Here is a 266,536-nt window from a genome sequence, read left to right as displayed (position 1 = left end):
TTATTAAATATTTTGTTTTGAATTTCTCACAATCATTTAAAATTACAGGAAAAATTCTTAGCTCATGGGCTACCTAAAAATAGAGGTACAGATCTGGTACATGGGCAGAAATTTGCTCACACCTGAAATAAACAAATCCAAAGTAAATGAAAAAATTCTTACATAAGGAAGAAATTATCTTATATCTGTAAGTCATCCTGACCTCTCTCTTACCCCCATTTGTAATATGAGAAAGTTATATCTGCCTCGTAGTTATATAATCAAGTGTTTGGTTGTTGATGAGTAACAATTCCCTCCCTCTACCTTCCTCTCCTTTATTCCAAAATTCATCCCCATATTCACACAGAATTTCTTGGATGTCTGGAAAATCTGTATGGCATCACCTGTGTGGTAAAAAATCCTATAGCAAAACAACTTATGCTAAGTGCTTTTAATTGTCTGAGCCTGTATTATCTTGTGTTTGGGGTCATAGATACGTCTTTATTGAGGGAAAAAAAGGTGTACTCTCATTAATCCACAAGACTATCAAAACAAGATAAAATTTATCTGAGTTTAATAGATAAACTACTTACTATTGCCCCCAATAAGTACATTCAGAGTACAGAGTGCTAGATAACCAGGGGAAAAGGTGTGCCTCCATATTTAAAAGATGTTGAGACTAATGTGGAGTAGAACACGGATTCTGGTAAAATAACACTAGACCTCTCTGCAGACCTACAAAGGAACCGTGTGGAGAGGGTCAAGTTAGACAGGAATATTGCAGTGTAATTTTCCCATCATTTAATCTTCCTCGGCATGTGGGCACATAGGAAGACATTTCCCAGCATCACTTGTAGACAGTCTGGTACTTGTGACTTAGTTCTTGTCAGAAAGATGTTGGTAGCATATTGTATGTCTGGGGTCTACTCAGTATTCCAGCTTTCTTCCCTTTCATCAGCAAACAAAGGAACCCCAAGATGAAATAACAGAGCTGCAAGATTAGAGTTGCCTTAATTCCTGAGTCACTACATGGGAAAAAGCAACCTCACCCATGCTGGAATTTGCAGGAGAAAAATATAAATCTTTGCTGCACTAAACCACTTAAATTTCAGGATATATTTGTTACATTAGTATATCTTAGCTTAAAATATCTAAAATATCTAATCATAAGCTATATCCATAAGCTATATCTAATCATAAGCTAAATTTTGGGACACTCAAATTTCTTTCAAATCATATTTAATTTATCATATTAATTGCAATATTTTTCTAGATTGTACATGATATGCTAGGTGCTGGAGATACACATATCTTTCTCTTTATCCATCAATAATGAAATATACTCAAGCATTTTCCACCTTAAAGGAAACAAATGAGTGTAAAAATAATAGCTATTTTAAACTTCAACATAAAAAAGAAAAGAGACATAATATAAACATTCCAAGATGACTGTAGATATGGGTGCTAAGAAACTCCAGATACAACCTTTATGGAAGGTTATCCAGCAACTGAAAAAGATAAGACTAGTAGCAGCAAATATGAAAGCAATATAAAAAAATGATATAAATGTATTTATGTTATTTTTATGAAAATTCCTTTTTTGCCAGTCACTATTGTAAGTGCTGTAAAATGGATATATTATTATCCACATTTTAAAGATGAGAAAAATTTAGAAAGAAGTTAACTAACTTATGACAGCTATTAAATGAGGGACCTTAGATGTGAACTATGCCTCCAGGCCATAGTGTCCATATTCTTTCAAATTTATTATAGGTGTCACCTGGGAGACATGTTGCATGACCTTTCTATAAATCTGAGTTTACATAGGTAAAAAAAAAAAAAATGGGTATAATAATAGTACCTTCCTCTTAGGGTAAGTTTGAGGGTAAAGAGAAACATTGCATGAGAAGCCCTTTGCACAAAACTGGCAGAGTAAATATTCAGCAGTTTTAGCATCAGATTTGTCAGAGTCAGCTTCTCTCTTCTTCCTCCCCTTGGATTCACAAGTCGACAGGTTGTATGCAGTTCCCTATTACCAGCAGTTCACACCACACTCACTGCCTAGTGTGCTGTATCCATGCTGGTTAGACCTGGAGAACAGAGCCACAATCAAAGCTAAGATGTCGTAACCAACAGGGGACATGCTTGCACGTGTGTAGTTAGCCATCTTGAGGCTCCTGACAGAGACAAACAGGTAGTGTTCCAGGGAACATCCAGGTGAAGAAGGTCAAGTAGAGATAATTCAATTCCTCTGCAGTGATGGAGCACAGCACCTAGAGATGGGGAGGAGAATTCCTACAGTGTTTGATGGGCACCAAGAGCCCACCATCCATTATTGACTAGGACAAGTTTGATGGGTGATAGCTCATTAGATTTTTAAAAATATCATTGTTTTATTAGATGCATGAATCTGAGTGGATTGTGTGATCCCCTTCTCTATTCCTATGAGTTGAGAAGGTATCATTTGGACCATCTATGAAAATGAAAAAGTATTTAACTTAAAAGGAATCTTCATTTTATAAAAACGCATCTTAAAATGGAAGAATAGTCAATGCATGCTTAGGGTTCTAGACATGTATTAACCTCTTTGCTGCCTAATCCATGCTAGATTTCTATAAATCAAGTTACTCTGGGTCTTGCCAGTGCTGGTGAATCCCACAGAGGCCTGTATTAGTTTTTTTTTCCCTTCCTCCTTCTCAGGGTGAAAGTATTGAGCATTTGGTGATTAACTTACCCTCTCATGAGTCAAAATCCCTTCAATCTTGTTCACTGCCCAGGATGAATGAGCCTCTAGACATTTGGCATATAGTAAGGTATTCAAATAAGTGTAGGATGGATGAATGAATGAATGACTTCTGAGAAACTCTTATTTCCCTAAGGCAGCAGAATGTTTCATCACTCTTGAGACATAGCCCATAGCATCTCACATTGCAAAAATTTCTGAATGGAAACCCATTTTCATAGTAACCTAACTCTTATGCCCACTAAGCATCTTCATGGAATTTTCCTTCCATATCCTTGATTCACATGTAACCAGACTTTCATCTGAAGACTACTTAACATGAATTTCAAGTCGAAAATGGCCACTCTCCAGATCCAGGGTGCAGTTGGATTCCTCCCCACTCCTTGATTCACTTTTACACAAAACCTTCTTCCCATGCCAAAGGCTTTATAGTTTCCTCCCCTTCTTTATTCTATCCACTTGCTAACTAGTTTCTTTTCCACATTCCCTGGGGCCTGTTGTAATTAGCACTCTTGTCTGGCTGAAATCAAACAGCTCAGCCCATGATATTAATCCAGGGCTTCTAAAACCTGTCTCCTTCTTGCAGATCCCTTTCATTTCATTCATGCTGTTAAAAAATTGGCTATTACCTGGAAAGGAGCACAAGGGAAATGTCTAGATCTTGATCAAAGTGATGGTTACCTGAGTGTTTGTATGTGTGTGTGTGTATATATATATTGCACTTTCATTTTTTATATCATACTTAAAAATAGTCAACTAAAAAACAGTCATCAACGTTTACAAATTGGATGATGTTGAATTATATATCCAGACATTCGACTTCCCTAAAATGTGATGATGGATGCAGCATTAATGTTACCATCCCTCTGATTGGAACAACAGAGTGGAGCAGAGAAGCTATCTTTGTAAATAGGCATATTTTCCATGATGTCTGGAAAGCCTAGGGTTGCCATGTGTTTGATGAAAAATGAGGTAAGAAATGATTAGTTTAGTTTCCACATGAAGGAAGAAAATATTGATTAATGTAACCTGGAAATCTATTGCCTCGGTCTCCCACTCCCAGGTTAAACAGCAACAAAGGAAACCAGCTTTAGCCAGTCCTATAGGCAGTAAAAAGATGCCCAAGAAAGAGCTAAGTCAATACCAAATCAGCACTAAATTCCATTCCTTATTTAATGAAGGGGAGCAGGTAAAAACTAAAATGGTTGGAATGTGATGGGGGAAGTGGTTAATCACAAACTTTTGTGTGGGAAAGTTAGATATTCTTGGATAGGCTATAACTTCTAAAGTATCCAATCTATGGAGAAACAGAGGAAAAACTTGTGTGCGAAGCTTAGGGGTATAAATTGTGTCATTTTTCTTTGTTTGGAGCACAAGCCACGTTTTCTGGCTGTGCCCCTCTTCTTGAAAGACTGAGAATAAATTCTTTTCTTCTCCACAATCGGGTGAGCCTTATTTTCTTCCAGAAGATTTCTTTCTAACAGCTTTGGGGGCTCACCCAGGATTCTGAAGCTTCAGAGAGCAGACCCCTGGGGTGGACGACAGGGAGATGCATCCCACTGCTTAAGCGGTCTTGGACTCTGCCAGCGGGAGCCTCACCTCTGGCAGCCAGGAGGCCCAAGAACAGACACTTAGATCTGCCAATTGTGGATGAGAAAAAGGGAAGGAAAAACCTGCCTCTTGTTGACCAGGTGACAACATGCATGGACCAAGGTAAGAGCAAAGGTTTTTAAGTATTACCTCGGTGGTTGGGAATTCTGATGAGTCTGAGTTTCTCTGTGTGTGCATGAGATGCATTACATACAGTGTGAATTGAGTGCAGGGTCCCAATTCGCATTTCCCTTCACCTGTGAGGGAAAGGGCTGGATACGGACAAAGCGAAAGATTCAAAAGAAAGAGACCCAGACAAGATTCAGAATGGGAAATAGAGGCAGTCAGTAGACTGGGAAAAAAGGGGAAGAGGGTATCTGTAGGAACTCCCGGAGACATTCCTCTGGATAGTCCACTAGGGAGGATGTTAAGGCATTAGACAGATAGTGATCAGACCAAGGGAAAAGACAAGCAGAAAATGATTAAATATGGCTGTTGTAACTGGACCAAAGAAAGTATTTTACTGCCTGACATATTCTGGCCAAAATACGGGGCAGATGAGGATTGACTTTGTGCTGACCTTGTACTATGTGTTAATGGAAAAACACCCTTCTCCAAAGAAGAGTCTGATTATGCCATGTGCTGGTTAAAGGGAAAGGGGGCCACTTTCTATCCATTGAAAGCTGAAAATCCAGGCCCCAAGACTAAGTTTGTAGAAACTAAGGCTGCAGAATCAAAGGCTGCAGAAACAAAATCTGTAGAAACTAAACCCTGGGACCCCCTGTCTAATCTCCCTCCTCCTTATGTTCCCCCTCCCCTCCCAGGAGAAGGACCATTAAACTTGGAGGGTCTAATAGAACCCATTGTAAACCCTGGGGAGCCAGAGAATCGAGTGAGGCCAAAAGTGCCACCAGTTACAACACACCAACAGCTGAGAAAAGATTTGGAACAGTGTAAGAAAGATAAACAAAATTTCCCATTGTCCAGAGCATCTGAGGAGAAGAGAGTGAAAGGACAAAACTCCATTGAGCCTTTGTATCCACTGAAAGAATTACCAATGGGGCCAGGGGAAATTGGCTATGTAAATGCCCCACTGACAAGTACTGAAGGAAGGAACTTCAAAAAGGAGATGAAATCTCTAATGGAAGATCAAGCGGGGCTGGATCTAGTTTATACACCTTGCCTGAACTTATGTCCATACTGAATATCCTCTTTATGGGAGAAGAAAGAGGAATGGTGCAGAGGTCAAGTATAAAAAGAAGTGGGAAAGGCAGCATCCACCCGGACAGGGGGTAATGGCAGCAGAACAGAAGTTCCCAAACACAGACCCTAATTGGGATAAAAATGACCTGGGGGACAGAGCACAAATGAAAGATCTTAGAGACCTCATTATACAGGGGATCAAATTGGCTGTACCCTGTTGCTGAGCGGGGAGGTCTCAGTCTTGCTCAGGCCCAAGAGTCGGGGGGGGGGTCAGCTCCTAGCGAACCGCTGGCAGGGGGTGCTCCAGGGATAGAGCACCGGGGCTCTCCAGGCGTGGGGGACGCGCGGTTAGGAAAGAACCACAGAGACTGCCTGAGTGCAGGAACAGGTCTGCTTTATTGCGGAAGTACACTTGGTTATATAGGGTTGGGTAGAGGGAGGAGTGTGATGAAGGGAGGGTTGGCTACGGGGCGGCTGTGGATAGGCTGAGGCAGGCAGGCAGATCTGTGGTGGTCTGCCGTAAGCAGTTACTGGGGAAGAGGGCAGATTGTAGGTTGGCAATAAGGGCGGGACTGGCAGGAAGGACGGCGGGGGCTGAAAGGGGAGGAGGGGTAGAGAAAGGCGGTAACAATTGCTCCTTCTGTTTTAAAAGGAAATTGAAGCAACAAGTTTTGGTGTGCACGGTGGGTGGGAATGGCTCAGCGTGCGCAGCAACAAAAGACAAGGATTATGAGGAGGAGGAAAAGGGGATCATAGGGACGTGTACTAGGATAGGGCGAGGGGTGGGGGGAGACCACGAGGACCGGCCGGCCGTGAGCGGATGACATAGCATCTGGCCAGGACGCATGTGCCCGCCATTAGGGTCGGCGCACACCGGCGCCTGGCACGCGCCAAGCCTTGCCAGCGAAACGGGCCCGCAATGTCCCTGAACACCCCTGCCTGACGGGTAGAAAAGGCGGGGAGAGGTGCAGGGAGAGGGACAGGAGGTTACAGGCATGTGGTTTGGAGTAGGTGGCGTGGGCGGAAGGGGCGTGGTGGACAGCTGGGGGGGGACTCATCGGTGGCGAGGTATTGGTAGTGGACTTGTACAAAGGAGCTGAACACTGCATTGGCTTGGTCTTTGGCAAGGCGGACAATTTTTCTTATGGCCCAAGGTCCTACAGTGAGGGCTAAGATGATGATGATGAGTGGGCCTAGAAATGGAAGGAGGTATGGGAGGAGGGTATGGAAAACACTGGAAAAATAGTTCGCGTTTTCTTGCTCTTTGCGGCGTCTATCTAGTCCCTCTTGGACTTTCTTCAGGTTGTCCTCGACCAGGCCAGTGGAGTTGGCGTATATGCAGCATTCTTCTCCAAGGGCGGCACATAGACCCCCTTCTTTAAGGAGGAGGAGGTCGAGGCCGCAACGGTTCTGGAGAACTACTTCAGAGAGAGAGTTAAGAGAGTCTTTTAGGTATTTTACAGCATTACAAAGATAGGTGATATCTTCGTCAACAGCCTGTCTGAGAGAGGAGAGGGCAGAGGACTGTGTGGCGAGGGCGGCGATCCCTGTGCCTGCTCCTGCAATACCCAGAAGGGAAGCAACTGTTAGGACTGCAGTGATTGGCTCCCTCCTCTGTAATTGGAGAGAGGCTTGTTTGCACAGCAAATGGTGGAAGAAATCGGTGTCAGAGTGTTAAAGGACTCGAGGGGCGAGAAGGATGAGCAGACAAGTTTCATTGGTGGCATTGAGGGTGGCAACATTGAGGCAGGGGGTTAATCCCATGGAGGTACAAAGCCATTGGGAGGTGTTAAGGGGGATTAAGAATTTGGCGGAAGCGCTAGGAGAGGAGTAGTTAGAGCAGGCATGCACAAGAGGATGAGAACCTTGGCGGGAATGAATGCAGTGCCCTGTGGAGGAAACAGATTGGAAGGTTAGGGGAACAGAGGAAGTGTTCCAGTTGCACTTGGCTGGGTTGTCTGAAGTGGGTTCATTGAACGTGAAGTTAACAGCAACAGGCTCATAGATAGGAAGGGAGGGGGAGAGGCAGAGCCAACAACTCCGGGTGAGGTTGGGGTGGGAGGAGTTTAGGGAGGTGTAAGAGGCTTTGATTAGGCTGATGAGAGGGCTGGAAAGCTGACTAAGGGGTAAGAGAGGCTTGGGGTGGTGGGAGCTAAGGAGGGCGGTAGCGAGGAGGGTGCTGGGCGAGGGAGAGGGTGAGGCAGAACGGGACGGAGGGGGAGGGTGTGCTTGTGGAGGATTGAGAATCTGATTTGGGCCCACTGGGGTGGAACGTGAGGGAATTGGCTCCTTTTTTATAGTGATAATGGTGCCGTAATCGTAGCCTACTGCATACAGGCGGGCTCCCCACATGCGGCCCTGTAACCAGAGGTCGGAGTTGGGGTCTTTAACTGTGAGTGTGATGGTGTTCCATCGAGTAGCATTACGCTGGAGAGTGAGGTATGGGTCTTTGTTAGGGGCGCCGGACCATCCGTGAGCGATGGTTTCGCACCCCCAGGAAGGACAGTAGTAATGCGTTGGATCATGGCATCCTCTGGCGGAGGATGGGCACATGTAGAAACCTGTGGCAGCAGGTTGGCCTGCCCCCCAATTATAAGACAGAAGGTTTATGCGTCCAGTGAGATTGGCGACATCAGTTGTGAAAGAGGGGGCGGAGGCGGTCACATTTGAGGCGAGGAGCCTTTTTTGTTCGTGGCAGCCTTCGCAGGTCAAGAGGGAGAGGGTCCAATTGAAGGGCTGGTGATTCGGGTTGGCAGCGACCGGGAGAGCGAAGGAGGCCAGAACGATGAGGACGGTCGCGAGGCAGCATGGGGGCATCATCCGGCGGTGAGGCATCTGTGGAGACAAAAGAAGAGAAAATTCCTTGCTCTCCACGCATGGTGAGTGGGCAGCATGAGGGGGGTAAAGAGAGCGGGGTGAGGGTTGGAAACGTATTAAGAGGGGGCGTTCTTTGATGGTGGCTGGTGCTGGATCCGGGTGAACGGGGCGACCTCTGGACCATAACCACTGTCAATGTTATCTCTCACCGAAGGCATAGGGTGCTGATCGTTCGGTGGAACTAATGGGTCGGTGGCTGGCCAGATGCAGCATCCGGGGACCCAGAGCGGCTGTGGCTCTGAGTCAGGAAAAATACAAGCAAAACCTCTCCCTTGGGCTAGGAGAGGAGCTGGATCTTGCCAACGATTCGTGGTGGGGTCCTTCCAATGGACAAGGGGGACTTGTGAGGGGTGCCACATTGGTCCCCAATGTTTGTGGGTGGGGGAGAGTCCATTGTCATCGAAGGTTAGGAGATTGTGGTGGATAAGGCAGGCAGTTACAATGTCGGCTGGAGCCTTGTGGGGAGATGAGGATTTTTCCTTTTGAATGAGCAACTTGAGATGTTGGTTAGTACGCTCAACGATTCCTTGCCCTTGTGGGTTGTATGGAATGCCAAAGTGATGTGTGAGGTGATACATCTGCACGAAGCTGGCAAAGGCGGCACTGCGATATGCTGGTCCATTGTCTGTTTTGAGATCCCATGGAATTCCCATGAACAAAATAGCCTGGTGAAGTGCCTTGATGCATTGTTTAGCACTTTCTCCTGTGAGAGGAACTGCATAACACAGGTGTGAAAAGGTGTCAATTGCCACATGAAGATATTTGAGGCGGCCAAATGCGCTGACATGAGTGACATCTAATTGCCACCTTGACTTCGGGCGGAGGCCGCGGGGGTTAACACCTTGAGGTTGCAAAGGCCCAAGTGGCAACAATGGCGTGCAAGTCCGACACGCGCGCACAAGGTGTTTACAAGTTTCAATGGGTAGGTCTGGGAAGAGCTTCTGGATGGACTGCGCAGAGAATTGGAACTGGGAATGTAGGAGCTTGGCTTGATTAACAAAGTCTCCAAGCTGCGGTTCATCTATAGAGTCTTCATGAAGGGTGACCAGGTTTATTTGGCGGCTTGACACAGAAGCTTCAGCAAGGTTATTCCCTTGAGTGAGCGGTCCTGGTAGGCCAGAATGGCTTCTAATGTGAGCGATGAACTAGGGCTGCTGCCATTTTTCAAGCAGCCGCTGTACGAAGGCGAGCGCCCGATCGATGTTTGAGTCACTTGGTAGGAAAGTGGCAAGCAGGAGGCTGCGACACACCTGAAGAGTGTACAAGCTGTCAGTAAAGATGTTGAGAGGCTGGTCTGGGTGGAGATTGAGAACTGCAGCGATGGCTAGAAGTTCGCCCACTTGAACAGAAAAGTCATTTGCGAACAGCAGCTGCTGTAGCTCAGGACTCCCAGGAGTGTATATGATGGCAGCGAACGCCGTTTTTGAGGCATCTGTGAAGGCAGTGATGGCTGAAGGGATCGGGTTCCATGCGGGCAATGGCCGGAATGGGTTAGAAAACGCCAATTGGGACATTCCTTCCAGCAATCGGTGATGAGGATAGTGGTTGTTAAAGGAGCCACGAAAGAGCTCTACCAGGCTCTGCATTTGGGCATTGTTTATGATGAGGGAGGTAACTTCTTTGGCATCTAAAGGCCAGACAATGGTGTGTGGCGGGATACCATACGTCTGTATGGAAAGAAGCACTAAGTCAGTGGCTAACGCGATCCAGGCCCTTATGAAAGGGAAGATTTTTGGGAGCTTGCTTTTTGACGTATGAAGAAAGAGGAGGGGGCCATCTTGCCATAAGAGACCCGTGGGAGTGATTGGCGTTGGCAGGACTAAAGCCAAGATTGGAAGGCCAGGGGAGAACTGCTCTAGGCGACACTGTTGCAGAGTGGCGCTGACTTGTTGGACGGCTTCTCGGGCCGCAGGAGTGATGATGATGCTGCGAGTGGTCGCCGTTGGAGGGCTGTCCTTTGTCTGCAAAAGCTCGAAGAGAGGCTGCATTTGCGCTGTTGTGATAGGAAGCGCTGAGTGAAGCCAATTGATTTGCCCGCAGAGCTGTTGGAGTTCAGTCAATGTCATTTTTTGAGAGAGGTGGATTTTTGGGCTGGCGGGCTGGATAAACCGATGAAAATGAAAGCCTAAGAATTGGAAAGGAGGTTGGAGGTTTATTTTATCCGTTTGTATGGAAAGCCCGAGGCTGGAGAGATTTGTTATCACTGCAGAAAGCAGGTCATTGAGGAGCGCACCGGAGCTCGCGGCTAGGAGGAGGTCATCCATGTAGTGGAGGATGTATACCTGCTCTGGATTGAACTTTGAGTGTAGCAGCTCAATAGCGTGGTTAACATAAAGCTGGCACATGGTTGGACTGTTGCGCATGCCTTGAGGCAGCACTCACCACTGAAATCGCAGCGCTGTGCCTTGGTTGTTGGTGCGCGGAACTGTGAACATGAATCGTGGACAGTCCTGGGGGTGAAGAGGAATGGAGAAAAAGCAGTCCTTGATGTCGATGGTTGCTGCATGAAAATGCTGGGGGACTGCGGTGGGATGCGGGCATCCTGGCTGAGGTGACCCCATAGGCTTAATATGTTTGTTAATCTCACGGAGTTCGTGGAGAAGGCGGTATTTGCCAGTGTTTTTCTTGCTAATGACAAAGACTGGTGAATTGTAGGGACTAGTGGATGGTTCTATATGCCCTGCTTGTAGCTGCTCTTCAAAGAGGGCAGAGAGAGCTTGCAGCTTGTGAGCTGGCAAGGGCCACTGCTGGACCCAGATGGGCTCCTCTGTGTCCCATTTCAGAGGGATAGGGTCAGGTTTGAGATGGGAGCAGTGGTCCCTAGAAGGGGGGGGGCAGCGCAGCTGAGAAGGCTTCTGTGGTGATTTGGGCCTTTAACTGGCTGAGGACATCTCTCCCCCATAAGATGGTCTGGACTGACGAGAGGATGAGTGGGCGAATTTGGCCTTCATGGCCTTCTTGGTCACTCCAATGCAGAGGCTGGGATGTTTTCCAGGAGGTAGCGGCTCCTGTGGCGCCGATGACTTGAGGGCCGGTTTCTAGGGGCCAGTGATTGAACGCGGCGATTTCGAAGGGAACACAGGAGACTTCAGCGCCAGAATCCAGGAGCCCATTGAGCCATTGCCCATCGATCTTGAGCTCTAATGAGGGTCTCTGGCGGCACGTGATGGGCATTGTCCACATTATGGCTTGGGAATTTTTTGGAGGGCCTCTTGAGGGTGGGGCTGAGGCCTGCCCCGCTGGGAGTTTAAAGGCTGCTGGGACCTTGGGCGGAACGGCAGTCGCGGGCCCAGTGATATCCTTTTCCACAACACAGACACGGTGTAGGAGGGCCCCTTGGCCGCCGCAATGGCGGGTCTGAGTGAGGCGTTGGGCCTGGCTGGGAGCACTCGCGGACGAAGTGGCCGGGCTGGCCGCACCGAAAGCAGACAGGAGTGGGGGCGGATGAAACAGCCATGGCAGAGGCAAAGGCAGCGGTGAGTGACTTGACTTGTGGGTCGACGTCACGGCAAGCAAGGACCCACTCGTGCAGAGCTTTGTCACGTATGGGAAGGACTACGGCCTGGAACGGCGCAAGGCACCCGTCTATGATAAGTTCTTTGGCCAGCGCAAACTGGGCACCCTCGCTAGAAATTTTTCACTGACAAGCTTCAAGGACGCGGGCGACAAATGCTGGGAAAGTCTCATTAGAGTCTTGAAGCAGTTGTGCGAGTTTGGTGGGCTGCTTGGTGGAGACTAGAGAGAAAGACCGCTGGACGAGGACTTTTACCCGGTGCCAAAACCCTGGGTCAATTTGGAGATAAGAACGAGGGTCTGCATAATTGTTGGTCCCCATATATGCATTGGAGGGATCGAGGACGCCAGCTTGGGCATTTTCCACGATTTGCCGGTCAACAGCCGCTTGGTAATGGGCGCGCCGTTCAATAAATTGACCCGGCGTCAGGATGGCACGGGCCAGTGCAATCCAGTCATATGGGAGAACGAGTTGGGTCCCCAACTCCTCAAGGAGTTGCTGCGCATAGGGGCTGCCAATCCTGTCTTCCTTCACAGCTTTGCAGAGGATTCTGACCTCTTCAGCTGTAAAGGGTAACCAAATTTGGGGTCGCTGTGGCATGGGCTGCGGATTCAGCGGATACAGCTGAGGGGTTTGAGAAGATGTGGCATTGGGGACTGATTGAGCAGCTAAGGCAGGTGAAGGGCTATTGCCGTACAGCGGAGGCAAGGGATAAGCGGAACACGGGTGAAAAAATGGTGGCTTAGTGGCTTCCAGGCGATAACAAAATTGCGGTGGGACCCTTCCGGGTGCCGGCCAAGATGGCGGAACAGCTACATCCGGCAGCGGACAAGATGGCATAAGGGGCGCTTCCAGTTTAGAGGAAGATGGCGACCATGCAGTTTCCAGGCCCGAACCGGATGTTGACTGGGCAGGAAGAGGCGGGTAGAGGCGGGAAGAGGAGGACAAAGGTGCTGGTGGAGAAGAAGCCAGATGCGCACCATCTTGGGCAGAAGTGGAAGAAGAAGGCGGAAGTCCGCCATCTTGGGGAGCGGCAGGAATGATTTCTGTCTGCTGCGGGGAGCTCGAACGGGGAGGATTGCGCTCGAGAGCAGCAGCAAGTTGGTCAGACAGAGAGTCAGTGTCGGTGGGCTCATCGGGATCACAGTCTAGAGGCCGTTTGGGAGAAGCTTCATAAACAGCCTCGGTCGGAGCACCAAGGTGACAAGCGCGAATGGCAATGAGAATGGGTAAGAGGCCTGTTGGGAAGGCGCATTTCTCGTGCTCCATGGCAGAGGTGACTCGATCTATGAGATGCGAGTACGTAACTGGACTCCAGAGTTGACAGGTGGCGAGCCATGGATTAAAAGGGAGCAAGAGATCCCAGTACTTTTGGAGCTGCCGCAGGGAGACGCGGACTCCATTGGCATTGAGCAGGGCAGCGAGGGCCCTGACTTGAGGCGCCTGACGCAATGACAAAGAGGCGCCCATGACGAGATAGGAGTGGGACGATGGCAAGGGGTCCCTACCTGGAGAGGAGGATGATCGCTGATTACAGCAGCAGCAGCAGCAGAGAGGGACCGGGGGAGGAGCCGCCACGTTGGGCGCCAGTTGTGGCAGAGCAGGGGGATTCCAACCTCGCTCAGGCCCAGGAGTCGGGGGGCTGCTCCAGTCGAACCGCTGGCGGGGGGTGCTCCGGGCAGAGCACCAGCTCTCCAGGTGTGGGGGACGCGTGGTTAGGAAAGAACCACGGAGACCGCTTGAGCGCAAGAACAGGTCTGCTTTATTGAGGAAGTACACTTAGTTATATAGGGTTGGGTAGAGGGAGGAGTGTGATGAAGGGAGGGTTATCTACTGGGCGGCTGTGGATAAGCTAAAGCTGATGGACCGACCTGAGGTAAGCAGTTACTGGGGAAGAAGGCAGATTGTAGGTTGGCAATATGGGCGGGACTGGCGGGCAGGACGGCGGAGGCTGGAAGGGGAGGAGGGGTGGAGAAAGGCGGTAACACTCACATTTTTAAATAACCAATAATTTGGATTCATGTGATCCAGTGGTTAAGAAAAGTTTTCTCAAACTTCATGTATATACCATAGAGCAGGTGCTTATTATGTGCTATTGTCCTTTCCTTTTTTATCTAGAAAATAGAAAGCATGGATGTTGAAACATCATAGCCAGAGGTTGTATTTGAGAACCCAGACTCTGGAATCCACTTCCACTACTTGCTAACCCAATATATTAGGAACTCAGAAAACAGTAATGAATCGATCATAATTTTTGTTATTAGTAACGAGCTCCAGAATTTGTAAAGGAATTAGGAATGGAAATAACACAGGGCCCCAGTAGAGGAGGGTCTGGAGTAAAAGACAGGAAATCCAAGGCAGGGTCACAAACGCAGGAGGGAAGCCTCTAGATTTCTTAGATTAGATCCATGGGGGCTTTAGAAACAAAAAATAATATAAAAATCAATTATTAGAAAAAACATCTTTTCTAGGCTTATGGTTCAGGAGCTGGGACATGTGGAGGCATTGGGATGAAGCCAGGATGTACCCCATTTGCCTCTAATTTGCCAACCTATCAGCATAAAATTTAGCACTGATATGTTACGGAGCTCTGGTGGCTTCTTTCATAAACCATTCATGGGGACCTCCCCACAAAACATTTGCCTCTTTAGTGGTCCCCACCCCTTTCATAACTTCTCTGCTAGCAGCAACTCCAATTGGCCTTTTAATGTCTTTAGCACAGGTGACATGGAGATGAAACAGATGGAGACCTGGCTGCTTTGGTGCCAAGGTCCAGAACCACTGTACCCAGAGGAAAAGCTACAGGATCCACATGTGGACATCAGCTGAGGGTGGCCCTGGGGAAAATATGTCATGACTCCCCAGTACTCATCAAGATCACAAGGAGAGAGTCTTGATTAGGAGATTAGGGACCTGCCTACTCCTTCTAACATCCCAATGCTCTTTTTGATTCTTCATTCTCTTTCCTCAATTTCCACCATACCCACATTTTTCCTCACTCTGCCACATTTTTCCTTGGGCAATGTGAACATTTCCAGTATGAATGACTGAGTAATTCCTTTACCCGCAATAAAGTCTTCAAGCCATATCCTGGCAAAGACTTCATAGGGATGGAATTCACCTCCAGATAGAGTACACCCAATGGGTGATATCATTGCCCAGTTCAAACATCCCCTAAGCCAGGGGTTCCATGGACCACTTTGCCAGTCAGGGGAAAACCGCAGACCCCTTACTAAGTCCACACTATACAGTGTTTTAATATGTCACATCTGCACCTACACACCCCCAAAATAATAATTTTTAAAATTTAAATTAAAACTCACTTCCTTAAGCTAATAGTCTATTCTTCACCTTTACACTATCCATCCCAGAGCACATCATACACACACCCCCACCACCAAATACAGTATATATTTTGTGAAATGATAAAAGCCACAATGTTTCAGGAAGTGTTCCCATCCCTGAACTCCTCTACAGCTGGGTTAACCTGTGCTGAGGGGACAGTGGGGACACCTGACCCAGACCTGAGGTCAGTATTCATATTTCCTCTTTCGAATCCAGTTCTCATCATATGGCTATAAACAAACCTGTGAAGCAGTTGAATATGTGAAGAGATGTCTTGCCGAAGCTTATAAATAGCCTCTCCTCTTATCAACCCAATTTGAAAGGCTCATTCCTCTGAACCACTCCCTTCTATCATATAACCTTTCATTTAGAGGAAAAAAGAACAGAGAAAGGAAATTTCTCTGTGTGTCCCCACAAAGCCACCACCTAGGGCTACCGTGTCCAGCAGTCAATAGCCAAGGTCACCACACCTGTGTGTGCAGTCATCAACATTCATGGACCTGCCTGCCCAGACTCTGGGCTTGAGAGAGGTTACATGATCATTGAACTTTTCATTGGGGCTGAGAGGAAAACAAGTCCCACAGTAGACTCCCTGGCTGTTCCCTGTATACACACATAGATACAATAGCTCTAAAGTGTGTTCAGGGGTAGAAGAATTACAAGTGGTGGAATTTTTCCATTTCATTAAGGATAAACAAAAAAAGTGGAAAGCAGGGCCCATGTCCCCCATCTTCATCAGGAAAGAAAGGAGACTTGGGTGAAGGTGTCTTTTTTTCTCATAATAAATTGATAGACATAGATTATTTCCACCCTTCTAAACTCAGCACTGAGGCAGCCCCAGACTTCCCCTTCTCACATTGGAGATATGTGATGCTGCAGGTCTCCCATCTTCCTGGATGGCAATTTCTGTTTCTGGTAAACCTGTGTATCCCCATCCATCCCATCCTTCTCAAGAAAGGGATAGGGAGGAACTTCCTGAGGCAGGACTGGGATTGGATCTCTATGAACTTTATAGATTCATAGAAATTTTAATGGGTGCTTTTTGAAAATTTTAAAATGAAAAGGTAAGGAAAACATATTTTAAATGTAAGATATCTGAGCACATGAAAATGAACTGCCTGGTGGCAATGGATGTGCAATGTCAGTGTTAAATTCCCTCCATGAACACGGGCTTCTTTTAGAGGCCAAAACAGGCACCTAATAGGTGTTAACACTACCACTTTATTTAAGCTCAAGCTATTGGAATACCCTAAACCACAACCCAAATGTGGCAGAGACAGACACGACACTCTTATTTGAACAAATAAATATATTTTTAAATAATTTTTTTTAAGTTAGAACAGAAAATGTGGTATGTCGCTGGGGGCGGGGAAGAAGATTTATAATTCGGTGGAGGAGACACAGGACATAAAGCATAGCAGGGGGAAGTGGTGACGGCGGTCTCGGGGACCTTGCACTCTAGGTACATGCTGATGGGCCCTGATGGGATTCATCAACTCCATGGGTGGAATGGTAGGAGTACGGCTTGGATGCTGTTGCTCGGAGACTGACACTGACCTAGTTGATTTCAATGCAGCTTGGTGGCTATTTCTTTTTCTCCCTAGACAAATCCACTCTAGCACATGGCTAACCCTTTTCTGATGTTTGCTTTCTTGATGTCCCTGTCCCTTTTGGGGCAAGAGCTGGGGCATCACACTCTCTGTTGATCCCACATCCTGAGAAGGGTCGTCCATCATCTCTATTCCAAGGGAGGACACTGACCCTGACTCTCTTTCTGGGTATCTTTCCAATGGGAAATCCTTAGGGTCCTCTTTTTCTGTATTTAGGTTTAAACTGGCATCTTCGACCATCCAAGAGATCTTAACCTTAGAATCCCTTTGCTCCTGCAGGCCCAGGTTGCTCCCTCTCTCTTCTAGGTGGATATAGGGGACCTGGGAATTGGTCATGTTTCCTCTACACACATTTGGGAACCAGGGCTCATAGTCCTCAGAAGACAAACTAGGTGAATTAGGGAACCCTTCAGTAGCACAGCCAGGAGGAGACTGGCTCAGTGGCTCTCCCTCCAGTTGGAGCTTTGGCTCACTATTAGGATAAACTTTCAGAGGTGACTTCCCTCCATCCTGCTCCCCCATTAGGTTCAATATTGTGGGGCATTCACCAGGTGATATATTCCTTATATTGAACAATTCATTGATAGATTGGGAATCTGCAAAATCACTGGCCCATGGGGAATCTCCTGATTTGGGTCTGGAGACAATGGTCTCCCCAGCCTTGATGGTTTCCTCATACAACTGTCCTGGTTCATCGCCAGTGCTCAGGAAGGGAGGGGGCCCTGGGAAGTCCCCATCAATATCAGGTAAATCTACAGTTTTTTCAGAATTGAGTCCACATTTCCATCTGCATTGTCTTGGAAATACTTCCTCCTTTTCTTTCTCCAGCACCATCTGGACATCCACTCCCCTTGTTCTATCAAGGGGCTCCTGAAGAAAATGCCAAAAGAAGTCACTTGATGCCATATGACAGCATTCACGGTATGCCCGGGGTAAGGCCTGTGAAAGATGAAGAGAAAGACACACTTTATGGAGAACAGTGTGGGAAGGTGGAAAAGACAAGCTCTTGTCAGGTAGCTGCATCCAGGAGAAGGCTGAAATGAGCAAGTCTGAGTCCTCCAGACCTGATATTGTTAGAACAGAAGGCTCTAATCAAAAGGGACACTGTGGAGTTGAGCTCTCTGGGCCAGTGTTCAATAGAAAAGGAGGCAAGTCAGACTGAGTCAGTATAAGATGTGTATGTGGTATTGGAGTGGAAGAGCAGGTGGTGGAGCATGGCAGGCAAGTGATTTGTGGGATTCATGGGATGGCAGACTTGGGGGAAAGAGTGATATTCTGAGATTGTGGGCCCAGCTAAGGACATCCTTCTCTTGACTCTGAATTGACTCAGAAAGAATGAGGGGCTGAGACCCAGTTCGTACTGTCATTTCTTAGGCAAACTGCAGAACTTCCTTTTTCATAAACTATATGATGTTCTAGCTAGGATGCAAAGAACTGTGTTCCTTTCTTTTTATTCTTTTAAAGGGGATAAAATGTTTTCTACTTTTCCTTCTTTGAAAATCTCAAAGTACTTTATGCACATGATCCTCTATTGATACTGCAGTCAGTGCTCTGTGCTGAGGACAGTGTAATCTCCAAACTTTAGGTGCCTGGGGGGGCCTTGTAAGATTCTGCTCCAAGGCCAGAGCTTGTGCTTAACATCTGACCAGAGGCCTTCCAAGGCTCAGTCTCACTCTCCAGGTCAGCTTCACCTAGAGACACCAGACTTGGGAAGGAGAATGATGAATAATTATCATAGCGGCAGTTTGATGCTGAAATTAAGAGACATTTCTCCCCCAAATATTCCCTATATTCTCTTAATAACCCAGCCCAGGGGCCCTGAGTCACAGCCCTTGAAATTTACCCTGGTGTCCTCTGCCACCCCCAAGGAGACAAGAGTGTGGATAGAAGCCTCTCTGCTGCCTCACCCTGTTTCCCTAAAGAAATGTTTTCATCTTTCCTTAGAGGGTCCATCTCTGTGGAAACATAAATGATTTAGTGAAGTGGAAGGAGCAGAGAAAGCAAGAGTCCATCTATGATGGGGGTTGGATCTGGGATTCCCTTACCTCATCTCTGTCTCCATCTTCCTCAAATGGATTCATCGGAAGTAAGAACAGAAGTAGGAAGAGCAATAACCCACACAGTAAGAACACATTGTATACAACCACACATGTGGAAGTACTTGTGCTCGTCCATGGGGCACCATGGCTTCTCGGGAAGTAGAGATCTGTCTCCATCTTCCCGAGCGCACACCTGCCTCAGGCAGCACTGAGTACTGAGTGCTGAGCCTGCGCTGCCTGGAGATACAGGCCCGCATCACAGAGCCACAGAACACTCAGAGAGAGTGCGGGGAGGGGCCCCCTCTGGCCCCCCTCCCACCTTAAAGACCCCACAGCACAGCCAACTGCACAGTTACAGAATAGCATATGTATACCTCAGTACAATATCATCAGATAGGAACTGTTCCTGCTTTATTCCTTGGTGCTTTCAGCTTTGATGCAATCAAACCAATAAACCAGAGTGTTTGATGCTTTCTCAATAATTTTTTTGCAAATTCTTAGTACTTTACACTTTCTGTATTTCTCTGCCCTCAACTCCAGCTTTGCCACCCTTCTGGCTTGTTTTGTATGAACCCAGGTATAAAATTCAGCTATCTTTCAAGTTTACCCAAACTATTCCATTTTGATTAAACACACACACATGTACCTACATACACTCATGAATTGGCAATGTACATTCTATTACAGATACTATAAGGGCACCCAACAAGTTTGAGAGAGAAGCGAGGACCCCCCCATGCCAAATAATTTAATTAGAAGAATAATTTAATAATTTATATGTTCAGATTTTGTAATTTTTTGCAGCAAAATCATTTTATGGGCATTCTGCCCGAAAGCCTCTCCTATCTCTCCTCTCAGCCCATAGCACCCACCTTGCTGGTCCCTGTCTTCCAGGCCCCCATATCCTCCTCAGAACTTCTCCCAGACGCTCTTGAACATCTTGACCCCAACCTGTCCTAAACCCACTGGATTTTGAGATCAGCTGAGGAGAAGCTGAAGTATTATAAAGGAAATATTAACATTTTTTTAAAAAAGTATTTAACCTATGTTACTTATTTTGTGAAAAGATTTCTGATTTTTGACTTCTACTTTTTAAGTTTTAACCAAAATACTATTGGCCTCTCAATAATTCTTAAAACAATGAATACTGAATAGCTATATTCACTCACACATGCATACATAGATATTTATCTCCCATTTCAGCAGGCATATAGCATAGCTGTAATAATGATACCTTCATTATTAAGATTACAAACCATGGAAATAACTGATTTTCTCCTGTCAGACATGACCCAGAGCACCCAGATCAGTTTAAGTAGGAAGATAATACATGAAGAAGATACATGAAAAATAAGGATTAGGAGAGAAAACTAGCCCATCTGAGAGAAAAACATAGTAGAAAGCAACCAGTTAAATCAGTTTGGTATAATACCAGGATAGAGACAAAATTAAAGGAAACAGAGTAGAATCTAGAAATTGATCTAAATTCCAATGGGAATTTGGGGCATGCAAATCAATACAGGAGGTTTTTCAGATAATTGGGAAGAAAGCTGCAGTCAACATAATCTGATAAGAAAAGTGCGTAGCCAAAGAGATGGATTTCCAGAATGAAGGGAAATGGGAATCTGAGACGTTTGTCCAGGAATAACTGGACACTTGCCTCTGTTTCTCCCACAAGTGATAATATAGACCTGATGACCTGGAATTTATACAAGGAAACTCAGTATTTCTATGTATTTCCATTAATGGAAATGCCTAGTTGCATCTGTGTGCATGTGCATTTTTCTGAAGGGATTTTTAAAATATCAAGTCAAAAAAACTGTGGCATGGTATTAACCAAACTTTGCAGATCTAGCAGATTCTGCTGTGAGAATAAATCACCTGGAGTTGCTGGGCATAATTCAAGGCTCCAAACACCAATGGAAGCTCCTATGAGAAGTGCTGTGTCTCCTCCTTTCCTGGGTGACCACCTCTCTTCTAAAAATACTGTGTGGCTTTTTTGTGTATGAACTGTTACTGCCCATTAATCTGTGGCCCACTTAAAAAGCTGCTGAAACTATTTATACAAAACAACATTAGTTCTTTACTTCATTCCTTCCATAAATGTAGTATCACTAAAATCAAAGAGAAATGTAAAAAAAGGAAATTTTAAAAATCAAAGGAACAATGTATAACGTTTAAAAGCTTGGCTCAATAAGCATTGAAAATACTGACTGGTAAACTCATATACAGGAGTTGTAATAGACTCATTTTTTAAAATGTTGGCTTCCCTGAAGATAAAAATATTCTCTTCAAAGATATGGCAAGACTATCAGTGCCAATCACCATTCTCAATTAGCAAAGATTTTATTGTATTTTTCCTGTTCAGTTAACTGAGCATATTTAGTAACCAGTACCACATTTGTCACTTAAATATACCTGTAAAATTACAGGTTATATTATTGGAAGATATTAAAAAATCAAACTATCTTTTTGGTACAAGTTTTAAGAAACATATTTGGTTCCATTTAGTAACTGAATTTCCTCAAAAACTAGTGAGACTTCCCTCTTTATTTTTTTTGTTTGTTTTTTCTCTCTCTCTCCATTTATTCTTTCTGTAAGAAGAATAAGATAATTAATAGCCTTAACTGTGAAGAGATGAGTGTGTGGATTTTCAGTTTTAATATTTTTCCGATCATACTATTTATATTGTCCAATTATATAAGTATATATTGTTTTAATTTTAATTGAAATCATGCTAAAAGGGGACTTCTGGGCCAAGATATTATGCAACCTCTCCCAGTCCTATTTTTAATGCTTTGGTACAAGATAGGTATTTTGCAGGAAATATTTACAACCCTGACTTCTAGGTTGTAGACCCTGAGACAAGATTTCGGGAGTAATTGACCCCAGGAAGCAAAAGATGATCAGGAGAGTGAGACAGAGAAGGGGAGGTAGCTATGAAGTGCATGTTAGCAAGTCATTCTTCTGGATCTGGGGACTACTGAGGATCTGGGGGTCAGTGTGACCCATGTGTATCAGAGTAATGCTACTAGAGGAATGGTCTGCAGAAGGTGATTCCCAGTAGTGCTAATTCTCTGCCCATTCTAGTTTGCCAGGGGCCTGGAGAGATGAGCCTCTGGATGCCAGAGAGAAGCAATAGGGAATTGGCAATCAGAGAAGTGGTTCAAGACAGTCCTTACACCTGAGGAGGTACAAGTGGTGAGGCTTCTGGAATACTTCAAAGACCTGGGAGTGTGCTTAGACTGGTGGTGTACTTTACCTTATCTTCCTCTGATTTACAGTTTGAAATGCCTATTGGCTCTCTACTGCTTGGAATTGGCCACTTATGAGTGTAGAGGTCTGACCAGTGATTCTAGATAAGGACTCCTCTGGAAGGGAAATAATTACTCTGAGGCTGGTTTGAAGGTAGATGAACTTATGGTATTCACTGGGTGAGTGTTCATTTTTGTTTGCCTACCAGAAGATTTTTCTGCTTCCAGAAACATCCTCAGTTTGTACTTTGGGAGCTCCCCTCACTCCTGCACATGCTTTCCAACCACACAAATCAAGATAGACATAGGCAGTTCAACTCAGGTGTTGGAAAAAAACAATTAGAGCAAGTGTCAATAGATTTTCTGTAAAGAGCCAGATAAAAACTATTTTGCTCAATATTTGTGAACTAGGAGGCAAAATTTAGGAAAGTTGCATAACAAAAGGGAAAACAAATGCCAAAAATTTTTACTGAAAAAAAATTGAAATTATAATAATAATTTACTTTTAATACAAGTCTACTAATGAGGACAAAGGGATTATTTTCTCTTTGGCAGATAAGATTTCACTTAATTGGATTAAAAGTTAGAATTCCTTATCATCCAAATCAATTGCAATTTTAATCTGTTAATGCTGATCTGTAATGAGATTTTATGTACTTTATCTTTGAAAATGTCTTTTCAGACCGATAGGCACTGCGAAGTACTGATACCAGGTCATAAGCAGTTGGTTTTAACTCAGGATCTACATCATTTGGAAGTCTATTAGATTCTTTTATTGACATTTGCTTTTTAGCATGTCTTTAACATACAGATTAGTCACCTCCAATTAAAGATTAGGTGGAAGCACTTGTATTGAGATCTGAAAAATGCTTCAGGACTGTAGTATCACCTTGGAACATATGCACAAATTTTTGTGAGATTGGATTTCTCACTTCTTATTTTCACTTTTAAGACTAGGAAGTATATACAGCAGTTTAACATTACTTGTCATTTAAGCAATTTTAATTGTTTTCAAAATGATTTTACCAGAAGATAATTTCACACAAAAGCACTGTTTTGCCTTGTAAATTTAGCTTTAATTAACTAAGAATTATTATTAAACCTATAGCAAAAGCTAATTTAAAAAAACGTGCAGTGTTTCATAATAATGTTTGAAGTTGGTCCTCATTCAGAAAAATTTCAATCTCCGGAATGAACTCAATCTAAAGAAACCATATCATTGGGAAGCCATAATACTTCTGTGAGGTAGGGCAAATCAGGACATTCAGCTTCTACTGCATATAAAAATTCAGAAAAAAATCATGATTATTTTGCAAGAGTAAATGAAGTTCACTACTTACACTACCAGTTCAAGAACACATTATAGATTCAAATGTTTTATATAAACTACCTGCTAATAATATAATGAATAACCATAGACTTTATACATTTTACTTTTTCACAAGCATTGTAAATTTGTCCAACCAAATCTATTTCTGTTTGACATGTATTTTTACTACTTTTACTTATTACACTTCTTAGCAGGTTCTACTTCAGGGAGTATTGAATTAGTGTTTTCTTAAATTCTTTGAAAATATTCTGCCTGTAAATGTTCCACAGAGTATTTGTAGGGGCTAATTCTTGACATACTTCAAATTCTTTATTGGCCCTTAAATAAACAACTGAGCAGTATAGGTGGCATCTCTCAACTCACCCAAGGAAATTCTCTCAAAGTTGTTTGTCTTTATTTTAATTGGCAATTGATGTTGTTACAAATGTCCTCAACTCTTCACATAAGTATTCAATCAAACATGATCCAATTAGCTCCTCATAAATCAATGGCTTTTCTTGCTTATTTAACAAATGAGCCATCTGAAAGTTTACTTTGGTTGTGTGTCCATTTTCTATTTTTGTGAAGAATTTCTGCTGAGTTGAGATTAAAAAAATACTTTCTAATTTTCCTGATCAATATTTTCCGGTTTGTTGAGGTATTTTGATGAGTGTTCATTCTGGCAATGTCCATATATGACATATTCTTTTATCACATCCATACTGTCACTGCATCATAAACACAATGATGTGGATTTAATAATAAAATAATTCACATTCCATTGTTAATTAAATGTGTGACATTCCATATTAGCTTTCTATTGCTAATGTAACAAATTACCATAAGTTTAGTGGCTTAAAATAACACAAATTTATCCTCTTATTGTGCTGGAGGTTCAAAGTCTGAAAGGAGTTTATGGGGATAAAATCAAGGTGTCAGCAGGGCAGTTCCTTCTGGAGTCTCCAGGGATTAAACCATTCTTTGCCTCTTCCAGCTTCTAGAGGCTGCTGGCATTTCTTGGCAGTTCCCTGCATCTTTGCAATCTCTGCTTCTCTCATTACATTGCCTTCTCTCTACATCTGACTTCTCTGTGCATCCTTCTTCGAAGGACCTTTGTGATTACACTGAAGCCACTAGGATAACCCAGGATTTACTCCACATCTCAAGATCCTTAATTTAGGCATAACTGCAAAGTTGCTTTTGCCAAAAAACTTAGTAATAATTTCAAAGGTTTCAGGGGTTAGGATATGGATACCTTTGGGATATTCAGTCTACCACACATTCAAAGCCTATTTTCTCTTCTTCAATTGTTTTGAAATGGTGGATATGAATTGATAATTTAAAAAATAAAGCATTGTAGTATGATCATATGTGTTGGAATGGTGTCAACTTATAACTGTGTCAATGCAGTTGTAATGTGCTGAGCCTGATGAGAAAGTCACATACACTCTAAGTTGCAAGTACTTAATTTGCTTTTGTATCATCAAAACAGCCATAGACAATATGCAAATGAATAAGCATGGACATTTTCTACACTGAAATTTAAATTACATATAATGTGCATGTGCCATGGAATATTAATCTTCTTTTGATTTTTGTCAACGAGTAATAAAATATAAATATTATCTTTAGCTATCAGGCCATACAAAAATAGGTGGCAGGCTTGATTTGACATGTAAGCCATAGTTTTCTGATTACTAGCATAAACCAAAAGACACACAATATCCAGACAAGATCTGCAGATATACCTTGGACCACCAAGTGATTTTTATAAAAAGAGAGAGCATTGGTAATTAAAAATAAGGAGAAGGGAAACAGATGTGGCTCAGGCCACTGGGCTCCTGCCTGCCACATGGGAGGTCACTGGTTTGGATCCCAGTACCTCCTAAACAAGATAGCAAGCTGTCACAACAGGCAGGTGAAGCAAGCTAACATAATACGTGACACAAGAAGAAGGAAAAAAAAAAGACATTCCGAGAGGCACAACGAAAGCAAGGAGCAGAAGTTCCTTGTGTCTCCTAAAGAAGACAACTAGCTCATGTGATGGGCAGGTGTGGCAAGCTGGCACAATGAGATGATGCAACAAGAGATGTGGGGAGGAAAAACAGAATGAGAGACACAACAAAGCAGGGAGTGGAGGTGGTTCAAGTGATTAGTCACCTCCCTCCTACATCAGAGGTCCTGGGTTCAGTTCCCAGTGCCTCCTAAAGAAACAAGGAAGACAAACAGACAGAGGAAGTGAGAAACAACAAGGGAGTGGGGAGAAATAAAATAAATCTTAAAAAGATATAGATGATAGGGGTTTATTTTTAAAAAATTAAGGAGAAGTTCACATGAAACCTTGCTTTCTGCCTCCTCTTATAAAATCCGAATATCCAGAAATAATGGGTCCACATGGCAACAATTTACCTCTTTTTTTCTTAGGACTGCCCTTCTGACCTACTTCAGTCTTTATGCCTTTGAGTTTGAAATCCAAGATTCTTAGCCTTCTAGGTTTTCTCTTAAGGTTAAATGTCTTAATTTCTTTCAACAATTCCTTCTAGGCCATCATTTCTCAACTCCCTCTACTATCTAAAACACTTTCCTTTGTACCAGTTCTTTTCTCACCTAAAATATGACATCCAGAACATTGTCCATTTAACACTTTCAATTCAGTGTTATCAATTACATTACCACTATTGTGCTTCCATAGCCAATATCCATTACTATTTTTCATCACTTCAAACAAATACTGCCCTCATTAAGCAATAAGTCACCTCTCACCTCCCCGCCCCTGGCCTCTGGTAATTTGTAATCTCCTATCTTTCTCTCAGAAATTTGTTTATTAGATATTTCACATAAGTGATCTCAATGCAATATTTGTCATTTTGTTTCTGACTTATTTCACTCAGCCTGATGTCTCCAAGCTTCATCCATGTTGTAGCATGTATCAAAACTTCATTCCTTTTATGGTTGACTAACATTTCATTTTGTTTATCCATTCATTTGTTGATGGACACTTGGATTCCTTCTACCTTGCAGCTATTGTGAATAATACTGCTATGGACATTGGTTTACAAAGATGTGTTCCAGGCTCTGCTTTCATTTCTTTTCAGTATATACCAAGATGTGGGATTGCTGGGTTATATGGTAATTGATGCCTTTTTAAAATCACAAGTAGTCAAGGGTAGAGGTGAAATTGTGAGTTTCTGTATTTGCTCAGGTTTCAAGTGTCTGTTGTCCTTAAAGGGTATAGTTTTTCAGAGTGCTAAGAGTATCATCAATGTAAATTTTGCCTTGTCTCACACCACACTTGCTTCTCCAAAATTTGCCATAGTCATATTTGATTTGTATTTTCTACTTTGGGACTTCAGCTACATTATATAGTAAGAGGTAATAAAAAACTTCCCCCTTGAAGAAAAATACCAAGAGCTGTTTCTCTAGTCACTTTTGATTAGCTCTAATCTGGCTCTCCAGAGAGAAAGAACATGACATTGGACATTGAGCCTCTCTATTAAAAAGCTGATTCTTAATAGCACTGAGGGAAAAGGTAAGATTCTTTTGATCCTGTATTTTAAACTTAAATTTTAATCTGCACCATAAAATTTTAATAACTGTCCTCTAGGTTTCAAAGTGAGTGGAATTAAGTATTTTGCTCATGCTGTATATTATACATATAACTTCAGATTCCTTTGTATCTGCAAGAACTTTGAAGACTGCTTATTAAATTAGTAATGACCACCATTCAAAGACTGTCAACCTTTGTGTACTCATGAGCCTTGCCCACACATCGAAAATAGATGCTGCAATCCTTTCTGTTCACGAGCATAATATAATCATATGACTGTGAATAATAAATTCTGTGTTTCTCATGGGACTCTCAGTAATCATATCTCTAGCTTCTTCCAGACTCTGCTCGTTAAATGCTAATAAATGAAGAGGCCAATTGATGGTTTATACTTTCCAAAAGGCTGATGATAATGGGAACACTTCTGATCAAAATGCTTTACCCCTATTATCCTAAACTAAAGCAAAGTTTGTGTTCCAGAAATAGAAATGGATCAGTAGCCTAAACCCATTTAAAATTGGTCATTTTATTTTTCTGTTTAGTTTTTTGTTTTATGCAATGAGTAGATGGTTTTTAAAATTAAAGAATACATTTTGAAGAAATTATACCCTTTACCATTTTACATGTGGTGGAATAGGAGTATCTATAAGTCAATTAAGAAGAAACCAAAAAAAAAAAAAAAAAGAAACAAATGTGTAGTACAATTGGCAGACATATTGCTATTTTTCAAGAAAGTGTATTTTTTCCATTAGTTCACCCAGTGAAAATATGCTCAGAATGCACTACATGTTATGCACTATACAGGGAGATGAGATAGAAAATTTCTAAAACAAGGAGTTTTGTTTAGTAATTTGATATTTACTTATTACATAAAATAAACATAACTGTAATCAATCACATGAAGGCAGCAGAAGTGACAGAATGGAAGAAACATAGTAATTCAGAACAAAGTTGATTAGTGATTGCCCTGAGGGAGCAGGAAGCTTCAATGAGAATATAAACCTTAATTTAGTTCTTAAAATGTAAAGAAATAAGGAGGAGTTCACCAGTCAGATAAGTGGAGCAAGGACAATCCAGGAAGATCTCAGGTGAGTAAAAAGAAAGAGTGGCATGGAATGCATAGCCTTTTAGGGAATTTTTGAGTTATTCATTATTGATAGAAGATTGGGGGGGTGGAGAATAGGAGGTGATATTGAATAGGAAGGCAAGACTTCACTGTGTGTGTGTGTATTTCTGTGTGTCCATGGCTACATGAGTATGGATAGAAGTTAAATAGTTGTTTCTAAGAATTAAAATGGCTACCCAAGCTATTTATGTATATATGCAATGTAGCAATGCAGGAGAAAATATAAGTGAGCATCAGATTTGCTATTTTATTCTCCTAACCCCATTGCCTCAACACCTTGTCCCCAACACTCAAACCCAAACAGCATATACAAGCAAAAATATATTTGGCACAGAATAAGGTATTCGATGAGTACAATCTATATATACTAATGACCTGGTAAGATACAAATTATAATAGACACAAATCTATATTTATTATCATAATGATTGACTCTAATGAGAGATTCAACAAATTACCTAAGTTGGTTTAATGTACTTTGTTTACTGAGCTATAATTTAAATGTAGTAAAATGGCCCTTTTTAGTGTACGATTCTATGGGTTTGACAAACACATACACTTATGAACATACCCAATTAAAATAGAGTACAGGGAAACAGATGTGGCTCAAGCGATTGAGCTCCCTCCTACCACATGGGAGGTCCATGGTTTGGTTCCCAGTGCCTCCAAAAGAAGAAAGAGAGCTGGTGTAACAGACAGGCACAGCAGGCTGACTCAACAAGATGATGCAACAAGAGACACAAGAAGAAAATCATAACGAGAGATACAACAAAGCAGGGAATGGCGGTGGCTGAAGTGATTAGGTACCTCCTTCCCCCATTGGAGGTCCAGGTTCAGTTCCCATTGCCTTCCTAAAGAAACAGCAAACAGACTCAGCAGGTGCAAACAATGAGGGTGTGGGGAGAAATAAATAAATAAAATAAATCTTTTTTAAAAATACAGTATGTTACTATCACTCAAATGTGTAATTATCAGAATGATCAAAATATAGTATGGGTCCATCGGCCCCCAAAATTTCTTCATGCCATTTAGTGATTAACTCAAGCCAATGGCAGCAAATGATTCACTTTTTGTCTCTGTAGTTATGCATTTCCCAGAGTGTAATATAAATGGAATCACAGTTTGAATCTGGCTAATTTGATTTGGCTTAATGCATGTGAGATTCATCCATATTATTAGATGCTTCAACAGTTCCTTCTGTTTTATTGCTGTTTTATTCCATTACATGTATGCACAACAGTTTATCTATTCACCAGTTTAAAAGCATTGGGTTGTTTCCAGGTTTTGCCAATTATTTATGAAGCCACTATATACTTTATATAAGTTTGCTTGTGAACATCAGTTTCCTCTTAGGTAAACATTTTGGAATTAAATTGATGGGTGATACAGTAAATATATTTTTAACTATATTTGTAACTGATAAACTGTTTTTCAGTTTGGCTATAGTATTTAACAGTCCCTGCAGCAAAGTATGAGAATTCCAATTGCTCTTCATTCCAACCAGCAGTGAAATTTTCCAGATTTCATTGTTTGTAATAGATATGGAGTATCACAGTGTAATATTAATTTCCTTAATGACACGTGGTGTTGAACATATTCCCTTGTCCTTTTTGCCATCCATATATCTTCTTTGGTGAAGTATCCACTCAAAACCTTTTCCCATATTTTTAGATGGAATATTTTTTATATTTGTGCTTTGAAAGTATTTTTTATATTTGAATACAGCCATGTTCTGCAAAAATCTTCCCTCAACCAATAACTTTTCATTGTCCTAATGCTATCTTTCAAAGAGCAGAAATTTTTAATTTTCATTAAGCCCAAAGTTTTGGGTTTTTTTCTTTTATGGATTGTACTTTTGATGTCATAAATAAGAAATATTTGCTTATTCTAAGGTGACAAAAAATAAATTTTCTACTCCTAGAACTCTTGGCCTCTAAGGTCATTGTAGTAGAGAAAGAGATGGTTGGAGGACTGGATTTTGCACCATATTTTAAGTGCCATGGTTGAAAGTGACGTACATCAGTGCTTCTTCTACTTTAGTGTGCATCAAAGGGAATCTTTTTAATGTGGATTCTGATTGAGAACGTTGGAGATTGAGCTTGGGATATGTATTTCTAGCAAGCCCTAAGGTAATAGTGGTGCTGCTGTCTCATAGCCCACACCTCGAGAAGCACAGACTCAAATTCCATCTGAATACATCCCTTTGGCCTGAACTCTTCATTTGCTCTAACCTAATTGCAAAGAGGTCAAGGAACATGTTTTTCCTATGTGCCCCGGAAGAGACATTATTTCTGTCCCATGAGACTATAACAAGAAACCTCAGAGAATCAAGAGGGAAGTTGCCTCTGTAGCTGCAGGGTCACTGTGGTTTGGCTGAATTATATCTCCAATGATGTCCATATCCTACTGCCTGGAACCTGCTATGTTACCACATGTGGTAAAAGGGACTTTGTAGATGTGATTAAATATAGGATTTTAAGATCAGATGATTAGTCTGAATCATGCTGGTGGGCTCAATGTAATCACAAGGGCCTTGATAAGAAGAAGGGGCAGTGTCAGAGAGGGTGACATGATGATGGAAGCAGAGAAAGAGAAGCAGTTGCAGTGATGGAAGCAGAGGTAAAAGTGACATCAGTTGTGGAAGGGACCCACAAACCAAGGAATGCAAGTAGCATCCAGAAGCTGGAAAAGGTAAGGAATGGATTCTCCTCTGGAGCATCCAAAGAAATACAGCTCTGTCATACCTTGATTTTAGTCCAGTGAGACTTATTCTGGACTTCTGTACTCCAGAACACTCTCAGGGAACCCAGGAATTGGCTAAACACTCAGAGAAGCAACTGTTTTTAAAGACTTGGGACTGACATTCTGAAGGTGGCTGAGAAACTCCTGGCCTTGGACAAGGTTATGAGAAGGACACATGAGCCAAAACTGAGGGTGGAACTTTGAACAGTGAGCTATGATTCCATGAGTCTGGAGCTTCCTGATATTTGAATACTTTTCTCCCTCTCAGGAGATAGCATAGACAGTTTTATGTTGAAGGGAGCAGCAAAGTCTTAGGGTTAGCACATCCTGTCAGCTTGGGTCAGAGAACTGCTGAAGAAGGAACCAAAGAACTAAATTTGTCAGAGCTGGAGATTTTTGAGACAATCTATTTTAATAGTGTAATTTCCTGATAAGCAGGCCTCTCCTCCTTGCTCAACATCCTTGAACAAAGTCTAAATCTATTATGACATCTTTGTTTGCCTTTCCCCAATGAGTACCAACACTATCTCAGATTCATTTTCGGCCAGCAACCCACACAATAACCATTGAATCAGGCATGGATGTACCTGCTCAGAACTCCCATCAGGAAAGCACTTGCTGCCCAGCTGCCAAGAGTATGGCATCCTTCAGCTGTTAGCTCTTTCAGGGTCTGTCTCAGCTTTTGGGAGGAAATTGTATTCTTTTCTGGGCAACCCCTGCTCAATGCCTGAGCAGGGCCATAGTGTAAGGGCCCAGTTGTTAATAGCACCAGTAATTATGCCATAATAAAAATTTTCCATTCCAAAAATCTTTGTATCAATGGGCCAGATATTTCAAACTCTTGGATAAACTTTTAAAAATGAAACAAATAAAATGATGGACCTAACTGATACTGCGGTAATATGCAGCAAGCTACCTAAGGTGGAAATGAGCAGTCTAAAAAGATAATTGAGGAGATGGGAGAGAGAGGCTTGACAGAATACAGAAGGCTCTAAAAACATGAGGTGCCCTAAACAACAACAGATAGCCATACTTAAAAAACAAAACTAAACAAAACACTGCTATATCCAAGTGTCCACATTGTGAAATTTCCTGACCTATATTTTTACTAAAATGAAATAATTGGAAAAACAATTACAGAGCAACCTAGCTAATAATTCAGGAATAATATTAGTAAGGAAAATAGTAGAGAAAAAAGAAGAAAACGTAGGATTACAGATTATTACCAGCTTTAAAAAAAGTAGTGAAAGAGACAAAACTCACACACTCAGTGGGGAAGTTTCAGGGATCTAAACAGTTCAGAAAGATGGGGTTTCCTTGTTTTCCTCCCAGGAAGGGAGAAGGTTGGAGAAGACAGGCTTAAGGAATTTGAACTCATTACTTTTGCAGTGTCTCATCAGACACACTTTGTCCTGGAACAGGGTCCCAGTGCCACTAACACCCACCCAATGGCCTTGAAAGGGGCCCTTTGGCTCTGAGCAATGACACCCCGAGGCAGCCTGTTCCTCCTGCACAGCCGCACCATACCACTATGATCAGCAGCACCAAGATCAGGAAGAGCAAGGAGAAAAGGGCCAAGGCCATGACCACATATTCTTTTATTTTTTATTTTTTAATGCCTAGGTGTGCATTTGTTTTTTTAAATATATTTTTATTTATTTTTAAGAGATACCTAGATTATGTAAAATGTTACATAAAAAAATAAATGGGATTCCCATATTTCCCACATTAACAATATCTTTTTTTAGTGTGGTACATTCACTGCAATTTATGAATACATTTTGGAGCACTGCCATAAGCATGGATTATAGTTTACATGGTAGTTTGTACTTTCTCCCACTCCATTCGGTAGGTTATGGCAGAATATGTAATGGACTGTATCTATCTTTGCAATGTCATTCAGGATGATTCCAAGTCCTGAAAATTCCCCCATATTACATCTCGTTTTCCCTCTCTCTGACTTCAGTACCTCCAGTGGCCACTGTCTCCACATCAATGATATAATTTCTTCCATTGCTACAATCACACAATAAGTCTATAGTAGAATACCAGTAAGTCTACTTTAGTCCATATTTTATTCCCCAATCCTGAGGATTCCTGGATGGTGATGCCCACTCCATCTCTAATTGGGAGGGGACTTTGATCCCATATGGCTGATGGATAGGACTCCCTTGCTTGCAGTTGTAGACACTCTTGGTTCCTTGGTGTGGAGGTTGCCCATCCTCACCTCCTTATTAGTTGTCCTGGGTGAGTCCAATGACCTGGAGAGTAGGTGTTGCAACTCCACTGAGGCTCAGGACCCAGCTGGCTACATGGACAGCCCAGAGATTCAAGTTTCTTGGACATACACATACCAACTCCCCCACAACTATAGGTTGCAACAGCAGCGGCATGTGTAGAGAAGACACATCTGAGGTCAACTCTATCACATTTGGGAACCAAAAAGCAAAGTAGGGCCCACTGGGAAGGCATCAAACTCTGGAGCTATCTGCCATGACAATAGGACGTGGGTATCTTCAGAGCCCTCAGGAGCACCACTATTTTGAGTAGCATTTAGTTTGGCTGTCTGTGAGATCCTGCTGATATGTGCATGAGCATTACCTCTCTGATGACCTCCTAACTCACTTTGAAGTCTCTTAACCATTTCAACCCATTTGTCTTTACCTTTTCCCCCTTTTATTCAAGTTCTTTTTCCAGTTGCATCACTAGCTGGTTATTGGTAGTAATCCCTTGGTGCCAGAGATGCTTGTCCCCGTGAGTCATGTCCCACACTGGGAGGAAGGTAATGCATTTATATGCTGAGTTTGGCTAGAGAGAGGCCACATTTGAGCAAAATGGAGGCTCCAAGGCAGTAACTCTTAGGCACCCTACAATGCTAGCCTAAGCTTCAATTTCAAGAGCAAAAGGCTCATTAGCATTCTCATCAATATATAGGGGCTATAAATGGATCAGCCTTACTCACTAGTCATTGCTCCTGTACTTGGGGTATTGTTGCTGTTCCATTAGAGAATGTGACAGCGCTTCCCAGGAAGAAATTCAGTATTCGTTCAGTTGCTGTGCAGATCTCTAACCACTGTGGCAATGCCCCATGAACATCTGAAGATATTTATATACCTTATACATATGCACAGATGAACTTCCTCCCATGTATCCCCCATCACTGACACCTCAAACCAATGATGCTCCTCTGCCATAGTTGTAACCCTTCTGTGATCCAAAACTTCTTCAAAAATGAAGCTAAGAATATTCCCAATTTCAATTAATAAGAAAATGAAATAATAACAATAGATTTAAACATAAGAAATAAAATACGTAATAATTTTGAAAAACTAAAAGCAAAAAAAATTGGGGCATTAAAAATGAAAAATAATTAAAATTTTTTTTTTTGCATTTTACCTTTCATCACCGTAATAAGTATTATCGGTATGTACAGTGGCATTTTCTTCCATTTCTTCCCCAGTGTCTTACTTTTTCTCATTTCATCTTCAAAGAAATATTTTTTGCTTTTTTTTAAAAGATTTATTTATATATTTCTCTCTCCTTCCCCCCCGCCAGTTGTCTGCTTTCAGTGTCCATTCTTTGTGTGTTCTACTATGACTGCTTTTATCCTTAGCAGCACCAGGAATCTATGTTTCTTTTTGTTGTGTCATCTTGCTGTGCTAACTCTCTGTGTGTGCAGTGCCATCCTTGGGCAGGCTGCACTTTCTTTCATGCTGGGTGGCTCTCCTTACAGGATGCACTCCTTGTGCAAGGGGCTCCCCTACTCAGGGGACACCCCTGCATGGCAGGGCACTCCTTGTGCACATCAGCATTGTGCATGGGCCAGCTCCACATGGGTCAAGGAGGCCCAGGGTTTGAACTGAGGACCTCCCATTTGGTAAGCAGATGCCCTATCTGTCTCCAAGTCTACTACTCCAAAGAAATCTTATGTCACAGTAAAGTCACATACAGAATATAGGGGACTCCCATATATGTAACATCCTTCTCCTTTCCCCCTTCCCTATTAATAACCTTTTTACATGTGGATGGCACATTCGTTACGACTGATGTCCAAATATTGAAATCATGGTCAATGGTTTACATTATGGTTTATATTTTAGATCATACACATTTATAAATTTTTGATGAAATTTAACAAGGCCTGTATCCATCATTGCAAGATCATGCAGAACACTTCCATTGCTCCCTAACTACTATTCTTCTATCTATTCTATTCCTCCCTCCCCCTCTCCTCAGGGCCCTCAGTGACCACCAGCTTCACTGCTTGAAGGGCAAGATTCATAGATGCTTGCAATAATGCTGAGGACTTGACACACAAGTGTGTCCTGCCCTTTTAGGAATCGCCCATGCTCTTGAGAGACACCTAACCTCTTTTTAAGAACATATTGAGCCTCCCAAATTTGGAAGTCCAACTACTTCCCATTCATTATGTTGCTCTCCCTCCACTGATACAACACACTATGACCAAATGATCACTCACACTTTCTCTGGAAGATTGTCCCAGGTGTCCCCTGTGCCAAATGCCCCTCCACCACCCAACACCTGAACCAGTAACCCTTCCTTGTCATATTGCCAAAAGAGTTTTCTTAATATAGTAGTTTCAACCACATACCTGCCAATCCCCCATGTTCACCTGCTCCCTGTCCCAACCCTTCCCCCAGTTCCATGGACCTTCCAATCCATCCTCCTCATCCTAGCCCCCTGTCAAGCTTGCAGCACCCAACCCAATATCCTTACACCACTGTCATATCCCTTGATTGCACAAATACTCACTTCCACCTTCTCATAGATTTCGCCAGTGTGGGTCTTGGCTCACAACCTTCTTCTCGCTTTCTATTTCCTGTAAACCTATCTTCCAGACTCTAACTCTCTGAGTCAGCTCAATTTCCTTAATTCATATCAGAAAGGTTGTGTAATATTTGTCCTTCAATGCCAGCTTACTTCACTCAACATAAGATCCTCTAGATTCATCCATGTTATCCCATTTATTAGTACTGTATTCTTTGCTATAGCTGAGTAATATTCCATTGTATGTAAACACCACATTTTGTTTATTCATTTATCTGTTAATGGGTGTTTTGGTTGATTCCAAATTTTGTTAAAAGTGAAGAATGCCACTATGAATATTGGTGTGCATACATCTGTTCATGTCCTTTTTTTCAGTTCTCCTGGGTATATACCCAGTAGTGGAATTTCTGGGTCATATGGCAGATCTATAGTTAGTTTTTTGAGGAACCACCAAACTGTCCACCACAATGGTGGGACCATTCTAAATACCTACCAGCAGTGCATATGTTCCCTTTCCTCCACAACCTCTCAAACATTTGTAGTCCTCTGTTTTTTCAATGGCGACCAGTCTAATGGGTGTAAGATGGTATCTCATTGTAGTTTTAATTGGCATTTCTCTAATAGTTAGTCATGTTGAGTATCTTTTCATGTGCTTTTTAGCCATTTGTATTTCATCTTTGGAGAAGTGTCTGTTCAAATCATTTGCCCATTTTTTAAATAGGTTGTTTTTCTTTTTACTTTTAAGATATAGGATTTCTTTATATATGCTGGATATAAGACTCCTCTCAGATAAATGGTTACCTAATACTTTTTCCCATTGTGTAGGCTGTCTTTTGACTTTTTTGACAAAAATCCTCTGAGGTGCAAAACATTTTAATTTTGAGCAAGTCCCATTTATCTATTTTTTCTTTCACTGCTCATGCTTTGGGTGTGATGTCATGAAACCATTTCCTATTACAAGTTCTCATAGATGCTTCCCTATATTATCTTCCAGTCTTTACGGACTTGGCCCTTATATTTAGATATTTTATCCATCTTGAGTTGATTTTTGTATAAGGTGGGAGATGGTGTTTGTATTTCATTCTAATGGATATGGATATCCAGCTCTCCAAGCACCATTTGTTGAAGAGGTCTTTCTCTCCCATTTGATTAGGCTTGGTGGCCTTGTTGAATATCAGAAGACTGTATATGTGAGATTCTATATCAGAAGCCCCAATTCAGCTCCATTTGTCAGTATGTCTATCCTTGTGCCAATACCATGAAGTTTTGACCACTGTTGCTTTGTAGTATGTTTTAAAATCAGGCGTTGTGATTCCTCTGATTGCATTTTTCTTTCTCACTATATCTTTGGCTATTCAGCACCTCTTGTACTTTGAAATAAATTTCATAGTTTTTCCAATTCAGTAAAAAATGCTGTGCTGATTTTTATTGGGATTGCATTAAGTCTGTAGATTAGTTTTAGTAGGATAGACATCTAATGATATTTACTCTTCTTACCTGTGAAGAGGGAATATTCTTCCATTTATTTAAGTCTTCTTTGATTTCCTTTAACAGTATTGTATAGTTTTCTGTATATAAGTCTTTTACATCTTTAGTTAGATTTATTCCTAGGTATTTGAATTTTTTAGTTACTACTGTAAATGGTATTTTTTCTTGATTTCCTCCTCAGATTGCTCATTATGGGTGCACAGAAATGCTACTGATTTTTACACATTGATCATATAACCTGCAACTTTACTGAACTTGTTTATATGTTCTAGAAGCTTCATTGTAGATTTCTCAGGGCTTTCTATGTAGAGGATTGTGTCATCTGTGAATAGTGAAATTTTCACTTCTTCCTTTCCAATTTGGATGCCTTTTATATCTTTTTCTTACCTCAGTGCTCAAGCAAGTACTTCTAACACAATGTTAAATAGGAATGGAGATAGAGTGCATCCTTGTCTTGTTCCTGATTATTAGAGGGGGAATTTTTAGGATTTCACCATAGTATGTGATGTTAGCTGTTGGTTTTTCATATATACCCTTTATCATGTTCAGAAATTTCCCTTCTATTCCTATCTTTTGCCGTGTTTTTATCAGGAAAGGGTGCTGTATTTTGTCAAATGTTTTTTTCTGTGTCTATAGAAATGATTGCATGATTTTTTTCTTTAGATCTGTTTATGTGGTGTATTACATTGAGGGATTTTCTTATTTGAACCATTCTTGCATACCTGGGATGAAACCAACTTGGTCATGGCATATAATTTATTTGATGTGCTGTTGAAATGATTATCAAGTATTTTGTTAAAGATTTTAAAATCTAGGTTCATTATAGAGATTGATGTGTAGTTTTCCATTTCTTGTGGCATCTTCATTTGGCTTTGGTATTAGAGGAATGTTGGCATCATATGAGTTAGGCAATGTTCCTTTTACTCCTGTTATTTGGAAGAGTTTAAGCAGCATTAGTGTTAGTTCTTCCTGGAATGTTCAGTGGAATTCACCGGTGAGGCTGTCTGGTCCTGGGCTCTTCTTAGTTGGTAGGTTTTTAATGACTGATTCTACCTCTTTACTTGTGATTGGTCTGTCGAGTTCATCAATTTCTTCTGTCATTAGTGTAGGCTGCTTGTGTGTTTCCAGGAATTTGCCTATTTCTTCTAAATTGTCGTACTTGTTGGCATATAATTTTTTCAAAGTATCCTCTAATGGTTCTCTTTATTTCTGTGCAGTCAGTGGTGACATAACCTTCCTTATTTCTTATCTTTTATATTTGCAGCTTCTCTCTTTTTTTATTTGTTAGTCTAGCTAAGGGTTTGTCAATTTTATTGATCTTCTTGAAGAACCAGTTTTCACTTTTATTTTTTTCTAGTGCTTGGTTATTTTCTATTTCATTTAATTCTAATCTTTGCTATTTCTTTCCCTCTACTTCCTTTAGGGTTAGTTTGTTGTGCTTTTTCTAATTCCTCCAGGTGTGCATTTAGGTCTTGAATTTTAGTTCTTTTTTTTGTCTGACATATGCATTATGGCTATGAATTTCCCTCTTGGTACAGCTTTAGCTGCACCCCAAGTCATTTTCATTAATTTCAAGTATTATTGAGTTCGTTCAAAATTTCCTTCTTTACCCACTGTTTCTCTAATAGTGTGTTGTTTAATTTCCATATCTTAATTTCCATATCTAATCTAGTTCTCTGCCACTTACTGATTTCCAGGTTCATTCCATTGTGGTCAGAGAAATTACTTTGTATAATTTCAATGTTTCTGAGTTCATTGAGAATTTTTCTGTGGCCTAGAATGTGATCTATCTTGGAGAATGGTCCATGAGCACTCAAGAAAATTTATCACACTGTATTTGGGTGTAGTGTTCTGTGTGTGTCTATTAGGTTCAGATCCTCTAATGTATCATTCAAAGTTTCTTTACTGATTCTCTGTCAAGAGGTTCTGTCAAATGGTGATAATGGTGTAATAAAGTGCCCCACTATAACTGTAGAGGCATCTGTTTCTCCACCTTAGTTTTTCCAGTCTTTGCCTCATATATTTTCAAGCACCCTGATTAGGTGCATAAATATTTATAATTGTTCTTACATCTTGAAACATTACCCTTTTTACTAATATAGACTGTCTATCTTTACATCTTACAGTACTTTTGCATTTAAATTCTATTTTACCCAGTATTAACATAGCTACTCCCACCCTTTTTTGGTTATTGCTTGCTTGTAAGATTGTTTCCAGTCTTTCACTTTCAGCCTCCTTGAATCCCTGGGTCTCAGCATATAGGGATTCAAGTGGGACATATTTCCTTATCCATTCTGCCAGTCTGTGTCTCTTGACTGGTAAGTTTAATCCATTAACATTCAGCACTATTATTCTCAAGGAATTACTTACATTAGCCATATTTTCTTTGGGTTTAGTTCATGTATATTGTATGTTTTATTTATTTCTGTTTTTTGTCTTTGTAGTTGTTCTTACACTCTCCTCCAAACTCTCTCTCCTGCTTTTTCCTTTCAGTCTGGAGAACTCGCTATAGTATTTCTTGAAGGGCAAGTTTCTTAGTGACATACTCTTAATTTCTCTTTATCTGTGAATATTTTGATTTCCATCATTTTTGAATTCCAGTTTTACTGGATAAAGAATTCTTGGCTGAATGTTTTTTCTTTTAGTATCTTAACTATGTCATACCATTGCCTTCTTGCCTCCATGGATTCAGATGAGAAATCAGCACTGGTCTCATTGAGTTTCCCTTTTATGTGATGGTTCTTTTTTCTCTTGCTGCCTTATTTTCTCTTTGTCTTGAGCTTGAAGATTTTCACACATGTATGTCTTGGAGAAGGCCTGTTGAAATTTATACTGTTTGTGGTTTGCTGTACTTCCTGGGCATGTACTCTATCTCCCTCAACAGGGTTGAGAAGTTTTCAGCCATTTTTTCCTCCAACAATCTTTCTGTTTCATTTCCCTTCTCTTCTCCCTCTGGGAGGCCTATAATGCATATGTTTGTGCATTTTGTGTTGTCATTCAAATCCCTAATTCTCTGCTGGACTTTTTTCTATCTTTCATCTATCTGTTCTACTATCTGCTTGATTTCAGATGTATTGCCTTCCACATAGCTAATTCTTTCTTCTTCCGGTTGAAATATGCTCTTGTGTGCTTCCAGGGTATTTTCTATTTCTTGGATTGTGCCACTCATCAACATCATATCAGTTATCTTTTTCTCTATGTTTACAATTTCTTCAGTATGTTCTCCTGGTGTCTTAATATCCTTTATCTCTTCATTCACTTCATTAGGTTGGTCCATGAGATTTGTTTGAAAAGCTTTGACTCATTGTTCCATGTTTTGAATCTCTCGCTGGTTTTTGTTTGTTCACTGGACTGGGTCATGTCTCCCTGTTTCTTGATCTGGTTTGTAATTTTTTGTTGCTGTCTAGTCATCTTTTTATCTTGATGGTTTTAGTCAGGTGATTATGTTCTCTCTCTAATCCAAGATTTTATTTAGCTGTGGATTTGTGTGTGTGTGTTACATTTTCTCTTTGACACTTTGTTTTTGTTCTATTTCCTTGCTGTTTTCTTTGGTCCCTTGTAGGAAAAAGATTAGGGCCTGAGAATGCAAAAGATGTTAGAAAAGAAAAGGGATAATGGTTATAATAATAGTCAGAGTTAGAAGAGGAATCACTTAAGGCTAGGAAAATGAATATTTACCTTACATAAGCAGGATAGAGTAATAGAAATAAAAAAATGGAGTACCTACAGTGAAATGGAAAACTGAATAGAGAAAAATATATATAATGAATTATAAGGCCAGAATGATGAGGAGAAGAGGGAAAGAGAAAAGAGAGGACAAAAAGGAAAAAGTTGATAAAAGAAAGAAAACAGAATAGATGAGATAGAAACAAAAACCAGAAAAAAAATGAGGGCTAAACAAACAGGTAGAATGTAGGAACAACACAGAGAGTCAAAGATAGTAATATGAAGGAAGGAAAAGAGATAGCATTGGTAGACAAAATCGTTATTCAGAGAAAAGGGGGAATCAAAGAAGAGGAAACAAGAAACAAGTCAGCAGCACCTAAAGAAAAAGAAAAATGGGGAGGGGGAGAGAGGGGAAGAAAGAGGGAAAAAAAACAAGGAAACAATACAAACAAACACACAAGCAAGCAGTCAAACAAAAACTAAGGAAGAACTGCCTTCCCACTTAGGCCCCTGCGGAACTTCTCAGGCTGCCAGTGTTCATCGATCCATTACCCTGCAGCCTTCCCTCTGCAGGTTTTGAAGCATATTTTAGTGAGCAAACTAAGTTAAATTTTTAAACAAATGTAACCTTTTCTTAGGAAAAATAAGAGACCCAAGAGAATCTAATACAAAATTAATATCTATGTTTTCCCTGTCATAAATTATCAGCTGGATGTTTGATATCCCAGGGGATCACTACTCTAAGAGGAGACAGGATTCAAACTAGGGACCTTGTATATTCAAGGTGGAAACTCCTCCACTGAGCTAAACTGTCTCATTGGGTCAGTTAGCTCTTCAGAAAGCTGTCTAGTCATTTTTCCTTGGGCAGATTTGACTCTTTGTAGTTGGATGAATTCCTGCTGATTGGGAGTCTGTACCAGCCTCCTCTTTATTCTTACTGCTTTCTCTCCCAGGGCAGCTGGATGCAATAGCCTATGTGAGCATTTCCCCCCTCACCTCACCAGGTTAGGTTGTGCTCCCTTTTAAAATTCAAATGGGACCCTGGTGACTTAACTCACTGCAGAAAGAAATGATCACCAACCCTCTTCCAGACCACCTCCTCCTCCCAGGGGACCCTAACTAGACTATTGGAAACTTATTAAGCACTTCCTATTGCCCACCAAATTCCAAATTAAGCACCAAATTCCTATTGAAATTCTTAGTTTTCAGCACAGGGCTAGTCAATTGCCTGGCTACCTTCTCCCAGGCCAAGTTTCCCTATCCCAGGGCAGTTAGGTGCCTCAGCAGCTTTGCCTCTCTCCTCCTCCTGGTGCCACCTCAAGCCAGCTGGTATGCTCCTCAAAACCCAAAGGGGATCCAGGCAACCAAATCCACAGAAAGAAAACTCCTCTCTGCCCTCCACCAGAGCCCTCCCACTTTCAGAGACATGGTCCTCCAGCTGGGTAGGGGCTCTCCCTGGCTTTTTTCCTTGAGGTAGGGCTTTGCCATCCTGCAGTTTCCAACCGCAAGGACAAGAAACTCACACTTTTTCCTTGAACAGTTTATCTCTTTGTCCAGCTCTCTCCAGACCAATGCCCTGTAGCCTCCTGCTCTGTGGGTTCCCAAAACAGTTCACTCAGGCAGGATCTTGCCCCAATTCCAACATATTCCTATTAGACATATCAGTGTGGGTTATTTTTCCATGGATTCACTGATTTCAGCTGAAGCTGACACATGACCCAGGAAAACTGGCTAGGAAGATTTAACCTTTAGTGAACAGTCAATTAGGAGCCAGCACACACCTGAGTACCAGAGAATGCATGAAGACCAGCTCTTCATAGCTCTGTGTACAGATATTACAAGATTTTTTCTTTCTTTCTTCGGATTGATCTTATATATGCCTATGGCAGAGTCAGTCAAAAAGCCCTTGGCTGAAAGGAAGTTTCTGAGATTCAAAGCCTCTGCTCTTAGTCAACGGTTTTTGATACCATAACTGCCCAAATCCAAATCCTCAGCTCACTTCTATCTGCATGCCATTTTCCTTTGTGTGATTCAGTACATAATTTACATGAAAGTCATCTCTCTATCAAGGGCTATAATTCTCCTTTAATTAGATTGTAATTAAAACCAAATAGAGAAACATGTAGATGAATAACTTCATAAATGTTTACTGCCAGAAAACAGTTGCTTTTTTCTTTGTTAATCAGCCTAAAATATATTCAGAGAACAGTTTTCTGCATCTTGATAGTAAACCGCTGAGTATGCCTGTGTGTCTTTTCCCCTGAAAGGCTCTCACACAGAGCATTTAAATTTTCCATAGTATTGTTATGATGACCTCTGAGACCTTGTAAAGGATTTATGATCCTGTGCTTTTTTATGGTATTTTTTCAATATTTTGTAACATTTGTATTTCTTGCTGATGTTTTTGGCATTAAAAATCACTCAAGCCATGCTAAAATATTATGGTATTCATTGAACCATACCATGGAAGGATAATTCAGTTCAGTGAGGTTATTCTAGCTCATCATGTACAAAAAGGATTGAAAGAAATTGTAGAAGAGTCTCAGCTTCTTACATGTGCAGTATTGAGACTTGCTCCCACGCCCAATAACTTCACGTAGAAAAACCTTCACTTGAACATAGAAATTTCTAGTTTAAAGTGTTTAGAAAGGACTAGAAATGAAAGGAATAATACAATGGCCCAAGAGATAAGAAAGCAAAGTACTGGTACTGGTAAACAGTTTCTCTGAATCACCAATATCCTTTACCTGTGACACAGACAAATATCAAGTTTCAACAAAGAGTCAGCACTCATTCCCAATTTCAACATATCTCTAGAGAGGTCCAACAAATGATGTCAACTCAAACTTAATTAACTTAGTAGAATGTGCTATTACAGATAGAAACCAGGGATGACTTAATGTCCACATATTTAAGTTGTCTGTAACTATGGACATGCCCACACAATGCCTAAGTTCGAATGCTATATTTATGCCATTTTCTACTTATTTTGCTATTTCTATCCCAAGAGTACACAAATACAGAGCCTTTTTCTTATCACACTCAGACTGACATATAGATGATAAGAGTATCTGGTATGTTTTGATCTTTTGTATATTTTCTGTTTTGATGGGTTAACCATTTATGTTTGATATTAATAATATCACATAAAGTCCTAAAAGCTGACTGGTCAAAACACCAATGTTTACATGCTTCAAGGATATGTGTGCGGGGTCTATGGGAAACTTTCATATTTTTTAATGTATCATTTTGTGTGATCTATGTATATTTTTTAAAAAAAGAAAATTGATTAAAAAAATAAAGGATGTATGTGTGCATATATGTTTAAATTATACAGTCCAAACATGTTTTGAATTACAAATGATTGAGTCCTTAAATTTGGTGTACCCATTCAATAGAAGTCATAAATTTTTTCTGAAGATGAAAAACAGACCTTTCAAATTTTATTTCTTGTAGATAAGAAAGTAAATACTGTGGCAATATACAAATGCAGTACAGTGCCAAGCACATGGGCTCTGGAATCAGCTAGGTCCTGGGTTCAAATGGAGCCACTGCTACGTACCTGCTGGATGGCTTTGGGCAAGTTACTTTTTCTTTTTTATGGCTCAAATTTATCATTTGTAAGATCAGTATATGTTTCAACTGTTACAGCAAAGACAATAAAATGATACTGAATTAAATAAGATAGAAGTTTATTTTTCTCTCAGATAATAACGCTGCTCATAAGCAGTCTAGGGTTGAAATAGCACCTCTAGGATACCAGGGACAGGGCTCGTTCTATTATGTTGCTTTGCCATTTTCAATATATAACTTCCATATTTTGGTCCAAAGAATGCTGCCTTAGCTCTAGTTTCATGTTTACATATTTGCCAGTGGGAAAATGAATAAATGGAAAGGAAGTGAGGTAGACCACAAAAATGGTCACTGTTCTCCACCCTTCCCTGTATCTATGTCCCTTTACAACATGCCTTGCAGCAATTCCTATAAAGTAGTCAATTTTCCCACCCTTTGAATATGTGCAGTCTTGTGATTTGCTTTAATTAATAAAATGCAGCAAAAATGACATTGTGAATGTTCTGAATCACAGTCTCATGAGGTCTTGAACTCTTCTGCTTGCTCTCCTGGAACCTGCTAGCCACTGCATAAACAAGCAGACTAGTCCACTGGATGAAAAACAGATGTGGAGCACCACTGCTCCTATGACACCAGCTCACAGTCAGCCCAAGTAGCTGCCAGATTACCACAACTGTAAAAGTTCACTGACTGCCAGAAGAAACAAACAACTGATCTTGGCCCAAATTGTCAGCTGCAGAACTGAGTAAAAGTAAATGGATGTTGTTTTACCCCACTAAGTTTTTAGGGGGTTTGTTAGTCAGCAAGAGAAAAAAAGAAAGACATTACTTTCTTTTGATAAATAAAATCTAGGAAGCCCATCGTGGAGGCACCCATGCTAAGCCCCACATCAGCAAGACCAAAAACCTAAGCAAATCTCTATTTCCTATAAATGCCTGACTCACCCAGAAAACCAAATTTACATACAGCCAATTAGTTATCACCAACTAACTTCATCCATCCCAAGCAACACTTGCACAAACCATTTTAGGAAACATAGTCTGAGCTAACCAATAAAATGTATCTCCCAATGTACTTGTTTATTCTACCTGTAAAAATTAATTTCTCTCTTTGTTTCCCTACTTCATGAATTGATTCACTGAAACTCTGAGATCCAACCAAAATTTGCTCAAGCTTTTATTTTAACACCTTCTAAGCTATGGCGGAATCTTCACATATCACTTCCACCCATTTGCCAAAGATAATTTAACCCTCTGGCCACCCTAGCTGCAAGAGAATATGGGAAATGTAGTTTTTAGGTAGATGGACATCCTGTATCCAACTACACCTAAGTTTCTACTATTATTAAAGGATAAAGGGGAAAATCTATAGAGAGGGTTAAGTAGTAGTTCAAGCCATCTCTCATTCTTCAGTTTGTTATGAAGATTACATGAGAACACAATTGCAAACTGCTTGGCCCCAGTGACTTGGAACTTCAAAAGGGCCCAATAAATATTGGCTGTTATTTATAGTCAGAATCAGAAATAGACAATATTTGTTCAAATAGTCACAAAGAATAATCTGCCATCTCAAATTCTCCAGACACATTTCTGAAGTCAGGGTCCACATTGGAAGAAGATCCATGGAGAGAACATAAAGGATGACATTGAAACACTGTGTCTTCTGATGTGATGTGGACAAAGCCTGGGTGCCTGCTAGAAAAGATTAGATAGTTGATGGCATAAAGGCAGGGGACAGGACTAAAGGAAGTCCATTCAATTCTATTATCTGTCACTGTGTATAAATAGAGAATGTCACTGTGCAGCTGTTAGAAATCAGAGAAGAAAGTATTTTTTTCCACCTTTTTCTCTTTTTTTTTCCCATAAAAAAAGAAAAAAAAGGTGGTATATTAGTAAATGATTTTGGTCTTGAGCAGAGAAAAAATTGGTGCCTTTCCTGTGGTCAATTTATGTCTCTTCCCTATTTTAAAGTAAAATAAATGAAAATAAGCAGAATGGGAGATGGACTGTGTAGGAAAGTGACAGAAATGAAACCTAAATGTAAATCTTTTGAAAACAGCAGAATGAATGCATATAATCCTCCATAAAGTATGATTGTCATTTATTGGTAAGTTCAATTATCACCTAATGATAGCTATAAAACAAATAAGCAACTAATAAATAGGCTTTAAACATGAACACAAGTTTATCTCTATATTCGGTATACCACAATAATTTAACTGAGCCTGTGGTTTCTTTAGATATCTGATGTTCTGAATTTTCCTACAGACTACTGTATGGCTTTACACTTGGTAAGTAGTTATCATTGTTGAAATCTGTGTGAATCGTTCCTCTCTACATCCAGAGCTGCTGCCAATTCAGAATTTGCTATTACATGTCAAATCCTGAAACAACCTGAAAAAATATAAGAGACCCTGGATGGAAGAAAGATTAAATAATCAATAAGTAAAGTGGCACTTGCACAAAAGAATGAGACAGCAGTGAGATGGAGGGCAGGCATGGACCATCTTGTGAGTGGCAGTATTTATACAATAGGTCCAATTGAAATGCAAGGAAGGGCTCAAGGTCAACAACAACTAGAAAATCAGAAATCCCTAAGAAAGAAGACCTTGTGAGGAGCCATATATGGGTAAGGACTAGCAGGGTGAGCCAGAGAAGACAAAGGATATTCCAAATGGGTGGAGAGAAGGAGCATAAACCAGTAAAATGGCAATGAAGGCAAAAAGAAAATGGAAGGCCCTAAAGCAGGGCTTTTAGGAATATTTATTTTATTCAAAATGATTAAGAAGCAAACACCCATGTCACCCATACGAGATGATATTCTAAAATATGAAAAATTGTGAGGCTAATTCTATCAAATGACTAGAAAATAATAATAGAGTATAGGAAAATAAAAACAAAGATTAAAGTGTGATGCCCAAGAGATATAAATCAGCAATCCCTAAGGATATTCAAAGGAGTACTAGTTTCTCCTGAGGTTAACAGACATCATATAAACAGCAAAAACTATGAGAGCATCAGGCAACATGTGGTTATATAGATTACTTTACTGGAGAGAATATTCAGAACTATTGTGCACTGTGGCACTGTAAAGGGAGAGAGTAGTGTGTTGTAGATTCCTGTTATTTATTCTTCCCAGGGTTCTTTCTCCCCCTTTCAGTAAAGCTGCCCACTTTTCCTCTGGGGAACAAGATGGAAACTTGATTTGGGACTTTCCATCAGAGTGCTCAAATTTTTTCCCCTTTCCCAAACTGCTGGACATATGACCCGGCCTAAGCCAATCAGGCTCCTCCTGAGAAATTGCCACTTTAGGAGCTGGACACAAAGACAAATTCAGTGCCATGAAGTGTCACTCCATTTTCCCGCCTCTTTCCAAGCTATGGTCGTTCAGTTTACCCTGAATGTTCTGAGGTACTTCACATGCTTCCCTTGAATTCTATTCAGGCTTAGTAACCAAATTATTTGTAACACTTCACAAACACATTTCCCTATAGATGTTCTCTCTCTCTCTCTTTCTCTGTCTTTCTTTCTTTCAGAAAAATAACCTGATACCACAAGCTATCTTCAGAAGACACACAGCTCTAGATATTAATGGAGGAGTCTGAGAACATATTAAGGGGACATAAACTGGACTCGGTGCTGATATTTACAACTCGGGAGTCATCTAGTAAAGAACAATAATGCATCCCTCTCTGTGTTCATGTCACAGAGGGATAAATGTTCTTGCTAGTGATGGTGAAGCCATCATACAAAGATATGGTATTGGTACCATGGCTATCAATGGCCACATGATTCTTTCTCTGGAAGAAATATGAGATCCACAGCAAGGAATAGTCTTTACCAGGGCATCATCTTCAGAAATGACTATAAAAGGGAACCTTGCACTTATTACAATCTTCTGGGGGAACAATAATATTTAGTTAAGTGAACAGTCTCCCTCAGTCAGGAGGGATGTGGAAGGAGGAGAAGGGGGAGAGCATTCCTTGGAAGACCCCTCCCAAAGCCTAGTAATGGTTGGTATGTATATTTTTGAGAAGCCCAATAGCTCTTTAAGTGTATTCAATTAAGAATGAAGAATTAAGTAAAACTGTCCTAAGATAGAGGCACAGCACCATTAGCTTTGCCTTTGGAAAAAGCCCTCAACCAAAAGGGGGAAATGATAAATACAAATGAGTTTTTATGGCTAAGAGATTTCAAACTGAGTCAGGAGGTCATTCCAGAGGAGATGCTTGTGCGTGTCTCAGCAGGATCTCATTGACTGCCACAGTAAACAGTGCCTCAAAGAGCCTGGCTCCTGAGGGCCCCAGAGATACTGAGACACTATAGGCAGAGCAGACAAGCTTAGGACAGATACAGGTCATTATACATTTTGTCAAAACCTATAAAATTGTGCATTGCAAAATGTAAATTATAATGTAAACTACAGAACATGGTGAGCAGCAATGCTTCAATACATGTTCATCAATTGTAACAAATGTACCACATTAACAGAAGATGTTACTAAGAGGTGAAAATCTGAGGGGGAGTGGGGTACATGAGAAACCCCCATCTTTCTGATGTAACATTTATGTAATCTAATGCTTACTTAAAAACAAAAAAGATTAAATTTTAAAAAATAGAGGTACAGCATATAAATATTCCTTAATATGAAAATGGCAGAAAGGGGAGAGTACAAGTGGAAAGAAAGAAGGGTGCTAATAGTACATGTGCAAATAATTTTAATTCTATATATGTGTTTCTACAATGATAAAACCAAAAAACAACTATGATAATAATCATATTAATAATAGCAAAGATGAAAATATCACTTGGGCTCTATTCAATACACATTGCAAATCATTATCCCCATTATACAGATGAGAAAACTGAAGCAGGAAGATCAGCTAAGTTTAACATCCCCTCAGCTAATGTTTTTATCCTAACCTTTCTTCCTCTTTACCCCACAAAAAAATGCAAATATTATAAAATTTGTGATGATAGTTTTGTTGCAAGGACTTTGTACATAAGTATGTAAGTACTTCTTTCTGACTTTACCTGGTTCACACCCCAACTCTTCCCAAGGTTATACCTTATCCAGCCAAATCTGCAAATCAGTAGCGGAAATCTGCTGCCAACTGTCTCCTCCGATTTTTCTGGGAAATGGAGCTTCAATTCCAGCCAAAAATAGTTCCTGAAGCAGCTTGTGCAGCTAGAGTAGGAAAATCACCAGTTTCCATGGATTGGCCAGTAATTTCCTGGAGAGGCAGGTGCAAGTCGCCACAGCTTCCTCTCTGCTGGACGTGGGGCTGGGACCTGGGCTGGAGCTTCAATTTGATCTGGATGGAAAGAAGCTGGTCCTTACCAGCACTGAGGTTTTCAGTCTGACTCACTTCCCCTCATGCCAGCTGAAGAGTTAAGATTGTGGGTCTCAGGCTTTTTCTGACTTGCACAGGCTCAAAATTTAGCTGTTCTCAGAATTATACTGTAGCCTGCTGAATTTACTCATCAATAGCTGAAATTGGTTCCCAACCATCTCTTCCTCCCCCATTTCGGGGAAGAGGAGCTTTCAATTACATCTGCAGAGCAGCTCCCAAGGAAATTTTGCCTCCAGGGGAGGATGGATACCAACCTCCACAGCATGGAGTGCTCTACTTACAAGTCTTCACTGAAGATGGGCAGTCTCCTCTTTCCACTCATTCAAGGATGTGGCAGGGTGATGTTGTGGACTCCTGGAGGCCCCAAACAAGTGTTTCAGCTAGCTCCAGAGAGCTATGCGTGTTTGCTAACTGCCCTGTAGCAAGCGCAGTCTCTAGGGGCTCCTTACTCCACCGCCATCTTGCTCCTTCTCTCTCTTCTCTTTCTCTCTCTCTCTCTCTTTTTTTTTTTTTTTTTTGAATAAGGGCACTTGACTGCAAGACTCAAAGCCTAAGATCTCAGAGTTTCAATTATTTGAATAATCCATGAAACTAGAGCTTAACCAAGAGTCACATAAGACCTTAAATATAATTTTTTTTGTGCACATATTTGATGTCTTTAAAATAGAAAAAATGGCAGGTGAGGCAAGATGGAATCTGAAACAGTGCACCTTATAGTCTCTCCTGCAAAGAACCAGTCAAATGGGATTGGAGTCTTGCCAGAATGGGGGGTCTTGAGGGCTTGAAAGGCAGGAGGTGTACGGATGTTGATCTGAAGAGACAGTGACAGAAGTAGTGCTTGCTAAAAATAGAATTGTTGGTTACAAGTACAGTGGCCAGTAGTTGTGGGCTGTCAGGCCCTTCCCCCTAGGGATAGTGGCCACCATGTTCCCTAAGAACTGTCATTTGAGCGGTGGTTTTCCTGGGGCCCATGATCCGCAGAGTCGTGGTCCCAAGGTCCATGTCCCTTAAGTCCCTATAACTCACATTCCAAAGACCTACATACATTAAGTCTTCAAGTTTCCCAGACTTCCGTTTCCCAAGCACTCCCTGAGGTCTGGGATTGCCCTAGACCTCTGGTTTTGGACTGACTCTGTAAGTGGGAGGGATTCAGTTGGAGGTGCAGCAGAGGGACCGTGTTAGTGAGGCTTCAATTTTCTGGTTCTCTCTCCCCCGCATTTTTAAATTTTTTTTACACTTGGAGGGCCATACCAGTTGGCAAGGGAAGAGCCTGGGAAGAAATGAGTGATGAATCTATTGAGAAAACCCAATTCACCTAAATACCCTGGGATAAGAAATGTGGTCTGGAAGAAGGTGAAGTCAGAAAATCAACTAGCCCTCTGGTAGCACACTTAAAGGAAATTAACTGTAGGAGGTGATTTTCAAGTTTCCAATAGCATACTTGGGGTTCCTGGTGAGGTGTGGGTGCTCTGTATGGGAAATTAACAGTCATTGTTTCCTATGCAGAGCTGGTTCAACAAGGAACCACTTGAACCTCCTACCAGACCTCTCAGGCAGATTCCCTGCTGTCCTGGGAGAGAGGGAAGGGAGGAAGGGAGAAAGAAGGAACATCAGGTCCCTAAGATATTATTTAACTGCAAAGAGGTTTCCTTGCTTCAAATTTTTTGTCTTGTCTTTCCTTCCTCTTAATCCCCTCAAGGTCCTTTTTTTCTTTTTCCCTTTTTTCTCTTTCTTTTTCTTACTTGCTTCCCCCCTCCCTTTTGTCCCTTTTTCTATTATTTTCTTTCTTTGTTTCTCTTCTTTTTTATTCTTTTTATATTAGGCACTACAGGGAGCATTTCACATTAGTTGTATTACCTCATCCACTATTTCCTCTTTTCTGTGTGTATAGATTTTGGCACCAACACTATACCCTTTCCTCTACATCTTTCTAGCCTCCATCATTTATTGTTTCTTCTACCTTCCACCTCTCTTTGTTTACTTTCCTATTTTTCTGAGTTTTTATTTCTAATACCTTTTTCTGATTTCTATATTATATTCACTCTTTATATTATTGCCTTTGTTTTCTTTTCACACTCTCCTGAAAACACTATCCTTTTAATTCACACTATATTCCTCCCCAAATACAGTTTACTCTCTCATTATACTTACTCTAATTTTCTTACTGTTATACCTCTACATACCTCACATGAGACTGATATCCATTCTCCTAGATCTCACATGGTTCCTCTGTAAATAATTACTATCAATACTACCATTATTCATTTTATTTTCTTACTCCTTTTGCTTGCTTTGGCCCTAATATTTTCCCTCAACTGAAATTAGTCAACAAAATGGAAATAAAATAAGAAGAACAAATGGAGAAAGAGAAGACTTAACACACAAAAACAACTAATTAAACCTCTAACTAGACAAAGAAGCTTAGCAACTGATTAAAATCTCAAGATAAAATGATGGCCAGACAGCAACAAAAAACTACAAGCCATACCAATAACCAGTAAAACATGACCCAATTCAATGAACAAACTAAAAATCAGGAAGAGGAACAGAACATCAAACAAGTAATGAAAGATCTCAAAACATAAATTAGGGGCCAATTCAATGAAAAGAAGGAAGAGACTAAGAATATAAAGGAAAAATATGGAGAGAATACAGAAGAAATTTCAATCATATGCTAAAAGATAACAGACATGATGGTGATGAACAGCAGATTCAAGAAATCAAAAAATATACTCTCATCAATAATAGCAGACTTGAATAGGTAGAGTAAAGAATTAGTGATATGGAAGACAGTACATCTGAAAACAAACAGATAGTAGAACTGACCAAAAAAAGATAGAAATCATTCGGGAGGGACTGAGGGACCTGAATGACAATGCAAAATGCACAAACGTATGCATTATAGGCAACCCAAAAAGAGCAGAGAATGGTAAGGTTCTGGAAGGGGTATTGGAGGAAGTAGTGGCTGAAAATGTTCCAAAACTAATGAAGGAGATGAATGTACATGTCCATAAAGCATGATGCACCCCAAACACCATAAATCCCAACAGGCCTACCACAAAACATATACTTGTCAAATTATACAATGCTCAAGACAAAGATAAAATACTAAAAGCAGCAAGAGAAAAGAAAACCATCACATACAAAGGAGGCTCCATAAGATTAAGTGCTGATTTCTCATCTGAAACCATGGAGGCAGGAAGGCAGTAGTATGACATATTCAAGGTACTAAAAGAAAAAAATTCCGACCAAGAATACTTTATCCAGCAAAGTTAGCATTCAAAAATGATGGACAGTTCAAATTATTCACAGATAAACAAAAACTAAGAGAGCATGCCAACCAGAATGCTGCCCTTCAAGAAATACTAAAGGGAGTTTTGCAAGAAGGAAGAAAAACACAAGAGAGACAGAGTTGGAGGAGAGTATAAGAGCAACTAAAAAGAAAAAACAAAAGAAAAAGTTAAACAAAATATGAGAAACACAAATCCAAAGAAATTGTGGCTACTATAAGTAATTCCTTGAAAGTAATAACATTGAATGTCAAAGTATTAAACTCAAATTTCAAAAGACTCAGACTGGAAGATTGAATAAGAAAATCTGGCCCATCTATATGCTGTATACATGAAACACATCTTAGACCCAGGGATTCAAAGAGGTTGAAAGTGAATGGCTGGAAAACAATTTACAAGCAAACAATAACCAAAAAAGAGCAAAAGTAGCTATATTAATATTAGAGAATAGACACTTTAAATGCAAAACAATTGTGAGAGACAAAGATGGACACTACATATTAGTGAAAGGGAAAATCATTTATGTTCCTAATAAGGGAGGTTCCAAATATGTGAGGCAAACACTGAAAAAACTAAGTGAAGGGATAGATGCCTCTATAACTTTAGTGGAGGACTTTAATGTACCACTATCAACTTTGGACAGAACATCTCAAAAGAGAATCAATAAAGAAAAAAATTATTGAACAATATATTAGAGGAGCTGGACCTAATGGACATATACAGAATATTACACCCAAATACTGTAGTATATTCATTCTTCTCAGGAGCACATGGATCATTCTCCAAGTTAGACCACATGCTAGTCCTCAGAAAAGTCTCCATGAATTCAGAAATATTGCAAATATACAAAATAATTTCTCTGACGACAGTGGCATGAAGATGGAAATGTGCAAGGGACAGAGACCCAGATTTGGTACCAAAACTTGGAAGTTAAACAACACACTCTTAGAAAAAGAGTGGGTCAAGGAGGAAATCACAAAAGAAATTAATAACTACCTGGAAAATAATGAAAATTATAGCACAACATATCCAAACTTAGGTTTTGCAGCAAAAAGAGTACTGAGAAGAAATGCATAGCCATAAATTCATACATCAAAAAAAAAAAAAAAGAAAGAGCGAGCTAAAATTGAACAACTAACTGCACACTTGGGGGAATTAGTAAAAAACAAAAAACTAAACCAAAAGGAAGAAGAAAGAAAGAAATAACAAAGCTCAGAGCAGAACTAAATGAAATAGAAAATCAGAAAGCACTTGAAAAAATAAACAAAACCAAGAGCTGGTTCATTGAGAAGATCAATAAAATTGACAATCACTTAGCTAGACTAATAAAAAAGAAAGAAGATGCAAATATGTAAAATAAGAAATGAGAAAGGAGATATCACCACTGACCCCACAGAAATAAAGACTATCAGAAGAGGATACTTTGAAAAACCATATTTCAACAAGACAGACACTTTAGAGGAAATAGAGAAATTCATAGGAACACATCAGTAGCTTACATGGAAAAAACAGGAAATTAATGATCTCAATAAACCAATCACAAGTAAAGAGATAGAATCAGTCATTAAAAACCTCTCAATGAAGAAGAGTCCTAGGCCAGATAGCTTCACAGGTGAATTCTACTAAACGTTCCAGAAAGAACTAACACCAACGTTGCTTAAACTCTTCCAAAAAATCAAAACCAAAGGAACATTACCTAACAAATTCTTTGATGGCAACATTAGTCTAGTACCAAAGCCAAACAAAGACACCACAGGAAAGGACAATTACAGATCAATATCTCTAAAGAACCTAAAGGCAAAAATCTTCAACAAAAACCTGAGCTTAGGCCTTATCATCATCTGGCGCTTGGTAGTAAACCCTCTGCCAGGGAGGCTCATCCCTGGGAGTCATGTACCATGCTGGGGATAAGGTACTGCATTTTACATGCTGAGTTTCTCTTAGAGAGTGGCCACATTTTAGCAACATGGAGGCTCTCAGGAGGTAACTCTTAGGAATGCTGCAGCTCTAGGACAAGTTCATATTTCAGGCACACAGGCTCATAAGCATAGTCATCAATATCAAGGGCTCATTGCTGGACCATCCTTCTTTGTTGGACTTTGCCATTGTGCTTGGGAAATTCCTGCTGTTCCCTTGGGGAATGTGAAAGAGCTCCCCTGGGTAGGAGCTCAGCATTCCCCCAGTTGTCATTTTGTAACAGTAACTACTGAGAAAATTCCGAAAATATATCCATTCTTTTTTATGTACCCTATATACATGTCATGAGGAACTCCCTCACAAACATGTGTGCCCCTCAATAACACCCCACACCGCTGTTCCTCCCTAGTTTCACACCAGTGAGAAGAGTTGGTGGAGGGTTAATGTATGAGACCCCTGTGTGATGTTATGTGTGTTAATTTTGTAAGTTTGCAATCTTCACTTATAGTTCATAAGTGTTCATGCATGAATGATAAACTTCAATAAAAAAAAAGGAAAAAAATAAATACATTTTTCTTTATTCTGTTCCCAGAAACTCACATATGGAGATGGAAAAACCAGCCAATTCATTTGAAAAATGAAGTAGTAGTTTAGTCTAAAAATTATAAGCTGTTCCATGTCATCATGCACAACATTTTTTCATTGTGAAAAGGAAAGGCTTTCAATTTTATCCATTTTAGAAGGTTAGAATAGATTGTGGTCATCGTGGTTTTTAATATATTGACCTCTTTTATAAGTATTATTGGCCATTTGTGTATCATATTTTCTGAAATTTTCATGGTTTTTCCATCCATTTCTGATTTATGCTGTTTGTAGGTATTCAGCATATTTTAATCCATCAGGTATTTTTTCAGGTATACGTATTGAGAATATTTTCTCCTAGACTTTGTATACTTTTCAATTTATAAAGTAGTCTGTTTTGCTTTAGCTCTTATTGCAGTGAGGATTTGTTATTAATATCACAGCCCATTTCTTTCCTTTGTGTATGTGATATAATATGATACATACAAACATGTTGTTCAAAAACATTTCAGTTCAATTAACATTATGGTATTAAACCCATGGTTGGAATTTTAAAATGAAATAATATATATGTTTTGAACAATTTTTGAATACTTCACAATATTGATGTGAGCATTATTCTAATTCTAAAACCTCAGTTTTTGAGTGAATTGCTTTTTTTTCCTCATTGTGCAGAATATATGTGCTTTAGTGTTATCAAACTGACCTACACCTCTGCCATTAGCTCTTTTGGCTTAAACTATTAGAATATTCCCTTCCATCTGGTGAAGTCCATAGGTCAAAAATGTGTGTGTGACCAAAACTGAGCAATGGGAGGAAGTATATTTAAAGATTCATGGAGAGGATATGATAATTCATAGATTCATAGATAAATGCAATCAACTTCATACTTCTGCTTAAGCAAAATTAATTTTTTGTTGTTGTTTGCAAACCAAAAGATATCCAAGGTATGTGGTGATTTTTATTAATTATGATAGAATTTATGAGTGCCTCACTGGGTCTATCTTTATATCGAGTCAAAAGTAAGACTCATTTTAATTTAGATATTCTGTCTCTCCTTCCTCTATTTGCTCACCTCTTCAGTCTTATCTCTCTGATTTCATTCAGTCTTTCTCTTCCTCCATTGTCCTAATCTACTTCTATTCCTCTATGTTGCCTTTGTCCATTCCTCTCTCTTTCCTTCTTTCCCTCCGTTCATTGATTCATCATATCCTTCCATCTTTTCCCATTTGACTCTGTCTCTCCATTCATCCATCCCTCTATCCTTTCACTCTTTGCACCCTTTTATTTAACAAATATGTTTCCTTTCATTTGTACACTTAAGAATCCAGTAAGCATTGCACTAGAAAGAAAATTTATAGGCTAATGTCATTTTATATGCAAGCAATAACTCTTTATGCAGATTTACTTCGAACAGTCTAACAAAAGAACAGCAGAGCAAGGCCCAATAAGGTTTTTCCCAATAATTCATATTTAACTTTATTAATGAATTTTTAAAAGTTAACAGGTAAAGAAAAAAATGCACTGTGAAAAAGGTCAATAAATATATTGTCCAAATCATTATAAAACTCTGAAAAATCTAGAAGTGAAAGAAATAGTTTTAATCTTAAAATGGTTATGATAAAAACAATATGCTACAAACACCATAAGTGATCATGAAAGCTTTGGCAAATTTCACACTTAAGACATGAGAAGTAGATGGAATCCCATGAGCAACTTTAAGATTACACATTGTATTAGTAATATAAACAGATAAAGAAATAAGAGGGAAAAATAATTGGAAAGAAAAGAAATGTTGAAGTTGCCTACAAGCATATATGAACAAAGATGTAAGAGAAATAATACTTTTTGTATACAACATAAATAACCTTTGAAAATGTTGCAGAGGGAATAAAAACCTTTATATTAGCTGGAACAACTAAAAAGTTCCTAGGAATAAATATGAAGAGACAATTTGTTATCCTTATATGTAAATATATAGGCAAAGTACATATATATACATTAATTATCAATGAATGGTGATGAGCAGAGGAGAGATAGAAAGAGATAGAAAAAATCCTGAAAGAGAAAACTTACTGTTGCAAAAATATGTTTTCCCTTAAATTTATCGATAGCTTCAATATATTTCCAATCCAAATCTAGCAATATTTTATTATAACTTTTAAAGTCATTTCCAATGGCCAAATGAAACAAACTAAGCAAAAATAGCCATAGATTTCAACATCATTCCTCCTTACTTCTGTTATTGTTTCCATTCCCATTTTCTGAAGGAGAAGACTGGAGAATGGATGCAGAAGGGCAAACAAATATCCAGCACAGTACTTAATTAAATTAGTGCACTTCCTCCATCCTCTAGGTTGCATTTTTCTCATAAATCATTATATATGTAAATTGGAAAAATTAACCACTAAGACTTTTTCAAAGAACCTCACTTCAAAAGGCAGTCATCAATTTGTTTGATCCACATAGCACTTAATACTAGATAACCAAGATAGGTGGAATTGTACCAAGGTTTAGGAGATTAAGTGAATTTTCAAAGACCAAGAGGGCCTTGGCTTATAAAATAGGTCCATTGAATTTATGCAAAATCTCAGAGAAACACATGTTGAAAAAGAATCTTTCAAGATGAACAATCTGAGTAAGACTGAAGGATCATAAACATCATTATTATAACTGTATTTCCACTGGGCAGAAAGCTGCATCTCCAAAAAAGAATTTGATTTCCTTCCTTCCTTCCTTCCTTCCTCCTTTCCTTCTTCTCTCTCTTCCTATCTAATTTTCTCTTTCTTCCTTTCCTCCATTCTTTCATCCATTCTTTCCAACAAAATTTACATGCATGGCTTAAAAAAGAGCAAGAGAAATTCAACATGATATGTTTGAGAATGATTCAAAATGTTTGATCTACTTATAAGGCTGAAAATCAAATTTGATTCTGAGTTACTTGATATTAGTAAATATCTCAATTCTTCATTGTCAGAAAAGAAGAACATATTATTTTCTCAGAAAAAATATCAGATATTCTTAGACATCAAATTTAAAATAAACTCTTAAGGAGGACCCCTAATTTTAAATAAGACTCTGAACTGCAAAATAAACACAGTACTTCATAATACAACTAAAAATGTATTCAACAAATGCAATGAATGTGCCATGGTCATGGAAGTGGTTGGTGATATGGGAGGAATGAGATGAGAGGGGTGGGAGTTATTTGGAAATCTCTTATTTTTTTTAAGGTAACATTTTAAAAAATAAAGACCAAAAAAAAAAAAAAAAAAGAAACAACAAGAAATAATAATAACAAGTGTAAGGATTTTTCATGAATTTTTATTGAAATCAGAGTAAAATATTAAACACACTGCATTTCAGAAGATAATGATCAGCACATAAACGTCCAGCATGTCCTGTGTGATCAGACCTGGACTCTATAGAGAACCTAGAAAGGGGAAGAGAAATCCCTTCTCTTTTAGATCATCTTTCCAACAACTAGCATTTCTGACAGACAGGTTTTTGAGTGGCATAGACATGTTGAGGATATTCTCTCCAACAAGTCCTGAAATGGTACAGTAAGGAGGGAAATGTACTATCAACTATAAAATAAAAGGCGTCATCGTTTTGTACATATTATGATGTTTGTTTAAGAGGGAAAAAGTCAAATAAAGACATTAGGAAGTGCAGAAGAAGGAGTTATTTATACATAGGAATTTATTATAATTAAAACATGGTCATGGCAATCTGGGAGAAAGTAAGGAATATTCCATAAATAGTATTGGATAATTATGATTACTATAAAGAGATGAAAAGGGAAATGTTGATAGTGTTTACCAGGTATATTAGAAAAAACAGAAGTGCAAAATAAAATGGGAGAATATGTGTAAATTTGGTAATTACACACACAATGAAGGCAGAATATCCATATTCATCTCTGTATTTGAGGAACCAAATTATGTAGTTTAGATTAAAAGTAATTTAGAAGGCTGAGAGATGTGTTTCTGAACACTGACAAACTGTACAAAATTCATGTGATAACTGAAGGAAAATTACATTATATTTCTATCTAATAACTGAAAGCAAGCATTTGGTAGATTTTTATCAGGCCCTCTATTTGTTATAGGAAAAATATGAGTTAAAAATTAAGAAGACTTATTACCCCTAGAATGTGTTTGATACCTTAAACCCTGGTGAGTGTTCCTATCTGGCTTTAAAAAAATAATATAGCACTTTGGGGCAAAGATGCAGCCTAGTAATCCAGCACTGGAAGCCAAGATGGAGAAGATCTCCACAGCTGCCATGACCTTCCCCTTGGTGCTGTGGTAGACAGGGAGGAAAGTGACCCAAACACTGCAGAACACCAACATGCTGAAGGTCAAGAACTTGGCTTCATTAAAGGTGTCAGGAAGGTTCCTGGCCATGAAAGCTACAGTGAAGCTCCCGAGAGCCAAGCAGCCCAGGTATCACAGGACACAGTAGAAGGCAGTGGGTGAGCCCTTATTGCACTCAATGATGATATAACCAGGCTCAGAGTGTGCATCTTTATCAACAAATGGGGGAGAGGTTCCCAGCCAGATGCCACAGAGTGCCATCTGGATCAGGGAGCAAATGGGAATAACAAAGTTAGGTGCTCCTGACACCAAATACTGCCTCGTCCTTCTCCTGGGAGCAGTGAGCTTGAATGCCAGAACCACAGTGATTGTTTTGGCCAAGATAGTAGACACAGCCACAGTAAACACGATTCCAAATGTGATTTGTTGGAGGATGCAGGTGGCTGTGTTAGGGCGACTGATGAAGAGTAAGGAGCAGAGGAAGCACAGGATGAGGGAAATGAGCAGGATGTAGCTGAGGATCCTGTTATTGGCCTTGACTATTGGAGTGTCTCTGTGCTTCACAAAGACCCCAAGAATAACAGCGGTGAGGAAAGAGAAGCAAAGAGCTGTGCAGACCAGAGCCATCCCCAAAGGGTCTCCAAAAGCCAGGAAGGTTACAGCTTTTTGAAGGCAGTGATTTCTCTCACTATTTGCATACTGATGATCTGCACACTTCACACACTCATCCATATCTGGTGAGAAAAGCAATGTGTCATCAGCTCAGGTTCAGTAATTTTAACTTATTTACAAGACCCCAAAAGAAACACATTGGGTAGTTTTAGCCATTGTTTCTCTGTGTGCATTGACTTCATATAACTGTGTGCTATAATCTCTATATTTTTCTTCTGTTACGCAGCCCATCTGAAGCACCTTTCCTAAATTCAAATAATTACATCTCCTACATCTTCAAAAATGCTAACTTGTTGACATGTAACCTAGATTCCTTCTGCTTGGGTACTTTGACCCAATACTATTTTTGTGAGATTCTTCTATGTCACAGTATGCAAATACAGTTTCTTTTTACAAACACATCTAGTCTGCTAAACATTCATTTTCTCTTCACTCTGCACCCATTACCTAGTAAACTCTACTAAACTTTTGACTCTGGAGATTTGATATTTCTAGAATTCTATTGCAAGTAATATAGTACAATCTCTTTGTTTTTGTAACTTCCATATTTCAAGTGTGTAATATTTACAAGTTTCTTTCAAGTAACACCATATCTCAGAAATTCATTTTTTCCTTGTGGCCGAATAATATTCTCTGATGTGCAAGTTCCATATTTTATCAATTTAGCTATGATGGACACTTGGATTATTTCCACATGTTGGTGTTATGAATAATGCTGCTACACACATTGTACACAATTACTATTCTGAGAACCTCTTTTCACTTTTAATGTAAACCTAGAAGTGCATTACCAGATCATATGGTGATTGCATCATTAAATTTTTGAGGATGTGCTGTAATGCATTCCACAGGGACTGAACTACACTACATTCTCATGAATGGGTGTCTAGAGTTCCAATTTCTACGACTCCTCTCCACCACTTGTTATTTTATATTTCTAAAATATAGTGGTCTTTTTAAAATTGTATAAACTACTCACTTATATTGCTGGATAGATTTCAATATAATAATACATCATATTTTATTTACACATTTTACTGCTGATAGAAGTTTAAATGCTTATGGGTTTTAGTTATTACCAATAATGCTGTTCTGAGCATCTTTGTACATCTAGTACAAATATCATGCTCCATTACTGGGTAATAGACTATATAAACATCTTTGTAAATAATGCCATACTGTTTTATAAATGGTTACACCAGTTTAAACTCCAACAAACAATATTCATTCCAGGTGTACCTTTTTCTGTCAGAACCTTAACATGGAAGTTGTTTAATTTTTGCTATTATGAGGAATGTTTTTAGCTTTTTTTTTTTAAAGTATTTCTTTTTTTTTTTAAAGATTTATTTATTTATTTATTTCCCCCCCTCCCCCGGTTGTCTGTTCTCTGTGTTTCTGTGTCTATTTGCTGCGTCTTGTTTCTTTTTCCGTTTCTGTTGTCCTTAAGTGGCACTGGAAGTGTGGGCGGCACCATTCCTGGGCAGGCTGCACTTTCTTTCGTGCTGGGCAGCTCTCCTTATGGGCGCACTCCTTGCGCATGGGGCTCCCCTACACGGGAGACACCCCTGCATGGCACGGTACTCCTTGCGCGCATCAGCACTGCACATGGGCCAGCTCCACACAGGTCAAGGAAGCCTGGGGTTTGAACCATGGACCTCCCATGTGGTAGACAGGTGCCCTAACCACTGGGCCAAGGCCTTTTCCTGTTTTTATTTTTTTTCACCATGATTTTTGTTTGGAATTTCTTGGTGCCTAGTTAATCTGAACACTAGCTCATCTGTGCATTGCACATTTCAAAATGTTTTTCTGAGAAGAGCCTGTGCACAAGTCAGGCCATTTTTATTACTGTATTTTGTGTCTGTCTTCTGCATTTGTAAAAGCATTCTATATATGTCAGATATGATTTCTCACTGGCTAGATTTATTTTACATATTTTATCCTACTTTGGTTGTTCCCTTCTATTTCTAATTTGGTCTTATTTTTGTTGTTTAATTTTAAATATTGAATGAGTGCTGATTTTTATTAAATGTTTTCCTGAACTTTTTGAAATGATTGTTTCTACATTTCTGGGGGTTCATTTACTGAATTATTTTGCATAAAACAAACTTCATTACAATAACTTCTTTACGTAATATAGCTGGATTTGGATTGCAGCTTTTCTTTTTAGCAAATAGAAGTTTAGTCTCAAGAAATAAAGTGATCTGTAAATTTGGTTTCTTGCAAAAATTTTATCAGAATTTGGTACCAATGTTAAACTCTTCTCATAAAATTAAATGTGAAGTCTTTTTCACATTTTCCTAGTATCTGGAAAAGTTTGAGTAGATAAGTATTCTTTTTTCCTTGACAGTTTGTTTGGATTTCTCAGGAAAGTCATAGACTTATAAAAACTTTTTGAGAAGATATCTCATTTTAAACTATGGTTTAATATCCTAACAAGATATGAATCTTTTCAGATTTTCCTTTATTACTGGGACGTATATGGTAATATTTATTTTTTTTGGAATTTGGGAATTTCATTTCAATTTTCACATAAACTTGAATGAATTTATTTATACTATCCATTTCTGATTTTAAAAATTCTGTACATATTTTCCAATTTTAAATCATTTATTATGTAATATTTCTTAATTCATTATTCTACTAATTTATCAGTTTTGACTTTTATTAGACAGCTTTGAGTTTTTATCCTTTCATATTTGTCTTTCATTACATTTTATTTTCATAATTATTATATTCTTTTATTTTATATTTATTCTACTGTTCTTATTTTAATTTGTGATACTTATAACTTCAGATTTTTACATTAAAATATATATACTAATAGTACACACACACATATATAAAATTTAGGATGATATATTATATTCAGAGGATATCTTTAGCTGCATTACCTGAAACTTGAAATGTGGAAATTCCAGTTTTATACATTTTATAAATCTTATTGTGCTATTTACTTTAAACCATGGTTTATTCGTGTAATTCTTTACTTTAATTTTTTATTTTTATATTAAAATATCTTTTTAAGGTACATATATCTCAAAAAAATGGTACATTAAAAAATATAAAAGGCTCCCACATATCCAACACCTCCCCCAATACTCCCACAACAGCATAATTTTTCATCATTGTGGCATATTCATTGTATTTGGTGAGTACATTTTGGAGCACTGCTGCACTGCATGGATTAAAGTTTACATTGTAGTTTACACTCTCCCCCAGTCCATTTAGTTGGTTATGGCAGGATATATAATGTCAAGCATATGCCCCTCTAATATCATTATGGACTACTCCAAGTCCTGAAAATGTCACCACCTCTCATCTCTTCTCCCCCTTCCCTGTCCTCAGGAACTACCATGGCCACTGTCCCCAGATCAATGCTACAGTTTCCTCCATTACTAGATGCAATACTTCTATAGCAGAATACTAGTAAATTCACTCTAATCCATATTTTATTGCTCCAAACTGAGGACCCTGGGTTGGTGATGTCCACTCTGCTGCTATCTTGAGATGGGGTTTAGATCCCACATGGTTGATGGATGTAATTCTCCTGCTTGGAGTTGGAGGCACTCTCAGTTCCCTGGTACAGTTGTTGACCATCTTCACCTCCCTGTTAGCTGACATATGCAAGTCCAGCAAACCAGAGAGTAGGCACGGCTACTCTGCTGAGGCTCAGAGCCCAGCATGTACATAACCAGTCCAGAGATTAAAGTCCTCTGGATAAACACCAAATCTAGGCCAACTATAGGTTCAGTAAAAGTGAACAGAAGAGGCATGTGTAGAAAGTTCATATCTGAGTACAACTCCTTCATACACAGGAACACAAATTCCAAAGTACGGTCCACTGATAAGGCGCTGGACTCCAGAGCCAATTTCCATGATCATAGAACCTGTGTTCTCTGTAGTTCTCAGGAGCACCTGTAACTGGGATTGTATCTGCTTGTGCTGTCTCTGGGATCCTAATGATGTGGGTATTAAGATGACACATCTGATGACCTCCTGACACTTTTTTATTTTATTTATTTATTTTTTATTTTTTTGTTTGTATTTTTCTAAAGACAAAAGTTTTACTTTAAGTCATAAGTAGTGAGCTTTCAAGATACAAGGGATGTTCGCCTCAACTCAAGAAGGACGAGAAGAGCCTTCTCTGCTCTGGGGTGAATGCCAGGAAAAGGATGGAGGGTGAGGAGAGTGGAGAACACCAGCTGAGCAGCCTCAAGGCTCCATGTGTGCACAGCTCTTGGAAGTTCTGGGGAATCACAGGGTCTGGGTAAGAGCGGCTTCCTTCAGTGATGGGTTTGTCTTTTTTACACACTCTTTTTCTGGATTCCTGCCAATAATCCTCAACAAGCCTGACTCAGTTCACTGCTCTCAGGATAGTGTAGGAAAGAGGGTCCTGAGGCCAGAATTGGAACCTTCTCTGTTACTCCAAAGAGCAGTGTGTCTGACTCCCAGTTTCATACCCCATGAAATTAAACGTCAGCCTGCAAGACTGCTAAGGACCCCCCCCTTTTTTTTATTGTTCTCTACCTTTTCCCTTTATTTTTTTAATTTTTTTATTCTTTTTTTAAAATATTACATTCAAAAAATATGAGGTCCCATTCAACCTCACCATCGCCACCCCACCACTACCCCCACAGCAACACAGTCTCCCATCATCATTCCTGATACTTTTTAAAAGACTCTTAGCCATATATACTCATTTGTCTTTGCCATTCCCCCTTTATTCAAGGCATTTTTCTAGTTGCATCACCAGTTAGTGATTGGTGGTAATCCATCTGTGCCACAGAGGCTCATCCCCGGTAGTCTTGTCCCCTGGTGGGGGGAAGGTAATGAATTTACATGCTGAGTTTTGCTTAGATAGTGGCCACATGTGAACAATTTGGAGGCTCTCAGGAGGTAAATCTTGGGCACCTTGCATCTCTAGGACTAGTTCAAATTTCAGGCACACAGGCCCATAAGAATTGTCATCAGTTCTTTGTCCACAAGCCTCTCCTGTTACTTTTACCAGAACTGTAGTTGGTGTTGGAATTTAAGGTACACCCAGGGGACCTGAATCTCTGGACTGATCATGTGATAGCCGCGCCCTGAGCCACAATAGACTTGCAACTCCTACACTCTGGTTTATTGGACTTATCCCACTCAGCTACCCAGGAGGTGAAGAAGGTCAACCACCACACCAGGGAGCCAAGAGTGCCTATGACTGAAAGCAGGAAAATTGCATTCAGCATCAAAATGGGAAATCTAAGCCTCCTCTTGATATAGATGTTGAGTGGACACAACCATTCTAAGGTCCACAAGATGGAGGAATAGAGTATGATTTAGAGTGGACTTACTGATAATCTATTCATGAAATATTGTGATTAGTAATCAACAACATATGGCACTGGTGTGGAGAAAGTGTCATGGTGGCTGGGGGGTAGGGAGTGGGAGGAAGAGATATGATGTGGGGGCATTTTCAGGGTTGGAGTTGTCCTGGGTGTTGCTGCAGGGACAGTTACCAGACATTATATGTCCTCCCATGGCCCCCTGGGTGGGCAGTGGGAGAGTGTGGGCTATGGTGTGGACCTTTGACCATGAGGTGCAGTGGTGCTCAGAGATGTATTCACCAAATGCAATGACTGTCTCACGATGATGGAGGAGGTTGTTGTTATGGGGGGAGGAGTGGGGTAAGGAGGGTGGGGGTTATGGGGACCTCATATTTTTTTAATGTAATATTAAAAAATAAAGACAAAAATGTAACTTTTTATTATTTATATATCCTTAAAAAAGACAATTTATTAAAAAAGAAAGAAGAATGAAAATATAAAATTATACCACAACCACCACACCATGGAGCCTAGAGTGATTACAACTGAAAATGGGAGGATTGCATCCAGCATCCATGTGGAATCTGAGCCTCCTCTTGACATAGAGGTGCAATGGACACAACCAATCCAATGTCCACATAGAAGAGGTGGTATTGGATTGGGAAAAGTGGACATGGTGGACGATGGGTATAGGGAAAGGCAGGAAGAGATGAGAGGTGGAGGCGTCTTTGGGACATGGAGCTGCCCTGGATGGTGCTTCAGAGGTAATCACCGGACATTGTAAATCCTCACAGGGCCCACTGGATGGAATGGAGGAGAGTATGGGCCATGATGTGAACCATTGTCTATGAGGTGCAGAGGTGCCCAAAGATGTACTTACCAAATCCAATGGATGTGTCATGATGATGGGAACGAGTGTTGTTGGAGGGGGGAGAGGGGGGATGGGGTGGTGGGGTTGAATGGCACCTCACATATATATTTTTAATGTAATATTATTACAAAGTCAATAAAAAAAATTAAAAAAAAAATTATACCACATCAAGTGTTAAAAAATTGCTGTGTTGATTTTTCTTAGGATGTCATTGAGTTTGTCAATAAGTTTGGGTAGTATAGACATCTTAATAATGTGTCCGAGCATGTAGGGTATCTTGGAGAATGATCCATGTGCACTTAAGAATAATATAAATCCTGCTGTATTTGGGTGTAATGCTCTGTATACATCTATTAGGTCCAGGTCCTTTAATATATTGTTCAAGGTCTTTGTTTCTTTACTGATTCTCTATTGAGTTATTCTGTCCAAGGTGATAGTGGTATATTAAAACCCTGACTATAATTGTAGAGACATCCATTCTTTCACTTAGGGTTTCCAGTGTTTGTTTCATATATATGAAGGTGCTCTAATTATGGGCATAAATGTTTATGATAGTTATTTCTTCTTGAAAGTTTATCCCTTTCACTAGTATGTAGTGTCCTTGTTTGTCTTTCATGATAGTTTTGCATTAAAATCTATCTTGTCCGATGTTAATATGGCCCATTTTTGGTTATTGTTTACCTGTAAGATTGTTTTCCAGCCTTTCACTTTTAATGTCCTCGAATCCCTGGGTCTAAGATGTGTTTCTTGTAGACAGCTTATAGATATGTCTTATTTCCTTACACATTTTTCCAATCTGTGTCTCTTAACTGATGAGTTTAATCCCTTGACATTCATTGTTATAACTTTCAGGGAATTACTTTTATTAGACATATTTTCTTTGCATTTGTCTTTGTGATATGTTTGGGTTCTTTTTTTCCCTCTCTTTTTCTCTTCTTAGTTGTTCTAACAGTCTCCTTCAACTCTATCTCTCATGTGTTTTTTTTTTCTATCTTCATTGAGAATTCCTTTTGTTATCTCTTGAAGGACAGTCTTCTTGTTGGCATACTCTCTTAGTTTCTGTTTATCTGTGAATATTTTGACTCTCCATCATTTTTGAAAGCTAGCTTGGTGAATAGAGTATTCTTGGTTGGAAATTTTTTCCTTTTACTGCCTTGTGGATGACATATGACTCCCTTCTTGCCTCCATGTTTTCAGATGAAAAATCAGCACTTAATCATATGGAGCCTCCCTTGTATGTGATGGTTCTTTTTCTGTCACTGTTTTCAGTATTTTCTCTTTGTCTTGAGTATTGGATAATTTGACAAGATTATGTCTTGGTGTGGGCATTTGGGGATTAAAGTTGTTTGGGGTATGTTGTGCTTCCTGGACATGTTTATCCATCTCCCTCAATAGGTTTGTGATGCTTTTAGCCATTTTTTCCTCCTATACCCCTTCTGTCCCCTTTCCATTCTCTTCTCATTCTGGGATGCATGTTTGAGTATATTGCATTGTAATTTAGGTCCCTATGTCCCCGCTGTATTTTTTTCCCTCTTTTTACCAATAATTCTACTATTTGTTTGATTTCAGATGTACTGTCTTCCTCATCACTAATTCTTTCCTCTGCCTCTTCAAAACTGCTGTTGTTTGTTGATCGTGTATTTTTGATTTCTTGGATGGTACTGTTTATCACCATCATATCTGTTATCTTTTTTACATATGTTTAAAATGTGTTCTCTATGATCCCCAAGTGTTTTCTTAACATCCTTAATCTCTTCCTTCTCTTCATTAAATTGATCCATGTTATAATGTTTTGAGAGTTTAATTGGTTGTTCAATGTTCTGATTCTCTTCCTGGTTTTTAGCTTGTTCATTGGATTTGTTCATGTTTTCCTGATTTTAGGTATGGTTTGCAGACACCTGCTGCATTGTAAATTACCAGACTGCCCCCTCAGGGAGGATTCTGTTTCCACTTATCCAGGTTTTTACAAGAGAGATGACAAAGGTGCATTCAATCAGACACCATCTTGCCCCACTTCCTCAATAGTGTATTTCTTAATCTCCATATGTTTGGGAAATGAATTTTTGGTTAGACTATTCCTTTATATGTGCACATGGAACATTTATTCAAACTTACCATATATAAATGTGTACATGAACCTTTTTTCCACATTGACTAAATTCCATGTTATTTCATCAGTTCAACAGGTCTCAAATAACTGAAATAATAGTAAACATTTCAGGAAATTCAACTACATATTAATTATCAAAAAAAACTTAGAAATTTCCAACCATAGAAGTGATTCTAGAATTTAATATATGAATATATATAATTTAAACGTGTTAATTATATTATGTAAAGAATATTTAGCTCTTTTCTACATCATGTCTCAAACCACATACCGAATATTCTGTGAGATCCTGTCACATAGAAACTGTGTTTTGGTACTCTGAAATTCTGAAAATTATGTGCAGTGATTATTTCCTTTTATTTTATTTTATTTTATTTTATATATAATAATTTGGCCAAGATTTTATCACATCCTCCACTCTTCTTACATAATACTAATGTGACTGCCTCTGTGAGGAATTCCATCAAACCTTCCTCCCAAGGAAAGTACTGGTCCCTAGGACCCTGTTCAAATATTTATAGCATATTTGAAACATGGACAAAAATAGTCTATGTTTACCTTCCCATTTACCTGTGAACTAGAGGAGAGCAGAAACAGAAATTCCTCATTAAGACTTTGTTACTTCATCCTCATGTTGGACGCAATAGAACTAAACATTCCCTAAATCATTTCCAAACTTTCTGAACATCTGCTCTGTGTCATGAACAGTTTTAGACACAGAAATGGAGTAAGGTTAAAACACATTACTTAATTATAATCTAAACATTCTTTCAATCAAGATGGAAAGCAGATACTTGTAATCACATGTGTTAAATTCCAAGAGAGGCATGAAAGGTATATTAATTTGGTGCGGTCAACAAAGGTCTTTCCAGAAACTATTTGGCCTTCAGTGTGTCTCAACAATGACTCAAGTAAATTACTTAAGGGCATAGAAAGGGTGTTATATCAAAGGGAAATATTTTTATTATAAAAACGAAATTACTAAACAAAGGAAAGAAGAAATTTGTTTCTGTAGTTTTCCTCCAGATTCTTTCCACTACCTTGTGTGGTCAGGGGATATAAAGGAGAGGTGGGGACCTTTTTGAGGGCAAAACTTACCTGTGTCATTGGAAATCTCATTCTCTGAGCAGGGGGTGCAAAGAAAGCAACATGCTGCTTTTCCTTCTTGAAAAGTCTTCCTGAAACCAGGCAAACACTTCTTACTACATACAGAGTGGGGAGTCTGGGAAGAAAACCAGATACATGTTATTAACAGCTGTGTATTTACTTCTCCAACCATTAGATGGTTTGGGGTATTGGGTATCAACAATTTTAAATTTTAAGTGCCTAAATCAAATTTATTGATAAGATGTCAGGTTTATTTTATGATATGAAATAAAATAATTTAGAAATGTATCTTTAAATAAATGTTTTCTTTTCCCATCCTGTGGACAGTATGTGAGAAAAATTTTCTTGTGTAAAGGTAAGTGGTTAAACTAATAATGTGAACACTTACTTAGCAGGAAGGAGGAAGACAACTGCTGTGGAGGTTAGGTCAATGTGTTAACACAGCCAGTGTTTGATCAAGTAAACCTTGGGCTAATTGTAATAAAGGACACTTATCGACTTTAGTCATCAGTGAATTGACTGCATAGATGACTGATTACATGTACAATCAACCAGGGAGATTGCTGTCAGCAATGGATAAGGTTTTATCCGATCAATTCAGTGCCTTAAAATAAAAAGTGATTTCAGCATTTGGAGAGAAATTCCCTGTTCTTTGAATAGCCAATATCTCCTGTAAACTCCACCAAGGACTTTCATGGGACCTTCACCGGAATGCCTGTTTGCAGACTGCCTGCAGAATCTGGACATGTTCATCCCTTGGTCCCATGAGAGAACTATATTAACTCATTTACTATTTACAGATATCTCATGTTGATTATCTTTCTTTAGAGAACCTGCACTAATAAAATATCCATTGCAAGATTTTGTTACTTTTGTGTAATATTAAGTATTGTAATTGTGGCCTACTTACCTCGGAAAATCCTGTGGCCCATTCTATCATCTCCTCAGAAAGAGACAATTGTTGATCACGTGGCATATCTGAGTTAAAATGTCCTACTTTAACTTTATGTCCAAAACCTTCTGGAAAATTCCAAAAGTTGAGAATGTCATACCTAGCTTCAAATTTCCTTTCCTTATCCAAATTCACTGGATCACCAGCAGAATTGTTAAATTGGATGTTCTTCCGAAATGGATGTAGCTATAAGAGACACACCTGTGAGCAATTGTGCCCACTGAATAAGACAGATCACCAAGGTGGTAACATCTCTGATCCTCTGTCATCCCTGCTTCCTAAGGCAACTTTATCAGTAACATTCAATTAAGTAAAAAAAAAAAAAAAAAAAAAAAGAAACCGTAAGGTGGACTAAAATGTTATAGCATTTACAAAATATTTTCAGTAGAAAATTCCAAATACAATGAAATCAAAACAATCTGTGAGTGTGTGATATGAACAAACCTTAATAGAAGAATCAAATCTCAGCACCCTCAATTACTAACTGAATTCTCCCCAAGTAAGTTCAGCAATACCTGAAGAGGTTGCAGAATTAAATGATATGATTGATGTGCAGTATCTTACAGAGTGCCTAAAACTAATTCGAAAACAAGTTTGTTCCTGTTGTCATGCAAATGTTTAATGGAAGAGGTCTAGGTATTTTATATTAAAAATATTAGCAGGGCAGAATGTTGAGGGCTTTAGTAACATGAAACATTGGCATTGATTAATAACTCCTTCCATATCTGCTATCAGCACCTTCCTGTTCATGACCATTTCTACCTAGGTCTAGGTTTACCTCTTAGACAGTGAACAAGTAAACAATCTCTTGCTCTTTTGGAGAGACAACCCTAAACTTCTTGACTTGAGCATATGTTCCACACCAAGAAAGTCATGATTATGGCATGTTCTGAAATACACATATTGTTCAATGGAAGAGGTATTACCTGCCAGGGATAAACACCCAGTCCATCTCCATTTTCCACTTACTGCATTTCTAATCGTTGAAGAAGCATTTCATGAAGGCTCTGAGCTACAGCATACACCGCATTATACACATTGTAACTTCCTACTTTCATGTCCTTGTCAAACAGCCACCAAGGCAGCAACTCCAAGGAGGCATTGGGAGGACAATTCTCCAGAGTGTTACAATCAGATTCAGAAACCGAGCAATCAAAAGAGACGTACCACAATTTCGTGAGGTAAAAGTCTTCTGGGTATTTTGAAGGTTTAACTGTCTGCATGAAAGTTTTAAAATCAGGCAGTTCACCAATATTCTGTGAAAAAATGAGGGCCCCATGGAATGAATCAAGTAAAAAGTCTCTCTGGCTGGTGGTAAAATCCCATTGTGAGGTTGTAATCCAAACTTTCCCTATTACTAAGAAATTCCATCTCCAAAAGCTCAATCCCATTAGTGAGTCAGAGTCACCATAAATGAGAGTCACATTCACTGTTGATTTTCTGATCCGTAAATGATATTGCCAGTCTTTTGAGTAATATGACCTCTCAGTGACAGGAATCATTTCCAGAAAACCTGCACAGATTCCCTTTTTGTCCATCTCTTCTCTCAAGTCCCATAGGAACTTCACACCTCTCTTATCTTCTGAGATGACCAGTCCCACCCAGTTCCAACTAAAATGAAGCATCAGTGAGACCATGCCAAGAGCCAGAGATGTGTCCTTGGGGGTAATCTGATAGAGAGATGAAAACTGTCCATCATCACTCAGTTGTGGGTCGTAAAGGCCATAAGCAAGCTAAAGGGGAAGGATTAAATAGCCAGTATGAGAAAGAGAATTAGTCAGAAGCACAAACTCAGCCCAGATGAAAATTAAGCAATGTTTTAAAGAGGAAGAAGGGAAGACTTGCTCTTTTTATATTCTAATCATCTCCCAATCCCTGAGAGAATAATGGAAATTAATTGATCAGTTTCAAGGGTCTAGGAAACTCCTTTGTCTCTTACTCACCTGACCTCACTTATGTTCTGGGAAAGGATATGTGAACATCCCACCATGTCTCTGTATACTAGCTGTACCCTTTGAGAAATGTGTAAACACAATTCCCTCTTTTGACCTTTTCTTTTAAGGTCACTGAAAATAGCAAAGGAAACATTAATTCATCTTCCCTCTAATGAGGTTCACCTGTGGAATTTTGTAGAGTTCCAGCAGTGTCCCAATCTGGGTAGAAACTGCCCACGTTGTTCCCGTAAGGGCTGCTATAGACTTGGTCTCTTTCCTGCAGGTGTAATTAGGGAGGTCCTTGTCCAGTCCTGATTGCCAAATAATGAGATTCTCCAATGTTGTCTGTTCACTGTGTAGTGAATTGTACAGATCAAATCCCAAAGTAATGTTGGGTAAAAGATGGGGGTTCCTGTTGATCTCTTCAATTGCAAAAATCAAGGCCAGAACATACTGGTAGTTCTTGTTCTCAAACCTGTGTGGAAGGCAGAAGACTGAAATCATGATTATCTTCAAATTCAATTAAATGCCCAAATTCAGGTTGAAAGCACAAGTAGTCTCATTCTCGATGAGTTCTTCTGAAGCCTTAGAAATGTATCTAATTCAAAAAGAGCAAAAAGGTATTTGATTGCTATGATTGAATTCTGCTTCCTTGGAGGAAGATGATACTGTTTACAAAGGAAAGTGTAATGAGTGATGAAATTCATATAGAATTTTTAATTTATTCTTTATATCAGGAAATAAAAAAGATTTTTTTCATATTAATACATTATTAAATGATTTATATAATGACAGTATTATTGTCATGAAGTTGAAGTTAGAGTAATTCCAACTGAAGGTTATATCTCTTCAAAAGTTCAGTTCCAGTGCTTAGGTAGAATTGGATGTGAGAGACAGAGGGGCATAACATCTGCATGGTGAGAAGTGTCCACAAAAAGAATGACAATCAATTCACTGAAGGCTCTACCCCATCAAATTTTGGATCTGCCATCTTCCAACATCAACAAACTGAGAAGAATATTAGAGCACAGTATAGGAAGAATCATGCAAGGCAGGAATATTTGAGAGAAGAAAAATAATGAAGTGTGAGTTTTTGCCTAACTATACCTAATAGGACTGGAAACAATGTAGTATTGTAAAGGGAAAAGTGTTATGATGTCTAAAAGGTCTCTTAACCATTTCTTTATTAAAATATTACAGAGACAGATAAAGTAGATACAACCCCAGTAATTGGTTCTTCTGAGGGCTACAGAGAACCACAGGTTCTATGGACATGGCAGGTGGAATTCAGTGCCATGTCAGTTGGCCCAACTTTGGAGTTTATGGTTCTGTGTGATGGAGCTGGAATCAGACGTGATCTTTTCCCCAAGCCTCTCCTGTTACTTTTAACAGAAATATAGTTGGTGCTGGAGTTCAATATATACACAGGGGACTTCAATCTCTAGACTGACTATATGATAGCCAGGCCCTGAACCTCAACGGACTTCAGCTCCTACACTCTGATTTATTGGACTTATCCCACTCAGCTAACATGGAATTGAAGAAAGTCAACCACCACACCATTGAGCCAAGAGTGCCTTCAACTGAAAGCAGGAAGATTGCATCCAGCATCCATGTGGAATCTAAGCCCTTTCTTGATATAGATGTGGAGTGGATACAAAGATTCCAAGGTCCACAGTTTGGAGGAATAGAATATGGATTAGAATGGACTTACTGATATTCCATTCATGAACCATTGTGATTACTAATCGAAGAAAATGTGGCATTTGTGTGGAGAAAGTGACCATGGTGGCTGCTGGGTGTGGGGAATGGAAGGAAGAGATGAGATGTGGAGACGCTTTTGGGACTTGGAGTTGTCCTGGGTGATGCTGTAGGGACAGTTACTGCACATTGTATGTCCTCCCATGGCCCACTGGGTGGACTGTGGGAGAGTGTGGTCTCTGATGTGGACCATTGACCATGATGTGCAGCAGTGCTCAGAGACAGTCACCAAATGCCGTGAATGTCTCATGATGATGGAGGAGATTGCTGCCATGGGAGGAGGAGTGGGGTAAGGGGTATGGGGGGTATATGGGGACCTCAGGTTTTTTGAATGTAATTTTAAAGAAATAAAGACAAAAAAATTACAGTCCTATTAACATTAATATTAATCCAAGATCTTCAGTTCTATTCCCTTCATATGACTCTTATTCTTTTCATCTTTATTGTTGATTTGTGCAGTTTCACTTCCTTAATCAATAAGTCATTTCTGGGCACAAATGAAATTCTTTACATTTTTATTACCCAGCAAAAGAATTTCCAAGAAGAATGAAAATCTGCTTTCATTTCAAAAGTCCTTTTTTACAGACTTGATTAACACAGTAATAGGTATTCCATACTGTACATTTCACCATTAGACACAGGTTTCCAAATGTGCTCAAAAAAAACAAACTTGGTAAACTTTTTTCAAATATAATTTATATTTAATAGATATATTTTATCATTTGGGAGAGAAAGGTTGAAATTTCTCACTATGATGCCTGATTTTATATCTTGTTTCTCTTTATTGTTTATTTATTTGAGGCTACTATATCTTTATGTATTTATAATAATTGCTTTTCCTTTGTGCAGATTTGAACATTTTATTATTATGAATGCACCATTCGATTCCTAAGGATGCATTTTTTCTTCACCCATCTATAAATATACTTACCTATGGTTAATTATGGCTCTTATCTTTAGTAATCTTTGGTATCTTTGTAACTAATTGCATACTTTGGTTTTCAAGTTTTCATTTATTTCTTTAAATGTGTCCTGTAATCACGTTTTACAAGGAAGTAGGATAATAAAATCTCCTATGGAAAACATTGAATTACCCTGAAGGAAACTCTTCTAATACATAGGGAAAAAAACAACATGCAGAAAATAATATGAAACAATCTTTTAAAAAAAGACTATTAGCAAATTAGATAATTTCCTATCAGTCTTCACTTTTCTGCAATGATTAAAATGTATGCACTCATAGAAGTTGATAAAGCATTAAAGAAAATTGAGCATGTAACTGAATATATTTGTTAGGAGAAGAGTATTTTAATATGAATAAACACACACACAAAAAAACACTCAAAATCAGAAATTAGACTCTGCTTATATGGATAGATATTGAGTAAAAATTGGAGGTGGCTGAGGGTGAGGTAATGAAGGATCACCCCCATTCAGGGGCTGATCTGCACAGGCAGATACTCTCCCCATTCCAGATCTGAATGAGCCAAAACCATTAGCCAAGTTTGCTGATGCAGAATGTCATATGCCTCATGTATCATGGGATGTAATTTGCTCGATGAATCCCTGAACAATAAGAATTTCCTTTAAAATCAAGGTAAGGATAAGGCCTGTTAATTTCAGGATTGCTTTGTACCTTACTGGAATTGCTAGCGATTAAATAACAGGCAAATAAGAATGGAAAGAAAGGAGCAAACCACAATCTTTTCATGGTAGTAAGATGGGTCAATGGGAAACCCAAGAGGAAATGTGAAAATTGTTTGTAATTGATAAGGAAGTAGTCAACCGAATATATACAACTGTTAATGGCATTTAAATATAATATCAATAATTTATTAAAGCTTTATGGGAAATAGATATGATAGCAATAAATTAATAATAAATTCTTTAATATTATTAATGGTATAATATTGGGCAATTTCATTTATGCATTTTAATATAATAACAATTAACATAATCATGATCGATTATTATTAAGAAATTTATTAACAATAAATTCACAGTAAATTTACCCATAAATCAATTCCTCTGTTACCAATGAACAGTATCATAAAGATCTATTGAGGAATGTAAAAGCATCAAAAAACAGGGAACTGGGTTTAATTCTATGGTTGAGCACCTGCTTCCCATGTATGAGGTCTCATGTTCAATCCCTGGCACCTCCTAAAAAAATGTCACAACTATGTCAATGGTCTGCAAACAAACATGCTATAAAAGTTTAGTAGTATTATGATGGAATTAATGAAAATAGTCCAGTAATGATTGAAGTGATGAATGCACACATATGTGATTATACCAAATATCATTGATTTTTTATGAATTGTATGCTCCATGAATATGCATCAATAACATTGTTTGGTTTAAAAAAAGTTAAAACAATTAAACATTACAAGTTACAGGGCCCAGAGGATGAGAAGGAGAAAGGGAATTATTTTTTAGTGGGTGAGGGTTTTCTATTAGAGATGATTAAAACCTTTGGGTAATGGATATTGGTGATGACAGCACAATAAATGTGAATATCATTAATACCACTGTATTGTACACTTAACAGTGCTTAAAATGGAAAATTTGGATGATTTGTATATTAGTATAAACTATTTTAAAAATTTATTGAGATATTTATAAGGTAATGTTAATATGGCTTAAGAGGTTTTCTGGAAGGATGGTAAGTTCAGGAAATTAGTGAAAATAATTGAGAATGCTAAGGGGAGAATATGACAGAAAAACCAATAGTTGCAATATTTTATTAGGCAAAATATTTTAAATAGAATCGAAGATATGGATATAGCACCAGGACAGAATATAAAATGGAGAAACAATCTGTGTTTAAGTGACTCTTCCATGCATTATCTAGCTGGTCTTGAAAAACAGTACAAGAATAATGACCTTTTTGAATAGTGGTGAAAGTAAATAATTTTGGAATATAGAATTGATGTTATCTAATTCATACTTGAGGCAAAATCTTTCCAAGTCTCAGAGGAAAAATTAAATAGTAAAATTAGCACATCTATTTTTCAAACCATAGACTAGGGAGACCTGACCAAAAAGGCACACAGAATAAAAGAAATTACACCTAAATTTTACTTTAAGTGAAATTTCATGCTCTTTTTTACTTCAACATATGTTATAGAAAAATATTTAAAACAAGCAAGAACAAAATAAAATGAATTTTTAGTGAGCAAGTTCTTGTTAATTCCAATAAGAAAAATATTCTTAAAAGGTGAAAAAGCCTGTACATGAATAGAAAAAATGGTCAAAATCCTGAAAGGCAAATCATCACACCCTCCAAGCTTGTGAGCAGTGAGCACTGTGCCTGCTGAGACTAGTGAATATGACTCCCAGGTGAAAAAATCTTATATATTTGCAAGTGCATATTACTGTCACATCGGGATTTATTTTCAGACAAAAATTAAAAAAAAAAAAAAACAAATCTGTCAAGGTGTATATTTTCCTGAGGTGGTTTGAGTGCCCAGCAGAGTGTAAGAAGGGAAGCAGTTAGTGCCTCCTACTCTGTCAGACACAACACCACTCTGTCCGTCGGTATTAAAGTGTTCTTAAAACAAGCTGGGACACATGAGAAAATCTGGCCTTCTACACCAGGAAATTCATGTCAAAATGTCCCGGAATGAAACAAATTGAACTGCACTGAAAAACAGCAATCACCAGCCTCCTTCAGAATTAGGTGTGTACATCAAAGACATTGACAACAATGGGACAAATCTGTTTTGAAAATTATGAAGAGGAAATAAGCAGGGAAGCATTGGAGGAGTATTAAAGAATGAAAGATAGGCAGACAAATATCCAGAAACGAAAAGAAAGAAAACTTAGTTGCAAAATTTTTCAAAGGAGAAAAAGGTCTCAAATTCCTAATCTTTCCATCCCCTGTCAAAATTTTGCTCAGCTTCTTGCAAATGATATGTATCTGGCACTTTCAAAAAAGCATTAACCCATTATTTTATTGTGTGAAACTCCTTATTCTCACGTGAGCAGAAACTATTTGCTGGAATCCCCGGAAATTTTTTAATCAATTTTATTGAAACGTGTTCCCTTGAAGTTTCATTTCATCAATTCATTAATTAGACCGTCAGATATAGATCTTGCAGTCACAGAAATCTACAAAGCAAAGTAGTTTAAATGCCCACATGAATGAGAATGAAGCTGGAGTGGAAAATATCTCACAAATCATTCATCTCTTATCCCTAGACTGGCAGGCAGCTGGAGGATGCATGAAGGAACCCTGACAGGTGATGATACAGAGATATTTCAAACAGTAGTCAGATGCCTGTTTTAAGAAGTCTGTCCATGCATGGGGGACACAGGTATCTGGGGCATCTTGGTAAGATTATTAGCATCTATACTCATGGGGAAAGAAAAATGTGCAAACCATTGTTTGGGGAACAGACATATTTTCCTGTAACCACTTAGCAAAGCTCTAACACCAGTGGATTGCATTTCTAAAGAATATAACTTGATCAACTGCTTGTGGTGCAGAAGCAGAGGGAAAGGCAAGGAGGGTGTAGTTTTTTGGAGAGGGTTGTCTCACTTGGATTCCAGCACTGGAAATGAACTAAAAGGAAGAAAAATATAATATTCATTCCCACAGAAAAACTTCCAGTAGAAACAGAAAAAATAAATTACATTCTGGGATGTGAATAATAAGTGGGATGGAGAGGACAGATAACGTGGAGTATGTTGATCAAGCCACCTGCAAATTGCCTAGGCTGTTTTCATTGTAATAATCAAGCAGAAAATGAGTTCAAAAGCACTTACCGTTTCATATAGACTTCCTTGGTGGGTTTTGTGCTCCCATCGTATGTTATAAATGTATAAAGGGGGAAAAAACCACCTATAATCAGATCTCCTTCCTTAAATACACTGGGTTTCATTCTGATGAAGCAGGCAGGATAAGTCAATCACCATGCTGAGAGGGGAAGATAAAGGAGCAGGAAAATGAAAATAAATGGGTACATCACAGAAATGTCTCCCTGAATCAGAGCCAAAGCTTTAAGTCTGTGCACAGGATTTAGCAGACAGAGCTGAAATGGAATCTGTAGCCTGAAGTATATATATATATATATATATATATATATATACACACACACACACATATGGATGTTTGTGCTGGATATTATTATGACCTGGAAAGGGAAATCTAATTCCTGGAATGACGTCTTTTTATTCATCTTTTCCATATCCTCAAAGACAATAGGGGGAACTGGAACATATTTTGCCCTTGGGCTCTGCATCTGAGGTCCTGCACCCAGGTGGAAACCAATGGTTGAAAACATGTTTGGATTATCCTCTTCACCCATAGGTGCTATGATATCATCAAGTCCACGGATAATAAGGCTCCAGGGACAACTTTCTCTCCAGGCAATTTAGTCTAACCTTTGTCAGTGCAGCAGGTCTAGTCAATGAATTGGTGTTCATTGCATGAGAACAATGATGTGTCATGAAGGACTCATGTTTGTCAAGATTTAGGCAAGAGCATCCTGGAATCATGCACTCCAGAGTCCATAAAGATGGGCAGCCTAAAACATGTAGGTCCCAGAGTAGCCACACAATACACCCGATATGGCAGACATAAGCCTTCATGCCATACAATGGATCACAGCCACCCACAAATCAATGTGTCACTGCCTGGATAAGCAGCAGTCACGCTAAATTCAAATCTTGGAAATCAGTAGCTTAAGGACAATGTTAAAATAAATGTGCATTTGCATTATGAATTCCTAAAATGTGACAACCTTCAGTCCTTATAAAGCATCCTAAACCCATAGGTTAGCAGGTTATATTGATTCATTCCTCCACCTCCAGATTGGTTTCCTCAAATATTTGTACTTTTGGGGGAACATGGCCTTACGTAAGAAACTCTTGTCTTTTCTTAACATAAGGCAGAGAAACATATCAGGAAAGCATCCCCTACACTCTATGATATCAAACATTGATGACACAGGCAACGATAGATTTCTATTACCACGATGTAAAAAATAAAAGACTTAAGGCAACTGACTTGGAAGGGAATTTGAAGATGTGACCATCATGCAGGCCCATACCCTTACAAGGCAGGGATTTTAAGTGTTGGGAATACCGCACAAATTTATGGTCTACCACACTCAAGCTTGCCTCCTCTGACTAGAGGTAGTAATGATACCTAAGGCTTCGGATAGTAGAGCTGACAAAGCCCTAGAAACAAAAAGACAACCTAAACAGACAACAAGGACTTATTCCTTATACATTCCAGGTAGGAGTGAAGGACACATATCACTGTGTTCCAGTGTGGCCTTTTTCTAGTCATAGAGGCTGGTAAGTTCTTTGCAATATTTGAGGATATGTAGGGATGGACATTATGACGAAGATTGCATTTATGTTTGTTGTCCAAGAGTTCAAAATTGGAAGAAAGAGCTATCAAAAGGCAAATGCAATCATATCCAGGTGAACCTTCCCTGGTAATATTGAGGAGCAATGTCTCCTTTTCCAATACATGATGGACAGAAGAAGACCTACCATGTAATCACATTTTTCTCTTCTTAAATCCTGGCTTTGTGGCTGAAATTTCACTTACTCTACTTTGCCAAGAAGAACTTGTTGCTTGGTTCTAGATAATCTAAAGGAGGCTTATGTGGAAGAGAGTGGTATCAGTGATTGAGACTCCAAGCATTGACAAGTGACTGTGGAAAAAGTTTATGAATATGGAGCAAGGCATTTTTTTTAGAAGAGTGATAGCTCTAGAATCTGAAAGGAAGATAAGAACCTTGAAATCTTCTGAATCAGGTTTAAATAGAGTTTTCAGTGTGTGAGCTTGGAGTTATTTTTTACTTTATTTTTAAGAAGTTTTAGATTATAGAAATGTTAGAGCAGAAACATGGAGGGTATCCATGTGTCCTTCTACCACCCCCATTCATATTTTCCAATATCAATAGCATCTTTCATTAGTATGGAGCAGTTATGCCAATTGGTGAATTCATACAGAAGTATTGCTACAAATCACAGTCTATAGTTTGCAATATGGTTTTCAATTTGCACCATACAATTTTGTGAATTTTGACATTTATAATGGTTTGTATCTGTCTTTGAAAATTCATGCAGAACAATTTCAATTTCCTCAAACTTGGGGAGACAAATGCAAGCACATACAGCAAGTCTCAACAAATTTAGATATATTGAAATTACACAAAGCACTTTTTCTGACTACTGTGAAATGAGGCTGGAAATCAAAAAGGGTCGAGAACATAATTAGAAAAATTATATGGAAGTTAAACACACGCTTACACAATCAGTTTGACTTGGAGGAACTCAGCAGATAAATAGTAACTACCACAAATGAAAATGAGAAAAAACATAAAATGTATTGGATGCAGCTAAATTAGTGCTAAGAAGGCAGCTCATTGCCTTAAATAAGTACATTAAAAAATAAACAGCCAAAAACAAAACCTTAACTACACAGCTTGAGGAAGTAGAAAAAGAACATCAAATTCAAAGCATGCAGACGGAAAGAAATAATGAATAAAGCAGAATTAAATGAAATTGAGATTAAGAAAAATTAGAAAGAATAAAGAAAATGAAAAATGATTCTTTGAAAAAAATTATAAAATTGAAAATCCCTTAGGTAGGCTAGGAAAGAAAAAAAGGGAGTTGATGCAAATAAATAAAATCAGAAATGAGAGAGTGTATATCACCACTGATCCCAAAGAAACAGAGTATTATAAGAGGATATATTGAAAAAAATTATGCCATTAATATGGACTATTTAGATGAAGGGTACAGATTTCTAGCAAGGCACATCAAACTACATTGATGAAAGAAGAAATTCAAGAAATTCAAGAACTGAGCAGTCCAATCACCAGCAATGTGATTGAAAGAGTGATAAAATTCTGTCTATCAAGAAAATCACAGGACCAGATGGAAGGATGGGCAAACTATATCAATCATTCCAGAAAGAAGTAATACTTATCCTGCCTAAAATTTTTCAAGTTTTGAGAAGAGGGAACATTACCTGACTCAGTCTATGATCACATGACCATCTCAACAGATGCAGAAAAGACATTTAACAACACACAGCCTCCTTCTTGATAAAACCACCTCAAAAGATAGGATTAGATGGAAACTTCCTCACCATGATAAAGAGCCTATAAGAAAACCCCATAGCTATCATCATACCCTATGATGAAAGGCTGTAGGCTTCCTCTCTATGATCTGAAAACAAGACAAAAATGCCACTGTCCCACTCATGGTTACCATTGCATTAGAAGTACTTCCTTGAGCACTTAGCCAAGAAAAACAAATAAATGGCATCCAATTTTGGAAAAGACAGACTTTCATTAATTGCAGATGCAATGATTCTACATGTTGAAAGCCAAAAAAAAAAAAAAATCTGCAGCATAGCCACTAGAGATGATTAAACAGTGCAGTCAAGTGGCAGGATATATGAGCAAGAGGCAAAAATCAGTTTTTCTGTGCAACAGTAATGAGAAACCAGAAGATGAAATTTTAAAAATTCTATTTCCAATAGCAATTAAAAGAATTAAATATCTAGGAATAAACTTAAGTAAGATGTAAAGAACTTGTAGGCATAAATTACACAGCATCCCTACAGCAAGTGAAATAGGACCTAAACAAATGAAAGTATATTTCATATTGACTGATTGGAAGACTAAATATAATTAAGATGTCAGACATTTCCAAATTGACTTATAGATTTAACCCAATTCCAATAAATTTCCAACAACTTATAAACAGACTTGGAGAAGCAAATTATCAAATATATTTGGAAGTGTAAGGGGCCCCAAATAGCCAAAAAATTTTAAAAGAAAAATAAATTGGATGATGTTACTTGAACTTAAAATACAATACAAAATTACAGTTGTCAAAACTTCATGGTAGGCAAGCACCAGCTGGTGATGCAATTAGAAAAAGACCTTGAATAAAGGGTCAACTCAGACAAGAGGAATATCTCAACCTACAGGTAATGTCAGGTGTTAAAATCTGCTTTTTGACTTTGAATAAAAAGGGGAGCATGAAAGGACAAATGAGATTATATGTCTATGAGTCGGGAGGTCATCAAAGGAGTCACGCATATGCACCCCTCAGCAGAATCCCAGAGACAGCCAAAGTAGATAGAACCCAGGTACTATTTCTCCTGAGGACTACAGAGACCTATTGCTTCTATGGTCATGGCAGATGGCTCTGGAGTTCAGTGCCATGTGAGATGGCCCTAATTTGGAGTTTGTGTTCCAGAGTTTGATGGAGTTGGACTCAGATGTAACCTTTCTATGCATGCTTTTTCTGTCACTTTCACTGAACCTGTGGTTGGTGCTGGGTTTGATGTATACTCAGGAGACATGAATCTCTGGACTGTCCATGTGGCAGCTGGACCCTGAGGCTCAGCAGACTTGCAACTCCTACCATCCGGTTCCTGGACTTACCCTGGTCAGCTAACAGGGAGGTGAAGTAGGTCAGCCACCACACCAGGGAGCTGAGAGTGCCTACAACTGCAAGCAGGAGAATTGCATCTGTCAACCATGTGGAATCTAAGCCCCCTTTCGATATAGAAGTGGAGTGTACACAACCATCCCATTGTCCACAGGATGGAGGAATAGAGTGTGGATTAGAATGAACTTACTGATATTCTACAATGGAACTATTGTGATCAGTAATGGAAGAAATTGAAGAATTGATGTGCAGAAAGTGACCATGGTAGCTGCTGAGTGTAGGGAAAGGGAAGAAGAAATATGAAGTGGGGGAATTTTCAAGACCTGGAGTTGTCCTGGGTGGTACTGCTGGAACAGATACCAGACATTTTATGTCCTTCCATGGCCCACTGGGTGGACTGGGGAGAATGTAAGCTGCAAAGTGGTGCAGCAGTGTCCCAAAATGTATTCACCTAATGCAATGAATGTGCCACACAATGTTGAAAGAGGTTGTTGATGTGAGAGGAGTGGGATGAGGGGGGTGGGAGTATATGCGGACCTCCTATATTTTTTAATGAAATGTTTATGATAACAGAGAAAAAAATAAATGCAAAAGGAAAAAGAGTAAATTCATGTTAAGTAAATCATCCATGTAGAGCAGAATAGGAACAGACTGAAAAAGAAACTTGAGCCTCAAAAGTTCACTTAATTAGATTTGTTAATGTATAGTCATGATGGTAACACAACTTTGTGAATATAATCAACATTCGTAAATTATATAACTGAATGTGGAGTAATAGGGGAAATATTGGTAGTATATATGTTGCTAAAATACAAATTAAAGGTAAGCAATGATAAGACTGTGCACTATAGTGAACCGTAAAGGAATCTATGGGTTATAATTAATAGTACAATTATATTATTCATAATTGCTAAAAGATGGAAACAATGTAAGTGTCCATCAACTGATGAATGGATAAACAAAATGTAATATATTCATACATTGGGTTATTATTCCGCTGTACCAAGAAATCAATTGGATAAGCACATGACAACAAGCAGGAACTTTCAGAATATTAGGTTGAACAAATTCAGACACAAAAGGAAGAATATTTTATAGTCTCACTGATATGATCTAAATACAATGAGTTGACTTCTGGAGTGGAACTGTGAAGTATAGGTTGGTGGCAGATGGAATGTGGGATGTATGTAGAATGTTTAATCAGGTAAAATATAAATAGGTGGTAATGGTGGCAATTGATGGCTACAAATAATGAATGTAAGAAACACTGATTTGTGGAATGAATGTGGCTGAAACAAGTAGTCAAGTGAAATTATCGTTATATGGAGGACAGCTGAAGGATGATATTGGGAATGTATAAAAATGATTTTGGAAGGAGATGAGAATTGTGGTTAATAATATAAAAGGAGGAATGGACTTCTACACATTTTTAAGAATGTGCTGATACAATCGGAACATACAAATAATATATTATATGGAATATACTTAAGAACACAACTGTAATATTTTTGAAGCAACAGCAAAGTTGGTACTATATTTTCTTTTTACAGATCTGAAATTAGGATTTATTGAAATATTTACATGGTTCATTGCTCATTACATGAAGGTATATTCTAGAGCTGACATTTTGTACACATTTACATACATTTTAAAACAATGACTGTAGACTATTTAATCACCCACTCCTCTATTGGCTAACCACTTTATTAGCAAATATTCTCTTTACCACCTTCCTTTTCTGTTTACCAGGAAAGATAGAAAAGTTCCTTGCTCTCTTTCACCTTGGCACATATTTAACTGAGGAGAATTTTACTTGGCTCCCCCGTTCCTGTTTCTATCTCTGGCACATTATAAATGATAGGAATACCAATTACCCTGTACCTGGGCACACCCTGTCATCTTTTGCTATGATATTAGAGTAGCACCTTAAAGTTTACAAACACTTTCAGTTACAACATATGAGCTTTACCTCAAAATGTGCGGTGATTTAGCCTGAAAAATGCTTTTATCTTCCTTTCAAAGATAGGAAGGTTGAAGAGCAGGGGAAGTGAGTGTTTTGCCCGAGATGACACTGAAGTTGGTACTATATTAATGCTAAAGGTTAAAAAAAGAATCAGAAATCTGGTTTTGTGAGCTATGAATATGATTAGCATTTTTTCTAATTTTTTTTAATTAATAAGGAGTGACTAGGCCGTTTAATCTGCGTTCATCTGTGTATCTTCCTGAACTCTAGAGGTACATCTGAGTTAGTAGTTGGAATTAGATGAGCTCAAAGTTCCTGGAATGAACTTTATAGGAACAATGTTTCCATAACTCGTTGAGCTGTGTTTTTCTGTTTCTTTAATTTTTTAAATTTATTTTTTTCTTTATTTTTTTAATATTACATTAGAAAAATACGAGGTCCCCATATACCCCACCCACCTCACCCCACTCCTCCCCCCTAAAACAACAATCTCCTCCATCATCATGAGACATTTTTTGCATTTGGTGAATACATCTCTGAGCACGGCTGCACCTCATGGTCAATGGTCCAAACCATAGCCCACACTCTCCCACAGCCCACCCAGTGGGCCGTGGGAGGACATACAATGTCCGGTAACTGTCCCTGCAGCCTCACCCAGGACAACTCCAAGTCCCACAAATTCCCCCACATCTCATCTCATCCTCCCACTGCCTACCCCCAGCAGCCACCATGGCCACTTTCTCCACACCAATGCCACATTTTCTTCAATTACTAATCACAACAGTTCATGAAAGAATATCAGTAAGTCCACTCTAATTCATAATCTACTCCTCCATCCTGTGGACCTTGGAATGGTGTCTCCACTCCACATCTATATCAAGAGTGGGCTTAGATCCCCATGGATGCTGCATGCAATCCTCCTGCTTTCAGTTGTAGGCACTCTTGGCTCCCTGTGTGATGGTTGACCTTCTTCACCTCCTTGTTAGCTGAGTGGGGTAAGTCCAATCAACCAGAATGTAGGAGTTGCAAGTCTGTTGAGGCTCAGTGCCTGGCTATCACATCGTCAGTCCAGAGATTCAGGAACCCTGGGTATACATTAAACCCCAGCATGAACTACAATTCTGGTAAAAGTAACAGGAGAGACTTGTGGACAAAAATCACCTCTGAATCCAGTTCCATCACACAGAAACACAAACTCCAAAGTAGGGCCAAATGACATGACACTGAACTCCATCTTCCATGACAATAGCATCTGTGGGTCTCTGGAGCCCTCAGAAGAACCAATGCTTAGGGTTGTATCTATTTTATCTGTCTCTGAGAATCTGCTGAGGTGTGCATAAGGGCAACTCCTCTGATAACCTCCCAGCTCTTTTTGGAGACTCATGGCCATGTAAACTCATTTATCCTGAAAGAAGTTGATGTGGGATGAGTGGCGGGTGTGGGGAGTGGGGCATCTGGGAGCCCCTTATATTTTATAATGTTACATTTTGTTAGATCTATTTATCTTTTAAAAAGATAAACAATTTAAAAAATAGAAGTAAATAAATATATAAATATCACCAAAAATTTATAAAAATGTAGACTATAATGTAAACCATTATGTAACCAAAATTTTATGAGTGTGCAGTCTAAAATGTATACAATAATGCAAACAATATTGAAACTATGATTATTATCTGTGTTTCAATATCTGTACATCAGTAGCATCAAATGTAACATTCACATGTGTAAAGATCATTTCTCGGGAAGGGGGAAATGGGTTTGATATTGAGCCCGTGGGAGTCCCCTATGGTCTATATATGGCTTTACTGTGACCTAAAACTTTTTTGAAGACACACACAAAAAAATGGAGACACTGAGGAAGAAACGGAAGAGATTGCCTTGCCACTGTACATACAGGGCAAAACCTATTACAGTGATGAAAGGGAAAACATCAAAAATTTTCTTATAATATTTTTCATTCTTTTATTATTCCAGTTCATTTTTTACTTTATTTTAGTTTTTCTAAATTGTTATATATTCTAATTCTAATCTTTAAACTATCATTACCATTGCATTTTCCTCTTAACTGAATTTGGCAAGATATTAGGTTTCATTTTTTTAAGAAGTTTTGGATTACAGGGGGTTTCAACTCTGTCACGGGAGGAGCACAGATGGGGCATGCCCTTGATGGGGATGCATGTGTTGGAGGGAATTTTCCAAGGCATGCATATAGGATATGTAGATATGTTTGGATGTTGATGGGTTATGACATAAGAGGTAGAGTTTCACAGGACAACTAAGGGAGTGCTGAGGTCCCATTCTGGGAATCTCTGTTGCACTCCCCAATGGAGGAGCAGCAATCCCCCAAGTACAAGGGCAAAGAGCAGTGAAAAAGAAAGTTTCAGTGATGGGTCCTTGATACTGATGATTATGCTTATGAGTCTGTGCTTGAAATTGTTGATGTAGGAGGAGTGGGAGTGTGGAGAGGAGGGTATATGATAACCTCTTATATTTTTTATTGTAACATTATATGCTTTACATGTGTCTTTAAAAAATGATAATAAAAAATATTTCTAAATTTCAACTAGGCCTAGGGTTGCGAGGTGTGTAAGAGTTTCCTCCTGAGAGCCTCCATTTTGCTCAAATGTGGCCACTGTCTAAGCAAAAATCAGCATGTTAATGCAATACATTTCCCCCAGCATGGGTCATGACTACTGGTGATGAGCCTCCCTGGGACTGAGGGATTACTATCAATCATTACCTAATGATGAAAGTTCAAAACAACTTGAATAAAAATGGTAAAGGCAAATGAGTTATATTGCTAAGAGACCTCAAAATAAATCAGGAGGTCATCAAAGGATTTGCTTATGCATGTCTCAATAGGATCCCAGAGAAACTGAATGGAGATATAACCCCAGGAAGTGGTGCCCCTGAAGGCTGCAGAGACAACCAAGTCCTAGGGTAATGGCAGATAGCCTTGGAGTTCTGTGCCGTGCTATTGGACACTATTTTGGAATTTGTGGACATGAATAGGACATGTGCCAGCTGGAACCTGACCCTCAGCAGAGCTGCAACACCGACTCTCTGCTTCATTGGACTTACCCAGGTCAGCTAACAGGGAGGGGAGGATGGTCAACCAGCACACCAGTGACCCAATGTGTCTACAACTGCAAGCAGGGGAATCACATCCATCAACCATGTGGGGTCTAAGCCCCCTCTCAATTTAGAGGTGGAGTGGACATCACCCTCCCTCAGTCTACAGGATGGAGGAATAAATGTGGATTAGAGTGGAGTTATTGGCATTCTATGCTAGAATCACTGTGACTATAGCAATGGAAGAATTTGTATCATTTATGTGGAGACGAGGGCCACAGGAGGTGCTGAAGGCAGGGAGAGTGAAGAAGAGTTTTGATATTGGGGTATTTTCGGGTCTTGGAATTGTCCTCAATGATATTGCAGAGACAGACACGGGGCATTATATATATATATCCTTAACCCACTGAATGGGCCTGGGGGGGTATAAATTGCAATGTAACCAATAATTCATGTGGTGTAGCAGTGCTCCAAAATGAATTCATCAAATGAAATGAAAGTGCCACCCTAAAGAAAGAGGTCATTTTTTTTGAGGCTGGGAGGTGGGGATTGGGGTACATGGGAACCTCTTAAATTTATATCTAGAATGGGATTAGGTATAGTACTTAATACTAATTAATGTACTATCCAATTCATAAGTTTCTCTTTGAGGTTCAATTAACAAGTATATGTTTCAGGTTTGCAATACTTTACATCTTATATCTCCATGGGATCAGGCAATAATGCCAGTTATGTTTAAATTCTACTCACAGTACTGTGGTGATCATTGTTCCACTTGGTATGTCCTTCACAGAGCCAACAAGTTGCACCATCATTGACCTTAGGGAGAAGCTAGGAAGGTAGGTTCCTGTATTCCACCTGCCTGGTGTGTAGCACCCTTCAGTACTATGAAACAATGACAATCTGGAGGTGATATCCATTGTACATTTGTCTGTACTGAGCCATCACTGGCTGCTGCAGGAGTTTGAAACTGCAATGTAGTCTCCATTGACTTTAGGAGCACAACCAGAGATGTAGTAGATGATTTTATTACATTAGGGATCAGTGAATAACTTAACCAAAAATTCAAATGGAGAGGAAACCTGCAGTGTATCAAGGGAGTTTTTTGAATGCACAAGAAAATTTGACAATGCTGAAGTTTATCTCTTGATTTTTATACTTTTTAAAAACTTTGTATACAATGCATTACATATCAAATGAAGATTTAATACTTTGATTTTTATCTTTACACTTCTACCATGAAGACATTATTTAGCAGGTATTTTATTTTATCAGTAGAGGAAAAACTACTCCTTTCTTAAAAAAAAAAAAGAAAACAAGATTTCCAATGGAATCAAGGAAACTTTTTTAATACCACCACTTGAATAAGCAATCAAGGTGACATCCAGACAGATTTTACTGCTATGAAGTTACTTTTTGCTATTTCTAGCTCTTAGAAATGGGCATTTAAATGCTTCAGTTTAGAAGAGGCTTTTTCAAATTCCTTATAATTAACCACAACTAGCAATTAAATAAATTCCACTTGTGATTTATACATTAAATCCACTCCCAAGACAGTATTGACATTTAAAGGCTTGTATTTAGGTGACCTTTCACCATTACTCAATTTTTAACAGGTAAACCCCAAATCTGATTTCCAAGGCACAAGTAAACTGACAATGTTAAACACAGATTTCATAGGTGAATGCAAGGTTAAGCACACATACAAACAAAATATTTATAACTTCAGCATTTCTAGAAGCTCTTTGATCTCAACTGATGGCACATGAGTTTTCTTATTGTCCAGGAGATTCTTATTAACTGGTCTGGATGTTGGTCTCTATTCGTAACTTTCATAGGCACAACTGAGTTTAAACTAATAGAAGATTGAGGTTTAATTTTTCATTTCTTTAAGGAGACATAACTTGAGCTTTCTGGACATCAGATCTATCTGTCTTCTTTTCTTACATGGGTTTAAGTGGAATTCAGGGTCATTTGCAGAGGCTGCTCTTGGCTATATTAGGGCCATGTAGGCCAGCAGGAGGAAGAATTTCCTGATTCCTGAAAAGAGACTCCTATGGGGAATGTGTTGGTATGCTAGCAGTTGTGCCCATTATTCTAGGAAGAATAAAGAATCATCTTTTAGCCACTAATCTGGCATCCCAGAGTCCTATTCTGCCTGAAATGTTCACCACTCCACACAATTTGAAGCTGATCCCCTGTCCCAGCATACTGAAAATTTCAACTCTCAGAGCCTGCCTGACCTAGAGGCATCCTTACAGGTGACATAAATCTTGGGGGATATCTGATGCTTCAGTTCAGTGTACCCAAGTTGAGCTGGTGGGAGATATTCTGAGCATTCAGAAGTGTGTGAGATAAGTCTCAGGGGATATTTGGCTGTCCTTTGAATGGAAGGGCCAAGGAATGGGGACTCTTCACAGTTTACTACTCTGGTTCTCATCATCTCTGATATTTCAGGGTCTTTGATTGACCGCATGATTACCCAAACAGAAGTTTTTGAGTTTAATCTCAGGAAATATTTGACTACTTTCTGATTCTTCTACTCTGATCATAACAGAGTCCCTGGTTCCAGGCATTCCTGGGGCCATTTGAACTTGGAAGACCAATCGAATAGATGAGATGCCTTCCAAATTGAATACTGTTCCTTCCATGGAGAAGAGTCAGAAAACGTATTATCCATATCCCTCCAGAAGTCTTACACTCAGTCCTAGTTTTAAGATTTTACTGACTGATAATTTCCCAGCATATGGTATACAAAAATATTTGAAGATTCTTTGGGTATTTTCATAGTAGCCAAAGTTCCAAATGACAACAGAGGGAGTACAGAGTTTCAAGCCAGGGGAGCTCTCTCACATTCCCCAAAGGAACAACAACAATCCCCCAAGAGCAATGGCAAAGTCCAACAAGGAAGGATGGCCCAATGATGAGTTCTTGATATTGATGACAATACTTATGAACCTGTGTGTCTGAAACATGAACTATGCCTAGAGTTGCAGAGTGCCTAAGAATTACCTAATGAGAACCTCCACGTTGCTCAAACATGGCCTCTCTCTAAGCCAAACTCAGCATGCAAATGCATTACCTTCCCTCCAGCATGGGACAAGACTCCTGGGGATAAGCCTCCCTAGTGCTGAGGGTTTAATCCCAATCAATACCTTGTGATGCAACTAGAAAAAGACCTTGAATAAAATGGGGAAATGGTAAAGACAAATAAGTTTATATTGCTAAGAGTCTTCAAAAGAGAGTTGGGAGGATATCAGAAGGGTTACACTTATGCATGACTCAGCAGAATCTCAGACACTGACAAAGCAGATACAACCCCAGGTACTGGTGCTCCTGGAGGCTATGGTGATACACAGGTTCTATGATCATGGCAGTTGGCTCTGGAGTTCAGTGCCTTGTCAGTGGGCCATAATCTGGAATTTGTGCTACTGAGTGTGATGGAGAAGGACTCCGATGTGATCTTTCTATACATGCCTCTTCTGTTACTCTTACAGAACCTGTGGTTGGCACTGGAGTTGGTGTATACTCAGGAGACTTGAATCTTTGGACTGGTCGTGTGCCAGCTGAGCCCTGAGCTTCAGCATTGCTGCACCTCCTAGTCTCCAGTTCGTTGGTCTTAAGCAGGTCAGCTAACAAGGAGGTGAAGATATTCAACCACAACACCAGTTAACCAAGAGTGCCTAAAACTGAAAGCAGGAGATTTGCATCCATCAACCATGTGGGATTTTAGCTCCCTCTCAATATAGAGGTGGAGTGGAGGTCAGCATCCCATGGTCCACTGGGTGGAGGAATAAAATATATAAGAATGGACTTACTGGTGTTCCACTATAGAAAAATTATGACTTTAGCAATGGAAGAAATTTTATCATTGATGTGGAGACTGTGGCCAAAGTAGTTGCTGAACGGAGGGAGTGGAAAGAATAGATGTGATGTGTGGGCATTTTCTGGACTTGGATTTGTCCTAAATGATATTCATGGTCAGATGCTGAACATTATATTCTGCCATAACCCACTGAATGTCCTGGGAGACAGTGTATACTACAATGTAAACATTCTCCAAGCATTGCAGCAGTACTCCAAAATGTGTTTATCAAATGAAATGAATATCTCTCAATGATGAAAGAGGTGGTTGATGTGGGAGGAGTGGGTTCAGTGGAAGTGGGGTATATGGAAATCTCATATTTTTTAATGTAACATTTTTGTGATCTATGTATTCTCAAAAATACAATTAAAATATAAAATAAAATAATGGTCATTAACTGATTAGAGATTAATGGTGCTATCTAATAGGCCTTGGTGCCTTGAGGCAATGGCTTCCTTTCTAGCAAAGGTTGCTTCCCAGTTTCACTGTTTTTAAGACATTCCAAAACATCTAACTAAAATCTGTAAAGAGAAATTCAGTAGCAAGAAGTGGGAAAGTAAAAACATGGGTTAAGGTTAAACAAGCAAGAGTATCCTGGCTTGTGACCACCCTGGGGAAAGGGAACTTCCACAGCATCCATTTTGGCACTGCCTGCCACTGGACAGGCCTGCAAAGGTGTGGGCCCCAGAAGCCCCTGGCTCCCCATTACTGCTGTGCACCACCTAGGGTAGAGAGTAGGAGAAGACAATGGTCGCCAGTCCCAAGGGCAGAGTCGACAGCTGCTAAAATTACTTAAAAGAGCATCGTAGCACAGTGTGCTCCTGTTTTGTACCCCATACTACCCCGCTGGGGTCAGATGTAACAAGCCCAGGCTTGTGGCATGGACACAGTGAGTTCCAATGCCCCAGCCCCTTCCCTTCTGGGATTTCATCCAATGGGGGCTCATAGGCTAACCCATTTAAAATGAAAAAAAAAAAAAAGGAAGGCTTCAAACAAGCTGCAGGCTATAGTTTCACTCGGCAATAAACACCTGGATGGGCTCACCAAATATGTCACCAGATTTTGTTTAGGTTCTTGACTATGCTGCAGAAATGAATTGCAAGAGCAGGTCAGGTGAGCTAGTCCAGTAATTTATTCAGGTAGGGAAGGAAGAGAAATGGGAGAAAATAACAGTTCAGGGGTCCCAGGTAGAGAGGCAAAGCCTAAAAAGTGATGAGGAGGGCTGATTTAAAGACTGCAATCCCGCTTTGTAGGTTATAAATCGCCAGGCTTACTTGCATAGTGATCCAAGATGGGGAGAAGGCAGCCAGAGTTTGGGCCCAGTGGAGAGAGCGAGAGCTTCATGCTCAATTTTGAACTGTCAATTATCCCACCCCTGGCTTATGGCACAGGAGGAGTTCAACTGTTTACCATTTTGAATGCTCATTTCTCCCATCAATCTCACATGAGGACCCAATGATAACGTCCTTGGGTAGTATCTGGGTCTGCTTCTGGCTTGCAGAGGAGGTCTTTGATGTGGCAGAATCTTGCCAAGGGTCTTCCAGCAGCCATCTTGTGGTTTGTCATGTCCACAGCGACTTCATGCCAAGTTCCAGATCCATCTATTGATTCACTATCTTACTAGCCTGCTTCTTGTCTTTTTAAAACTCTACTTGTGTCTGTATATGTGTTCAATATATATCTTCATATATTGGGATGGTAATATCAAAGTTACAAATGAAAATTCTTAGAGGAGTTCTATTTGAATTGAAATATCAAATATGCAGTTATACATGTGAAAAAGTATTCCTAGATCCCAAATTAAGCTAAGCAGGATGGAGAGGGAATATAGAAAACTGGATATAGAAACTATAGGAAAAGGAAAAAGATTTTCTTAGACTCTCTAATCTGCACTACTCCCTAGGCATTTTCTTTGAAAGAGCTGTGGGGAAAAGACAGTGTGATAGATTAAAACTCAATCTTCTGATGTGGGGAATTAAAAATCATAGTTACCCTGTGATTCCTCAATTTAAACATTTTAGCAGCCTTAAAATAAAGGTGGTTAATAATCTTATAACTGAATTTCAATAAGAGAAAAAAAATCCTTGAAAGCTAAGGAAAGACAGTTTCTAAATTATAATTAAAACAAATAAAACATGACGCAAGTTGTAAATTCATGTCTAGAGAAATTAAGTTAAAGAAATGTAGGTCTGTCCTCTTTAAATGGATAAAGTAAATTCCATGTTTGCTAAATGGAATTTAAGGTAATCGAAGCTAGCTAGTAAAATAGGATATCAATAGGTAGATTTGGACCTGGCAAAGACTCCATGTTGACATCAATATCCTGAAGATGGCTGCTGCAAGAACCACAATCAAGATTTCCTTCAGAAGCCAGGAAACCACTGATACTTCCCAAGGACTTTATCTTTTGGCCATCCTGGGGGATTGATGAGTGGGGTAATTAATCAAAACAGTAAATAGCTGGAACTCCTCCCCTGCTAGTAGCAAAGGGACAGAATAATTAATGGTTTAAAAATCGAGAATAAAGATCTCTTTGCATTTTCTTGCATTCACTCTGTCCCAGTGCCTTTTCCTGCCATCTTCACCCTGCTTTTGCCATTTATCCCCTGCCATTATGGCAACAAGTAAAACCTGTTAACTTATTATCTATAAAGTGGAATTGTAGTCGGTAAATCAGCCTGCTTTACTACTCTCCAGCCCTTTTCTCTCTACCTGGGACCCAGGATTAACCATTTATTAAAAGCTTAATTGATATTAATGCAAAAAGTAATTTAATAATATGGAAACATGTTGGAACCATTGAGAATCTTCAGTTTTCCTAAAATAACTGAGAAAGTCTGCATATTAAAGTAGTGGTAAAGACTAAAACGATAAGGTATATATTAGATGGGAAGTTTTTAAGAAAAGTTCACAAAAATCATAAGAAAATAAATAATATAAAAATGCTTTTAAAGAAAATTTAAATATGTAAAAATCAAAAGAAACCTCAGGATTATTAAACTCCTCTACATTCAAACCAGGTCTTCAATAAACTACATTTTGCCTCTCCATTGGAGTTATTGGCTAGGTTGTTCAGTGATCCCTGAGAAACTTCAAGTTATCTACTAAATTTCTGGTTGTGCTCCTGAAGTGGATGGAAAATACATTACAGTTTCATACTTCTGCAGTAGCCAGTGGTGGTTCAACATGGTCAAATACACAATGGATATTGCCTGCAACCTGGCACTGTCTCATAGTGCCAACCAAATGATGCAGCAGGCTGGTAAAATAATGTAGTCCACCTTCCTAGGTTCTCTCTAGGGTTAATGGTGCTGCAGCTTGCCGGCTGTGTTAAGGACATACCAAATGGAACACTGATTTCCAGAGTGATGTAAGTAGAACTTAAACAAAATCAGCATATAGCCTGCTCCTATGTAAAGATAACATCTACAATATTGCAAACCTGGAGCTTAGTTCTTAAAAAGAACTAACATGCAATTAAAAATTGCAGCTCAGATGGTGGAGCAAGATGGTGTCTGAGTGAGTGCACCTTATAAATTCTCTTATAAAGAGTTGGCTGAATAGGGTTGAAATTTTTCTGGACTGGGCTGTTTTGGGTGTTTGCAGGGCAGGAGGTGTCTGGACAATGATTTAGTGGGACAGTGACAGAGAAAATTATTGTAAAAGGTATAATTTTGGGTCTCTTTCACAGAGATTTTAGGTTGTGTGTGGGACACTTCCCCCTGGGTCTGGCAGGCTGGCAGTGGTGATTCTTGGAGGCTTTACCGTGCAGGGGAGTTCCCAAGCCCTGAGCGAGCTATTAGGGGGCTTGCAGTGTGGGAGATGTCTGGAAGTCGATTTGGTGAAAGAGAGATTTAGGTGATTCTTGCAAGACGTGGAATTTTGGGTTTCTGACATGGAGAACAGAGCTTCCGGCTAGATCCCCTCCCACTAGGGCTGGTGGCCGATCTCCAGTGGTCCTTGAACTATTTGTATTACACTGGCGCCCCCAGCAGGATGTTTTGGAGGATTGCAGGGCAGGACGTGTCTGGAAGCCAATTTGGTGAGACCGAGACAGGAGAGATTTTTGCAAGATGTGGAATTTTGGGTTTCTGACACGGAGATCAGAGCTTGCAGCTGGAGCCCCTCCACCTAGGGCTGGCATCCCATCTGTGGTGGTCCCTGAATTGTTTTTAGTAGAGTGGTGCCCCCAGTAGGCTGTTTCAGGGGCTTGCAGGGAGGGAGGTGTCCTGAAGTCAACTTGGTGAGACAATGACATAGGTGTGGAACATGGGACATGGGGTGCAGCAATGCCCAGAGATGTACTCACCAGACAAAATGGATGTGACATGATGATGGGGGAGAGTGTTATTGTGGGGGAAGTGGTGGAGTGGAGGCAGTGGGGGCGAATGGGGACCTCAAATTATTTAATGTAATATCTTTTTAAAAAAATGAATAAATTGAATAGAATTTGAAAATAAAATAAAATAAAATTGATATAAAAAACTTTAAAAAAAAAGAATAGATGGAAGCAGGGTAACTGGGGGCAATGTAAGTGTTCCATGAGATCATGCAATGATGAATATAAGGTATGTTAAATCTCACCAAAAATGTATAAAAATCTATAGATTAAAAAGTAAATAAAAATTTAGAAAATTGAAAAGTCTAAAATATAAACCATAATGTAAACAAAAAAAAAAATAGACTCTTGTGAGAGGTGGAATTTTGGGTTTCTGACATAGAGGTGAGAGTTTGTGGGCATGACCCCTCCCCCTAGGGCTGGCGCGGAGCTTCAGGGAACCCTGAAGGCTGTGTTACACTGCAGCGCTCCCAGGCTACCTGTTAACTGGATGCATGGTTCCCAGGTCTGTGTCCCCTAAAGCTTGGTGGCCCACACCCCAGAGACTCACACCTCTTGGGTTTGCAATATCACAGATTTCCCATGCCTGAATCTACCATGCCCTGAGGTCCATCTGAGGACCTTGACTGTTCTAGCCCTTGACATTTGTGTGGTTTTTTTACCTTTTTTTCTTTTTTTCTTGTCTTGGTTGCTAATATTGCATTATCTCCTAGTGTTTTCTACCATTGTATCCCCCAAGGTCCTTTTTTGTTTATTTAGGATTTTTTTCTTTCTTCTTTTTTTTCTTGCTGGTTTCCCTCCTTTGCTTGGCCCACTCCCCTTTTTTTCTTCTCTTTTTTTTCTTCTTTTTTCTCTTTTTCTTCTTATTTTGTTTTATTTATACAATAGGTGCTGCAGGGAGTGGCTCACATTTGCTGTATTTCCTCATCCTCCATTTCCTCATTTTTGTGTGATTGATTTTGGCCACCTACACTATTCCCTTTCACCCACATCTTGATATCCTCCATCATTTTCTGTCTCTATTACAGTCCACCTCCTTTTCTTTGGTCCCCAAACTGTCTAACTTTCAATTTCCAATACCTTTCTTCTGTTTTCTTTCTTTTATCCACTTGATATAATTGTCTTTCTTTTTTTTCCCCTCTCTTATGAAAATACTGGCTTTTTAATTCATACTATATTCCTCTCTATATTCAGTTGACTATCACATTATAGGTGCTCTACTTACTGCTATAACACTCCACAACTTACATGAATCTAATATCCATTCTCCCATGTACCACATTGCTGCTCTGCTAACATTTACTACCAATACTACTTTACACATTTTCTTTTCTTACACAATTTCCTTTCCCTGGCCCTAATATATTCCTTCAAAGTGAACTCAGCCAGCAATAAGAAATTAGAATAAGAAGAACAAAGTGACAAAGAGAAGACATAAAACTTATGCAAGAACAAAAACTAATAAATCACAAAGACTAGACAAAGAAGCTAAGGAACAGATTAAACTGGTCAAGATAAAATGATGACCAGGCAGAAACCAAAAACTACAAATCAAACCAATAATCAGGAAAAGATGGCCAAATACAAACTAAAAACCAGAAAGAAAAGGAGAACATTGGACAAGTAATTAAAGATCTCAAAACATATATTAGAGACCAACTTAATGAAGTAGAGGAAGAGTTTAATAATATGAAGAAAACACTTGGAGAGAAAATTGCAGACATATGCAAAAAGATAACAGATTTGATGGGAATGAACACCACAGTTCAAGAAATAAAAAATACACTCGCAGCAAATAGCAGCAGATTAGAAGAGGCAGAGGAGAGAATTAGCAGCATGGAAGACAGTACATCAGAAATCAAACAGAGAGTAGAATTGGTCAATAAAAAGATAGAAAAAATCCAGCTAGGACTCAAGGACCTGAATGACAATGCAGAATGCATGAACATACGTATTATAGGCATCACAGAAGGAGAAGAGAAGGGAAAGGGGACAGAAGGGATGTTGCAGGAATAATGGCTGAAAACTTCCCAAATCTACTGAGAGTGATGGATGTAAATATCCAGGAAGCACAATGCACCCCAAACATCATAAACCCCAACTGGCCCACCCCAAGATATATACTTGTCAAATTATCCAACACTCAAGACAAAGAGAAAATTCTAAAAGCAACAAGAGAAAAGAAAACCATCTAATACAAGGGAGCCTCATAAGATTAAGTGTTGATTACTCATCTGAAACAATGATATAATATAGGCAGTGATATAATATAGTAAAGGTACTAAAGGAAAAAAATTTCCAACCAAGAATACTCTACCCAGCTAAACTAGCATTCAGAAATAAGGGAGAGTTCAAAATATTCACAGATAAACAGAAATTGAAAGAGTATGCCACAAGAAACCTCCCCTTCAAGAAATACAAAGAGAGTTCTGCAGGAAGAAAGGAAAAAACAGGAGAGGCAGACTTGAAGGAGAGTGTAAGAGCAACAAAAATGACAAAAACAGAAGGAAAAAATAAAATATGACAAATGCAAGTCCAATCAATATATGGCTACCATAATTCCTTGAAAGTAAACACACTGAATGTCAATGGATTAAACTCACCTATCAAAAGATTCAGACTGGAACACTGGATAAGGAAATATGACCCATCTATATGCTGTCTACAAGAAACACATCTTAGATCCAGGGATGCATGGAGGTTGAAAGTGAATGATTGGAAAACAATCTTACAAGCAAACAATAACCAAAAAAAGGCAGGACTAGTTATATTAATATCAGACAAAATAGACTTTAAATGCAAAACAATTGTGAGAGACAAAGAAGGATACTACACATTAGTGAAAAGGGCAAACTCTCAAGAAGGACAAATAATCATAAATATTTATGCTCCTATCAAGGCTCATCCAAATACACAAGGTAAACACTGGAAAAACTAAGTGAAATAATAGATGCCTCCACAATTAGAGTGGATGATTTTTATATACCAATATCAACTTTGGACAGAACATCTCAAAAGAGAATCATTAAAGAAACAAAATATTTGAACATTATCTTAGATGAGCTGAATCAAATAGACATATACAGATTATTACACCCGAATAGAGAGGACATACATTTTTCTCAAGCGCACATGGATCATTCTCCAAGATAGAACATATGCTAGGCCACAAAGAAAGGCTCAATGAATTCAGAAAGATCAGAATCATACAAAATAATATCTCTCACCACAGTGGAGTGAAGCTGGAAATCTGCAAGGTCCACAGGCCCAGATTTCACACCAAGATATGGAAATCAAAAGCACACTCTTAGAAAAACAGTCGGTCAAAGTGGAAATCTCAAAAGAAATTAATAACTATCTTGAAACTAATGATAATGATAACACCACATACCAAAACTTATGGAATGCAGCAAAAGCAGTACTGAGAGGGAAATTTATAGCCTTAAACTCATACATCAAAAAAGAATAAAGAGCAAAAATTGAAGAAATAATTGCACATTTGGAAGAATTAGTAAAAAAACAGCAAAATAATCCCACAGGAAGAAGAAAGAAAGACATAAAAAGATGAGAGCAGAACTAAATGAAATAGAAAATAAGAAAGCACTTGAAAAGATAAACAAGACCAAGAGCTGGTTCTTTGTGAAGATCAATAAAATTGAAAAACCCTTAGTGAGACTGACAAAAAAAAAAAAAAAGAGAGAAGTTGCAAATACACAAAATAAGAAATGAAAAAGGAGATATCACCACTGACCCCACAAATAAAGACTATCATAAGAGGATACTTTGCAAAACTATATTCCCACAAAAATGACAATTCAGAGGAAATGGACAAATTCCTAGAAACACATAAAAAAAAATCACAATTAAAGAGATAGAATCAGTCATTAAAAACTTCCCAACTAAGCAGAGCCCAGGGCCAGATGGCTTTGCAGGTGAATTCTACAAATCATTCCAGAAAGAACTAACACCAATCCTGCTAAAACTCTTCCAAAATTCAAAACATAAGGAACATTACCGAACTCATTCTATGACCCCAACATTAACCTAGCAACAAAGCCAAACAAAGACACCACAAGAAAGGAAAATTCCAGACCAATTTCTCTAATGAACCTAGACGTAAAAACACTCAACAAAATACTTGCTACCATACTCAACAACACATTAAATGAATTATACCTCATGACCAAGTAGGATTCATTCCAGGTAAGCAAGGATGGTTCAATATAAGAAAATCAATCAATGTAATACACCAAATAAACAGATTGAAGGAAAAAAATCACATGATTATATCTATAGATGCAGAAAAATGCATTTGAGAAAATATAGCACACTTTCTTGATAAAAACACTCTAAAAGGTGGAATACAAGGAAATTTTTTGAACATGATAAAGAGTATATATGAAAAACCCACAGCCAACACCGTTTACAATGGTGAAATCCTAAAATCCTTCCCTCTAAGATCAGGAACAAGACGAGGATGTCCACTCTCTCCCCTTCTATTTAACATTGCCTTATAAGTACTTGCTCGACCACTGAGGCAAGAACCATATATAAAAGGCATTCAAATTGGAAAGGAAGAAGTCAAAATTACATTATTTGCAAATGACATGATGCTATACATAGGAAACCCGGAGAGGTCTACAACAAAACTTCTAGAACTCATAAATGAATTTAGTAATGTCACAGGGTATAAGAACAACGCACAAAAATCAGTACCATTTCTTTACAACAATAATGAGCAAGCTCAGGAGGAAATCAAGAAAGAAATACCATTTACAATAGTCAATAAAAATTTAAATAACTAGGAATAAATTTAACGAAAGATGTAAAAAATTTATACAGAGAAACCTACACAAAACTGTTCAAGGAAATCAAATAAGACCTAAATAAATGGAAGAATATTCCCTGTTCATGGATAGGAAGACTAAATATTATTAAGATGTTTATCCTACCAAAACTGATCTACACATTCAGTACAATCCCAATAAAAATCAACACAGCCTTCTTTAAGGAACTAGGAAAACTAACTATGAAATTTATTTGAACAGGAAAGAGGTCCCGAATAGCCAAAGACAAATTGAAAAAGAAAAATCAAATGGGAGGAATAACGCTACCTAACTTCAAAACATACTACAAACTTACAGTAGTGAAACCAGCAGGGTATTGGCATAAGGACAGACACACAGACCAGTGGAACCGAATTGCGAGTTCTGACATATATCCTCATATATATAGCCATATAATATTTGATAAAATCACCAAAACCTTTCAACTGGGAAAAAAGAGCCTATTCAACAAATGGTGCCTTGAGAACACGATATCCACATGTAAAAGAATAAAAGAGGATTACCATCTCACACATTATACAAAGATCAACTCAAGATGGATTAAAGACCTAAATATAAGAGCCAAGACCATGAAGACTTTGGAAAGCAGTATAGTGAAGCATATACAAGACCTTGTAATAGGAAATGGCTTCATGAACATCTCACCAAAAGCACGAGAAGAAAAAGACAAATAGATCAATGGGACGTCCTCAAAATTAAAGCTTCTGCACCTCAAAGGAGTTTTTCAAGAAAGTAAAAAGGGAGCCTACACAATGGCAGAAAATATTTGGTAACCATATATCGGATAAGAGACTTATAACTTGCATATATAAAGAAATACTGTATCTTGAAAATAAAAAGAAAAACAACCTATTTTAAAAATGGAAAAAAAGAATTAAACAGACACCTCTCCAAAGAAATAAAATGTCTAAAAAGCACACGAAAAAATGCTCCAAATCTCTAGCTATCAGGGAAATGCAAATCAAAACTACAATGAAATACCATTAGATTGGCACCTATGATAAGAAACAGAAGACTACAAATGCTGGAGAGGATGTGGAGGAATGGGAACACTCATCCACTGCTGGTGGGAATGAAGGAGGATTCAACCATTCTGGAGGACAGTTTGGCAGTTTCTCAAAAAACTAACCATAGATTTGCCATATGACCCAGCAATTCCACTGCTGGGTATATACCCAGCAGAACTGAAAACAAGGACACAAACTGATATGTGCACAACAATGTTCATAGCAGCACTATTCACTATGGCCAAAAGTTGGAATTAACCCAAATGCCCAACAGCAGATGAATGGATCAATAAAATGCAGTATATACATACAATGGAATACTACTCAGCTTTAAGAACAAATACAATACAAACACACATGATAACATGGATGAATCTTGAGAACCTTATTTTGAGTGAAGCAACCCAGGCATTGAAGGACAAATACTACATGACCTCAATGATATGAAATAAGTAAACCAAGCTGCATCAGAGACTAGAGACTGGATGATAGGCTTACAGTAAATCTGGGGGGGGTGGGTAGAGGAAGAATGTAAGGCGACATTTACAAGGGTGAAATCTATGATAAGCTGGATGTAAGTATGCATACAAGGAAGGGATAAAATGGGTGAATAGGGTCACCTTTAATTGGGGCTCTGCAGGCTTGAGGGGACTAGGGATGGGAGGATGGGTAATATTGCCCAAGAAATTAGGGGGAGGGTGGGGCAACATACAAACAGAGATTGTCAGGTATTTGGTTGAGAGTATAATGCTGAGAAAACCTTTTCAAAAATATAATAAGGAAAGTTGCCTGTTAAGATACTTAAAGGAGTTAATCTGACTCAGGACAGACCCCTAGGGAATATGTGAATGCTCATTTTGCCAGAGTTGGTTATATCACGGGTAGAGACCATATAATGAGAGTAAAGGTATACCCACATCTTGGGGAGGACTGAGGCCATCAAATAGAGGGAACTGTATATCTCAAGAGAAATGGTGGCTCCCAGCGCATTCAGGCACTTGAGCATGTCAAACCCTCAACACTGGTCCAAGTATCTCTGAACATGGCTCTTCAAGAAATGAACATTAACTGTCACTGTGGGCCCTAAAGGGAGGGGGAAATAGGTATTGAATAGATGGAACCAATGTAACTGTGACGGCAAAAGGAAGTGTTTCACAAGAGTATGCAAGGATGGATATAAGACATGTAAAATTACACCAAAAATATATAGGGGCTGATAAGCTAAAATGTAAATCATAATGTAAAACATAACTAAAAATTTAGAAAATTATATAGTCTAAAATATAAACCACAATGTAAACAAATGTTACCTTGTTTGAAAGCTATTGTCTCAATATCTGTACATCAGTTTCAGTAAATATGGTATGAATATGTTAAAAGATTATTGCTGTGGAAGGGAAAAGGTTTTATGTTGGATATGTGGGAGTACTGTATATTGTATACATGAATTACTGTGATTTAAGACTCTTGTGAAGATAAGATTAATAATTAGAAGAAAGAAAGAAAAAAAGGATGTAGAATTTTTCCAAATTAATATGTATTCTATATCTAACCTTTAAACTCATCGCTATATTCCATTTTAATATTAAGGGAACCTGGCAATATATTGGGCTTCACCTTTCAGGAAGTTTTGGATCACAGAGAGGTTCAACAATGGCAGTGGAGGAATATATGTGGGGGATGTTATTGACAGGGGACACATGGTTGGCAGGGAGTTCTACAGGACATATATCCAGGGTACATAAAAATGTTTGGAAATTTTCATAGTGGAAACAATTAAAAACAACACCCGAGGGAGTTCTGAGATCCTAACCAGGGGAGCTCTATCACAGTCCCTAAAGGAACAACAATAATCCCCCAAGTGCAATGGCAAGGACCAAAAAAGAATGAAGGTCCAACAATGAGCCCCTGATACTAATGGCTATGCTTGTGAGCCTGTGCACCGCACCTGAAATAAGAACAAGGCCTAGAGTAGCAATGTGCCTAAGAGTTCCCTCCTGAGAGCCTCTGTTTTGCTCAAATGTGGCCAGTCTCGAAGCGAAACTCAGCATGTAATGCATTGCCTTTCCCCCAGCTTGGGACATGACTCCCAGGGATGAGCCTCCCTGCACCGAGGGATCACTACCAAGTACCAGCTGATGACATAACTAGAAAACGACCTTGAATAAAAGGTTCAATTTTTATTTGGACCAGGAGAATATCTCTATCTACATATAATAACAGGAGTTAAAAATGCTTTTTGACCTAAATCAAGGGGGAAATGGAAGGACAAATGAGTTTATGTGGCTATGAGTCCCTAAAAAAATTCAGGAGGTTAACAGAGGGGTTGCCCTTATGCACTCCGGAGCAGAGTCCCAGAGACAGATAAAGTAGATACAACCCCAGTTATTGGTTCTTCTGAGGGCTACAGAGACCCACAGGATTTATGGTCATGGCAGATGGAGTTCATTGCCATGTCAGTTGGCCCTTCTTTGGAGTTGGTGTTTCTGTGTGATGGAGCTGGCCTCAGATGTGATCTCTTTTCACAAGCCTTTCCTGTTTCTTTACCAGAATTGTAGTTGGTGCTGGGGTTTGACATATACTCAGGGGATCTGAATCTCTGTACTGACCATATGATAGCCGGGCCCTGGACCTCAACAGACATCAGCTCCTACACTCTGGTTTATTGAACTTACCCCACTTAGCTAACATGGAGTTGAAGAATGTCAACCACCATACCATGGAGCCAAGAATACCTACAACTTAAAGCAGGAGGATTGCAAACAGCATCCATGTGGAATCTAAGCCCCCTCTTGACATAGATGTGGAATGGACACAACCAATCCAAGATCCACAGGATGGAAGAACAGAATATGCATTAGAGTGGACTTACTGATATTCTATTCATGAAATATTGTGGTTAGTAATTGAAGAAAATGTGACATTGGTGTGGAAAAAGTGGCCATGGTGGTTGCTGGGTGTGGGGAATGCGAGGAAGAGATGATATGTGGAAGCATTTTCGTGACTTGGAGTTGTGCTGGGTGGTGCTGAAGGGACAATTACCGGACATTGTAGATCCTCCCATGGCCCACTGGATGGAATGTGGGAGAGTGTGGGCGATGATGTGGACCATTGACCATGAGGTGCAGCGATGCTCAGATACGTATTCACCAAATGCAAAGAATGTTTCATGATGACGGAGGAGAATGTTGCTATGGGGGGAATAGTGGGGTGAGGGGGTTGTGGGGTATATTGGGATGTCATATTTTTTAATATTATATTAAAAATGAATTAAAAAATAAGTAATTAAAAAATAAAAAATAAAAAATTGCAACTCAAAGAGAAACTTAGGCATTCTGTTGTGCATTAAATAATATTAAGTATTGTACTTATATACTTGATGATTATGATAGTATTTTGTCTATTCTAAATAATATGCAAGGGGAAATTGAACATGTTAAATGTTCTAGTAATCTTCATTTTCTAAGTAGTTAATAAACATGCTTGTAAGATAGAGGAATAGCCACCTTGCCTGAGAGCAGTAGGGGGAAAAATCCTTTAATTACTAAGACCACCAAATTAATTCAGGGGTGACCTCTCACAGTCTTCACCCCACACCAGGTGAAAGACATGTTTAACCCAGGTCTCCTTCTTAGCTCTTATTCCTAAACCTGCCCACTCCATACCCTGGGGAGCAATGGCAGACCTACAAAACTAAGTGTTTTTTCCTACTACAACAGAAACAGCAAATGAGGTTGCTAGGACGCACTTCAGCTTTGTCCTTTAAGGTGGTCTATGTGTAACCTTCCCTCACCCAGTACCTGGAAACCAGGTTAAGATCAAATCCTAGGAGGAGAACAGACCTCAAGCTCAATGAGAGCCAAAATAGAAGGGAACTGATGTGACAGAGGAAGAGCTTTGCTAACACCTTGATATATTAACTCTTTGATATAATAACTCAATAATATGAAAGCAATACAAAGACATATATTTATTTTATTAACATTTTATTAATAATTGGAAGAATATAAAATGAGGAAAGGATTGTCTACAAATAGGGGTGCAACTGCTACATCATAATTCTTTATGACATACATACATATAGTTATAAGCTCACCAAACTGGGAGACACAATGACATACTTGGCCCACTTGTGACCAGAGTCCTGTTTGGATGAAATGTAAATATATATGGCTAGATCTAGATAGTGAATCTTTGTTCATTGAAAGTATACAAAATAAGTGAAGGATTTTCTATAAACAAGGGTTTAACTGCAATATCCCAGTCCCTCACGATATGCATACAAACATTCCTAAGCTCACCAAACTGGGGGACACATTGACATACCTAGCCCACCTCTGGCCAAATTCCCAATTGGATGCAGTATAAATAAATACATAAATAAGTAAATAAACAAACAAACATATCTAGCTTAAAAAGACTTTACTGATAATTAGTGTGAGAAACAAGAATTATATAATCTTTTGGATGATTAAAGCAATATTGATCAGAGTCACAAAATGACATAAAAATAGAATAGTTGTATGTGCAAACTCACCACCATCCAGCTCACAGCTAGGAAGGCCAGAAGCAGCAGCCAATGCCAATGTCTTGATTGGAAATAACACCTGTGCAGAGCATGCTCTCCCTGGGTGGGACTTCAACCTGCTCCATCAGAGATTAACTCCTTTACTGAGGTCATAATTAATGAACTGGATAATATGGATACCAACTTGAAAGTACTCCATCAATTCCCAAGGAAGTGGCCAGTCTCCTCAGGGAAGAACACAACACTCCCAGGGAGCACATTCCAAGGTTTATGCTTCATCCCCAAGATATGGCCAACCTTCCCAGGGAGGAGCACAATATTCCCCGAACGCATTTGTTCTTATCTGTTAGAGACATTCCCCAAATATGCCCACTACTTTAGTTCTCATTATGCCTTCTGAAATATGAAAATTGCTGACCAGTAAAATATTGCTAATTAACAAAGTGTCATGCATGATATTTCACTTTTAGTTTTGAGCAATACTCTACTAATTTTTCCCAATATACTTCTATCTCTCTATCTAGCCATCTATCTATCTATCTATCTATCTATCTATCTATCTATCTATCTATCTATCTATCTATCTAATCTTCCTACTAGCTATCAGAAGAAATTATTAGCAAAATGTGTTTAAAAATCAGAGCATTTATGATAATTTGGAGACCACTGATTGTGGCTAAATTTGCATTGCTTTGGTCCCTTTTCCAGCCGTTTCATTAGCTACGTGGCGCCAGAAGGCCAAACAAATGCTTCAGAATTTATCTTCCCAGACCTCTCAGAAGACACTGAAGTGCATCGCCTCCTGCCCATGTACCTGGTCACCTTCATGGAGAACCTGCTCGTCATCTTGGACACCATCTCAGACTCCCACCTCCACGTGTCCACATATTTCTTCCTGTCTCACCTGTTTTTTACAGATATCATCACCTCCTTTACTGTCCCCAAAATGCTGCTGAATATCAAGAGAGAAAGAAAAATCATGGCTTATAAAAACTACCTCCACCAGATGTATTTTTATCTGTCACCCCCTGCACTACACAGTCACCATGAACCGCTGTCTCTGTGACTTCCTGCTGCTGGCATGCCTATTATTCAGAGTTCTGGACTCTCTTTTCCATTGATTAATAGTTTTAAGATTGTTTTTTTCTGAAGATTTGGAAATCCCCCACTTTTTCTGTGAACTTAATCAAGTATTCCAATGAGCTTATTTTGACCGTTTCCGCAATGACCAAGTGAGGTATTTTGCAGCTGGATTTCTTGGTGCTATCCAACTCATAAGGATCCTTTTCTCTTACTCTAAAGTTCTGTCTTTCCTTTTGAGAATTTCATCATTTGGGGGCCAGAATAAAGTATTTTCTACTTGTGGGTCTCATTTCTCAGTAGTCACCTTATTTTATGATACATGTTTTGGAGTGTATCTTAGTTCTGCTGCTACCCAAAACTCAAGGGCAAGTACAATACCCTCACTGACATATTGTGTGAACACTCCCATGCTGAATCCCTTAATCTACAGTCTTAGAAACAAGGATATAAAGCAGACCTTAAACAATCTCTCCTGCTGAGACAAGTTCTCTTTATAAAAGGATCATTTGCCTCCAAATTAGAAATTTTCTCATGATTAACAGAAATCAAATACTGAGAGAGATAAATCTAGATACTTTTATTCGTGCATAGAAAGATAATCTGCTACAGATCTAATTTCCAGAATTATTTCCCTTTAATTTTTGTCCATCAAAACACCTCTTTTTATGTAATTTCTTTTGAATAATTTGAATTTTCAGTTTTATTCCCTAATACAGTATTGGAGTGGAAATCTTCAGCCTTAAATTTCAGCAGTAAAATATTTACTACAGGTAATTGATACATTTAGAATTATAGTTCTTGTTGGAGAAATGAATACAAACTGCAATATCAGCCAGATGAAAGCTATAGGTCATTTACTATATGAATTTGTTGAAAAAATCTGTTATATCAAAGTCTTTACAATTGTTGCTAGAATTTCTGTTAGTTGGTTCCAGAAAGAGATCACATACGGAACGTGACTTAGTATCTGATTATGTTTGCAACAATTCATATTGCATAAGCCACATGTGCCTTCTCCTCACATTCAGCAAATGTTAGGTTAGGCTATACTAATACCTGATTATTCAAACCCTGATAATATCACTAATCACATTTTTATTCCAGAGATGCAGTTTTGCTGTGTAACAATTTTTTGATAGGCAGGAAGTTTTCTGGAAAATTCTCTTGGTGCTTCCTACAATAATAGTCCTCATTTCATTGTCATAAAAGGCAATGTGAGGGAATCAGACATTGCTCAACTGATAGAGTGTCCACCTACCATATGGAGGGTCCAGGGTTTGATACCCAGGGTCTCCTGTTCCATGTGGTAAGCTGGCCCTTGTGAACGCTGCTGTGGGTAAGGAGTACTGTGCCATGTATGAGAGCCCCATATGCAAAGAGTGCACTTCACAAGGAGAACAGCCCCACGTGATAAAAGGGCTGCCCCCTACCCCCCACGAGTGGCACCACGCAGATGGAGAGCAGACACAGCAAAATGATACAACAGAAAGAGACACAGATTCCTGGTGCTGCCTGGCAAAAATGCAAGCAGACACAGAAGAGCACATAGTTAATGAGCACAGAGAGCAGACAATGGAAAGAAAGGAGAGAGAAATAAATAAAAATAAATAAATCTAAAAAAAGGCAATGTGAAAAGAAATCAAAGAAGACCTTAGCAATTAGTAGTATGTTATTTGTTCATGGATTAGAGGATAAATACCATGAAGATATCAATTCTACCAAAACTGATTTATAGTTTCAACATAATCATATTAAAAAATTCCAACAGCATACTTTAAATAAATATAAAAGTCAATTACCAAATTTATTTAGAAGGAACAGTGGCCCCGAAGAGCCAGGGACTTCCTAAAACAGAAGAATGAAGTAGGAGGGCTCATGCTTCTTGATGATGAATTGCATCACAAGGCTACAGGGGTCAGAACAGCATGGCATTGGCATAAAGACAGAAAAAATGATCACTGGAATAGAATTGATCATTCAGAAATAGGCTCCCTGCTTTATGTTCAACTGATTTTTGATAATCCTACCAAGTTCATGTTACCAAGAGAGAACAGGTTCTCCAGCAAATGGTCATGGAAGAAATGACTATTACTAACCAAAATAATGAAACAGGAACCCTAAGTCACTGCCCACACAAGAATCAACTCAAAATGAATGATCCAATATCTAAATATAAAGTTCAGGAAATTTCCTGAAGATAATATAGGGAAACATGTTCAAGTCTTTAGGTATGTGACGTTCTCTTAACCCTTTCTCCCCAAGCTGAGCAATGAGAGAAAATATAAATAAATGAGTCTTCCTCAAAACTAAACATGTTTGCACCTGAAGGACTTTGTGAGGGAGGTCAAAAGTCAGCCTGCTTAATGTGAGAAAATATTTGGAAGCCACACTTATGACAAGGCTTTAATATCCATGACATATAAAAACGTCTGACAGCTCAACAATAAAAAGATAAATGGACACAAATTTTAAAAAGGCGGCAAATGACTTAAATGGACAGTTTTCTAAAGAAGAGATCCAATAGTGATAAAACATGAGAAAATGTTCAGTATCACTAGTTTTTTTGAAATGCTAATCAAAACTACAACAAGATGTCATTTCACACTTAATAGAAAGTCTTGATTTAAAAAAAAAAGGATTCCACCAGTGTTGGAGAGAATTTGGAGAGATAAGAATGCTTATTCACTATTGATGGAACTGTAGCATGGCACAGCTGCTCTGTAATTCCACTTGCAAGTTTTTAAGGAGGTCAGATATAGATCTGCCATGTGACCTGACATTGCCATTACTAGGTTAATGACCCGGCCTGCAGGTCAAACGATCTGGCACCTGAAAGAGGGAGTGGGAATTGGGGGACAAGAGGTGAGAGAAATGGAGACAAGACAGGATTCTGATCAAGTCTCCATTTATTGAGGGCAGAGCATCAGAATATATACTAAGGGGAGGGTATTAGCAGGGGGTGATAGGCTGATGAAGCGGCTCTTCCATATAAGGCAATAAAATGCTGTTACACCACTTGCTATAGGTTGCGAGTCTTCAATGCTGGTCATGGCTTCTACATCTTGTTGCGCAGGTGTGACACTTTTTGCCCGAGAAACTGGGGAAAGGGGAAGAAGAAGGCGGAAGCACAGGGGTGGAGTAGGCGTGCTTATGAAAACCGCCAGGTTGCTGGAGACCGCAAATGCACGTAGCTCCGGGTGGCTCCACACAGGTTTATACCCAGAGGAACTGAGAGCTAGGATATGAACATATATCTGCACTGCTGTGTTCATAGCATCATTATTCACAATTATGGTAAGCAACTCATAAAAATATTGTGGTATATACACTTGATGGAATATTATTCAACTCTGAAAAGAAAGAAATCCTGAAGCATATGACAACCTAGAGGAACCAAGGGAACATAATGCAGAGTAAAGCAAGTTAGACACAAAAACTGAAACACTGTATGAGTTTGATATTATGAACTGAGCCTAAAGAGCAAATTCATGGAGTTAAAAAATAGAATATAAGTCATTAGAAAATAGAATGAGTTTATATATTTGAAAGGTGAGTTTTAATATGTGCAGACTTGGTAAAAGTGTATTTGTTAACATTTGGAAATGCATAAAAATGATGAAAGCACATCATAGTGTTTGTAATTAGCAGCCCTGGTATATGAGTAAAGTAGTGTTTGAAAGGGAATTCCAAGGTCAATTATCTCAATTGAAGAAAATATAAAACTTAGAACTTGGTAGCATAGAGAACCTTCTTGTGAAAAATTAATATTGCTAGTAGTGCATATATAAGGATGTTTCCTATGAAATGTAAAAAATATATGTTGATGTTCTGAGATGTTTGTATCAGGATGATTTGGGGAAAAACAGAATAAAAAACCTATGGACTGTAAAGTATAATAATATATTTTATATTAATAATAATTAATGATAAGTGAAAGAATGTAGGCATAAATTACTACCTATTGTTACATTTGGTCTAAACAAAATGAAAATTCAAATAAAATCTAGTGACAGAAATAGAATAGCAATTATGTATGGCAGGAGATGGATAACATGATTGAGAGGTGACTACCAAGGGGTAGGCTTTTTGTGTGTCCTTTTGCTTGATTCTTTTGTGTGTTTTTTTGTAGTTGTTTATAGATATTTTTCTTTTTGGAGAAACTAAAAATCACTAAAATTGATTGAAGTGATGAATGCACAACTCTGTAATTATACCAAAGTCCATTGTAAATTTTAGAGGGATTTTATGTTTTATGGATATGTTTCATTAAAATTGATTTAGCAGAGCCATGTGTTAATTTTGTCCACTGCCAACCATTAGTTTTCCCTGATATTATGAAATAATACCAGAGTTTTTATATAACCTACTGTGTTCTCTGTGAACTAGAAAAAGGCCAATACCCCCTTCATCACCTGACTCCAGAGACATCCATTCCTTTGACTTGAAAACCAGAGTGGCATTTTGAGATTAATAATTGCTGTGAGCTAGTGTCTAATCTTGATAAAATATGTGATCTGCCTATTATTTAGTACTCACTTCATGTGCTTTGGCAAAGTTTGAATTCATCTTATTTTTTAATTTATCATCCCACATGATCAGACCCTGATTTTGAGTCATTCCCACAGTGAAATGTACTTTTCAGAGATTTTACATAGGAAAAGTTTGGACTTCAACCCTTTATGAACCCACTTCACTAATATAGAATCTCAAGGACTTCAGTGTTGACAGTTCACTAGAACTGCAGCTGGCATATGAACTCCTCTACCCATCAAGATCCTTACTATTATTTATTTTTCAGGTGATGAATTCCTTATGTTAGGTCATTCTAGGGGTGGATTTAAAAGTTGAAAGGAAATTTATAGCTATCAGTGTCTACATTTAAAAATAGAAAAGAACAGTCATTAGTCTTCTACAGATCTGGGGGAACTATGAAAAGAAGGGAATACAGAACCTAAAGCTTGTAGATGGAAGGAAATAAGAAATACTTGAGTGGAGACACATGAAATGGAAAAACAATTGAGAGATCAAATAAAATAAAAAGTTGGTTCTTGGGAGAGATCAATAAAATTTCAAAGTGTTAGATACATTGAAAAAGAAAAAGGGAAGAGGCAAATTAATAAAATCTAAATTGAAACTGAGGACATTGCTAGAAATTGCAGATATTAAAGGATTATAAGTGAAAGCTTAGAAAATGGTATGGGAATAATCTAGAAAAAGAAATGTACAACTTCCTATCAACATACAACTTATGTAAACATACTCAAGAAGAAATAGGTCTCCACAGACTTATAACAAGTTAAGGGATTGCATCAGTAAGTAAAAACATTCCATAAAAGAAAAGTCCAGGATCAGCCAGCTTCAAAGATGAATTCTATCAAATATTCAAAGAAGAGAGAGTGGCCAAGATGGTGGCTGAGTGAACTTGACTTGCGGTCTCTCATGGGAAAAGGAGGCTGGGCGCCGCTGGAGATTCTCCGAGGCCAGGCTTTTTCAGGATTTTTGCAGGGCAGGAAGTGTCTGGACATCGATTTGGTGGAAAGGTAATGGAGAGGATTGGTCTATAAGATATAATTTGGCTTCTATTGCCCAGAGGTGAGACCGGGCTGACAGGTTGCTCACTCTTTGGGGGGGGCGGGGGAACCATGGTATAGGCACTCCGGCTGCGCTTTTGGCGGCTCTGTGGTGCTAGGGAATTCACGAATCCTGGGTGGGCTGTTGGGAGGTTGAGGAAACGGACGCCTTTGCAAATCAATTTGGGGAGACAGACGGTGTTTTGTGAAGCAGGGGAGTTTTTGATTGCGGACACAAATAATAGCGCTTCTGCCTGGAGCCCCACCCCCCAGGCCCAGCTGCCGATATGCAACAAAATTAGATTCTTAGTAATTGGGATGTAGTTTCAGGGTGCGGTGAGGGAGGGGGACATGTCTGGAAGTCGATAGGGGAATATTTCATGAAGCTTGGGAATTCCGGTTTTGGAATCCATTTTCGGCATTTCCAACCGGAACCCAACCCACGGCGGGCTTCGGATCTGCTTCAGTAAATTCACTGCGGTGTAGAGGCACCCTCAACTGGCCATTTTTTGGAATCACAGGGTGGGAGCTGTCCAAAACCTGAATTGTCGATTTACCTACTAAAAAAACCCTACTGAGTAAGTGAATTGCAGGGTTCAGACATAATATAGAGTTTGCGGATCTGACTTCTCCTTTAGGGCTGACACCCAGCTGCGGGGTTCCCTGAGGGCTGTGTTACACTGCAGGGCTCCTAGGCTTCCTGTTGACCAGATTTGACGTTGCCAGGTCTGAATCCCCTAAATTCTGGTGGCCCATACCTGAGACTCACACCTCTTGAGTCTTCAATAACTCAGACTTTCCACCCCTGAATCTACCATGCCCTGAGGTCCATCTGAGATCCCTGAATGCCCTAGCCTTCAACGTTTGCATTTTTTCTTTATTGTTTCATTTTGTTTTGTTTTTATTTTCATTTTACCTTATTTTTTTTATTTTTTTTAATGTCCTGATTGCTACTATTGCATTATCCCCTAGTCTATTCTCCCAGCGTATCCTGTAAAGTCTTTTTTTTACTCAGTTATTTATGGTTTATAAATTTTTTTTTTCTACATATTTCATTTTAACTCAATTATGCAATAAGTGCTGCAGGGAACACCTCACATTTGCTGGGTTTTCACATCCTCCACTGCCTCATTTCTGTGTGAACTGACTTAGGCTACCAACACTATCCCCTTTCCCCTATATCTTGATATCCGCCATCATCTACTGTCTCTGCTATATTCCACCTCCCACCTCCCTTTCTTTGATCCACAAAGTGTCTAACTCTTAATTTCTAATACCTCTGTTTTGTGTTCTGTCTGTTATCCACTCTTAAAACTATTACCTTTCTTTTCTCTTTCCCTCTCTCACGAAAACAATGGCCTTTTAGCACATACCATATTCCTCCCATATTCAGTCATCTACCTCATAATAGGTACTCTGCCTACTGCTATAACTCTACACAATTTACACGAATCTAACCTCCACCCTCCCAGATCTCATATTCTTGCTTTGTTAACATATATCACCAATACTACTTTACACGTTTTCCTTGCTTACACAATTGCCTTTCCCTGGCATTAACACTTTCCTCTAAAGTGAACTTAACCAGCAACAAGAAATTAGAATAAGAAGAAAAAAGTGACAAAGAGAAGATATAACACTTACACAAAAACAACAGCTAACTAATCTCCAAGAGTAGACAAAGAAGCTAAGGAACTGAATAAACCCATCAAGATAAAATGATGACCAGACAGCAACAAAAAACTACAAATCAAACCAGTAATCAGGAAAACATGGCTGAATCCAATCAACAAACTAAAAATCAGGAAGGGGAACAGAACTTCGCACAAGCAATGAAAGATCTCAGAACATTTATGACTGACAAATTTGATGATGTAATGAAAGAGGTTAACAAAATGAAGACAACACTTGGAGGGGAAATTGCAGACATATGCAAAAAGATAACAGATATGATGGGAATGAACACCACAGTTCAAAAAATCAAAAATACACTTGCAGCCAATATCAGCAGACTAGAAGAGGCAGAGCAGAGAATTAGTGACGTGGAAGACAGTACATCAGAAATCAGACAATGGAAGGAGTCAATAAAAAGATAGAAAAAATCCAGCTAGGACTCAGAGACCTGAATGACAATGCAAAACGCTCAAACATACGTATTATAAGCATTCCAGAAGGAGAAGAGAACGGAAAGGGGTCAGAAGGAGTGTTGCAGGAAATAATGGCTGAAAACTTCCCAAATCTACTGAAAGAGACAGATGTACATGACCAAGAAGCACAGCGCACTCCACTAGTCATAAACCCCAACAGGCCCACCCCAAGACATATACTTGTCAAATTATCCAATGCTCAAGACAAAGAGAAAATCCTAAAAGCAGCAAGAGAAAAGAAAACCATCACATACAAGGGAAGCTCCATAACATTAAGTGCTGATTTCTCATCTGAAACCATGGAGGAAAGAAGGCAGTGGTATGATATAGTCAAGGTACTAAAGGAAAAAATTTCCAACCAAGAATACTCTATCCAGCTAAACTAGCATTCAAACATGATGGAGAATTCAAAATATTCGCAGATAAACAGAAACTGAAAGCGTATATCAACAAGAAACCTCCCCTTCAAGAAATTCTAAAGGGAGTTCTGCAGGAAGAATGGAAAAAACAGGACAGGCAGAGTTGGAGGAGAGTATAAGAGCAACAAAAAAAAGACAAAAATAGGGGGAAAAAATACAAAATATGACAAACACAAATACAATCAAAATATGGCTAACACAAATAATTCCTTGAGAGTAATAACACTGAATGTCAATGGATTAAACTCACCTATCAAAAGATTCAGACTGCGACATTGGATAAGGAAATATGACCCATCCGTATGCTGTCTACAAGAGACACATCTTAGACCCAAAGACTCATGGAGGTTGAAAGTGAATGGCTGGAAAACAATCATACAAGAAAACAATAACCAAAAGAAGGCAGAAGTAGCTATATTAATATCAGACAAAATAGACTTTAAATGTGAAACAATTGTGAGAGACAAAGAAGGATACTACATTTTAGTGAAAGGGAAAATCTGTCAAGAAGATCGAACAATAATAAATATTTATGACCCTAACAAGGGCGCCTCTAAATACGTGAGGCAAACGCTGGAAAAACTAAGTGAAACAATAGATGCATCTACAATTATAGTGGGGGATTTTAATACACCACTTACAACTCTGGACAGAACATTTCAAAAGAGAAGCACTAAAGAAACAAAACATTTGAACAGTATATTAGAGGAGCTGGATCTAAGAGACATATATAGATCATTACACCCAAACACAGCAGGATATACATTTTTCTCAAGTGCACATGGATCATTCTCAAAGATAGACCATATGCTAGGCCACAAAGAAAGGCTGAATGAATTCAGAAAGATTGAAATCATACAAAACATTATCTCTGACCACAGTGGAGTCAAGCTGGAAATTTGCAAGGGACAGAGGCCAAGATTTCACACCATGATTTGGAAATTAAACAGCACACTCTTAGAAAAACAATGGGTGAAAGAGGAAGTCTGAAAAGAAATCATTGACTACCTTGAAACAAATGATAATGATAACACAGCATAACAAAATTTATGGGATGCAGCAAAAGCAGTACTGAGAGGTAAATTTTAGCCATAAACTCATATGTCAAAAAAGAAGAAAGAGCAAAAATTGAAGAACTAACTGCACATTTGAAGGAATTAGCAAAACAACAAAGTAAACCAACAGGAAGAAGAAGGAGGGAAATAACAAAGATAAGAGCAGAACTAAATGAAAGAGAAAATAAGAAAGCACTTGAAAAGATAAACAAGACCAAGAGCTGGTTTTTTGAGAAGATCAACCAAATTGACAAACCTTTAGAGAGACTAAAAAAGAAAAAAAAGAGAGAAGATGCAAATACACAAAATAAGAAATGAGAAAGACGATATCACCACTGACCCCACAGAAATAAGGACTATCATAAGAGGATACTTTGAAAAACTATATTCCAACAAAAATGACAATTTAGAGGAAATGGACAAATTCCTAGAAACACATAAGCAACCCATATTGACGAAAGAAGAAATTGATGATCTTAACAAACCAATCACAAGCAGAGAGATAGATTCAGTCATTAAAAATCTCCCAACTAAGCAGAGCCCAGGGCCATAGGGCTTCACAGGTGAATTCTACAAAACATTCCAGAAAGAACTAACACCAATCCTGCTGAAACTATTTAAAAAAATCGAAACAGAAGGAACATTGTCGAACTCCTTCTATGATGCCAAAATTACCCTAGAACAAAAGCCAAACAAATACACCACAATAAAGGAAAATTACAGACCGATTTCTCTAATGAACTTAGATGCAAAAATACTTAACAAAATACTTGCTAATCGTATTCAATAACACATTAAATGAATTATACACCACGACCAAGTGGGATTTATTCCAGGTATGCAAGGATGGTTCAACATAAGAAAATCAATCAATGTAATACACCATATAAACAGACTGAAGGAAAAAAATCATGTGATTATATTTATAGATGCAGAGAAAGCATTTGACTAAATACAGCATCCTTTCTTGATAAAAACACTTCAAAAGATCGGAATACAAGGAAATTTTTTGAACATGATAAAGAGTATATATGAAAAACCCACAGCCAACATTGTTTACAATGGAGAAATCCTAAAATCCTTCCCTCTAAACTCAGGAACAAGACAAGGAAGGATGCCCATTGTCTCCACTCCTATTTAACATTGCCTTAGAAGTACTTGGTCGAACACTGAGGCAAGAACCAGATATAAAAGGCATTCAAATTGGAAAGGAAGAAGTCAAAATTTCATTATGTGCGGATGACATGAAACTATACATAGAAAATCCTGAGAGATCTACAACAAAGCTTCTAGAACTCATAAATGAGTTTAGTAAAGTCGCAGGTCATAAGATCAATGCGCAAAAATCAGTAGCATTTCTGTACACCAATTATGAGCAAGATCAGGAGGAAATCAAGAAACAAATACCATTCACAATAGTAAGTAAAAAAAATCTAATACTTAGGAATAAATTAAACTAAAGAGGTAAAAAACTTATACACCAAGAACTATACAAGACTTTTCAAGGAAATCAAAGAAGACCTAAGTAAATGGAAGAATATTTCTTGTTCATGGATAGGAAGACTGAATATTATTAAGATGTCTATCCTACCAAAACTGATCTACACATTCAATGCAATCCCAATAAAAATCAACAGAGCCTTCTTTAAGGAACTAGAAAAACTAACTACGAAATTTATTTGGAAAGGAAAGAGGCCCCGAATAGCCAAAGACATACTGAAAAAGAAAAACGAAATTGGAGGAATCACACTACCTGACTTCAAAACATACTACAAAGCTATGGTCGTGAAAACAGCATGGTATTGGCATAAGGACAGACACACAGACCAATGGAATGGAATTGAAAGCACTGATATAGAACCTCACATATATAGCCACATAATATTCGATAAAGCCACCAAACCCTCTCAACTGGGAGAGGGTGGCCTATTCAACAAATGGTGTCTGGAGAACTGGATATCCATATGTAGAAGAATGAAAGAGGATTACCGTCTCACACCTTATACAAAGATCAACTCAAGATGGATCAAAGACCTAAATATGAGAGCCAAGACGATAAAAACCTTAGAAAGCAGTGTAGGGAAACATCTACAGGACCTTGTAATAGGAAATGGATTCATGAATATCACACCAAAAGCACGAGCAGCAAAAGAACTAAGAGATAAATGGGACTTCCTCAAAATTAAAGCCTTCTGCACCTCAAAGGAGTTTGTCAAGAAAGTAAAAAGGGAGCCCACACAGTGGGAGAAAATATTTGGCAACCATATATCTGATAAGAAACTTATAACTTACATATATAAAGAACTCCTATATCTTGAAAATAAAAATATAAACAACCCATTTAAAAAATGGGAAAAAGATTTAAACAGACACTTCTCCAAAGGAGAAATACAAATGGCTAAAAAGCACATGAAAAATGCTCCAAATTTCTAGCTATCAAGGAAATACAAATCAAAACTACAATGAGATATCATCTTACACCCATAAGATTGGCAGCTATGAAAAAAAAAGAAGAATACAAATGCTGGAGAGGACGTGAATAAAGGAGAACACTCATCCACTGCTGGTGGGAATGAAGAAGGAGCCAACCATTCTGGAGGACAGTATGGCTGTTTCTCAAAAAACTAGCCATAGATTTGCCATATGACCCAGCAATACCACTGCTGGGGATATTCCCAGCAGAACTGAAAACAAGGACACAAACCGATATATGTACACCAATGTTCATAGCAGCATTGTTCACTATTGCCAAAAGTTGGAATCAACCCAAATGCCCATCAACAGATGAGTGGATCAATAAAATGTGGTATACACACACAATGGAATACTACTCGGCTATAAGAACAAATACACTACAAACACACGTGATAACATGGATGAATCTTGAGAACCTTATGTTGAGTGAAGCAACCCAGAATTGAAGGACAAATACTACATGACCTCAATGATATGAAATAAGCAAGCTGCCTCAGAGAGCAAGAGACTGAACGATAGGCTTACAGGAAATCGGGGGTGGAGGAAGGAAGTGAGCCGACGTCTGCAGGGGTGGAATTTATGACGAGCTGGTGGTAAGTATGAACACAAAGAAGAGATAAAATGGGGGCAAGGGGTTGCCTTTTGGAGGGGCTTTGCGGGTTTGAGGGTGGCTGGGGATGGGCGGATGGGTAATATTGCCCAAAAGTGGGGGGAGAGAGGGGTAGCATACGAACATAGGAGAGTGTCAGGTGTTGGTGGAGAGTAAAATGGTGAGAAAATCATACCAAAATATAATTAAGAGGGTTACCTATTTAGAATGCTCGGAGGGGATGGTCCAATGTGGGACGGGCTCCTGGGGAATGTCTGAATGCTCATTTTGCCAGAGTGGGTGGCACCATTGGGTAGAGACCCAAGTAGTGAGAAAATATTTGGCAACCATATATCTGAACTCAGGAACAAGAAGTAAAAAACATCATATACATAGAAATCCCACATCCTAGGGAGGACTAATGGCATCAAATAGAGGGAACTGTATCTCTCGAGAGAAAGGGTGGCTCCCAGGGCATTGGGACAGTTGAGCAAGTTAGGCCCTGAACACTATTCCAACTATCTCTGGACATGGCTTCTTGGGAAACGGAGGTTGGCTGTCACCATGGGCACCAAGGTGGATGGGAAAATGGATGTTAAATGTGTGGAACCAAGGTAAATGGCGGGTAAGAGAGGAGTTTCGCGAGAGTACACAAGGATGGATATAAAACATGTAATATTACACCATAACATATAGGAAACAACAGACTGATAATGTAAACCATAATGTAAAACATAGGATAACTAAAAAATTAGAAAACTGTGTATCCTAAAGTATGCACCACAATGTAAGCACAGATGTCACCTTGTTTGAAAGCTATTGTCTCAGACTCTGTACATCAATTTAAGTAAATATGATATGAATAGGGTGTAAGAGTATCACTGTGGAAGGGATAAGGTTTTGTGATGGATGTGTGGGAGTGCTGTATATTATATATATGAATTGCTGTGGTCTAGGGCTCTTGTTAAGAGAAGTTCAATAATTGGGGGGGGGGGGGGAAGAAAAAGATAGGATGTAGAATTTTTTCCAAGTCAACACGTATTCTATATCTAACCTTTAAACCCATCACTATATGCCATTTTGCTACTAAGGGATCCTGACATTATATTGGGCTTCAATTTTCAGGAAGTTCTGGATCACAGAGTGGTTCAATGATGGCAATGGAGGAATACTGGTATAGGATACTATTGACAGATGATATATGGCTGACAGGGAGCTATACAGGACATATGTCCAGGGTGCATGGTAATGTTTGGATATACTCATAATGGCAACAATTAAAAACTACAGCTGGGGGGGGGGTACTGGGTTCCTGGCCAGTGGTGCTCTCTCATGGTCCCTACGGGAGCAGCAACAGTCTCCCAGGTGCAGCAACAAGGACCGGGAAGGAATGAGTGTCCAACAGTGAGCCCCTGACCCTAATGACTATGCTTGTGAGCTGATATGCTTGAAATAAGAACAAGGCCTAGAGCAGCATTGTGCCAGGGAATTTCCTCCTGAAAGCCTTCATGTTACTCAAATGTGGCCAGTCTCGAAGCCAAACTCAGCATGTAAATGCAATGCCTTCACCCCAGTGTGGGACATGACACCCGGGGATGAGCCTCTCTGGCACCGAGGGATCCCTATCAGCTACCAACTGATGATGCAACTGGAAAATGACCTGGAAAGGAAAGTTCAATGCAGATCAGCAGAATATCCCTGTCTACATAAAATAACATGTCTTTAAAATGCTGTTTGACCTAATGTAAGGGGGAAATGGAAAGGAGAAATGAATTTATATGGCTACAAGTCTCTAAAAAAAAAGAGTCTGGAGGCTGTCCAAAGGATTGCCCTTATGCACAACTGAGCAGAGTCTAAGAGACAGATAAAGTAGATAAAACCCCAAGTATTGGTTCCTTTGAGGGCTAAAGAGATCCATGGGTGCTATTGTCATGGCAGATGGGGTTAACTGCCATGTCAGATGGCCCTTCTTTGGAGCTGGTATTTATGCGTGATGAATCTGGACTCAGATGGGATCTCTCTTCATAAGACTTTCATGCTACTGTGCTGGATTTGTATTTGGTGTTGGGGTTTAAGATATATTTAGGGGATCTGAATCTCTGGATTAAAAATGTGATAGCCAGGTCCTGAGCCTCAACAGACTCCAGCACCTACAATCTGATTTATTGGACTCATCTCACTCAGGTAAGATGGAGTTGAAGAAGGACAAGCACCACACCATGGAGCCTAGAGTGCCTACAACTGAAATTGGGAGGATTGCATCCAGTATCCATGTGGAATCTGAGCCTCCTCTTGACATAGAGGTGCAATGGACACAACCAATCCAATGTCCACAGAGAAAAGGTGGCATTGGAGTGGGAAAAGTGGACATGGTGGCTAATGGGTATGGGGAATCGCGGGAAGAGACGAGATGCGGAGGCGTCTTTGAGACTTGGAGCTGCCCTGGATGGTGCTTCAGGGGCAATCACCGGACATTGTAAATCCTCACAGGGCCCACTGGATGTAATGGGGGATATGGGCAATGATGTGGACCATTGACCATGAGGTGCAGAGGTGCCCAGAGATGTATTTACCAAATGCAAATGGATGTGTCATGATGATGGGAATGAGTGTTGCTGGGGGGGGGTGAGTGGTGGGGTGAGGGTGGGGGGGTTGAATGGGTCCTCATATATTTTTTTAATGTAATATTTTTACAGAATCAATAATAAAATAAATAAAAAAACAAACAAACAAAGACGAATTACTTCCAATACTTCACAAACTCTTCTAAATTGGGATCTCTTCATAATTTATTCTAAAGGCTAAAGTTATTGTGAACCCAAAGCTACTTTAAGATCTCACAAGTAAAGAAAACCAAGGGACAATTTCCCATTTGAATATAGATGCAAAAACCCTCAAAAAAAGCTAGCTTATCAAATTCAACAGATGATGAAAAGAATTATCCTTCATGAGCATGTGGTATTTATTCCAGGATGAATGATTGCTTAACATAAGAAAATTATTCAGACTTGCAAAGCCTACCCTCTGGTTTATTGGACTTACCGTGGTAAGTAGGCACTTATAAGAGTGTCTGCAACTGCAAACAGGAGAATTGCATCCATCATATATGTGGAATCTAAGAACCCTCCTGATATAGAAGTGGAGTGAACATAAACATCCCAGGGTCCACAGGATGGAGGAATAGAGTCTGGGCTAGAGTGCACTTACTGATATTGTACTATGGAACTATTGTGATTAGTAATGTAAGAAATTGTAGCATCGATGTGGAGAAAGTGGCCATGGTAGCTGCTGAGGGTAGGGAGAAGAAGAAGAGATATGATGTGGGGGCATTTTCAGAACTTGAAGTTGACCTGGGTACATGCAGGGTAAGAAAGGCATATTTGGAATCTGCATAGATGTTAACCTTGGCCACAGCCACAAGTTGTAGGGCTCAGGTAAGGGCAATTATTTTGGCTTTTTGTGCTGATGTGTTACACGGGAGAAGCTGGGCCTCTACTGTGGTCTCAGATGTTATTACAGCATATCCCGCTTACTGATCACTACTGTGAGTAAAACTACTCCCATCCATGAAGAACTCCATGTTGGGATTTGGTAGTGGCTGGTCTTGAATGTCCAGCTGGCTGAAATAAACTTCTTGCAATGTTTGCAAACAGTTTTCGGTTGGAATTCCTGGCTTGATGTGTAGCAGAATAGCAGAGTTCAGGGTTTTTACAAGTTCCAATTGGATGGATAGATTTTCACAAAATAGGGTTTGATATTTAATCAGGCCACTGTTGGTCAGCCAGTGTGTTCCTTTGGCTTATATGTTTGTGATTAATGCATGTGGAAACTAAAAAATATAGGTTGCCCAAGAGCTAATTTTATGACTTCTAGTGTTAGTATTGCTGCAGCTGCTACAGCTTGCAGTCATGAGGCTCCAGTGTCCAGTTGTTTGGATAGATAAGCTACAGGTCTTTGCCAGGAACCCGAGTATTGAGTGAGTACTAGTGCAATACTTCGGTGGTTATGAACATATATGTAGAAAGGTTTTCTGAGATCTGGAAGTCCAATGCTCGGTGCTTCCATCAGAGCTTGTTTAAGAGCATTGAAAGCATCCTTCTGTGGGATTAGTGAGAGCAGGTAGTCATTATCGCCCCCTCTTTTGGCTTCATATAAAGGGCATGTGAGGATCCCAAATTTGGGGATCCAAATGCGGCAGAATCCGGTTACTCCAAGGAATTCTTACAACTTTTGGTGGTTGTTGTGTTCAGGGAGGCAACAGATTGATTACTTTCTTTCAAGTCCCCATTCATGGAGCCGCTGCACTCTTTTATAACCTAGATATTTGACCTGAGGTAGGCAGATTTGGGCTTTTTTCTTGGACACCTGATAGCCCTTTTGTTGCAGATGTTTTAAAAAGACATGGGTTCCACCAGCACAGTCTTCGTAGTTGGCACTTCCAAGGATGAGGTCATCTACATATTGGAGGAGAAAACAATTATGTCCTTCTGGTTTAAAGGATTTGAGATCACTGGCCAGGGCTTGTCCAAAAAGAGTGGGTGCATTTTAAAATCCCTGAAGGAGTTGTGTGCAACTTAGGTGCTGGTTTTTGTTGGAGTTCAGATTGTCCCAGGTAAAGATGAAAATCATTTGACTCTGGAGCACTATTTGAATGCAGAAGAAGGCATCTTCAAGATTCAGTCATCAAAAGTAGATTTCCTTTGAGCATATCAAGCTGGGGAGAGTGTATGGATTAGGGACTACAAGATATAGAGGTATTACTGCTGAGTTGACTGCTCACAAGTCCTGGACTGGGCAGTAATCCCCATCAGCCTTTTTAACTGGGAAGAGTGGAGTATTCCATGGAGATTGGCATGGTCTTAGGATGCCTTCATTCAGCAATCTCTAAATATGTACCAGACATTTTCTTGCCCTTCAGGTGAAACTGGATATTGCTTTATGCTAATTGGACTGTGTGTGGGCTTTGTTTCAATAATAATTGGAGGAATGTCATGTGCCATCCACTTTGGGTTGCCTTCTGCCCATGTTTTGGACACATCTTTGAAGGGGAGCTGTGTGGCCATAGATTGGCGAGCTTCCCTGAGGCCAAACAGTCTCATTCCTCCTGCAGAGGGTGGGTTAGCACTATTTTTGGAAGGTTTGGTGGTCTAGTGTTACTGTGGATTGCCCCATGGCATTAAAGATAATTTGAGCCTGTAGCTTAGACAGCAAGTCTCAACACAGGAGGGGGCACTCTGGGAGATATAAGAATTCATGAATGATGTCCTAACCCCCAATGTTGCAGGTCCTGGTATGGAGAAATGGTTGCTGGGAACTTTTACCAATTGCCCCTATGATAGTGGCTTGTCTTTTTTATAATGCCTGGACTAGGTTGGGCATTACAGAGTGCTCAGTCCTAGGGTTGACCATCATATGTATGGAGAAACCCCCAATTTGGACTCCAACCATAGGCTCTGTGGGGCAGAGAAAATAGGAGCGTGGTCTGTCCTAATAATAACAATCAGAGTCTTGTATTCCTGCAAGTCCAATGAAGTGATTTGCAGGTCTTCCTTCTGAATTTTTGCTAACTGAATATTTAGTTTGTGACATTCCCCTAGCTCTCCTGGCTAATGCTTTGGCTGCTTATTTTTCAACAATGTGGTAGAGTGACCAGCTAGGACATTCCTGCTACCAATGACCACCTCCCCACAGTATGCACAGTGATTTCACCCTAGGGGTGGGCGCCTCTCTCTTCTTGAGGTAGGGGTTTCCCAGTTTATTTCGCTTGACACAGGATTGCATCCATTGATGATTGTTGCTGGGAGAAAGCCTACTTTTTTTTCATCTTCCGGTTCACTTCCCTCCTGGTCTCTACATCACGGTTGATGCAAACCTTGGTGGCTATTTCCAAGAACTCAGAAATATTCTTTCCAGTGAAGCCATCCAACTTTTGTAGCTTTCTGGGATGGCAGCCAGTGATTGTGCAACAAATGATGCATTGACCATTGTTTGGCTTTTGGGAGCATCTGGGTTAAAGACTGTGTAGACACAAAATGCCTACCACAGTCTCTCATAGATTTGAGCCAGACTTTCATTGAAAGTTTGTAGGACTTCAGTGGTTTTTGCCATGTTTACTGCTTTTTGACTCCCAGCTTTAAAAACTTCAACTATGGTCCTATGGAAATTTTCTAGTCAGTTGAGGCCAGTCGTGTGATTGGGATCCCATTGGTGGTCCTTGACTGGGAACTGGGTGTGGGCATTTTGGTCACTGTCCAAGGTTCCCTCAGGTGGGTGCTCTTTGAGGCAGGTTATAGCCCCTTGTGTGACCCACATTCTTTGTTCAAAGTTAAGTAAGGTCATAATGAGTTGTTTACAATCAGCACAGGTGGGTTTGATGGACTGGACAAGGTCAGCCCTGAACTGAGGCTTCTCCAAGCATGGTGGGGTATGGCTTTTCCAGTTAAATTAGTCCATTGTAGTCCAGAGCTGGTACACATATATATGGTTTCCCCCTTGAATCTGGCCATCTGCATCATAATAAACTTGAGTTTGGGCTTCACGGAGTAGGAATGACCTTCTCCCTGCTCCTCCTTCCTCTGAGGCTCCCCATGATCTGAGTTGTTGTTTTTCAGGGACTCCTTCCTGACTGATGGTCAGCACTGGGCTGCCAGGGGCAAATGTCTGTGTGGGCAGCTGTGCTGCATTTCTCAGTGCAGATGATGACAAAGACAGCTGTGATGATGGAGTGGGTGCACCTCCTGATGCAGATTGCAATAAAGGCGGCTGTGGGGATGGTGTAGGTGCATTCCCTGGTGTGGGTGGCGATAAAGGCACCTGTGGGAATGGTGTGGGGGGTGCACTTCTGAGCACAGATGACAACAGGGGAGCATTACTTAGGGAAATTGGCTCACCTCATTCCTTATCATGGCCCATGTAGGAGCAATTGCATAGGGTGGCAGGAGGTAATTTTCATTTGGCCCTTCTAGAATGGCTGGGTTGGCACTGGATTTGGGGCATACTTCCTCTGGAAACTTTGCACAGTGCTTTTTTGGCTTGGTCCCTGGGACAGCTCTTCTGGGTTTTTGTATTAGGCAAATCCTGGCTTCTTTAGTTGTACCTTCCCTAACCAGAGTGGATTTTGACTTATAACATATTGCCAGGCATCAATGTAGGGGAACTAGTCAGGGTGCCATGGTTTTCTGGTTACTGTGTTGTGAACTTTATGGATGATCTGGGGGTCAAAAGTGCCCTCCTGGAGCCAGTCCATGCCAAAAGTTGGCCATTCTAATTCAGAAAGTATTTTAAGCTCTCCTGGCTGGAACTTTATGATAAATACTTTTCTATGGAATACTTGGGGAAAGTTTTTTAGCATACAACCTAATGTGATCCTACTTTGTGTGTTTCCCATGTTTCCACCTTGTGCCCATGCTGCACAACACTCACTCAGCCTAAAGCTTCATCCATTTCCAGCTACCGGCCTCTCAGGATCTTATGGTACCTCTTAGCCTTAGCAGGTCGGTATAAATCCCCAACTCAGAAGAGGGTCCCCTTGCAGTGAGGCCATCCAAACCACCCTTGACTAGATGAGTTCACCACAGAACCATGTATCAGGACTCTGTGATGGCCCTGCAGAAGTGTGTTTCTGCATCTCACTCAGCCTCCACAATCACACACACACAACCATCCCTTTCTTTTCTTGGACCTAGAGAAGATGGCTTCCTCTCTTTTCCTAAGGAGTACTGGGGTCTCCTCTCGAGAGCTGATCAGATTCCTGTCCTATTTTTTTCAGAATGATGCTTTTCCTGGGTTTTGCCCCTGGGTGTCTTACATTTCTGGTGTGCAGAACTCTTTGCTTCATTCTCAAGGTCCCTTGAACTCTCCAGTGTCTCTCGGTTCTCCAGGAGCGCTCTAGTGGAGTCCCAACCTCTTTTGAAACTAAAGGAGAGTTCAGGGACACCCAGGGCAGGGTTCACCTGAGCTCTCCCAGGCTACTCAGAGATGTCCTGGGGGCCAATCAACTGTTGCTGCCTCTGACCTTCTCAGTGTATCCAAGATGAGCCCCCAGAGATGTTGTAGTAGAGAGAAGTCGGGTGTGCATGATATTGAAGGACAGGAGGCAAGAATTCTGAGAAGAAAGATGTGTTACAACTTGCCAAACTTGGAATACACTTGTCCTAATAAAAACTGAGCCCTGAATAAGAATTTTGGGTTCTTTTTATACAGAGGATGTAGGAGTGGGGAGTCAAATGGTGCTTATATGCAAAAGGAATTTTTGTTAGTTTCTTCAAGTGTTTTATCTGAGTATCATATAGGTTATATCCTCCAGGTGAACTTCAATTAACACATATTCTCCACATTCCAGGTAAGCTTTTAGCATGAACCCTCCATATTCCAGTTAATCTTTAATTAACACCTCCCTGAATATCCAAAACCTCTAGAGTTTATTCTTTTCAGTTGGCTTTCCAGGGAACTAGGCATACTTGAATATAGAATAAGTTTGAATTTATGCACAGGCTATATTAATGTGAGGCTGAGTGTATAAATTAGGCCCAGGGTTGACTCAAGAACTGGCTTAAGTACCAGGGGTAGAGACACCATTTTTATTAAAACTTGGGTTCATGCAGAGGAAAAGAGTCACTAGACTGGACCTGATCTTGAAGGTCTTTTAATGCTGGCCTAGGAGGCATGTATTTCCTCTGGAAGTCATTAAGTCATGACCTTCATCTGGTATCCATGTGTGGTTTAAAGCAGAATGATCACAGACCCTACTAGAAAAGGTAAAAGGAAAGAGAAGTGATCTGAATTATTGGAAGTTTTGTGTAGAGGAATACTGGCTGGTGTTTGGCAGCTACTTCAGGGTTTTATCTCAAATAGAAGGCAAAAACAAACTATTTTGAAGCAGCATATTTGGAATCCAACAGGGGAGGGAAAGGAACAAGAATTAAGGCAAAGCAAAATAGGATGATGCATTGTCCGCCACTTCAAGGAATAAAAAGGATTAGTGCCAGAAAAGTGACAAAGCCCAGGAATTTGTTACTTCTAACGATTAAGAGAAACAGCATCACATGATAATTTTCTTCTACAGTACCTTCACAAGTGTTTTTGGAAATTCAATAAATCCTGAATTCAATGCTAATATTTTCTTGTTTGTTTTATTGTGTTATACTTTGGCACTTTGTCAGTAATCTGATCTTTATGGTTCCTGGAGAAACTAATAAATCCTTCATAGTCTACAAACTCACCACAATGTATTCATGGGTGGCTTGATTTTTATTGGCTCTACCTATCACACATTGGCTATATTTTAAATGGAAAAAAAATTCTATCATATGTTTTGGAAATTCCTCCTACATTATTTCTTCAAATGTGGATTTTCAGTTATTCACTCTGCTTCTTCCGGCTCAAACATTTTTAGTGCTGCAACTACTCTAGAGAAAATCTGTAAATCTTATTTTCTTAAAATTTTTCATCTCTTTCATACTCTATTGTGAGGTCTTGATAATTTCCACAGAAATATGTCTCAATTGTCAAACATCTGATGAGTATGTTCAGCTCAGGTAAAGATTTTGCTCTTCATATTTTAATTCGATAATTTATTTTGACCAGAATATTCATTATTTTCATGCTCTCTACTTTTTCTTTATCATATTTATTTGTTCATGAATTGTATATGCCTTTTAAAATTATTTTTAACTGTATTTTTTGAATAAACATACAACACAAAAAAATGTTGCCTTTCTACACATGCCTCTTCTGTCACTTTTACTTAACCGATATTTCACGCTAGGGTTGGTTTATCCTCAGAAGACTTGAACCTCTGGCCTGTCCATGTGCCAGCTGAGCCCTGAGCCTCTGTAAATCCAGAGTCTTGCAACTCCTACCCTCTGATTCATTGGACTTACACAGGCCAGTTAACAGGGAGGTGAAGATGGTCAACCACCAAACAGGGGAACTGAGAGTGCCTACAACTGCAAGCAGGAGAAATGCATCCAGCATCCATGTGGAATCTAAGGCCTTCTTGATACTGGGGTAGAGTGGACATCACCATCGCAGGGTCCACAGGATGGAGGAATAAAATATGGGTTAGAGTGGACTTAATGATATTCTACTATGGAAATATTGTGACTAGTAATGGAAGAAATTGTAGCACTGATCTGGAGAAAGCAGCCATGGTAGTTGCAGGGGGTTGAGGGAAGAAGTGATGTGATGTGGGGGCATTTTCAGGACTTCTAGCTGCCCTGAATGATGTTGCAGGGAGAGATGCTGGACATTATACATCCTGCTACAACACACTGTGTAGACTGTGGGAGAGTGTAAACCACAATGTGAACTGTTATCCATGTGGTGCAGTGGTGCTCCAGGGTATGTTTGCAAAGTGCAATGAGTGTGCCACGGTGGTTGAGGGGGTTGTTGAAGTCAGAGGATTGGGGTGGAGGTTGGGGGTATACGGGAACCACTTATATTTTTTAATATAACATTAAAAATAAAAATAAATAAAAAAGGGAAAGAAGTATATGAGGTTCCCATATAACACACACCCCAGCCTAACTCTTCCCACATCAATAACTTCATCATTGTGGCACATTCATTGCATTTGGTGAATACATTTCATAGCATTGCTGCACTGCATGGATAATAGTTTACATTGTGGTTTACACTCTCTCCCAGTCCAATTAGTGGGCTATGGAAGGATGCATAATGACCAGCACCTGCCCATGCGATATCATTTAGGACAACTCCAAGTCCCATAAATGTCCCCAATCATATCTCAAAGAAGCAAAGAATGTTATGTGTGAAAAGAAACAAATCATATGAAATAAAAGGCATACACCTCTATCACATGCCTCCATAATGAGCTTACTTATATTTCATTTAGATTCATGTTTAAATTCACATTAGTTATATTTTTCCTAAGTGAATTAATTTCCCATTTGTTGGCTGCCAAACTAACTTTATTATTAATAATTTTCCTCATGTGCACTGGAATATTAATATGCTATCTTAAGTATTAAAACTTCTTCTCTCTCCATTGAGGATTCACTCCTGTGTGCATCAATGAACTCTTATGAACCTTTAACACAGAAGAAGGATTTTCATAAATATTCAAGTATAGTTTTTTAAAATTATAATCTCAGTCCTCTGTGAACTGTTATTTTTTTAAACAAATCAATTGTATTGTCATGTATTAATAAAACTTAAATTCATTCAAAGTGTACAATCAATGGTATTTAATGTCACATATTTGCACATCCATTACTTCATTCATTCTTAAGCACTCTCATTATTCCAATAATAATAAAAAATAAAAACAAAAAGCAAAATCATGACCTCTCCATCTTTCTATGCTTCCCGTCATACACAGCTACTCTTCCTTTGAATTCTTTCATTATATTTGTATTTATGTTTTGTAAAACTGTCTTATAAATAGAATATACTGTTATCTTTTACTTATGTTTATATTTTGTTCTGTGTGGTCCCCCAGTGTCTTATTTTTTTTTTCATTTTATTTTCAATGAACTTTTAGGTTACAGAAAATTCTCTTTGAAAATATAGGAAATTCCCATTTCTTCCAACCCTTCCCTCTCTCACATTTTCCCCTATTATGAACATCTTGTAACACTGATATAAAGAGAATTGTCACCAGAGGTTCTGAAGGGAGGGAGAGGGAAGAATAGGTGCAATATTGGTCAATTTGGAGACATTGGAATTGTTCTGCATGAATTTGCAATGACAGATACAAGCCATTATAAATGACAAAACCCATAAAATTGCATGGTGCAAAGTGTAAGCCATAATGCTGACTATAGCCTGTGGTTTGTAGCAATTCTTCAATATACATTCACCAATTGACACAAGTGTTCCACACTAATGAAAGATGTTATTCATAGGGGAAAATATGAATGGGGGAGGTAGAAGAGCCATTGATAGCCCCTATGGTTTTGCTCTTACATTGCTATACTCTAAAACTTCTTTAAAAATAAAGTTAAAAAACTACAAGCTCATTGAAAACTGTATTTATACCTAATTCAGAAAATTTCAACACTTTCACCTTCCTCTCCGATTCTAGACTTATCACCTTTCTGAGCAAATGCATTGCTCTACATTCATAAACATTTTCCAAAGTCCCACGTCAAAAGTTGGAGTCTCAATTCCTGACCCCACACTATTCCACATTAGCCTCCTTATCATATCTAGAATCAAACAGCAATTTCTTGGAAAACTAGAATGGTAGAAATTTCTGTTACAAAGCCAGGAATTAAGAAGGGAAAAATTATATTACAAGGTAGGTCTTCTTAAGTCCATCATGTATTGGGAAAGGGGATATTTTTCCTCAATATCACCAGGGAAGGGCCACCTGGATATGACTACATTTACATTTTGATAGCTCTTTCTGCCAATTTTGAACCCTTGGACCACAAACTTCCCATTAATCTTTGGAATAATATTCATCCCTATATATCCTCAAATATTGAAAGGAACTTACCAGCATCTAAGACTGCAAAATAGCCACAGTCGTGCACAGTGACATGTGACCTTCACTCCTACCTGAAAGGAAAAGAATAAGTCCTTGTTGTCTGTTTGTTTCTGGGGTTACAAGAGCTCTAGCAGCCATAGCCTAAGGGGTCATTAATTATCTCTAGTCAGAGAAGGCAAACTTGAGTGTGGTAGGCCATAAATTTATGTGTATTCCCACAACTTAGAACTCCTTGCCTTTACCATTGATTCACTTGTAAGTGATGTGCCCACCTAATGGGCACATCTTTAAATTCCCTTTAAAGTCAGTTCCCATAACCCCCCCCCCCCCTTTTAATACCAGGATAATAGAAATCTATAGTTTTTGCATGTGCCATAGATCTTCAATGTGGTAGAGTATGTGGGGTGCTTTCCAGCTACTTTTCTCTGTCTTATGTTGAGAAAAGACAAGAGTTTCCAATATAAGGCCATGCTCCCACAAAAATGCAAATATTAGAGGAAAGCAATCTGGACGTGGAGGAATGGATCAGTATAACTTGCTGATCTATGGGTTTAAGATGGTTTATAAGGACTGAGGTGTAAATACATGTGTCAATTTTAGTAATTCAAAATGCACATTTATTTCTACATTGTTCTTAAGGTACTGGTTTGTGAGTTTTGATTTTAGCATGACTGTCTCTTATCCAGGTACAGATACATTGCCATGTGGGTGACACTGATCAAATGAAAGGCAGGCAGACTTGGGTCTGCCATATAGTATATGTTGTGTGGCTACACTGGGACCTATGTATTCTAGATGCCCATCTCTACGGACTCTGGAGTCCATGATCCCAGGATGCTCTTCCTAAAACTTGACCAGCATAAGTCCTTCATGACACAGCATTTTTCTGATGGGATCGACACTAGTTCATTGACTACACCTGCTGCACTGACAAGGTTTAGGCTAAAACTTCCTGGAGAGGAGGTGGCCCCTGGAGCCTTATTGATGAAATCATAGCACCTATGGGTGAAGAGGATAATCCAAACATGTTTTCAACCATTGATTTTCACCTGGGCACAGGACCTCAGATGCAGAGCCTAAGGGCAAAATATGTTCAGTTCCCCCTATTGTCTTTGAAGATATGGAAAAGCTTAGCAAAAAGAGGTCATTGGAGAAATCAGATTCCCCTTTCCAGGTCATAATAATATCCTGCACAAACACACACACACACACACATATATGGGTATATCTATCTATCTATCTATGTCTATATCTATACACATATCTGTTTGTGGATACAGGTTCCATTTCAGCTCTGCCTGATGAATACTTTGCACACATGTAAAGCTTTGGCTGTGATTCATGGAGACACTTCTGCGATGTACCCACTGATTTTTATTTTCCTGCTCCTTCAGCTTCCCCTCTCTGCGAGGCGATTAACTGATCCTACCTGCTTCCACAGAATGAAACCCAGTGTATTTAAGGATGGAGAACTGATTATAGGTGGCTTTTTCCCCCTTTATACATTTCTAACAAATGATGGGATCACCCAGCCTACAAAGGAAGTCTATTTACAGCAGTAAGTGATTTTTCATTCATTTTCTGCATTGTTATTTGGTTGAATGCTGCCTAGGCAATTTGCTGATGGCTCGATCAACATTCTCCACATTACCTGCCCTCCCATTCGCACCTGCTACCCACATCCCAGAATGTGAGTAATTTATTTTGTTTCTTCCCACTGCTATTTTTTCTTTGAAAGGGGAATGAGAATATTCTATTTTTCTTCCTTTTAGTTTCCATGACTTTCCCTCTTCCAGTGCTGAAATCCAAGTGAGACAGCCCTCTCCAAAAAGCTCCACTCTCCTTGCCTTTCCTCCTGACTCTGCTGCCACAAGCAGTGGATCAAGTGTTATGTCTTAGAAAACCTATCCTTTGGCATTAGAGTTTGGCTAAAAGGTTTCAGGTAAATGTCTGTTCCCCAAACAAGGGTTTGCTAATTATTCTTTCCCCATGAGGATAGTCACTAATATTCTTACCAAAATGACCCAGGTATCTGTGTCCCCCATGCATGGACAGATTTCTTACCGTAGGCATCTGGCTACTGTTTGAAATATCTCTGTATCATCACCCCTCAGGCTTCATTCATGCCTCCTCGAACAGGCTGCCTGACCAGGTATAAGAGGTGAATGCTTTGTGAGCTATTTTCAACTCCAGCTTGATTCTGATTCATGGGGGCATTTAAACTACCTCCGTTTTTAGATTTCTGTGACTGCCAGTTCTATATCTGATGGTGTAATTAATGAATTGATAAAGTGACAATTCAAGGGATCATGTTTCAAAAAAATTGATAAAAAGAAATTCAGGAGATTCCAGCAGATAGTTTCTGCTCATGTGAGAAGAGGGGACTTCACTCAGTAAAATGATGTGTTAATGCTTTTTGAAAGTGCCTGAAGCATATAATTTGCAAGCAGTTCCACAAAATTTTGACAGGGGATGGAAGGGTTAGAAATTTGGGACCTCTTTCTCCTTCGAAGGACTTTGCAACTAAATTTTCTGTCTTTACATTTCTGGATATTGTCTGCCTATCTCTTCCATTCTTTAATACTCCTCCAATGCTTCCTTGCTTATTTCCTCTCCATAATTTTTCAAAATATATTTGTCCCATTGTCATCAATGACTGATGCGCACACCTCATTCTGAAGGATGCTGCTGATTGCTGCCTTTTAATGCAGGAGTAGAGCTTGGCTCATTCAGGGACATTTTGAGCTGAATTTCCTGGGGTAGGAGGCCAGATTTTCTCATCTGTCCCAACTTGCTTTAAGAACCCTATAAGGCTGAGGGAAAGAGTGGTGTAATGCCTGACAGAAGAGGAGGCACTAACTGCTTTTCTTCTTACACTCTGCTATCCACTCAAACCACCTCAGGGGTGGCAATTTGCCTTTCAGGGCTTTGGCCATTTTTTTATTCACATCTAGGGCTTCTCTCTTTTTAAGAATATTGTTGTTAATGGAATTAACAAGAGCATTTTCATTAAAAATTCATTTCATCATTATGTTGTTGCTAGTTTTAAATATTTTTCCATAACATATCTTTAAATATAAAACAACATGAAATTTCAGTTAAAGTAAAATTTAGGTATATTTTCTTTTATTTTGAGTGCCTTTCTGGCCATGTCTCCCTAATCTACAGGTTGATAAATAGATGTGCTTATTCTACTACTTTGTGGTTCCTTTGAGAACTGGAAAGATTTTGCCTCAAGTATGTAGTAGATTACTTCGTTTTATATTCCAAAATTATATACTTTCATCACTAATGAAACAGTTCATTATTCCAAGACCAGCTTGATAATGCGTGAAATAGTCACTTAAACACAGATTGGTTCTCTATTTTCTGTCTTCCAATGCCATTCCCATTCTGTTTAAAATAATGTGCCTAATAAATATTGCAATTATTGGTTTCTCTGTTATATTCTCCCCTTAGTGTTCTCAATTATTTCAATAATTTCCTGAACTTACCATATTTCCAGAAACCTCAGACTGTATTAACATTAACGTTATAAATGTCTCAATGATTTTTAAACATAGTTTTATATACCACTCAAATATTCCAAATGATTATTGTGCTGCCGTCACCAACATCCATTACCCAAATGTGTACATCATCTCTAAGAATATATCCATGCCCACTAAAAAATAATTCCACCTTCTCCTTCACCTCATCCTCTGTGCCCTGGTAACTGGGAATCTACTAATTGTGCTAACTTTTTTTTAAACAATCAATTTTATTGATACATATTCATGAAGCATACAATTCATCAAAAGTGTGCAATCAATGATATTTGTTATCATCACATATTTCTGCATTCATTACTTCAATCATTATTAGAAAACTTCATTAATTCAATAATAATACTACTAAACTTTCATAGAATATTTGTAGACTATTGACGTAGGTGTAATATTTTGGGGGACGTACGAGGGATTGTGTGTGGGACCTCTTACATGGAAAGCTTGTGCTCAACCACTGAATTAGACTTCCCTGTTTGTTATACATTTACATTCCTCAGTAGAGCTTTGTGGTCTTGTTCACAGGTAACAGACAAATTGATTTACAGGTAAATTTACAGTGCATTTATTGTTAAAATATGTCTTAATAATATCAATTACGAATTATATTAATTTTTACTTGTATAAAAATATATAAATGAAATTGCCCAATATTATACCATTATTAATATTAAGAATTTATTATTAATCAACTGCTACCATATCTGTTTCCTATAAAGCTTAATAAATTATTGATATTATATTTAAACATTGTTAAGAATTGTCTATATATGATTGACTACTTCCTTATCAATTACAAATACTTTTCACATTTTCTCTTGGGTTTCCCATGTGAACCTCTTGCTTCCAGCAAGATTGTGGTTTGCTCCTTTCTTTCCATTCTTTTTTGCCTGTTATTTTTTTGCATTAAGTAATACGCTGTCAATGCCAGTAAGGTACAAGGCAATCCTGGAATTAACAAACCTCATCCTGCCCTTGATTTTAAAGGTAATGCTTTTTGTTCAGGGATTCTTCAAGCACAGGGCATCCCACAATACATGACGCATATGACATTCTGCATCAGCAAACTTGGCTAATGGTTTTGGCTCATTCAGATCCTGAATGGGGAGAGTATTAGACTGTGCTGATCAGCCGCTGTGTGGGGGTGATCCTTCCATGCCTGACCTTCAGCCACCTCCAATTTTGATTCACTATCTTTGCATTAAGCAAAGTCTAAGTTCTCAATTTAAGTGCATTTTTGTTTTGTGTTTAATCATATTAAGAAAATACTCTTCTCCTAAACAAATACATTCAGTTAGATACTCAATGTTGTTTAATGCTTCATCTACTTATTTGAGTGTGTACTTTTTTTTTTAAATTTTTTTATTTTTTATTGACTTTGTAATAATATTACATTAAAAATATATATGTGAGGTCCCATTCAACCCCACCCCCCCACCCCCCTTCTCCCCCCCCCCCCAACAACACTCGTTCCCATCATCATGACACATCCACTGGACTCGGTAAGTACATCTCTGGGCACCTCTTCACCTCATATACATTGGTTCACATCATGGCCCATACTCTCCTCTATTCCATCAAATGGGCCCTGTGAGGATTTACAACGTCCGGTGATTACCTCTGAAGCTATCATTGCAGAAAAGTGAAGACTGATAAACTGTTACCTAATTCGCTAATAGTACTTTTTTATGATTATTTCATATTATTTTCTGCTTGGGATTTGTCACGGCTATGGTGCTCCTTCTTTTTCTATATTGTGGAAGAGATTCCTACTAGATAATTCATTTTTTTTCCATAGGGACTATACCATCCTACTTCCTTGTAAAATGTGTTTATAAGACACATATAAAGAAAAATGAAAACTTGAAAGCCAAAGTGTGTAGCTCTAAAGATACCCTAGATTACAAAAGTTAAATCCATAATTAACCAGAGGTAAGTATATGTATATCTGGATGAGGATAAAATGCATCCTTAGGAATTGAGCGGTAGGTACATTCATAATAAAAAAAGGTTCAAATCTTCACAAACAAATAGCAATTATTATAAATATATAATATCCTCAAACAAACAAATAATGAAACAAGGTATAAACAAGGCATCATAGTGAAAAATTTCAATATTTCTCTCTAAAATGACAACATATATCTACTAAACATAAATTATGTTTGAAAAATTTGACAAGTTTGATTGATTGAGCATATGTGGAAACCTGTGTCCAACTGTTGAAATGTACAGTAAGCGATAGCTATTAGTGTGTTAATCAAGCTTGTGAAAAAGACTGTTTGTAATGGATGCAGGAGACTTTTGTTCTTCTTGGAAATTCAGTTGCCAAGTAAAAATATGAAAGGAATTTCATTTGTCCTGCAAAAGGGGCTATTAATAAAGGAAGTGGAACTGTGCACAAATCAACAAGATGAAAAGAGTAAGGGTCATATGAAGCGAGTACAAAGGAAGATCTGAGATTAATTGTTAATGTTATTAGGATTGTAATATTTTGTTTAAGAAATGGTTAAGAGACTTCCTAGACATCATGACACCTTTCCCTTTAGTACACTACAGTGTTTCCAGTCCTGTTAGGTATAGGTAAGGATCACCTTGCACTTCATCAGCTTTCTTCTCCCAAATATTCCTGCCTTTCATGATTCTTCCTATTCGGTGCTCTGACATTCTTCCCAGTATGTCACCATTGGAAGAGGGCATGTCCACAACTTGATGGGGTAGAATCTAAGGCTAATTGATTATCAGTCTTCTTGTGGACACTTCTCACCAAACAGATATTATGCCCCTCTGCCTCTCTCATCCAATTCTGCTTATGCTGTGGACCTGAAATTTTGAAGAGATATACCCTTCAGTTGGAATTATTCTAAACTCATGACAATTATCCTGCTATTATATAAACCATTTAATAATGTGTTAATGTGAAAAAATAATTCTTGTTTCCTGATATAAAGAATAAATTAAAAATTCTTTATGAATTTTTTCACTCATTACACTTTCCTTTGTAAACAGTATCATCTTCTTCCAAAGATGCAAAATTCAGTCATAGCCTTCAAATGTCTTTTAACTCTTTTAGGATTAGCTGATTTCCAAGGCTTCAGAAGCACTAATCTAGAATGAGTCCATTTTTGCGTTCATCCTTAATTTGGTCATTTTATTGACTTTGAATAGAATCATGATTTGAGTCTTCTGCCTAAATATAACTTTGCATTCCATACAGGTTTCAGACCAAGAACTACCAGTATGTTCTGGCCTTGGATTTTGCTATTGAAGAGATCAACAGGAACCCCCATCTTTTACCCAACATTACTTTGGGATTTGATCTGTACAATTCACTACACAGTGAACAGAGGACATTGGAAAATCCCATGATATGGCAATCAGGGCTGGGCAAGGACATTCCTAATTACACCTGTAGGAAAGAGAGCAAGTCTGTAGCAGCCCTGACAGGAACAACATGGGCAGTTTCTGACCAGATTGGGACACTGCTGGAACTCTACAAAATTCCACAGGTGAGCCTCATTAGATGGGAGGGAAGATAAATTAATGTTTCCTTTGCTAATTTCAGGGACCTTAAAAGAAAAGGTCAAATGAAGGAATTGTGTTTACTCATGTCTCAAAGGGTACAGCCAGTACACAGTGACATGATGGGATGTTCACATGTCATTTTCTAGAACATATGTGAAACCAAGTGAGTAAGAGCCAAAGGAGTTTCCTAGACCATTGAGACTGGTCAAGTAGCTTCCAATATGTTCTCAGGGATTGGGAGATTATTAGAAAGTAAGAAGAGCAAATATTTCCTTTTTCCTGTTTAAAACATTGTTTAATGAACCAGTGAGTAGGATTTACAACTCTGCTGAGGCTCAGGGCCCAGCTGCAATTTGGTCTTTCTTGAGGTTCAAGTCTCCTGGATATACACCAACCCCAGTGCCAACCACAGGTGCAGTAAAAGTGACAGAAGAGGCATGTGTAGAAAGGTCACATCTGAGTCCACCTCCATCACACTGAGGAACACAAATTCCAAAATAGGGTCCACTGACAAGGCACTGAACTCCAGAGTCAGCTGCCATGGTCATAGTCCTGTGTGTCTCTATAGCCCTCAGGAGCACCAGTACCTGGAGTTGTATCTACTTACCCAGGTCAGCTAACAGGGAGGTTGAAGTTGGTCAACCACCACAAGTAGGAATTGAGAGTGCCTACAACTCAAAGTAGGAGAATCACATCCATCAACCATGTGAGATCTGAGTGCCCTCTTGATATAGAAGTGGAGTGGATTTCACCAATCCAGGGTCCACAGGATGGAGAGGTAAAATATGGATTAGAGTGAGCTTACTGGTATTCTACTACAGAAATATTCTTACTAGTGATGGAAGAAACGTAGCATTGATCTGGAAAAAGTGGGCACTATAGTTGCTGAGGTCAGGGAGAGTGGAAGTGAGATGGGATGTAGGGGCATTTTGGGGACTTGGGGTTGTCCAAAATTATATTGGAGGGACAGATGCTGGACATTAATATCTTGCCGTAACCACTGAATGTACTGGGGGGAGAGCGTAAACTACAATGTAGACTCTAATCCACATGGTGCAGCAATACTCCGAAATGTATTCACCAAATGCAGTGAATGTGCTACACTGATGAAAGAGGTTGTTGATGTAGGAGTAGTGGTGGATTGGGGTGTTGGGTGTGTGGGAATCTCATATTTTTTAAGGTAACATTCTATGTGATCTATGTATCTTAAAAACAAAAGACAATTTAATAAAAAATAATACATTGTTTAATATTCATCAGGGCTGATTTTGTGCTTCTGACCAATCTTCTTTCTCATACCGGCTCTTTCACGCCTACCTTTAGCTTGCTTTTGGCCTCTATGACCCACAACTGAGTGATGATGGCAAGCGGTCATCTCTTTATCAGATGGCCCCCAAGGACACAACTCTGGCCCTTGCAATGGTCTCAGTGATGCTCCATTTCAGCTGGAACTGGGTGGGACTAGTCATCTCAGAAGACAATAGAGGTGTGAAGTTTCTATGGGACTTGAGAGCAGAGATGGACAAAAATGGAGTCTGTGCAGCCTTCTTGGAAATGATCCCTGTCACTGAGAGGGCATATTCTTCAAAAGACTGGCAATATCATTTCCAGATCAGAAAATCATCAGTGAATGTGACTGTCATTTACGGTGACTCCGACTCCCTAATGGGATTGAGCTTTTGGAGATGGAGACTCTTAGTTTTAGGGAAAGTTTGGGTTACAACCTCACAGTGGGATTTTACCACCAGTGAGAGAAACTTTTTACTTGACTCACTCCATGGGGCCCTCATTTTTTCACACCACACTGCTGATATGCTTGGTTTCAAAACTTTCATCCAGACAGTTAAACCTTCAAAATACCCGGAAGACTTTTACCTCACTAAATTGTGGTACATCTCTTTTAATTGCTTGGTTTCTGAATCTGACTGTAACACTCTGGAGAATTGTCCTCCCAATGCCTCCTTGGAGTTGCTGCCTTGGTGGCAGTTTGACAAGGACATGAATGAAGGAAGTTATAATGTTTATAATGCAGTGTATGCTGTGGCTCAGAGCCTTCATGAAATTCTTCTTCAACGAGTAGAAATACAGTCAGTGGAAAATGGATTCGGACTGGTGGTTTACCCTTGGCAGGTAATACCTCTTCCATTGAACAGCATGTGTATTTCACTACATGTCATAATCGTAAATTTCTTGGAATGCAGCATAGGCTCAAGTCAGGAAGTTTTGGGCTGTCTCTTGAAAAGTGCAAGAGATGATTTGCTTGTTCACTGTCTAGGAGGTAAATCTAGCCCTATGCAGAAGTGGTAATGAACAGGAAGGTGCCAATGGCAGGGGGGGAAGGAGTTATTAATCAATGGCAATGCTTCTTGTTACTAAGGCCCTCAACTTTCTGCCCACTTAAAGTTTTATTATAAAATACCTAGACCACTTCCATTGAACAATTGCATGACAGCAGGGACAAACTAGTTTTTGAATTAGCTTTAGGCACTTTGTTAGATACTGTATATAAATTATATCATTTAATTCTGCAAGCTCTTCAGATATTGATGGCTTTGCTTGGGGAGAATTCAGTTAGCAATTGAGAGTGTTTAGATATGATTCTTCTAATAATGTTTGTCTGTATCCCACACTCACAGATTGTTTTCATCTCGTTGTATTTGGAGTTTTCCCCTGAAACTTAATATTTTATGCTATCACATTTTAGTCCTCCTTAAGGTTTCTTTTTTTTTACTTAATTGAATGTTAATAATAAAATTGCCTTAGGAAGCAGGGATTACAGAGTATCAGGGATGTTCTTACCTTGGTGATCTGTCCTTGATCAGAGGACACACTTCCTCACAGGTGTGTCTCTTTTAGCTTCAACCATTTCTAAAGAACATCCAACTTAACAATCCTGCTGGTGACCCAGTGTATTTTGATGATGAAAGGAAATTGGAAGCCAGTTAGGACATTCTCAACTTTTGGAATTTTCCAGAAGGTTTTGGACTTAAAGTTAAAGTAGGACAATTTGACTCAGCTGTGCCACGAGTTCAACAATTGTCTATATCTGAGGAGGTGATAGAATGGGCCACAGGATTTTCAGAGGTGGGTAGGACCCAATTACCATGCGTAGTATTACAACAAAATATCAAAAATCTTGTCATAGAGATTGTAATAGGCAAGTTTCTCTAAGGAAACAGAATCAACAGGAGGTATCTGTGAATAGTATGAGATTCAATAAAATTCCCTCATGTGACCATGGGGATGGCCAAGTCCAGATTCTGCAGGCAGGCTGAAAACAGGGGCTCCAATGAAGGTCCCATGAAGGCCCTTGATCAGTTCCCAGGAGATGCTGCCTGTCCAAACAGGAGCTGGGAAGTTCTCTCCAAATCCTGAAATCAATTCCTCTTTTAAGGTAGTCTGATTGTAAAAACCTTATTCATTGTTGACAGAAATCTCCCTGGTGGATTGTACATGTAATCAGTCATTTATGCAGTTTATTACATGATGATTAACATCCATAAATATCCTTTATAACAATTAGCCCAGAGTTTACTTGACCAAACAGTGACCGTGTTAATACATTAACCTAACCAACACAGAGGCTTTATACCCTCCTTCCAGCTAAGTACATGACCGGATTATTAGTTTAACCACTTACCATTTCACTTGATAAATTTTCTCACCTACTATCCAAAGGGTGGAAAAAGAAAACATTTATTTAAGATACATATCTAAGTTATTATATTTCATACCATGTTATAAACCTGATATCTTATCAATTAATTTGACTTCGGTATTTGAAATTTAAATTTGTTGGTGCTCCAATATGCCAACAATCTAAATACTGATGAATTAAAGATTCACTGTTAAGAGCATGTTTCTGCTTTCTTCCCAGACTCCCAAATCTGTATGCAGTGAGAAGTGTTTTCCTGGATTCAGGAAAACCTTTCAGGAGGGAAAGGCTGCCTGTTGTTTTCTTTGCACTCCCTGCCCAGAGAATGAGATTTCCAATGAGACAGGTAAGTTTATGCCCACAAAAATGTCCCCAAATCTCCTTTATATCCCCAATTCATACAAGGTATTAGAAAGAATCTGGAGGACAACTACAGAAACAAAATTCTTCCTTCCTTTGTATAGTATTTCATTTTTACAATAAAAAATATTTCCCTTTGAAATGACACCAATTCTCTGCCCAGAACTAGCTTAATTGAGTCATTGTTCAGACACATGTAAGGCCAAATAGTCTCTAGGAATCCCTTTTGTTGATACCACAAAATTAATACACCTTTCCTCGCTCTCTTGGAATTTAGTACATGGTGTTCCAAGTACCTGATTTCCATATTGAGTGAAAGCTTGTTTAGATTATATTTATGTAATGTGTTTAGACCTTCCTCAGTTTCTGTGCCTAAAACTGTTCATGACACAGAGCAGCTGCTCAGAATGTTTGGGAATGATTTTAGAAATATTTATTTCTATTGTGTACAAATGAAGATGACCTAACTTACCCTTGATGAGGAGTTTTAGTTTTCCCTCTCCTCAAGTTCCCAGATAATTGGGGAGAAAAACATAGACTTTTTTGGTCCATGCTTAAAGCACACAGTGAATGTTTGAACAGGAACCTGTTGACCCGTACCTGCATTGAGAGGACGGGTCTCATGGGTTCTTCAGAGAGGCAGGAAATTAGTATTATGTAAAATGAGTGAAGGGAGGAATAAAATCTTGGCCAAATTATTTTAAATGAAGAAAAGGAAACCACCACTGCATATAATATTCAGAGATTCAGAGCACCGGAAAAGAGTTTCAATGTGACAGGATCACACAGAATATTGAGGATGGGGTTTGAGATATGATGTAGAATAGTCTTTAATATTATTTTCATAGTATAATTAACATCTTGAAATTATTCTTATTCATGATATTAAAATATAGAATCTCTTCTATGGTGGTAAATTTCTAAGATTCTTTTGGTGATTAATATGCAATTTAATTCCCTGAAATGGTTACTGTTGTTTCAGTTTTTTGAGACATGTTGTTCTGATGATATAACCTGGCATTTAGTCAACTTGGGAAAATGATTCAAGTACACATTGGTTATAAGCAAGTTTGAGTAAATGCTCCTCATGCACATGTAAAAGAATAGTATATCTACAAAGTCAATTCTCATACATTTGGAGATTAAGAAATACACTATTAAATAGCCCACGGTTTAAAGTAAATAGTATGATAGGATTTATGAAATGGTTAAAATTGAAATTGCCACATTTCGTGTCTTATATGATAGGGCTAAAGGTGTCTTCAGAGACTAATATTTAATGTTAAATTTTATATGCCTATGTGTGTATTATTAGTATGCATATTTAAATATAAAAAATCTGATGTTTAAGTATCACAAACTAAAATAATAACATTAGAATAAACATAAAGAAAGTGGAAGATTGAAAATAATAACTATAAAAAGAAAATGTAATAAAAGACAAATATGAAAGGATAAAACTCAAAGCTAAATCTAATGAAAGACAAATTGTTAGGTAATGATGAATTGATAGAATAATGAATTAAGAAAATTTGCATAATAAACAGTGAAAAGATTTAAAAGTGGGAAATATGTACAGAAATATTAAATCATAAAAGGATAGTAAAAATAACTTCATGCCAAAATATTTGAAAATTTAAATGAAATTCTCAAATTCCCACAAAAATAAAAGTTACCATAACCATCCCAAGAAAAATGGAAAATCTGAAAATATTCATATCCGTTTGGGTTTTAAACCATAGTTTAAAATGACATATCTACTAAAAAAAAAGGGGAGACCAATGACTTCACTGAAAAAGGCAACCAAACTTTCAAGGAAAAAGGATCCTTATCTACTCAAACATTTACAGATACTAGGAAAATCTGGAAAAACTGCACATTTAATTTTACGAGAAGTGCTTAACATTGATACCAAAGTCTGATAACATTGCTGTAAGCAATAAAATAATGGGTCAATTTTGCTCTTGAGCCTAAACTCATATTTGCTGAAAAGAAAAGCTGCTATCCAAATCCAGCTATATAACATAAAGAACTTATTGTGATGAAGTTTATTTTATGCAAAATAAATCAGTACATGAGCACCTTGAAAAGGAGAAACCATCATTTCAAAAAATTCAGGAAAACATTGAATAAAATTGAGAATCCATTCATTATTTAAAAACAAACAACAAAACCATTGCTTACCAAATTGGAAATAGAAGGGAACAACCAAAGTTGGATAAAATGTGTAAAATAGTTCTAGCCAGTGAGAAATCATTCCTAGCATATATATGCTTTTACTAAATCACAAGAGAGACAGAAAATACATCATTAAAAAGGGCATGGCTTGAGCACAAGCTCTTACCTCAAAAAAAGCTTGAAATGTGCAAAGCACATATGAGCTAGTGTACAGAAATTCCAAACAAAAGTTATAGTGAAAAAGCTCAAAGCATCCCCCATAATAGCAAAAATTAAACAACTTCCATGTCAAGGGTCTAAGGGAACATGGTACAAGGAAATGAATGTTGATTGCTAAAATTTAAACTGGTGTAAGTAGTTGGAAAAGTGGATGGCATTATTTAGAAAGATGAATATTTATATAGCATATGACCCAGTAATGGAGCATCATATTTGTACTGGATGTCTAAAGATGCTCAGAGCAGCACTATCAATAGTAATCAAAACGCATAAACATTTAATCATCTATCACCAGTAAAATGTGTAAATAAAATATGATGTATTAATATAATTGAAATCTATCCAGCAGTATAAGTGAATAGTTTTTACTACTTCACACCCAAAAAAGATAACTGTATTTTAAAAATATAAAATAACAATTGTTGGAGAGGAATCATAGAAATTGGAATTCTAACGCCTGTTTGTGGGAATGTAATTTAGTTCAGCCACTGTGGGAAGCATTATAGGACTTCCTTAAAAATTGAAGTATAGAATCACCACATGACCTGGCAATCCACTTCTAGGTTTATATTAAATGTGAAAAGAGGTTCTCAGAATGGTAATTGTGTACAATATTTATAGAAGCATTATTCATAATACAAACGTGGAAATAATGCAAGTGTCCATCAAGAGCTAAATTGATAAAATATGGGACATACACACCACAGTACATTATTTGGCAACAAGTAAAAAATGAATTTCTGAGATATGAGGCTAATTAAAAGAAACTTGTAAATATTACACTATTGAAATATGAAAGTTAAAGAAAGAAAAAATATTGTACAATATCTTATAAGAGAGGTCTAGAAGTACCAAATCTGCAGAGTCAGGAAGTTGAGTAGACGTTACTAGCAGATGGGTGCAGAGTGAAGAGAATGAAGGTTTAGCAGACTAGAAGTGTTAGAAAAAGAAAACATATCTGCATACTGTAACATAGAAGAATATCATATAAATAATATTGAGTAAAATGACCCAAGCAGAAGTAATCTATGTTAGAAATCAGCAAGGTAGAATCTTCGAAGATGTGGGAGATGTAATTATTTGAAGAAGTTAGGAAAGGAGCTTCAGATGGGCAGCTTAGTTCCAGTTTTTGGCTTTTATATTGTTACCCATGTGTTTCCTTCTTCATAATTCATAAATCATGCAATTATAATATGTGCTCTTTATGAGTATATGTTAACCACCAGTGAATATATTTCTAGAAGAAATATATCTCTAAGAAGAAATCGAAACTCAACACTAAATGAAAAGAGGAACTCCTATCCAATTGAAGGTCTGAATGTTGAAAGAAGGTCAGAGTTCTAAGAGAAAGTTTGAGGGAAGAAAAATAAACAGATTATAACACACACTTTTGTGAATTCAATGCAAGTTGACAAAAATGAATAAAAGTATCCAATGTGTTTCTTTCAGGGACTTATAAATAAGTTAAAATTACTGAACATGATCTGATGACATGTTGCTTTTCTTACCAGATATGGATGAGTGTGTGAAGTGTGCAGATCATCAATATGCAAACAGTGAGAGAAATCACTGCCTCCAAAAAGTTGTGACCTTCCTGGCTTATGGAGACCTTTTGGGTATGGCTCTGGTCTGCACAGCTCTTTGCTTCTCTTTTCTCACTGCGGTTATTCTTGGGGTCTTTGTGAAATACCGAGAAACTCCCATAGTCAAGGCCAATAACAGGATCCTCAGCTACATCCTTCTCATCTCCTTCAAGCTCTGCTTCCTCTGCTCCTTACTCTTCATTGGTCGCCCAAACACAGCCATCTGCATCCTCCAACAAATCACATTTGTAATTGTGTTTACTGTGGCTGTGTCCACTGTTTTGACCAAAACAATCACAGTGGTTCTGGCATTCAAGGTCACTGCTCCAGGGAGAAGGATGAGGCAGTGGCTGGTTTCAGGGGCACCTAACTTTGTTATTCCCTTTTGCTCCCTGATCCAGATGACACTCTGTGGCATCTGGCTGGGAACCTCTCCTCCATTTGTTGATAAAGATGCACACTCTGAGCCTGGTTATATCATCATCGAATGCAATAAGGGCTCAGCCTCTGCCTTCTACTGTGTCCTAGGATACCTGGGCTGCCTGGCTTTTGTGAGCTTCATTGTAGCTTTCCTGGCCAGGAACCTTCCTGACACCTTTAATGAAGCCAAGTTCTTGACCTTCAGCATGTTGGTGTTCTGCAGTGTTTTGGTCACTTTCCTCCCTGTCTACCACAGCACCAAGGGGAAGGTCATGGCAGCTGTGGAGATCTTCTCCATCTTGGCCTCCAGTGCTGGATTACTAGGCTGCATCTTTGCTCCAAACTGCTATATTATTTTCTTAAGGCCAGATAGGAACACTCACCATGGGTTATGGAATAAAACACATTCTGGGGGCAATAAGTCTTCTTAAGTTTTATCTCATTTGGTTACTAAAACAAATAGGGAGACTGATGAAAATCTACTCCATGCTTGCATTCAGGTATTAGATATAAATATAATGTAATTTACCATCAATTAACATATGAATTTCCTACATTCTCTCAAAGTGTTCAGGAACACATCTTTCAGCCATCTAAATTTTTAACTTTAAATTACATTTTTGTTTCCTCGTATCAAATACACTGATGAATATGGGTACTCTGCATTCATTGTGTGTATAATTACCAAATTTACAGATATTCTCCCACTTTGTTTTGCACTTCTGTTTTCCTAATTTCCCTTATAAACACTATCAACATTTCCTTTCTTTCATCTCTTTATGGTAGTCTTAGTGATCCAATACCATTTATGGACTATTCCTTATTATCTCCCAGATTTCCATGACCAGATTTTAAGAATAATAAATTCTTACGTATAAACAACTCATTTTTCTGAACTCCCTAATGTATTTATTTGACTTTTCCCCTCTTGAACAAAAACCACAACTATTTACTATGCTCAATATGATTACAACATTTATTTTATACTTGATAATACATTTCCTTGCTAATTTCAGCACCTTTTCTGGATTTGTTGGAGAGAATAACCTGAATGTGTCTAAGTCACTCAAAAGCCTGTCTGGCAGAAATGCTAATTGTAGAGAAGATGATCTAAAAGAGACGAGATTTGTGTTCTCCTTTCTAGCTTCTGTAAATCCCAGTTCTGATCATACAGCGAATGCTGGAAGCTTTATGTGCTGAGCATTAGCTTCAGAAATGCAGTGTGTTGGATGTTTTACTCTGATTTCAAGAAATAATCATGGAATATTATTCCATTTTATTACTTGTAAAACTTATGTTGTACTATGTTCACTTTGCAATTCAGAATCTTACTTAAATTATGGGTCCTAATTAAGAACGTATTTTAGAGTTGATTTCTAAGAATATCTGACTTTTTTTTCTGAGAAAATAACATATTCTTCTTTTCCAATTATTGAAAATTGAATTACTTACTAGTATCAAGTAACTCAGAATCAAATTTGATTCTCAGCCTTAGCAAGTAGATCAAAGGATTTGAATCATTTTCCATCCCATTGTATTGAATTTCTCTTTCTCTTTTATTAGCCAAGTATGTAAATTTTGTTGAAAAGAATGGAGGAAAGAGAAAGTCAAAAAGAGAGAGAGAAAGGAAGGGAGGGAGGGAGGAAGAAAAGGAAGGAAGGAAGGAAGGAAGGAAGGAAGGAAGGAAGGAAGGAAGGAAGGAAGGAAGGAAGGAAGAAAGGAAGAAAGGAAGAAGGGAAGTTAGGGTGAGAACTCTATTGTAATTAAAATCGAATTCATTTTTGAAGATGCAACTTTCTGCCCAAAGGAAATACAGTGATGATGCTGTTTAAGATCCTTTCGTCTTACTCAGATTGTTAATTTTCAAAGAGCCTTTTTCAAGATCGCTATCTCTGAGATTTCACATAAAATGTAACGGATCTGCCTTATAAGCCTAGACCCTATTTGGCCTTTGAAAAGTCACTTAATCTCCTAAACCTCAGTATAATACCACCTGTCATGCTTATCTAATATAAAGTTCTATGTGGATCAAAAAAATTGATGACTGCCTTTTTAAAAATATATTTATTTATTTATTTATTTCTCTCCCCTTTTTCCCCCCCACCTCCAGCGGTTGTCTGTTCTCTCTGTCCATTAGCTGCGCCTTTTTCTTTGTTCGCTTCTGTTGTTGTCAGCGGCAGGGGAATCTGTGTTTCTTTTTTTGTTGTGTCATCTTGTGTCAGCTCTCCTTGAGGGCGGCGCCACTCCTATTCAGGCTGCACTTTCTTTTGCACTGGGTGGCTATTCTGTGTGGCAGGGCACTCCTTGTGTGCATCAGCACTGTGCATTGGCCAGCTCCACACGGGTCAAGGAGGCCCTGGGGTTTGAACCGTGGACCTCTCATGTGGTGGACGGATGCCCTAACCACTGGGCCAAGTCCGCTACCGGATGACTGCCTTTTGAAGTGAGGGTCTTCGAAAAAGTCTTAGGGGTTAATTTTTCAAATTTACATAAATACAGCTTTATGAGAAAAATGCAACTGGAGGAGAAGGACGAGCACTAAAATTAATTAAGTACTGTGCTGTATACTTTCTGTTAGCCCATCTGCATCCATTCTCCAGCCTTCTCCCCCAGGAAATCAGGATGGAAAAAAACAACAACTTAAGTAAGGAGGACTGGTGTTGGTACCCAAGGCTGTTTTTATTTTCTTTCATTTGGCCTTTGGAAATGGCTTGTCAGAGGCTATAATAAAATACTATTAGATTCGGGTTGGAAATAAATTTAAGTTATCGATTAATTTGTGGGAAAGCTGATATATTTGCAACAGGCAAGTTTTCTCTTTCAGGGATTGGCTATCTCTTTCCATTCTCTCCTCTACTAATCACCATTCATTGATAATTTATGTAAATATGTATATTTTCCATATATATTTACACATAAGGACAATAAATTCTTCTATTTGTTGTAGGTAATATGAAAGCCTTTTTTTCTCTGCTACATTTTCAAAGGTTATTCATGTTGTATACAAAAAGTATTATTTCTCTTACTTCTTAATTCATATATATTTTTTAGGCAATTTCACCTTTCCTTTTCTTTCCAATTCTTTATCTCTCTCATTTCTTTATTTGTTGAATATGATGTGTAGTCTTAGAGTTGCTCATGGAACTCCATCTATTTCTCATGTCTTAAGTGGGAAATTTGTCAAATTTTCATGATCCTCCAGGTGTTTGTGGCAAATTGTTTTATCATAACTGTTTAAGATAAGAACTATTTCTTTCATTTCCAGATTGTTCAGAAGTTTATAATGATTTGGATGATGTATTTTTTGACTTTTTTCTCAGTGTGTATTATTTTCCTTTACCTGTTAACTTTAAAAATTTCATTAATAAGACTGAATATGAATTATTGGGAAAAAATTTAATGGGCCATTTTGTAATGTTCTTCTATTAGACTGTTTGAAGTAAATTTGCATGAAGAGTTATTGCATCTGTTTAAATTTACATTAGCCTATAATTTTCCTTTCTAGTTCAATGCTTATTGGATTCTTAAGCATAAAAATGACAGTAAAAATGTTCGTTAAATGAATGAATGGAAGGAATGTCAGGATAGAGGGATGGATGAATGGAGAGAGAGAATCAAAGGGAAAAATTTGGAATGAATTGATGGATGAATGAATTGAGGGAAAGACAGAAAGAAAGAGGAATGAAAAAAGGACTACATAGAGGAATAGAAGGAGATTAGTATAATTGATGAATACAGAGACTAAATGAAGGAGGAGTGAGATGATAATGCTGAACGGTGAGCAAATAGAGGAAGAAGAAACAGAATATCTAAAATAAAGTCAGACTTACTGTTGACTGTCTATATAAAGATAGATCCAGTGATGCTCTCATAAATTCTATCATAATTATATAAAGTCACTGCATAACTTGTCTATCTTTTGGTTTCAAGCAACAGAAAACAAAACTTAAATTTGCTTAAGCAGAAGAATGAAGTTCATTGCATGTATACATTATATCTTCTCCATCAATCTTGAAATGTACTTCCTCCCATTGCTGAAATTGGACCACATGCTCATTTTTGACCCGTGGACTGCACCAGATGGAAAGGAATATTCTATTAGCTTAAGCCAAAAGAGGTGATGCCGGGGGTGTAAGTCAGTTTGATAGCACCCAACCACATATTTTCTGCACAATGAGAAAGAAGCAATTCCCTCAAAATCCTGGGGTTTTAGAATTGGAATAAGGCTCACATAGATATTGGGAGGTACTCAATAATTGTTCAAAGCATACACTTTATTTCATTTTAAAATTCCAACCATGGTGTTAATATCAATATGTTAATTAAACTGAAATGCTGTAGAAGAGCATGTCTGCATGGATCACATTATATCACACCCACAAAGGAAATAACTGGGTTGTTATATTAGGAAGAAATCCTCATGGCAATAAGAGCTAAAAATAAAACAATGAGGACTGTATAAAATGAAGAGTGTCCACAGTCTCGGAGAAGATAATCTCAATACATATACCTGAAAATCTCCATGATGCATTAATATATGCTGAATAGCCCATATCAGAAATGGACAAAAACTTAAACAATTTTGCAACTTATGATATAAAAATGGCCAATAATACTTACAAAGGAGCTCAATATATTAAAAGCCTTGATGACCTCAATGTATTCTAATCTACTAGAAGGGCTAAAAGTGAATTTTTTTCCTTTTCAAAGTGAAGAAATGAACCAAGTGATGGAATGGAACAGCTCTAACTTTTAGACTGATCTATTACTTCTTTGGTAAAATGCATTGGCTGGTTCAGATTATTCTCATACTTCTTTTGAGACTAATTTAAGTGAATACTATTATATTGTTGATACTGCATTATTGATCTGTAAGTAATTCCTTTCTGAGTGAAATTATGACTATAAATCCACAAATCTTCAGAGGAAATGCTTTCCATCCCCATATGTGATTTTCTGGGAAGGGGATAAAGAGAATTAGAATTGAAAGAGTAAGAATAAAGTGATATCTGAAATCACCTGATAAACTGCTAAGATTCTTAGGAAGTGTAGAGCCCAGGGAATGTTTCAGTGTATTTCCTTCTATGTTTTATGTATTTCATTTACTTACAGCAAGTCACAGGAGCACTGGTCTGAAACTGAGCATAAATATGCTGTAAACTGTACCCCTTGTCTCACAGATGAGTCAACTGAGCCCCAAATCACAGCAAATCAGCTGTGGAACAATAAGCAAGATCTGTTGTTAAAGGAAATCCATTTATTTATTCTTTCATTTTTCCTTCATCATCATCATCAGTAAGAAGAGGTGGTTCAAAGTTCTTATCACTTTCTTCATGTACTATTTTGTCTGTACCAACATGATAATCTATGTTCTTTTGAGCACTGTTGTACATTGCGTTCCACAATGTGCAAAATATTTTCTATGGGGAAAAAATACAGATCTTTCCGAAAAAAACTATGGCTTTTTTTTTTTAAGTCACAAATCATAAGCAAATGTGTTCAAGGTCACTGTAAATTTAGAGTAAAGCAACCTCTCTGATATCTTTCGGGAACTTGTGAACCACTTATCAAATATAAGTGTTTTGTATAACTCCAGGATTTGGACTCAAATAGAAACCAGTAATCCTAGAAATGAAAAACCATTCCTAGCATAGATAGTGCATGGATAAGCACTCCAACACTCCTAGCACCGGAGGTTGTTCCAGTCAAGATATAGGCTAAGCTAATAAATAAATATTAATTGGGTTCTGTAGAAAGAACTAGAGCAAGATCCCATCACTACAGGCAGGATGACCAACTGCAGGCAGAAGTGAGTAGCTCACACACCCAGCATGAACTGGATGAAGAAGTTGTGTTACCACATGGGTGTGGGTGGTGGAGGTGGCCTGTATAAGGCTCTCAGATTTTGTCATTTTAGGTATCATCTTAATCTACCTTTGCATACCTCTCTCACCTGAAACATTTTCAAATGTATACATTTGCTTAGTAAAAATTGTTAAAATGGAAGTTGGGATCAGATTATTCTCATACTTCTTTTGAGACTAATTTAAGTGAATACTATTATATTGTTGATACTGCATTATTGATCTGTAAGTAATTCCTTTCTGAGTGAAATTATGACTATAAATCCACAAATCTTCAGAGGAAATGCTTTCTATGCACATGGCATGGTGCATATGGACATCAATATGTTAGTTGAATAAATTTGTGAATCTGTATTAATTTTGTTTTACGTGCATTTCATTGTGTGCATATATTTTTTCATTCACTCAACATATATGATATTAGTATCTTTAAAGTATTGTGTTTATATAGAAGTGAACACAATAGAACCTCATGCTCCCCTCACTAATCTAGTTGAAACGATGATTGGATGGCATTGGACTGTGAAGGGAAATTGAGGGTGCAATGAAAGAATAGTGGGGAATGTCTACACCTACTTATAGCAAGTGAGGAAAAAGAAAAACAAGAGAAGGTACCTGTAGAATGAGCAGGAGTAGGGTAGAAACTGGCACGTAGGTGTAGGCAGGGGAAAGGGACAGAGAGATAGAAAAGAAATTTACAAGCACGGGACATCCTAATCAAAGGTCCTGAGGTTGCCAGGTGCAGGGAGGAAACAGAGTCTCTGGGACTTAATGAGGAGAAAGAAGATGTGAGAAGAGAATGCCCCTGGTCAGATTGTACAGATGGTGTAGTACATTTAAGGCTTTGAAATTTATTCTAAGAACAAGGAAGGTCCCTGAAAGATTGACAAGAGGAATGGGAGCTGTTTGTTAAAAAGGCTGTCATTTTGGTAGCACAGTGTGTAGAGTATAATAACCAACAATGAATTTTATAGGTAAAAGGCAAAACTTTAGGTTGCATAGGTTATTAAAAAAATTTAAAAGTTAAAAAAATTAAAAATTAAATTAAAAATTTTAAGATAACACAGAATAGAGTAAGCCTTTTGGAGACAAAAGACTACAATTCAGAGTGCTAGTATAAGAATGTTCTTTCATTAAAGATAATGAGCATATGGCATGTTTAATAAAAGAGGTAATTATAGCCTGCTATATGTTAAAAAATACATATTCCATAAACTTTGGTTGATAGTGAATAATACTAGTTAAATAATCTTTCATGAACTATAATAAAGGAAACCCACTAAAGCAAAGTGCCAAGGATATGGGGCAATAAGGAAATGCTGTATTTTTTACATGATTTTTCTGTAAAATTACAACAGCTCAAATTTAAATGAAAACAATAACCATAGGAAACATTTCACAGACCTTTGTATTGGGTGTTTTAAATGAAGTAATTCACCAAAATTCATATATACAATATACAGTACTTCCCCAGATCCACCATAAAAACTTTTCCCTTCCACAGCGATAATCTTTTAAATTATTGATATCATATTTCCTGAAACTGATGTACAGATTCCGAAACAATAGCTTTCAAACAAGGTGACACCTGTGCTTACTATGTGGTTCATACTTTAGGTTGTACAGTTTTCTAAATTTTTTAGTTATCCTATGTTTTGCCTTATGCTTTACATTATTAGTCTGTCATCCCCTGTATGTTTTTGGTGTAATATTACATGTTTTATATTCATCCTCGTGTACTCTCACAAAACTCCTCTCTTGCCCCCATATTTACCTTGGTTCCATCCATTCCACATCCATTTTCCTCTCCCCTTGGGGCCCACAACGCCAGTCACTCTCCATTTCCCAAGAAGCCAAGTCCAGAGATACTTGCAGCAGTATTCAGGGCCTGACTTTCTCAACTCCCCTAATGCCCTGGGAGCCAGCTTTTCTCACGAGAGATACAGTTCTCTCTATTTGACGGCATTAGTCCTCCCCAGGATGTGGGTCCACCCCAACTCTCACTTCTTGGGTCTCTTCCCAATGGTACAACCCACCTTGGCAAAATGAGCCGTCAGCTATTCCCCCGGAGCCAGTCCTGCATCAGACCATACCCCCTGAGCATCCTAAACAGGTAACCCTCCTACTTATACTTTGATACGATTTTCTCCACCTTTTGTTCTCAACGAACACCTGACACTCTCCCATGTTCATATGTTGCCCCTCCCTCCCCCCAATTTTTGGACAATATTACCCCTCTGCCCATCCCCAGCCCCCCTCAAACCCACAAAGCCCCACCCGAAGGCATCCCCTTGCCCCCATTTTGTCCCTTCTTTGTGCTCATACTTACCGCCAGCTCATCACAGATTCCACCCCTCCAGACGTTAACTCACATCCTTCCTCCACCCCCCGATTTCCTGTAAGCCTCTTTTCCACACTCTAGCTCTCTGAGGCAGTTTGCTTATTTCATATCATTGAGGTCATGTAGTATATGTCCTTCAATGCCTGGGTTGCTTCACTCAACATAAGATTCTCAAGGTTCATCCATGTTGTCACGTGTGATTGTAGTGTATTTGTTCTTACAGCTGAGTAGTATTCCACTGTGTGTATATACCACATTTTATTGATCCACTCGTCTGTTGATGGACATTTGGATTGATTCCAATTTTTGGCGATAGTGAACAATGCTGCTATGAACATTGGTGTACATATATCGGTTTGTGTCCTTGTTTTCAGTTCTGATGGGTATATACCCAGCAGTGGTATTGCTGGGTCATATGGCAAATCTATGGTTGGTTTTTTGAGAAACTGCCAAACTGTCCCCCAGAATGGTTGGATCCTACTGCATTCCCACCAGCAGTGGATGAGTGTTCCCCTTTCTTCACATCCTCTCCAGCATTTGTATTCTTCTGTTTTTTTCATAGCTGCCAATCTTATGGGAGTAAGATGGTATCTCATTGTAGTTTTGATTTGCATTTCCCGGATAGCTAGAGATTTGGAGCATTTTTTCATGTGCTTTTTAGCCATTTGTATTTCTTCTTTGGAGAAGTGTCTGTTTAAATTTTTTCCCATTTTTTAAATGGATTGTTTATCTTTTTGTTTTCAAGATATATGAGTTCTTTATATATGCAAGTTATAAGTCTCTTATCAGATATATGGTTGCCAAATATTTTCTCCCATTGTGTGGGTTCCCTTTTTACTTTCTTGACAAACTCCTTTGAGGGGCAGAAGGCTTTAATTTTGAGGAAGTCCCATTTATCTATTAGTTCTTTTGCTGCTCGTGCTTTTGGTGTGAAGTTCATAAAGCCATTTCCTATTACCAGGTCCTGTAGATGTTTCCCTACACTTCTTTCCAAGATCTTTATGGTCTTGGCTCTTATATTTAGGTCTTTGATCCATCTTGAGTTGATCTTTGTATAAGGTGTGAGATGGTAATCCTCTTTCATTCTTCTACATATGGCTATCCAGTTCTCCAGGCACCATTTGTTGAACAGGCCATTCTCTCCCAGTTGAGAGGGCTTGGTGGCTTTATTGAATATTATATGGCTATATACTTGAGGTTCTATATCTGAACTTTCAATTTGATTCCATTGGTCTGTGTGTCTCTCCTTATGCCAATACCATGCTGTTTTCACTACTGTAGCTTTGTAGTATGTTTTGAAGTGAGGAAGTGTGATTCCTATTTCGTTTTTCTTTTTCAATATGTCTTTGGCTATTTGGGGCCTCTTTCCTTTCCAAATAAATTCCATAGTTAGTTTTTCTAGTTCCTTAAAGAAGGCTGTGTTGATTTTTATTGGGATTGCATTGAATGTGTAGATCAGTTTTGGTAGGATAGACATCTTAATAATATTCAGTCTTCCTATCCATGAACAAGAAATATTCTTCCATTTATTTAGGTCTTCCTAGATTTCCTTGAACAGTCTTGTATAGTTCTCGGTGTATAATTTTTTACCTCTTTAGTTAAATTTATTCCTAAGTATTTGATTTTTTTATTTACTATTGTGAATGGTATTTGTTTCTTGATTTTCTCCTGATCTTGCTCATTATTGATGTATAGAAATGCTACTGATTTTTGCGCATTGATCTTATAACCTGCAACTTTGCTGAACTCATTTATGAGTTCTAGAAGCTTTGTTGTAGATCTCTCAGGGTTTTCTATGTATAGGATCATGTCATCTGCAAATAATGAAATTTTGACTTCTTCCCTTCCAATTTGAATGCCTTTTATATCTGGTTTTTGCCTCAGTGCTCTAGCAAGTACTTCTAAGACAATGTTAAACAGGAGCAGAGACAATGGGCATCCTTGTCTTGTTCCTGAGTTTAGAGGGAGGGATTTCAGGATTTCGCCATTGTAAACAATGTTGGCTGTAGGTTTTTCATATATACTCTTTATCGTGCTCAAAAAGTTTCCTTGTATTCAGATCTTTTGGAGTGTTTTTATCAAGAATGGGTGCTGTATTTTGGCAAATGCCTTTTCTGCATCTATAGATATAATCATGTGATTTTTTTCCTTCAATCTGTTTATATGGTGTATCACATTGATTGATTTTCTTATGTTGAACCATCCTTGCATACCTGGAATAAATCCCACTTGGTCATGGTGTATAATTCGTTTAATGTGTTGTTGAATACGATTAGCAAGTATTTTTTTAAGTATTTTTGCGTCTAGGTTCATTAGAGAAATTGGTCTGTAATTTTCCTTTCTTGTGGTGTCTTTGTTTGGCTTTGGTACTAGGGTAATGTTGACATCATAAAAGGAATTCGGCAATGTTCCTTCTGTTTCGATTTTTTGGAATAGTTTCAATACGATTGGTGTTAGTTCTTTATGGAATGTTTTGTAGAATTCACCTGTGAAGCCGTCTGGCCCTGGGCTCTTCTTAGTTGGGAGATTTTTAATGACTGATTCTATCTCTTTGCTTGTGATTGGTTTGTTAAGATCATCAATTTCTTCTTTCATCAGTATGGGCTGCTTATGTGTTTCTAGGAATTTGTCCATTTCCTCTAAATTGTCATTTTTGTTGGAATATAGTTTTTCAAAGTATCCTCTTATGATAGTCTTTATTTCTGTGGGGTCAGTGGTGATATCGCCTTTCTCATTTCTTATTTTGTGTATTTGCATCTTTTCTCTTTTTTTCTTTGTTAGTCTCGCTAAAGGTTTGTCAATTTTGTTGATCTTCTCAAAGAACCAGCTCTTGGTCTTGTTTATATTTTCAAGTGCTTTCTTATATTCTATTTCATTTAGTTCTGCTCTTATCTTTGTTATTTCCTTCCTTCTTCTTCCTGTTGGGTTACTTTGTTGTTGTTTTTCTAATTCTGTCAAAAGTGCAGTTAGTTCTCCAATTATTGCTCTTTTTTGACATGTGAATTTATGGCTATAAATTTCCCTCTCAGTACCGCTTTTGCTGCATCCCATAAATTTTGGTATGTTGTGTTATCATTATCATTTGTTTCAAGGTAGTCATTGATTTCTTTTGAGATTTCCTCTTTGAACAACTGTTTTTCTAAGAGAATGCTGTTTAATTTTCAAATTTTGGTGTGAAGTCTGGGCCTCTGTCCCTTGCGAATTTCCAGCTTCACTCCACTGTGGTCAGAGATATTGTTTTGTATGATTTCGATCTTTCTGAATTCATTAAGCCTTTCTTAGTGGCCTAGTATATGGTCTATCTTGGAGAATGTTCCATGTGCGCTTGAGAAAAATGTATATCCTGCTGTGCTTGGGTGTAATGATCTATATATGTCTATTAGATCCAGCTCTTCATATATACTATTCAAATGTTTTGTTTCTTTAGTGATTCTCTTTTGAGATGTTCTGTCCAGAATTGATAGTGGTGTTTTAAAATCCCCCACTCTAATTGTAGATGCATCTATTTTTTCACTTAGTTTATCCAGCGTTTGTCTCACATATTTAGAGGTGCCCTTGTTAGGAGCATAAATATTTATGATTGTTCAATCTTCTTGACAGATTGTCCCTTTCACTAAAATGTAGTATCCTTCTTTGTCTCTCACAATTGTTTCACATTTAAAGTCTATTTTGTCTGATATTAATATAGCAACTCCTGCCTTTTTTGGTTGTTGTTTGCTTGTATGATTGTTCTCAAGCCATTGACTTTCAACCTCCATGAGTCTCTGGGTCTAAGATGTGTCTCTTGTAGGCAGCATATAGATGGGTCATATTTCCTTATCCAGTGTCCCAGTCTGAATCTTTTGATAGGTGAGTTTAATCCGTTGACATTCAATGTTATTATCTTCAGAGAATTATTTATGGTAGCCATATTTTGGTTGGATTTGTGTTTGTTATATTTGTTTGTATTATTTTATTTTCCCTTTCTATTTTTGTCTTTCTTGTTACACTTACACTCTCCTCCATCTCTGACTGTCCTGTTTTTTCCTTTCTTCCTGCAGAACTCCCTTAAGAATTTCTTGAAGGGGAGGTTTCTTTTTGATATACTCTTTCAGTTTCTGTTTATCTGTGAATATTTTGAACTCTCCATCATTTTTGAATGTTAGTTTAGCTGGATAGAGTATTCTTGGTTGGAAATTTTTTTCCTTTTGTACCTTAACTATATCATACCACTGCCTTCTTGCCTCCATGGTTTCAGATGAGAAATCAGCACTTAATCTTATGGAGCTTCCCTTGTATGTGATGGTTTTCTTTTCTCTTGCTGCTTTTAGAATTTTTTCTTTGTATTGAGCATTGGATAATTTGACAAGTATATGTCTTGGGGTGGGCCTGTTGGGGTTTATGACCAGTGGAGTGCACTGTGCTTCTTGGATATGTACATCTGTCTCTTTCAGTAGATTTGGGAAGTTTTCATTCATTATTTCCTGCAACACTCCTTCTGACCCCTTTCCCTTCTCTTCTCCTTCTGGAATGCCTATAATACGTATATTTGAGCGTTTTGCGTTATCATTCAAGTCCCTAAGTCCTATCTGGATTTTTTCTACCTTTTTATTGACCACTTCTACTATCTGTTTAATTTCCAATGCACTGTCTTCCACATAACTAATTCTCTGCTCTGCCTCTTCTAGTCTGCTGATATTTGCTGCAAGTGTATTTTTGATTTCTTGAATTGTGGTGTTCATTTCCATCATATCTGTTATCTTTTTGCGCATGTCTGCAATTTCCCCTCCAAGTGTTGTCTTCATGTTGTTAACCTCTTTCATTACTTCATCAAATTTGTCAGTGATAAGTGTTCTGAGATCTTTCATTGCTTGTGGGAAGTCCTGCTCCCCTTCCTGATTTTTAGTTTGTTGATTGGATTCAGCCATATTTTCCTGATTACTTGTTTGGTTTGTAGATTTTTGTTGCTGTATTGTCAACATTTCTTCTTGACAGGTTTAATCAGTTCCTTAGCTTCTTTATCTAGTCTTGGAGATTAATTAGCTGTTGTTTTTGTTTAAGTGTTATATCTTCTCTTTGTCACTTTGTTCTTCTTATTCCAATTTCTTATTGCTGGTTAAGCTCACTTTAAAGGAAATTATTAGTGCTGGGGAAAGGCAATTGTGTAAGGAAGGAAAAAGTGTGAAGTAGTATTGGTGATATATGTTAACAAAGCAACAATATGAGTTCTGGGAGGATGGAGGTTAGATCATGTAAATTGTGTAAAGTTATAGTAGTAGGAAAGTACCTATAATGAGGTAGATGACTGAACATGGGAGGTATAAGGTATGTACTAAGAAGCTGTCATTTTCGTGAGAGAGGGAAAGAGAAAAGAAAGGTAATAGTTTCAGGGACGAATATCAGATGGAAAACTAAACAAAGGTATTAGAAATTAAGAGTTAGACACTTTGTGGATCAAAGAAAGTGAGGTAGAATATAGGAGAGATAGCAGATGGTGGAGGATATCAAGTTGTAGGGGAAAGGGGATAGTGTAGATAGGCTAAATCTATTCACAGAGAAATGAGGCAGTGGAGGATGAGGAAACCCAGCAAATATGAGGTGTTTCCTGCAAGACCCTCCAAATCTATGTCCAGACACCTCCAGACCAGAAAAAAATCCCGAAACAGCCCAGTCCCAGAGAGTCTCCGAAGCCGCCCGGCCGATTCCCCCCAGGAGCTAGTAACCGGGAATTTCACTCAGCCGCCATCTTGCCCCCTAGTCACAGTTTTTAAAACAGCATAGTATTAGCATAAAGACAGATATATTGACCATTGGAACTTATTTAAGAACTCAGAGATACAACCTCACATCTACACTCGAATGACTTTTAGAAGGTGGACAAGACCCAGTAGATGAGCCAGAACAGTCTTCTCAACTAATGGTGCAGGGAGAACTGGATATCCTTATCAAAAGAAAGAAAGAAGATCCTTATTTCATACTTTATAAAAAAAATTAACTGAAAATGGATCAAGGACCCATGTATAAAAGTTACAATCAGAAGACTCCTAGAAGAAAATTTAAGAAAATATCTTCAAGATCTTGTGATAGGCAGTAGTTTCTTATAACATATGCAAAGCATGAACAACAAAAGAAAAAATAGGGGAAGCAGACTTGGCCCAGTGGATAGGGCGTCCATCTATCACATGGGAGTTCCATGGTTCGAACCCTGGGCCTCCTTGACTTGTGTGGATCTGGCGCATATGCAGTGCTGATGTGTATCAAGGAGTGCACTGCCACGCAGGCATATCCCCCATGTAAGAGAGCCCCATGCACAAACAGTGCACCCCATAAGGAGAGCTGCCCAGCATGAAAGAAAGTGCATCCTGCCCAGGAATGGTGCCGCACACATGAGAGTTGATGCTCCAAGATGAAGCAACAACAACAACAAAAATAAACACAGATTCCAATGTCGCTGGCAACAACAGAAGCGACCAAAAGAAGATCACACAGCAAATGGACACAGAGAAAGACAACTGGGGCAGAGGTGGGGAAGGGGAGAGAAATTAAAAAACATAGGCAAATAAGGACTTTTGCAAAAATATACACATGCAACTTTAAGACTTGCATTAAGGGTGAAAAGGCAGTCAACTCAAAAGGATATTTGGTCATAAAATATCTGATAAGGACTTTAATATCCATGATATACAAAGAGATCATACAACTCCATCACAAGACAAAATATTCAATTTAAAAAATAGATCAAAGACTTGAAAAGACACTTATTGAAAGAAGAAATACAAATGGTGAAGAAACACATGAAAAAATGTTCAATATCACTAGAAATTAGGGAAATTCAAATCAAACAGACAATGGGACATCTTTTTATAATTACTAGACTGGTCACTAATAAAATATCAGAAAAGTATTAAAAGGATGTGGTTTGATAGGCACACTTATTCATTGTTTGGAGTATAGAAAGGTAAAGTCACTGTGGAGGACTGTTTATCATTTCCTAAGGACATTGACCATTGGCTTGTCATGTTACTTGGCAATACCATTACTAGGAATATATCTAGAAGAACTGAGAGTAGAGGTATGAATAGACATCTGAACATCAATATTCACAGCAGCATTACTCATGATTGCCAAAAGTTGGGAACAACACAGGTGTCCATCAACTTATGAATGGCTAAACAAATTGTTGAGTATACACATGATGAAATATTTTTTTAAAATTTTTAAAGATTTATTTATTTATTCATTTATTTCCCCTTTTTCCCCACCCTGGTTGTCTGTTCTGTGTCTATTTGCTGCGTCTTCTTTGTTCACGTCTGTTGTTGTCAGCGGCATGGGAATCTGTGTTTCTTTTTGTTGCGTCATCTTGTGTCAGCTCTCCGTGTGTGAGGCACCATTCCTGGGCAGGCTACAATTTCTTTCATGCTGGGCGGCTCTCCTTATGGGGCACTCCTTGCGTACGGGGCTCCACTATGTGGGGGACACCCCTGTGTGGCAGGGCACTCCTTGCACACATCAGCACTGCACATGGGCCAAATCCACACGGGTCAAGGAGGCCTGGGGTTTGAACCACGGACCTCCCATGTGGTAGACGGACACCGTAACCACTGGGCCAAGTCCGCCGCCATGATGAAATATTATGTAGCAGTAAGAAGAAATGAAATCATGAATCCTATGAGAACATGGAAGAACCTGAAGGACATTTTGTTGAGTGAAGCAAGCCAGACACAAAAGGAGAAATGCTGTATTATTGGGCTATAATGAACTAAGTGTATTGTACAACTCATGGAGTTAATAATTAGAATATAAGACACCAAAAATAGGAGGATGATATAGAATAAAAACTTGAGGAGTAAGCAGCAAAATTGGCTAAAAAAAAGACTGTTTATAAATCTTTGGAAATAAATAAAAATGGTTAAAGCACAGCATGGATCTTTGTGTTTGTAACTAGCGGAGTTATTATATGTGTATGACAGTGACTGAAATGGAAAGTCTAATGTCATGTATATTACACAAGGAAAGCTAAAAACTGCAACACGGGACTCTATAAGATAGTAAAATCTCATGTAAAATACAAATATGTGTGATATTGCATATATAAGACATTTTATACAAATTATAAATAATGATATACTACAGAGAAGTAAAAACAATAGCAGCTATCTGTGGCTGGAGAAACACAGAGAATGAGAGGTGATGAGTTTTGTTTGTGTGTGTATCTGTTTTTGTTAATATTTATTATTATTATTGGGGTAATGAAAGTGCCCTAGGAATGAAAACAGTGTTGAATGCACAAACTGAATACCACTGATTTTACATTATTGATGGATTTATGCTTTAATAATATTTAGCAATAAAATTGATTTGTTAAAAAACAGTATAAAAGGCAGGAAGAGATGAGAGGTGGAGGCATCTTCGGGACATGGAGCTGCCCTGGATGGTGCTTCAGAGGTAATCACCGGACATTGTAAATCCTCACAGGGCCTACATGATGGAATAGAGGAGAGTATGGGCCATGATGTGAACCAATGTATATGAGGTGCAGAGGTGCCCAAAGATGTACTTACCAAATCCAATGGATGTGTCATGATGATGGGAACGAGTGTTGTTGGGGGGGGGGAGAGGGGGGGTGGGGGGGTGGGGTTGAATGGGACCTCACATATATATTTTTAATGTAATATTATTACAAAGTCAATAAAAAATAAAAAAATTAAAAAAAAAAAAAAAAAAAAAAAAAACAGTATAAGCCAAGTTATGGGTATACAGAACAATCATGCAGAAAATACAGGATTCCCATATACCACCATAACACCAACAGCTTCCATTGGTGTGGAATAATTGTTAAACTTGAAGATAGATTTTTAAATATAAGTGAGCTCTATTTTTTACTGTAATACCCAGTATTTAATGAAAGATTCTATTTCTAGGCAGTGTGTGAAGCAATTTACATGGATTACAACATAAAAAACACCCATTACAAAGACACGTGAACTATTTCCTATTATCATTATCATGTATGCTTAATTAAAGAAGTCACTGATTTGCAGAAAAATCATGTAAAAATTAAAGTGTTCCCATATATCTCTTATTCTTTTGCACTTTGCATAAGTATTCTTAGTTGCAATGGATGGAGGATTATTAAAATCGTGCTATTAACAATCATTAATAGCTTGCGTTAGATGCATTCTCCACTTATATCACACTCTTACTAACATCTGCTATTAAAATGTTCTTCATTTGTGATAATACATGAAAGAACATTCTTATAAATGCACTATTAAATAAAGTTCATCATCTACAATAATGTTCCCTGTGTTATACATTCCTATGTGTTATTTTTATTATTTTTCCCAATAATATATAAGACCTAAAGTTTCCACTTTTAACCATACTCACCTATATAATTCACTAGTGTTAATTAAACTCACAAGAATGTGTTACCAAAATGAGGTCATTTTTATGAATATCTTCCACGTCCTTAATTGGCAATCTTTCAATGAATTCCCTTTCTCACAATAAATTCAAACTCCTAAAATGAACTATATAACCTGCACAGTCTGACCCATGCCTCTCTATTCTCATTTCTTTTCCCCTCACTTTGGTTTCCAGTGCCTCTGTCTTCTTTAGAGCACCTGTCAAACTCAAGATCTAAGCTCAGCTTGTCCCCATGCTTGTAAAATCATTTTTTTCTACATCTCTGTCCCCTTTCCCTGCCTATTCCTAAATCATTCCCAACCTTCCAAGTATCTTGTCTAATTTCCTCATCATACAAGGCTTTTAACTTAGTTATGTTACCTATATTAGGGCATTCACTTCTATTCTCTCATTGAATCCTGAATTTCCCTTCAAAGGCCAATGCCATCAAATCAAACTTTTCAACTAGACTAATGAAGACAATTTCTGGTTCTATGATGTTCTTTTTTGTATCTTTATAGAATAAATACTTTAAATGTATTAATGCATACATGTTGAATGAATGAACAAATGCACAGAAAATGAAATGCACACATAGCATCACAAATAAATGCACTCTCAAATTTATTCAACTAAAATATTGAAGTCTAGTGTGCACAAGATCATTTGCATAGAAAATATTTCCTCTGAGGATTTAAAAAGTTAAACCCTTAATGATATTTCACAGAGGGGTAAATTCAAGGTCAGTAATTCAGTGTTAGGAACTATAAACTGAAGCAGGTAAAATGGGACTTAGAAGGAGAGTGAGTAAAAATCTGATCCCATGTTCCATTTTTGGACTTCTAGTTGGCAAGTATATTCATTTTATATATTTTTGTGTGAGAGTGGAGTACAAAAAATGTATTAACATGATAATGAAAATGACTGGATGAGAGCTATACCATGGTCCGCTCCACCACTGGGAAAATGCTGTGGTTTTTTGCACAGAAATCTGTTAAATTTATATTTCACCTTAGTCTCCAAGCCTTTGACAGTGAGCACCCCTAGGGCTAGGGGCAGTAGGGTACTTATTCATACAATATTTACACTGCAAATGATACTGATGTTGGGGGAGTATTGGTTTCTGAGTTCAAATCCTGGCATCTCAGAAGTGTTGGAGACTCAATGTCCTACTGATATGGCCCAATCAAAGCTGTATAACTCAAACTGCTACAGAGTGAGTCCAGAAACAGAACCTTTATATTTAGGTATTTATTATCCTTAAAATATAACAATTCAAATATGTAGGAAAGTAAGCAATATTCACTAAAAATTATTGGAAGATCACCATAGCCAGGAAAAGACAAATGAGTTTATATGACTAAGAGGCTTCAAAATGAGTTGGGAGGTCCTCAGAGGGGTGGTGCTAATGCACATCTCAGCAGGATCTCAGAGACAGGCAAAGGAGATACAAGCCCAGCTACTGGTACTCCTGAAGGTATAGACACACCCAGGTCTTACAGTCATGGCAGATGGCTCTGGAATTTGGTGCCTTGCCAGTGAGCCCTACTTTAGAATTTGTGCTCCTGAGTTAGATGGAGTTCGCCTCAGATATGACTTCTCCACACATGTCTTTTCTGACCTTTTTAATGAACCTGTGGTTGGCACTGGGGCTGGTATATGCCAAGGAGACTAGAATCTCTGGACTGTCCATGAGCTAGCTGGGCCTGAGACTCAGCAGACTTGCAACTCCTACCCTCTGGTCCATTGGACTTTCCCAGGTCAGCTGATAGGGAGGTGAGGATGGACAACCACCACACCAAGGAACTGAGAGAGTAGAGCTGAGGGCATGAGATTCCCATCCACAGTCCATGCACGATCAAAGCCCCCTCTCAATTGAGAGGTGGAGAGGGCATTGGCATCCCTAGGTCCTCAGAATATAGAAGTAAAATATGGAGTAGAGTGGACTTACTGGTATTCTATTATAGAATTATCGTGACTCTAGCAATGGGAGAAATTATGTCGTTGATGTGGAGACATTGGCTGTGGGAGTTGGTGAAGGCAGGGAGAGGGAAAAGGAGGTGTGATATGGGGGCATTTTCAGGCCTTGGAATTTGTCCTGAAAGGTGTTGCAGGACAGATGTAAAACAATATGTATCCTGCCATAACCTACTGAATGGACTAGGAGAGAGTGTAAACTGCAATGTAAACTATAATCCTCTGTGTAACAGTGCTCCCAAATGCATTCATCCATTGCAATAGAATGTACCATACTAATGAAAGAAGTAATTAGTGTGGGAAAATTCGGGGTGTGGGAAGTGGAGCTTCCTATATTTTTTAATGTTATATTTTGTGTGATCTGTACATCTTTTAAAAATAAATAAGTATTTAAAAAATCAAACAGCAACAACAATAACAAAGAAAATCTTAGCAACAGAAAAGGGAGAAATCTTTGTTGTGCTTTCCAGGATAATTAGTACAAAAGGAAATTGAGAAACAAAGAATTGAAAACCAAAGTGGAAGACTATATAAATATAGTCAGAACACACAAAAGTAACTAGAATATCAGTATTCAATGTTAGATTAAATGTGACCAAAAAGAGGAACAAAAATGAAATTTAATGTTGAAAAGTTGGATGTTTATTGTTGTCATTCTCGTAATATTATTAGAGAGGAGAAAAATGCGATTCACTTCATAATTGATGAAGGTAAATGCAAGCAGCATGGTGTTGATTTTCTTCAGGCCTTCTATTTGTTGGAGGAAAATACTCAATTATAACTTAAGAATGCTTATTGCCTCCAGAATGTGGTTTACACCATAGTGCACGCTGAGAGTTCCTATCTGGGCATAACAAAATAATATAGCACTTTGTGGCAAAGATGCAGCCTAGTAATCCAGCACTGGAAGCCAAGATGGAGAAGATCTCCACAGCTGCCATGACCTTCCCCTTGGTGCTGTGGTAGACAGGGAGGAAAGTGACCCAAACACTGCAGAACACCAACATGCTGAAGGTCAAGAACTTGGCTTCATTAAAGGTGTCAGGAAGGTTCCTGGCCATGAAAGCTACAGTAAGGCTCCCAAGTGCCAAGCAGCCCAGGTATCCCAGGACACAGTAGAAGGCAGTGGCTGAGCCCTTATTGCACTCAATGATGATATAACCAGGCTCAGAGTGTGCATCTTTAGCAACAAATGGGGGAGAGGTTCCCAGCCAGATGCCACAGAGTGTCATCTGGATCAGGGAGCAAATGGGAATAATAAAGTTAGGTGACCCTGACACCAAACACTGCCTCATCCTTCTCCCTGGAGCAGTGACCTTGAATGCTAGTACCACTGTGATTGTTTTGGCCAAGACAGTGGACACAGCCACGGTAAACACAATTGCAAATGTGATTTGTCAGAGGATGCAGGTGGCTGTGTTGGGACGACCGATGAAGAGTAAGGTGCAGAGGAAGCATAGGTTGAGGGAGATGAGGAGGATGTAGCTCAGAGTCCTGTTATTGGCCTTGACGATGGGAGTGTCCCGGTGCTTCACAAAAACCCCAAGAGTAACAGCAGAGAGGAAAGAGAAACAAAGTGCTGTGCAGACCAGAGTCATCCCCAAAGGGTCTCCATAAGCCAGGAAGGTCACAACCTTTTGGATGCAGCGAGTTCTCTCACTGTTTGCATACTGCTGATCTGGACATCTCACACAGTATTCTGTATCTGACAAGAAATGCAAATTGTTGTCAGACCATGTTCAATAATTCTCACCTATTCACTGGACCCAACAGAACAAAACTAGACCCAAATTGGTTCAGTTTGTGATGACTCTAAATAACTCCATGTTTTAATCTGCTTGTTATCCTTCCCCTAAACTTTCTTTTAGACCTCTGGTTTTCTTTAAAAATTCAGTGCATCAATTTGATAACAGTTGCACTTTATTCACTGACGAGCTTCCATTCTTTTCTTTTTTAAAATATATTTCTTCATGTGTAACATATGGTCATAAAAGTAAACAAACCATGAGTGTATGCATTAAAGAATTATGAGGAACTGAACCTGTGGGTAACAGCACACATGCCAAGCACTAGAACATACCCAGCCTTCCAGAGGCCTCTTCTCTAACCCCTCTAAATAATTTACTTCCTCTCAAATCTCCAAACAAACTACCTTCTTGAAATCTAAGCATGTAGTTCACTTCTGCTTGGGTCCTTTGACCAATATTATTAGTGAGATCCATTCATTTCACCGATTATATTTACATAGTTCTTTCACTCTTCAAAATTGTATACAAAATCACTAATACATGAACTTACACAAGAACTAAGTGTAATATAAAAGTTGTGAACTTACAAAACAAACATGCATCATATCATACAGGTTTCCCATATGTCAACCCACCACCAACATGCTGCATTGTTGTGAGAAAAAATTGTGGAGTATGGAAAAAGTGTGCCAAATACATGGTATGGATGATGGCTGGTGGCAAATTCTGATGATATTATCTCATAATCTGTAACAAATGTTCCCCTATATTTTGGTGTGTTGATGAAAGGGTGTTGTATGGGAATTCTACACATGTGCTGGATTGTTTTGTAAGTGCCAACCTTGTGAAAAAATTGTTTAAAACTAATAATTGAGTGGGTTGGTGGTAAATACTCTAAATATTATAGATGGACTATAGTTAATAGTAAGATTGTTATGATATTCTTTCATAATTTAGATTTCTTTCATTTTTAAAATATATTTTTATTTTCTTTTTGCAGTTTCATTATGTGCACCCAACATATATTTCCTCTTTCCTCTTCCCTCAACCACTAGTAACCTCCTCACTGCTTTCTGCTACTGGAGATTTACTCCTTTTTAACATCTCATATAAATGACATTTCACTCCCTTATTTCAAAGAGTATAATGTTTGCAAGGTCTTCCATTTAGCAGCACATCTCAGAAATTCATTGTTCTTGTAGTGAAATCATACCCCATTGTTTGTGTGTACCACAGTTTGTTTATCCATTCATTTATTGATAGACATTGGGTCACTTCCACATGTTGATTATTGTGAAAAATGCTGCTATAACCATTGTGCACAATTATCTGTTTGAGAACATGTTTTCACTTTGTATGGGTATATACAGAGAAATGGAATTACCAGATCATGTGGTAATTCCACTCTTTAAGAAATTGACATACTGCTTTCTGCAGCAGCTGAACTATTTTACATTCCCACCACCAGTGTATAAGAGTTCCAATTTCTCTGCATCTTTCTGACATTTGTTATTTTATGTTTTTAAAACATAGTCTTTGTGGATGTGAAGTGTTATAATCCATTCTCTTATAATGCTGAATAGAATTCTATTAATACATCATCTTCTATTTATCCATTTTATAGTTGATGGATTTTTAGATTGTTTACGAGTATTGGTTATTATTAAATCTACTGCCATGAACATATTTCATACAATATGATGCTATAATTTTGGATCATATAATAAACAAATATTTGCCATTGCAAGTAATACCAAAGAGCTTTCCAAAGTTTTACACCAATTTACCATCCAGTTGTTCCATATTCTCTTCAACAATGGACACAGTAATAATAATAATGTTTAATTTTAGCTTTTATGGGGATGTTTGAAGCTATTTTATTATGCTTTTTAACTGTAATTTCCTTGTGAATAATTAATTAAGCACTATCACATATGTGCACTGTGTGCTTGGAGATATTTTGGTAAGGAGGGCTTGTTCACACATTGAACTATTTTCCTAATGAAATTTTTGCTTATCTTGTTTCTGTAGGAGCTCCCTGTATATGCTTGATGTAATTCATTGTTGACTAGATCTATTTTAAATAATTTAATCCACTTGTGGCTTGACCATTCATTGATGAACAGAAAATAACAGTATTAGTGTAGTTAACATTTATTAAATGTTACATTTGTTTTATTTAAGAAATTTTCGACTTTGAAGATGAGAATATTCTTCTTTATGTTTCTTTAATATTTTTATTTTTACATTTAGAATTCCAATTTGCCTGATTTTAATGAATCTTTATGTGACTACTTTGTTTCTGGATATACCATTTGGATTTTTTTTTTCTTTTCTATCCTATGCTGAAAAAACATTATTGTGACATTATAAGAAATGATGCAGGTAGAATAAGTATTTCAATTTCACTTTGTCTTAAAGTTTGTCTTAGCTAATTTTTTCTCCTGTTTGATTTCATATGAATGATTTAATAAGTTTCAGTTGCCTCAAAATGTTGTGATTTTAACAGCAATTGCACTGAATCAATCAATTTGAAGTATACTGATACCTTTACAATACTGAATACTTTCGCTTATGAATATGGTTTTTCCCTCCATTTATTTAGTCTTCTTTAATTTTTTCTAAATGATTTTCTGTATCTTTATGTGCAGAAGTCATTCAACACTTTGCTTAATATTATTTTTAGGCATTTAACACTTTCAAGATATTGTAAATATCATCCTAACAATTACATTTTAGAAAGTCCTATGACTTGCATATATAAGAACGATTTATATTATGCTTGTATTCAGACCACTAATAACAATTTATAAAATCTTACCAATTTTAGACTTGCGCAATAAAATCCTTCACAAATTATGTCAACTATAGTTTATCCTTCTCATAATTATTCCTTCCAATTCTTTTCCTGCCAATATTTCATTGGAAAAGAACCCCAGTGTATTGGTAGTTGTGTGAATATTGTAGATTTTTGTCTCATTATTGATCTCCCAGGGATGAATGCTTCCAAATAGTGATACTTGTTAGTTTTCAGGATATGTCTTTTAAGGGATTAAGATGATTCCCTTCGTTTCCTATTTGATAAGTGCTATTTTTGTTGTTTGATTTAAAAACACAGGTGGGTGTTGAATTTTATTAAATGTTTTCCAGCATTCATCTAGATGATTGTTCCTACTTTTCAGGGTCATATGTACTGAATTACCTTGCTGCCGTGAGAACACGTCTTTAAAATTATCGCTGGAAACTTAGACTGCAATTTTTTTTCTTTGATTTGTGAGTTTATGTTTAAAAAGCAAGACACCTGTAAATGTTCTATCTGGTAATGACCTTATAAGATATTTATACATATGGTAAACACTAATCATAAAAAGAATTGAGAAGTTTTCCGATTTCTTTCCTATTCCTTGTAAGAGTTTAAGTAATTAGTATTATTTTTGCCTTGAAAGTTTGGTGGAATTCCCCAGTAAAGACATTGCTCAATATAAAAATGTATGAAAATGTTTTAAACTATGAATTCAATAACTGAAGGAGACATGAAACTTTTGAGATATTTCATTTTTTCCTTGGGACATGTTTTGATAACTTTTAGTTTTTTGGGAATTTGTGTACATAATTTACATTTTCAAATGTATTGGCATGAAATTATTTTTACTAGCCTTTTATGTTACAAAATTCTGCACAGAAGGCAACTTTTTAAGTCCTGGTATTACATATTTTGCAAATTTCAATTTTTTAAATACACCATTCTAGGGATTATTAATTTTTTTTCTAATTCTTGAGTTAACTTTATCTTTTTATCCTATCTATATTGTCCTTTATTATGTTTCTTTCTTATATTCATATTTTTTATCTTGTCTTTTATTTATGATTTCCTTGCTTTTATTATTTTAATTTTTGATGAATACATCAGCTTTTTTCATTTAAATAGATATACTAAACTATTTAAAATTATATATTCTAGTATTATACAATTTTCTCTGAAATAGTTAGCTTTAGCTCTATACCAATGAATTGAAATGCAGCATTTTCAATTTCAAAATTTTCATAAAATCTATTGTATTATCTAAATTAAATGAGTTGCCCAAAAGTATATTTCTTAATCTTCAAACATGTGGGAGTTGAAGTTGATGATTAATGCATTCTTTATATGTGCACATGAATCATATACTTGAAACTATTTTGTACTGATGTGTACATGGATCATTTTCCCAAATTGACTAATTGCAAGGTTATATTAGTCTGAACACATCTCCAAAACATAAAATAATAGTGTGTTGGAAAATTTAACTGCATATTAATCAAGAAATGATAATCAGAAATTCCCCACTGAAGATGCCATTCCAACAGGTAATATCATGAATATGGTTAATTTTTAGAATTGTATTATGAAAAACATATGGCACATTATTTTTCTGTCACATTTCTGTATGTTTCCATCACTATCCTCAAAGTTTTCTATGATTTAGTCATACCGATCCTTTGTTTTGAAGTTCTCTGAATCTCTGAATAATATATGCAGTGGTGATTTGCCTTTCTCTCATTCATAAGAATTCTGCCAAGAGTTTATTGCCCCTTTATTCATCTTAGAGAATACTAATGCTACTGCCTCTATAAAAAACTCCTTGGAACCACTTGTCCCAATGAAATCGCAGGCCCTTAAGACTCTATACATGCACTAATTGCAGGCTTTAAGCATGTACACAAAGTATCCCTATCTTTTGTCCCCCCAGTCAGCTGTGAACTATGAGAAAGCAGAAAGTGAAACCCATTCATTGTGGCTGTGCTATATTGTCCTCATATAGCACGCCATGGAAATACTCATTCTTAAAACCATCACAAATTTTCTGAGCACCTGTTCTTCATCTCAGGGTTAGTCATGGGGAAATTGAAGATGATTAAGACCCAAACTTTTGATACAATCTAAATATTATTTCAAACAGGATGGAGAGCAGGTACTTATAATACAATGTGTTAGTTACAGGATAATGAAACTTAGTTTACTATTGTGGGTTCAGAAAAAGTGTTTCCTAGAGATGACTCTGCCTGCAATGTGGCTAAAGCTTATCAAATAGGATAGATTATTGCAGAGGAATGTCATTCCAATGGAAAATATTATTGATTATAAAATTAAATTGCTAAATGAAGGAAGGATAAATTTTGACTCTAGTTTCCTACAGAAACTTTTCAATACCTTGTATGAGTGGGGGACATAAAGGAGAGGTGAGACATTCTTCTGGGCATGAACTTACCTGTGTCATTGGAAATCTCATTCTCTGGGCATGCAGTACAAAGAAAGCAGCAGGCAGGCTTTCCCAACTGAGAGGTTTTGCTGAATCCAGGAATGCACTTCTCATTGCATACTGAGTGGGGAGTCTGAGAAGAAAATAAAAAATGTGTTAACAACTGTGACTTTAATTCTCCAAAATATAACACTGCTAGTGGTTTTGACCCAAACACAAATTTAAGTTTTAAATACATAAATCAATTTATCTGGAAGGATTTCATTTTCATTGTAACATGTGAAATACATAATAATTTACAAATACATTATTTGAATAAATGTGTTCTTACCATCCATTTGACACTGGGTAAGAAAAATTTTCAAGTTGAAAGGTAAGATGTTAAATACCCACATGTGGCAATTTACTAAGTAGTAAGGAAGAAGAAATCCCCTATAAAGAGATTTTCTTATATGTAATACAAAATATGATGATTGAGACATACTCACCTCTGAAAATCCTGCGTTCCACTCTATCATATCCTCAGATATTGAAAATTGTTGATTGTGTGGCACATCTGAGGCAAACTGTCCTACCTTAACTTTTAGAGCAAAACTTTCAGGGAAATTCCAAAAGTTAAGAATGTCAAACTGGGCCTCCGATTTCCATGCCTCATCCAAAATCATGCAGTCACCAACAGAATTTTTAAATTGTATGTTTTTCAGAAATGGGTGCAGCTAAAAGAGACATAATTTTGTGAGGGAGTTTGTCGAAAGATTAAAGATTGAAAACCCAAATTAGGGAACATACATGAACCTATGTGAGCCCTGCTACAAAATGCAAATTAATTATTAGCATCTAATGAACTAAAAGAAATAAAAGTGAATGGAGGGAAGATGGGAAAATATGGTGGCCAAGTAAGGAGTTACAAATGTCAGCTTGTCCTACAAAGCAAATAAGAATCACCCAGAACTATCTAAAGCACCTGTTTTGGGGGCATCTGGAGGACTGTGGAGCAGTCTGCAACATCTCTGAAATTGGAAGCACCACTTTGAAAAAATGGCAGAGGAAGAGACTTGGGTGTCAACTTCAGCTCCTGATTATTACACTCAACTGGATAAAGTATAATCCTAAGAACAGCTAAAGTTTGAAACTGCCCAAGTCAGAAAAAGAACAGTAGCCTCCCTTTTAAATCTCTCTGGCATGATGGGAGGCAGGGTTGACAGAAAATCAAAGTGAAGGTAGGGACTGGCTTTTTTCCACCAGAATTGAATAGCAGACCTAGCCTAGGCTCCAGCCCCAGCTCTGGCAGGGAGGGAGCTGGGGAGACCTGGACCAACCTCTCCCTGTAACCACAGGTGATTTTGACAAGTACAGAATGAATAGTTGGAAGGCTTGGACTGTTGTTTTGTAATCACTTTCAATTCCATCTTCACCTTTGCTCCCCAAATAGGATAGGAGGGGAGCTGGTTTTCCCCAGCCTTTCTGGGCAATGGTAGGCACTTTTGGATTGCATAGACTGAACTGATGAGGATCTTTTGATCTGCCCCCAACTTCCAAAAGTTAAGGAAGGGTCTGATGTTTCCACAGCCTTTCCAGGCAATGGCAGGCACTTTCAGATTGCATGGTCTGAACATTTGGTCACCTGTGGGTACACTCCTGTGACCCAAAAGGATAGGAGAATGCTGGCATTTTCTCAGTCTCTCTGGGCAATGGAAGACACTTCTGGCATGCATGGAATGAACTGTTAGGTGCCTCTGGATCCACCCCCACATGCTCCAAGATTTAGAGGGCACTGGTGTTTCCTCAGCCACTCCAGGTATTGGTAGGCACAGACTAAACTGGAGGCTGTCAGTGATTCTGGTCTCACCCCCTAAACAGCAGTTCCTCAGGGCAACTGCTGCCATATTTGGCCCAAATGAATATGATTGTTGGGCACTCCAGAGGGTCATTCCCCACCCCCAGCAGGGAGAGGTCCTGGAGCTATGTCAGTCTACCTTGGCCTCACATTTTGAACCTACATGGCATAGCTTGAAGCCCATACCTGAATCTCTACCCCCACCCATACCAGGGGAGGAAGGGTCCTGATGCTTCATCAGTCTCTTTGGGCAACTACAGACAATCTTTGCCTGAACATCTTGGATTACTATCGTGGCTGAGCTTCTGTCTTTACTCGTGGCAGAGAAGAAATATTGGAGAAGCTTAATCAGCACCAGGGCAACAAAAGCAGCTTACGCCTACAAGCTTACAGAATCAAGTTCACCCTCAGCTTCTACTACAACACCAACAAAAGAGAAAAGGTAATAAGGGTCTAGAGTATACGCAGAACCTGCATCTATTATAAATAAATCTTGTAAGCCAGATGCCAAGGTACCAAAACAAACAAACAAACAATCAAAAAGAATACAATCCATAACAAGAAACAGGAAGACATGAGCCATTTAAAGGATCAAGAAAACCCTCCAGATGACAAAGGATTTGACACTGCTAATCCTAGACTTCAAACAAATCTCCTTAATAAATTCAATGGGATGGATAAAGGGATTAAGAACCTTAAGAAGATACTGTGTGAGCACAAAGAAAAATTTGACAGTATTCATAGAAAAACAACAGATCCTATGAGAATGATTCAATAAATGAAATTAAACACACACTGGAGGCATATAATATCAGATTTGAGGAGGGAGAAGAAAAGTTCTTTGAACTTGAAGGTATCACTTCTAAAAGTAAACATACAAAAGAACAAAGATAGGAAAGACCAGAAATAATTAGCTGAGTCTCATTCAACTAAATGGCAGAAAGAGACATGGAACGATATATGTCATTTGTTTTCCAGCAGGAGAAGATAAGGGAACAGGGACAGGATTATTTGAAGAAATAATAGTAGAAAATTTCACAATCCTATTGAAGAACTTAGATATCCATGTCCAAGATACACAATATACTGCCATCTAAATAAATACAAATAAACCACCTCCAAAATATACAGTAATCAGAATGTCAAATACCAAAAACGACAAGGGAATTCTGAGAGCAGTAAAAGAAAAGTGATATATAATATAAAAGGGATACCAAATTAAATTGATGATTTCTCCTTGAAAACAATGGATAAAATAAGAAAGCAACATGATATATTTAAGATACTGCATGAGAAAAAATACCAGCCAAGACTTTATATCTGGTGAGACTGTTTTCAAAAATGAGGGTGAGTTTAGAAGAGCCATAGAAAAACAGTAGCTGAGAGAATTTATTACAGAGACTAGCATTATAGGAAATACTCAAGAGAGTGCTAGAGTCTGAAAAGAAAAAAAAGGAGACAGTCTTGAAAGAGAGTCTAGAAATGAACATTATATCAGTGTAATTAAGTAAAAGTGCCAAAAGAGTGGTGAAAATATAATATGATTAATAAAACCCAAAGCTTAAAAAGGGTTAAATAAGAACTGATTTTACTGGAATAACATTAAATATTCATGGATTAAAGTCCCAGTCAAAAGTCACAGAATGATGGAATGGATAAGAAAATATGAGCCATTTATAGGTTGTCTGTAAGGGTCTCACCTTAAAACCCCGATACAAAGAGATTGAACATGAAAGACTAGAAAAAGATATTCCCTGCATGCAGTAAACAAAAAAAGAATGCTTGAGTAGCTCTACTCATATTGGATGGAATAGACTTTAAAAGCAAAGTTTTCATTACAGTCAAAGAAGGACATTATATATTAATAAAAGTTACAATACACCATGAAGAAGTAATAGTCATAAATGTATGTAGACCTAAGCAATATGTCCCAAGGTACATGGCAAAACTGAAAGGAGAAAAGTTAGTCCTACAATAATAGTGAAGACTTCAATACACCACTCTCAGCATTCGAGAGAACATTTGCACAAAGGATCGATGAAGAAACAAAGTGCTTGAATAATATGACAAATGGTTTAAATCCACTGGATATATACAGTGCAATGCATCCAAATACAGCAGGGAAACATTCTTTTCAAGTGCTCATGGATCTTTTTTCAGAAAGACTGTATGATGGATCACAAAGCAGATCTCAATAAATTCAACAAGATCTAAATTATACAAAACACTTTCTCTGATAATAATGGAATGAAACTGGAAATTCACAAGAGGCAAAAAAGTGGGAAATTTACAAATATGTGAACATTAAACATCACATTATTAAATATTCTGGGGGTCAAATATGAAATTTTGAGTAAATCCACAAATAGCATGACATGAATGGAAATAAGAACACAACATATCTGAACCTATTGGATGCAATCAAGGCAGTGCTGAGAAGGAAATTTAAAGTCCTCAATGCTTACATTTAAAGGAAGAAAGAGTTAAAGTCAATAACCTAACTCCTCAGCTGGAGAAACTAGGACAGCAAAGTAGTGAAAAAGCAAGGAGAAGGAAAAAAAGAAAGATGAGAAGAGAAATAAAAGAATTTGACAACAACAACAGAAAAACTAAATAGAATTAACAAAACCAAAATTTGGTTCTTTAGGAAGATAAACAAAATTGACAAACACATATGTAGACTGCTAAAGGAAAAAATAGAGAAGGTACAAATAAATGAAATACAAAATGAAAATGGAGACATTACTACCGACCACACAGAAATAAAAAAAACATCATAAGGGCATCCTATGAACAATATATGCCAGAAAACCAGACAATTTAGAGGAAAGGAATAAATTCCTAGGACTGTGCAAACTATGCTGTTTCTAAATGAAATAGAAGACCTCAACAAACTAATCACAAATAAAGAGATTGAAGCAACCATCAAAAAAAAAAAAAAAACACACCAAAATGAAAATCCCATGACCAGATGGTTTCACAGGTGAGTTCTTCCTAGCATTCAAGGAAAATTTAATAACAATCTTACTCAAGTGTCTCCAAAAGTTTGATCAACAAGGAATGATTCCAAACTCATTCTAGGAAGTCAATATCACCCTCATAGCAAAGCCAGATAAAGATATTTGGAAAAAAGAAAATTACAATCAAATTTCTCTAATGAGTATGGATGCAAATATCCTCAACAAAAACACTGGATAATTGAATTCATTGACACATTAAAAGAATTATTCATCATGATAAAGTGGGTTTTAATGAAGCATGAAAATGTGGTCCAACACCAGAAAAACAATCAACATAGCATAGCATATTAATAAATCAAAGAGGAAAAATCATATGACTTTATTGATTGCTGCAGTAAAGACATTTAACAAAACAAAGCATCTCTTCAAGATAAAAATATTGCAGAAGATAGGAGTTGAAGGAAACTTTCTCAACATGATAAAGGTCATATATGAAAAACCTTCAGCTAACATTGTAGTCAAAGATGAAAGACTGAAAGCTTTCAAAGGGAGACCATGAAGAAGTAAAGAGTGCCGACTGTCACTCTTGATTTTCAATATACTGCTACAGATTCTAGGTATAATGATCAGGCAAAAAGTAAATAAAAAGCATCCAAATTGAAAAGGAAGAAGTAAAATTTCACTACTGCAGGTGATATAATCTTATATCTAGTACATCCAAAAAATCTACAATAAAGTTGGAGGTGCTAATAAAAAGTTTCAGTAGATTGTGAGGATACAAGATCAATATGCATAAATGAGTGGTATGTCTATACAGTTGTAATGTCACAATTGGAAGGATGAAGTAAAAAATTCCATTTAAAATAGCAAATAAGAGAATCTCATGTTTAGGAATAAATTTCAACATAACGTAAAACACATATTCATACAACTATAATGCATTGTTAAGAGAATTTTTAAAAAGACATAAAAAATTGGAAGATCTTTCCATGCTCATGGATTGGAAGACTATATATAATTAAGATGCCAATTTAACCAAATTTTTATGCAGCTTTAATGCAATCCCAATAAGAATTCCACCAGCATTTTTTCAAAAAAGTGGAAAACACGATTACAAAATTTTATTTGGAAGGGTAAGGATCCACAAATGGCCAGAAACATGTTCAAAAGGAAAAGTGAAGTTGGAGGACTCTCACATCCAGACTTAAAATCATATTACCTACCTACAGTGGTAACAATATCATGGAACAGGCATAAAGATACACACATAGACCAACGGAAATGAACTGACTGTTCAGAAACTGACCCACACATCTGTGGTCCAGTGATTTTTGAGAACCCACCCTGTGGGGCAAAACAGCCTATTCAGCAAAAGGTGCTGGGAGACTGGATATCCGTAGCCAAAATAAAGAAATAGGACGCCTATCTCTTACATTTTACAAAAATTAACAATAAATGGATGAAAGGAAAGCAAACCATAAAGCTTCTCAGGGAAATGTTGAAAAATGTCTTCAAGATCTGGAAGTAAGTGATACATTCTTAAACCTTACACTGAAAGCACAAGCATCAAAGAAAAATATGAATAAATGGGACATCCAGAAACCTAAACACTTTTGTGATTCAAAGGAAATTGCCAGGAAACTGAAAAGGCAGCCTGTTAAATGGGAGAAAATATTTGGAGACAAGATATGTGATAAAGGTATAATTTCCATTCAATTTAAAGAGATCATTCAACTTAACAGTAAAAGAGGAAGGGATCCAAATTAAAAATGGGCTAAAGATTTAAAAAGCCATTTCTCCAAAGAGGACATTGGAAATTCAAATGGACAAAAAGAACATTTTAAAAAGTTCCATGATACTAACTATCAGGGAAATTTAAATCAAAATGACAATGAGGTACTATCTCACACTTAATAGAACAGTCATTATTTCTTAAATTAGAATGCAATAAGTGCTGGGAGGATGTGGAGAAATAGGAGCACTCCTTCACTCTTGGTGGGACTGTAAAATGGTGCAGTCTCTGTGGAAGACAGTTTGGCAGTTCCTTAGAAATTTAAATATAGAACTGCTGTATGACCCAGCATTTCTTTACTAGGAATATAACTGGAAGAACTGAATATTGTGAGACACACAGACATCAGCAGAGCAATGTTCATAGTGGCATTATTCACAATTACCAAAAGGTGAAAATGATCTAAGTGTCCATCAACCAATGAATGGTAAACAAAATCTGGTATATACCTATGCTGGAATACAATGCTGTGGTTACTAGCATTACTGTAATATTCTCAACTCAATACCAAAAATATACTGTGTTGATAATGGTGAGGTATGGAAAAGTTTGACAAACATACACTCTGGACAACAATTGTTGATAACAGTCTGATACTATTATCTCATAATCCATATTAAATATTCCACCACTGTGTAATGTGTTGGTGAATATATATTGTATGGGAATTCTGAACACATGTATGATTGTTTTTTAACTTCACAACCTCTATATTGAAAAAACATAAAAAATAATGTAGGGGTTTGGGGGAAAATACACAAATATAAGATATGAACTAAAATTATTAGTAATATTTTGATGACATCCTTGCATAGATTGTAACAAATGTTTCAAAACAATGCAAGATGTTGGTGGTGGTATGATGTATGGGACCAATGTATGATATGCATGGTTGTTTTGTAAGTTCATAGCTTTTACTATACACTTAATGTTTTTGCATTTTCATGTATGAATATTTCAATAAAATAAAATGTATGGAGGTCTAACATGTCATAAAGTCAATAAAATAATACTCAGCTTGGGCAGAAAACTTTAAAGACAAGATAGTAAAACAATCTATAGATGTGGGTTGCAGAAAATCTTAAGGTAGATTATACCTAACCATACTCATTTACTCTTTGAATTCTCCCAGAGTATCATATTGCAAAGCATGGTTAGCAATATCTAAAGTGGTTGTAGAACTAAATGTGATAATATAAATATAATACACAGCACTGTCTAAGAAGTCTAAAAAGAATTAATTCCTGTTGTCATTTAAGTGCCTCGTGGAAGATGTCTTGATATTTACTATTTAAAACATTAGTTGGGAAGGGTTTTGATGTCTTAGTAACAAAAATTTTGAGTTTGATTATAAACTCATTTCCTCCATGCCAATGGCATTTTCTTTTTGATGACCATTTCTACCTAAGACTAGATTTACCTCCTAGACACTAAAACAAGTACAGTGAATTCTGGGATTTTGGAGAAAGAACCCTAATCTATAAACTTGAGCACATATGGCACTCTAAGAAAGTCACATTTATGATGTGTTCTAAAAAACACGTGCTATCAAATGGAAGAGACATTACCTGCCAAGGCTCAACAATAAGCCCATCTCCATTTCCCACTGACTGCATTTCTACTTGTTGAAGAAGCATTTCATGAAGGCTCTGAGCTACAGCATACACTGCATTATATACATTATAACTTCCTTCATTCAAGTCCTTGTCAAACTGCCACCAAGGCATCAACTCCAAGGACGCATTGGGAGGACAATTTTCCAGAGTGTTACAGTCAGATTCAGAAAGCAAGCAATCAAAAGAGATGAACCACAATTTAGTAAGGTAAAAGTCTTCTGGGTATTTTACAGGGTTAACAGTCTGGATAAAAGTTTTGAAACCAGGTATCTCACCATGGTGCTGTGAAAAAATGAGAGTCCCATGGAATGAGTCAAGGAAAAAGTCTCCTTTACTTGTGATAACATCCCATTTCGAGGTTGTGATCCAGACTTTCCCTATCACTAACAATTCCCATTTACAAAAACTCAAACCCATTAATGAGTCAGAGTCACCATAAATGACAACCACTTTCGCTGATGATTCTTTGATACGTAAATGATACGGCCAGTCCAATGAGAAATATGATCTCTCAGTGACACGGATCATTTCCACAAAGGCTGCACAGACTCCATTTCTGTCCATCTCTTCTCTCAAGTCCCATAGAAACTGGATACCTCTCTTGTCTTCTGAGATGACTAGCCCCACCCAGGTCCAGTTGAAATGCAGCATCAGTGAAACCATGCCAAGGGCCAGAAAGGTATCCTTGGGAGCCATCTGATAGATTGATGGAAACTGGCCTTCATCACTCAGATTAGGATCATAAAAGCCATAGGTAAGCTGCGGAGTAAGGAGAAATTAAATCCATATGAAGAAGAGAATTGGTGATCTACCCTTTCAAACCCAATAAATATTAAGCATTCTTAGAAACAGAGAAGGAAAGACTTGTACTTTCTATTTTCTAATCATCTTCTAATTCCTGGGAGAGTTCTAGAAAATAATTCATCAGTATTTGAGGCCTGGGGAACTCCTTTGTCTCTTCCCCCATTGCCTGTTTTGTTTTTTTGTTTTTTTCCCTTCCTTATCTTTTTTAAATGTTACATTAAAAAAATATGAGGTTCCCATAAACCCCCCATGTCCCTCACCTCCCTTGCATTGATATTGTTCCATATAAAGGTCATGTGCACATCCCACCTACTCTCTGTATAATGGTCACACCCTTTCAGAGATGCACAAACACGATTCCATATTTGAACTTTCCTTTTAAGTTTCCTGAAAATTGCAACAAAGGATACTTGATTTAATCTCCCCCCACTCCACCCAGGCTTACCTGTGGAATTTTGTAGAGTTCCAGCAGTGTCCCAACCTGAACGGAAAGTGCCCATGTTATTCCTGTAAGGGCTGCTACCGACTTGCTTTCTTTCCTACAGTTGTAATTAGGGTTGTACTTGTCCGGCCCAGATTGCGAAATGATGGGACTTTCCAAAGTCCTCTGTTCACTGTGCAGGCCATTATAGATATCAAATCCCAGGGAAATATTGGGTAATAGATTGGGGTTCCTGTTGATCTCTTCAATGGCAAAAAGCATGACCAGAACATACTGGTAGTTCTTGGTTAGAAACCTTTGTGGTGGGCACAGGCATATGTAGGTGAAAGACACAAATCATGATTATCTACCAATCAAATTCAATGACCAAATTAAGGAGGAAAACACACTGAAGTCATTCTAGACTGAGTCTTCTGAATTCACAGAATTTTAGCTAATGCTAAAACCTAAAAATTTCTATAAAGCCCTAACTGAATTCAACCTATGTGGGGAAATGTATGAGTCGCGACAATGGAAAGTATAATGAGTGGAAAAGCAGACCACATTCATGGTAGGATTTGTTCTTTAATTCTGGAACCAAAATCCTTTTTTTCATATTAATATATTATTAAATGGTGTGTAGAATGTTAACAATATTGTCATGAGTTTGAAGAGGGATTAATTCCAACTAAAGTGTGAATCTCCTTAACCGATCAGATCCACAAAACAGGCAGAAGTGGATGGTACAGACAGAGTGACCCACAGAAGACTGACAGTCAATTAGCTTAAACATCTACCCCACCAAGTTTTGGATCTTTCATCATCAAAAATCAATGAACTGTGAAGAGCCTCAGAGACCCAGTGAAGGAGGAATCAGGCAAGGCAGGAAGATTTGGGAGAAAAGAAATGATGAAGGAGGAGGAATTGAATATTACGTTTAGCTAATAGGAGAGGAAAAACTTTAGGGTCTAAGACCAACAGCATCATAAATTCTAAAAAGTCTATCATCTGTTTGCTAACTGAAAAAATAAAATCCTATTATTAATAATTAATCAAGATTTTTTTCAGGGGTACTTTCTCTAAATAATCCTTATTCTTTTCATCTTTTCTGCAGCTTGTACTAAGTTCCCATTTATTTATTAGGAAATCATCGTCCAGACCAATGGAAATACCTTTCATTTTTATTACTTTTATCTGAAATTGCAATAAAAATAAAAATATCTTGTATTTCTTTCAAAAGTCCTTTTTTTCAGGTTTGATTAAAATATGACTAACTGTAGCTTAATGCACCCTGTATGTTTGACAAGAATGGATATTTTTCAATAGTAGCACACAGGTATCCAAATGTGCTCAATAAATCAAACTTATTATTCTTTTATCAAATAGAAGTTATATTTCTTAGATAGATGTTATCATTTGTTTGGGAGATAAATTTTGAAAATTTCCACTATGATAACTGATTTTATATCTTCTTATTTCTGTTTTGCATTATTAATCTTAGGGTTTTATATCTTCATTAATACAAAACAATGACTATACTATTTTGATGACTTGGGTGTTTTTATCATTATGAATTTACCATTTGATTCTTAATGATGCATTTTATCCTTACCCATTTTGTCTGATATAAATATATCTACCTCTGATTTATTTTGATTCTTATCTTCCTTGGGAACCTTTACCTCTAATTCCATATGTTGCCTTTCGTATTTTCCTTTTCCCCCCAAATATCTCATAAATAAAAATATAGAAAAAGCATGGTACAGGCTTTATGAAAATAAATTGAATTACCTAGTGAGAAACGCTTTCACAATACTGAAAAAGAAAGAAAGAATTTAAGAAAATTGAACAACTTCTAACTGAACATATTATTTTAGGAGAGTTGTTACTGAATATGCTTAAAAGCACAAACCCTCTTAACATTAGAATATAGACTTTGCTTAAATCAGAGACATTGAATCAACTGAAAGTAGGTGAAAGTCAGGGATGGTTGAATCACCCCCACCCAGGGACTCATCTCCACATTCCATACTCTCTCCTTGCAGTCTGAATGAATCCTCACTATTAGCCAAATTTACTTATGAGTGTCATTTTCCTCATGTATAGTTGGATGAATATTGCTAAAGATTCCTTGCACAAAAAGCACTCATTTTAAAATCAAGAATATGTATAAGTTCTGTTGGTGCCAGAATTATTAAATTGTTGGAATTTCTAGTCAGTTAGATAATGCAATAAAATAACAGGTAAAAAAAAATGGAAAGAGTAATGAGTCACAGTAATTTGCTGTGGGTAAGGTTGTTCACATAGGAATTCCAATAGTAAATGTGATAAGGTAATGTACTTGATAAGATGGTACTCAAACAAATATATAACAGTCAATGGTTTTTCAATATTATAACAACAGCTTATAGAAGCTTTTAGGGAAGATATATATGATAGCAATACATTTAAACATTACTGCATCTCCTGTGGATAAGATTATAAATATCTTATCAAGGAATGTAAAAACTTTGAAAACAATATTGCAAAGGTACAAACAAATCTACAAAATTTCTATAAAAGTTAACACAGGATAAATATTGTATGATGGTGTTATTATGAACTAAAAATGTTGTATTCAATCATGGAATTAATAATTAGAAAATAGAATGAGGGTAGGGAATGGATAGTTTTTAACAAATTGCTGAACTGTTAAGAGGTTGCTTGTAAATCTTTGGAAAGGAATAGTAGTGGAAAAAGCACATCATAGTGTTAGTAACTAGCACAGAGTTTTTATATGGATATGATTAAGGATGAAAAGTAAAATCTAAGTACATGTATATTACTAGAAGGATCACTAAAAAAATTAACATTGCATTATAAAACATAGTAAAACCTCATGAGAAATATGAATATGGGTGATCTTCCATGTTTAAAACCATTTCTACAAAATATAAATTCCAATGAACTAAATAAAAACAGAATAGCAGCTAAATACAGTAGAAGCATAGAAAGATTGAGCAGTGATGAGTTTTCCTGTTTTTGCTTTTTGTTATTATTAATATTCCTAGAATAATGAAAATGCTCTCATAATTATTGAAGTGATATATGCACAACTATGTGAGTATACAAGTGTACACTTTGACTAAATTTATGCTTTATAAATATGTGTCAAAAATTGATTTCTTAAATAAAGCTAACACAGTAGATAAATTACCAGAGCCCAGCAGATGAGGGAAGGGGAAATTGTTTCTAATTGGGCAAGTATTTTCTGTTAGAGATGATGAAAGGTTGGGGTAAGGGATGCTGTTGATGGTATCCCAACATTGTGAATGCCATTAATTCCACTGAATTGTACACTTGACAGTGCTTAAAATGGAAACTTTGGAGGTTGTATGTAAGTTGGTAAAAAATTATAAAAATTCAGGGAACTATATTAAACATCATGGTAATACAATTTTAGAAGTTTCCTGGAAGCATGAGAAGTTCAGGAAATTAGGGAAAATAATTGAGAACACTAAAAGCAGAATTTGATTTACCAAAAGCAATAACTGCAATTTTTAATTAGCCACAATATTTTAAAGAGTGTGGTAATGACACAGGAAGATATTGTTGTATCTCTAGGAAATAATAGAAAATAGAGAAAGGATTTGTGTCTAAGGGAATGTTTCATGTATCATCCAGGTGGTCTTGAAAAACTAGGAGGGGGAAAATGAATGGGTTTAATTAGTGGAGAAAGAAAATAATTTTGGAATATAAAATTGAAGTAATCTACTTCATCTGAGAGGCATACACTTTTCATATTTCAAAAATAAAACAAACTACTAGAATTAGCACCTTGTTAATAAACCTACAGATTGGAGTGGCATGGCCAAAAAGGCAGACAGAATAGGAGAAAAGATGTTTGGATTTTACTTAACTGAAGTTTCATTTTGTTTTTGATTTAAATATGCCACAATCAAAACTATTTTTTTTTTAAAGAACAACAGGATAAAAAAAATATTTTAGGAGGTCCAAGCGATTGAACCCAGGACCTTGTACATGGGAAGCAGATGCTCAATCATTGATCTCCATCCACAGCCCTTAAATGACTATTTGTAACCACATACTTTATATTTTCAATATCTAAAACATTTGTAAAAAGTGAAAAGTTATATATATGAATAGAAAAAATGACCAAAGTTTCAGTCACCAAACAATATATTCTAAGACCAATTAACCCAAGAAAATATTAATCCAACACTTATTTTAAAAAATGCAAATGTGATCAACAGGATACCATTATCAAACATTAATTCATTCAAGCATGTTCAAAAACAATACAAGGAAAGTGATGTTTTCCTTTATACCTAGTGAAAGTGTCAATTAGTATATTTCTGGAGGATTCTTTTATAATATGCTTATAAAACATTTAAAACACACCAAGAATTGCACTCAACTACTTAACCCCAAAAATTCTGTTAGCTGCTTTCATAATGCAAAGATCTATTACTATATTAATTATGTACTTAATTATAGTAATAAAATATTAGAACCCAATAAAAACACAAAATTTTTTACTGGATAAAAATTATTTTAGCCCCAAGACTTTAATATATGTAGGCATACAAATTGTATTTTGGAAACATGTATTTTTCTTCATGGCATCTTTTATATGCAAGTCACATTTAAGGGGAATGGGGACAGAATGATCTCAACCTTATATACAAATTTTTAGCACAGACAAAGTAAAGAATATGTTCAGGACTTCATTACAACTTCCATGGTCTGAGACATTATTATATAGATTTTACTTTTTATGACTGAGTTATTTTAAAGGCAAATTCATTGAAATTATATATTAAAACATTTTCCTTGACAAAACATTTTTTTTTCTTAAGTTTTAAAAGGATATTAAAACATTGCTTGACCCCCAGTGTGGTCAGCACTGGGCACTGCACCTTCTGAACCTAGTGGATAAGTCACCACGGAAAAGAAAGCCTTATTTAATTATCAGGGCATTCTAGCAAGTGTCACTCTGAGCTTCTACTCTAAAACAATGAAATCCACGAAGTGCACATTTTCCTTTGGTAGTTTGAGAGAACAGCAGAATATAAGAAGAAAAGCACTTAATATCTCCTTCTCTGACAATGCACAAACTCTTCCCCTCCACCTTACAGGGTGCTTCATGCAAGCTGGGACATGAGTTCAACTTGCCTTCTTCCTTAGGAGATTCAGGCCAGAATGCCGTGAATCAACCACCCTCAACTCGTGCAGCCCTGACACTGGAGAACAATCAGCAGTGCCCATCAGAATGAGCTGTGTGTATATCACAGAGATTCACAGCAATTTTGGAAAATTACAGAAAGGAAATGAGCAGTGAATCACTGCAGTTTTGTCAGAGAATCAAAGAGATAATCAGAAAAACAACTAGAAATGAAAAGTAAGAAAACTGAGTTGCAAACTCTTTCTACAGCAATTTTTGAACCGTGCCAACAGCAGTCACAAATGTGTGCAGCTGCTTGTAAAACAAATGTGTCTGGAAGCTTCAAAAAAGTATTAAGCCATCATTTTCTTTAATGAAACACCCTATTTCACTCAAGCAGAATCTATTTGTTGGAAGCCCATCAAAAATATTTTTAAAGAGATTTTTGAAACCTATATTCCTGCAGATTTATCAATTCATTTCTAGAACATTGGCTATAGAAACGGCATTCAGATAAATCTAAAAACCCAGTTAGTTTAAATGCAAAAATAAATCAGAATCATCCTGGAGATGAAAATGACACACAGATCCTTCATCTTTTTAATCGTGGCCTGGTTGGCAGCTTTAGGAGGCAGGGAGGATACCTGGCAGGCTTTGATATAAAGATATTTCAAAGAACAACCAGCTGTCTACAGTAAGAAATCTGTACATGCAAGTGGACCCCAGATATTTGTGGCATCCTTGTAGGAATATTAGCAATTATAACTATGGAGAAAGAAGCATTAGCGGACCTCTAATTTGGGGAAGACACATTTTTCTATAACCTCTTAGAAAAGCCCTAATGACAGTGGATTGTGTTTCTAAGGTTTATCATTTCATCCACCGCATGTGGAAACTGAGGTCAGAAGAGAGGCAAGGAGAGAGGAGTTTGATGGAGTAGGATGCAGCCCTTATGTTCCAGAAATGGAAAAAAGAAAGTCATGGGAACTAAAATGAAGAAAAATGCAATATTTTTCCTTTCCTTTGAAAGAAAAAAATCCAGTTAGAAGATTATGGACAATCTAAGATGTAGGAGAGCAGGTGGGAAGGCAAGGAAAATAAGGTGGAGTATGTTGGGCTAGCCATCTGCAAATTATCTACACATCACTCAAGGGATATATTTAGGGGATTGAATCTTTTTACTGACAATATGATAGCCAGGCCCTGAGCCTCAACAGACTCCAGCTCCTACAATCTGAATTATTGGACTCACCTCACTCAGCTAAGATGGAGTTGAAGAAGGACAACCACCATACCATGGAGCCTAGAGTGCCTACAACTGAAAGCAGGAGGATTGCATCCAGTAACCATGTGGAATCTGAGCCTCCCCTTGACATAGAGGTGCAACGGACACAACCAATTCAAGGACCTCAGAGAAAAGGTGGCAATGGAGTGGGAAAGGTGGACATGGTGGCTGATGGGTATGGGGAATGGCAGGAGGAGGTGAGATGTGGAGGCGTCTTTGGGACTTGGAGTTGCCCTGGATGGTGCTTCAGGGGCAATCACCGGACATTGTAAATCCTCCCAGGGCCCACTGGATGGAATGGGGGAGAGTGTGGGCCATGATGTGGACCAATGACCATGAGGTGCAGAGATACCCAGAGATGTACTTACCAAATGCAATGGATGTGTCATGATGATGGTAGTGAGTGTTGCTGGGGGGGGGGAGGGGTGCAGTGGGGGTGGTGGAGTCGAATGGGACCTCATATTTTTTTAATGTAATATTTTTACAAAATCAATAAAAAAAAAAGAAAGAATGAGGCAGAAAATAAATGAAAATGGCACTCACTGCTGGAAATAGAATTCCTTGATAGGCTGGGCAATCCTTTCTTCCATTAGAAGTATATATATGGGGAAAAACCCCACAATAACCATATCTCCATCCTTAAATACACTGGGTTTCATTCTGTGGAAGCAGGAGGGATCCGTTAACTTCCATGCAGAAAGGGGAAGGTGCAGGAGCAGGGCAATGAAAATCAATAGGTACATCTTCAAAGTAGCTCCCCAATTTAGCCAAAGCTTTAATTGTGTGCCAGGTAAGGGGCATTCAGAGCTGAAATAGAACCTGCAGACTCATGCAGATACATCTGGGTGTATATATTGTTGTTATGACCTGGAAACTCAAATCTAAGGGCTGTGATGACCTCTTTTTTGCTAAGCTTTTCCAAATTCTCTAGACAATAGGGTGACCTGTAACACTTTTTGCCCTGGGGCTCTGCAGCTGAGGCTCTGTGCACAGGTGAAAAACAAGACTTGGAAAATATGTTTTGGATTATCCTCTGTCCCCTCGGAGCTATGATTTCACCCCAGTCCAGGGATAGCAATGCCCCACAGACCACCTCCTCTCCAGGCAGACTGAGTGCTATCCCTTGTAAAAAAAAACTAGTGTTTATTGCATCAGAAAGGTGGTCTGTTAATAGGGGCTCATGGCAGTCATGCTTTATCAAAGGACATCCAGGAATCATTGTCCAATAGCGAGATGGACAACCTCACACAACTATGTCTGATATTAAGGCAAACAGCATGCCTCCTAAGGTGGATGCAGGCCCAATATCATTCCTGTGACTAGAAACACTCACAATCCAATGTGCCCAAGCCTGGGAAGCAGCAGTCATGTAATATTCAGAAATTACAAACCAATACCATAAGATTAATGTGAAAGTAAAATTACATTTTGAATTCTTAAAATTTGACACACTTATCTACTCAGTCCCTGTAAAATGTGTTTAAACCATAGATCAACAGGTTACACTGATCCATTTCTCCATCAACAGATAGTTTTCCCTAATAATTGCACCTCTATAGGAACACAGAGCTATGTAGGAAACACTTATTTTTTGTCACCCAAAATCAGAGAACAGTCACTTTAATACCCCATATACTCTCCACCATATCAACCATCTATGTCACAGGCAACACATGAATTTTTTATTACCCTGGATAAAAAATAAAGGGCTTATGGCCACTAACTTAGAAGGGAAATTAAAGTTGTGCCCATCTCACGGGCACATACACTTATGAGTTAATCAATGGTCAGGGCAGGAAGTTCTATGTTTTGGGAATACCACATCAGGTGTACTTCCTCTGATTGTGGGCCAGTTAATGATCTTTGAGACTGTTGATGGCAGATCCTATAACACCAGGAAGAAAGAGACAACAGGGGCTTTTTACTCTCTCTTCCAGGTAGTAGTGAAGTTCATACATAAACACTCCCACTGGTTTTGTTGAAGTCATATATATTGGTAAGTTCATTACCATATTTGAGGGTTTTGAGACAATTTCATGTGACGATGAATATTGTGCTGAAGTTTATTGGGATATAGGTGATGCAAGTGATTCAAATTGGCAGAAAGAGCTCTCAAGTTGTAATTGTATTTCACACCTGCCAATGAGCCCTACTTTGGACTCTGTGACAGAGTTAGACTCATTTGTGGTTTCCCTACACACTGTTCTTCTGCACATTCTATTTGAACCTCTACTTAGTACTAGCCTTGGTAAGACTTAAATGTTTGATGTGTCCATGTGCCAGTTGGGCCCTAAATCTCAACAGAGTTCTAGCACCTATTCTCCATTTCATTGGACACACCCAGGACAAGTATCAAGGAGATGATGATGGACCACATCCACCTCAAGGAACGAGAGAAACTGCAAGTGCAAGCCAGTTAGTCTCATCCATCAGTCCATGGGATCTAAGACTCACTCATTTAGAGGTGGGATGAGCAACAACATCCCAGCATCCTCAGGATCAGGGAATGAAAGGTGGACTATGGAAACTTTATGGTTATTCTAGAACATTCTTAGTGTTATTCCAGCAATGTTAGGTATTTTATTATTGAGGTGAAGACAATGGTCACTGGAAGTTCTGAGGGGGAGGAAAAGGGAAATACATGTGTAATATAGGGCATTTTTTGGACTTTGGAATTGTCCTGAATGACATTGCAGGGATGGATACAAGCCATTATATATTTTCTCATAATACTGTATTGTGTGGGACAGAGTGTAAAATACAATGTAAACTATAATCCACACTTAACTACAGTGCTTCAATGTGAGTCCATCAATTGTAACAAATGTTCCACACTAAGGAAGAATGTTGTTAATGTTGGAAAGTGTGGGAGGGGAAGGGAGTGAGGCATGTGGGAATCCTCTATATTTTTCATTGAACATCTATATTTAAAATTCAATATACTTAAAAAAGGTAAATGTAGTCATGCACAATGGGTTCTTCCTCACATATTTCAAAGAACAATGTCTCCTTAACCAGTTCATGATGAAGCAAGTAAGATATTCTATGAAACAGATTTTTTTTTCTTTTTAATGCTTGGATTGTTGCCTGAGACTTTGAATCATCTACATTCCAAGAAGAAATGGTTCCTTTGTTTTTACATATGCTAAACTAGGAGTCTGTGGAAGCATGTGGAATGAGGGGTTGAAACTCCTGCTTTAACATGGGACTGTGTAAAATATTTTATGCTTATGGCACAATTCATTTGGTCTGAGAGGGGATAACTCTCAGAACTTGAGAGGAAGACAGAAGTCTTGAGATGTCCTGAATCTGGTATGATTTAGGAGAAGGTTTTTCCTTTGTTGTTCTTTTTTAATTGGAAAATATGTCTTGTGTTTCCATCCAGAATGATTATAACAAAATTATTTAAACACATCTGAAAAACACTGAAATAATTCAAGGAAGACACAGAGCAATCAAAATATTTAACCAGAGACCTTAAAATGAGAAAATCCAAGTGTTTTCATAGTTTCAATAAGTTATGAAAAAGTTTTCATCACCAAACATCATTCCGACCAGTATCAAAAATCCTCTGTAAGAAAACCTGTGCCTTAAACTCATTCCACAGCTTCCGTATATATCTCCAAAAAAATTACAATTTATGAAAATGATGGGGTGGAGTGGTCAGAAGTGGGTTACATGGGGACCTCTTATGTGTTTTATGTTTTTAAATGCAGGATTCTTTCTGATCTATTAACTTTAATAAAACAAGTATACAAAAAAATAAGATTGAAAACATTTTCCTCCAAAAATGCTCATTATACCCCAGGGCTCAATGTGAGTCTTTCACATATAACAGACTAATAATTATGATATTTGTTGATGGATGGCTACTCCCCAATAAAAAAGATGTACTCTTATAAAATGTTTTGAAAAATAGCAAAGTAGGTTACAAAATTCTCTCTGCAGAACAGGAAAAACTTGTTCCATGTCAATTAAAATATCAAAGCATTCCAACATCAAATTATTTCAAAAGCAATCATCTAATAACCATACTGTAATGTAGAGGGCATTTCACTGTGTCCTGGTTATATGTTCACCATAGAGTGTAGCAAAGGTCCTGAAATTATCAGGAATCATTATACATGCAATTTCTTGTTTATTCAAAAGAGATATGTTTATTTAAAAAATTATTATAAAACTTACTGAAATCATCAGTGCCGTATAGATATACTAAACCATAGTAAGGAAATTACTAAGTTGGAAAATAAAGTGGCTGTGTTGCACAACAGATATAGTGTTTTGAAATATATTCTCTGATCATCAATACCATTTATTCCAGAGGTCATTTGTAAATTAGCTTACATTCTGTACTGGGTTTCTAAATGAAACTTTTTTCAAGTATGCATAATATTAATAAGGAAATGATACTTTTTGAAATTCATTTATTTATGCTATTTCAAAGGAAAACCATATTGAGTAAAGGACCAAAATATATATATATATAGGTGCTCGTCTTTCAAAAATATTTCAAAATATGAAATAGTCTAGTGACCAAGAGTTGATTGTAAGGTAACATCAAATATATATGGTTTCAGATTAAAATAATAACTTTTCAATAATTTACTTGAAATAATTAAGTTCAGAATTAAAGAAATAATGGGAAAACAAGGGCTTCTAAAACATTTAAGACTTATGAAAATAAGATAAATGATCTCCTTCTCTTACTAACCTTTGATATATATGTATGAGTGTATATCTAATAGCAGTATGGTTTTATCTTCATCCATTTTAATTGCATAAGTCACAAAAATATTTCCAGTCAATGTGGCTGATAATAAAAATACATACTCCAAAAACAATATTTAGCAAAAACTGCTTCAGAATTTTTCTACATAATGAAACATTCCTTTGGCAAAGAATTTTTAATGCTGCAGGACTATTCAAGTAAATGCTTTAACCATCTTCAGCACTAAACTATAATTACTTTACAAATTCATCTTTTCACTAGAAAAGGTGCTTGATTCAAAACTAATTTCAAGAAAGTGAGGGTTGAGGAGAGTGGGGCATATGAGAATTTCCTACATTTTTAGTAACATTTTGCATGCTATTTCTATCTTTTAAAAATAAATAAAAAATATATTAAAAAATTTCAAAAATATACATGTTGGCCATCCAGGCCAACAAATGGTCAACATGACTTTGTTCCTCTGCTCCCTCAGGATGGGGACTAATGTGGAGTGGCTCATTCCCATGTCAGATAGGCCATCCACCACCACTGTATTGTCTACACATTTTAGTCTTCCCTCATAATAAGCAGGAGTTTCCAGGATGATACTTTTAATGAAAAAATGCTGATTGGTGTGGCTCTCCTCATGTCCACCAACAATAGTAAAGCCCCAACTTGCCAAATAGCTTCTTCTTAAAACTAAATCACGGCAGCCATGCAGGGCTCTTGGAAGGCCAACCATGTGACCCATGATGGGGACCAGCTGGCAGGATACTCATTCTCACTGAATGCACTTGGTGCACTTTCATGGCTTGTACTGGCTCCTCTAAAACTGGACCTTCAGTGTTTAAGGGCATAAGCTGGGGAAGCAGCACTGGTTTTCAGCATAGCTACCACCACACCGTGATTTAAATTGGTGAAGTCTCTAGCATTGATAGTCAGAACAACATCACTTCCCTTGATTCTGCCATCTTGTGCAAGTTAGCCATGAGGTGACGCACTGCTCACAGAGATGGGCAGCTCACCTCTCTTACTTCCCTGCTTTGAGCAACTGTCTTTCCAAGGCACTTCTGTGGCTCCTAAGTGTGAGAAATCAGAGTTTAAAAATTATTCTTGAATATTTATGGAAATTTTTCTTCTTTGGTAGAGGTTCCTGTGTGTGGGTAGAAGTAGGCAGGAGTGAGTCATGGTAGGAGAGAGAAAATCCCTAAAATTCATCCAAAGATATGAGGGAAAATGTTACTAATTGAGACTGCTCAGCTTTCAAAAATGGGAGATGAATTCATTCAGGAAAAATAAAACTAATAGGTAAATCTCAAAGTGAACTTATATCAAGTATATTTAAGTTCTTCAAAGAAGTAAGAAATATTATGTGTATTAAGAAACTAATGTGAAATAAATTGATATATAGTAATCAAGATCAGAAAGATAAGAAAAAGAAAAATTATAATTCATTAAAACAATGTATAAACTGGTTGAAATGAATTATACAATTTAAATATTTAGAACAAATACTTAGACAAGACATGAACATAGTCATCAAAAGACTGGAATTGGACATAGAACTGTAGAATTTACCAAGAACTCAGAAAAGAATGAGAAAACAGAGAATAATACCAAAGAAAATGAGTGTTATTGAGATAATCTTGAATGATTCCAGTCACTAAAGATGTTTCAGAAAGAGAGAATACATTGAACAACAAAAAATCCAAATTAGATGAAATAATGGAGGAGATATGTCCAAAATTTAAGCTTGATGTTTTTCACTTAATAATGTCCAATATGTCCTGTTTTGCACAGTGAAAAAAAAAATCAGTCCAATGCAAAAAAATGCATTGGAATCTAATCTCTCCCCTGTGTTATATTGATTTCCTTTATTTTGCTGGAACCAATGGCTTACTCTTGGTGTCCAATTTGAATTAATGCCTACCCTCATTCAATTTGGGGACAGCTTACCTAATAGCTTTTTAAAAGACTCTATTTACAACTGGGTTCACACACCCATGAGCTGGGTGTGAGACCAGAACAAGCCTTTTTGGGGGTCATGATTCAGTCCTCCACACTAGTCCACATAAAACACATCCAGCCTCCAATCAATGCACTCCCTAACCATTTTCAAATGAAAATGAAAATAATAACCTCTCATAGAGAAAGGATGTGGAAATTGTTACTATAGTTCATTAGAAACTATAATGTATATAGTAACTAAAATGATATAAATAAAGTAAATATTTTTGAAGATAATTTGGAAATATTTTTCAGAAATCTTGCAATGTTCATGCACATAAATTCCACAAACTTGGTGCGTAGCATCTCCGTGATATGAAGGAGAGACAGTATGGAGGTATTGCCATGCCATCTGCAGTTGGCAGAGCCAACGATATATGAAGGAAAACACATTTCCATGTTCTCCAAGAGAATGTCCAGGAGTTGTGACAGATACCTTTATTATTTTAGGGGTCATAGAGGTCAAACTAGCTAATAATGATTGGGAGGCACCATACACAGTAGTAGGGGCCTGGATTAAATGAACAAGAGAGTCTAATGACACTGAAGTCCAACTGTTAAAATTTTTACACACTTTGTAATCTTTACCTAGGTATTTTATAACATTTTCATTGAACTTAACTAATTTTGTACTTTACATTTTATAAGGTGATAGAATATATTTTTTGAAATCATTTGAAATAAAAAGATAATTTTCAGGAATTGCCTTTGAGAAAGCAAAAGGTTAAAAGTTGTGGTTTAGACACTTTTGTTTTTAAAGTGAGAGGAATATTTTCCCTTAAACCAAGGACACAATAAATTCAAAGCCCAAGAAGCTCTTTTTGACAAAACAGTCTTTCACCTTTGTTTACTGCTTATTCAGGAGAAAAACTCAATGATATTTTACTAATATATACTAATGATTTAAGCAACTTTGTCATTTTAACAGAGAAAAAACAAATTTTACTTTTGCATCACTATACTACTTGATGCTAAAGATTTTTATGCTAAAACTAGATCCATCAAATCTTACCTAAGTTTGATGATAAAAACTCCTTTTCTGTGAACCTTCTGCATTTTCTGTATTCATTCAGGTTTTGTCCCATATTTTCTTTTTTCTTTTTTTTTTTTAAGATTTATTTTTTTTATTCATTTCTCTTCTCTTCCCCTGGCCCCACTTGTCTGCTCTTTGTGTCCATTCGCTGTGTGTTCTTCTGTGACCACTTGTATCCTTATCAGTGGCACCAGGAATCTGTGTTTCTTTTTCTTGTGTCACCTTCTGTCAGCTTTCTGTGTGTGCAGCACCATTCTTGGGAAGGCTGCACTTTCTTTCATTGTGGGTGGCTCTCTTTACAGGGTGCACTCCTTGTGCATGGGGCTCCCCTACACAGGGGACAGCCCTGTGTGGGAGGGCACTCTGTGCACACATCAGCACTGTGCAGAGCCCAGCTCCACATAGGTCAAGGAGGCCCAGAGTTTGAACCACAGACCTCCCATGTGGTAGGAAGATGCTCTTTCCATTGGGCCAAATACAATTCCTTTTTTTTTTTCTTAAGTAACAGTCATTTCATTTCCTTAGGATGAAATTAATTTCTCTTTCCTTAATTCTAAAAACACATTCTATGTACATTCATAAATAAAATTACTGTAATGACTTTGGAAACTCTCCAAGCAAATCTCTTTTAAGTGTGCAATTATCATCAACACTAAGAAAAATGGTCAGAATAATGATTCAATTTAGTTATATGGAAACATAACTTTTCTTCATTTTAAATACTACTTGTATATTGATAGCTTATAGGGATCTTTAGTTTAGTATTTTTCAGTATTTTATAGAGCTGTATTAAGAATCATTTACAAGAACACACTCTGAAACAATTTTCTTGAGCCACATTTTCAGTGCTAAGTCACAGTGAAATTGCAGGCTTACAAAAGCAGCTAGCATTTTTTCTATTTTATCCTGCTCTTTTATGTTCATAGAGTTGTCTAATTCAAAAGTTACTAAACTTTAAACACATGGATATTATTAACTTATCTTTCAAGACCCAGTAGAATTTACATGGAAACAAAACTGAGAACAACAATGTTGCTAAGATTTTCTGCTTCTTCAGCAGTTAAACTAATTCCAGTGGTGATTTATTTTACAAAAAGAAATCAACTGCAAGATATTATTGAAATTTAAAGACTCATTAATAGGTTATTTACACCATTTTTTATACTGTGGCCAGGCAATGTGGAAATAGAATAGCATTTCTTTTTTCTTAAGGGGTTCTCCTCCAAATTCAGACCAATTTTCCAAAACACCACCGAGATCAGATGTAGCTGAGCACACAGCACCAACAGAAATAACAAAGACAGAACATCAATATCAGGACTTCCTCAAAGTCAACATTTTCCCACATCAAAGCAAAAATACAATTGATGGGGGCTCTGGGTGGGAGGCTGTTCTTCTCTTCTGTAGATAACCTAAGCTGTATGTGTTTCAACCTGTGGGTGTGGGACAGTAAGAGGCTACAGCCCTGCCCTTGGTGACCATGGTGAAGACTCCAGTCCTGGAAAAACTCTATAAACTTTAAATATTCCAGGAAAATGCAAACCAAATGTGCTAAAAGGTCATCTAAAATGTATAAAGTCCATGTGAAAAGCTTGCCTAGGATGTTTAAGGTATATGCTAATTCAAGCATATTGAGCACTGAAACAAAGAATGATTTGGTCCTTCCTCTGTATAAAAAGAACTCAAAAATTTTGTTTGGGGCTCATGTTTGAAATAGAAAGCTCAGGAGTATGGCTGGCTATCAATAAATTGTTTTTTCCTTCTCAAAATCATTTCTGAGTACTGGCCCTTCTATATGCAAATAATTGAACCTCGCTCATCTTCTACAATATTTTGGGGTCTCATCCAGGATTGGAAATGAAGACAAGAGACAGTACCATTTTGCTGCCCCTTTCAGATCCCAGAGGAAGCAGGGAGGACTTGGGTGAACCCCAGTCATCAGGGTGCTCCTGGATTAAAATTAATTCAGAAAATATGTGGGCTCCAGCAGAGTCTTCCTGATGAAAATTGAGGGCAATGGAAAGTCTGAAGGAAAATTCTGGGGAAAAAAAAGAACTCTGGTTTTGGCATAAGTTAATAGACCCCAGGGGAGCCTAGTTGGGAAAACCCAGAGCTTTAATTGCTGTAGAAGGAGCATGATCATCTCTCAAGAAAGGACCCTAGTACCTCCAGAAATTTGAGGGGAAGCAGTTCTCTTTAGGTCTGAAAAAAGGGAAAAATCTGATGTTTTTGTTTTGTCTAACTGCATGTTAGACTCTAGTACTGGTCCTATCTCTGATGAAAGAGTGGAGGCTTGATTATCATGTGAAAGGTTGTTTATAGTTTTGAGTCCTAAGGTCCTGGAAATTGGTCTGGATTTTGAAAAACTTGGTTAGGGAAAATGATTCACCTTTTCTAGTGAAGCTTAGACTGAGTGTAAAGTTAAACAGTGAAAAAGGTCTAGCTGGCAACATTTGTTATAGTGCTGAATTGCAAATGAATTTACTTTATATCAGATGTTAATGTTAAGTGTTCTCTCTTTCTAAGGTTTGTGGCTCTGGGGGCAGCTGTGCTGAAAAAATATATATAGAACTTGTGGGCCAGATTAATGACCTTTTTGCTTCTTTCTGTGTCATCTCAATGCTGTGTGGTTACAAAAAGTAGTGGAATTTGTTTGAGCTGGAACCCTCCCTTGCCTTTGGCAAGGGGGTGAATTGATTATAAGGCCAACCTGCAGAGTCTGGATGTTTGCTCATGCTCTGCTGTCTTGTCTCTGGTCTGTCCCTTTTCTGGGGCTTGGGGGCTGTCCGTTTCCACACCATGCACCTGGGGTTGTTGGGGCAGGCCCCAGTCAGGGTGCATGGGTCCCCATGAGGGACACCAAATTTGAGTAGGTTCTTTATGCCCATTTTCGCAGAAAGCTGGAAAGGGGGTATGGCTTGCCCCTTTCCAGTGAGTCCACACCTTCTATTTATAAGCTACATTCTTATTTGATTGCAGTGCACATAACTGCCTGGAAGCGGGGAGGTAAAAAGGATGCAGAGCATGATCCAAATAAATGCAGTAAAGTTTCCTCCCTAGAGTGTTAATGGTCAAATTAAATTTGCATTCTGCCCATGTTCTTCTGCTTTTCCAAATCTCTCTCTCTCTGTGAGACTATGTAGAAATTCTTTGAAATGTTTTAGAACTGTACACTTGTCTGAAGAAAGGAGGCTATCACTTGAAACAATAGATCTCTAATCATTTGATAGCCTTTTTAATGGCCTGGCTGGGAACATCAGGGTTGTAAAATTACAGAGGAAAAAATCTGTGTTTGGTTTTTGTTGGTTGTTGGAGCTTAACTATTCATTGTATGAGATAATTTTAAAATGAATCTTTAAATGCCAATACACTCTTGATGGTGAATTAAATGTATAACTTGCAGATGAGAATTTGTTTCATTACTAAGAAAACGCAAAACTTCACAGAATTATTATTAATAAAATTCTTGTAACTTAATTAATCAAGGTATCCAATTCACCATAAGGTTAAAACTTAATGAAAACTGTAACTGAGAGTTAAGATAAAAAATAAAAATAAAAAGAGTTAAGATCATTTACAGATGCATTTATATTATAAAGAAGCAGAAGGATAATAACTGAAATTATGAATAGGTGTATTTATAGCCTGAACCTATTAACGTAAGTGTAAATTCTAATCTAACCTTAACTTCTTTTATGGTTACATCAAGCCTAGCCTCATCCCTTGCCTTTGCTTATGGTTACTTCATAACAACTTCTGCCCCTATACTCCTGGGAAAAGCAGACATGGGACATCCATCTCTCCTGTCCAAGTGGTATTGGTAACCCTGCTTTCTCTCATGATTCCAGGTGTGAACTAAATTACTGCCTGGTGAAATTCTTAGACCTTGGGGTTGAATGACCACAGGAGTTTTATTATCTCCAAGGACTGGAACATAAAGGAGGTCTCCTGCCTTGACTGTCAGGGTTCCTTTGATTGGCAATTCATGAAAGAAACAGTATTCCTGAGGCTCCAATAGCCTTGGTAAATGTACATAGAATTAGTGTCATTGTTCATTCAAAATTCTGCTAAATTCAATGTAAAATATAAAATTCTGAAACAAAAGAAAATGGTGCTAAAGCATTGGGAACATTTTGGTTATAAGCCATTAGTTAAGAAACAAAATTCTTGTGCAAACCTGCATGGTTATAGTGGAAATTAAGGGGAAAAAGAACTTTAGAAATGTTGCAGTCACACTTGTTTTCTAAAAAAAATGAAAGTTTTAAGTAACTAAGTTATGTTTCTGTGTATGCCTATTTGCTCATTGTTGCTTAAATATGCAGTTATATAAATATATATGTATATATATATAGTACCTGAAGGGTATATAAAATAATGCAAATTATAAGTAACATCAATGAGTTGTGTTTCTGTGTCTAACTCTATTTGTGTCTGCATATTTGCTCAGTGCATATCTTCATACATGAGGATAATAATATCAAAGTAACAAATGAAAATTCTTAAAAGACCTCTATTGAAATTCCTAAAAGTGAAATATGCAGTTATATATCTAAATAAATATTCCCGTATCACAAATTAATCTAAGCACGATGGTCATAAAAAAATCTGATTATAGAAACTATTGGGAAAGGGTCTTCTCTTTACAGGAGCTTTGAGGGCTGAACTAGGTATGGCAGATTAAAACCCATCTACTAGGCTAGGGAATTAAGAATAAGTTTGCCCTGTAATTCCTCAGTTTAAAACCTTTTGACAGTCTTAAAATAAGGGTGGTTTTGGTTCTGTTGCCTAAATTTCAGTAAGTAAAGGAAGGTCCATAAAAGCTATGGAGAGATCTTTCCTGGATTATGATTAAGCAAATTATAGGATTATAATGTGTTTTGGAACCTGGTAGCAAGTATACATTTAAAAGTATTCACAGTTTCAAAACTTAAACAAAGAAAAGAGGTTGTAGTGTCCTGCAAAGAAAAGAGAACTTTAATTGCATAAACTATAATAATTTCAATTTTATTTAGCTTGTGTGTAATCTCCCTTAGTTTATAAATTACCCATTAAATAAATTAACATTATACATACAAATTCTTTGAAATAATGAAAATTGTAAATTCATGTTAATGAATTTAAGCTAAGAAAAAATGTAGATATGCTCTTTTAAATAAATAAGTAAACTTCTTTGCTTGTTAATTGTAATTTAATAAGTTAATTTAAATGTAAGGTAACTAGTCTATGTGGTTGTGGTCAATTATAAAGAGTTTGTAAAAACATGTTCCAAACTGAAAACATTTAAATGGTTCTAGTTATAGAATTCACTGTTAACTAAAAACCTGCATTAGTATTAGTGGCAAAGAATAACTTTTTGATCATAAAGCCAGTCTGAGAGTCACTCCAAGGTGCACATTTAAGTAAAGGGTAATGAAAAGTTATCTTGATTCTACTGGGAATCTTCCATTTTCATTTCAACAATGAAAAAAAAATTTCCCTCTATTAGTAAAGTAAAATACCTACTATTTTCTTCATGGTAAATTTGAATAAGTAAATAAAGTCATTTGATACATGTGATGTGTTGCATTAAAATGTTTAAAATATATAAAAACAAGGAAAAATTTTAACATTGTCAAACTCTTTTGTGCATTAAAACCAGGCCTTGAATACATTACAGGTTGCTTCTCCATGTGAGTTATTAGCTAGGCTGGTCCCTGACCACTCAAATAGAAATATCTGCTCTATCAGCCTCTTGTTTTCCTCCTGAAGTTGACAAAAACTATGTTGAAGTTTCAAGCTTCTGCAGCAGCCAATGATGACTCACTATAGCAAAGCGTACAATGGATATCGCCTCCAGACTGGCGCTGTTCCATAGTGCCCGTGAGCACTATGTGCAAGGCTGGTAGAATACTGGAAACTCTCTCCAGGATCAATGATGATGTGACTTACTCACTGTGTGAAGAACATGCTAAGTGGAGCCACGATTACCAGGATTCTGTAAGTAAAACTTAAACAAAATTGGCATTATGGCCTGCTCCCATGGAGAGATAACATGTAAAATATTACAAACCTGAAACTTAAAACTGTTAATGGCAACTCAGAATCCTTATGCATTAAGTAATACATTAATTAATATTAAGTGCTGTACTTTTATCCTGTACTAAATATATGCCTAATAATTATAATGTTATCTTTTCTATTCTAGATCAAGTACAAAAGTGCATTAGACATGTTAAAATCTTGGTAACCTCATTTTCTAACTATTTAATAAACATATTTATAAAATAAAGTGCAGTCTTAGCCAGGCTCAATCAAGTTACTATTCTACTGTGTAGCAAAAATGAGGCTTGCTTTCTAATAAGGGATTACCTACTAAATATTCAAAATTACCAGAAATTGTACAATTAAAACCAAAATGTAAAAAAAAAAAACACCTTTATTCTGTAATTCTAATCACTCCCACAGCTAAAACTAAGAAAATTTCCAACTTGGTGCACTAATCCTAAATAAAACCAACTGCCGAAAAGTTGCCAGTTCACCAAGAGCATCTGACAGAGCACATGAGTGCCAATCATTAAACAGCCTGAAATGAGTCTTCAAAACAAAGCTAAATATTTGTTTCAGTTTCTCTCTGGAAAAAAAAATTATATATATATATATATATATATATATATATACACACCGTTCCCACCAGCTTTTAAAATGGGGTGCCATCTTTATAGGCACCTAACCTTGTCTACGTCTGTAATTCAATGTCCTCTTTTAAAAATGGGTATTCCAAAATTTTTATTAAGTTTGTTTCTTTCAGAATGAGCTTCTTATTAACCATATGAAAACTTCATACAGAATGCCAGATCCATCTTCCTCGAGTTAAAATAAAATAGTAGTTGTGCACCTTGTTAGGCAATGACTATAGTCCATGGCCAGCAAGAATCAGTTACAGAAAAGAGATCATGCCCATTCAGCACCCCCTTAAGATCAAATGTGTAAATTCTTCAAGGGTAAAATCAAATTAACAGATGTTTCTTGGGCCTGACTGGAAATCCATGTGAGCACCAGTGGCCCCACGATGACTGCAAGGTGGCTCCATGCCCAGGATTCTACTGTCCAGAATGAAAACTTCTAAAAACAGAAACTTTTTCTTTAGGTCCTCACTGAAAATTGATAAGTAAAGTAATCAATCAAAACAACAAACAGTCACCCACCTCATAACTCCAACAATAATTATGCCAAACCTTAGCAAGTTAAGCTTCAGCATAAGGGGGTAAATGATGGGGGCTCTGGGTGGGAGGCTGTTCTTCCCTCTGTAGGTAACCTAAGCTGTAGGTGTCCCAACCTGTGGGTGTGGGACAGTAAGAGGCTGCAGCCCTGCCCTTGGTGACCATGGCAACGACTCCAGACCCGGAGAAACAGTTTAGCAATGCAACTCTATAAACTTTAAATATTCAGGGAAAATGCAAAACAAATGTGCTAAAAGCTTATCTAGAATGTGTAAAGTCCATGCAAAAAGGATACCTAAACTGAAACAAAGAACAATTTGGCCCTTCCTCTGTATAAAATGAACTCAGAAATCTTGTTCAGGTCTCGGTTTTGAAATAGAAAACTCCCGAATCTCTCCGGCCATCAATAGATCATATCTTCCTTCCCAAAATCATTCCTGAGTCCTGGCCTTTGTAAATGCAAATAATTGAACCTCTCTCATCTTCTAGAACACAATTACAAAATCAACCGATGGGCCCCAAATCTAAGATCATGGATAGTAGGATGCAATACCACCAAGCCCATATTTACCACCTCAGATCAACTAAAAATTCAAGTCTCCCCTTATCATGAGCAGACCCCCAGAGGCAATCCCACAGTCCCTTCAGCAAGAGCAGACCATCAAATCCAGTCCAGCACTCTTCTTGGCTGGAGCAGCCTGGAAATATGAAGTAAGCACAGGTCATGATAGAAGAAAGTATTTCACACTCTTATCTAATGGAGAAAAATCCAACTTCCCAATCACCTCCACACAATGTACCCAGTGTCCATGCACAGCAGAAAACCCACTCAGATCCAACTGAAAGTGGTTCTGAAATCACCCAAATTCATCTTTCTAGAAACTGTGGGAGAAGATATTCAAATGTACATTTTTCTGATTCCAAATAAAGTATCTTTGGCTGTACTTCTGCAAATAATACACTCTTCATTATTGTTGAATTTTTAGTTGATCTCAGCTGGTAAATATGGGCTTTGTGGCTTTGCATCCTATTATCCATGATCTTAGATTTGGAGTCCACCTGTTGATTTTGTTATCCAATAAATGCTCATTAATGTTGTCATTGTTTTAATTATAGCCATATTGAACTATATTTTGAGTTGTAAAATCATGTGAGAAGTCAGAACATATAACTTCCTCATATCATTCCACTTCCTTATCAGATTAATATAAAACTACATTGTCTTGTGTATTCCTTTCCTATTTTTTTAAATTACACATTAATATTTTATTTTAAATCAAAACATGAATCTCCATTTATTTGCCAATTATTTGATGTAAGATTGAGGCCTTTATTTTGAATTCGTATCCACTGACCGAAAGTTCAAATTTTCTCCCCTATACTAACCAAACTCACAAACCACACAAGTTATTGTCCATGATTGCCTCTTCTGATTTAGAAGTGGACAAGGAGCTTAAAGATACTGGTAAAACAACAAGTAAATAGCACAAATGTCATAAATTGGTAAAGGAACAAAACAATTATCTCTTGAAAAGTATTTAACTCAGTTTGAGGGAGCTGAGGTATATGGGTATAACAGAAAGTAGTTGTATAGCTGCAGAAGATTAACAAGAGAAGGTGTGGAAACAGGTTAAAAACTTGGGAACGTGAAAGCTTGGTAGTTGAGAAGTGGAAAATCGATAGCAGGAGCTGTGGGTGACCGTCAATATGTTTTATAGAAAGGATAAAGAGTCAATTAAGGGGAGCTGAAAGGAGATTTTTCTATGTTTAGAAGCAGCAGTATGACATTTCCAAGAAAGATCCCATTCAACAAAACCTTCATAAATGCTCAAAGTTTGAGAGTCATGAAACATTGTAAAGAGCTTCTGATCTTGGCTTAATTAGCACAGAAAGTATGATTTTATTGCCCTTGCTCTTAAGAACACAACATAGAATGAAATGATTTCCAAATGTCAATATTAAAGACTTCTTGAGTATCGGAAATCCCAGGACACTAAAGTATCATGAATTTCTCAGGAATAAGCTATAGATTGCATTTTACCTCCTGGGAGTATGCATAGGGATGAGGTTATCATGAAAGTGAGTACAATTAAACCTTCCACATCAGGACTTTCTACATCACAGTTTTAATATGTCATGGGTGGGCATAAGAAATTAAATGGAAATTTGGGGGGGTGTTTCACAGAAGCCACAGATGGCATGCAAAGACCAGCAGATGACACAGAAAAAGTTTAGAAACTCAGAAATGCATTGAATATGTGTATAGTGTTGTATAACATCAATATGTTTTATCTATTAATATCACAAATATGAACCATTTCTTTTTTAAAGTTAAAATAAGTAAAAACTTAAACTTTGTGAAAGAACACAAAAGCCAGCAGATGACACATAAAAGCTAGAAATGTAGAGATATCTTTAAAAGTTTAGTAACTCATAAAGGCAAAAAAGGTATGTACTGTTATTATACATAATAATACAGTATGTATTTTACTATTTAATAATGAATAAACATCTATACACTTTTTTTTCTTAAAACTAAATCTGTAGTAAAAGAACTGTGGTTCTATGCACTGGTTTGAGGATGTCAGGCATGTTTACAGCAATCTCTTACATGAGCTTGCTGTGATAATCACACCATGAGTTTCTTGTATCTTGTGTTATTTATTTATTTACTTATTTATTAACAAAATGAATATACTTTATTACAGAAATTTTGGAAAATACTGATAAAATCAAAAAAGGATAATATCACAATAAGCTAAAGTAAAGCATAACTATTTTTATGTATAACTCACTGTCTTTTCTCTGTGCATAATATATTTTAATAAACATGGGTTTGCTGTGTATATTCTGTTATGTAACTCAGTAACTCACTTATTTCATTGAGGATGTTATTCAACATTTCCATATTTAGTAGGTGAATAATATTCTCTATTAAGAATGCGCCAACACTTAAGAAATCAATCTCTGCCTGTTGGATCTTTGGGACATTTCTGATTTTTTGTTATTACATAGAAAGTTGTGATTAATATCCTTGTAAATCAACTTTTTATGTAAATCTATGATTGTCTATAATTATAAAATAATTTCTTAGATTTTTTTCCTCAAATTCTACTCAATTTATTCATTTTTTTAAAAAAGATATTACATTAAAAAAAATGAGGTCCCCATTCGTCCCCACCGCCCCCAACCCACCACTCCCCCTACAGTAACACTCTCCCCCATCATCATGTCACATCCATTGCATCTGGTGAGTACATCTCCAGGCATCACTGTACCCCATGTCCCGTGTTCCACAGCATAGCCCACACTTTCCCACGTTCAATCCAGTGGGCCATGGGAGGACATCCAACATCCGGCAATTGTCCCTGGGACACCACCAAGGACAATTCCAAGTCCCGAGAATGCCTCCACATCTCTTCTCTTCCTCCCATTCCCCACACCCAGCAGCCACCATGGCCACTTTTTCCACAACAATGCCACATTTTCTCGATTATTAACCACAATAGTTCCTGAATAGAATATTAGTAAGTCCACTCTGATCCTTACTGTAGTCCTCCTTCCTGTGGACCTTGGCTTAGTTGTGTCCATTCCACATCTATCTCAAGAGGGGTTTAGATTCCTCATGGATATTGGATGCAGTTCTCCTGCTTTCAGTTGTAGGCACTCTAAGCTCCATGGTGTCATGGATGAAATTCTTCAAATCCATGTTAGCTGAGTGGAGTAAGTCCAATAAATCAGAGTGTAAGAGCTGAAGTCTGTTGAGGCTCAGGGCCTGGCTATCATATTGTCAGTCCAGAGATTCAAATCCCCTAGATATATCTTAAGCCCCAGCACCAACAACAATTCCAGTAAAGCAGCATGAAAGGCTTGTGAAAAGAGATCCCATCTGAATCCAGCTCCATCACGCAGAAACACCAGCTCCAAAGAAGGGCCAACTGGCATGGCAGTGAACCCCATCTGCCATGACCATAGAACCTGTGGGTCTCTTTAGCCCTCAAAAGGACCAATATCTGGGGTTGTATCTCCTTTATCTGTCTCTTAGACTCTGCTCAGGTGTGCATAAGAGCAATCCTTCTGACAACCTAGAGACTCTTTTTTAGAAACGCATAGTCATATGAACTCATTTGTCCTTTCCTTTTCCCCCTTTCTTTAGGTCAAACAGCATTTTTAACTCCTGTTATTATATGTAGACAAGGATATTCTGCTGGTCCACATTGAACCTTTAATTTAAGTTCATTTACTAGTTACATCATCAGCTGGTACTTGGTAGTGATCCCTCGGTGCCAGGGAAGCTCATCCCCGGGTGTCATGTCCCACACTGGGGGGAAGGCATTGCATTTACATGCTGAGTTTGAATTTGAGAGTGGACATATTTGAGTAACACGGAGGCTGTCAGGAGGGAACTCTTAGGTACAGTGCTGCTCTAGGCCTTGTTCTTATTTCAGGTGTATAGGCTCACAAGCATAGAAATTAGTATCAGGGGCTTACTGTTGGACCCTCATTCCTTCCTGGTCTTTACACTTGCACCTGGGGGACTGCTGCTGCTCCCCTAGGGACCACGAGAGAGCCCCCACCCCCGGCCAGTAACCCAGTACCCACCCCAGCTGTTGTTTTTAATTTTTTCCACTATGAGTATATCCAAACAATTCCATGCACCCTGGACACATGCCCTGTATAAATCCCTGTCAACCATATATCACCTGTCAATAACATCCCATATCAGTATTCCTCTGCTGCCATTCTTGAACCACTCTGTGATCCAAAACTTCCTGAAAAGTGAAGCCCAATATAATGTCAGGTTCCCTTACTAGTAAAATGGAATATAGCCATGAGTTTCAAGGTTAGATATAGAATACATATTGATTTAAAAATATTCTACATCCTATCTTTTCTTTTCTTTTTTCCTAATTATTGACCTTCTCTTCACAAGAGCCTTAGATCACAGTAATTCATATATACAATATAACAGTACTCTCACACATACACCATAAAACCTTTTCCCTTCCACAGTGATAATCTTTTAACTTATTCATATCATATTTACTGAAACTGATGTACAGACTCTGAGACAATAGCTTTCAAACAAGGTGACATCTGTGCTTACAATGTGGTCCATACATTAGGCTATACAGTTTACTAAATTTTTTAGTTATCCTATGTTTTACATTATGGTTTACATTATTACTCTGTCGTCCCCTATATGTTTTTGGTGTAATAGTACTTGTTTTATATCCATCCTTGTGTACTCTTGCGAAACTCCTCTCTTGCCCCCACATTTACCTTGGTTCCATCCATTGTACATCCATTTTCCCCTCCCCTTGCGGCCCACAGTGACAACCAATCTCCATTTCCTGAGGAGCCACGTCCAGAGTTACTTGCAACAATGTTCAGGGCCTGACTTGCTCAACTGCCCTAATGCCCTGGGAGCCACCCTTTCTCTCGAGAGATACAGTTCCCTCTATTTGATGGCATTAGTCCTCCCCAGGATGTGGGTCCACCCCCACTCTCACAACTTGGGTCTCTACCCAATGGTACAACCCACCCTGGCAAAATGAGCATTCAGACATTCCCAGGAGTCTGTCCCACATCAGACCATCCCCTCTGAGCATCCTAAAGAGGTAACCCCCCTAATTATATTTTGATACGGTTTTCTCAGCATTTTACTCTCAACCCACAACAGACAATATCCTATGTTTGTATGTTGCCCCTCCCTGCCCCCAACTTTTTGGGTAATATTACACATCTGCCCATCCCCAGCCCCCCTCAAACCCGCAAAGCCCCACCCAAAGGCAACCCCTTGCCCCCATTTTATCTCTTCTTTGTGCTCATACTTACCGCCAGCTCATCATAGGTTCCACCCCTGCAGACGTCAGCTCACATCCTTCCTCCACCCCTCGATTTCCTGTAAGCCTATCTTCCAGTCTCTAGCTTTCTGAGGCAGCTTGCTTATTTCATATCATTGATGTCATATCATTGATTGTCTTTCAATGCCTGGGTTCCTTCACTCAACATAAGGTTCTCAAGATTCATCCATGTTATCACGGGTGCTTTTAGTGTATTTGTTCTTAAAGCTGAGTAGTATTCCATCATATATATATATATACCACATTTTATTGATCCACACATCTGTTGATGGACATTTGGGTTGATTCCAACTTTTGACGATAGTGAATAATGCTGCTATGAACATTGGTGTGCATATATTGGTTTGTGTCCTTGTTTTCAGTTCTGCTGGGTATATACCCAGCAGTGGTATTGCTGGGTCATATGGCAAATTTATGGTTAGTTTTTTGAGAAACTGCCAAACTGTCCTCCAGAATGGTTGGAATCTTCTGCATTCCCACCAGCAGTGAATGAGTGTTCCCATTCCTCCACATCCTCTCCTACATTTGTAGTCTTCTGTTTTTTTCATAGCTGCCAATCTTATGGGAGTAAGATGGTATCTCATTGTAGTTTTGATTTGCATTTCCCTGATAGCTAGAGATTTGGAGCATTTTTTCATGTGCTTTTTAGCCATTTGTATTTCTTTTTTGGAGAAGTGTCTGTTTAAATATTTTTCCCATTTTTTAAAAGGGTTGTTTATCTTTTTATTTTCAAGATAAAGGAGTTTTTTTATATATGCAAGTTATAAGTCTCTTATCAGATATATGGTTGCCAAATATTTTCTCCCATTGTGTAGGTTCCCTTTTTACTTTCTTGATAAACTTCTTTGAGGTGCAGAAGGCTTTAATTTGAGGAAGTCCCATTTATCTATTTGTTCTTTTGCTGCTCGCGCTTTTGTGTGATATTCATGAAGCTATTTCCTATTAAAACGTCTTGTAGATGCTTCTCTACACTGCTTTCCAAGGTCTTTATGGTCTTGGCTCTTATATTTAGGCCTTTGATCCATCTTGAGTTGATCTTTGTATAAGTTGTGAGATGGTAATCCTCTTTCATTCTTCTACATATGGACATCCAATTCTCCAGGCACCATTTGTTGAATAGGCCATTCTCCCCAGTTGAGAGGGTTTTGTGGCTTTATCGAATATTATATGACTATATATATGAGGTTCTATATCAGAACTTTCAATTCAATTCCATTGGTCTGTGTGTCTCTCCTTATGCCAGTACCATGCTGTTTTCACTACTGTAGCTTTGTAGTATGTTTTGAAGTCAGGTAGTGTGATTCCTCCTATTTCGTTTTTCTTTTTCAATATGTCTTTGGCTATTCGGGGCCTCTTTCCTTTCCAAATAAATTTCATAGCAAGTTTTTCTAGTTCCTTAAAGAAGGCTGGGTCGATTTTTATTGGGATTGCATTGAATGTGTAGATCAGTTTTGGTAGGTTACATATTTTAATAATATTTAGTCTTCCTATCCATGAACAGGGAATATTCTTCCATTTATTTAGGTATTCTTTGATTTCCTTGAACTGTCTTGTATAGTTCTCAATGTATAAGTTTTTTACATCTTTAGTTAAATTTATTCCTAAATACTTGATTTTTTATTTCCTATTATGAATGGTATTTGTTTCTTGATTTCCTCCTGATTTTGCTCATTATTGGAGTACAGAAATGCTACTGATTTTTGCACATTGATCTTATAACCTGCGACTTTATTAAACTCATTTATGAGTTCTAGAAGCTTTGTTGTAGACGACTCGGGGTTTTCTATGTATAGGATCATGTCATCTGCAAATAATGAAATTTTGACTTATTCCTTTCCAATTTGAATGCCTTTTATATCTGGTTCTTGCCTCAGTGCTGGAGCAAGTACTTCTAAGATGATGTTAAATAGAAGAGGAGACAGTGGGCATCAGTGTCTTGTTCCTGACTTTAGAGGGAAGGATTTTGGGATTTCTCCATTTAAACAATGTTGGCTGTAGGTTTTTCATATACACTCTTTATCATGTTCAAAAAATTTCTTTGTATTCCGAGCTTTGGGAGTGTTTTTATCAAGAAAAGATGCTGTATTTTCTCAAATGCTTTTTCTGCATCTATAGATATAATCATGTGATTTTTTTCCTTCAATCTGTTTATATGGTGTACTACATTCATTGATTTTCTTAAGTTGAATCATCCATGCATAGCTGGGATGAATCCTACTTGATCGTGGTGTATAATTCATTTAATGTGTTGTTGAATATGATTAGCAAGTATTTTGTTAAGTATTTTTGCATCTAGGTTCATTAGAGAAATTGATCTGTAATTTTCCTTTCTTTTGGTGTCTTTGTTTGGCTTTGGTACTAGGGTAATGTTGGCAACATAGAAGGAGTTAGGCAATGTTCCTTCTGTTTCGATTTTTTGGAAGAATTTCAGCAGGATTGGTGTTAGTTCCTTCCAGAATATTTTGTAGAGTTCACCTGTGAATCCGTCTGGCCCTTGGCTCTTCTTAGTTGGGAGGTTTTTAATGACTGATTCTATCACTTTACTTGGGATGGGTTTGTTGAGATCATCAATTTCTTCTTTTGTCACTATAGGCTGCTTATATGTTTCTAGGAATTGGTCCATTTCCTCTGAATTGTCATTTTTGTTGGAATATAGTTTTTCAAAGTATCCTCTTATGATAGTCTTTATTTCTGTGGTGTCAGTGGTGATATCTCCTTTCTCATTTCTTATTTTGTGTATTTGCATCTTCTCTCTTTTTTTCTTTGTTAGTCTCACTAAAGGCTTGTCAATTTTATTGATCTTCTCAAAAAACCAGCTCTTGGTCTTGTTTATCTTTTCAAGTGCTTTCTTATGTTCTATTTCATTTAGTTCTGCTCTTATCTTTGTTATTTCCTTCCTTCTTCTTCCTGTGGGATTACTTTGTTGTTGTTTTTTCTACTTCCTCCAAATGTGCAGTTAGTTCTTCAATTTTTGCTCTTTCTTGTTTTTGGATGTATGAATTTATGCCTATAAATTTCTCTTTCAGTACTGCTTTTGCTGCATTCCATAAATTTTGGTATGTTGTGTTATCAATATCATTTTTTTCAAGGTATTCATTGATTTCTTTTGAGATTTCCTCTTTGACCCACTGTTTTTCTAAGACTGTGCTGTTTAATTTCCAAATCTTGGTGTGAAATCTGGGCCTCTGGCCCTTGCCAATGTCCAGCATCACTCCACTGTGGTCAGAGATATTATTTTGTATGATTTCGATCTTTCTGAATTCATTAAGCCTCTCTTTGTGGCCTAGTGTATGGTCTATATTGGAGAATGATCCATGTGCACTTGAGAAAAATGTATATCCTGCTCTGTTTGGGTTTAATGATCTGTATATGTCTATTAGATGCAGCTCCTTTAATATACTGTTCAAATATTTTGTTTCTTTAGTGATTCTCTTTTGAGATGTTCTGTCCAGAGTTCATAGTGTTGTATTACAATCCCCCACTATAATTGTAGATGCATCTATTCTTTCACTTAGGTTTTCCAGCATTGCCTCACGTATTTAGAGGCGCCCTTGTTAGGAGCATAAATATTTATGATTGTTCAATCTTTTTGACAGATTGTTCCTTTCACTAATATGTAGTATCCTTCTTTGTCTCTCACAAATGTTTTGCATTTAAAGTCTATTTTGTCTGATATTAATATAGCTACTCTTGCCTTTTTTTGATTATTGTTTGCTTGTATGATTGTTTTCCAACCATTCACTTTTAGCCTCCATGAGTCTCTGGGTCTAAGATATGTCTCTTGTAGACAGCATATAGATGGGTCATATTTCCTTATCCAATGTCCCAGTCTGAATCTTTTGATAAGTGAGTTTAATTCGTTGATATTCAGTGTTATTATTTTCAAGGAATTATTTATGTTAGCCACATTTTGATTGGACATGTGTTTGTCATATTTTGTTTGTTTGTTTCCCCTTCTCTTTTTGTCTTTTTTTGTTGCTCTTACACTCTCCTCCAACACTGCCTGTCCTGTTTTTTTTTCTTTCTTCCTACAGAACACCCTTTAGAATTTCTTGAAGGGGAGGTTTCTTGTTGGCATACTCTTTCAGTTTCTGCTTATCTGTGAATATTTTGAACTCTCCATCATTTTTGAATGCTAGTTTAGCTGGATAGTGTATTCTTGGTTGGAAATTTTTTTCTTTTATTACCTTGACTGTATCATACCACTGCCTTCTTGCGTCCATGGTTTCAGATGAGAAATCAGCACTTAATCTTATGGAGCTTCCCTTGTATGTGATGGTTTTCTTTTTTCTTGCTGCTTTTAGAATTTTCTCTTTGTCTTGAGCGTTGGATAATTTGACAAGTATATGTCTTGTGGTGGGGCTGTTGGGGTTTATGATGTTTCGGGTGTGCTGTGCTTCTTGTATATGTACATCTGTCTCTTTCAGTAGCTTTGGGAAGTTTTCAGCCCTTATTTCCTGCAACACTCCCTTTGACCCCTTTCCATTCTCTTCTCCTTCTGGGATGCCTATAATACATATGTTTGAGCATTTTGCAATGTCATTCAGGTCCCTAGGTCCTAACTGTATTTTTTCTATCTCTTTATCAATCAATTCTATCTGTTTGATTTCTGATGTACTGTCTTCCACATCACTAATTCTCTGCTCTGCCTCTTCTAGTTTGCTGATATTTGCCTCAAGTGCATTTTTGATTTCTTGAACTGTGGTTTTCATTCCTATCAAATCTGTTATCTTTTTGTGTATGTCTGCAATTTTCCCTCCAAATGTTGTCTCCATGTGGTTTACCTCTTCCTTTACTTCATTAAATTTGTTGGTGATATATGTTCTGAGATCTTTAATTATGTGTGCAAAGTTCTGCTCCCCTTCCTGGTTTTTAGTTTGTTCATTGGATTCAGCCATGTTTTCCTGATTACTGGTTTGGCTTGTAGATTTTTGTTGCTGTCTGGTCATCATTTTATCTTGATGGGTTTAATCTGTTCCTTAGATTCTTTATCTAGTCTTGGGGATTAATTAGCTGTTATTTTTGCATAAGTGTTACATCTTCTCTTTTTCACTTTGTTCTTCTTATTCCAATTTCTTATTGCTGGTTGAGTTCCCTTTAAAGGAAAGTATTAGGGCCATGGAAAGGCAATTGTTTAAGTAAGGAAAAAGTGTAAAGTAGTATTGGTGATAAATGTTAACAGAGCAACAATAGGAGATATGGGAAGATGGATATTAGATTCATGTAAGTTGTGTAGAGTTATAGCAGTAGGTAGAGTACCTATAATGAGGTAGTTGACTGAATATGGTAGGAATATGGTATGAATTAAAAAGCTAGTGTTTTCATGAGAGAGGGAAAGAGAAAAGAAAGGAATAGTTTCAAGAGTGGATAAAAGACAGAAAACAAAACAAAGCTATGAGAAATTAAGAGTTAGACACTTTGGGGGTCAAAGAAAGGGAGGTGGAATATAGAAGAGACAGTAGATGATGGGGGATATCAAGTTGTAGGTGAAAGGGGATAGTGTAGGTAACCAAAATCAATTCACACAGAAATGAGGCAGTGAAGGATGAGGAAGCCCAGCAAATGTGAGGTGTTTCCTGCAGCACGTATTGTATAATTAAGATAAAATAAAATAAGAAGAAAATGAGGGACAAGAGAGAGAGAAAAAAAAAGAGAAGAAAGAAAGAAAGATTAAGGGGGTGGATAAAGGGAGGGGAACAAGTAAGGAAAGAAAATAAAAAGATATAGAACAACCACAACAGCAACAACAACAAAAAACCACTAAATAACTGAAAAAAAAATGACTTTGGGGGATACACTGAGAGAAAAGACTAGGAGATAATGCAATGTTAGCAATCAGGACATTAAAAAATAAAAAAAAAATAAACTAAAAATAAAAACAAAACAAAACAGAAAAAATGCAAATGTTGAGGGCTAGGACATTCAAGGACCTCAGATGGACCTCAGGGCATGATGGATTCCGTGATGGAAAGTCTGTGATATTGAAGACACAAGAGGTGTGAGTCTCTGGGGTGTGGGCCACCAGGGTTTAAGGGACACAGACTTGGCAACCTCAAATCTGGCTATCAGGGAGCCTTGGAGCACCACAGTGCAACAAAGCCTTCAGGGATCCCTGCAGCTGGTTGCCAGCCCTATGGGAGCAGTCACATCGGCAAACTTTAACCTGTGTGTTGAACCCCGCAATTCACTCACTCACTCAGGTCTATTCTGTGGCTGTATCACCAATTTGACTTCAGGACACCTCCCACCCTGTAAGCTCCTGGAATGACCACCTGGGGGTGCCTCTCCACTGCAGCCGATTTAATGATGGAGCTCAGTAGCCAGGCCCGGGGGTGGGTCTCCACCTGGAAATGCCAATAACAGAGTCCAAAACCAAAATTCCCACGCTTTGCAAAATATTCCTGTAATCGGCATACAGATGTCTCCCACCCTGCAGGCCCTGAAACAGTCTCCTGGTGATGTCTCTTTATTGTGAACAATTTAAGGCTGCTTCAGATTGGCAGCCATCCTTGGGGGGACGGGGCTCTAGGCAGAAGCACTATTATTTGTGTCCACAATCAAAAATTCCCCACTTCACAATAAAACTCCCGTTTGTTCCCCAAATTAGTCTGCGAAGGCCTCCTGTCCTGTTAGCCCCCCAATAGCCCACTCAGGACTTATGAATTCCCCAGTACCACAGAGCCTCCAGAAATCACTGCTATAGTGCAGGTGCAGCAGCTCCTCCTACCCCAGTTGGGAGCATCCCACACGCAGCTCCCACCTCCATGTAATAGAGCCTCAATTTTATCTTATACATGAATTTTCTCTGTTACCTTCCAACCAAATCGATGTCCAGACACCTCCTGCCCCGCAAAATCCCAAAACAGGCTGGTCCTGAAGAATTTCCAACGCTGCCCAGCTGCTTCTTTGCAGGAGAGAATCTCAGGTTTGCTCACTCAGCCACCATCTTGCCCCGCCCCCCTCCTTCCCTATTTTTAATGAATATTTTCTTTGGATACTCATTCCATTAGATAAAAGATGTAAAATTCCATTTTTTATTTAAATCCCAATAAATGAAACAGCTAAAATCATGCAGCATTTTAAAAAAGATATGACTATTTTGTGTGTTGAATACATTTCTTTCTTAGGCACAAATCATATCAATCAAATGAGTAAGTATAGGTTTTCGTAGGATGCAAATATACAAAATACTTTGGATAGGTGTTACAGTACAGACCAAAAACGAAATTTTGAAGATTTGGAGCAGGCTTGAATTCAGAAAAGATTGGATTAAGATTTGGTTAGAGAAAACAAGAGGGCAGAAAATTATTTTATAAGATCAGAAAGTTACATGGAATGTAAAAATAGAGTCATTAATCAGCTATGTGCCCTGGGGAAAGCCTAGGAGGAAGTATTTATTTACCCTAATGTCCTAGAGGACTGTACCTACATGTCACCTAAAAGGGGCTACTAATTCCTACTGAAACAAAATTCCTTTTCTTTCTTATGAATATAAATGGGCAGTGTCAGTCAGATTTCCTGCTCATCTGTTTAACATAAATTTACATGGTGACTAAAACACACATGTACAGTGTCAAGTTCATATCTGGAGGAAACTGACACCTAAAAGCCTCATGTCACAAATTCTGATGGCACGAAGTGGACATCCTGAAATAAATTCTTGTTCTTTTCTTGATTTCAACAGCTCTTGTCACCTGTGGAAATGTCTCCACTCTTTGCTTCCCAAATGCAACTTGCTAAAGCACTAGCAATACACTTTTGTTTTCATATAGGATTTATATTAAGTTATGGAAAATAGCATTTTATGAACAATTCAGAGTAGTGCAATGGTGAGTCAAAAGAGCACATTTTCTCTAAGAAAATAGGAATGGAATTAGGTGCACCAAAATTGAACTAGTTCTATAGAATGTGACATGAGATTCTAAAAAAGGTCTTAATAGATACATAAATACACCGGGAAAAGAACATGAATAGAAGTGTAATTTGAAAGCATGCAAATATCTGACATCTATTTTATTTAAATCTTACAAAAAATGACACTGAATGTGGAGATCATTCTACATCTTATGGTATTAGTCATTCCTCCACTAATATCGGTTAAAATGTCAGAATTTTGTAAACAAAGCACAAGGTTTTTCACACTTTGAAATATTTCTAAGCAAAGAGAACATCCTTTATGCATTATTTTCAAAAGCAAAGGCTAGGAATAAAAATGAGTCATAACAGATAGAAGCTGACTTTTCCCTACTTTTCCAGTTTCTATCATCGAGGTCTACCAGTGTATTAATGGTGGACTTTTCTCTTCTAAACTGACAGTGTGAGAATCCTGGGGAGTTATTAGAGTGTTGCAAATCCCACTTTTAAATTCAGGAGTTCTTCCAGAGAAAATACCCTGTGATATTCTCTCTAGCCGTTGGTAACTTAGGAAAATTTCTTATCTTCTTAGTTTAGCCACCATTATGTCTAGGCTTAAAGACAGATCCCAAAAAATGTGTGAAGAATGAACAAACTCACATGGTGTGTGTTTGTGAAAAATTAATTTCTGAGTTCTGATCTTTTAAATTCTGATTTAGTGGTTTTGAGTGAAGACTGTGAAGCTATATTTTCAACAAGTGGTTCTAAATAATTATAATGTTACTAGACCACAGTTTTGCCTTTGAAACAACCTTACATAGACAGATGGAGTATACATTTGCCCACTTGGCTGGTTTGATAATGAACTATTCACTCCATTCTGGAGATGTAGATGAATGCCAAAAGAGCACTGCTTGCCCATGCTCTGTAATTTATAACAATTCAATTGGAAGCTACTTTTGCAGTGGGTTTGTCCCATGCAATGACACCAATTTTCACACATCAAGAAATAGAATGCACTAGTAAGTATTGATAAAGTGTCGTATCTACAGGTCAGCAGTAAGACAACTTTAGTCAACCAAGTGAGGAGTGCCAACTTCTTGCACCAAAGAAAAACATTATCCCTGTGTAAACATTGAATATCTCCATACAGGGAAGTTAGAGTAGTCGTGCTTTATGGTTTAACTTATACTGGATATCTTTAAGGAGGGCTTAAAAAAGCAGAATTTATTTTTCAGAGGGCTGCTGACAGGAAATGGGGGCAATTTAATGAATGAGTATCAAGACTTTTAGCTAGGAGATGGCAGTAATGAAGTGATGTTAAAGTTGCCCTTTATAAAGAAAAATGGCCACACATTATCAAAAAGAGATGACTGTCAGAGAAATTGTTAGAAATACAGATTATTGAGCACCACCTCAGACCTAAAAAAAATTCAGGTTTGGGTCAGCAATCTCCAAAAACTCCTTCAGGAAATGCTGATATACCCAGAGATTGAGACTCACAGTCTTCATCCAATCTTCAGTGATACTCAAAACACGGGGCACAAAATATTCCACCATATAATATTAAGAATTGTCTTGCCTACTAGTGCTGATGAAAGGTTGCACTTTTCAGTTTCTATAAAAAAGAGACTATCTTCTCTAAGGTATAAACTACAGAGATGATACTAGGCCTTGTAGAGAAATATAGAGGACTTTCAAAGGCAAATAGTGGTGGGAATAATATTGCTTCTGTTTGGACCACCAATTTTTTTTTGAGGGGAAAAGCATAGAAAACACGATCCCATTTCATTTTGACATACTTGATGCAACAGTAGTTTGCGAAGGAATTTGGGGAAATTTTTTTCCATTTCTTTGGTCTCCACCCTTGAAAAATCACTCTCTAAACTCTCTTTTACATTTCATCCTTAAAATAAATCCTCTTTTTTCACAACTTAGAAAGGATAAATTTTCAAGAGACTGAAAATTTGAGGAAGTTTTATATCATCATAAACATGTAATGGGCATGGAAAAGGAACAGTAATACAATACACTTAAATGACTTTTAACTTATATTGGATTGTTTGGCATTGTGAAGTACACAGCACTATTTTTTTTTCTCTCCAAAGCACACTCAGAAATCCCATCTCTTATGCCTTAAACAATTTTCCAGATACCTACTAATTCAAATCCCCCCTGTGGTCTTGTGAGTTGTGAATGTTTGGGCACCCACAACAATGTTCCAGGTACATAATTACAATTTTTGATTTATTCTAAATGAGGGAATGTGTTGGTAATTGAACCTAAAAGACAGAGAGGGGAGGGGCTGAATCTGAATAGGTGTTAACAAGGCTCAGAAGGAAGAGTGGCTGCAGAGCAGTCCCTTATATAATTTCAGTAATAGGTGAAATTTATCATAGCAGGTAGTTTAATTGGCATTTCTCTTAAGAGGAATGAGCTTGACTATCTTTTATATGTTTAGGGGTGTGGGAGCCAGGGAAACAGGATGTCCCCATTTAAGTGAAACACAACCTGAATCACATAACTGTCTGGCATAAGCTGTGCATATACTTGTTAATTTGTAAAGGTCCAGAGCAAACTTTAATTTTCTCACAGCTATATATTCCATTCTTGTGAAAATAACAAACAGCCCATTTGTGTGTGTCATGTATCTTTTGCAGAAACTCAGTTCTTATACGATATGGAATATCTTTGTCCTGAGGCCCCTTACATCCCCCTTCTTTTTTTGCTTCTTTGTGGGGTTATAAGTTCATTCTTTCATTGGCCACCATTGAAGCTTCTTCTATTGATAAGTCCGAAAAAAAGCTCATGCTATTCATTTGCCTGATGTGTTCTTTGGTCAAATGCATTCCCCAACCTGTGTCCTTTAAAGTTGGGTTGAAACAATTGTTGAGCCACAGAAGAGACTGAAGGAAAATGGGCAGTGTTGGGTATGAGCTCAGAAAGGGAGTATCTGTGGGAAATATTCCACATTGTCCTATCATTTTCATGTAGGAAATTGCCTGCCCTCCTGGGAAATTGGGGACCAAATGAGAGGAGATGATCAAGAGAATATTGGTTTGCTCAAACTTGATTGGCTATTTTGGAACACCATGTGCCTATGAGGACACCCAAAAACACTTATGGGAATAGAGTTCATGCTGAAAGCACAAAAGATTATGAAGTTTGGTGAAGATATAGGCATGCTGCCACAGGAGTCAATTTTCTGATGCAATGGGTGGCATGGTTAGCTATAACAGATTGTCTTGAGGAAAACACAGAAATCTGCGGTTTGAATGAAGAGTTAGAACTAGAAAATGATTTGTGAACTTCCACTTTTATCTTAGAGAATGATCTCTATAATAAACTATTTAAGAAGTATTTGGAACTTAACATCTCGTACCCATGGCAAGAAAGACATAGTCATTCAGATGTAGCACCTCTGGAAGAAAAAATATTTCAATCATGTTGAACTGCTTTTGCAAAGGAAGGACACATTTCAATTACAACAACTCACACAAACAAAAATGCTAATTAAGAACACTTGTCAGTGAAACCATGTTTGCAAGAAAATATTCTGCCAGTGTTAACTGAGATAAGGAAAATATTCCTGCAGCAAACCTGCAAACCTCCTACCACCTGGATGATGTAGCTGTGGGCTTGTGGGGGCTGATAGAATTAGTTTAACTGCTGGAGTAGAAAAGCTTAGCAACATTAATGTTCTCTCTTCTTTGTCCATGTTAATTGTAATTGGACCTTATAGCTACATTGACAAAATTATTGCTGTTAAAATTTAGTTACTTTAAAACCAAACAACTCGATGAAAGTAAAAGAGAAAAAAGTAAAAAAAAAAATGCTGACTGCTTTTGTAAGCCTACAATTAAATTATGGCTTAGTCTCAATAGCAACCAGTCTCCCCTGCCATCTCGTCTCTCAAAAACTCTTTTGAGTATTGCATGCTACTGGGTATTTGAAGTGACATAAAGTTGTGTCTGTATGTAACCCAATTGAATCATTACTCTGAAAAGTTTGTTGAATATTTATGGTAGTTTTATGTTTTACAAAATTTGCTTGGGATAGTTTCCAACATTACTTGGTAGCTTAGGTATGTTAATGTAGAGGTTTCATATTGTTTATGAATTCCAAAAATAGATATTAGGTGATATTTGTAATCTGGCCTCCTTTCTAGGCATATTAGATTATTCTAGATTCAAAGGTTTCACTTTTACTTAATTAAATAATGCTTATGGCTTTGAAGGGGCCAATTCAGTAGGACGTTGAATGCAAACCCCATTGGTGGATCGGGACTCACAGGGAAAATATATTGCAGGAAGGGAGATTGGAGTTTTGAGCTAGAGCCCCTGGGAAGTAGACACAGAGAAGCAGATGAAAGGGAGAAATCTCCATTAGACATGGCAGAGTTCCCAGGAAGAGAAACAAGCCATTCACCGGAGAGTCTACAGTTGGCCTTGTGGAGGGAGCAGAGCAGCTGAGCCCAGAAAGGAATGAGCCCCAGGAGAGAGACAAGACTTATCCAACCCTACAGCTGATATTGGAAGAAGCTGGGACAATAGAGGCAAGAGAAGAAGGGGGAAGCTGAAACTTTGCAGACTTTGGCAGCCATCTTGCTTCAACATGTGCCAAAAGACTTTGGTGAGGAAAGTAACTTATGCTTTATGGCATGGTAACTGTAAGCTTCTACCCCAGATAAATACCGTTTTATAAAAGACAACAATCTTCTGGTATTTTGCATTAACACACCTTTGGCTGTTCTGCAAGGTACATTGAATATGCTTTTATTATTTTTAAAAAAATGTAATTTGGCCTCAAGAAAATGACTGGTTATTAAGAAAAAAGAAAATGTGGGACAAAAGCTGAATAAATACAGAAAGTTCAGAAGATTGGTAGTAAAGAAAGTTTTGTGGTCTAAGTTAAGTAAGATTTAATGGATCTATCTATTAAAAAATTTTTAAAAGCCTTAGTTTCAAATAATATACTGATACAAAACTAAAATTTGGTTCTCTCTCTTTTAAAGTGACAATGTTTCTTAAATAATTAGTCTGTTTTAGTGAAAGGTTGTAAAGAGTTTTTTTTTTTTTTCCTGAATAACAGGTGTACAAAGCCGAAAGTCGGTTTTATCAAAGTAGCTTCTTGCAATTTAACATTATAGTGTCCTGGGTGATTAAAAACATCTTCTCACTTTTAAAAGAGCATAATATTCAAACCTAGCAACTTTTAGCATTATGTTTTCTCAAGTCAAATCCTGAAAAATATCTTTTTATTTCAAACTGTTGCAAAAATGTGTTCTTTCACCTTAAAAAAATTTAAGTACTAAAATAGTTAAGTTCATTTAATGTGTTATTAGTTAAGTAAAAATTATGTAGAAAGTGTAACAAAGTTAAAAGGGATTTTCTAACCTGTTAATATAAGAGGTATGGATTAAAAAATATATATATATATAAACACTCAAAGATTATATAAAATTTTCCTAAAATTTAACAATTGTTCTTGCATATTTTTTCATATTAAATAACAGTATAATTTTATTAATTATGGTTTTAATTATTTTTAAAATATTGTATGTCACCTAAACAACCTTTCTGCCTGGGAATCAAGAGGTGGCTGCTTTAGCTAGTATGCATCTGATCTACACCACCTCCACTAAAAAAGCAGCCCTATGGCTACATGATAAACTGGCCTTGGGGGCTGCTTCAGGGTGGTGCATGACAGTAGATTAATGAATTAAGTTAAGTATTAAGTAAAGAATTAAGTAAAGTAACACCACAACTCTATTCAGCAGGCCCACACATTGTCAGTTTATTGCAAGAAATTAGTACACAGTTGCTTCACTATCACTTTGTTGTAGGTCTTGTTAATGGTTTCTTTAGTATCTCCTTAGGCAAGTCAAACCATCCTGTCTTTGCCTTCCTGTGCAAAGGCTGACACTGGACTTTTACAGTTCTTCCCTGAGCCTATTTGCATAGCCAAACCATCTGGAAATCTTTCTGGCAAAAGATCTGGCTGCATGCAAGAAGCCTGTGGCTGTAAACCTATTCCATTATATTGATAATATTAATTTAATCAGTGATTATTTTTCAGAAATAAAAAAGCATCAGAGACAATAATTTCCCTTCTTAAAAGTCAGAAATGGGCAATCAATCAGGACAAGCTTCAAGGTTCTGACTGCTCAGTCAAATTCTTAAGTGTTGTTTTATTGGATAAGACAAGAACTATATCCCCTGGGGTAGTTGATAAAGTAGAGCGTTCTCTCATACTGCAAAGTGTAAGAAAGAAAACTTCTGGAAGAAAACAAGGCTCACCCGATTGTGAAGAAAATAATTTATTCTCAATTTTGCAAGAAGGGGCGCACAACCAGAAATGGTGGCTGGTGCCTTGAATAAAGGAAAATGACACAGTTATTCCCCTAATCTTAGCATGTAAGTCCTTCCTCTCTTTCTTTATTGATTGGATACTTCAGAGGTTACAGCCTATCTGAGATGACTAACTTTCCTGTGCAAGTCCACTAGTTTTTGATTAACAGCTTCCCACATCACATTCCAACCATCTTGGCTTTTACTTGTTCCTTTTGTTAATAAGGAATGGAATTTACCACTGAGTTGGTATTGACTTAGCTCTTTCTTGTCCATCCCTTTTACTGCCTATAGGACTGGCTTAAGATGGTTTCATTTGTTCCTGCTTATCCTGGGAGTGGGAGACTGAGGCAGTAGGCTGCCAGGTTACATTAATTAATATTTTATTCCTCCCGGCTTTATATTACCTTTATGTGAAAACTAAACTGATTCCCATCACTTACAAAACTCTAAAAAATTAATGGCCTATTTGGAGTTGTTGGGGTCCTGGAGAACAATCAACCCTCATTTAGCTCAGATATTAAAATTTCCCTATGTGCTAATAAGAATAGGTCACACATGGGAAGAGGAGGACCTCCAGCAAGCTGCTTTTGAAGGAGAGAATAGGTCAAGAGCACAGGTTCAACCTATAAGGTGGGTGGACCCCAATTTACTGTGAATTGGATGTGGCTTACACGAATATTGGTTTTGGGTGTGATTTGTGGCAATGGCAACATTCTAAGCAAATACCCTTTGGATTTTAGTCTATGGTTGTAGAAAGGGGCCATATTACAATTTAGCCTATCTTGGGAATGTTGAGGCAGATGCCCTCACAAAGGTCTGGAGCCATTACACTGGGACCTTAGAATTGGCAGAATGGCTCTACAGGGAAAGCAGACACCATTTCTACCAGACCCTGTGGTGCACAGCCCAGCAGTTCCAGGTGACTGTCACTCAATAGTAATTCATGGAAATTACCCAAGGGTGCTCATCATACTGGGCCTGACCACCACGACAATTATCTTATTGAATGGGATGTATTAGCTGAGCACAAACTCCAGTACCATGGTGGCAAGCTGATTACATCCACTCCTTCCCACTCTCAAAAGGGGCAAATTATGCTTTCTCTGTTGCAAACATTTAAAGGGACTCTTGTTGGCCTTCCCAGAAAGAAAGGTCAACCAGGGAGCTACTCTTTGCTGCCTGAAAAATATAAGGGCCCAAGAAGGGGTAACAACCCAATCTGACATTGACCAAGGCATTCTATTTACTGGTTACCTCATTTAGTCTTAGGGTATGGATCTGAATTTTGTTCGGAGTTTCCATCTACCATATAAAACTGAAACTTTTATAGAAAGGAGGAATGGCATTTTAAAGGAAGAGATAAAATGTGATAATTGATTTTTTTTAACATTTAATTTAATTTAATTTGTCTTGGGTGTTTTAAAATTTTATTGTCTTTTTTTAAAAGATACAAATATCACAACCAGTATTACATTAAAATATATAAGAGGTTCCCATAAACCCCATACCCCACACCATCCCTCTCTTCCCACATCAACAATCTCTTTCATCATTGTGACACATTCATTGGATTTGTTGAATACATTTTGGAGCACTGCTGTACAATATGGATTATAGCTTACATTGTAGTTTATACTCTCTTCCAGTACATTCAGTGAGTTATGGCAGGATATATAATTTCCAGCATCTGTCCCTGCAATATCATTTAGGACAATTCCAAATCCTGAAAAAGCCCCCATGTCACATCTCTTCTTCCCTCTGCCTGCTCTCAGCAACTACTGAGGCCACTTCCTCCACATCAATGATACAATTTCTTCCATTGCTATTCAAAAATGTTCTATAGTAGAATACCAGTAAGTCCACTCTAATCCATATTTTCTTCTTGCTTCCTGTGGGCCATGGGATGGTGATATCCACTCCACTTCTAAATCAAGAGGGGACTTAGATCCCAAATGAATGATAAATGCAGTTCTCCTGCTTGAATTTCTAGGCACTCTTGGTTCCCTGATGTGTTTGTTGATCATCTTCACTTCTCAATTAGCTGAACCTGGTAAGTCCAATGAACTGGAGAGTAAGGTTTGCAACTCTGCTGAGGCTCAGGGCCCAGGTGGAACAAGGACAGTCCAGAAAGTCAAGCCTCTTGAACACACACCAACCCGAGCACCAACCACAGTTTGAATAAAAGAGACAGAAGAGGAATGTGTAGAAAAGTCACATCTGAGTCCAACTCCATTGCATTAAGAAGCACAAATTGCAAAGTAGAGCCCACTTACAAGGCACTGAACTCCAAAGCCTTCTGCCATAACCATAGAATCTGTGTGTCTCCATAGCCTTTAGGAGAACCGGGACCTGGGGTTGTAACTACTTTACTGTATCTGGGATCCTGCTGAGACATGTTTAAGCACAACCCCTCTGATGAGCTCCCAACACATTTTGAAGTCTCCCATCCTTATAAACTCATTTGTCTTTACCATTTCTATCTTCTATTCAAGGTCTTTTTTTCCCTTATTTCTCACCCTTCCTCCACCCCCATTGTCTGCTCTTTGTGTTCATTCCCTGTTTGTACTTCTGGTGCCACCCACAAGGAGAGCTGATGCAGCAAGATGATGCACTGAAAGAGAGACACAGAGAAGAGACAATATGAGATGCAGTGAACTAGGGAGCTGAAGTGGTGCAAGAGAATGGTTGCTTTTCTCCCACTCTGAAAGGTCATAGGATGGGTTCCAGAAGCAGCCTAAGGAGAATGGATCTTTTTAATAATAGACTAAGAAGCTGTATCCAGCCTAAAGCCATTTAAATTCAGCACCCAGTGATGCTGCCCTGCTTCAACTGAATTGGTGTTAGTTGGCCTAATGCAGGCTTTAGGAATACAATTTACAAGGCAAGAGGATGTGTAGTCCAAAAAAAAAAAATTATAATAATCTATAGTTTCCTATGCCTCAGACTATACAATCTGAGGAATGTGAAGTCCTTTGTCCTTGATAATGGCCTATTCAGCCTCATTTTGGGGAATCTTAATTTCATGGGAAATGGAGTACCCAAAACTTTTTATAAGGCCATAGATTGTACAAAGATCCAGTAATCTTTAAAAATCTGGTGTCTCCTGTACCTACTGGGCCTCTATGTTTAATTATGTGGACTCTTCTTATGCCTAGACTAGTTTTATTTATTTATTTTTCATTATTTCCTTTTAAATATTACATTAAAAGAATATGAGGTCACCATAAACCTTCCACCACCCTCACACCACTCTTCCCACATCAATAACCCCCTCCATCATTGTGGCACAGTCACTGCACCTGGTGAATACATCTAGGAGCACTGCAGCACCACATGGACAGTGGTCCACATTGTACTCTACATTCTCCCCCAGTCCACCCTTGGGCCATGGCAGGACAGACAATGTCCATCATCTGTCACCACTCAAGATAACTCCAAATCCTGAAAATGCCCCCACATCACATTTCTTCCTCCACCTCCCTACCATCAGCATCTACCGTGGCCACTCTCTCAACATCAATATTACAATTTCTTCCACTACTGATCACAACAGTTTCACAGTAGAACGCCAATAAGTCTGCTGTAGCCCATACTATATTCCTCCATCTTGTGAACCCTGGGATGGTTATGTCCAGTCACCCTCTACGTCAAGAGGAGGTTTAGATTCCACATGAATGATGAATGTAATTCTCCTGCTTTAGTTGCAGGCTTTCTTGGCTCCCTGTTGTGATGTTTTATCTTCTTCACCTCCCTGTTAGCTGGCCAGGGAAAGTCCAATAAACCAGAGGGTAGGAGTTGCAAGTCTACTGAGGTTCAGGGCCTGGCTGTCACATGGACAGTCCAGAGATTCAGGTCTCCTGCATATACATGAACCCCAATGCTAACCACAGGTCTGGTAGAAGTAACAGAAGAGGCATGTGTAGTCCAACTCCATCACACTCAGGAACACTCAGGAACACAAACTCCAAAGTAGGGTCAACTGACATTGCACTGAACTCCAGAGTCATCTGCCATGACCATAGAACCTGTGGTTCTCTGTTGCCCTCAGGAGAACTAGCACCTGCATTTTTATCTCCTTTGGCAGTCTCTGGTACCCTGCTGAGGCGTGAGTAAGTGTTACATCACTGATGACCTCCCAATTTTTTTGGACTCTCATAGCCATATAAACTCATTTGCCCATTCCATTTCCCCCTTTTATCCAAAGTTAAAAAGCAGTTTTTTAACACCTGATATTACATGTAGGCTGAGATATTTTGCTGGTCTGAGTTGACCCTTCTATTCAAGGTCTTTTTCTAGTTACAGCTGGTACTTGATATTAATCCCTTGGTGCCAGGGGAGCTCACTCTTGTGTGCCATGTCCCACACTGGGGAAGGTAATGCAGTGACTTGTTGAGTTTGACTTAGAGAGTGGTCACATTAGAGCCACATAGAAGCTCTCAGAAGGTAATTCTTAGGCAGCCTGCATCTCCAGGTCCAGTTCACATTCCAGTCATACAGGCTCATAATCATAGTCATCAGTATCAAGGGCTCATTGTTGGGCTCTCTGTCTTTATTGGTCATTACCACTGAATATGGGGAATTGTTGCTGTTCATTAGGGGAATGTGATAGAACTCCCCTGGCTAGGAATTCTGCACTCCCTCAGTTGTCATTTTCAATTTAAACCACTATAAAAGATCCAAACGTTGTTATTTACCTTGTATACATGCCCTAGAAAACTCCGTCCCAATCATGTGCCCCCCAACAACAACACCCAACACCAGTTTTCCACCCTTACCATAGTTGAACCGCTCTGTAGTCCAAATCTTCTTTAAAAAAAGAAGCCTAATATTTTGCCAGTTTCCATTAATAGTAAAATGGAATATAGTGATGGGTTTAAAGGTAAAATATAGAATACATAGTAATTAGAAAAATTAAATAAAGGACAAATAAATTGGGGTATCAAAAAAAAGAAAAAAATGAGAAAGATTTGTTTTTGATGTTTTCTCTTTCATCACTGCTATATGTCTTGCCATGTATGGACAGTGGCAAGGCAATTTCTCCCATTTCTTCCTCAGTGTCTACATCCTTTCTTTTTTTTTTCTAATTATTAAGTTTACCTTCACATAAGTTTTAGATCACAGTAATTCACATTTACAATATATGATACTCCCACATATCCAACACCAAACCTTTTATCCATTCACAAACAATGATCTTTTTTATGTTCATATTCTATATGCTTCAGCTGATGTACAGATATTGAAACATAGCTTTCAAACATGGTTCTATTTGAGTTTTCATTATGGTTTATATTTTATACTATAGAGATCTCTAAATTTATAGTTATCATTATGTTTTGCATTATGGTTTATATTTTAGCCTATAGATGTTTATATATTTTTGGTAAAATCTAACATGTCTTATATCCATCACTGTATGATCTCATGAAACACTTCCATTGCCCCACAGTTACACCGATTCCATCTATTCAACACCTCTCTCCCCTTCCCCTCAGCCCACAGAGACAATCAATCTTCATTACTTGAAGGAACATATTCAGAGATACTTGCAACAGTGTTGAACATTTGACATACTTGAATGCCCTAACCCATTGGAAGCCACGAGATTTCTTGAGAGACACAATTCTCTCTGTTTGAGAACATCAGTCCTTCCCAGGATGTGAAGACCCATACACTGTCATTGTATGGATCTTCACACAATGATATAACCCACTATGACAAAATGAGCATTCACACACTCCCTAGAAGCTTACCCTATGTCAGATATTCCCCATTAAGCATCCTAAGCAGATAAACTTCCATATTATATTTTCCAAAGGGTATTCTCCACATTATAATTTCTTTCTTTAATTGATTTTGTAAAAATATTACATTAAAAAATATATATATGAGGACCCATTCAACCCCACCACCCCTACCCCACCCCTCCCCCCCCCCCCAGCAACACTCATTCCCATCATCATGACACATCCATTGCATTTGGTAAGTACAGCTCTGGGCACCTCTGCACCTCATTGTCAATGGTCCACATCATGGCCCATTCTCTCCCCCATTCCATCCAGTGGGCCCTGTTAGGATTTACAATGTCCGGTGATTGCCCCTGAAGCACCATCCAGGGCAGCTCCAAGTCCCAAAGACGCCTCCACATCTTGTCTCTTCCTGCCATTCCCCATACCCATTAGCCACCATGTCTACTTTTCCCACTCCAATGCCACCTTTTCTCTGTGTACATTGGTTTGGTTGTGACATTATAATTTCAACCACATACCTGACAATCTCCCATTCTCAAATGTTCCCCCCAAACCTATGCCAATTTCCGGGCCACCTGGCCATTGTCCCATCCTCAGGCCCCCTCAAGCTCACAAAGCCACACCCAAAGGTATCCCCATGACCCCACCCCATCCCTTCCCTGTGCAAAAACTTGCTTACAGCTTATCATAGATTTCACCCATGTAGGTGTCAGCTTGCAACACTCCTATACCTCCCAACTTCCTTTAAGCCTATCATCTGGTCTCTAGCTCTCTGAGACAGTTGGTTTATTTATTTGATATCAGAGAATTCTTGCAATATTTATCTTTCAATGCCTGGGTTGCTTTACTCAATTCAAGGTTCTCAAGAGTCATCCATGTTAACACATGTGTATGTACTGTATTTGTTCTTAAACCTAAGTAGTATTCCATTGTATGCATATACAACATTTTATTTATCTACTCATCTGTGGATGGGCATTTGCTTTGATTCCAACTTTTGGCAATAGGGAATAGTGTTGCTATGAACATGGGGTGCAAATATCGGTTGTGTCCTTCTTTTCAATTCTACTGGGTATATACACTGTAGTGGAATTGTTGGGTCATGTGGCAAATCTAGCTAGTTTTTTTTTTTTTTGAGAAACTGCCAAACTCTCCTCCAGAATGGCTGGATCCTTCTGTATTCTGACCAGCAGTGGATGAGTGTTCTCATTCCTCCACATCATTCCCAGCCACTTATAGTCTTTTAATTTTTTTGATAACTGCCAGTCTATTGGGAGTAAGATGGTATCTCATTGATGTTTTGATTTATATTTCCTTAATAGTTAGTGATTTTGAGACTTTTTTTCATGTGTTGTTTAGCCATTTGTATATCTTCTTTGGAGATGTGTCTGTTCGATTCTTTTTCCCATTTTATAAATGGGCTGTTTGTCTCTTTATTTTCAAGATATAGTTCTTTATATATACAGGATATAAATCTCCTATCAGACATATGGCTACCAAATATTTTCTCCCATTCTGTAGGCTCTCTTTTCACTTTTTTGATAAACCCCTTTGAGGTACAGAAGGCTTTAATTTTGAGGAAGTTCCACTTTTTCTATTTGTTGTTTTACAGCTCGTGCTTTTTGTGTGAATTTCATGAAGCCGGTTCTTATTACCAAGTCTTGTAGATGCTTCCCTACATTGCTTTCCAAGGTCTTTATGGTCTTGGCTCTTATATTTAAGTCTTCAATCCATCGTGAGTTGATTTTTGTATACGGTGTGAGTTGTTAAACCTCTTTCATTCTTAATGGATATCCAGTTCTTCAGGCATCATTTATTGAAGAGGCCATTCTCTCCCAGTTGAGAGGTTTTGGTGACCTTGTCAAATACAATATGGCTGCATATATGAGTAACTATATAGGAACTCTCAACACCCTTTCTTTGGTCAGTGTGTCTATCCTTGTGCCAATACAATACTGTTTACACTACTATAACTTTGTAGTATGTTTTGAAGTCAAGTAGTGTGCTCCCTCCAAATTCATTTTTCTTTTCAATATGTCTTTGGAAATTCACTGGCAATTTCCTTTCCAAATAAATTTCATAGTTAGTTTCTCTAGTTCATTAAAGAATGCTGTGTTGATGTTTAATGAGATTGCATTGGATTTGTTCATTAGTTTTGGTAAGATAGACATCTTAGTAATATTTAGTCTTCCTATCCATAAACAGGGAATATTCTTCCATTTATTTAGGTCTTCTTTGATTTCCTTAACAATGTTGTGTAGGATTCTGTGTATAAGTCTTTTATTTCTTTAGTTAAATTTATTCCTAGGTATTTAATTTTTTAATTTACTATTGTAAATGGTGTTTGTTTCTTGATTTCCTCCTCAGATTGCTCATTATTTGTTTACAGAAATGGTACTGATTTTTGCTCCTTGTTCTTGTTACCTATGACTTTACTGAACTCATTTATAAATTCTAGAAGCTTTATTGTAGACTTCTCAGGGTTTTCTTTGTGTAGAATAATATCGTCCACAAATAGTGAAATTTGATTTCTTAATTTCCAATTTGGATGTCTTATATGTTTGGTTCTTGCCTCAGTGCTCGAACAAGTATTTTTAAGATTATGTTAAATAAAAGTGGTGATATTGGACATCCTTTTATTTTTGTTCCTGATCTTAGAGGGAACTATTTTAAGATTTCACCATTGTAAATTATGTTACCTGTGGGTTTTTCATATATACTCTTTACCATGTTAAGAAATTTTCATTCTAATCTGATATTTTAAAGTGTTTTTATCAAGAAAGTGTGCTGTATTTTGTCAAATGCTTTTTCTGCATCTGTGGATATGATAATGTGATTTTTTCCTTCAATGTGTTTATGTGGTGTATTATATAAATTGATTTTCTTATGTTGAACCATCTTTGCATATCAGCAATGAATCTCACTGGGTCATGGTGTATTACTCATTTACTGTGTTGTTGAATATGATTAGCAAGTAGTTTGGTGAGGATTTTTGCATCTAGGTTCATTAGAGAGATTGGTTTGTAATTTTCCTTCCTTTTTTTTTTGGCTTTAGTGCTAGAGTAATGTTGGCATCATAGAATGAGTTAAGCACTATTCCTTCAGTTTAGATTTTTGGAAAAGTTTAAACAATATTTGTGTTAGTTCTTTTCAGAATGTTTTGTAGAATTCACCTGTGAAACCATCTGTCCTAGGACTCTTCTTAATTGGAAGGTTTTTAATGACTTATTCTATCTCTTTAGTTATGATTGGTTTGTTGAGATCATCAATTTCTTCTTTTGTCAATGTAGAGTGTTTATGTGTTTCCAGGAATTTGTCCATTTCCTCTAAATTGTCCTTCCTGTTGGAATATAGTTTTTCAAAGTATCCTCTTATGATAGTCTTTATTTCTGGGGTCAGTGGTGATATCTCCTTTCTCATTTCTCATTTTACATATTTTCATCTTTCCTCTTTTTTCTTTGTTAGTCTAGCTAAGGGTTTGTCAATATTATTGATCTTCTCAAAGAACCAGCTCTTGGTTTTGTTTAAATTTTCAAGTTCTTTCTTATTTTCTATTTCATTTAGTTATGCTCTAATCTTTGTTATTTCTTTTTTTCTTCTTCCTTTGGATTTAATTTTTTTTTTTACTAATTCTTACTAGTGTGTGATTAATATTTCAATTTTAGCTTTTTTTTTCATTTTGGATGTATGAATTTATGGCTATAAATTTCCCTGTCAGTACTGCTTTTGCTGCATCCCATAAGTTTTGGTATGTTGTGTTATCATTTTCATTAGTTTCAAGGTAATTATTAATTTCTTTTGAGATTTCCTCCTTGACCCAATGTTTTTCTAAGAGTATCTAGTTTAACTTCTAAATATTGGTGCCAAATCTGGGTCTCTGGCACTTACAGATATCCAGCTTCACTCACAGTGGTCAGAGAAATTATTTTGTATGATTTCTAACTTTCTGAATTCATTTTTTTTTCTGTGACCTAGCATGTGGTCTATCTCAGAGAATGATCCATGTGCACTTGAAAGAATGTATATCCTGCTGTATTTGGTTGCAATGTTCTTTATTTGTCTATTAGGTCCAGCTCCTCTAACATACTGTTCAAAGTGTTTGTTTCTTTATTGATTCTCTTTTGAGATATTCTGTCAAAAGTTGATAGTGATGTATTAAATTACCCCATTATAATTGTACAGGTGTCTATTCCTTCACTTAGTTTTTCCAATGTTTGCCTCACATTTTTGGAGTCACGCTTGTTAGGACCATTAATGTTTTGATTGTTCTTCTTTCTTGAAAGATTATCCCTTTCACTAATATCTAGTGTCCATCGCTGTCTCTCACAATTGTTTGCATTTAAAGTCTATTTTTTTCTGATATTAATATAGCTACTCCTGCCCTTTTTTGGTTTTGTTTGCCTGTAAGACTGTTTTCCAGCCATTCACTTTCAACCTCCTTGAATCCCTGGGTTTAAGATGTGTTTCTTGGAGACAGCATATAGAAGGGTTATTTCCTTATCCAATCTTCCAGTCTGAGTCTCTTGACAGGTGAGTTTAATCCATTGATATTCAATGTTATTACTTTCAAGGATTCACTTATATTAACCATATTTTCTTTGGATTTGTGTTTGTCTTATTTCATTTGATTTTTTCCCCTGGTTTTGATTTTTGGTTTTCTTACAGCCTTCTCCAACCCTGTCTCTCTCTTTTTTTTTCTTTTCCTGCTGATCTCCCTTTAGTATTTCTTGAAGGGCAGGATTCTTCTTGGCATACTCTCTTAGATTCTGTGTATATGTGAATATTTTGAACTCTCCACCATTTTTGAATGCTCATATTGCTTGATAGAGTATTCTTGTTTGGAAATTTTTTATTTTAGAACCTTGACTATGTTATACCACTGCTTTCTTGCCTCCATGGTTTCAGATGAGAAATCAGCACTTATTCTAATGGAATCTATCTTGTATGTGATCCTTCTCTTTTCTCTTGCTGCTTTTAGTATTTTCTCTTTCTATTGACCATTGGATAATTTGACAAGTATATGTCTTGGTGTAGGCCATTTGGATTTCTGCTGTTTGGGGTGTGTTGTGCTTCCTGGACATGTACATCCATCTCCCTCAGTAAATTTGGGAAGTTTTCAGCTATTATTTCCTCCAACACCCCTTCTGCTCCCTTTCCCTTCTCTTTACCTTCTGGAATGCCTATAATGCATATTTTTGTGCATTTTGTATTGACATTCAAGTTCCTAATTCCTAGCTCGATTTTTTCTATCTTTTTATTGATCATTTCTACTATCTGTTTGATTTCAGATGTACTGTCTTCCACATCACTAATTCTTTTCTCTGTCTCTTCGAGTCTGCTCTTATTTTCTGAGAGTGTATTTTTGATTTCTTGAATGGTGTTGTTCATATCTGTTATCTTTTTGAGTATGATTACAAATTCTTCTGTATTCTCTCCAAGTGTTTTCTTCATATTCTTGATTTCCTTTCATTTCATCAACTTGGTCCCTAATATGTGTTTTGAAAGCTTTAATTACTTGTTTGAAGTTCTGCTCCTCTTCTTAGTTTCTAGTTTGTTCATTGGATTGGGTATGTTTTCCTGATTATTGGTTTGGTTTGTAATTTTTTGTTGCTGTCTGGTCATCAATCTTGACAGGTTTAATCTGTTGCTTAGCTTCTTTGTCTAGATTGGAGTTTAATTCATTTTTTTGCGTGTGTGTTATGTCTTCTCTTTGTCACTTTTTTCTTCTGATTCTATTTCCTTATTGTTTTCTAAGTTTACTTGAAGGAAAAATATTAGAGAAACCAAAAGGAGTAAGAGAAGAAAATGAATAATAGTAGTGTTCATAGTAAATATTAACAGAAGAATGATGTGAGATCTAGGAGAATGGATATTTGACTCATGTAAAATACTCAATAACCAGTATACTAGCAGCAGGAGGCCACAGATCCAGGGTATCATGATGACCATGCTGAGTTATAAACATGAGAAAAGAAGAGTACATATAATGATATAGTAAACTGAATACAGCAATAGTGTTTATCCTGTACAAATACTTACCTCCAGATTATCAGGTAGGTGTCAGCTCACAGCCTTCCTCTACTCCCCAAATGCCTTTAAGCCTATCATCCAAAAGACATAGTTTTTCTTACTCCAAGGTTGCATCCTCCATTTTGAGAATTTCAACAGGTGAGAACAAATATAAATCATTTTCCACTTTTGTGTCTCATTAATCTGTACTGTCCTTGTTTTATGGTACAGGTGTGGAAGTGCATCTCAACTCTGCTGCAACCCCAAATTCAAGGGCAAATTCAGCTTCATCAGTGATGTACACAGTGGTCATTTCCACTCACTGGGAAGAGGTTGGGCATAAGGCCCTCAAGATTCATCCATGTTATCACATGTGTTTGTACTGTATTCGTTCTTACAGCTGAGTAGTATTCCATTGTATGTATATAACACATTTTCTTTATCCATTCATCTCTTGATGGGCTTTTGGGTTGATTCCAACTTTTGGCAATAGTAAATAGTGCTGCTATGAACATTGGTGTGCATATATCAGTTTGTGTCCTTGTTTTAGTTCTACTGGGTATATACCCAGCAATGGAATTGCTGGATTATATGACAAATCTATAGCTAATTTTTTGAGAATACACCAAACTGTCCTCCAGAATGGCTGGATCCTTCTGCATTCCCACCAGAAGTGGATTAGTTCCTCTTCCTACACAATCTTTCCAGCACTTGCAGTTTTCTGGTTTTTTTCATAGCTGCCAATCTTATGGGAGTAAGATGGTATCAAAGTGTAGTTTTGATTTGCATTTCCCTAATAGCTAGTGATTTGGAGCATGTTTTCATGTGCTTTTTAGCCATTTGTATTTCTTCTTCAGAGAAGCATCTGTTCAAATCTTTTTCCCATTTTTTAAATGTTTTTTTTTGTCTTTTTATTTTTGAGATAAAAGATAAAAGTCTCCTATCAGATATATAGTTACCAAATATTTTCTCGCATTGTTTAGACTCTCTTTACACTTTCTTGACAAACTCCTTTGAGGAGCAGAAGGCTTTAATATTGAGGAAGTCCCATTTATCTATTTGTTCATTTGCTTCTCATGCTTTGGGTGTGAAGAAGGTCAACCACCACACCAGAGAGCCAAAAGTGCCTACAATTGCAAGCAGGAGAATTGCATCCATCATCGAAGGTGAATTGAAGCACCCTCTCGAAACAGAGGTGGAGTGGACATAACCACCCAGGGCCCACAGGATGGAGGAATACAGTACGGATTATAGGACACTTGCTGATATTCTATTCTGGAACTATTGTGATTAGTAATGGAGGAAACTGTAGCATTGATGTGGAGAGGGTGGCCATGGTAGCTGCTGAGGGTAGGGAGAGGGAAGAGGAGATGTGATGTGGGGGCATTTTCAGGACTTTGAGTTGTCCTGGGTGGTACAGCAGGGACAGTTGCTGGACATTGTCCTCCCATGGCCCACTGGGTGGACTGTGGGAGAGTGTGGGCTATGGTGTGGACCATTGACCATGAGGTGCAATGGTGCTCAGAGATGTATTCATCAAATGCAATGAATGTCTCATGATGATGGAGTAGGTTGTTGTTATGGAGGGAGTAGTGGTGTGAGGGGGGTGGGGTTATATGGGGACCTTATATTTTTTTAATGTAACATTAAAAAAACAAATAAATAAAAAAAAAAAAGAGACATGCAACATGTGCTTTGGAGTTGGACAGACCTGATTCAAAACCCAGGTTGGCCTTTTATTTGCCATGTGACTTTGATGAGTTACTTTATCTTGGTTAATCTCAGTGGCAGCAAATTGACTACCCAATATCGATTCTCCTTTTTGTCCTTATACACAAACCCCAATTAGTTTTTGGCATCCATGTGCCAAGTTAATATTCAATTTTCCTGGGCTTGACGTTAGCCATTGAGATATATGAGGAAATTCTTGAGAGGGGCTTCCAAGAAAGATTCTCTTCCAGGAGCAGAATTAGCAGGCAATCAATTTTAGCCATTTCCAAAAAAATAAAATAAAATAAAATCAAAAGATTAAAAAAAACACAAAAAAAAACAAACAAACTAAAAAACAAAAAAAGGAGGTGGGGGGTATATGGGGACCTCATATTTTTTAATGTAATATTAAAAAATGAATAAAGACAAAAAATAAAATAGAATAAAAAGACAAAACAAAAACAAATTTTTTTTTATCCATTTCTCTTCTGCTTTCCCCTTTGTTTCTGGTGTAGACACAGTACCTGGACTAGAAGCAGCTATATTGTACATGAGGAAGCACACTATACAGTAAGATGGCAGAGGATTTCTTACACAGCATGGAGCAAATGTGCTATCCCTGGGCACTAAACCTCTGAACTTATGATATATGGAAAAAATTAAAATTGCATTTGCTTAAGACCCCTTTTTCTAGATTTCTGTTGCTTGCAGCAGAGCACATTCTAATAGTCTCCCGTTCTGATATTATGGCATCATACTTAATGTCATTTGCTTATCAAAAAATTTAGCACATGGTAAATGCTAGGAAATGTTAAATTACCAATGTTGTTAGCAGGGATTCTATCCAAAGCCTTAAGAGGCATACTTGAGATCCCTAATGTCTGAGGCAAGACATGAGTTGGGGAGGGACATGAACCCAAATACAGAGTTATAAATTTTTTAACTATATAGTTTATAAAATCTGTTTGGCTTCTAGTTGCACCTTCACTCAGCAGGGAAGGTTTCTACATTACACACTTAACCTTGGAGCTACTGTTGTTTTCCCATGGTTTTGAACACATTAATAATTAATTGATAACTTTTCTGTTACTGTGGGCAATTAATAGGAGCTACACAGCTTTTGTTATATCAGTTTTCCTGTATCTGAGGAGCAAAAAATTGATTTCACAAACTTACTGGTGCGTATTGATCCAATACCTATCCCTAGGTCATTTCTATTTAATGCTTTTGTGAAGTCACTGGGAAAAGTCTCAGGACTGTCAAATGAAATGCAGTTCTGTGGAGTTTTATCTATTACATCACTTTGCAAGTATTTTTGGTATCAGTAATATACTTTCAAGCTTGGAGATCTAGATCTTTTCTTTTCAAATGTTTTCATTTCTGAAAAATAAAAATAGGGACCAGCTAAAAATTATCTTCCATTAAATTCTGAAATCTCAGAAGACACTTTGCAAAGGAATTAGAAGCCTGTGTGTGTGTTTTAAACAAAAGAATAGGATTTGTGTTTTAAACCTCTCTCTTAGATTTCATTAACTGGCTTGACATTATATAATACAACTGTCTCCAACACTTTATTTGTTAGGGGTGATCTCTTTCTTCCTCTTCCCCAGGAGCCCTTAGTTAGACAAGGATAACATTAAAAGAACAAAGAGAAGAAAGGCATGAGACTTCTGTAATAATAAGCCTTACAAGCAAACCTAAATATTTCTTTACTGAAATAGTTCCCTGTCAACCAATATGTATAAATTATCAGTTCTGTGTTGGGCACATTCTAGGTCCTGGGAATAATGCAGTGAGTAAAAGGGTCAAGACCTCTGTCCTCATAGAGCTTATATTCAAAAGAAATAGAGGTGATGGAGAAGGGAAAGGTAGAATGAAAAACAAGTGAATAAACAGTGTCATTTCAGATAGTTGATGTTGTGGGCAATATTCTAGTAATGGAATAGAGAGTAGGAAGCTTGGATGGGAATTTGCTATCAAGATAAGATGGTCAGAAAGTTTTTTAAGAGATGACATTTATGCAAAAATTTGAATGACAAGGAGGAAAAAGAGCTGTACACAAACAAGGTGAAGAACATTCCAGAAAGAAAGAAAAGCTTGTGCAAAAGCCCTAAGGCAAGAAAAAGCAGTTGGTTCAAGAAGCAGACTTTCAGAAAGCTAGTGGCTGAGTGGCTGGAGAGAGCAAGGGGCAAATGGTAGAGGGTGAAGTGAGAACAGAGGCCAGATTGTGAAAAATTTTACTCTTACAGACCATGGTAAAAACATTGGATCTTACATTCTGTGACTTGAGTAGCCACTGCAGGGCTTTAAGCATGAGAATGATTTGATCCAGTTCATATTTTGTTTCCTCAATCCAACTGTTCCTAGCTAATTCTACATTTCATAGGAAGTAAAAGATTTTTTTTTAATTACAAAGAATGTAAATGTTTTTCTTCATACTTCAAAATTCAAAAACTGCTGACTTATTTTGTAAATAATGGTTTTCAGCCAAGGATGAGTTTTGTCCTCCAGGGACACTTGACAATGTCTGGAGCCAATTTTTTTTTAATTTTAACGATGAGGGTGTGATACTGGATCTAGTAGGCAGAAGCCAGAGATACTACTAGATATCCTACAATGTAAAGCCTCATTCCCCCCACAATGTCCTGTCTGGCCCAAAATATCAATATTGCCAGGGTTTAGAAACTGTGCTGTAAAAGAAATTCAATCAATAGAATTGGAAGGACACTTATGATACTTGATCTAAAATATTAGAAGTGACTTTTGCTTGACTTGATGCTGGCCTCTTTACTCAAAAGATGCAACAACTCACTAATAAATAAATACATAAATGCGTTTATATGAATAGACCAAAAACAAAGCAGTCAGACCTCAGCTATGAGCTTTCCAACCAGTGATCAGTGTAGCTGGAGGGAAGAGTTCAAGAAAGAAACACTAACCTGTGTGACTGTGTTTCAAAGTCACCACAGCTTTCGACCCATTGCTTATCAAAAAAAGTATACTCACTTTGATAGACAGCCAGGAAATTGTTTTCCAAACTCTTCCCTGGGATAGAAAATCTACAGCTTCTCCAACACCCCTCAATGTAGATCTTATACACAGCAATGTCCTCCTGATCTCCGCTATCTCCTTGATTGTGAGCTGCTATTCCAAGTTAGCAACCCCTGCTGTGGGCTGCTATTCTAAGTTAGCAACCCCTGCTCTGGGCTGCTATTCTAAGTTAGCAACCCACGAGGACCGGGCGGGCTTCCACGGCTGGGCGGTGAGCCCCTAGGCCAGCGCGTAGGCCTAGGTTCTCCAGGCGTGGGGGACCCGCGGTAAAAACCACGGAGACAGCCTGTGAGAATGAGCTAGTCTACTTTATTGCAGAAACACACTTGATTATATAAGGTCGGGTCAAGGGAGGGGTAGGAATTGGGGCGGGTAAACTACGGGGCGGTAGTGGATAGGCGGAACTGTGCAGGCAGCTATGAAGTAGGCGGTGATTAAGAAAGGGGGCAGATTATGAGTTGGCTAAGTGGACGGGACTGGCGGGAAGGATAGCAATGGCTGGAAAAGGGAGATAACAAAGGCTAGGAGGAGGGGTGAAGGGAGGCAGCAACAATTGCTCCTTTTGTTTTATAAAAAAAAAGGGCGTGAGAGAGTAGGGGGATGGGCTGTGGAGGGTGAGAGAAAAAAGGGGGTAGGATCGACTGGCGATGGGCAAATGACATATCATTTGGCCAGAATGTATGCATAGCCCTTAGGGTCGGTGCGTGCCGGTGCTAGACGAAATATCTAACATGATGTTGCACACGCTTTTTTGGGGTGGATAGCACTGTGGCTGGCTTAACCGCGAAGGACTCTCAGACGTATAGCAATAAAGGGGGGCGGATGGTGCACCCAAGCCCTTTATGCCGAGGGAAACAAACCCGTGCTGGCGGCTAAGGTCAGGGAGTTTCACAGCAAGCAGCTTCACAGGCGGGAAGTACGGTTGGAAGGGGGGCGAGGACAAGGGCGAGATTGAGGAGCGAGATCAGAGGTAGCAAGACGGTGGTAATGGATTTGAACAAACGAGGAAAATACACTGTCAGCGTGATCTTTGGCAAGGCTGATGATTCGTCGAATGGCCCAAGGACCAACGGTGAGACCTAGGATGATGAGCAGAACTGGGGTTATTAGCCGGAGGAGATAGGGGAGGAGGGGCTGCAGGAAGCCCCAGGAACCAGCAGTTTGGGCTCGTTCAAGTCGGTGTTGGTTGAGACCTTTTTCAAGTTCTTTTAAGCTGGAGTCTACTAAACTGGTATAGTTGGCATAGACACAGCATTCTTCTCCCAGAGCTGCACATAGGCCACCTTCTTTGAGGAGGAGGAGGTCAAGGCCTCGGCGGTTTTGCAGGACAACTTCTGAAAGGGAATTGAGGGAGTCTTTAAGATATTTGACTGCATCTCGGAGGTAGATGATATCAGAGTCTACTGCTTGTCTGAGGTTTTGGAGGGCGGAGGCTTGTGTGGCTAGGGCTGCAACATCAGTGGCAGCTCCAGCTGTAGCTAGGAGGGAAGTGACAGTGAGTACAGCAGTAATAGGTTCGCGTTTGTGGAGGTAAATAGCTTCTTGAGTGTGGTCAAAGGCTTCAAAGAAATGTAGAGGAGTGTGATAGATGACTCGAGGCGTGAGGAGGATGAGAGCACACATTTCTTTGGTCTTGTTAACTGTGGCAACAGATAAGCATGGGGTAAGTCCGGTGGAAGAGCAGAGCCATTGGGTGGTGTTTAGGGGAACTAAGTATTTGGCAGAGATGTTTGGGGAGGTATAGTTGGTACAGGCAGTAAGGCTAGGAGTGTGGGAAGAACGGGGGTGAATGCATAAACCTTTGGAAGAGATGTGCGTAAAAGTGAGTGGGACATGAGTAGATTGATTCCAATTGCAGGAAGAGGGGGAATCGTCGGTGGAGGAAGTAAAGAGTGGTGAAGGGATAGCAAGTGGATCATAGTGGGGGAGGCTGGGGGAAAGACACAACCAGTAAGAGCGAGTGAGGTTGGGGTGGGAGGCGTTGAGAGAGGAATAGGAGGCGTTTAGGAGTTTGAAGTAGGGACTAGAGGGGATGAGAGGATGTGGTTGTATACCTGAAGCGGGGGGGGGGGGAAGTGGGGCTTGTAGAAGGGACGACGGCGGCCAAGGTGGAAGAGATTTTGGGGGGGGTAGATGAGGACGGAAGAAGGTGAACAGTGGGTGAGGGAGGAGGGTTAAGGATGTGGTTGGGACCAATAGCAGAGGGTGGGGCGGAGACAACACGCTTTTGGATTTCAAACAAAGCGCCACGATCGTAGTTGCTCATATACAACCGGAGTCCATAGGGGCGAGCGGCCAGCCATGTATCGTCCTTTGGGTTTTTTACTGTCAGCCAAATGAAGTCCCAACGGGAATTGTTGGCTACTTGGAGAGAGAGATACGGGTCTCTGTTGGGGGCGCCGGACCATCCATGGGCCATGGTCACACATCCCCAAGAGGGGCAGTAGAAGTGTGATGGGTCATGACAACCTCGAGCACTAGCAGGACAGATGTAAAAACCAGACACAGGGTTGAATTGAGGGCCAAGGAGATGGTTGTTTCGAGAAAGCAGGCATGCTGTATTCCCGCCTCAACAGGATGAGGAGGAGTGGTGGCCTACTTTCGCTTTTCTGAAGTTGCTTATTTGGCATTCGGGATGGAAGGAAATTCCAGCAAGAGGGCAGACGTGTGTGAGAAAGGAGGGAGCAACACTAGTAACATTATAAGCGAGAATGCGTTTTTCCGGGAATGTCTGCAAGGTCCAGTTGAATGGCTGATGGGATGAGGAGCTTTGGGCAGAGGAGGCTAGAGACAACATGAGAATGAGGAGATGGATGAGGTAGGGAAGGGTAGGGGAACAGGAGGCGGGGGTGTGAACAGAGCGGGCCTGTCGGAGGAGCTGGAGAACTTGGCGCTCGATGGGGTCATCATCTTCAAGAGAAAGACAGCTTAGGCGGCGGGCAAAGAAGCGTTGTCGACGTCGTTCATGGCGAGAGAGAGCTGGTGTGGTCCCCATGGGCGACGGTGTTGGAGTAGCAGGCTCAGATGAATGTACTTGGGGGCGCATAGTAGTCATGGGAGGAGGACAACAAGGGAGGTGAAGATGCCAATCAGAAGCAGCCAGGCGACAGCGAGGAGAAGGCGTTGATGAAGGTTCCAATCTGTCGGGGCTGTGGCTGTGAGACAGACAGCTGAAAAGATTGTTAAAAAAATGAAGACTATAAAAAAGAAGTATAAAAGTGGGTGAGGGTGCGAGGGGAGTGGGAAGAGCATCTGCACTGAGAGTTTTTCTCTGATAAATTGTAAGGCACGTTTCGGTGGAGGTTAGGCACTTGTCAGCAGCAGGCTGTAGAGGCGGCAATAAGGCTCTTCTTGTAGACTGTGCAGAGGTGAGTCCTTTTGGGGAATCTGTAAAGACAAAGAAAGGAGAAGAGAGCCCTCATAGGGGAGGGATAATCAGCAGAAAGAAACTCGGAGAGAGCACTTATCTAATATAAACATTTCAGGGAGGGGCTGGTTAGTGCTGGATTTGAGCGAATGGGGCGACATCTGGGCCTCCGCAGTCGATGTTGTCTCTTACGGAGGGCATAGTGTGTTCATCATTCGGTGGAACTTTGGGGTCGGTGGCAGGCCGGATGTAGGGCCCAGGAACCCAGAGCGGTTGTGGCTCGGAGTCTGGGAAGACACAAGCAAAACCTCTCCCCTGTGCTAGCAAGGGAGCTGGATCTTGCCAAAGGTTTGTGGCAGGGTCTTTCCAATGAACAAGGGGAACTTGCGAAGGTTGCCACATGGGTCCCCAATGTTTATGCGTTGGGGAGAGTCCTTTGTCATCGAAGGTCAGGAGATTGTGATGGATAAGGCAGGCAGTAATGACGTCGGCAGGGGCCTTGTGGGGAGAGGAAGTTTTTTCTTTTTGAATGAGTAGCTTGAGCTGCTGGTGAGTACGCTCAATAATTCCTTGCCCTTGCGGGTTGTAGGGGATGCCGAAATGGTGTGTGATGTGGTACATCTGCACAAAGCTGGCAAAGGTGGCACTGCGATAGGCTGGTCCATTGTCGGTTTTGAGATCCCAGGGAATTTCCATGAATAGAATGGCTTGCCGAAGCACTTTGATGCAATGTTTGGCACTCTCTCCTGTGAGGGGCACGGCGTAGCATAGGTGCGAAAAGGTATCAACTGCAACATGAAGATATTTAAGGTGCCCAAAAGCACTAACATGGGTGACGTCTAGCTGCCAGCGGGAGTTAGGCCGCAGGCCGCGGGGATTAGCTCCGTGGGGCTGCAAGGGTCCAAGGGGTAGCAGAGGTGCGCATGTTCGGCAGGAACGCACAAGATGTTTGCATGTTTCGATGGGGAGGTCTGGAAAGAGCCTCTGGATAGATCGCGCAGAGAAGTGGAATTGAGAATGTAAAAGTTTGGCTTGGTTGACGAAGTCTCCTAGTCTTGTTTTGTCAATGGAATCTTCTCGAATGGCAGCTGGGTATACATGGCGGCCGGACACTAAGGCGTCAGCAAGGGCATTTCCTTGAGTCAGTGGTCCTGGCAGGCCAGAGTGACTTCTGATATGAGCGATGAACCAGGGTTGTTGCCTTTCTTCAAGCAGTCGCTGTACAAAGGCGAGTGCTTGGTCTATAGATGAGTCGCTGGGTAGAAAGGTAGCAAGTGGGAGGCTGCGACATACCTGTAAGGTGTACAAGCTGTCTGTAAAGATGTTGAGAGGCTGGTCTGGGTAAAGATTGAGGACTGCAGCGACAGCTAAGAGTTCACCCACTTGAACAGAAAGGTGATTGGCAAACATCAACTGTCGTGGCTCAAGCTTTCCTGGCACATATATGACAGCAGCGAAGCCCCTTTTTGAGGCATCAGTGAAAGCAGTGATGGCAAAGGGGATTGGCTTTCTTGCGGGCAGCGGACGGAACAGGTTGAAAAATGCTAATTGAGATACACCTTGCAGCAGTGGATGATGAGGATAGTGGTTGTCGAAGGAGCCACGAAAGAACTCTATTAGGCTCTGCATTTGAGCATTATTCATGATAAGGGAAGTAACTTCTTTTGCATCAAAGGGCCAAACAATGGTGTGTGGCGGGACGCCGTACGTCTGTATGGAGAGAAGTACTAAGTCCGTGGCTAATGTGATCCAAGCCCTTGTGAAAGGGCAGATTTTTGGGAGTTTACTTTTTGACGTGTGCAGAAAAAGAAGAGGGCCGTCTTGCCATAGGAGACCCGTTGGAGTGACTGGTGTTGGCAAAACTAAGGCAAGGATTGGGAGATCGGGAGAGAATCGCTCTAGGCGGCATTGCTGGAGTGCAGCATTTACTTGTTGGATGGCTTCTTTGGCAGCTGGGGTGATGGTGATGGGGCGAACGACTGCAGCGGATGGACTGCACTTAGTCTGCAGGAGCTCGAAAAGGGGTTGCATTTGCGCCGTTGTGATGGGGAGTGCTGATCGAAGCCAATTGATTTGTCCACAAAGCCGTTGGAGCTCAGTCAGCGTCATGTGATCAGAAACATGGATTTGCGGGCTGGTGGGCCGAATATATTGATGAAAATGAAAGCCTAAGAACTGGAAAGGTGGCTGGGGGTTGACTTTGTCAGGTTGCACTATTAATCCAAGACTTGAAAGGTTCGTCGTAACTGCAGAGATTAAATCATTGAGAAGTGTGTTAGAACTTGCTGCTAAAAGGAGGTCATCCATATAGTGGATGATGTATGTGTGCTCTGGATGGAACTTAGAGCGTAGCGGCTCAATGGCATGATTGACATAGAGCTGACATATAGTTGGACTGTTCCGCATGCCTTGTGGTAGTACTCGCCATTGGAATCGGAGTGCTGCTCCTTAATTTTTGGTATGCGGGACTGTAAATGCAAACCATGGACAGTCTCGTGGGTGAAGAGGAATGGAGAAAAAGCAATCTTTGATGTCAATGGTGGCTGCATAAAAATGCTGAGGGACTGCAGTGGGATGCGGGCAGCCAGGCTGAGGTGATCCCATTGGCTTAATATGTTTGTTAATTTCTCGAAGGTCATGAAGGAGGCGGAACTTGCTTGTGTTCTTTTTATTGATGACGAAGACTGGCGAATTGTAGGGACTGGTAGATGGCTCAATATGCCCTGCTTGTAGCTGTTCTTCGATGAGGGCAGAGAGAGCTTGCAGTTTATGAGTTGGCAAGGGCCACTGCTCGACCCAGATGGGCTCCTCTGTGTCCCATTCCAGAGGGATAGGGTCAGGTCTTGAAACAGGAGCAGTGGCCCCTATAAGGGGGGGGGCGGCGCAGCTAAGAAGGCTTCTGTAGTGATTCGAGCTTTTAGCTGGCTGAGTACATCTCTTCCCCACAGGATGGTTTGGACTGAAGAGAGGACGAGTGGACGAATTTGACCTTCGTTACCCTCTCGGTCGCTCCAATGCAGAGGCTGAGATGTTTTCCAAGAAGTAGCAGCTCCTGTGGCGCCGATGACTTGAGGGCCAGTTTCGAGGGGCCAATGATTGAAGGCTGCGATTTCGAAAGGAATACAAGAGATTTCGGCACCCGAGTCCAAGAGTCCGTTAAGCCATTGTCCCTCTATTTTAAGTTCTAGTGAAGGTCTTTGGTGACGTTTGATAGGCATGGTCCACATTAGGGTTTTGGAGCTTTGTGGAGGGCCTCTTGGGGGAGGGGCTGAGGCCTGCCCCGCTGGAAGTTTAAAGGCTGGGAGATACGTTGCGATGAGTGGCAATCGCAGGCCCAGTGATACCCCTTGCCACAGCGCGGGCATGGTGTGGGGGGGCCTCTTGGTCTGTGCAGTGCTACAGCAGGGCGGGAAGCTGCCAGTTGAGGGCACTCGCGAACAAAATGACCGGGCTGACCGCATCGGAAGCAGGCAGAAGTGGAGGCAGATGAGACAGCCATGGCGGAAGCGAAGGCAGCAGTAAGTGCTTTAGTCTGTGGGTCAATGTCTCGACAAGCTAGGACCCATTCGTGCATTGGCTTGTCGCGGATAGGAAGGATGACAGCTCGGAAGGGCGCGAGGCACCCATCGAGAATGAGTTCTTTTGCTAACGCAAACTGAGCATCTTCGTTAGTAATTTTACGTTGGCATGCTTCGATAACGCGGGTGACAAATGCCGGAAAGGTTTCTTGCGAGTCTTGTAGCATTTGTGCAAACTTGGTGGATTGTTTGGTGGAAATTAAAGAGAATGACCGCTGAACGAGAACTTTCACTCGGTGCCAAAACCCTGGGTCCATGTTTACATAGGAACGAGGGTCAGCATTGTTGTTAACTCCTGTGTAGGCATCAGCTGGATCTTGGACACCCGCTCGAACATTTTCCACTACTTGTTGATCAACAGCTACTTGATAGTGAGCGCGCCATTCAAGGAACTGGCCTGGCTGAAGGATGGAATGGGCTAGAGAAATCCAATCATAAGGAAAAACAAGCTGAACCCCCAACTCTTCTATTAGTTGTCGAACATATGGGCTATCAATGCCGTCTTCTTTAACGGCTTTACGAAGAGTTTTAACTTCTTCTACTGTGAAGGGAAGCCAAGTTTGAGGGCATTGCTGCGTGGGCAGCGGGTTGAGCGGGTATAGCTGGGGGGCGGGAGAATGTGCTTCGCTAGAAGCAGGTGGGGAGCTGCTGCCATACGGTGGTGGCGAGGGATGAACGGTAGCGGGAAACAGATGAGAGAATGATGGCTTAGCAGCGTCAAGGCGGCAACAAACTGGCGGCGGGATATTTTTGGGCGCTGGACAAGATGGTGGAGCGGCGACGTCACTTTTAGGCGCCTGCCAAGATGGCGGTGTAGTTACGTCATTGTTGGGCGCCGGCCAAGATGGCGGCGAAGTTACGTCATTTCCGGGAGCCGGCCAAGATGGCGGCGAAGTCACGTCATTTCCGGGAGCCAGCCAAGATGGCGACTGCATTATTTCTGGGGCAGGGCCGGAAGATGACGAGACAGGGAGGGGCGGGTAAAGGTGAGAGGAAGCGCCTTTGTTCTCGCCGGCGGGCTCGGACATAGGTGAAGGAGAAGCCGGAAGTGATCCATTTTGGGCAGAGGTGGAAGAAGAAGGAGAAAGTCCGCTATTTTGAGGAGCTACTGAAGCGGTTTCTGCGGGCCGTGGGGAGCGCGGGCGGGGAGGTTCACGCTCGAGAGCGGCGGCGAGCTGGTCAGACAGAGAATTTGTGTCACCAGGATCATCGGGCTCATAGTCATTGGGTTGCTTAACCGATTTGTCTCGGATAGCTTCTGATGGCGCACCAAGGAGACAGGCGCGTATGGCTACTAGAGCAGGCAGCAGGCCGTGCGGAAAAGACCGCTTTTCATGCTCTATGGCAGAGGTGACTCGATCTATGAGTCGAGAGTATGTGTCTGGGTTCCAGAGCTGGCAGGTGGCAAGCCACGGATTAAAAGGGAGTAGCAGGTCCCAGTATTTTTGGAGCTGTTTCAGGGAAACGCGGACTCCATTGGTATCAAGCAGGGCGGCTAAAAGCCGAACCTGAGGGGTATGGTGTGAGGAGAGAGAGGTGCCCATAGTGGGAGAAGAAAAGATGGCGATGGGGTCCCTAGCTGGAGAGCTGAAATGGTCGCCAGTAGACAGCAGCAGCAGCAGCAGAGAGGGGCCGGAGGGCGGTGGAAGGAAAGGATCCCGGACGGGCCCCCAGCTGTGAGCTGCTATTCCAAGTTAGCAACCCCTGCTGTGGGCTGCTATTCTAAGTTAGCAACCCCTGCTCTGGGCTGCTATTCTAAGTTAGCAACCCACGAGGACTGGGCGGGCTTCCACGGCTCAGCGGTGAGCCCCTAGGCCAGCACGTAGGCCTAGGTTCTCCAGGCGTGGGGGACGCGCGGTAAAAACCACGGAGACAGCCTGTGAGAATGAGCTAGTCTACCTAATTGCAGAAACACACTTGATTATATAAGGTCGGGTCAAGGGAGGGGTAGGAATTGGGGCGGGTAAACTACGGGGCAGTAGTGGATAGGCGGAACTGTGCAGGCAGCTATGAAGTAGGCGGTGATTAAGAAAGGGGGCAGATTATGAGTTGGCTAAGTGGACGGGACTGGCGGGAAGGATAGCAACGGCTGGAAAAGGGAGATAACAAAGGCTAGGAGGAGGGGTGAAGGGAGGCAGCAACACTTGATGAGTAGGCAAATGCTCAAACATATGGCTTCAATAAAGTAGTGGTCATGCTATGTATATTTTCACTTTAGGACAACCAACTTTCTTAGTGCAGAATTTATTCTTCAGTTGAATTTTACTATCATTTCATCTGGAGGAAAATTGTCTGAAGATGTGATAGTATTATATTTCAGCCACTGTAATTTTATTCTTTGTAATTAATTATACAATTGCTGTGTACTTCTCATTTTTGATGCAGTGCAAGAGAGACTTGGCAGTTGGAAGAGTTTATGGAATATGTTATATTGTGTTGCTTATTACCACATTAAGGACTCTTCCTTGCCTCTAAAGCATTTCTGTTTGCTACATTCCAATGAGACTGTAAGGTACTTTAATGGGGAAAATAGGAAAAAGAAGTCTATACTTTTAAATTGTTTCTTTTTTTCTGGGTTCTTTTTTATATTTATAATTATTCCATAACCTATATGATGATTGAGGATACTGATCTGCAGAAGCATATAACTCAAACATAAGGCTATTTTCTTTTCCTCTGATATCTTTATGAACATAATACTTTGATACAGTCTTTGCTAGTCAATATTATAACCCTGCTAATGTTTATGAATATATATAACTAATTTTCATTTTAAGCTTTTACCTCTCACTAAAAATAAATTCCCTGTAATTTTGTTCAAATTAAAAATTGTTTAAAAGTCTACCAGAGCCTGTCTCCTCTGTAAGAATAACAAAATAAGGTTATTTCATAGATATGTAAGACTGTTCTAGTGTGAAATAGTCATAAAATTGATGGTAAGATATTACTATGTTCTTCAAAATACTGTCTAAGTATATAGGAAAGAGAAGAAAGGAACAGGTTGCTCAAGATGGAGATTTGTTATTGAATTGAAATAATAGAAGATTAAGAAAAGGATTTTTATTCAAAGGGAAATATAACATTCCACTTTCCTGATGAATTCTTGCACTGTTAAAGTTAATCAGTTCTGCTTGGTGAGTGCTCCGATGCTAAACTCCTAGAATGAAATATTAACTAGTCACCCTAATACTTGAAAAAGAAGCTATATTAATACTCTAGCCTCCTCTCTCAAAAAAAAAAAAAATAGAAAAGAAAAAAGAAAAAGAAAGCAAAGAAAAGAAACAGAAAAAGAAACCAAAATGGAAAGGGAAAAGGAGAGGGGAAGAGAAGGGGGAGGGAAGCAGAGAAGATAAGGAGAGAAGAGGAAAGTGTTCAGGCTAGGAGGAAGAACTTTAACTGAGTTTAGAATTCATCATTGAAATAATAATAATATAAAAGGAAAGTTTCAGGATGCTCCAGGAGCAAGGAAAAACTAAATTATGAAAATCATAAAGACAGCTTCTACTCAAACCACCCACTTCAGTAATGACCACTGCACCACACGGCTTGTCAAATTTCACATCCCCTTGGAAGCCATGATTACATTAACCATAACCAACTTTGTAACCTACTGGGCCAACCTGCTCAGGGAGCTGATAAACCAGATTTGGGCACTCAGCTTCAAGTATTTAGGGAGCAATAATAAGATCTGGCCTGCTTACTCATTGTAGCTTTTGAATATCATGCATTGCTGCACAAAATGTCACTCTTTAAAGATAAAGAAGTTATACCCTCCAGTAATCAACTTTCATCAGTTATTTAGGTTCAAGTCGCCAGTACTTGGTGTGAGTATTCCTTTGTAAACATACTTGGATTTCATGCTGCTTTGTTACGTGGGTACTTGCATAATTTATAGCCCGAACACTTGGATAAGGATTATAGGATATCTGTGCCCGGTGCATACATTTTGTTCTTTCATTTGACCAAGCATTTACTTTAAAAAGATAATATTAATAATTTCACCGTCTCATTTTTCCTTAATTTTTTGTTAAATTATAATTAGTGCAAAATAAAATGGGCTTTACTTTTCTCTCTACTTTTTGTACCTTGCTCTTTTTGCCTAAGTCCCTAAAGCAGGCAGAAGGACAATTTTTACTTATTCATCTTGAGTGTAGCTTTTCTCAACAAGTTTGATTTTTTTATCCCCATTATCACACAAGCCCCCTTAACAAGAAATGGGGAATTCTATTTCTCTTAATATTCTGTGGAAGGTTGAATTACATATCCCAGGGAAAAGAAAAAACAAACAAACAAACTTGTTCTTAATCATAATCCATTTCTGTGTGTGTTACTATTTTTGTTAAGATGTGGCCCAACTGAATGAGGTTAGTCCTTAATCCTATTCTTAGAGTCTTTATGGGGGAGAAGAACCTAGAAGTCAACTGAGCCCATAAAAGAAATTAGAGGACATCGCCATGTGATGGGAAAGCCAAGGAACCCAAAGATTGATGGCCAGGCAGAACCTACAGATCCTGGGAGAAAGCAAGCAAGTCTCTCAAACCATGAGCTAATACATTCCTGTTGGTAAGCCACACCATGTGTGGTATTGTCCTAGAGCTGGCAAATTAAGACATATCCAACATATATTTCTTAAATAATCTGTTCTCTTTTAAAAGTAAAAAAACTAGGGTGCATTACCAAACCGTTAATCATTATATGAAGAGCCCCCAAAATACATTCATAAAGTGGAGTATATTTACAGTTAAGATATAGATAAGGTATCTATCGATCTATAATAATCTTAATACCAAATTATTCAAAGAATTAAGGCAAAAGTATGAATTGGAATATATTACTGGCACCTTGCACTCACCATTAAATTTGTAATCAGAGCCTTTGCACAGTCTGGAAAATGCAGTGGTTTTTGTTATTTCTTGAATGCCTCCTAAGAAAACAGCTGAAAAAATATTGAATAACACAAATGAATGCACAGCTAATGTTTGGTTTTCTGGTGTTCCCAAGGTGATGGTAGAGAGGAAATAGTTGTTTTATCAGGAAGAACTCCATACCCTCTCAACTGAAATGACGTCTTTTTTTTTTTTGCTTTTAAAACAGGGTTTTTAATTGTGTGTTTCAAAGCCACTATCTCTTTTTTAGTAAACCATGCACACTGGCTACACTCTTGGGGGAAAACCAATGAATAGATCAAAGATAAGAAACAGCAATAGCTTGCTCAATTTGATACTCACGCTCCTTACCCACATATTCTGAGACGAAGATGACAAAGATCGGAGTAACCAGGTCATTAATTCCCTGGACATACCCACTAGCAGGGTGTCAGATGGCCCAAATAAAGAGAATTCTCTCAAAGATCTCCTGTACAGGTGGTTGCTGGAACAGTGGAATGAGAGGATTTGTCCTTGGAATGTCAATGTGAATCTGTCTGTAGGTGTCCTGGTGGTGCTCCTCGTTTCGAGAGTCATAATACTGCTCAATGAAGCCAAAATACTCCTCCTGCTTCCTCTGCAGGGTCAACTTCCTCCTCTCAGTGTTTGCGGGGAGATAGCCCTCATCAGTCAAGAAGGACTGCGTGAGGCTCACACTTCTCCACAAGGTAGGCAGAGCTCACCGACAGGAGTCTCCAGGTTACAGGATGAACCCTCCTGGGAACCCCTGGCCAGCCACACTTCCTCAGTTCATCTAAGTCAGTGTTGTGGCTGGAGAGAAGCTGATGGAACTTTTCTAGGCGGGTTTTCTCCTGGACAGTCATTGGGGGAGCCCCAGAAGCATTCTGGTCTGAGATCTGGGCAACGAGGGGGATGATGGGTCAGAGAGGGAGCGGCTGCTGTTTGTTGAGAGGGTTCCTCAGACATGTATCAGTGGAGTTTCTGGACAGTTGGGCATCACTGCTGGAATTTATGACCTTGTAGTTGGCAGGAACTTCGGATGTTGTTGACTGGGACCATTGTGGTTTCAACCTCAGCTTGCTGTGGTTTTCCAGCACCTGGTCTGCAGTTGCCAAAGCAACCTTTGAGTTCAGGGTTTGGAAAGAAGGTGAGGAAAAGTCCTCTTCTTCATCATCACCAATGTCCCACGCATCACTGGTATTCCGGGCAAACTCATGAAAACTGGAGGCCTTCTTATTCTTCAGAGGAACTGCATTGACTTTTGACCGATCTTTAATGAAGTTTTTGGTGAGCAGTGGGTCCAGAGGAGGGTGCTGTGCTCCATACACAGGCTGGATGCTCCCCGGAAGCTTGGCACTCCTCTTCCAAAATTGCGTGCTCTTTTCAACGGCCATTGCTCTGGCCCAGGGAAGGCATTGTAGGTGGGCCGGGTGGGGGGAGGGGGACCCAGCCAGACGCCCCCAGACCCCACAACCCGAGGGCCAACCCAGGCCACTTCCCTAGTGGTCACCCGCTCCCAGCTCCTGGGGGCGCCATCTTGGATGTGGGTGACCCTCCACCCAGAGGCGCTACCATTGGTGGGCTTCTCAGGCTGTGGACAGGCGGACCAATGGGGAGCGGGATTGCTGCATGTCCTTGAAGCTGACCGGTAACATCAATGACATCATTTTAATAACCGTTTATTCCATCAGTGAACATGAGGTTGAATCAAGTTATCGACATGTACTTACATAATATAGATTCTTATTTTGTATATTGTCAATGAGACAGATAAATTACTGTTATGTAGCTATTGATATATGAACACACTTGTGTTGCTAATATGAATTAATAAAATAAAATTGAGTGCTTTGTTCCTGTAATCTTTATTTGCCCCTAAGATACAAAACATGCTATACCATCTTAGAGAGAAAGATAAGATGCAATAAAGGGCTGAATCGTTACAATCTTTCTCCAGATATCTCCCACCAAGTTACCCTTATATGATGATAAAAACAAAAAATAAAGGCATTGGTGAAAGCATTCCTGAAAAACTGCAAAAGAGTTAAGCAACTAAAATCTTTCTCATTATTCCCGTTCCCAGGGAATGGAAACACCACCACTGTGGCATGTTTCAGCAAGACTCAAGGTGAGGGGCAAAAACAATCCTAAACCCACAACTCCATCTCAGAATGTCTTGATCATTTTGCATCCCTCTAAACAAATATCACTTCTGAGATTTCTTTCCACTTTATCTGCTAGTCCCTTTGAAGAGCTGCATTTGACATTCAGTAACAAATCACATCGTTTAAGGCTCTTAAGTCACTTACCACCTACTGATGTCTTGATGTTTAAATCCTGTGCAAGACTATCACTCTCTTCCAAGCAAAAATGTGTTTTCTAGAAATCTGCACAACTTGCCCCAAATGTCAAGTCCCTGTGCAATTGGCCTTCTTGAGGGGGGTCTTTAAAAATGATGCAAAAAAAAAAAAATGCTGTTTTCCTGCATCACACAAAAGAACTCAGAATAAGGTATTACTAAACTAACTTCACTGGAGTTTTCCTCATAGTGAGAAAATGCACATTAACATATACTCTATGCTAATTGTTTTTCCCTATAGAAAATGAATTTAAATTAATTAAAATGACAGATTCCTAACATTATTTCTACTCTTGATCTTAACCAAAAGGCCAAGAAGCAATTAACTAGTCTTATTTCTAGATATCAGTGTGAAATAAAAATCAAGGCAAATGCCCAATTCTAGAAAACAGAAATAAACTAGGTATCTCTTTTTGTATGTGTGGTGATGGACATCAAGAAAATTGCATAAATGTGTTCACACTTCTTCCTCAAATTGCAGTTTGGAATATATGAACAAAAGTCAGTGGTGTATAAATAAACCTCTAGTTTTTGTGTGTTTTATTTTAAATAATGTTCCTCTTAGTCTTCCTACCACGTGGGCCATCTGATCTGGTGTCTAAACAATTTCACATCAAAATAACCAATCAGTCCAGCTACTACAGAGAGCTTGTATAATTTTGTGGGTTTAAAATAGGAACAGATTGGATATTACAGGCTCAAAGAGGCACCAACAGCGAAACAATCAAAGTCCTTAGATACACAACAGATAAGAGTTCTGCTAGGAAGAAAACACTTGTATGATGGAGACATCTCAGGTCTGCATCCACCTCACACTGACCACCCAGCTTGGTCATCTGTTACAACTTCCCCAAGCCAATTTCTTTCTTATTTGTATGTGGAATAGAGGCATTCCCTAAGGAAATACACAAGAATGAAGTGTCTTATGGATGAAGTCAGGATGTAACAAATGACTTACAACAACCATCTGAAATGTAGCAGTTTTGCATTTTCTAAGTCCATTTACTACACTTCTGCTATACTCTGGAGATCTAACCAAGACCCTAAATGTTTCATCATATCTGGAAGACTCTAAAAGATGAACTTTTTATAAAGTAATAAGTTTCTCTGTGCTTATCTGTTGCTTCCAGGTAACCATAACTATAATAGTTATTAAATGTAGTGGGCTAGTAGAAATGCCCTGAAGTTTCAGCTGCAATTAAAATAAATAAAAGGATGCCAAGGGTTATAGATGACCCACCTTAGTCTCAAGGGTAAACCACTGTCACGTTTTGCCTGGTATGTTTTTGTCATACCTCAATATTTAGCAAGAATTATATAGAATAGAGACCATTTTTAAAAAGAACTGCTATAGCCCAAACAAAAAAAATTCAAATATATTTAATAGTAGGCACACTTAACTACAGTTAAATAATGAAAGGTTAATGTAAGAATGTCCTAGCTCATTTCCTACCTCTGTGATAACTTCACTATTTTATTATTAAATTAATTTTCCTAATGCACAGGACATATCATCCCTACTCAGAATCTTTTAATCCCTCCTTAGTAGGCACTGGGTGAACCCAAGATATGGTAAGCTGCCCTCTCCCTACACCTCTAAATTTCAATCCCCTATATGGGATAAATCTTCTCAGTCAAAATCTTCAAGTCATTGTTGCTAGAACAAAATGTCAACATGCCCTTAGAAGTTTGTCCACACCATTCTTTCTACCTGTTCATTCCTCTCTGCATGTACAAGTGACACTTTCCTTCAAGACTTCCACAGATGATGCCAGAGTGTGCTGATGGTAAAGTATCACTTTCTCAATAATTATAGCTATTTTTCTTATTAGCTACCAGACAGTGTGCTTGGAAAATCCTCACTATAGGAAAATTCCCAGCTTTGGCATTAAGAAATCAAATTTGAAAAATCACTTCAAATTCGTACACATTTCATTCATGAAGTCCACATATATTTATCAAGTGTCTATTCTGCCTAGAAATCTTGGCCAATAGTTTCAGACATGTTGTTTTAAAGCATATTAAGTATGTTTTAAGAGATATAAAATATAGACATTAGTGACATGATATTATGCGGTGGCTTGCTCGGTCGGTAGAGGTGGGGTCTGGCTGTGGACGAGGGGTTGGTCCAGCTCTGGATGAGGGGTCGGTCCCGCTCGGGACGAGGGGTTGGTCCCACTTGGGACGAGGGGTCGGTCCGGCAGCAGACGAGGGATCGGTCTCACAGGGGTTGCGTGGTTCGGCTGACGGGGTCGCCCGGAGAAGCCGGCGACGAAGGGGTCACCCGGAGAAGCAGGCAACGAAGGGGTCACCCGGAGAAGCAGGCGACGAACTGGGGACAAGGGAGGCCAGGCCCTTGTTGGGGGCTCTCAGGACTGGAGGGCGCACGGCAGAAGAACTACCGCGGAGACAAGGTAAACACGCAAGTCCACTTTACTGAGGGAGAGGCAACAGTTTTATAGGGGCTGGGGAAGGCTGATTGGTCGAAGCCATGCCCTGTTCTGATTGGTTGCCGGTGAAAGGTCAGTGGGCGGTACCAGATGGGGGAGGGGTGGTGGTTAGGAATTGGCTGTCGCTGTTGCTGGGGGAAGGGGCAGGGTTTAGGGATTGGTGGCTGCTATTGCTGGGGTGGAGGGCAGACTTGAGTTTCCCGCCCACACCTGGCTGTTGCTGCTGTCGGGGGGAGGGAAAAGGGCAGACTGGATTTTTCTGCCCACGCCTGGCTGTTGCTGCTGTCGGGGGAGGGGAAAAGGGCAGACTGGATTTCTCCGCCCATGCCTGGCTGTTGCTGCTGTCGGGGGAGGGGAAAAGGGCAGACTGGAATTTTCTGCCCTGCGCCTGTGCAGGGAGAAGGAAGAAGAAGGGTGCCGCCCCACAAGGCATCGGGTGGCGCCATCTGGGAGGAGGGGCGGCCGCGGAAGCATGGCTGCCGAGAAGGGGAGACCCGAGCGCACACTGCGCCCATGCCGAGCTTCCTTCAGGGGTGGCGGTGAGTCTGACCAGCCACCCTATTATGGGGGCAGCGGCTTGGCCTGCCGCGGCTGCTCCCCCGCCAGGCCAGCAAACCACACTTCAGCCCGAGGGGTGACCGCAATATTATTCTCTAATCCACAAATTTTACTCAAATTTTGCCAATGTCACAGTGATGATTTTTATAGCAACAGAAAATCCAAAAGAATGCTTGGCATTCAGTTTTCAGGTTACTTTAATCTTTAATTTGGCTGAGTTTTGTATTTCATAACCTTGACATTTTTAAAGGTGCAGTCCAGTTATCTTGCAGAATGTCTCTCAATTTGGATTTGCTTGATGTTTCCTTATTATAAGATTCAGATTATGCATTTTTGGCAGGAGCATCTCACATGTGATGAATGATGCTGATTTATTCCCAACTCATCCTATCAGGAGGTACATGGTATTGGCTATTTCCATGATTCTCATGTGGAAGCATATAGTGTGATTCTGGAAGTCATTCTACCTGAGCTTACATCCCAACTCAGTGTCTTTGCATGTGCGTGTGAAACTTTATTTACAAAATCAAAGGGTAAGTTGGATTTTGCTCATGGACTTTTGGTTATGCTAGCAGAACACTCTGGGTTCTGGGTTTCTAGGTTCTTGACTTATGTCACATGAAAGAATTTAAAGACAGCCATAGGGTAGGAAAGGGAGTAAAGAGTTTATTAAGAAACAAGAAAAGAATGGATGTTCCCTAGATATGGACTGCAGCATGCTGCAGGGTGAGTCACACAGGCAGAAGCCTCAGGTTAGGCCTTTTAAAACCTTGACTCCTCCCCCTTCTGAATGTTGGAAAAAGCTCCAGCCTTTTGTTCTTCTGATTGGTTCCCTTATGCTCCCCACCTCTTAGCTCTCAGAGGTCCAATGAGAAGGCCTGCTTGGGGTTATTCAGAACTTTTTCTTGACCCCGGAAAGAGTTCCAAGTAGAATCTTGGAGCCGTGTCTTGGGAAATCTTAACAGCAGTCTTGACCTCAGGAGGAATCTGGGTGGAGTCTCATGGCCATGATGTTTGTCCGCCATGTTGTCTGCCAGGTCTTCAGCTGTGACCCAAGGCTTCCCTTTCCCTGCACTAGCCTGCCCCAGTAATCCACTCCTAGTCCAGGCAATAGAACACAATAATGGTAAGTAGACAGTCCATCTTAACAAAGCATGCCACATTAGAAATATTTAGCAACTATCTTTTTAAAAATGCAGGTCCTTCCATGTTTTTTACAGCTTGAATTTTTTTTTCTTTATTAGAGAAGTTGTGGGTTTACAAAACAATACAGTACAAGATTCCCATATATCACCCCACCACCACACTGATGTGGGCTATGGGTGGAAGGCTCTTTGTCTCTTCAGAGATAACTAAGTTGTTTGACTTGTGGGTGTAGAACGGTAAGAGGCTGCAGTCCTGCCCTTAGGGACTGGCAGCGGCTCCAGTCCCAGGAAATGTTTAACAATGCAAGGGCTATAAACTTTAAGTATTTAGGGGAAATGCAAAAACCAAATACCCTAAAGGCTTATCTAGAATGTCTGGAGTCCATGCTAAAAGCTTACCTAAGATGTGGAAGATATATGCTAATTGAAGCCTATTGAGAACTGAAACAAAGGGACCATTTGGCCTTTCCTCTCTGTATAAAAGACGTTTGAAAATCTTGTTTAGGGCTCGGGATTCAAACTGAAAGCTCCCGAGTCCGGCCGGCCGTCAATAAACCATTTTTCCTTCTCAAAATCATTCCTGAGTCCTGGCCTCTCTATACTCAAATAATTGAACTTCTCTTAAATTCCACAACAACACCACTTGCATTGGTGTGGAATATTTATTATAATTGATATAACATTTGTACTTGCTTATGTTTAGTTTATGTGCTTGGTTTGGGTTGTTGTTTTTTGTATTAAAGAAATTGTGGGTTAACAGAAAAATCAGGTGTAAATACAGGATTCCCATATATTACCCTGCCACCAATATTTTTCATTGGTTTAGAATATTTGTTACAATTGATGATGGCACAGTTTTATAATTATACTATTAATTAAAGTCTGCGGTTTAACTTGGGTTACTTGTTTGTGCAGTGTATATCCCCAGATTTTTAAAAATTTGTAATCTGTTACCATATAAACGATCTAAGGTTTCTCCTATTAAACTTATTCAGACATATATTACATTGCTGTTGTGTTCCCAGTGTTGTTCTAGCATTATCACCACCCATTTCCAAAATATTTCTATCATTCCAAATAGGAACCCAGTACATTTGAAGTAGTTTCCATTCCATATCCCCACCCCAACCCCTGGTAAACTATATTCTAGGTTCTGATTGTATGGGTTTGCTTATTCCAATTGTTTCAAATCAGTGAGATCACACAATATTCGTTATGTTTTTGTCTGGCTTATTTCACTCAACAACTCAACAAGATGTCTTCAGTGGCCATCCATGTTGCTGTATGTATCAGAATTTCTTTCCTTTTTAAGACTGAATAACTTTCCATCAAATGTATATACTATATTTTATTTATCCATTCATTGGTTGATGGACACCTGGGTTGTTTCCATCTTTTGGAAATTGTGAAAATTGCCACTATGAAGATCAGTGTGTAAATAGTTGTTTGAGTTCTTCTTTTCAATTCTTTTGGGGTATATACTTAGTAGTGGAATTGCCAGATCATATTTTAGTTTTATACTTAACTTTCTGAGGAACTGCCAAAATGTCTTCCACAACAACTGCTCCATTTTACATGGCCAGCAGCAACGAATGAGTGTTCTTATTTCTCTGCAACTTCTCTAACATTTGCTATTTTCCAGTTTTTTAATAACTGCTGTTCTAATGGGTATGAAATGGTATCTCATTATGGGATTTTTTTGTTTTGTTTTGTTTTTATTTCTCTCTCCTTCCTCTCCTCCCACCCACCCAGTTGTCTGCTCTCTGTGTCCATTCACTGTATTCCTCTGTGATGGCTTCTATCCTTATCAGTGGCACCGGGAATCTGTGTTTCTTTTTGTTAGGTCATCTTGCTGTGTCAGGTCTTCATGTGTGCAGCACCATTCTTGGGCAGGTTGCACTTTCTTTCTCATTGGACAGCTCTCCTTATGGGGCACACTCCTTGGTCGTGGGTCTCCCTTATGCGGGGGACACCCCTGCATGGCATGGCACTCCTTGTGCACATCAGCACTGTGCATGGGCCAGCTCCACATGGGTCAAGCAGGCTGGGGGTTTAAACTGCAGACTTCCCATGAGGTAGGTGGATGCCCTATCCATTGGGCCAAGTCTGCTTCCCTCATTGTGGTTTTGATTTGCATTTTCCTGATGGCTAATGATGTTGAGAATCTTTTCATATGCTTTCTGCCCATTTGTATATCTTCTTGGGAGAGATGTCTGTTCAGGTCTTTTGCCCATTTTGTAATTGGGTTGTTTGTCTTTTTGTTAAGTAGAAGCATTTCTTTATATATGCTGCATATTAATCCTCTATCAGATATGTGGTTTCCAAATATTTTCTACTATTATATGGGTTGCCATTTTACTACCATGATGAATTCCTTTGAATAACAAAAGTTTTTAATTTTGATGTGGTCCTATTTATTTTTTCTTTTAGTGCTTGTGTTTTGAGTATAAAGTCCAAGAAGCCATTGCCTAGCACAAGGCTCCTAAAGATGTTTCTCTACAATTTTTTTTTAATTGGAGGTTAATAGTTTTTTCTTATATTTAGGTCTTAGATCAATTTTGAGTTGATTTTTGTATATGATGTGAAGTAGGAGTCTTCCTTGCCTTTTTTTTTTTGAATGGAGATCCAGTTCTCCCAGCATCATTTATTAAAGAGACTATTCTTTTCCAACGGAGGAGTCTTTGCCACCTTGTCAAAAACCAGTTGGCCATAAACTGATTGAGGACTGATTTCTCAGCTCTCAATCTTATTTCTTTTGTATAAATGTCTGTCCTTGTGTCAGTACCATGCTCTTTTGTTTACCAAGAGTTTGTAATAAGTTTCAAGATCGGGAAGTGTGAGTCCCCCAACTTCATTCTTTTTCAAGATGGCTTTAGCTCTTTGGGGCCCCTTAATCTTACATTTAAATTTGATGATTCGCTTTTCCATTTCTGCAAAAATTGTTGCAGGAATTTTGATGGGGATTGCATTGAATCTATAAATTGCTTTGGGTAGTACTGACATCTTAATGATATGTAATCTCCCAATCCATAAACGCAGAATGCAGTGGCAGCCACACCCCTTCCAATCACTTGCCCAGCAGCCATCCTCTCCTTGAACCCTGGGATTAAGACTCCACACTCTCTAAGCACTTGGATGGCAGCCAAGCTCTCTGCAAATTCTTGAGCACAAGCTCCACCTTCTCAGAACACTGGTGTGGCAGCACTCTTCCTGAAAAATGGTGCAGAAAGTCCATCTTCTCCGAGAGCCAGGGAAGAACCATCCTTTCCACACACATCTGTGGGCCCATTCTCCTGGCATGAGAAGATGTCTTAGATCTAGACCCCAGCTTCCATGGTTCTGTCCCTTTTCTGTCCTTTGTAGTCCAGGTTGGCAGTGGTTCTGTTGTGGAATTTAAGAGAAGTTCAATTATTTGAGTATAGAGAGGCCAGGACTCAGGAATGATTTTGAGAAGGAAAAATGGTTTATTGACGGCCGGCCGGACTCGGGAGCTTTTAGTTTGAATCCCGAGCCCTGAACAAGATTTTCAAACGTTTTTTATACAGAGAGGAAAGGCCAAATGGTCTCTTTGTTTCAGTTTTCAATAGGCTTCAATTAGCATATATCTTTTACATCTTAGGTAAGCTTTTAGCATGGACTCTAGACATTTTAGATAAGCTTTTAGCGCATTTGGTTTTTGCATTTCTCTTAAATACTTAAAGTTTATAGCCCCTGCATTGTTAAACATTTCCTGGGACTGGAGCCGCTGCCAGTCCCTAAGGACAGGACTGCAGCTTCTTACCGGTACACACTTACAAGTCAAACAACTTAGTTATCTCTGAAGAGACAAAGAGCCTTCCACCCATAGCCCACATCATTTTCTCCCTTTTGCCAAAGTTTACTTGCTAAGCTTTGGCATAATTATTGTTGGAGCTATGAGGTGGATGGCTGTTTGTTGTCTTGATTGATTATTTATTAGTCTTTAGTACAGCATCTAGGACTGTTTTTAGAAGTTTAGAACTTTTCATTCTGGACAGCAGAATCTTGGGCAGGGGCCTTTCGCAGTTATTCCGCTGCCACTGGCACTCACGTGGATTTCTAGTTAGGTTTCAGATGTATTTATTACTTTTATTTTACTCTTAAAGAGTTTACACCTTTAATTTAAAAGGGATGCTGAAGGGAGACGATCTCTTTTCTGTAACTGTTTCTTGCTGGCCATGGGCTGTAGTCATTGCCTAATAAGGTGTAAAACTCTTTAATTTATTCTAACTGGAGGAAGATGGATCTGGCATTTTGTACGAAGTTGGATGAAGTTTTCATATGGTTAATAAGATGTTCACTCTGAAAGAAACAAACTTAATTAAAATTTTGGAATACTTGTTTTTAAAAGAGGACACATTGGATTACAGAGGTAGACAAGGTTAGGTGCTTATAAAGATGGCATTTTTTAAAAGCTGGTGGGAACAGCATATATATTCTTTTTTAAGTTATCTATCTTTAAAGAGAAATTGCAACAGACACTTAGCTTTGTCTGAAGACACATTCTAAGCTGTTCAATGATTGACACTTATTTGCTCTGTCAGATGCTCTTGGTGAACTGGCACTCTTTGGGCAACTGGCTTCACTCAGGATTAGAACACTAAGTTGGAAATACTCTTAGTTTTCACCTGTGGGAGTGATCAGAACTACAGAATAAAGATTATTACACTTTGGTTTTCATTGTACAATTTTTAGCAATTTTGACTTGTTCAATAGGTGACTGACTATTAGCAAGCAAGCCTCACTTTTGCTAACTGAGACTGGCTGAGACTGCTACTTTATTCTATAGACATGTTATTAACTGTTTAGAAAATGATTTTACCAGGAATTTAACATGTTTAATATACTTTTGCACTTGATCTAAAATAGAAAATATAACATTACAATTATTAGGCATATATTTAGTACAGGATAAAAGTGCAGCACTTAATATTAACTAATGTATTACTTAATGCATAAGGATTTAGAGTTGCAATTATTAGTTTTGAGTTTCAGGTTTGTAATACTTTACATGTTATCTCTCTATGAAAGCAGGCCATAATGCTAATTGTGTTTAAGTTTTACTTACAGTATCTTGGTATCATGGCTCTACTTAGCATGTTCTTCAACGCAGTGAGCAAGTTGCAGCATCTTTCATCTTAGAGAGATTTTCTAGTATTCTACTAGCCTGGTGCATAGTGCTCTCTGGCACCATGGAACAGTGCCAGTCTGGAAGCGATATCTATTGTACACTTGGCTGTACCGAGTCATTATTGGCTGCAGGAGCTTGAAACTGCAATATAGTTTCTATCAACTTCA

General features: G+C 38.5%; 1 protein-coding gene and 4 pseudogenes across 1 annotated transcript; 1 reads left to right on the top strand and 4 right to left on the bottom strand.

The window, feature by feature from the left end:
• Nucleotides 1-16,548: 16,548 nt before the first annotated feature.
• Nucleotides 16,549-19,037, bottom strand: LOC131276737 (uncharacterized). Its single transcript, XM_058290306.1, has 2 exons — nucleotides 18,907-19,037; nucleotides 16,549-17,800 (listed from the first exon to the last, which is right to left on the bottom strand). The coding sequence occupies exons 1-2, from the start codon at nucleotides 18,940-18,942 to the stop codon at nucleotides 16,631-16,633; spliced, it is 1,206 nt and encodes a 401-aa protein (XP_058146289.1). The 5' UTR covers nucleotides 18,943-19,037; the 3' UTR covers nucleotides 16,549-16,630.
• Nucleotides 19,038-59,665: 40,628 nt separating this feature from the next.
• On the bottom strand, nucleotides 59,666-124,062 carry LOC131272966 (vomeronasal type-2 receptor 116-like; annotated as a pseudogene).
• Nucleotides 124,063-124,239: 177 nt separating this feature from the next.
• On the top strand, nucleotides 124,240-149,331 carry LOC131276760 (vomeronasal type-2 receptor 116-like; annotated as a pseudogene).
• Nucleotides 149,332-169,251: 19,920 nt separating this feature from the next.
• On the bottom strand, nucleotides 169,252-250,079 carry LOC131276759 (vomeronasal type-2 receptor 116-like; annotated as a pseudogene).
• A 4,927-nt stretch (nucleotides 250,080-255,006) lies between these two features.
• Nucleotides 255,007-256,102, bottom strand: LOC101439078 (TBC1 domain family member 22B-like; annotated as a pseudogene).
• Nucleotides 256,103-266,536: the final 10,434 nt, after the last annotated feature.

The sequence above is a fragment of the Dasypus novemcinctus genome, chromosome 30, assembly GCF_030445035.2.
Source record: "Dasypus novemcinctus isolate mDasNov1 chromosome 30, mDasNov1.1.hap2, whole genome shotgun sequence".
Classification (NCBI taxonomy): domain Eukaryota; kingdom Metazoa; phylum Chordata; class Mammalia; order Cingulata; family Dasypodidae; genus Dasypus; species Dasypus novemcinctus.
Note: the sequence above shows the minus strand (reverse complement) of the source record. Positions and strands in the feature narration are given on the sequence as shown.

What these genes read in the sequence shown, in the direction of transcription:
- LOC131276737 (XM_058290306.1), bottom strand. Translation starts at nt 18,942, where the DNA reads ATGAATCCATTTGAGGAAGATGGAGACAGAGATGAG. An exon ending in AAGATGGAGACAGAGATGAG is followed by an intron (nt 17,801 to 18,906) that starts GTAAGGGAATCC and finishes CATCTTTCACAG; the next exon opens with GCCTTACCCCGGGCATACCG.